This window comes from Sander vitreus, chromosome 9, assembly GCF_031162955.1.
Source record: "Sander vitreus isolate 19-12246 chromosome 9, sanVit1, whole genome shotgun sequence".
In the NCBI taxonomy this organism is placed as follows: domain Eukaryota; kingdom Metazoa; phylum Chordata; class Actinopteri; order Perciformes; family Percidae; genus Sander; species Sander vitreus.
In genome coordinates, this window is record NC_135863.1 from 9,447,131 (window position 1) to 9,678,032 (window position 230,902).

The following is a 230,902-nucleotide window of genomic DNA, read 5'->3' on the forward strand; positions in this document are numbered from 1 at the left end:
GAGCCCATAAGTTATGTATTGCTGTCCAGGTGTAAAGACCATTTCAAACAATATATGAAAAAGTCTATATTGGAAATAGTTACCAACCCTGCCTTTAAGTTAATAATAATGATCTTGATCAATTAGGTATAAATAACTTTTTTGTGAGGAAGCAGGACACTCAGCTGTATCCACTTCCACAGCAAACACTGCCTTTTCTCTCAAGATTCAGCTCACTGTTCAGTGTTCACTGTGAGGGTCAGGGGGTGTGGTTGGTGAAATGTCATTTGAAAGTAATCTGCCCTTCAGCCACCTGTGATAACACTGTGCTCTGTTCTGTGGCTGTTTGCTCTCAAACTTGTCTTTGTTTTGTCTGCACAGATAAGAGGTGGAACAGTATTGTAGAGAACGTAGTAATGGGTGAAACGGGTTGCTGGGATTGTTTTGCAAATAGCAAATACGCAGTTTCTTTAACCATTACAGTACCATGTCTTTCTTTCCCACGTACTGGTTTTTATGTAAACTAAGATTTTCATACTGATTATCATAGATGCAGTGAGACCAAAAAGGGGACATATCAGTGAGATATGTGTGGCATTGTTATATTGTGTATACTTTTAATAAATCCTGTTCTTGCACTACATACCAAGAACAAATTTAGTCTCTGTCTATTAAACTAAGCAGACATCTTAGTTATGTGTTATTTGTACATACTAAAGACCCATAGTGGCTTGTTTGTTAATCTTTCAAAATGTGCTTCAGCTATGCAAATGAGTAAAAACATCCAGACTATTTTTATATTTTTTATCTTGCACACTCCTCAACAAACTGGAAAACTCTGTTTCTGTCACTGTCTATAAGCTACACTCATCTTTTCATTTATTAGATTTTTTGCCAATGAAAAATGATCATCTGCTGATTCCATGTGTAATAATTTTTGTATTAATCCACTTCATGTGCAAAGTGTTATGATCTAATGTACATTATAAAATAGTTTAGACACACTTTTGATTTGTCATCAATTTGTATTTTATGAAAAACATTGTTATTTTACAAACCATTTGTGAGCCATTTATTTTTGTATGAATTTGTTTTCTTTGACCATTTTTGTAACTGTATACTTCCATAATGTATGATGTCTAAAACGTATTGAGTTCAATAATAATAAACATTTCTAATTCTCTTAAAATTAGATAAGCCTGTCTCTTATTTTTTCACTTATTCTATCTTTTCCTGACACTGCTGGTTTGCAGATATCTGCAGGTCTGTGCATCTGCAGTGAGCGTCCAGCAGGGAGAGCAAGAAAACTGTTGATCCAATCACAGTCAGCTTAAGGTAAGCTGCTGCTGCCCTATTTTGGTAAACTACTTAAAAAACACTTACCAAAGCTGTTCAGCACCACTGTTTGCTGTGTCCCCATTGAAAATGCACTTTATGCTTAATTTTCCTTTGCTATTATTATCTCCGGCAGGCAGGGGCGGGGCTAGAAGGGGGACACAGGGTGGCACTGTACCCCAAACATGCAATTTCATCCATGTTAAAAGGTAATTTTTGGGGAGTTTTTCTTCATCTGAAGCGAGGGTCGAAAAGGACAGACGTTTTTGTATACTGTACAGATTGTAAAGCCCCTTGAGCCAAATACATTTTTGTGATATTGGGCTATACATAAAATTGACTGCATGTGTACGTCCAATATCAGAAATACAGCTGCAACCATAGATTATTTTCATTATCTGTTTATCTGTTTGTTTTTGCGAATGATTGCTTAATAATTTAGTCTACAAAATGTCACCAATAGTGAAAAAGGACTATCACAAGTTCTGAGAGGAGAAGGTGACATCTTCTGTCCGATCAACGGTGCAAAACTCAAAAACTGGAATCAACAAATATTTGTCTTTTTGTTTTGCTTGATTAGACTAATTGGGATTACTTGATTAATTATTTCAGTTCCAATCAGGAACTTTGTAATGTTTTTGATTTTCACAGATGTGTGCAGTGTCTTAATGTCTCCGATATCCAAGTCACCCACTGAACGAATGTGCATACTTTTATTTCTAATAATGCAAAAAATAACCAATCATATGAAATTCTTTTGCATTTTTTAGGTTTGGCATGTTCATAAAAAACATGCTTCTTTTAAAAGTAAAGCTTTACACAGTCAAAGTGTTTATATTCCAACAAATAACACAAAGTGATTCAAGGACAGCATCAAGTTCTGTTAATGAAGTTGTTTGAAAGCATATGTGATCACTGTTGCCTTTTTTATGGGTAATACAAGAAGTCATACCAAAAACACATTTGTCCCCACATTGTCTTTCCTTTCAGTCAGTTAATTTGGTAAGAAAAACATTTGTCACATTGAGCTGCACTTAATGGCAATAACACTCATGAATGTAACTACTAAGTACCCTTTATCTCAGTACCAACAAACACCATAACCTTTACAACACTTACAACACTCAGAGTACCTTGCACAAGCATAATAATTATCTGAAAGTGACCTCTGTCCACGTTAGGCTGTGCTTTGTCACACTGCTTCTTCAATGGGATCACGTGTCAAAAGAAATGAGAATGAACTACCTCTACTCTTATAAAAGTAAAGGAAACAGTCTCCAGTTTGAGATTAACCAGAAACTTGAATCACTTGACTAAGTGTAGCTTTCTGTAAACATATGTCAAACTTTGGGTGCCCTTCAATCATTAAGCATTGCATTTCAAACAAATATATTTTGGCCAAAGTCTGGTGGACAGACAAGTCTATAGGGGGATATTAGTGTTTCTGGTTTCTGATGAAGATGCCTTGATCCCTTTGTATTTATCTTTAGCACATGAATATACAATCTTTGTCTTTGATGTATAAAACATGAGGTAATAATGTTTAACTGGATGTGACTGTCTGAGGAGCCAGGGTGTGTTTAAGTACATTCACACGCAAGAACATTATTGTATAACATACTATATTAAAGGAATAGCTTTACATTTTAAGAAATATGGTTATTCACTCCTATTTGCTGAGAGTACAGTAAATACATGTACAATGCCAAGCTAATCCCAGCAGCTGGTTAGCTTAGCTTAGCTTAGCATAAAGACTTAAAGTCTTCATATTTACTGTCTAGAAGTACTGTCTACGTGGAATCAATCTTCTCATCAAAAGATCATGAGCGTATTTCCCTTAACTTCTCCTTTAAGTACATAACATACAACATGTCTTGTATATACAGTACTTCATAAAGTATGACATACAATACAATGCCCATGCCTCTTCTTTGTTTAAATGTTGTATAAGGTGATACTTTGATACGTCTTCACAAATACATTTGGTAATAAAGTGTGATATTTTTATCCCACTTATCAAACATGACACGACTTAGGTATGATTTGCACGACATATCTCCGATATAAAGCTCTGCCTGTAAAAGTGGCACTGCTATGGCTTCATTTTCACTTGAAAAACAAAGCAAAGGGGAAACACACAAAGCCTGGGTTCAAACGTAGTCACTTTAAGGGTGATATGGGAAGAGGTAGTACAGGCACATGGCCTCATGTTAGAGTCTTCATTTTAATTAAAGCCCTGTTTTTTCTCCAAAATGAGACACAGAGATCAGACGGAGGCCAGAGCAAAACTGACAAGTGCTGCAAATATATTACAATTACCCATTTTTGTTTCCCTGACAGCAGCTTTGGTGTGACTTCCACGAAACTTTTCAGAGCTAATGTGGGAAAAGCTGATCTCTACACTCACAAACAAGGACCTTAAACATCTGAAATCCCAGTTTGTATTCATAACATTCAGTTTGTACTTTGTATGTAATCTGATTCCTCCCAATCTGATCTCAGTCTGTCTCACTCTGGAGTCAACGGGGTTCACTGTCCTGGTACATAGGGCCAGCTGATGGAGCTCCCTGATAACTGCATGTCTCGGATCAGCGTCTCGATGGGTGTCTTGCCCACCAGTCGCATGAAGAAGAGCTGGGAGATGAGGTTGGCCGGCACGGCACGCAGAGCCGGGAGGCGCAGCAGTAAGCGGCCAAAGCGCTGTGGCTGGTTGGGATACTGCAACCTCTCGTACTCTGTTAGAGCGACCTGGGCCTTCTCCTGTAGGGACTCCACATGGGCTGGGTCTGTCAGACCACATGCATCTGTGAGGCAGAGAAACATAAGATTATCACTATTTGATTTTTCTGTTGCTCTGTTATTTTCTATTTTACACTTGTAACTTCTTTACTGCTATATGATTAATGCTTTACATTAATTTTTGACCTCTTTAAGATATAGCTTGAAATTTAGGGGGGAAATATGCTTTTTGCTTTCTTGCCGAGAGTTGGATGAGAAGATCGTTCCTACTCTCTTATCTGTATGATAAATATTAAGCTACAGTCAGCAGCTAGTTAGCTTACACAAAAATTGGAAATGGGGAAAACAGCTAGCCTGGCTCTGCAAAAGTCACATAACCCCCCATTAAACCACAATTTGTCTTTCTCAGACTTTGATTTTTGTATAGATTAGACAAACAAGATATAATGTGTTAATTAATGAGCTTTAGAGGTGCTGGTATAGGCGGATACCAGCTGTTATTAACTTTGTACAGAGCCAGGCTATCTGTTTCCCCGAGTTAAGCTAAGCTAAGCTAAGCTACGCTAACTGTTATCTGGCTGTAGCTTCATAGTCAATGGACATGGAAGTATTGTCAACATTCTCATATAACTCTTGGCAAGAAAGCAATTAAGCATACATCCAGCTATCCCTTTAAAGGAAAGTCTCTCATAGTTTGTGCCTCTTCAGTGAGGTCAGAGGTCACATTCGGTCAAATCAAAGGATCCCTGGAGTTGGTGGGGTCCAGAAACTGAACCCTGCCTACTGTAATACAGACAGTTTTGTTTTGGTCTTCTACAAAGACACTTGGGATCAGTTTACAGTAAAGACATCCAGTTACAGCAGCTATCATCACTCAGATAACCTTGATACAAAGATAAAGATTTAGTAACCACGAGATGTACCAGGTGAAAAGAGTGCAATGGCTTTGAGGCAGCTGTACTCGGCTGAGTCCACCTGCAGCCTGTTCAGTTTGTCCACCTGGTCCTGGAAAATCCTGACCTGGTCCATGAAGGACACCACGCGCTCAGCAGACATGGGAGATGAGTGAAACCCAGCAGCTGCCAGCAGAGGAGCCATGTGTAGAGGCAGAGCAGACTGAGCTGCGTTCAGGATGAAGAGCTCGCTCCAACTCAGCCTCAGCAGCGCCACCTGTAAGGTTGATTAAGAAAAGATAATTTAGAGTAATAAGTCCCAATAGGACTTTTTCACAGTGAATGTTAATGGATAACAAAGGCTCTGTTCTATTCAAGTGTCTCAGTGAGCCAGCATGAACAATTGCAGGACCCTGAAACTGAAGCAACTAAATGGAATTCAGCCTTCATTAAGGCTGTGCTTTTCCTACTGTGACATGTCAAAAAAAATCCTATCCTGAGGTTAGGACCGCAAAAGGGTAATAAGATAAAGAGAATTCTGAGGCGCAACAAGACAAGTAAAGGGATATTAAAAAATAAAATCTTTTTGCTTTTTTGGGGAAAATGTCTACCTCTTCAGGTCTCTTAAATCCTTCAAATGGAACAATCCAAGATAAAAAAAAAAAATCACTCTTTGATAGAACTGCAAGCAATACGAGTCCACACTGAGGCTGTAACCTGTGTAGTTATTGCTTTATTTTATGGGAGTCACACGTGAAAATGAAAGGGCTGACTTAAGAGTAAATGAGCATGTGTTCATATCATTTCAAGCTTTAAAGGTCTCTTATCATGCTAATTTTCAGGTTCATTGTATTTTGGGTTTCTAGAACATGTTTACGTGCTTAAAATGATCGAAAACATATTATTTTTTGCATACTGTCTGTCTGAATATACCTGTATTCACCCTCTGTCTGAAATGCTCTGTTTTAGTGCCTGTCTCTTTAAGCACCCCTCCCAAAAAACAGAGTTTTTTTATGATATGTCCCCTTTAAGACTTTTTCTTCATTTGAAGCCTCTGTACACAAGGCAACATTTAATTTGGAGTTAATTGTTCAAAGGTATAGTAAGTGATGTTTATCCAATACACTTTTTGTCAAATTCAGCAAATATTTCCTCATGGTCACCTAGCTCTCTATTTTCTGTGTGCGTTGAAAAGAAAATCCGGTGTTAATCCGGCCGGCCAGTAGTTATCTGGTTGAATCTGGGGGGCGGAGCTTCTGAAGGAGGGGTTGTATTTGTTTGGCAGTTGAATTCAAATATCAACAATCTTTGCACAGCTTCGCTTACTGCACCTTTAAAGGTGCTCTAAGCGATGTCCCGCGTTTTTTAGGCTACAACATTTTTTGTCACATACAGCAAACATCTCCTCACTATCCGCTAGCTGCCTGTCCTCTGAACACACGGTCTCTGTAGACAGCCCAGGCTCCACAAACGGCAACAAAAACAAACTGCGCCAAACAGCACCACGAAACATAACAAACAGTGTTCCAACCAATAACCGACAAAAAGGATTTGGGGGTGGGGGTGGGGGGGGGGTATTAGTGCACGGAAGGGAGGGGAGGGCACAGGATGAGGAGGAGGCAGGGGTGAGCTAGCCTCCGTTTTGTTTGACAATACTTCGAACGTCAAGTAGTTACGTCACCCAACATCGCTTAGAGCACCTTTAACTATAATTATGTCTACGAATGCAAATAGTCCATGTGTAGTATTTTGAAATTAGATAAATCTATGGGGGCCACAATTAGTGGGTATAACATCGGTACTACAGTACAGACCATACTACAGTTTAGAGTTTAGGCTGAAAAGACAGGTATAATTTTATATTAAAATGTTGGCTTTTGTTGTTTAAGCTTTAGTATTTGCACCTCAATTTTACTCTGCACTAAAACGGTAACCTGTTTTTTTTTTTTTTAATAAAAGACAGGAAAAAAGAAGTAACCAGACTCACTTGCTCTGAGACTGGCAGTTCTGGAAAGTATGGGATGTTTCTGGCCCACTCGATGGTGCTGAAGAGGAGCCGGGCAGCCAGCTCACAGATGCTGTCGATACCCATGACGGAGGCTCCACTCGCAGATGCCTGCATCTGTGCCTGACTGTACGGGGTCCCGTATCGGCTGCTGGGGTACGGCTCAGCCCTGAGGAGCTGGGAGATGAGCTCTGACACTGGCTGCCCGTTGAAGTAGTCCGCCCCAATGTGACCTTGCCCTGCCCCTGCAACCCCACCTGGTAGGGAGTTAGGACTGATACCTGAGTGAGATGGAGGGATTCGGCCCCTCTGGACTGCTGCAGAAAACGAGGGAAGAGACAACAGAATGAGAATCAGATCCAGGGACTGAATTGGACATAACATCCTGGTGAAGGTATGTTCTTGTTTCTGAAGTGTTTCGTGGGTCTCTTTTGATTCAATCACTCAGTAAATTACAGATTTAATGTTTGAATTGCGATTTAAAGGTTGTAGAAAAAAAATTTACATTTCTAAAGTAGGCTAACGTAACTGCAATTTTTTTTCTCATCATCATTCACTCTTTAAGAACATTTTGTCGCTGTTCTGTAAAAACAGTGTGTATCGAGAAAAGAAAAAAATCTTTTCAGCTTTCTGACAAGGTTTTAAATGATTTATTTAGCTTAAGAGGTAAGTAGATGTTTTAAACCCATTAAAGACCTTTCTCCTTCAATTCTTCCAGAAAAGAATAATTATATGGCTTTCTTTGGACAGCGACAAAATGTGATGTCTGTACTGGTAGAGCCAACATTTAGATGTTTAAATAGATCCCTAAATGAACTTGTAACAGCATCAAACTTAGTTCATACCTAGTAATAGTATGAAATAGTGCTTTCATCACAAACATTTAACAATATAATCATGATCGACACTGATTGCATTCTAATACTGTTATTGCACAGCTGCTCCCCCTGCACCAAACTTTAAAGACCACCACTGGTTGTTTTATATTTTAGTGAATATACTGTAGTTACAGTTCCAAATGCCAAAATCTCAAACATATGCTTCTGGGTTAAAAGTAAACCGACATTTCCAGGTAATGTGGAAACAGTGCAACTGCGTCAGCATGGTCATGACTAAACAAGCTCAATATAACCCCTGGCACACTGTCACCTCAGTGCACATTATGTATGCGATGGTGGCTCATGGTGTCCACTGACATAGACGGAAATACAAGTGTGGTTATAGGCAACTAGAATACAATTACAAATTCTTTTGAAATGGTTTGTGATGTGACGGAAGGGTAGGATTGCTGGAATAAAAATAATCACACCAGGGGAAATGGGAATGATCTCTTATGACTAATCAACCATGTAGAAATTAAGCAAATTATAACTGTAATTAGATGGATAATATGTGTGTGTGTGTGTGTGTGTATATATATATATATATATATATATATATATATATATATATATATATATATATATAGATCCACAGTATCAAGGGGTTTTGACAGGGTGAACTTGTCAACTTGTTTTTCCAATGCAAATCAAACATGGTTGCCTCCAGCTGCCTTCTGTCCCTGAAGCTCAACAGCTGCAGGGAGTCTAGCTCTGGGGTGACAACACGAAAACATGCTTTGGTTGACAGTATAAATATTGTGCTTAGATCGCTGGTAAATGTCAGTGGTGGCAGATTCTGTCGAGGTAAGCCATTTCTGACATTTATGTATTTATGTGTGTTTCTGGGTATTTGTGCTTTGCTGAAGGATGTTTGTACAAGATTCAGGGTGTGCCTTGGTATGTAAAAGAGATGATATGATTGGATTAAACCTGAGTGCTGGAAAGTGACTACATAAATTGTCGGGGTGGGGGAAAAGATTGATTCTTAGATGCATCGCGATTCTCTCTTGAAAGATTATGTCTCCATACAGAGACCAGGGCTGATTTTAGCGTGCTATATTACGGTGGTCTGGTAGAAAAAATAAGTGGGCAACCAGGGCATATAGCTACCAAAGATAGGAGGCAAACCAGCCGCAAACTATTATGCGATAAAGTAAAAGCGAAACGACGCTTAAGCAGAATATCAGAGCAATTCACATTCTGTTAATAAACCTGTCAGTTAGTTTCTGACGTATTTTTCTCCCTACCTTGTCATCCATCCATCACTCTCTGTGCTGATTGACGTGCAAGGTAGATGCGTGAATGTAGTCACCGAACAAAACTGACATAAGCCTACTGCGCAACACTTCTTAAGTTAGCAGCTAGCTAGCTATGAGCCCATGGCTATGAAGCGGGTTACGGTTAGGTTTAAAGATGCGTTACTTACATCTTGTTACTTATAAGGTGAGGTTTTTGGCCTCATATTTATTCACTATGTCACTAATTGTCACACCAATGTCGAGTTGGAGCAGGGTTGAAATAACATAACGTTTGCTGATGCCTGTTACAATTTGTGATATAATAGCCTACTTCTCACTGGTATAGACAAATTAGATGTTTATATAGATCCCTGAGTGAACTTTTAACAGTCCGCTGAGCCCAAGACAGCCCCGGCCCAATTTAACCGTTCATGATGAAAGTACTGTACTTAAGTACAACTTTGAGGTATTTGTAGGCTACTCTGCTTGACTTCCATTTTATGTTACTTAATACCTCTAATCCTCTAAATTTCAGGAGGAAATGTGATAGGCTACTTTTATTCATTTAATGTTTTGGTACTCCATGTAGGCTATTTGACAGCTTCAGTTACTTTGAAGATCAAGATATTATAAAACAAATATGATTACATGATCAAATATAAGAAATTATTAAAGATTTAACTATCCAACAGTATACTCACGATTGGCTCCACCTCAACCAACTACAAAGTTAAAATGCTGCCTAAACAATGCATTAGTAATAATGGTGATAATGATAAATATATAAATAATAAAGCATTTAGGCCTACTTTTAATACTTTAATGTAATTTGCTGATCATACTATTGTACTTTAGCCTACTTAAGTAAATGTTGAAAAAGTAGAAGCTGTGAACCATGGATGTATTAAGAGAACTGAGAACTCTAAAAGGTTCTACATTCAACTTTTACCTCAACCTGCATTTATTTTGTTGACCACTTGGGGGCAGCGCAACAAGTTGTAAACCAGTGCCCTTTATATAGAGAGTTTGGCCAACTAGGGAATTGAATGTTCTGAGCTATCCAGTTATGCGATTGGTTCCAAGGTGGTCACGTGTTTCGTGGACTCCATTTTGTATACCAACATTCATCTGATTCCTATAGAGCTCAACAGTCCCGCCCCTCCTCTGAGAGACCTTGGGTTCCGGAAGTAAATTTCCCATTCATTTCTCCCATTGACGTCTGGAAAAATGCGTATATAAAGAGTTTAAACCATGCCTTAGGCTAACCAGGTGGTACATGACTCATAAGCATACAACGTATCATTTTGAGTAAAAAAACGAACAGAAAATCCCATAAAAGTCAAAGGTGCAAGACTGTGTACATATTGTCATCTCAGAGTGAAGGAACTACTCATCCCATAAACCACCGCTCACTGAAAAAAGGAAGCTAATGTTAGTTTAGCTAACAGCTAATTCGGCTAACCGCTAGCTGAGACAGCATGTAATAACTTTAAAAGACCCTCAAAATAAAACCTGAAAATAACCGCTAACATATATAACGGCTGTTACGTCAGCTGTAGATGGCTTTACCCAGTGTTAAGTTTGAGTTAACGTTATTTTAGACTGAATCAAGTTGTCAGTTAGCGGTTAGCCAAATTAGCTGTTAGCTAAACTAACGTTAGCTTCCCGGCAGAGGCTAACGTCAGAAGCGTGGAACAGATCAGGATTTGTGCAGTGTCGTAAATCCTCGTGACGGATCGTGCAGGCAGCACAGATCGGGTACTGACACCCCCCCTCCTCACCAGCATGAGTTCCACCAATCAGAGGCATCACTGTGGGATTGTGGGTAATGAAGTACTTATCCAAGACATCGCGAATAAAAGACATTTATCTCAAAACAAGGGTAGTGCCCCATAATTTGTGGTGTCTATATGAGCATATACAATCGCTGAGTCATGTCGGCATGCTGGTTTTAAGTCTACCATCGACGGTTACGATTTTATGGCTTATACTCCAATTTGTCAATGGAGAAATTGCATTGTATTTTTACTTGCGGAACCCGCTGTGGGCGGGACTGTTGAGCTCTATTGACATAGTGCATAGAATAGTGGAAAATGTAATAAATTATTTAAAAAATTACATCAATCACTGAAATGGTTGTCTTTATTATGTTCATAATAATATTGAAGGGAAAGTGAAACACAGCTTGGACGGGGATGTTGTTAGGCTTTTCACAAGTTTAGACAGCTAGCTAATGCTACGCCGACGTTTGCTAGCGTTAGCCTAGCCTGCTAGGTAAATATTACGACTGCCTTCGGAGTTTCCTATATCTGCATCCATGTTGTCAACATAAGACCTGTGGCGTTAGTGCTCCTTTTGTACCATCATTTTATTGAATGAAATATTAAGCTTCGCTCCTACGAGATGGGTGGGGTTTTGTTACGTTACACACAAAGCTATAGCGGACATTAGAAAGGTAAACACTGCTCAGAGACCGGTCACTCACTGCAATGGGCATTTTTTAGAGGCCCATTTACGATATAGAAGGTAAATATACACTGGAATATTTCCGTAAGGGCCTTTTACATATTGATAAACATTGATAATAACATGTATATGCCTGTTTATGGTGAAAATAAGCAATTTATTTTAAGATAGCATATTCGCCCCATAGGATTACACTGTAGAGTCATCTGACGTTGGCCTCCAATATGGCGCCCATGGTTTGAGTTGGCCAAACTCTCTATATAAAGGGCGCTGACAAATCGTAATATCACATTTTAAGTTGATATGGCAAATGTGTTAGCAAGCAGTTGCTTATTTACACATCCAGCAGTTAAGGAGCATCATAGTGTCCATTTAGAGGCAAGTCCAATATTCCCTCTCTTTTAGCTCTGTTTTTGGTCTGCCAACTCCTGAGGGAAATATCTGGCTCTCTAGCTGCTAAATGCTGCACTATGTTCACAACAGGCAGCTAGTCTCTAACTTGTCCATCTGCTGTTTGGTGTTTGCCACGCAGTCTAAAGTGAGTTTATCAGAGTTTTTTTTGGTGTTGAAAACATTTGCCTGTTGTTTATGGAAACATCGCTAATGAGAGTGAACCAAACCAGTTAAGTTCTGGCCTGTAGAACTGAAACAATGAGCTGAAAGTTGCTTAAATTGTCCATAGAGCTGAGGGGAACTACAGTCAGGTGTTAAATGCCTATAGGTTTGTCATTAGGTCACACATACTTCATATGATCCATTGTTTAGATAACAATAGCAATTAGTGCAGCTTTAAGTTAAGCATCTTTCACCACTGTGAAATCTAATAGTACATCAATAAGTTCAGGCATTCAACAAACATGGTTCAGTCTTCAATTTTTTACCTCTAGCAGTAAAAAACCTCTTAATTTGTCTACTAGGCCTAATCCTAAAATAAAACACCTTTAACCTGCTGTGCACATGGATGATGGAGCTTTGATACCTTCTTTGCGCATTCCTACACGGAAACATTTCTTCAGACGGCAGTATTGGCACTGGTTGCGGTGATGCTGATCGATTTGGCATTCTCGATTTGATCTGCACAAAGGAAACAAAAAGTTCAACCACTTAATGTGAAGAGCATCTCATTTTCATTAGTAAAGAAGGTATACATAACAAAAACTTTGCATTTACATCTTTGTCTCCACACTTTCTTTCTTTTCCTCCCTCTCTCTCCCCCCTGACCCCTATGGTGAGTGAACTGTGTGAGCTGGTGTGGCTGAAAAGCTATCAAGGCTGTGACCTTTATAAATCATCGGCCTTACACGCCCTTGTGTTCCCTTTTACAGCAGAACAAGGTCTGCCAACATTTCACAGAGAGACCTTTTTAGTCCAGTATGTGACAAACTGATTGAAAAGACACCTTATTCACAGTTAGTGCATTATTATGTGGAAGAAATAACTACATTCAGAGGCTGAGAATAGTCTTAGCAAGAGCAAATAATTGAGTTGCAACATTGGGTTCCTGTTGTGAAGAATAATGGGAATGTTGACCTTCTGCGGCAATCCATCCTCACATGACTGACCTTCAGGGCTTTCATTTCTTTTCTTTTTTTTTCTCCTTAGGCTGTTTGTGAGACACATCCAAGGTTGGAGCATATCACTCTGGAGTGAGAAATGGAATAATCTGCTGTGTCTTTCATTCATGTGAATGACTATATAATGGCTTAAAAAAAGACTTTGTGCCCCACTGCATTTAGCATTCATAAGCACTATATATCAGAATCAGAATACTTTCTTGATCCCCTCAGGGAAATTATTTAAACATTTACTAAATGGTTTATAACACACTATAGTAGTGTAGTTGTACGCAGATAAAAGGACATGTTTAAGCTTTTATTGATGTACAGTAATGTACAACAATTTTAACTTGAATACACATTTTATATTATTACTATATTGTCTCATTACTGTCTATACACCTACCTCTATGACCTACCGCCACGTATGGGTGCCAAAGGAGGAGTTATAGTTGTTGACAAATCAGCTTACAACTACCTTAAAGTGTGCTATAAACCATTTATATTTATATTTGTGTTACCATAAGAGACACTTTAGTACAACAAGAAGAGTGAGCAAAATAAATGTGTCCTTTAACTCTACTGTTCAAACTATTAACAAAGACAAGACATATATGTGAAGCAGCCGTTACCTGCAGGAGTAGTTAAGGTTTCGTCTGATGCTCCTCTTAAAGAAGCTCTTGCATCCCTCGCAGGTGAACACGCCGTAGTGCTTCCCACTGGACTTGTCCCCGCACACCACACAGTCCACCACGCAGGCCTTGTCCTCGTCCCCAACATCTACATCGCTGCTCCCGGCCTGAGGCGAGCCCTCCTCTTCCTCCCTCCTCAGGTAAGCCTTCTCCCCCAGTCCATTAGTGTCCCCATTGGGGTTGCCCCATCCCCCGCTCACCATGGCCATATTCTTTGAAACACGCAGCCCTGTGAGTAGATCATACACAGACTCGCCCTCTCCCCCAGCTTCAAACTACCCTCAAAGTCTAAAAACTGGTCCCAGATAATAAAAGAGTGGCTCCAGATTTGTATTAAAGGCAGGCTTTGTCCAAAAGGATCTAGAAGTGGGATAAAAAGTCGTCCCGGACTCTCCCGTGTTGACCTTTCTCCCCTTTGGCGTCTGGTTGTAATGACCTGGAGGTCTTTCCCAGTGCTGTTTTCTCTCTCACTCTTCTTTATTCCCTCTGCACTCTCTGTTCCTGTCTTTCCTTCTTGTGTTCTCTGCCCTGACCTCGTATCAATGGCTTCCGAGGTCTGAGAAAACTTCAGACACACATTGAGTGGTTCAGAGTTCAGGCAGGAAAAAAGGGTGCAGCCTTGCTCTTTTCACTGGAAACAATAAATTACACTTTGACTCTTTCTCCCTCCCACTTTCTCTCTCCGTCTCCCTCCTGGAAGAAGTAAAAAGAAAAACAACTCACCTATCCCTAAGCATAGTGACAAGGGACTAAACAGAGTCGCTCTCCAAATGAAAAATAAGCTCAGCCCCTCTCTCAGCACTCAACTTTCTCCCCAAAAGGATAAGCAAGTGGGAGGAAAATAAAAACACAGCTCTCCTTCAGGCAGGGTTAAACTGCCCTGCCCTCTCCTCCAACTTATAAACTAGTCCAACCAGTTCCTGCCGTGCAGAGGTGTTATCTGCTGATCTGAGGCAGTTCTAGTCCAGACTCACTCTTGACTTGTCGGGGCTGTTATAGAAGCAAAGGTGATAGTGAGGAAGAGGAAATAAGGTCATGTTTTGCTCTGGAAATGCTCAGTCATATGTCTCCAAAAGAAAAGAAAAAAGGCTTATGGGGAGTTTTGGAAATTGGGTTGTTGTTTCTTTCTTTGATATTCTGAAAGGACACAACCACTGAGTCACATTTATACAATAAGTGTTTTGGCTCAGGAACACTTCTGTGCTGGATAAATAGCCAAAAAGATCCAACTGAAACCGATTCCACACTTGATAGTTAAATAAGTGTTGAGAAAGACAATGCACTCCTTTTACTCCTGGAGTAATGTCTTTGTGGTCTCTGCATCAACAAATTTCATCAAATAGTTCCTCCTCTTCTGTGTCTGTGGTGTTATGATGTTTTCTTGTGGCTCCCCCAAGTCTTCCGAGTCTGTCGTGTCAGAGGCTTAAATGTCACAGTAAAACAACGAGCCAGAACAAAAAGCAGAGTTGAGAAATCTCCCCCCTTTCTCCAAGCTCACAAAGTCTTGTCTCTTGTTTTGTCAGTGCTTGTCCATCCAGCAGTAACAACCAGAGGCCAGAACCTTTCTGCATTCCCTGTCAGCAAGTCAGGGTGTACTGTTGCACTCTTTACTATTCTGCCCGTCCTTTTTTTCTTCTCTGTTCCGCCTTTCTTTCTGCTGGCCTCGGCAGGAATAAATTAGGCAAACAAGAGCAGGAAAAACACGGTCATAGACCTTTTAGTGAAAGCCAGACGCTGCAGTGGAGAGCAGCCCAGAGATAGCCACCTCTCCTGCTCCTCTCAATCCTCTGTGTGTCTCTGCCTCGCTCCCTCCTTTAGGGAGAGTGAGCGTGTGTCTGTGTGCTAAGGGATTTGACACTGCTATTCAAGCCCTGCCGTTGCCATGGCACTGGATGCCTTATAAGGCCAGTAGAGTCAAAGAGCACAGAATGGGCTGCAGTACACACACTCACAAACACACAGAAAGAATGCCTGGCTGCCTGACTGGCTGCCTGTTTCCCCCCTGACCCCGGGCCAGGCTGGGAGCAAAGGGGGAGTTAACCCTAACACTGCCGTAAGACATAGAGGGGGGGCCTCTGGTCGACACACAGCAAGCGCATGGCACTCACACTCATGTTCTCCACTTCACTCTAATCCCAAAGAATTCCTCCGACTTTGTTGACCCAATAATAACAGGGAGGGCCTGTTGTTGTAGAGTCAAAAGGTTATATGATACGCCACCGGCTCCTTTTCACACCTGCTGCACACACTCACAGGTCTGTGTGAAGGATGCCAGAGATCCTGGTGAACTGCTGCATCCTGGGTGGTACTGGTTGTGTTTTTGCATCCACATTTTAAAATAGTATTGTATGCCCATAAAGCTGTTGGACTGGTGAGACAAGTTGCAACCAACCCAGTGTGTAAGTCCACACTGGATGATTCTGCATTTCACGATTTACTTCCAATGCCAATGTTTGGAGCCAACGTAGGAAGTATAGTTGTGTACCCAGTGAGCTGGAAAGTGTGTGGAGGTCAGGGTGGTGGGTGGTTGTAGCACGCCCAACCTTCATGCAGGAAACGAGAGTTCACAGACCTGCAGTTAACAATTGTGTTTTCATTAACTGTAACCACAATGTTTCCCTAACCCTAACCAACAGTGTGTTTTATCTTTCTAATCAAACCTAACCAGAATGTATTTGCTTTAAACACTTCTTTCCTCTTTCCCCAACCTTAACCATGCCGTAGTTTCCTTCCAGTGTGGCCATTTTGAACAACTATACAGGTCTGACCACATCATACAAAACAGTTATTAATGTTAATTCCGAAGCGCACGCAAGTTGTAGGGAGGTGTTCGTGATGGATGATGGGCGTACAAAGTGCAGGACTTTGACAGTGGCGACTGGGGTTCTCATCCTGATTCCTGCAACCACAAAATGTTTCATTATGCTTTAGTTGCTACGGGTAGGTATAGTAGGAAAACCAATGGAATATACTATCAGCGAACATGCTACTTAACACTTGTTAGTTAAAATATATGTTAAATATGTTAGTTAAAGTTTCCTAATTATCAATATAAATATAAATTTTCTTCAAAACGTATTTGCTGATCCAGATTAGTAGTACATAAATGTAGTTTTTAAGAGACAGGTTTGCTGTTTTATTACTTTTAGTACTCTTGTTGCGTAAACTGATCTTCATACGCAAAATCGGCAGATTGCCCCTGTAAGATAGACTGTAAATCATTCATGGCACAAAGAAAGGTATTGTTACATGCACATACTACTCCTGTTTTATTAACTATAATTTGCTGTGTAACTCATCTATCGTCTTGGCAGTTGGCAATGCTCTTGTGGAATTTCAGCATTGTCATGTGAAGGGAGGACAAAATAAACAATCAGGGCCTGCAACCAAAGTTTCCAATAACAGCCTCCAAACACAGGAGAAAAATAACCCACAGAGGAGGTATTCACTTCTAAGCATGCCTGGTTAAAAGAACCTCTGTGTACCAAAAAGTGTTTGCTCATCACATGGTTTTACAGGAATTCCCCCAGCATGACAAAACATTTTGTCCTTGCGTTCTTCAAAGGAGTGTTTTGTCTCAGAAGATGTATGAATGTCAAAGGAGCAAAGAGGTAAAAGTTTATAACAAGGCTGGCAGGAAGGGGAAGGATTTCTCCTATGCAATTTTTAGTCAGTGACGTTAATTGAGCCTTTTTAAATGTGAGCATAAGGTAACTTAAACCCACATCCGTCACAGCCAGACTCATTGTGCATGGATAGGTCTTTTGTTTGGTTAAGAGGTTATCGGGGCCAAGTTAAGCTGCTGTAAGTTGAATTAGTGCTGTCCTTTAAGCCTCTGTGTATGTGTGTTAGCAGGGGTTGGACCATGTGGGATAGTGTTTGATATTTACTCATAAACCCTCACTCGTACAATATGTTTAAATAGTACAACTTTACTATATCTTAAGTCTAACTGTCATCCGTTGTTTTTTTTAAAGCTCTGTCAAGTTATAGTAAATGAGAAATTGTTTTCTGGGAATAGGAATATAAGGATAATAAAATGTACAGTTTGTTTTATAGGGACACTGCATTTATTTTGTAGACATCCTCTATACAAGTTTGTTAGATGTCAACGTCACTGTGAGTTGCGACAGATTAAAATTAAATGGTATATGCGCTGCTACTTTATCGCAAAATACATTTTAATCTAATATAAAATGCAATTTGGTGACATTTTCATTTCTGCTGAATCTAAAAGTGTAGCAAACTAAGTGGATTTATCTCATGACAGATTATAACATAAAAAAACGTAACCAAATCAAACCTGGATCAGTTCAAATGTAGACAGGAAACTCCTTTAGGGTTAAAAATACACTGACTAATTTAAAACAAACTCATTAATAGTAAAGCATATACAAAAATAACCTTGACTGAAATTTAATTTAATTTATTTTTATTTCAAACAAAACTAAAAATACATATACACATACAGCATGTACCTATACATACATACATACATATGCATACATATCCAAATACACACACATATATATATATATATATATATATAATATGTACAAACGCTCTGTATTTTGTAAATGATGAAGATTTTTCATAACCACATGTTCTGTGAATAATTAATAAGACAAATGATTGCAAATGATAATTGTGATCATGTCTATTAGCAAAATAATTTGGTATTATCAGTCATAATAAAGCAGACCACAGTGATAAGTGCAGTGTGGATCAAGGAGGTTGGACCTTTGACCTTTCCTATGTTTTTATCTCCTGGATTCTGTACAGCGTTGGTGTGTGAAACCGGTTTGTCCATGTTTGCAGCTACTGTTTGTGTGTGTGCAGACACAGTGCATTCATGTATGTTTGAGTGTGCATATATGCACATATAGCAGTTATAGTGTATTAAATGTGTATTTTGTATGTCTGAGGCGGAGTGTGCACATGCCTTTGTGCACAAGTACATATGCCCTGTATATCTGAAAATTAGTGTGAGTGGGTGCGTGTGTGTTTGTGTGTGTGTTTTTTTCTCTTTGAACTGCAGGTCAGGAATGCAGCTGCTCTCAGTGTGAAGTCGAGTGTGGCGGAGTCTGTGCATTCTCAACACAGTAAGGAGGCCAGAGCCACCAGAGTGAAGCAGACAAACCTTTAGTTCACTCACCTGAACACTATACACACACACACACACACACACACACACACACACACACACACACACACACACACACACGCGCATGCACAGGGACATGACAACACACCTCCAATGTAATCCTTTTATATCTCTCCCCAGTTTATTTAAAAATAAATAAATAGAAAAAACATTTTCACATAATATTTACTTATGCTATTTGACACTAAATATTCAAGTATGGCTGCATATCTGCATCAAATGAACATACAGTATTTACAATAGATGACACTGAAATATCGGCTTGCTATCGACTGTTGTTGGTCCATCAGTGTATTGGCATTGGCACTATGTGATATTTATTATAAAATTTAAAATATGAGTGGTTAAATTTAGTTTCATTTCAGTTTCATTCATTTATCATTTAGTTTGTCTCTCGTCATCTGGCTGGATGGACTGGTTCACCGATAGCATGGACATTGTTTTACGTGAGCTTGTGTGTGGGCGGTTTATCATATTTATCGTATTTATACGCACGCACGCACGCACACACAAAATGCATACAGGTTTAACCTGAACAAATAATGATAGAAAATACTAATATAACTCAGTAGAATTCCATAGCCATTTATTTTGCATATTAAGTGTGACCTTGGTCTGAAACAATTAGCTGATTGCTGCAAATGGTGGTCTAATTATTGGTCTGGAAGTGTGTTAACTGCATTAGTTAAGGTGCAGAGGAATTTGAAAACTGGGGTTAAACTTTAACTCTGAGGACTAACTCTGGGTGAACAAGAGCACATGACTCCCTGCTCCTTCCTCATTAGCCCCTACTGCCCTTTGGCCTAGAGGCCAGAGAGAAAATACCCCCCCCCCCCTCTCTCTTTCTTTCTATTTCTCTCTGTCTCTCTCTCTCTCCCTTCTCACAAAACACACTCTATCCTCAGGCCTTTGACCTCAAGTGAATGACGGAGCAATATAAAATACACAGGGCAGTGGAACCTGCCAAAGAAAAACATCTGCTGGGGTGACTCCAGAGCAACACACGGCATCCAATCAATATTTGCCCTCCTCCCTGCCCAGGACCTACCCAGGATGGTGGGAAACTTCACATTTGGTGCGTGTTGTTGTCATTCAAATCAGCTATCTTGTGTTCGCTATGAACAAGGTATGAACCCATTGTTTGCAGAGGAGACGATAGAACTGTTTACTGTAACAGCAGTGGAGCTTTTTTCATCCATGTGTCTGCTGTAAAGATAAGATACCTTATAAAATGAGTTTAAACCAAATTGCTCTGGCTCCACCAAATTAACTCTGTTCTTAACAATATTTCTGTTTACATTTCAATAACTTTAAAGTTACGTTACATTAAGCATTTTCCACACTTTATGGAAATACCACTTATGTTGTATGTACCCGTTTGTACTCGTTTCCAGATTACATAAGATATTTCTCATTTTGGGGAATAATTCTACCTTTTGGTAAATACCGAGTAGTTAATAGTTATTTAAATGCTGAGATAAGAAGATTGAAACCACTCTTATGTTTGTGTGCTAATAAGTCTGTGGAGCTAGAGAACAGGGGGGCAAGTAGCTTAGCTTAGCATACAGGCATATTTGTTAAATGTAAAAAGGAAAACATGTAGCTAGCTATTATTATAGTTTGTATGCTAAGCTAACCTTAACATGTAAAAGGGTTAGCCTACATGTAGTCTATATCTATGTAGGAAATATTTATTCATAATTCAAATTGAAAGTCCAAAGAGAAAACGAAGCGAGCTCAAATTAAAAATATTTAAAATTGTACTACTCTACTAGGAAAAATCATGCCATAATTAAATTTAAAAAAGGAAACTGAAAAAGCTGCTGGAGCTGCTACCCCCGCGACCCGACCCCGGATAAGCGGACGAAGATGGATGGAACTGAAAAAGCAAAGTTGAAATGTAAAATGATAATTTGAAAATGTAAAGTTCAATGTAAAAAGTCAAATTTAAAATGCAAAGCTTAAATATAAATGCTTAAACTGAAATCTTTTACTGAATGATAGAAACATCAAATATGAAACTCAAAATGTGAAATGGAAAAGCTTAAATAGAAATACTTAAATTAAAATCTCAAATAGAAACAAATAATTAAAGGGGTGATAGAATGCAAAACTGATTTTACCTTGTCATAGTTGAATAACGACAGTTCGGTGGGTAAATAGGACATACAGAAGCTCAAAATCCCATTGATACCCCTATCCTCTGCAAATCTCACATTTTGAAACTGCCGCTGAAAACGGGCGAATCTCAACAAAGCTAAAAGTTGACGTCAACATCCCAACTTCTAGTCTTTGTCACGCCCCAACATTTGCATAGGCTACACCACTGACATGAGGTCAGCTTAGTCTTCTGAATCTAGCTAGGTCATGCAGATCTCCAGAGGTCCGCTATTTAATTACTAAATTCACTTTTGAGACTTTTTTATGCGAGGTATGTATGTATGTAGAGGTCAAATATGGGCCGTTTTACGAAAATTTATGGCTAATTGCAAATTTTGTCCAACTGTGTGTCGCAGTTCAGCAGGAGCTCAGCAGGCTACGTGACAGCGGCCGGTGCTGCCTCACCGCCCCGTGTCCTACTTCATAGACTCCGGCTCGCTGTGAGCTAGCTGGATCTCCGTCACGAAGGGAAGCCCAAGGCGCTCCATACCCGCGTAAAGTCACCGTTTCTGGGTTACTGGACTACAAAATGCTGAGGCCCTGATGGAGCTCCAGGGCCTGCAGCTAGCCGCGATCTTTACCCATAGGATTGAAGGGACAGTAGCAGCTAACGAAATCCCTAGCTAATGTTCACAAAAAAAAAATTAAATTGAAATCTTGTTAGCTTTATAAGACCTTGGGGTAGATGTTATATAAGTGGCGTGACGAAATTCTAACTTTTTTGCTCGCTTAAAAAAGTCACAGAAGTGAATTTAATAAAGAAATAGCAAAACAAACAATGTATAACTTTGCAGTGTCTGAAATATGAGACCTGCTGTCTCGTCTCCAATGTGTTTCTATGGGGTTCGCTCAAACCAATCAGCGCACAGCTCATCTAAATATTCATGAGCATACCATATTTGGAAGAAAAGCTCTTGTTCCAAATAGAGCCATATTCACAGGGTAGTTAAGGGCCTAATAAAATAGCATTCGGGCAATTTTCAGCCCAACCAATGTTACATACCCTATTAGGAGACCTTAAGGAACAGTGTGAAATACCCTATATAATCATTCTATCACCCCTTTAATAATTTTCAATTTGAAGTTTTATCTTTTGAATTTTCTATTTGGTAATTGCCTTTGACATTTTAAGATTCACCATTGCTATTTCTATTTAACATTAAGGCTTTTCATTTTGAAGTGACACTTGTCAATTCAAATGAGGAGGCGTGGCCTAACGGCTGGCTTGTCACGTTAGACTGTACGGTCTCAAGTCCGACAATTTTGTCCGTTATTTCGGACTGGAGAGTCCGACAATATATCGGAGCAAATGTGCAATTGGCCATCAATTTTTGTAAAACTTCCAATTTTCAAACTCTACATAGTTGATTTCTCGCATAAAAAAGTCTCAGAAGTGAATTTAGTGGTGAAATAACGGACAAAAATTGTCAGACTTGAGACCCTACAGTCTAACGTGACAAGCCAGCCGTTAGGCCACGCCTCCTCATTTGAATTGACAAGTGTCACTTCAAAATGAAAAGCCTTAATATTAAATAGAAATAGCAATGGTGAATCTTAAAATGTCAAAAGGCAATTACCAAATGTAAAATTCAAAAGATAAAACTTCAAATTGAAAATTATTAATTATTTGTTTCTATTTGAGATTTTAATTTAAGTATTTCTATTTAAGCTTTTCCATTTCACATTTTGAGTTTCATATTTGATGTTTCTGTCATTCAATAAAAGATTTCAAAGATTTCAGTTTAAGCATTTATATTTAAGCTTTACATTTTAAATTTGACTTTTTACATTGAACTTTACATTTTCAAATTATCATTTTACATTTAAACTTTGCTTTTTCAGTTTCCTTTTTTTTTTTAATCTAATTATGGCAAGATTTTTCCTAGTAGAGTAGTAAAATAATATTTTTAATTTGATCTCGCTTCGTTTTCTCTTTGGACTTTCAATTTGAATTATGAATAAATATTTCCTCCGGTAGATTTATGAGGACTATGGTTAACTACTCCTTAGATCTCTGCAGGGGAAATCCAGACAGCTAGCTAGACTATCTGTTGAATGTGAGTTTTCTGTTGCACGACTAAAACAACTTTTGAACGTAGGCCTACACACTTCCCGAGGCTGTTTTGCAGCTACACTGGGCCTGCTGCCGGTGCTTAGCGCTGCCCAAGCGATTAGGGCTGCAACAACGAATCGATAAAATCGATAAAATTCGATTATTATCGATTTGTTGTGTCGTGCAACTATTACGCTACTCAGTCGCAGAGATAAAAAAAAATGGAGTCGAGCGCGGAGCGGAGCAGCGTATTGCGAAAGAAAAGAAAAGAGCAGAGCGAGGGTAGAGGAAATACGGAGAGAGACCCGTAACGTTGTTCTAAAACACACGGCGGAGGCAGAGAAATCAGTACGACCTAAGTCATCCAAGGTGTGGGAGCATTTCACACTAAATAAATCGAAAACGTGTTAATTGCAAGATAAGCAAAAGCGACATGGCACAGGCACACCACGGTGATGATTCAGCACCTAAAACGTAAACATGTTGGAGTCCTTGATGAGGAGGAAGGGAGTTCAACAGCAGGGTGAAGTCACTACAGAATCCTACTTTTGTTCCGTTTTGAAGTGAGGAACGTAACGTCCCTCCAGTAGCTCTTCTGGTGCTGGTGTGGTATTTACTCGTTATCCAGCTTGACAAGCATGACAAGCTAGCGTTAGCTCGTTAATAACAGTAGTAAAGCAGGCAAGACTAAAGACATGTTTTTATTCACTCGCCTTTTGTGGCCCATTCATTTTTCAATCTGTTATCATGTATATATTATAATATATATGTACATATATAATGTGGTGTATAAATGAACTTAACTTGCACTTACTACAATGATGGTAATAATTTAATGAATAAGCTTCGTGTGTGTGTGTGTGTGTGTGTGTGTGTGTGTGTGTGTGTGTCTTGTCTGTATCTGCTCTTTGGGTTACTTACCTTTACACAACTATTAACTAAAACAACAAGTATGTATTGAGTTGATGTAAATTAATGCTTTTTTTTTTTTTTATCCGATTCAGCGATTAATCAAAAAAATAATCGACAGATTAATCGATTATTAAAATAATCGTTAGTTGCAGCCCTAATTGTGATTGGTTTAAAGAAATGCCAATAAACCAGAGCACGTTTTTCTCCCATCCCGGAATGCTGTGTGGGCTAGCCAGACCCTCTTCTGCAGTGCTTTGGAGGAGGGTCTGACCTATTGTAAATATACAAATAGTGAAGCTTTAATTGTTACCAGTCTTTTAGTTGCCTGTTAATTGCCATTAACATTGACAGTAGTGTCAATATGTTGTCAGCAGAAAGCCCATTTGAAAGATGAACTTGCTGCACTTTTAACCATCCAAGAAGCCTGATATTTTCAGACCGGGCATTAACCTAACACTCCGTGTAGCCACAACTATTTGATTGTGTTCCCAATCACCAAGTTCAATCTCTTGTGAATCTGAGTCCAATCTGTTGCTCCCCGTTTGTGGCCTCTGCTTTCGGGAGACATTGCCTAGAGGTCAACTAAGGTGCTTAGGATAACAGAAAATGTACCTAATCTGCTCATTGAAGACGACACAAATGCTTTAACAGGATTAGGACGAGGCCACTCCCCCGGCCATCTTTCCCCTCTAAACACCTTATTGCTGTAATCTACCTCTCACAAGCTGACGAGCTAACCGACCTCTTTAGATCATCTGCTCTGTTGCTGGCCTCAACACTGATCTGTGGTGTGTTCAGCCACCTACAATGGCTTCATTATATAAGGTAAATCACAAAACATGCTCCATCCAGGTGTAAATTCATCAAGTTCAGTACAGCAAACACATATTTTTGCATGTTTTAGTTAATTTACTCAGATTAACTTCACATTAGGAAATGAATGTGAGGCTTTTCCACTGCACACCTTATGTAGATTTTATACAGGCTATTGTCCACCCCATTTATATCAAATATGGTAGACTAAATAATAGAATCACCTTTCAGCACCACAATCCACATTTTCCAGTAGTGATCATACAGTTGAATCATCACCTCTCTAAAAACAACAAAACAAAACTTAACTTCATGAAGGCAGACTATATTGTAGGACTGTTGTATTAACTAGTTTAGGTGTACCTAATACTAAGATAACTGGATGTATTTGATATTGTCAATCCATCACAGTGAACATCATGCCCTCAATCTGCACCTGTAACTGCATAACCATATATACGATGAGAACACAACTTTGGCAATTGTAAAAAGTCTCTGCAAGGTTATTTTCACACTGCAATCAATGGAAACGAAAAGACAACCAGTTGCTGCATGTAAGATAAAAACAAAAAACATGAATTGTTCTAAAGAGTTATGGGTGCCACTGTGGCATTGAAATCAAACCAAAACCAACATCATAAGCAATCTAAAAGTTAACAATATTGAGAAGTATCCTTTATTGACTGTCAAGAGTGGCAGGGTCCTTTGAAGAAATCTACCTGTGAAATGTCCTGCAAAATTCATTTTAGGTTAGCTTGATGTATTTCTTTAATACAGTTTTTAATTCTAAAAAGTACAGAAAGGGTCAGCACACACAGGGGCAGTGAGGGAAGGTTTATCAGTGATCTGACGACGCCCCTGATTACAGGTAAGCACTTGTGCACCTGTTGGCAATAAGTTGACGACATGTTGGTCAAAAGTTAAAATGACACAATAATAAATTGAATGATTATTTCACACTATAGAAGCCGAAATGGCTACATTTTGAGATTGAAACCTAAACAAACAATCCAATTGATTTGGGTGGTCAAACCCTTTTTTTGTACTTTTTGGACTTTGACTTTTAGTTACGCACAACTTATTTGCTTTTTTTCCTTCTTCACAGTTTGAGTCTACAAGCCTCTGGAACTCTACTGGAAAGATAAAACAGCAAACATCCAAAAGGTATTTGTTCATTTGGTGTTTTGTTGATGGTGGTGGAGAGCGCTGTCTAACATACCAGTCCAAAATCTGTGACTGTTATTCACATCACTGATGCATCTGGAAGCAAGCATCTCCAATTTTTATATTTCTCCACTGATTTATTCAGAATTTGTATCATCCCATTTGTATGAATAAATAAATGAATCAGTTTTGCGTTATGTAAAAGGTCCATCTCATATAGGATCTCATGAACCACAATAACACCACATATTTCATGTTCCAAAGAAAAGCAAATCATTGCTGCAAACCACATGTTATACAGGGTTCCTGAACCAAAGAACATAAAGTAAAGCATGTTTTACACAGAAACACCACTGGCTAGAAACGCAATTAAAACAACAACACAAAAACACGTTTTTCTTAATGACCAGGCACTGTCTAGATACCCTGTTAATGAGTATCTGGACTAATAAAGTGTTTTATAATTTGGATCCCTATTAGTTGTATAGCTCCTCTTCCTGAGATTCATGGGGGGAAAAATACTATAACATTTTTATTTGAATATGTTAATAAAAGTAAGTCATATTACATACTGTACATGGACATATGCCTACATAATGCATGTGCATATAAAACAGGTATAAAATAAGATAAAACAAGGCACAGTACTGGTTTGTTATAATCCGCAGTACTGCAACATATATACTGCAATCAAATGTATGAATCAGTCAGAATTGACTTAAATCTATCTATGACCCACAAGGAACAGCCTGTAAAATTTATTTTTCTTTGAAGCATTAGTTCTGGCTTTTGTAATAGTGCTTATCCCTAATGCAAAAAGTCTTTTTGTATTGTTTTAGTGTTTCTAACAAAACATATATTTTTTTTGTTTTACTAAATAAAGGACACAATAAAACAAAGCCTTCCTGGTGTAAGTGTGCCAAGTGCTCATTGAATTAATCCTATTATCCAGAATGAATTTCAGCCATCAAACAACTTTCTTAACCTCTAAATGATCTAAGTGGGTGAAGGCACAAAGTGGATGTGATCGGCCAGTTGATTGAGGTCAAATCTCTTTCGTGCTTCTCCATGCCAATTGTACGCTCATCTGCGTGTACTCTCCATGGGCTGACTGGTATCAGAAAGCTCAGGAGAGAGGTGTTAGGTCAGCATGGCACAGAGCAGAATAGAGAGATATAGAGATGAGAGGGCATATGTGGTTGTGACAGGTGAGCTAATGGATTTAAGAAAGAGGGCGCCGGGATGCAGGCGCAAGCTGTGATCTCTTTATACAGCTTACTGAGGGACAACTTATTAAAATAAAGAACGGATGAAGAGCGTAAATAAGTTGACCTAAAACCCCTAGGTCACTGCCCCTCCCGTGTGTGTGTGTGTGTGTGTGTGTGTGTGTGATTGCGTCCACCCCCCACACTGATTGACAGCCTCTGTCGTCTAATAATGGTTTGAGTATTTTTCCCAGGCACTGAAAAACTCCCCTATCCACAGGCTCGAACGATGGCAGTTACATGTGGGGGTTTCAAAATGTGTCCAGAGATGTGGAGGATCTGATATATATATATATATATATATATATATATATATATATATATATATATATATATATATATATAGTAATTACTATATTTACCAGATGAGAGTGTTACAGCCTGTATACCGTCCAAATAGTGACTATTTAAATACCAAAATCTGTGTGGTCTCATGTTCTTTGTTTTACTTTCTTATGTCACTTGTTCTTTAGTGCACTTTTGTAAAACTGTATTTCAATGCATATTTCATCACACACAATCTTTTTATCATTAGCGAGATTAGATTAGACCTTTTATGCTTTCATTTTGGATGAAGGTGAAAACAAGGTTCAATCCATTTAACGTAGAAATGTTGAAGTATGTTTGAGTAACATTCATTTAAAAGCAAAAACCTCAAGCGGTTTAACGAGTTCCAGTGAGAGAATGTATATGGAATACTTAATCATACTTCAATAGAGTATTCAACATATGTATAAGTATGATTTTCATGTACTTTACTTGAGTATTTCCATTTGGTTCTTTATATTTATTCTCCACATCATTGAGTAGGGAAATATTGTTCTTTTTACTCCAATTACATTACTCCACTTCTTTTTTTTTTTTAAATCATGAGAATGAGCAGTAATCATACATTATCATATGATGGCAGTCCTGGGGCTGTAATACCGAGATAGATCCAAAGGTACAATTGCTCAAGTACTGTACTTAAGTACAATTTTGAGGTACTTGTACTTTAATTATGCTATGCTACTTTGTACTTATACTTTACTCCATTTATTTGACATCTGTACATGGAGTTAGTTAATAGTTGAGTTGCTTATTAGGGTTTTAAATACGATGAGCTTATAAAATACAATGCACTGGTATGAATAAAACTACATAACAGTATATAAAGTGGTCAAAATAAGCTCTGGCATGAATTAACAATCTTATACTCTAGTATATAATAATGAATCACCAACCAGGGCCATTTCTCTGCAGAACAAGTACTTTTACTTTGATAATTTAAGTATATTTAGCTGTTAATACTAATGTACTTTTACTTAAGTAAGATTTTGAATGCAGGACTTTGAGTATTTTCACATTGTGGCATTGGTACTTTTTTGAGCCATGTTTGATTAAAAAATACACTTTCTTTTCTCTCCAGGGGATATTTTGGCATTATGTGGGCTCTTTGATACAAGAGTCACCCAGAGGTTACAGCAATCATGTCGTCTAAAAAAAAACCTTTGATAAACTTAGAAGCTTAACATAGATCTTAGAGCGAGCGGACACAAAATGGAATGATAATTGTCTCATCTGCTCTAATAGCAGCTATTACAACAATAGCGATGGTGACCTGGAGGCATGGGGGAACGGCGAGGACGGGCCCTCTTTGATGACCTCTGCTCGGGAAAGGGCAAGCTCTGGCAAGAGTCAGGGCGTCAGGGGCTTGCCACCTCGTCTGCCACTCTGAATCCTCCATTCACAGGCTAACACAACAGCCAGGCATCACTGTGACCCTGTGGGTGTGACACTCAACCTTTGCCTTAACCTCCTGACCGATGGTCACAGCTGCAGCTGACTGGCTCGGGGAGGTCAGGGCAGGGGGGTCGGCTGGAGATGATTGAGAGGTGAGCGTGGAGAGAAGATGGAGATAGAGGAAATGGAGGGTAAAGGGAGAGAAATGGAGATTTGAGTAAGAGGTAAAGAGCAAAGGATGGGTATGAAGGGATGGTAGGAGTAAGCTGGGTTTTTAAAGGATCAGGATTACATTTTTAATGGGTTTTCAAATCTGGGAACATTATGTAACAGTATAGAACAAAAATGTCATAATATAGAACAAAGAGTACAACTTAGACATATATACAAACACTATACATTCTTATTTCCAATTATTACATATTTAAACCGTTAATTGATAATACATTATTTTAAATACAAATATTGTTGCATGTAAACTATCCACTTTTACCCAATTTCTGTCTCTGCTAAAGGCTAACGGCTCAATGCTACATTAGCTGCTACTAGCATAACACACTCTAATGTCTGACCAAGCGGTTGACGGTCGATTTGCATTGTGGGTAATGTCGCACCAGGTTTTGACAAGGAAGAAGAATGCGTGGATAAAGATGAAAAAGATCATATCTTTATATGGTTATGCTGCATTCATTTTAATCCTTTTTTAAACTGTTCATCTTGAGTTTGTGGAGTGCTCTTTAAACTCTCCAAAAAAAAGTATACCAATATCTTTTTTCAAAAGGATCAGCTTTACAGCAATTTCTTGTCATAGCTGGCTACAAATAAACCATTGTAGAGAAGTGGAAATACTGAAAGGCAGAGAGAGCAAGATGGGGAGCACTATGAAAGTGTTAAGAAGACAAATGGGCTGGCCGTACATTTTGTGTACACATCAGCTATTGTCCTGGCCCCCATCCCCCTTCTCTGAGCTTTGTGACGAGCTCACGGCAGGCCGGGAGTGGCTTTATACAGTCGGCTTGTACAGACGGGAAAAAGGACATGTGCGCTTTCGAGGTCAGTCCCGAGATCCTCAGAGGGTTCAGTCCTTGAACCTGCCTCTCACATTCATGACAGCTGTTTCTCAGACATAAGGAATGTGTCTTGTGATGTGTGAGTCCTGTTAGAAAAGTTAGGCTTTGGATTCCTGTTCAGTTTATTGGTGACTCTCAGAAGGGTTGAAAAGGCAGAACTGACAATGTTTTCCATGTTTGACTACTTCCCTACTCTATATTTACCTCTCTAGAGCCAATGGATGACAGACTGCTGTAGATTAACATGCTAATATTTGCTAACCAGCACTATATGAAAAGTAAAGGGATCACCAACGTTCATCCTGAATAGGACATCAATGTGTGCACCAAAATTCATGGCAAGCCATCTAATAGTTGTTGGGACATTTCGCTCAAAACCACAAATATCAACCTCATTGTGGCGCTAGAGGAAAGGTCAGGGGATCACCAAAGTCAGTAGAATTCATCCTCTGGCCACGATGGACATCTCAACTAAATTTCATTCAATCCATTCAACAGTTAATGAGATATTTCAGTCTTGAACAAAGTGGTGGGCCAACATTGCTAATCATATAGCGAAGCTGCTAGCATGGCTAAAAGAGTCTGCAGTGTGAGGGTTCTATCTGAATGGTGTACAGCATATGAGGGACTTGGATTTAGCAGGGCTGTCCATTGTAGTTTATGTGGATAAACTTGACACTTATGAGGCTGATTCTCTGACTGAAGAGTCACAGGATCACAGAACAGTCTCTTCCCTCCTCCACTCCAAGGCTTCCCCTGCAGCTTTCTGAGCTCCACTCTGGTGGTGGTGACTCTCCGTCATGGCCGCCACTTTCTGCTCCAGCCTCCACACTTGCTCTCGGTACTTCCTGCGAATCTGCCGGTACGAACTCAAGGCTTTACTGGAATGGAAGACACCCAGCAGCGAGATACAATTTAATACACTCACATTAAAAAGGACACTACAGAACTAATACTTTGTAGCTTTAGTTGTAGATGCAGAAAGATGATGATTAACTTACCTGTGAGCTTGTGTGAGCCGAGCAATCTGCTCTCCATTGTCCCTCCTGTGCGGGGTGCTGTCTGACAGAGCTGTGTTAAGTGAGTCTTGGACTAAAGCCAGTCTCTTCTTAAGGGCTTGTTCCCTGAAAACAAAAAGCAAGATTAGATGAAAGAGAAGTGAAAACATCATGCCAGTCAGTTCATTTTGCATACTTAACTGGGCTTACAATAACGTGTGGGCGGCCTAAACACTTATACATACCTTTTTAGTGCATGAAATGCTGAGCTATTAAAATAATAACTGTTGGAAGGATTTTATAAATAACGTTTTAATGTTAAACATACATTTGGCACAGTGAATCCTTAGTATTTTTTTTATGAACTTTGTTTATTGTTTTTTTTGCAAAAATTAATAATACAGTTACAGTTGCTTGTGAGTGACTTATATTATAAAATAACCTAAAAAAAAAACATGAATCCTTATTACCCATAAGTTGTAATATATAATTATTTTTTTTAACAAATAGGCTAATTTATATTTGCCCCTATTATTTAGGACTCATGTTAAGACATTTTAACTTTTGAAAAAACTTTCAAAAAATGAATAATTTGGTGGTCCTCCTGCAGTAACTCTGAGGACCCCCTAGGGGTCCTGGATCCCCTGTTGAAGATCTCTGCTTTAGAGCGACTGTGATGCAGAGTGCTTACAGCAGAGCTTTGTTTAAAAGTATTTACTACTCGAGGTCAGAAGAGAAAAAGGATGCACTCATGGAGAGAACAAGAAGCCCTTTATGTCCAAAGTCTGCATGTATTCTGATAGTGTTACTAAGCAACAAATAAAACCAGGAAACCGATGTCTGAATGATTTATTTTTTCTACTGACTACATTCATCAGGTACATTTTTTTCATTTACTTGCCTAGATTTCTCCAAGTGACATTACATTTGATAATTTGCCAGGTTAACCTGTTAAGGCACTTTAATAGTATTTATAGTAGTATAGCTTTTACTAATGGTATTTTACAGTATAGTATTTCATTTGCAATGTTATTGCTATGCTTTAAACATTGGACTGCAGTGCATAGAGAAATGACAGTGTCTCACCTTTGCAGGACGGCCTGCAGCTCTTTCAGAATGGGTCTGGTTCTAGCATCAGCGATGTCCCCATCATTACCCAGTTCAACTGCATTTTCACAGAGCTTCTGAAACATAACATTAAATTATGATTATCTTTCAAGCTCAAAAGCCGTTCCCCATTCAATTCTTAATAAACATGTAAACATTTATCTAAAGCTGTGTCACAGCTCCGGGAACCATCACACCACCAAACACCAAAAGCTATGTGGCATCCATCTCTCCATCCCATGGGCCCACCACCTGTGGGAGGAACCGCTGGGGTCGGGTGCGCTGCCACACGGGTGGCAGTGAAGGTCAGGGGCCTCGACGGACCAGACCCGGGCAGCAGACGCTGGCTCTGGGGACGTGGAATGTCACCTCTCTGTGGGGGAAAGAGCCGGAATTTGTGCGGGAGGTGGAGTGCTACCGGTTAGATCTGGTGGGGCTTACCTCTACACACAGTCTTGGTTCTGCAACCATACTCCTGGATAGGGGTTGGACTCTTTTCTTCTCCGGAGTTGCCCAGGGTGTGAGGCGCCGGGCGGGTGTGGGGATACTCACAAGCCCCCAGCTGAGCGCCGCTACGTTGGAGTTAACCCCAGTGGACGAGAGGGTCGTCTCCCTACGCCTGCGGGTTGACTGTTGTTTGTGCATATGCACCAAACAAGAGTTCGGAGTATTCGGCCTTCTTGGAGACCTTGAGTGGAGTCCTGCATGGGGCTCCAGTGAGGGACTCCATAGTTCTGCTGGGGGACTTCAACGTACACGTGGGCAATGATGGAGACACATGGAGGGAGAGGCGTGATTGGGAGGAACGGGCTCCCTGATCTAAACCAGAGTGGTTGTTTGTTGTTGGACTTCTGTCAGTTCTTCTTCAGTTGCAAGGTACCGAAGGGCCCGAAAGGCTGCAGCCTCTGCCGTGAAAGAGGCAAAGCAGCGGGTGTGGGAGAAGTTCGGAGGAGACATGGAGAAGGACTTTCGGTCGGCACCAAGGTGCTTCTGGAAAACCGTTCGCCAACCACAGGAGGGGGAAGCGGGGAACCATCCAAGCTGTGTACAGTAAGGATGGGATGCTGTTGACCTCAACTGAGGAGGTAATAGGGCGGTGGAAGGAGCACTTTGAGGAACTCCTAAATCTGACTAATACGCCCTCTATGGTAGAGGCAGAGCTGGAGGATGATGGGGGATTGTCGTCAATTTCCCTGGTGGAAGTTGCTGAGGTAGTTAAACAACTCCACAGTGGCAAAGCCCCAGGGATTGATGAGATCCGTCCAGAAATGCTTAAAGCTCTGGGTGTGGAGGGGATGTCTTGGTTGACACGCCTCTTCAACATTGCGTGGAAGTCTGGGACGGTGCCTAAGGAGTGGCAGACCGGGGTGGTGGTTCCCCTTTTCAAAAAAGGGGGACCAGAGGGTGTGTGCCAATTACAGGGGTATCACACTTCTCAGCCCCCCCGGTAAAGTCTACTCCAAGGTGCTGGAAAGGAGGGTTCGGTCAATTGTCGAACCTCAGGTTCAAGAGGAACAATGCGGATTCCGTCCTGGTTGTGGAACAACGGACCAGATCTTTACTCTCGCAAGGATCCTGGAGGGAGCCTGGGAGTATGCCCAACCGGTCTACATGTGTTTTGTGGATCTGGAGAAGGCGTATGACCGGGTCCCCCTGGGAGATACTGTGGGAGGTGCTGCGGGAGTACGGGGTGAGGGGGTCCCTTCTCAGGGCCATCCAATCTCTGTATGACCAAAGCGAGAGCTGTGTCCGGGTTCTCGGCAGTAAGTTGGACTCGTTCCAGGTGAGAGTTGGCCTCCACCAGGGCTGTGCTTTGTCACCAATCCTGTTTGTAGTATTTATGGACAGGATATCGAGGCGTAGTCGGGGTGGAGAGGGGTTGCAGTTCGGTGGGCTGGTGATCTCATTGCTGCTTTTTGCAGATGATGTGGTCCTGATGGCATCATCGGCCTGTGACCTTCAGCACTCACTGGATCGGTTCGCAGCCGAGTGTGAAGCGGCAGGTAGGGAATAAGTCCTTACCCCAAGTGAAGGAGTTCAAGTACATTGGGGTCTTGTTCGCGAGTGAGGGGACAATGGAGTGGGAGATTGGTCGGAGAATCGGCACAGCGGGTGCGGTATTACATTCAATTTATTGCACCGTTGTGACGAAAAGAGAGCTGAGCCGGAAGGCAAAGCTTTCAATCTACCGGTCCTACCCTCACCTATGGTCATGAAGGCTGGGTCATGACCGAAAGAACAAGATCCAGGGTATAAGCGGCCAAAATGGGTTTCCTCAGGAGGGTGGCTGGCGTCTCCCTTAGAGATAGGGTGAGAAGCTCAGTCATCCGTGAGGAGCTCGGAGTAGAGCCGCTGCTCCTTTGCGTCGAAAGAAAAAAGAAATTGAGGTGGTTCGGGCATCTGGTAAGGATGCCCTCTGGGCGCCTCCCCACCTCAGGATCCCCCAGTTGGAGCTGGTTAATGTGGCTCGGGAAAGGGAAGTTTGGGGTCCCCTGCTGGAGCTGCTACCCCTGTGACCCGATACCGGATAAGCGGACGAAGATGGATGGATGGATGTGTCACAGTGTTGTGAGCAGTTAAACCAAAAAATTATTTTCCCTTTTACAGATTGTTTTATTTGAATGGGTTTTAGAGGCCTGAAGGGATAAACATATCCAAAAACTTACAATAAAAAAGGTAAAATACATCTACTTTAGTGGAGCATAAATATTGTTGTTTTTTCCCCTTATTTCCTTATTAATCATCTTGGAACCCCTCAGATTTATCTATCTTTGTGTGGACCCCACCCCTAGGTTGGGAACGATCAAAAGCTTGAGAAAGAACTGTGCTGAACCGAATAACATGTATTATGCTGCAATCAGAAGCCATTGTGATTTAGTTAAAATTGTTAACAGGATAAAGTCTATAAGATCAGTTCTTGAGCCTGACTATGTGCATCTAGACAACTTTTGTTCTTTTAAACCATTAAAGAAGGAAAAGAAACCAGTTTTAGAGGGAAATTGAAACCCTTGATGGCGCAAATCTCCGTGCAGCCATAGTTTCTGCTACCCTGTGTCTACAGTACATAGACAAAAAGCTGTGTTAACTAAGTAGCTGTTCTTTCTCGTTTGACAATGACAAAGTGGTGCGGTATTAATCTGTGCTGCGGCGACAGGACAGCCCAGCAGAAGACCTTGTGGAACCAAAATATCCCTCTTGGCCTGGAGGGATTCTGCTTTGGTAGATGTGTGATTTCCCATGTGGGACACCCAGATTTGAATCGGGTCTGCCACAGTAGACCAACGTCCTGCTCCCTCTTGTTCATTTCACCTTGACTTTGTATTATTTGAAAAATAGTCTCTGTTACTGCTGTAGGACTCTGTCCTACCTGTTGTTCGGTCTTACGATCCTCCATCTCCTCTCTGAGGCTTTCTGGAGCGAAAGCTCCAGCTGATTCCTGGGCCTTCTGGGCCATAAAACCCCACTCCAAACACCTCAGCTCTTTCTCCTTGAGGCGGATTAGAGCTCGCAGATCTGACATCTCCTCCTGAAAAAGTAAGTCCATAAACCATAGTATATGAAGAGTTGAACACAGCTACAGTATAAGAAAAGATATACGTGTGGAGTCGTGTTAGAAGCACAAGATGTAGATATTTTATCACAACCAGCAGCTTTTACCTTTACTTTAAGGCTGTTGTGGAATGTGTAGATGTGTATATGATTTCCTGTATTGGCCCTGTATTGGTATTGGTCACCCTAGGTTTTTAATAACATATGCTGGAATCACACTGTGGAAGTTAGGATTATATTTTATGAACCTTAATAATTTGAATATCAAGATATACACACTCTAGTGATTAGTAATTAGTGAGTTTTAGAGCGGCTGGTAGGTGGATTTGGAGCAGGCTACTCATTTCCCCGTTTCTGGTTTTGTGTTTAAAATTTAAAACTTTAATAAATGCTTTACCAGTTTCAGACCTCACTGGATATATGAGATGGAGATCTGCCAGCCGTGTGTATTGTTCTGTTGTACTGTATGTGAGCTAAGTGTAATGTTGTGTTTTACAATAAAGATTTGTTACCTTAAACAATTCACCCAAAAGAACTATGACATTCAGACAAAAGCCACTTCTATCTCATGATCTCTTTGCATGAAAGGTTTTGGCAGTTAAATTAGGACACACAGCTCCTACCCTGACAGAGATGAGTTCATAGAAGAGGGAAGCCTTCTCTTTTTTTGCATCAGGAGGTTTGGCGTTATCTTTAGTCACATGTCCCCCTCTTGATCCGGCCGGGTGACCAGTTTCGGGGGTCATTTTGCCCTCAACTCCTGGACTCGGTTTAGGTAGACAAATGGCCGCCCGCTCCCTCTTCAGGTGCTCAATATGCTGACGGAGAACAGCCTCTCGCCCCACCAGCTCAGGTGTCCTGTGGAGTTACAGGTAGTGAGTGACCTGACCTCGCAAAAACGTGGTCCAAGAAATGACAATTTTTGAATTAAAATGTTCATTAATATTGTCACACTTCATTGAGTCATACCTGATTGCTTTTCAAATATTTACTTAATAGCATGTAGATCTTTGGTGGTGGAACAGAAAGATAAATGCAATATTTGTAAAATATTATCCTTTCTTTTTTTCAATTTCAGTCTGTCAATAATGACACATTTTCCTTTCTACCCATTCCTATTACTGTGCTTGAATGTACAAAGAGCACTTTCAAACGTCACCTGTGCCCTGTGTGACTCTGTGTTTCCGTCCCCTCTGTGACTCCTGCTGTTGAGAAGGAAGTGGACAGCTCTTCAGTTCCCATTTTTATGAGCTGAGCTGACGGATTGTCTGGCTGCTGGCTGTCACCGACCGCCCCTGATGAAAGGAAAAACTGTCAGTCTGACTGTTTGTGTGTGTGTGTCAATGACATGCATACCTACTGTATATATAAGTGAATCTGACTTGTAAGCAGTACTAAAACATGGTATTCAAACACCTGCTGAGTCTGTCTGCAGAGGAATGCTATGCTGCTTCTTGGCATCATAAAGTGACAGCAGCTCGCTGTAGGCCTCTTCACACTCCTCACTGTCAATCACAACCACAAAGACAAAATACGATCTCACTACATGAGAAGGAGCTAGATTAAAACTGTTAGATTGCTGACCTGTGCACATTAATTTTTTTAATGTCCTTGAATGTTCTTTGTACTTGTATGTCAGCTGTGTTTATGTGTGTACCAGTAGCTGAGAGCCATCTGCAGGGCAGAGCAGTTAGCCTCAAGTCTGTTTAGTGTAATACTGATCTGTTCGGACTCTCCCTTCGTTCGCTCCAGAGCTGCAGTCAGCCGTTCATTTCTGGCCCTCAGCCGCTCAATGCACCTGGAATAGTGTGAGGATGAGGAGGTTAAGAGCAAAAACATTTGTTTCATAAAGAGTTTTAATAAATTATACAAATAATAATTCTGTGGAGGAAGAAACTGTATTGGTTGAGTTAATACTCATCCAAATAATCACTGGTTTCCAGCTACTTAGATATTCACTGTAGCCATGCCAACTTACATTATCCAGCTTACATGTTGTTGAAAGGTCAAAGTAGGTTATAACTATCAGAGATCACAATTCAAATAACTTTTAGTCAAAATACAGATCAAAATGTAATCAGAAAAATATAAAAGACAGTGTTTTGCCATTTATTCATGACACAAATCTTACAAGGTCACTTGGAAAACTAGCTAACCTAATTATCGTATTGTTTTGTGTCAGGTCTTAAATATACTGATATGTTGGCAAAAAAAACCTGTTTCTGCATAATTCACAATTTTGTCATGCTCTACACAATATGTGTGTGTGAGTGGCTGCACCTTTGTCATTGTCTTGGTATAAATAGAACAAAATCAATCAATATACCAATATAGAGTCAATATACTAGTTTGGTAACTCGGGTCACATTTTTCAGTTATAGTAGTACAGTTTTTAAGAATCAGGATGATCTTTGCACACCTGTATACAGACAGTAACAAAGAGACAACCCAACCACTGTCATTACATTTTGACTTATTTATAATGTTTGATGCCTGATGTGGTGTTACTGGACCAAAACATAGCTATTCAATAAATGTAATGTAAGTGTTGACAGTGTACTGTGGCTGAATTTTGCTACCCTGGGACATCCTAAGCAGCTCTTCCTCAGACTCACCTGTTCAGTCGTTCTGTCTCAGACTCCAGGCTGATGGGGCTGCGACAAGGACTACATGAGTTACCAGAGCCTAGTGGAGAACCATCCTCAACCACAGACAGAGGTGTTACAGCTCTGGCTGCTCTTCTGTAGAGTAACGGTGAACCAGGGAAGGGAGGAGAAGCCCAGTCTGGACTAAGAGCCCCTGCAGTGTGCCGATAGGAAGGAGAGCGACTGCCTGACCTCCAGGCTTTATGGAGACTGACTAGCTAAGAGACAAGAGAAAGGGTGCAACATTTATTTTAAATTTTTTGAACTCATAAATTGTGTTGAATCACCAAATGTGTACACGCTTCTTAAATTGAGGTTTTTAGCAGTTCTATATTTCGCCTTACCCCTGTCATAAACAAAACCCTCTCTTCTACCTTGTTCTTCTCTTCCTCCATCTGGCTGACGGTGCTTTGTGCTCTCTCCAGCTCCTCCTGGTGACTCTGAAAGGTGCTTCTGAGAGCAGCGTCTCGCTTCTCCAGATCCAGGATGGCCTCTGGATACTGGTCCTTTGGCAGGCCTGGTGGGCATGAAATCCCAAACTCTATTTCCATCTCCTCCAATATCTGTAACCAAAATTATTAAAGGGGCTGGTGGGAGTCTAAAGATAGCCTGAACAATGACATATTTTTGTCTCAATTTATATTAATTTTTGGAATTAATAGTATTTTATTATTTATATTATATTATATATTTATATTCTGAGTCGAATTCTTTGGATGAAGTTGATAATGCGAAATGTGTCAGTAAACTTGACCTAACATTAGGTTTTGCTGGAATTTGCAGCTGTGATAACAAAAGTTCAAATAGATCAAAGAATCATGAGAGTTTGTTACAGTTTTAATACCTGAGTGGCCTTGACCCAGCTCTCCTGGGCTGCTCTCAGATGCTCTCTGTGCTTATCCTGATCAGAAGCTGTGATGGGGGCAGCCCAGGACCTTTTACAGCTGATAGAGTCCTCCACTGATGTTAAAACCTCCTGGAGTTTAGTCCACACTACACCACCGCCCCCTGGTGGACAAAAGGTAGAGGTGCAAATGATCTTGTTTGACAAAGTAAGTGGCAGAAGAATAGCTCCTGTCTATGAATGAAAAAAACATTGAAAAGGTGAAAGATATAAAAGTTTCTTTAAATCGTTTTAGCTTTTGTTTAAATTACTTGCTGTCTTTTACAGACAACAGAGTAAATATTAGAAATTATACATCAGCTGTTCTTTTGGACACAAGTTATTATCCGGCCCAACTGGAGGACAGATCCCCTACATGCAGCACAGGTGCACAGCATCCAAAAAAATGTTTGTGAAATGTGTCGGTGCCAACCTTTGTCAGTCAGTGGAGGTTTAGAAGTGGCAGCAGAGGCAGTCTTCCTCTCTGGGCTGCTTCTGGTCACCCTGTGGGACAGGAGGTCTGGAACCAGAGGCCTGGATGGTCCCGGTGGTCTCAGGTCTCCTGGTTCACTGCAGAGTACCAGCAGCATTAACATTTTTGCTAGTGAATACCACTGTGTTTATTTTTGAGACAAGGTATAAGCGGACCAAAATATATTATTTATTGATTGGAAAATATGTAAGAACAAACAACAAACATGGTTTAAAATATTTATTTGGAGTGAAGCCAAATACATTTATTCAGATCAATGTTATGGCTCGTATCAACATTACCTTGGTGCCTTTAATGATCCCATCTTCTTGTTCAGTTCAGCAATGATGCTAAGCAACGTGCCCACGTCAGCCTCACACTGAGCCAGTTCTGCTGGCGAAGGCTCGAGGTTTGCTGTGGGCTCAGAGCCCTCAGGGTCAAGGGTTATATGGTCGATGGAGGTCATCAACTCCCTGTCACTCCCTGACCCAGCATCCAGGCTGTCACATCGGAACAGACAGGAATCCTGTAGACACGTGAAGTTGTATTTGGATTGTTAGAAAGTAATGTACCTTATTTGAGTCATTATTTTAGCTTTTCACTGTAAAGCACTTTTTTTTTTTCATTCAGTACTACTCATATATGTAACAATATAATACACATAATGTGTGTATGTTCTTTCTTCCTGTTAATAGTGTTAAGCTCTTGAACCAGACATTGTTGCTGCACTGTTTAGCGGCTATTGTTTTGAGCAGCGGAAAAGAAGGAAACTAAAACATCCTGAGATCCAACTTCCTGCCTAGCAAATATTTGTGGACCAAACCATCTTTTGTTGCACACAAAAAATGTCAGCTAAATTAAATTAGAATAAAGTGTTTCTCTTTTATTTGTATATATGATGCCTATGAATATGTGAAAATTATACAATTTGGAACGCCTATCTATTGAGCACGCGATAGTTGGCAACATGCTTTAAATTCCTTATCCAGCCAGTAATACATCCACTACACCCGCCTCTTCCTATTCAGAGTCACAGGAAGGCTATCCAAGCATGCACTGGGCAAAAGGCAAGAAAAACCTTGGATAGGTCTACAGAAAAACAATTTCTGGCAATTTAAAGTTTCAAATTCAGTCTCACAATTGAATGTGGGAAGGATATCACTCATATAATGTAAATATAATAATACACTGATGCCACTCAGTCAGCAATATTACTCATTAAACATTCTGCTCCTAAGTCACAATGATCAAAATCCGGTTTCACGCAATGCAAGCAGCTGTAATGCTGTATAAACATTCAGTTTGTAGCTCTTGTTTAAGGACAAAGTGCATCATCTTAGAAAGCCATTTCACAGATGAAGGGTTTAAACTCTTTTGTCAAATTTACACAGTAAACATGTAATGCTCCAAGTCATGCAACACCCAGTATGATACGTGACATAATTTTCAAGACAAACACTGAAATACTTACCTCCATACTTCTTTATCTTGATGTCTGGAGCAGTGATTTAGTTTTTGTTGAGGCTGTTTACCACCATTGAACATTTGACAAAACGAGAGGATGTTTTCTTCAGTACTATTTTTGTGTTATTATATTTTCCAATAGTTAGTCAGTCAGTCAGTCACTGCTGCAGTACTCTCTGTATGTCTGCCCAACAGTGTTTAGCATGATGAGTGAGGTAAGTGGAAAACATTCAGAAAGTCATCCCCACCCATTCCCCGTCACTTTGTGTCCTTTCCTGTTTTGTCCAAATATAGCTTCCATGTCTTTTTTTAATAGCAGACCATGAGTAAACTCTAGATACATATTGTAGATGCTCTGCGAAACAATGACAAAAGAAATGTACTATGATGTCATGTCATTTGAAAAATGCACAAAGTTACAATCAATTTGGACCACGACACTGACTTAAATTAAATTGTGTTTCTTCTGTCTTTGTTGACAGCAAATGAAGTTTCTGCTGAATTAATTTACCTACACTGAAAGTATTGAGTCAGATTCTGCAGAATTGTGCTAAAAACCAAACATGAATTATAGATCAATTCAACACCAGTTTTCTTTTAATGTAGGCATGTGTTTTAATCTAGTAATACACAACACCATATTTGGTCATCCTGGTGAGTCTGGAAAAAAGTGGAAGATGTTACAGAGAGAAATGCCTATTTACTGCCTGAATCATTTTCTGATTCACAAAAATAGATTAGCATTCATAGGACTTTGTTTAAAATGTACTTACAAATATTGTTTTTACGACTACAATTAACACTTCAATCCCCACAAAGAAAAGAGTAAGAAAAAAAGGCAGAAAAATGTAACCTTCTCATTTATTCTTTTTATTTTGTAACCTTCTCATTTAACTCTATTACCCACAATGCTATGACACTTAGCAGTTCCTGCTTTGGTCATTTCCGGTAAGGGAGTCGTCCATCAAAACAAATGTTAGTTCGTCGTTGAAATATTTTGCAACTTTCAATGAGTTTCACTTTATTTGAATCCTAGAAGTTTTGCAGTTACTTATCACGTAAGTATACCTCAACATTTTAACACAAAACATTTCGTACGTCTCGTCTCGTCTGCTTTGCTCTAATTTCTCTTGAAGCTAATGCTAACAGCTCACATTGCTACTGCGCTGTCATCAAACATCACCTGTGTTAGCTACATGGACTCTGGCTTTATGGACGCATGATTGATGCATTTCTAACTAAACTATCCATCCTATAAAGCTAAAACACCTCAGTCTTTGTTATTCCGGTTAGCTTTAAGCTGAACCTTTTGTTCATACGGACAGAATTGTAGCTTTACTTGTATGGCACGATTTTGATAGTAACAATTCCATTATAAAGTTAATATAGAAAGTAGAGGCAATTCCGAGCTTCATGCAGCTTTCTTTCGATCATTGTACGATCTGTGTTGAAATTTTAAAGAGGCTCTTTTGATTTTTCTTTTTAGCATTTATAGACAGTTTTGGTGACCAATTGGTGAATTTAATTTACGTTTTAATATCTGTGGATGTCAGTCACAGGTAAATGCAAAGACAATTCTGGTTACAAATGTGTTAATATTTCCTCTTCATGGCTAAACTAACTTGCCACCCAGTCAAACTCATCATCCCTACTTCCTTAGCAACCTGTATCTTAGCAACCAATCCATGGAGACGCCGGAGCCGGGCCCAGCAGATGGAGAGGAGCGTCTGGTGGAGCTGCGACCTCGGACACGCTCCAACCCTGAAGGTGCCGAGGACCGTCGCAGCAGCACGGGCAGCCTTGGAGGAAACAGTAACCCAAACATATCTCAGCCTGCTGTGGGGAGTCGTGTTGAGGGCGAGGGCGAGGCTTCAACCAGCGACAGTGCTCCCAGTTCCACCACCACAACTGTCTCAGCCACTGCAGCTCAGACAGTAGCCCCTGTTGCAGTAGTAGCAGCGGTTGCAGCCAGTGCCACAGTACCACTTTCCACTGCTTCTGTTGCAGCCAAAGAGAGGCCGAAGCCCACGCAGCAACAGCCCACATTGACAACCCCCATCCCTCCACCAGCAGAGTACCAGCTCAGAGTTCCTCGTGTCAACTGTCCAGAGAAAGTGGTAGGCTCACAATACAGTTCTGATTTATGTTTCACATGAAAATTAAGCCTTACTTTCACCTTAAGGCTTATTCTATCTGGTGTTCCTCATGGCAGATAATCTGCTTAGACCTTTCAGAAGAGATGTCTTTGCCAAAGTTGGAGTCTTTTAACGGGTAAGCTACAGCAAAGTAAACTTTTATTCCTCAGTGCTCGCAATTTATCAATTTATTTGTCATCTCTGCCTAATTTATCTGTCTTTCTATTTAGGTCTAAAACGAATGCCCTGAACATATCCCAGAAAATGATTGAGATGTTTGTCAGAACTAAACACAAGATTGACAAACGGCATGAGTTTGCACTGGTAGTAGTCAATGATGACTCTCTCTGGGTGAGTACAGGAATGGTTTAATCTGCTCCAAATGTTATGTACAGTTTTCTAGAACATGTTTACTCTTTTTCTGTGTTTGTGTATGTGCCCCAGTTGTCGGGCTTCACCTCTGACCCCAGGGAGCTGTGCAGCTGTCTGTATGATCTTGAGACTAATGTGTGCGAGTCCTTCAGTATCCTTTCATTCAAAACTAACTTTTAAACAATGAAGATAAATTAAAACATAGTACATGAAATTAATTCTAGGTGTTACATTTTAGCCTTAACTGTCCTCTGTAGACCTTGAAGATCTTCTTAATGTAATGTAAGTCCTGTCTGATTTATAAACCTTTTTGTCTCTTAAAATACATGAAATGTTATATAGAAGTGTTTACTGAAGGAAATCTCTTCTACTGTTGTCTTTGTAGTCGTCAGAAGATCGAGCTGCCGTCGATGGACAATGTTCAGACCATCCCTCCTCCATATGTGGTGCGGACTGTGCTCATCTACAGCCGCAATGCAGGGCAGCTTCAGTTCAACCCTTCAGAGGCTGTTAGTGTAAGTGTGACAATTGCTGCGATATCCTGGTTGAGTACATTTCTTTTCTTGTAAATGTGATTTTCCCTCCAGAAAATGTTCTCTCTCTTATGTTTTTGGCTGCTTTGAGCAGAGTGCATTAACTTTACATTGAAGTGAAGGTCTTGTTCTTGTGTCCTGCCCCAGAAAATGCTGCAATCTCCATATTTTTTCTTTGATGTTGTCTACCTACACAATGGGGTGGAGGAGCAGGGAGATGATACCAGCTGGAGGGTGAGTGAATAAGCTGATGAAGAGACAATGGCTGCGGTTGAATAGTCAATTTTGCTTAGGAAAATTGAAACGATGAAACGACCCGGAAGTAGGTAAGTGGCAGCCGTGATAAGAGCCGTATCGAATTGTCTAAATAATAAGAAAAGGTGCTTCAATGCTTCCTTTATCATCTCCTTCAGCATATGATACACTGTACCATCCTTTTACGAAAGAAAAGGAGATAATACCGTCCCACAAGTCCTTGCGGCAGCATCATAAAGCGACATATCAGCATTTGGTCGTTCTATATTCACAATATTAAGTGACGGCTGTAACCTTGTACGCACCATGCGTACATTTTATTTTCTGTGAGACATAGCAACACAACTAATAATAATGATAATGTACTTTATGGTACTGTTTGAGTGGTTTAATAAATCGATTAATGAAAGAACTTTACTCTCGTCTCCGACGCGTAAAATTTCAGTGAGCATGCATACAGAACTGTGAATGAATGGATCGCTGAATCCAAAGCAGCGCACCGGACATTGGTTTAATTTTAACCCAGAGCAATGTCCAAAACAAGTTCACCAGTTCGCCCCTCAGTGGTTTATTTCAATATATATGTTTTGTTGAAAGCCAGTACAGACATAACTACATTATTTTGACCATGTGTGAAAGTTGGAATATTATGTGAGTGGTCTGGTGTATCATTAATGTTAATCTGGTAACCTAGAGAGTTAATCTAGCTCTCTCACGACTGCTGCTGAGGCTGATTGAAACGGACTGTAGCTGTGATTGTGACTATAGTTATCATGGAATGACTTCACTTTGGCCGTTGCTGTCACTGTGATTGTAGCTGTGATGCCTGTGACACATCATTTTGTAAAGGTGTAACACGGACTACATGCAGGGGTTGGGTGTGCAGTGAATTGATGGTCATGCAGGCTAAGCATGGTTTTGAATCTTCTGTATTCCTGAACTCCTGTTGTGTATTGGTAACACATCTGTAGAATCTGATAGAAGCACCACAGGTTCAGATCATATATGGCTTAACGATGATTTCTTGGCTAATGTTAAAATGGATCTATTTTATTTCTATGCTGCAGCCATTTCCATGGCATTATAGGTTCAACCACAAATTGTTTTAGTCGGAGCAATAACCAGATCCACAGCGACAGCTTCAACCAACACAGCCAGGCAGACAACAATTCCCATGTGACCCCTTGGGGGTTCCATACCTTCCTGTATTTGCAGTGAATTTATTTAAATACTTCTGTCCGTAGAGGGATGTTGTGAAAAACCCACTTCACGATAACAGCTTTTCACACTATGATGTAATCTGGATATTTCTCTAGGTGCTGCATTTCAACTATGGTATGTTTTCTGTCTCCAGGACAACTACGCCTCTTTCTGCAACCTGGACTCAAAGGGCATGTGCTATCGCTTTGAGGTTTCCCTGAGTGGACCCGCCATCGAGCTGCACAACTGCATGGCCAAACTTCTGGCTCACCCTTTACAAAGACCTTTCCAGAGCCACGCGTCTTACAGCCTGCTGGAGGGGGAAGACCCCCAGGACATTGAGGCAATGGTGTAAAAAGGGCACACTTATAAAGCCCTGTTTCTCCGTGAAATTCACACACTGTAGTTTATTAGAAAGGGGCAAGGGTTTTCCAAGTACCACTTATTACTGAGGGGGTTTCCATTTACTGCTGTAAAGCGATAATTTTTAAGAATATTTGGGAAAACCATGTGTAGTTGTAAAGAAACAAGGGTTTCAGCAGGTTACTACTAACTCAATCATTGTGTTTCCATAAAAGAATGAGTGAGTCATTGATTGTTCTAAGCTTATCTGATGTTGTTAGCTGTAAAACTACTGGAGGTCTCCTGGGGGATGAGGTGATGTCAGAGAATCCAGGAGCAGGACACAAGTAGGAGGAGAAGATCGAGAAAGAATAAGAAAAAGAAGATGTTCAAAGCATCAAGCTTTGTTAAAGTCACTCCCTCCCCATTTGAAATTTCTTTTAAGTCTTAGACCACACTGATCTGTCTGTAAGTCTTAAAGGGGGAAATCAGTGCAAACGTGTGACAGTTTTTGATAGCTGGCCTTTTGAGACAAACTGCAATATGATGCACTGTATCACAGAGGTCACTTCTGTATTTTTGCCTTCCCTTTTTGTTGGTAATTTCCACCTTTTGTTGCCTGTTTTAATGTATTTTCAGTAACGTAGAAGCGGCCCCTCCTTTGACAATGATTGGCATTTGTGGATTGATTGTAGAAAAAGGCCCCTCATTATGCCAGTCAAGCTGCACTTGAAACACATTGTACAGAAAAGCTTTTTGAAGCCGTTTCAAGATATTAAATGTTGCATGTTGAATCATATTTTTCATTTTCATATGTGCTTTCTATGTTTTTGTCAGTAGATGGCAGCAAAGTCCATCTAGAGATCTGAGCTGAATTCAAAGGCATTGTCAAAAAGCTGCTGTGGTCCATGATAGTCTAATTTTTGTATAGATACTACATCAAAGTGTCAGTTTTGATCATTTTTTTTCCTGTTTTTTTTTTTTCTTTTACTAAAATTTTCTGCGTTAAATCTTCACTGTCAAGCTTCATCTTCAGTGTCACTCTGATATGACAGCATGGTTAAGCTGCTATCACAGCTTCTGTTGAAAACCTTCTCTGTTATCCACCTATAGCATGAGTATTACTTCAGTGATATATTTTCCGGTCACCCTAAATGTGTCTGGTTATCTTAAGAGGTGTTTATATCTCAGTCTGTAACAGTTTAGTTTCCTGTTTTTGTTCAGAAGTTGATCCGTCTGTCCTGACTCCTGATAGTCACTCATTTTCTGTCACTCTAACATACCTTCATAAATTAGCTTTCTTTCCGGTGAGGACAGGTTTTCAGGGAGACAATGGGGAGCAGGAAAACCCCAGGCTCAGAGGACCTTTCCCCTTTCACACACTTCCCCAGAAGAGCCGGCCTTTCCCCACGTCATCACTGCAGATAACAGCGCGGGGGTGGATCCAGTGCGTCTGTACCACAGGGGGAATTTGTTATTCTCTTATCCCTGAAGAATGACAGGTCCCTATTGTTTTCATTCTTTCACTCCTCCACCTGCATGAGTCCTTTCCGTACTTGCTTGCAACAGGATATGGTGGACCTTTTTTTTTATTATTTTTTATTATTTTTTATTTTCTGCTTTTACTCTTTATGGCTTACATTGTTCATCCACCACCAGGGGAATATGGAATTCTCTATCACTATATTTAAATGTGGCACTGATGGATGATCTTTCCTGGTTTCTTCTATATCACATGCAGACAGTGGTGGAAAATAACTAATTGTACTTTATACTTCTACTCCACTACATTTCAGAGGGTAATGTTGTACTTTTCACTCCACTACAGTTATCTGACACCCAGTGGCGGTTTTTGGCACGGGCGAAGCGGGCAGCCGCCCGGGGCGCATTTTTTTTTATGACTCATGAGGGGCGGCACGAGCAGTTTATATAACCTCGAAGCGGTTTTCTACTGTATTATCCATCATTTCACCGTGTAGGGAATTGGCAAATTTGCGCCCCTGCTTGCTGAGAAGGTGCCGTGCGCACACTGCACAGGGAAGCTGTGAGAAGGGGAAAGGGGAGGGGGGGAGCGGGGGACAGTTCACCTCTGGGTCGAACGGGTTGCTGGGCATAGGCGCCGATACCGTTGGTGCTCCGCTAATACTGAGCACCTACGAAGCTGATCGCGGTTATGTGTCAGTTAAACTTTTCATCTCAATCCTATCCTGAGTTGAAAGAGAGCCTACTTTACGGCTTTATTATCGAGTTGATAGGCGTGTGTGTTCGTGTCGGCCGCCTGAAATGCAAACATTTTTTGACTACTTTTTTTTTTTTTAAAGGGCGTGCGCCCGCGAGCATTCAATAGGGGAGCAGATTTCTTACAATAACGTCATTGATGATTTTGCATCAAGGAAGGCCAGAAAGGTCAGGTTTTACTTTGTGTTTTCTGTTCTTAGTGCAATAGTGTAACAGTTAGATTCTCTTTAGTGTGTTTTCACATTTGTGTGATGAAGGATTTGTGCTATTTAGAATAGGCCTATTTATTCTATATTTTATTTGTATATTATTCTTAATATTTTATATTATTGTTGCTCTCTGCTGTTACAATTTTTTATATATCTGATTGTATATATTTTTGGCACATTTATTTATATATATTATAACAACATAAGTGAAAAAGAGAAAATTATATTTCTCAATTGCACAAATCTTTCATTAGAACATTTGAAAAACACACGTAAGAGAATCCAGTTATTTAACTATTGCAATTACAACAGGAAACACACTTTTTAAGTTGCACAATCTCCACCTCCAACATTTTCACAATGAACACAATTCTGCACAAAAGATGACAGTATAAGTTATCAGAACTTAAAATAAATATACACTATAATATTTTTGCAATTTTGTGTTTTTTTTGGGGGGGTGCTCGAAGGGGGTCTCGGGTGTAATTCAATGTAGAACCGCCCTGACACCTGTAGTAACTTGTCATTACACCTAAAGATCCGAGGTAGTTTGTGTACCAGAGACAACCTTCAGTTTTTGTAAATTAACAGGTCACCTGTTTCGCAAAGCCAAATGTGTTGTTGAAATGTTTTATAAAGTTTTATATTGCTAACCCTAACCCTAACCCATGATTATCTTAAAACAACCGTTACTCCTATGCTGGATACTACACTACACTACCTGGTCCCATGTGAGCAAAGTATAAAGTATACAGGTCCCGACTCAGTTGATATTGTCTATTAGTGGTGCAAATATTTTAAAAATGATTGCAATTAATCAAATTACATACAAGCAGTTGACACATGGTGCACCTGGGGCCACTGGGGGCATGGGGTCCCGAGGCAGTTGTCCTCTTTGCTTTATCTTGAGTAACATCAACATTACAATCTTGCTTATAATGCATCTGTATATAATATATATAATAATGCATAATAATATTTGTTTACATTGTGATACTTTTACTTAGGTAAAGAATCTGGCTTCCACCACTGTGCGCAGATTAAGCAGCCACTTAAGTCTGTCAATCTGTTCACTATTTGGTCATACTGTCTTGATTTTTATTATGTGCCATGTGCAGCACATTAAAGGTATAGGTTCACTTCTTAATAAAACAGTCACATGTCCATATGTGCATTGAAAGAGTTGTTGAAATCATCCCCCTGTCCATACTGGTTTTAAAGAGATCCCTTCTTAACATGATTTCAACTTGATTTTAATGTAAGTTATGAGGCATGAAATCCACAGTCCTCATCCTGTGTAAAAATGACAATAACTGACAGATACAGTTAAGCTGAAACACAGAGGAAATGTCATGCTAAAAGGTCAATCTGCTGAAACCTCATATTAGCATCATACTGTATGTTTTGAATTAATTTCTGCGCAGAACGAGGACTGGATTTTGTCCCCTATCACTTACGGTACATTGGAAGCGCATTAAGAGGGGATCTCTTGGACAGTATGAACAGGAGGAATGATTACAGCAAGATCAACCTGTTTCAGTGTTCACATATACATAAGAAGAGGGAAAAGATACCATAGGTATGATACCTGACTATTGTTTAAAGACAGACTTGAAAAAAGGGAACCTATGCTTTAATTACATATATGTTAAAACACAACATTTTTAATAATAAATGTGTATTGCCTCAATTCTCAAATATAGAGGAGCTCACATGCACACAACAAAAGCAGATAAGCAAATACTGCAGCAATTCATGAGTCTGGCTTTTTAAATCGGGAGTAGATTTTAGGAATTTATATTATTTATATATTTTAATAAGGTTATCCAACATTTTGTGGAAAGATCATACCATAAATAATCAATAAATTATTCAATGTAGAGTATTTTTTCTATATCTTTAAACATGTCTTGAAGGGATCTTTAAATGTTACGTAATTAATCTTCCTGCCACAACAATCTTCTTTTGTTTGAACTACCAGGAAAATTTGTGACAATTTGGACAGTGGTGCAGCTGGGGGATGTAACTGTGACAGAGGTCGATAAGGGAGGAGTGAGGGGAGGGCTGGGCCAGGATGGGCTGGAAGTGTGTCACCAGCAGCATTTATAAACATGGCCCCTTTACACACCTAAGGGTCATTTTTTACATCCATCCATGCATGCCTGTATGTTTCTGCACGCTGACAGTGTGGCAGAGCTGTGGAAGACAGAGAAACAAACATCACCACTATTTTTTCCACTTCTGCTCAACAGGGTTCACCTTGAGGCCTCAGCACTTGCTCTGCAGAGAAGATCACATCTGAACGGAAACCTTGTGGATTTTAGCAAAAACAATTCCTATTTGATCGTCCAAAACCAGCTGCAACCATTTCTCCTCCAGCAGTCATGTACAGCTCCAGCTACTCCCAGGCCAAGTTTGGCCTGGAGGCAAAAACGCCTATGCACAAGCCCAAAGGGAAGAGCTGCGGCTACTACATGAGGATCGTCTTCTTCTTTTGCTCTCTGATCCAGTCTCTGATCATTGTCAGCCTGGTGCTCTTCCTCGTCTATGGACAGCCAGAGAAGTCTGCAGAGGAAAAGAGGGTCGAGGTCAGTGATATCTATTAAAGGTCTCCCTCCATCTAAATGTTTTAAGACATAAAATGCTTTGCTTTGAATAATAATTTGTGTATTATATAATTTCACCACAAATAAAGTGAAGTAACAATAAGCAAAATGAGAGACATAGAGACATAATGAGGCTTTAAGAATCAGATGGACTTCTGCAGAAGCTTTTGAATCATCACTCACCTGTTATGTTTCCGACACGTTATCATATTAATGTATGTATATAACATGTTCAGAGCTGTAAAATACAGTGATGCTGAGTGCTCTGATTGTTATTCTAAAGGAGCTGGAGCTGAACTTCAACAGGGTGAGTGAGAACAACATCCAGCTGAGAAAGGAGAAAGGCGAGCTGGGAGCTCAACTGGGAGCTCGCACAGCTGAGAAAGCTGCTCTGGAGACCGAGTTGGCAAAGCTGAAGACTGAAGCCAACAACACAGTATATACGCTGAAAGATAAATTAGTAAGTAGAGGACTTGATTAATAATATGTTAACAAAAGCGGTTGCTGCAGTAGTTTTTAACACCTCTTCATCATCTTTGAAAAATTATTTTTACAACAAGAACAAAATGAAGGTTACAAGTCAAGTCTTTCCAATGTGCAAACTATACAACATGATTATTTCTGAAGGCATTGTTCTAGTTGTAGTAATTTGAGTAAATAAAGTTACATTTAACCACTTTACAAAACTTACAAATGATTCATCATCCTGTAAATAATTATATTTTTCATTTATAGACTATCTGTGAGAGTAAGGTGAGCATGATGATGCGTCGCTCCACCCTTCCAATCCAGCCCCCTCCTGTGGCCACTACTACCAGTATGTACTCCATACTTTTTGGGAGATTTTGTCTAATACTGTTTAAATATTATGAAAAATTATTCTGTTGATGAACATTCACTGCATCAGAAATTTGGGCAATAATGAATGTATGTGTATAATAATATATAAATGTACAGTAAAATTAAAGTCTTTGTGCAATAGTGTATATATATATATATATTAGTTTTCAGTTAAGTAAAAAGAATATGGGTACCACTTCCCAATGAGGCACCCTTTATACAGGGTTTATATGTTTTAATGAATGGCTTTATTAATGGTTAATAAATATATTACTAATGCTTTATAGATCAGTTACAAGAAAAGAACATTTGACCTATGAAAATCGCTCCATCCATCCATCCATCCATCCATCCATCGTCATCCTCTTACATTATATAGACCTTAGTGGTCCCCTAATACTGTATCTGAAGTCTCTTTTATATAGGCCTTAGTGGTCCCCTAATACTGTATCTGAAGTCTCTTTTATATAGGCCTTAGTGGTCCCCTAAGTGGCCTTGACCAACTGCCACTTTGCTCGTTTGAAAGCCATGATGCCTCTCTCTCTCATGGGTGGGCCAAATTCTCTGGGCGGGCAAAGCAGAGAAAGGGGCTGTAACCTTCCTCCTTATGACCTCATCAGGGGCAGATTCCAGATCGGCCCATCTGAGCTTTCATTTTCTCAAAGGCAGAGCAGGATACCCAGGGCTTGGTTTACACCTATCGCCATTTCTAGCCACTGGGGGACCATAGGCAGGCTGGGGGAACTCATATTAATGTTAAAAAACCTCATAAAGTGAAATTTTCATGCCATGGGACCTTTAAGTAAAACTAAACTAACTAAATGATGGTTTAGTTGAGTGTTTATTGCCCTCTATTAATTACTTTTTAACATTTATACCAGTAGACTAGGCTTTTTACAAAGTAAGAAAGTGATTAATTGATAAATGATTTCACTTTTAATTGTCAGATTGTGGCTGGGTTGGCTCGGTGGGTGGAGCGGGGGCACATATACTGAGAGGCTTATGCAGCGGTCCAGGGTTTGAGTCCGACCTGTGACAATTTCCTGCATGTCTTCCACCTCTCTCTCCCCTTTCTCACCTAGCTGTCCTGTCAAAATAAAGGTGGAAAATCCCCAAAAATAATCTTAAAAAAATAAATAAAAATAAAGTAATTGTTCACGTCCTTGGAACCCAAACATTCTTTTTATTAATGTCTAATAACTGATCTACAAAGCATTACTACATGATTTAAACATTAGCAACACCATTAGTTAAACTTTGTAAATGGTTACTTATTAGAAAGTGTTACCAGAATATTAATAAACACGAAAAATGCCATTGTTACTAAAAGTATTACTGTCTATTTAAGTTGTCCTACGGTTTCCCACTGAACTCTCCAGGTGAAATTAATTCTTTGAAGACCCTCAACGCTCAGCAGAAAGCTATGATAAACTTCATTGAGTCAAATTTCACCCAGACGGTTCAGTACCTGAGCCAGGAGAGAGACAAAGCCCTCAGAGAGCAAGACTCACACCAGCAGGATGCCATCACCCTGCGCAGGGAGAACAGGGAGCTAAAGGAGCAGCTCACCACCTACACCAGGTACTGTCCGTCTTCTCCTTGAGAGTAACTACAAGTATTAAGAGTAAACTCATTAAAGTTTGTTTGTTTTTCTTTTCAGGAAGTGCAAAGAGGACTTTGCTCACTCTTTGGATGGGATCAAAACGGTGACCAGCGAATTCCTGAACAAGATCAACACCCTGTTTCCCCACCAGCTGACATTTCACCTCAGCTGCCACAGCCAGCAGGTGCAGATGGAAAAGATCCGAAACAGTTGCACGAACCTCTCCAGAGACGTGGAAAACAAGTTCCAGCTGTATTTAGACAATGTGGGCAACAAGGTGTGTGCAACATATTTTGTCATTCTTGGTGTGTGTTGATTTGATATTATTTAAAATGACAGATGGATGGAATCTACTCAGTTTATGCTGGAATACACAGCTTTGAAAGGGAGTAAGCAGTGAAATAACTGTTTTTACATTTAGTAATTTATATATAGACTTGTATGCAGTTGGGGAAGACGTTCTTAGATCCTCTACAAGTAAAGGTCCTGCCGACAAAATACTACTTACATAAAAACAAGTATTAGAGAGAGATTTAGATTTATTGTCCCAGAGGGAGATTTATTTTCACAGCCATACAACACACATACAGATATATGTACATATATCACATTATCAGCAAAATATACAGGCAGACTGAAGGATCTCAAGATAAATCTAAAGGGGATAATGAATAATGAGGTAGAAGAGAAAAGTTGTTTCACAATTACATTTTCAGACTTTTCTTTAATCTTTTTTTAGATATTGGATACTTTTACCTCTTAAGGCCTCAGAAAGTTATTTAAATGAAACCATCTGATCAGTTTAGAGGGGAAATCTTTCAAAGGCTGGGAACCAGTGGTGTAGTCTACGCGATACGCAGGTATACGCAGTATACCCACTAAGAAAGCGCCAGGATTTCCATATACCCACTTAAAAATGCCCAATGACACGCAACAACATACTTTCCATTATATTTTTGACACATTTTTAATTGTCATCTGTGTTTTTCTACTTCACATAGGCTAAATAAAGGTATTTCCACCGTAAGTTGGTGCATAAAAGTGTATCCGAATACAGGAAATTAAGTCCTTGACACTCCAAACTTCCCTGGGGGAGGACACCTAGACCCCTCACTATGATATGCCCCCCCCCCAGATTCTGGCCAATATATATATATACAGTACAGTATACCCACTACAATACATCAGACTACACCACTGCTGGGAACCACTGGTTTAATCTTTAACAATACGTTGTATTTTATAAATTAATCCTTGGTTGTTTTTTTTAAATGTAAAATTTTAATCTGAAAAGTAACTAGTAATTTAAGATGTAAAATTATTGAAGTGGAGTAAGAAGTACAATAATTCCTTTTCAAATGTAGTGGAGTAAAAGCATAAAGTAGCATAAAATGGAACTACTCAAATAAACTACCTCAAAAATTTTAGTAAGTTTTCAGAGTTTGCCATCCTTCCTTTAAACTCTCTTTAAACTCTGATGGAATATTCCAAAATTAATAAAATTAATTAATTAATACAATTAATAAAATTAATTAATTCATAAAATTAATTAAATTAATTAATTCATAAAATTAATTTAATTAATTAATTAATTAAATGGGAAACCAGTTTCTTGAGGGAGGAAGTCTATCCGCAGCACCAATCATGATAAATCTACTAGCTAAAGAGACAGACATCCTCTGAGGCCAACGCGGGGTCAAAGCAGAGGTGAAGCGTTTGTCTCTGCTGATACAGCAGCACAGTGCAGGAAAACAAAAACGTACCCTCAGTAAGTAGCTTTTTTTTTTATTCTTGAGAGCAATATGTCGGTTGAATACAACTCTCACTGAGGGGTCGAAAATCATCACTTCTCCATAAACTAATTAATTAAACGTTTGTCTCCTTTTTCAGAAGTCAGGTGGTAATTGTAAACTTTTGTCCATGCAGACAAAATTGTAATCCAATCTTAAGTTTTCACAAAACACAAACAATGATACAATAGAATTACCATAAAAGACAATGCCAACAGCAACATAAAATTCATTTCCACATGACAAATTTCTCTTTATAAAACAGTTTCAACTTGAGTATGGCTGTAACTAAAGATTTGCAATGAAACGATTTTCATAATTGATTAATCGTTGGTCTTTAAATGGTTAGAAAATAGTCAAAAATACCCATTACATTTACCCTTTCTGTCTTGTTTTGTCTGACCAACAGATATTCAGTTTACAATATCAAACAGAGAACAACAGCAAATCATCTAACCAGAAAATATGTTTTATTTTTTCTTAAAAAACAACTTAAACAATTGATCGATTAATTTAATTTTGAGTTCAAACATATTGATCCCTAAAACAGGAGAAGACATCTGTCCAAATGAGGATTTATGAAAGGACGCCTTACTGCCTTGTAGATTGCTGTAGACACTTCCCAAGTTACTATTAGAACATTAAGAATATAGCAGCGATGAAATCCTATAGGCTTCCAGTCCGAAATCTTTATTGCACGATTATACTGTACACTCTCTGGCCACTTTATTTGGTACATCTAAACAATCAAAAGCAATCAAACCCCATATTCAACCATTACAAAGCTTTTTTTATGACATACTAGACTATGACTTTTATGACATACTATACTATGACTTTTTATATGACATACTGGGCATGCGCAAGCTGCGTTGCTATGGATACACGTAATATATGCGTACTGTCGGGGTAATGTCTGTTTGAATGCATGGCAAACTAGCCAAACTTCATCAGATAAACACGGATTGAACATGTCAAATCTGACCCAAAATCTCCAAACAAGGACAGCCATGGCACACCAACCAAACATCTGTTCGTTGGAGAATGTTTGATTTCTTTTATGTTTACAGTAAATTTGCTTTTAAAACCTTGCTCACAATTTTAATATGTTTCTTAAACTTTAGGTAGGAGTCTAACAAATATTTTACCTTTTCAGTACATTCTCCATTAATCTTTAAACTTTACTTCTGACGGGGGTTGAGCCTGGAATTAAAGCAGATAAGAAAATGTTCTTAATATTGTGTGTTACACACAAGTTTTCAAACTGCACAGTCAAATTCATCAAACTTATGAAACCATTGTGTGGCTACATTCATTCCACTGATTCAGCTCCATATTTGGTAAAACAGAATTAGTGTTCACTAGTGTCACAGACACCTCAACCACTGATTTAGAATAACAATAACCAATGTGCTGTGTCCCTCAGGGAGACACTCAGTGTAGATTTCATTCATGAACTCCCACTGTGACGTTGAAGAAAATGTACATTAAGAAATCCATCCAACCACAGCCCATTATACTGTATATGAGTGACTCTCCCACTTTCTGCTGCAGTCTAGAAAAGCAATATATTTAAAAGGAAAAACATGGAATCAAATGAGTATATATCATTGATTAAAAAATAATAATATTTTTTTTTATTTCTAGGTGGCTGAGATCCAATCCAAGTCCAGTCGTCTGGAGGTGCAAAACTCACAATTGACTTCTGACCTGCAGCAGTGTGAACGCAAACACAGTGAGACGGTCGCAGAGGCCGCCAAGCAGCTGCAGCTCAAGCAAAAGACTCATGACGACCAGGTAGATTATATTTGTGTGTGTGTGTGTGTGTGTGTGTGTGTGTGTGTGGGTGTGTGTGTGTGTGTGTGTGTGTGTGTGTGTGTGTGTGTGTGTGTGTGTGTGTGTGTGTGTGTGTGTGTGTGTGGGTGTGTGGGTGGGTGGGTGGGTGGGTGAGGGAACCAAGGAAGAGATCCATGGAAGAAGCTAATTTCCTCAGTATCTCATTATAAAACTGTGACTGCCATTGTAAAATATATGATTATATGTTACTGTTTAACAAGAACCTAAATCATACAGTAGCATAAGAGAAATTAGGGTGTAAAATAACTTTTTTTTTTGCATTGTTTTTCATTTATATTTATAATACATGCATATTTTGTTCAGATGGAGAAAATACTGATTGAGAAGAACTGGCTGAGAGAACAGAACAAGCTCCAGGAAGACAGTTTGGCCCTGAGAGATAAAGAGCTTCAGCGATTGCTCTCTACTCAGCCCAACTTCAAGGTAAAATAAATACAGTGGACCAGCCATTTGCTCTGTACAGAGTCAGACATATGGAAGGTAATTAGGGAAGGCAGAGCCCACAAATAATTTCAAACCTTCATTTACTTGGGACAGATATTCATTTTTGTGCACATGTAAAGCATTAATCTAAGCTGCTCTCAAAAGACCATCTGTCTAAATGTCTGTATTTGGCTTTCCGGGTGCTTTGAAATAAGATTTACTCTACTGGTTATATGGACAGCAGTGCAGAGGTAAGGTGGTGCATGTGGACTCAGCAGAAAGAATTTGAGGACAGCAGGAAGGATGGACAGTCAAGATAAGAAAGGAAAGCCATTTTTAAAGAGTCATAAATTCACAAAACGCCCCATTTTCGAACCCCACAGTCCATGCACAGAAAAAAGCTGCAGAAATGTTGTCTCTGTTTGTAATGTTAAATGTTAAAATACTGAAATTATGATATTTGTTTTCCAGACCGGAGTTCCTAAAGCTGCCAGCCTACAGGCCTCTATTGGAGCACCTGGCAGTAGCAAAACTCCCACGGTAAACACTATATTGGAATAAATCAGATTATATACTATTTATATGAAGTCCGGTCTTTATGTCCCTCCTCCATTTCAGATTTTTAGACAACGATCACCTCATTTGCACTAATTATAATTATCAATGTTTGTCTTGCAGGTGAGATGAAATGAGTGGTGCGCCACAGTGATCAACATTTTGACTTTTCAAAAGACATGTATACATTTTTGATACAACACACTTTTACACAGCCTGTAAATACCGTGTCTATGTTAGTGACGTATTTACTATTGTTGGTTTGTGCACGCTTTGTCTAGTTCTACGTGGAATAGAAACTTATAGATATTTGTGTTTGAGTTTAAACATTTGCTGTGAAAAGCCTTGGTATCTATTAAGGTAAATGTAAAAAACATCCATGACACTGGTGTAAATATTTTCGATTGTGTGTCACTTGCTGTGGTTTCTGTAGTTAAAGATTTTTTTTTTTGCAATTACAAATAAATTAAATAAAAACTGACTCAATCCTAAACTATTTTGTCCTCAGTCTCGTTCGTCTCACTCTCATAAATACAACAAAGACTCAGACAGGACTTTGTGTGGCAGCTACTCGCTTGTCTGCTATAAACAGAATCCTCTTAAAATAGCTTATAAATAATTTATGTTTCCTAGTGATTCACAAATGTTTGAATTTCTGTTGCAGCCCAGATGACAATACATACACAGACCAAGTCATAAACACATCAGCAGAGATGTTAGAAGTCCTAAAAAAACTGTGGGTCAGAAATTAGAAGAAAGACATTTGGCATGAATTAGACTGGAAGTACTAGTTTTTATGACTCTGTAAAGAAAAGTTGACTGTAAGTCTATTAATAGCCATTTTTATGGTGCATTTTATGAGTTCAGTACAGGCGCTGTTATATGTGAACTGTTTTCAAGCTTTACTACTTCCGTTTCCTTTCATAAGCACCATATGATGGGTGCATACAATACTGTAGCTGGAAACGGATGGCGTTTTCTTTGACCTGTTTTATGATTATTATATTAATAAAAAAGATATATATATATATATAATATATGTATATAGCTATATAAATATATATAAACGTATATTCCATATACAGTGTCTGAGGGTAAAGTACGCATATATTAGAGTTTAGGAGACCTATTTGAATTTCACTATATCTGTTACCTCAACTTTTAACACAACATTTAAATAATGGAATAGGTTTTCTTAAATTAAAAAGATTTGTCATATTTCTAATATTCTTCTTTATGTAACACCTTTATATGTGCTCCTTATGATTACATTTACCCACTAGGTTCTCTATCAATTCATGCTTTCCTATACTGAAATTTGGGTTAATTAATATAATTAATTAATTAATGTTAATATGGAGACTGAGTTTTCATGAAGACTGCAGCAATTAATTTGCAACAGTTTATTTCAACAACTTCACTGTATTTTCTTATCTTCCTATCATCTTATAATTCCTGAGAAATGACTGAGTTTCCTGAGTTTGATTTTTTTGCCAAGCTTGCATCGTACATGGAAAATTACATCGGCATTGAGAGAAAACAAATATTTAAGATTCCTTCTATGTTGCATAATAATAACCCATGAGGATACACCCCCAGGCTCACTGCACTGATGGATGTGAATGTTACAGGTGAGTCAGTCTGTCTCCTGTCCTCAGGAAATCCTTTGTTTAACATGAAGTGTTTTCAATCCCATGTATGAACTCGCTCACACTCACACACTCACACACACACACACGCACATGCACACGCACACACGCGCACACACACACACACACACACACACACACACACACCCACCCCATGACTTTAAATCAAATGTGTACAACGTGGAACTGACAGCAATGGACCTGGATACGTCAACCTCGCATTTCAGGACAGCCATTAATCATAACTACAGGAAACTGAAAGCTAAAAGCACCGCACATTAGTCAGCTGTGAAGCCTATCATGATACAAATGTTAGTTGAGTCATGTTCCACAATTTAAAAAAGAGTCTGAATAATATCTTTAAAGTTGTGTCCATTTAATTCATTCACTTAAAAATCGCTGAGATATTTCATTCAAAATCACATGTGAACATCAAGGTGGCGCACTGGTGCTAGAGAAGGAAGTACATTAAAATACATCCTCTGGAAACTATGAATGTATGTAGAAAACATAGTGCAAATCGATAGTAGATGCAGAGATGTGTCACTGGATAAGTGGAAATGTGACCTGCTGGTGGCACTAGAGGAAATGACAGAGCATCACCAAAGTCATTAGGATACATCCTGTTGGAGACCAAGATTGTCTGTACAAAACTATATGGCAAGCCAAATAATATTGTTGAGAAATTTCAGTCTGGACCAAAGTGGTGGACTTTCTATAATCATCTATAATAATATATAATATATTTCCAATTCGTATCCAATGCATTTTAACAGTTGTTAAAACACAGACAGGCACTTCAAAGACCATCTGGGCTCCAACATTTACTGCCACTAATTTGTACGACAGCAAGTCCCACTTTTAGCTTAAACTCCCCTGTGTGGTAATTAATCAGGGAACACATGAAAGAGGACAAAAAGGCTGACAGAGCAGTGCGGAAAGAGGAAAGGTCAGGTAGCATAGACAAAGTGGAAAGAGACAAAAATGCAGCGAGACGGGCAGCTATGCTGGTGTACAGCAGGGCAACTGTCGTCAGAGACTGGGAGAGAAGAAACCAACTGGGGAAGAAGGGTGGAGAGTTCAACAAGGGAACATAAATATTTGATCGAGGCCAGATTGACAAGGGAACAAAGGGCACAATGAGCATCGCCTCTAAAAACCTCCCTTTCCCACAGAGCAGAGAGAGGAGCTGGGTCACTCTGACTACATGCTTTACTGTATGTATATTATGATGTGCTTTATGGCCGGAGCTGGACTCAAACTGTAGTTTACATTGGAATAAATCAGAGCCTATACATACTTGTACTTAATGTGATGACAGGTACTGTGCAGCAATACATTTTTTTTAACAACAGGTATTCTGCAACTTCTTTCATGTGATGAAGCTATTATTAATTATTAATTAATTATTATTATTAAAAAAGGATAAAAAAGTAATTGTATAGCATGTCTAAAAAAGCCATAGTATAACTTGTGGGGAAAAAAAATTGACTTAAAAAGTCATAAAAAGTCATAGTATAGTATGTCAAACAAAAACGTCATAGTATATAAAGGTTGAAAAAAAGTAATTGTATAGTATATCGATAAAGTTTAAGAAAAGTCTTGTGGCTCAGAGGTAGAGTTGTTGCCTCATAAACGCAAGGTTGGCTCCAATGTAAAAAAGAAAGTCACAGGATAGTATGTCGAACAAAGTTTACAAAAAGGTATAGTATTTCAAAAGAGTCATAGTATGTCAAAAAAGTCATAGTATAGTATGTCGAAAAGTTTAAAACAAGTCATAGTATAGTATGTCAAAGAAAAATCATGTATGAGTTATGGCTAAAAAAGTCATACTATAGTGTCAAAAGTCATAAAAAGTCATAGTATAGTATGTCGAAAAAAGTCATAGTATAGTATGTCGCAAAAAATGTCATAAAAATTCATAGTATAGTATGTCGAAAAAAGTAACAAAAAGTCATAGTATAGTATGTCGAAAAAAGTCATGAAAAGTCAAAAGATAGTATGTCGGAAAAAGTCATAGTATGTCAAAAAAGTTTAAAATAAGTCATAGTATAGTATGTCCAAAAATAAATCATAGTAGCCTATAGTATGATGTAAAAGTAATAAAAAGTCATACTATAGTATGTAAAAAAATGTCATAGTAGAGTATGTCGAAAAGATTTTAAAAAGTCTTGTGGCTCAGACACAGAGTTGTTGCCTCATAAACACATGGTTGCCGGATTAAACCCAGGCTCCTCCAATGTTAAAAAAACCCTATAGTATGTCAAAAAGAAAAAAAAAGAAAGCCATAGTATGTCAAAAGTAAAAAAAAAAGAAAGTCATAGTATATCAAAAAAGTGTTAAAGTCATAGTATGTCTAAAAAGTTTTAAAGTCATAGCATAGTATGTCAAAAAAAGTAATAAAAAGTCGTATGTCGAAAAAGTAAGAAAGAAGTCAAAGTATAGTATGTTGCAAAAAAGTAATTGTATGTCTAAAAAGTTTTAAAATAGTCATAGTGTAGTATGACTCAGACGCAGAGTTGTTTTTAAACCCCGGATTAAACCCAGGCTCCTCCAACGTCAAAAAGAAGTCACAGGATAGTATGTTCGAAAAAGGTATAGAAAAGTTTGAAAAGAGTCATAATATAGTATGTCGAAAAAGTCCTATTATTTCAAAAAAGTCATAGTATAATATGTTGAAAAAAGTAAAAAATAAAGTCATAGTATGTCGACAAATAAAAATGTCACAGTATAGTATGTTGAAAGAAAATCATAGTATAGTATAATGAAAAGTTTAGTATAAGTCATGTCGAAAAAAGTCATAAAAAAAGTCATAATATAGTATGTAAAAAAATGTCATAGTAGAGTATGTCAAAAAAGCTCTGAAAAATCTTGTGGCTCAGAGGTAGAGTTGTTACTTCCTGAACACAAGGTTGGCAGATCAATCCCAGGCTCCTCCTATGTCAAAAAAAGCCATAGTATGTTGAAAGCGTTTTGAAGTCATAGCATAGTATGTCAAAAAAAGCCATAGTATGTTGAAAGCGTTTCAAAGTTATAGCATAGTATGTCAAAAAAAGTGAAAGTATAGTATGTTGAAAAAAAGACATTGTATGTCTAAAAAGTCTTGAAATAGTCATAGTATAGTACGGCTCAGACATTGTTGCCTCATAAACACAAGGCTGGCGGATCAAACCCAGACTCCTCCAATGTCAAAAAAAAAGTCATCGTATAGTATGTCGAAAAAAGTAATAAAAAAAAAAAGAAGCGGTATAGAAAAGTTTTAAAAGAGTCATAGTATAGTATGTTGAAAAAGTCCTAGTATTTTGAAAAAGTTGAAAAAAAGTCATAAAAAGTCAAAAGATAGTATGTCGACAAAAAAAACATCATAGTATAGTATGTCGAAGAAAACTCATAGTATGATGAAAAAGTTTAGCATGAGTTATGACGAAAAAAGTCATAAAAAAGTCATACTATAGTATATCAAAAAAATCCATAGTACAGTATGTCAAAAAAGTCATAGTATAGTATGTCGAAAAAAAATCATAGTATAGTATGTCGAAAAAAGTCATAAGAAGTAATAGTTTAGTATGTCGAAAAAAGTGATAAAAAGTCAAAAGATAGCATGTCGGAAAAAGTCATAGTATAGTATGTCGAAAAAGTCCTAGTATTTTGAAAAAGTTGAAAAAAGTCATAAAAAGTCAAAAGAAAAAAAAAACATAGTATGTCGAAGGAAAATCATAGTATAGTATAATGAAAAAGTTTAATATAAGTCATATCGAAAAAAGTCATACTATAGTATGTAAAAAAAATGTCTTAGTAGAGTATCTCGATAAAGTTGCAAAACATCTTGAGGCTCAGAGGTAGAGTTGTTGCCTCATAAACACAAGATTGGCAGGTCAATCCCAGGCTCCTCCTATGTTGAAAAAAAGCCATAGTATGTCAAAAGTTAAAAAAAGTCAGAGTATGTCAAATAAGTGTTAGTCATAGTATGTCAAAAAAGTTTTAAAGTATAGTATGTTGAAAAAAAGTCATCGTATGTCGAAAAAGTTTTAAAATAGTCATAGCGTAGCATGGCTCAGATGTAGAGTTGAAAAAAGTGATTAAAAAAGTTGTATATATTGTATGCAGAAAGCATTTGCGAACATATTAATATATAATTTGTGTGGATAAAGTAAAAAAAAAAAAAAAGTGGACATGTCAGCGATTTGAAAAACTGGCACTCTGTGCTTGTGTCCATTAATGTCGATGTTTAAGAAGGGCTGTCAATGAAGGAATGCTTGTGGCTCTTGTCATAAGTCATAAGTCTTAAATGAGCACATTAGCTGAAAGTATATCTACGTTTTGACGTATAAATCGAGAATGAGAAGTATGAATTGTGGCCGTGAGAGAAAGTTAAAGATAAAGTTATAAGACAAAGTTCTCTCTCTGTAGCTGTGATATCATCCACAAAGAGCAGCGCTTAAAAACACAGAAAAACCCTAATGAAGCACTAAACTTAAACAGTGATAACACAAAAAATGTGAAAGATATCAAAAGGTGAATCATTTTTTAATAGCTCTGACGTCTGTAGGTAAAAGTATGTGGAAGGAGTAGCATTTAGAAGTGGAAGAAGCCGGAAGAGGATTTAAAGATTGCTCCATCAACTTTTAATGTAAAAAAAAGCTTAATATTTAAAAAAAACTGCAAATGGTGGAGATAAGTTGAATACAAGCACAACTGTCCTTAACGAGCTGAACATTTTGATATGTGAATGTTTTTTGTAGCTAAAAGTATGTAGAAGTAGTAGACGACTGAATCAGCATTCACACAAATAGTAGATGTAAAGTAATAACATTTCTCACACACAAAATCCTCTCCCAAATAATAATTAAAAACCATCATTATCCTGCAGTACAAGTAAACATCCAAACTTTGAGTCCATGGCCTTGAAGAGGTCTGCAGCTGTCTTTATTTTAAATGATCTTGGCTGTTATGTTGCAAACCCAAGAGTCCAATTTTCACCAATCCAAGGCGTTCAGAAGCTTCTTTTTTTAAATTACGACTCAAGACTTGCCAAACACTTGTCCAGCAGATGAGGCCTCGGAGGCACCTGTCATCACGTTAAAACTATTTCAGTCTGCCAAAAAGCATCAACAGAAAAGGATTTCTGTGTCTTGGGAGCAGAGTGACCCTGCAGCCAAGAACATGAATTGTATTCTTTTTACTCTTGCTGTGCCTCGAAGCCTGGAATAATGCCAAGGTGGTGCCCTTTTTGTCTTGTCAACTATTTTCCAATGCAGAAGTCTTTGAAGATGATATCCAGGATCTCCTCTGCCCCGACACGTCCAGTGATCCGGCCCAGGCTGGTGAGAGCCAACCGGACACCTTCGGCTGCCAGAGCGAGGTCAATGTCGCGGTACCGCTGGTACTGAGCCAGGGCCGCAAAACACTGCTGCAGGTGGGCCCTGTGGCGGGCCTGGGTCAGGGTGGGGGCACCTGACAGAGGGTCACCACACCTAGAAAGGAAGTTAGATAGCAAAATAAACCAGACACTCATTATTTTGTACTTTAAAAAGGATGAAAACCATTCGCAGCACAAACATTCTGCATTTTCCTTTCATTTTTTCTTTTGAATCTAAAGAGTAGGATTTGACATCTTGTGGTAGTATTAAAAAAGACACTGCGGCAGACAGCAAAGCACGCTGTAACTGAATCAGTTTAATTGATCTACTTCACAAAACTGAAGACATGTCTTTGGTATAAATCAGTTAAAACTGAAAACAATGAGCCTTAAAAACATACAAACAGTACAAAAACATCTGGGAGGTAGTTACTGCATCCACATAAAAAATAGAATGATTTGGATATAATGTTTATGTCAGGTTTTATAGTTTTAGTGTCACAAAGGTCATTGCAGTAGTGGACTTACAGAGAGCTCTTATTCACAATTGGACAAAGGAAATTTAGGTGACACAAAGATACTTTTGGAAGCCTGGTATAATCAATGACAGGTGCATGTGCATTTATCCATGCCGACATATATTTGTTTGTATAAATGCATCACAGAAAAAATTAATCTTTCTGACACATTTAAATGAGACATGCAGTCTTTGCTCTGGCACAACACAACATAAATTGTAGCAACTCACAGAGTCCTGACACTGCTGTGCAGCACTGTGAGGAAGTCCTGCAGTCCTGCATTAGTGTGGCAAGAGATCAGACAAACAGGAGGGAGTCCAGAGACCCGTCTTAACTCCATGTCCAGCTTCAGCCTCTGCTCCTCAGGCAACATGTCAGTTTTATTCAGCACAAGAAGAAACCTGTCTGCAGGAAATACTGTGGTAAGAAAGGAAGGAAGAACAAATGTTGATCAATCACCAATGACTCAGCTATTACTCCCTCAGGCACAGACATTTCTATTTGATTACTCTTGACGACTGAAATCTCTATTCGCAGCCTGAGCTTTCTGGAATACTACATACATACTTTTACCTAGAGATTTGTAACTTATGTCATAAAAAAGTCATAGAATAGTATATCATAAAAACTCATGAAAAAGTCATAAAAGTCAAAGTATTTATGTCATAAAATAAATTCATTAAAAAAGAAATCACAATCAGTCATAGTATAGTATGTCATAAAAAGGTCATAAAATGTCAAAATATATAGTATTTCATAAAATAAATAAATTAAAAAATGTTTAATGTTTCCTGTTTTTGAAGAATGATCGATTGGTGTGCTATATTTGCTTTATTGTGGCTAAGTGCCTTGAAAATATAGCTGCAAGCCTCACTGACAGTCCAGGTGAAGCAGGAGCAGATGAGGCCTAGATATCATACCTGTCTCAGGCTGCTCCTGGTTGGGCAGGACTTTCCCGAGGTGTTCCCGAAGGAAGGCTGCAGCTTGCTGTGCATCAGAGGTGAGATCAGTACAGTCCACAACCACCAGGGTCAGATCTGCCTGTTCCACTCTGGAAAAAAGAAAGCAGCCTCCACTCTTGACTAGGAATATTTCCTATGATCACAGCAGCATTTGATCAATCTTTTTTTTTTTTAAATCCTAAATTCACACCGTATATCAAATGGCACTAATCTAGAGACAGGAGATTGGTGTACTGCTATATACTGATATAGAGCAGATATTATACTTTATATCTTAAATTCTTATTACTGTTGTTATATTATGACACACCTGCCTAAAAGGCTGCACTATAGACTATGGATAGTTTTCCAAACTCATTCAGCTGTCCGGGGTAAAACAAATATTTCTACCTTCTTGGCCTTCATATCTACATTACAAATGTTTGTCAGTATTTTCAAATTTAAGTTTTAATATGCCCAATACTTTTATATAATAATACTTTGATTCATGGCTAAATAACTGCACTATTATAATACTCAGCGTCTTCCAGCAACTGAAGCAGCTCCAGGTTGTATACTGCTGACACCTCAGAGCAGAGGCTTGCCTCTCTGATGTTTTATTTCAGAAAACAATACGGTATGCCCCACTAATACTGTAAATATATTTATTTTTTATTAATTCATCTTAATGTTATTTACTTTAAACACTCCTGTGCTTTGGTCCTACTGTGCAGTTAGCAGCACCAGCGGATGCTTGTACTTAGCACGTCCTTCCTGTAGTGACCCAGGTCATGAGCCTCTGACTTGCTCCCTGCACAGAAAGTTCCCCGGTAGAACACAAACTGCTCACCCTTCCTATAGAGCCACCCGGTCGCCCAAATAACTTAAACAAACAGCAAAGGAATTATAGAATATGTGTTCTGTAAATCTTCATCAGGATTTTTATCATTTTCAGTGATATTTTTCCATCAGATTTTCCTGCGGCATGAGTCACCAAGCGATCTACAGTATTCTATCAGAGGGAAAAGGTGCGGCAAGTCCCCTTAAATGTCTACCAAATTTAATTGATATTGGTCATGTTGTGATGTAACAGCTAACTGATGTGTCAGATGCTTTAGCCACTGCCAAGAACAAAACTACTTAGGGAAACAATTGACATGTGTCTTTTTTGACATGAAAACAATTTATACTAAATATTTAAATAAGTCCTTAAATTCTGTAGATTGAAGTCTTTCAGTCAACTGTCAGGTGTGTCAGCAACACACTGACGAAGTTAAACACTAAAATGTATATAAAGCATGGCTCTTTTTTTAACTTGGTACAAACACTGGAAACTTTTCTTTCACATATAAATCAGTTAATAATCAATGTGAAGGTGTGTTGTTAGGCCCACCCAAAATCATGTGATAAAACATGTCTGTGTCTGTGAATAAAAGCTGATTTAATATTGTGTGTATGTGCCAGTGTGTCCATTCGTCTGGTTGTCTGTTTGCCTGTTTGTATATGATAAAGCAGTGATGACGAGTGCTACGAGTACTGCCATTCTTCCCTGGTATAAACAGTGGAAGCAGCTGTCAGTGAATTGCCATACATGTCCATTCTCTGCACCACACATGAAGAACCTTCTAATGATAAATACTCTACAAAAAGGAAAGGAGGTTCTTCATTACGCAACCTCCTGAGAGTGTTTGTCCATGTATTTATAACTATGGCTCAGCAATAATATAAACTCTGGAGGCAAAATAGACATTACAAAAAATATAGCATGATGTACGGGGGAAAGAAATGACTGATTTCTTCCTTTGTTTTCAAGGACATATTCCATTGGTCCCCTGGCTAATTTGTTTTGTGTAATATTATACACACGTGAACATGTACTCTACATGTGTTACTATCCTGTAGCATTCCAAATACCAGTGTTAATTTTTTTTGGGAATATTTAAAATAAAGGGCTTCCGCCCCCTACCTTTCCCGAGCACGGCGGACCCCCTCTCTCTCCACCAGGTCTGGGCTCTCCCTGAGGCCGGCTGTGTCACTCAACAGGACAGGGAATCCACCGATGTCCAGTGCCGTCTCTACTACGTCCCTGGTGGTGCCAGCAATGGGAGACACAATGGCTGCAGGTCTTTGGCCTGGAAATAAAAGGTTAAAGGATGAAGTTGGGAGTATTGTATATTTTTCTTATGTCAACAAATCCCATGAAAAGACCAACACTAACAATGTGTTAGCCTGGCTCTTAAAAAACGAAAAAAAGACTTCCTTATTCTGTCTGTGTCAGCTCCAAGTCCATCCGTTTGTACTAAACAGCTTGGCACTGTAGCTTTTTGCAAACATTACTAAAACAGGAGTACATAGTGTAATGGTTGGAGACTATTTTCTACCACTCTAGTGAATATATCAGGCTTTGGCTACACAGACAATACTTGTTAGTACAATCAATCATTTGCTACATCAGTTGTCTATTTATCATCCTCATTTAAAAAACGTTATACCTACTAAGGTTCTGCACTATGCAAGCACAACAAAGATACTTTGTTATCCTTTATTCAAGAACTTGGCTGACAACCCCCATGTATCCAACATCAAATAATGCTGCCAGCTCATCAATACTTATCTGTGTTGACTGGGTGTGAGCCCAGCCCACAGGGAAGACTAATCGGAAGAAGAAAATGATAACAAGACTTTATTTGAAGTTTGATAAATATGTCTATTATTCTGTTAGGAAGCTATGAGGAGAACCTGCCAAGTCCCCTCTCTGGAAAGTTTATAGAGAGTGATCCTAAATGATTTAAGGATACAACATACTAAACAAACACAACCTTAGGCCATAAACAAGGGGTTCATTAGGCCAGTGGTTCTCAAACTTTTTTCAATAATGTACCCCCTGTGAAATATTGTCTGTGCCAAGTACCCCCTGACCAGCACAAAGCATTTTTTTTGGAAAAAAAAAGCCTGCATAAAGAGGTACATTACAGCGTTGCACCACCCCCAACAACTTTGTAACTGAAAAACATTTAAATGCTACTTCAAATGTTTAAAATCCATTACTAAATTAATTTACTTATACTATACTTATAGTATAATTTTTCAGGGAAATATGCATGACTGATATTTTTTAATTAAAAATCTCACGTACCCCCTGCAGTGCTCCAAAGTACCCCTAGGGGTACGCATACCCCCATTTGAGAAACTGCATTAGGCTGACACCAAACATGGATAAACAACTGAAGAACTGATTTAGAATGAGAAAATTGAAGCGCATCAATTTTCGTTAATTGAGTGTTTACTTCTATGTTTATATGCATATTTCTTCAAATGTGCAGCCCTTTGCTGCGTGTCATCTCCCACCTTTCCTGTCTATCCACTGTCACTCTGAAATAAAAGGGGGAAAAAAAGCCCCCAAAAATTGATCTTAAAAAAAGCTCCAGGACTGATACTAATGGACCTTGTAGAGATATTGTTTTGTCAACAACTTTTGCTACGTTCTTTGAATCATTTGCTAGATTCTGGAAAAAGAAGAATGGCTTCTGATGAAATACCAACTATTAAATGATTTTCAGTATTTGAAACTGAACCCAGGTTGTTGGAGTTGAGGGTCACTTTATATAATGCCAACCCAACTAACTACTGCTCATACTGTCATACTGCTTGATTTCAAAATCAGACTGCACAAAATCCTGTCAGTCCATGCTGCTTATAGTGTGACAGATGTTGCCTTCTTTTCCTCCCAAACCATGGCTGACAGCGGTATGATTCAACAGTAAGGTATTTAGAAGATAGTAAGTCATATTTAATATTATTCCCTTTACGGTGTGTGTGTGTGTGTGTGTGTGTGTGTGTGTCGGTTTTCTTGGTTCTCTTACAGAGTGTGTTAAGGAGGCTACTTTTCCCTGCATTGGTGGCTCCTGCAATGACCACCTGGACTCCACTGCGTAGCCGCTCGCCCCTCCTCTCATCCTTTAGGTGGCGCTCCATCTCCGCTTGCAGATCACACACCGATCTGTCCACTGTGGGGATTGAGAGGGAGATAAAGAGAGAGGAGGGAACAGCACATGACGAAGGTTTCATATTTAACTTCACTTTCGTGGCCTTGTGAAGGGAATTTCTGTCCTTTGAAGCAAGAAAGCCTGTCCGGTGTCTGACACCGTTCGTCTGGATGAAAAACTGGTCGTGGACCTGTCTCTTTCCGCATGTGACTAAAAAGCGGAAAAATGCTTTTGACAATACAATGCATCAACAATACCAATTTTTTTTTTAAAGGGGAAGACATTTAATCTTGAGAATCTTGATTGACTCAAGGACATTAATTCATCCAACTTGGGATGACTTGAGAGAAAACATATTGCTGCATGTCTTTAGGTGGCAATGGTAAGTATTTATGCTAGGGTGTCAATTTTGGGAAATTAGTCTATTATTATTTGCCACTCTGAGGCGTGAGCCCACATTCCGTGTCACCAAAACAAACAATTGTTCCCAGGCTTTAATCCAGCCAGACTCATCTCTACTCAGAGAGAAACAGAGCTCCTGAAAGCCCAAGGGATGACTATTATTTGTTTTTTCAGTAAAAAGGACAAAGTGTACACATACCTTGGTTTAAGACCCCATCTTCAATGAGCTCATCCTCACTGAAGTCTATGAAGGCCTCAACATGAGCCAGACACTGTACGACACACAAAGCCGAGAGGAGAGATGGAAGAGGCTGAATTAGTGTGTGAAATTAACACCTTGGACCCCCTGAACAAATAAGTAAAAAGGGAAATACTACTGACTGCACTCTCACTTTTATTTTTTCCTCATGGCATATAGGATGTTGTGTGGTGTTGTACTAAAGCCACTTTGAGTGCTAAAGCTAACCATTATTTTCATTGTTGATTAATCTGTTGATTATTTTTTTGGTTAATTGCTTAATTATTTAAAATGTCATAAAATAGTGAAAAATCATAATTTCCCAGAGCCCAAGGTGACAACAGTCCAAAATGTAACAGTGTTCACCAATACATTTATACAGCGTATGTATTCAAACATTAGACACTGACAGTTTAAATTCAAATGGCTTCCTCTGGTGTTTTTTCAGGACTAATCTCAAATCAGGTGCAGTAAATTCAAGTCATGTTGATACTTTACATGATTGCCACTTTTTTGTTTTTAATTAATTTGAAACTGCATAGAATACAGGGAGGGGGGGGCATCAGTATCTTGATTGACATGAAGAGCATAAACACAATAGTAGTAAGGCTGCATAAAAACAGGAAGCATCAGATTCCCATACGCTAAATCATTCACAAAAGTGGGAAACCAATGGTTAAAAAAAACTGCACTGTGTCGGTAGAAAATGAGGGTTTGACCCCTCGCATCATACAGATGGTATACGTCTGATTAAGAGGATTCCCAGAAATCTAATTCCAAAATAAAGGCACGTTCGAAATTGCTTCTTGGAACTGTCCTGAGAAAGCTGCCGACAAGCATCTTAACAGAGTTCCTCCAGGGAGATCACCTCGACCGGTTGGTCAGATATGGTGCCAAAGTGTTAAAAGATCATTGGTCTATATATTCTTCAAAACAGTTCACTGTGGAGGAGCATGTGGCCTGCATCCATTCAGCTGAGTTTATCGGCGGTCAGTGACCTGCTGCTCTGAATCACCTACAAGATGTAAAAGGAAAACTCATGCCACCATCGGAAGCCTTATTAGTGAACGTAAAACTACAACCAGTACTACAAGTCAGGTGTCTCTACCAAACAACTTATATGTAGAAAGGTAACACAAAATACAGACAGGGTTTTGGATGACTTCAAATCAAAAAAAACTTTGCTATTTTTGCTATTAACCCTCTCCCCCAGAAAAGTTCAAGTTCAACTGCATGAAGTTTCTAAACCTTTTGTAAGTGTTTGCATGTGGTGTATAGATGTGTAGAGGTAGAAATCACAAAATCACTTAACTGACTGAGGTTCGTACTCACTGATGATGTTGTTTACTAACCTAAGTGTGTGCATCACAGTTCAAACACACTTCAGTACGGGCCATCCTGATCCAATTTTTGAGCGGCATACCACAAAAACGGGACCTTTATTGCACATCATACCTCTCTCTCTACGCTCGTTCAGTTTAGTACAAAACTATCCTTTATAGCAGGGATATTCAACAGGGGGTCCAGGGCCCCTAGGGGGTCCTCAGAGTCAATACAGGTGGGCCTTCAAATTATTGTTCATTTTTTCAAGTTTTTTCATAAATTAAAAAGTCGTAACATGAATCTAACATATTATATAAATCCCCACTGATGATAGGCATACTGGCCTATAGTAAGGTAGCCACTAAGGCCATCCACAGACACAGTGAATCCTAAGGATTCACTGTGTCACATGTATGTTTTAACATTAAAACATGATTTATGAAATCATGCCAACAATTATTAGGCTATTTTAATAGCTTAGTATTCTATGTACAAAAAGTTGTGTGTAAAGGCTTTAGGCTTCCCTACATGTTATTGTAGGCCCAGTTTAATATGCAACTCAATGTACACAATATTCTGTATGTAGTAGGGGGTCCCTGATGCGTCTCTCTTTAAGTTGAAGGGTCCTTGGCTTTAAAAAACATTAAAGAGACCTGCTTTAAAGCACAGCAGCACATAAGGGAAATAGCTCAGTAGCCACTTATTTAGTTTAATAACTGGCTTATCAGATTATCGTTATTTCTCTGGCTGTCACCATCTTTTAATATTCTTTTAACTAGGAAGTAACATACTGTGTATCAACAGTTGCGCTGACAACATTCCTCTGTCACCAGTGAGGAGATCCATTACTAAAAGCTACTGATGCGTTCAATGACCAAAGGGATTCAGAATCGCTAGTTCAGTTCAAAGACTTTTGTTGTACTGTAAAGATTAATTCGTACTGAACACCTCTAAACATGTGTCCTGGTGTGATCATTAGAGCAACACCGGGCGGCCTCTAGCTCACCCAGTAAGCGTGTTCGCCCCATGTAGGCTGAGTCCTGCAGCGGTGCGGGTTTGAATCCGACCTGCTACTCTTTGCTGCATGTCATCCCCCCATCTCTCTGCCCCCTTTCAAGTCTATCCACTGTCACTCTATAATAAAGGGAAAAAAGCCCCCAAAAATAATTTAAAAAAATTCAAGCAACACTATGTAACTTTTCCCGCTTCGGTCCCCCTACAGGTTGTCTCATTGGAACTACAGCTCGTGCTAAAAGTGAAAAAAAAGTGTTGCTTTAAATATGACAAGCTGTATGGAGCATTCAACATCAGCAAGGTCACTAACCCTCAATGTGAATTTTACAGTTGGTATAATGTTCTTTTTATGAAATGCAGTGTTCCTTCTACGCCAGATATACTTGGACACACACCTTCCAAAGAGTTCCACTTTTGTCTCATCGGTCCACAGAATGTTGTCCCAAAAGTCTTGGGGATCATCAAGATGTGTTCTGGAGAAATTGAGACAAGCTTTGATGTTCTTTTGCTCAGCAGTGGTTTTTCCTTGGAACTCTGCCATGCAGGCCATTTTTGCCCAGTCTTTTCCTGATGGTGGAGGCATGAACGCTGACCTTAACTGAGGCAAGTGAGGCCTGCAGTTCTTTTGGACGTTGTTGTGGGGTCTTTTGTGACCTCTTGATGAGTCGTCGCTGCGCTCTTGGGGTAATTTTGGGCGGTCGGCCACTCCTGGGAAGGTTCACCACTGTTCCATGTCTTCGCCATTTGTGGATAATGGCTCTCACTGTGGTTCGCTGATTCCCAAAGCTTTGGAAATGGCTTTATAACCCTTCCAGACTGATAGATCTCAATTACTTTCTTTCTCAATTGTTCCTGAATTTCTTTGGGTCTCGGCATGATGTGTAGCTTTTAAGGATCTTCTGGTGGACCTTACTGTGTCAAGCAGCTCCTATTTAAGTGATGCCTTGATTGTGAACAGGTGTGGCAATAATCAGGCCTGGGTGTGGCTAGAGAAATTGAACTCAGGTGTGGACAACCACAGTTATAGTATGTTTTAACAAGGGGGGCAATCACTTTTTCACACAGGGCCATGATGGTTTGGATTTTTTTTTCTCCTTTAATAATAAACACCTTCATTTACAAATTGCATTTTTGTGTTTACTTGTGTTGTCCTTGACTTTTTGTTTAAATTGGTTTGATGTTCGAAACACTTAAGTGTGACAAACATGCAAAGGAACAGGAAATGAGGAAGGGGGCAAACACTTTTTCACACCACTGTATATGTAGAAAGGTAACACAAAATACAGACAGGGTTTTGGATGACTTCAAATCAAAAAAAACTTTGCTATTTTTGCTATTAACCCTCTCCCCCAGAAAAGTTCAAGTTCAACTGCATGAAGTTTCTAAACCTTTTGTAAGTGTTTGCATGTGGTGTATAGATGTGTAGAGGTAGAAATCACAAAATCACTTAACTGACTGAGGTTCGTACTCACTGATGATGTTGTTTACTAACCTAAGTGTGTGCATCACAGTTCAAACACACTTCAGTACGGGCCATCCTGATCCAATTTTTGAGCGGCATACCACAAAAACGGGACCTTTATTGCACATCATACCTCTCTCTCTACGCTCGTTCAGTTTAGTACAAAACTATCCTTTATAGCAGGGATATTCAACAGGGGGTCCAGGGTCCCTAGGGGGTCCTCAGAGTCAATACAGGTGGGCCTTCAAATTATTGTTCATTTTTTCAAGTTTTTTCATAAATTAAAAAGTCGTAACATGAATCTAACATATTATATAAATCCCCACTGATGATAGGCATACTGGCCTATAGTAAGGTAGCCACTAAGGCCATCCACAGACACAGGGAATCCTAAGGATTCACTGTGTCACATGTATGTTTTAACATTAAAACATGATTTATGAAATCATGCCAACAATTATTAGGCTATTTTAATAGCTTAGTATTCTATGTACAAAAAAGTTGTGTGTAAAGGCTTTAGGCTTCCCTACATGTTATTGTAGGCCCAGTTTAATATGCAACTCAATGTACACAATATTCTGTATGTAGTAGGGGGTCCCTGATGCGTCTCTCTTTAAGTTGAAGGGTCCTTGGCTTAAAAAACATTAAAGAGACCTGCTTTAAAGCACAGCAGCACATAAGGGAAATAGCTCAGTAGCCACTTATTTAGTTTAATAACTGGCTTATCAGATTATCGTTATTTCTCTGGCTGTCACCATCTTTTAATATTCTTTTAACTAGGAAGTAACATACTGTGTATCAACAGTTGCGCTGACAACATTCCTCTGTCACCAGTGAGGAGATCCATTACTAAAAGCTACTGATGCGTTCAATGACCAAAGGGATTCAGAATCGCTAGTTCAGTTCAAAGACTTTTGTTGTACTGTAAAGATTAATTCGTACTGAACACCTCTAAACATGTGTCCTGGTGTGATCATTAGAGCAACACCGGGCGGCCTCTAGCTCACCCAGTAAGCGTGTTCGCCCCATGTAGGCTGAGTCCTGCAGCGGTGCGGGTTTGAATCCGTCCTGCTACTCTTTGCTGCATGTCATCCCCCATCTCTCTCCCCCTTTCATGTCTATCCACTGTCACTCTATAATAAAGGGAAAAAAGCCCCCAAAAATAATTTAAAAAAATTCAAGCAACACTATGTAACTTTTCCCGCTTCGGTCCCCCTACAGGTTGTCTCATTGGAACTACAGCTCGTGCTAAAAGTGAAAAAAAGTGTTGCTTTAAATATGACAAGCTGTATGGAGCATTCAACATCAGCAAGGTCACTAACCCTCAATGTGAATTTTACAGTTGCACTCATTCTTTCTTTCACTCTAATTTATCTTGACTTCAAGACTGACTCAACTTTCTGACCCTTATATATACATACATTTCTTATCTATGCAGTACAGGAAACGGCATAGATAGGAAAAACAATACTGCTGTACATAATATATCAATGTCTTTATTGTGTGCCTGTCCTAAGACATACAGCAGCTGTGCTTGGTTTAATTCATCTTTAATCCATCCAAAACAATACAAAACTAGATGCTCTGAGATGGAAAAAAACATGACATGGGTGTCACTTGAGTGAAGATGGAACAACAGCACATTACAATAAAGTAGGTGCTTTTCCACAGGAAAGTCAAAATTAACAGCTCATCGAGTTCTCTGAACTGACTCAGTGATGGTGCAGGATTACGCATTTTTATTCACAAAGCTTTTCTAAATAGAGAGGAAATGTGTAAACCTGCAAAAATAGGCGTCAATAATTTAGCAATGTGTTAACTGTTGTCTTAACTCCATAGGGGTTCCCCTCCTTAAAGTAAATTTAATTCCAATCTATTCAATTTAATTTGCATTGTTCTCTGTTTTCACCCCCCGCCCCCCCAACCCTGTTAACAATGGAAAGTAAACATACACATGTACAATACAGATTAGTATTTTGATTCTCAGTATTATACTACACGTGCTACAGCAACATGAAAACAGGAAGCCTCAGATTCCCATAAGTTAATCCATCAACAATGTGTTGGAAAAGCAGCTGTGGTAATACAAAAAAAGAAAAGAAAGCATTGTTTGGGTGTGAAACTACTGAGGCCTGACCTACAGCACAGTACAGACGGGTTCTTTCCAAAACACTGTTTTCAGAGAAATGTCAGACACGACCATGGACAAAGTTTCTACAAGGAGAACTCCAGGAGGCTTGTTTCTGCTGTCAAGCTAACTCAGAATTAGACAGGACAACAGAATTTCAAAAGGCCCTCTGTTCACCTGTCACTTTTAAAACTGGGTCTGGTTTGATCAAGTCTTGTTGAAGACCACCAGCAAATCAAGTCTGATTTCAGGTCGAGACCAACAGCACAGTGTCTGAGAAACAGACATGTACAATCTTCCAACATCCAAACTGATCTTTGTGTAGAGACTGGAGGATCATTACACACACAGCTTTCTGCAGTACAGAATAATCCAGTTCATTGTTTATAGAGTGGAGAAAAAGTACTCCGAACATCAATACAACTTTATTTTTGTATTATATATAGTAGGCAGGGAAAAGTCAACTTCACACCTTGTAGCATCGGAGACTAAGATTAATTCAAAATGTAAAAACAATAAAGTGTTCAAGACTGACTTGAGACCAGACTACACCTTCAGTTCCTGCCATACATACAGTACACCACCTACACCTTATAAGCCCAGGGCTCCGGTCCTGATGGAAAAACCTGTTTGTACTGTACATCGCCCTTCCTGTGACGGATGTTGGAAACTGCTGTCTACACCACCAGTATCTATACCGACCTACCCGTTTGAGTTTGTAGGTCCAGTCCTGATAGAGGCGTCCCAGCTCTCCTGACATCTGCCTGAGAGCCTGTCTCCTCTGAGCCTCTGTCTCAGCATGGATCAGATCTCCGAGGCCCTCCACCTGAAAAGAGCATTATCATTTTATCTATTTCTTGCACTTATGTTTTCATAGTTTTAACTAACTAACTGTATGACTCAAGCACTCCCCCCCCCCCAAATTATGTGAACAGATTACATGATTTATAAGCATGTGGTGCTGTGTGTAAGATGTACAGTATACTGCCACAGTTCCCTGCTACTGTTAAGACAGCATTAAAGTTCTTCTTGCTGCAGCTATAACGTCCAAGATAAATTGTTCTCAGTTCTCATTGCTCTCATCTTATCTTATTATAACATTGATTACTAGGATAAGACATGTTTTACCAAAGGAAGGATTTTTGTTCCCTTAATGGGACTTTGAGGCATTTTGATCATTTCCTCAATGAATTTTATTGAATTGTAAAAACACATTTGTATTGCCTACTGATGAATAAATACTCAGTTTAATGTATACTGCTGAAATTCAATCTGAATCATTATATACTGTCAACAGAAAATCCATACCGGTGCCCTCTTTCAATGCCTAAGGCTGCTTTTTAAAGAAAATTACCATCTACAGAAGCCCAGTAGCTCTATTTGACAGCCCAATAAAATAATTGTTCAAAGGGCAAAATATGTAAAAGAGAACATTTTCACTGTTGACATTTCATGAACTTGAAATCCCTGTTCATTTCTGACCCTATTTATTCCACATTTACTCTGCAAAATTGCTCTGAAAGGCCCTTGGTGTGCAAATCTGCATGGATCTGTCTCAATGGGTTTTTACAAGCTCTTCTCAACCTACCTCTGTTAAACCCAGCTTCCCTGCTTGAAAGGCCCTCCGTGTGAACTCTCCAGCTTCAGCAGGCCTCATGCCAGGCACGCTTCCTGAGAAAAACACACACAGCATACAAACATGATTAAATGTATGAGGCACGAGGTGGGCATGCATCATGCACACAGCATACAAACAGAGGCAGATCAAACGCAGGGTCAATGTGTCACTCAGGGTTCACTTGGAATGAAAACAGGCACACCTGTGCGGGTTAAAGAGGTTACGTTTCCTTTGTTTTCAAACCATTTTTCAAATCTCATCAGGAGGAGACAACAGTGAACACAAATCATTTAGCAAATGGAGGTCATGATCCATTAACTGGAACAAAATATTCTGCTTTAAAGTTTACTGGCTGGTTATCATCTTACCAACATAGTCACTATCTTTTATTTAGTTTAAAAAAAAAAAAAAAAAAAGAATTATTCAGCAACATCATGTCCAACACTCTAATGCTTTACTAATTAATGATAATCTTACATTAACTGAAGATAATTAACTTCATTATCTTTTTACCTTATACAATACTGCCCCCTAGAAGGCCAGTGGGAGAACTGCAGCAAAATATTACTTTTTAGTCACAGAGGGATTGCCACACGTGTCAAGGCGTATATTATAAGTATCTTAGAAATAGGAATGCATGCATCACTTTTCCCTTTTAAGTCACAGTGATGGGCAGTCATATGATTCGACCAGTTACTGTGTTTAAAATTCAGGCTTACAGCTTGGGAAGTCAAGGCTGTAACACATATAAACATCCTTCAAAGTGACGGTGCATCCCATGACACTGTATGTATGTGTTATACTGCGTATATGAAGTTGTTTAATATATTATATCATATGCACAATGACATCTGTATGTTACCTAGAGCCTGTAACACAGCAGTAATGACAGCAGGGCCGCCGTGGATGTGGAATTCCACACTGTCCTCTCCTGTGAAACTGTGAGGAGCTGAAGACATGAACACAAATGAGACAACATCTCTAGCTGAATATACTTTAGGCATTCAAATACACAGAAGGAGCTAAATGTTTAGGAATACCTTCATTAAACTTGGGCTACAAGTGGATGACACTCATAGAACTTCAGATAATCACAAGACTCAATACTGTGATGAGATAAAACAGATTAGCTCTAGCTTGTAGGTTAGTGACTCCACATGGCAGCGAGAGAGAGAGGTTTAAAACATTTTGAACATGAGAGATGGGACTTGACATAAATATTTAGCAACCAAGCTGGTTTGTCAACATAAGATCCAACAAGCCAGGCATGTTTTAGCCCATTTACTACTACTTAAGCACTGGTTTATATTACTGTTACATTCAGAGTGGTAAATAATTCAACTTGCAGACACTGCAAACTCCCTTGAGACAGGTAATGTTTGACATTCATGTTTTCCCTTAACAAATAAATACCTGATGCAAAATGTATTTTGTGTAAACAAATACTACATCAACATTACAAATCACAGAAATGTGAAGAAGAAATAAAATGTGTGTGTGGTCCAAGGGAACAGACCTGGGAACCAGAAGACAAGTCCGCGGTCCAGCACTTCCTTGGATTGGGGGTCTGTGATGCTGCGTAACAAGGCGGTGCGTGGAGGAGGCAGTTTGCGTGTGAGCCCGGTCATACACCTCAGAGCTGTAGCTGAGGCTGGACCACTGGCTCGTACCACAGCCACCCCACACCTGCCATGGCCTGATGATAATGCAAAGATGGTCTCAGCATCAGCTATTCCAACTGGGACTCCATTAAAGGTGGACAGGAATCTGCAAGGTGGAGTTCCTCTGCTGGAAATAGGTAAATGGTAACAGACACTGTAACTTCATATTTAGTCTAATGTGTTGTTTTTTGTCTACATGAACATACTGTGTAGATTCTTCAATATAGAGAGACAACCATGTATATTCTGGAGCCCCAAAACTGACAAAAGGTAATAAGATGTTTTCAGACAAGTCAAAAATATAACTGAAAATGTCAATAAATAACAATGTTAAAAAAAATAATCAAAATGGAGTGTAAAACAAAACTTGCTAACTTGCATAGGGGAAATAGGGAAGACATAAATGATAATGAAAAATATAAAACTAAGGAGTTGAATAAAATACATTTGGTTTTGATGTAGAGATGTTCCGATACCGATACCAGTATCGGCTCCGATACTGCCTAAAATGCTGGTATCGGTATCAGGAAGTACTGGAGTTAATGCACCGATCCGATACCACGTAATAAAGCCCTAAAGAAAATCTATGTTAAGTAGTTTATTTATGTTATTTTTCCGTTATAACGGACTGTCAAACTGGATAATAAAAGAAGAAGTTCTGGGGCATGTTTCACAAAGAGTTTAACCTGAGCCAGACCGACAACAAAGATAGAAATCATATCACATCCATACAGAGATAGTAGTATAGAGTTGTTAAAACATAATAAAATATATGACACACTGGTATCGGATCGGTACTTGGTATCGGCCGATACGCAAGTTCAGGTATCAGAATCGGTATCAGGAAGCAAAAAATGGTATCAGACCATCTCTATTTTGATATATTTAATCAAGGGAAAACACAAAGCATTTCTCAAGGCTTTAACAAGTATAAAGCTTTATACACTATTGCTTTGCAGTATTGATGTATTCTACGGAAGAGGATTAGGGCCACGTGAAATTGTTATTTATGCTTACATAATTGCAAAAGGGTTCGCCAATATTTTCTCAGTTAGCCTTTTAAAATTATATCAGATTAGTAAACAGAATGTGCCTTTGGAACATTGGATAAATGGTTGCTGATAATGGGCAATGTAGATATTGCAATTAATTGATTATAACTGACAACTAATGAAAACCCCAAATTCAGTATCTCAGAAAATTAGAATATTGTGACAAAGTTCAATATTGAAGACACCTGGTGCCACACTCTGATCAGCTAATTAACTCAAAACACCTGCAAAGGCCTTTAAATGGTCTCTCAGTCTAGTTCTGTAGGCTACACAATCATGGGGAAGACTGCTGACTTGACAGCTGTCCAAAAGACGACCATTGACACCTTGCACAAGGAGGGCAAGACACAAAAGGTCATTGCTTAAGAGGCTGGCTGTTCACAGAGCTCTGTGTCCAAGCACATTAATAGAGAGGCGAAGGGAAGGAAAAGATGTGGTAGAAAAAAAGTGTACAAGCAATAGGGATAACCACACTCTGGAGAGGATTGTGAAACAAAACCCATTCAGAAATGTGGGGGAGATTCACAAAGAGTGGACTGCAGCTGGAGTCAGTGCTTCAAGAACCACCACGCACAGACGTATGCAAGACATGGGTTTCAGCTGTCGCATTCCTTGTGTCAAGCCACTCCTGAACAAGACACAGCGTCAGAAGTGTCTCGCCTGGGCTAAAGACAAAAAGGACTGGACTGCTGCTGAGTGGTCCAAAGTTATGTTCTCTGATGAAAGTACATTTTGCATTTCCTTTGGAACTCAAGGTCCCAGAGTCTGGAGAGGCACAGAATCCACATTGCTTGAAGTCCAGTGTAAAGTTTCCACAGTCAGTGATGGTTTGGGGTGCCATGTCATCTGCTGGTGTTGGTCCACTGTGTTTTCTGAGGTCCAGGGTCAACGCAGCCGTCTACCAAGACGTTTTAGAGCACTTCATGCTTCCTGCTGCTGACCAACTTTATGGAGATGCAGATTTCATTTTCCAACACGACTTGGCACCTGCACACAGTGCCAAAGCTACCAGTACCCGGTTTAAGGACCATGGTATCCCTGTTCTTAATTGGCCAGCAAACTCGCCTGACCTTAACCCTATAGAAAATCTATGGGGTATTGTGAAGAGGAAGATGCGACGCGCCAGACCCAACAATGCTGTAGAGCTGAAGGCCACTATCAGAGCAACCTGGGCTCTCATAACACCTGTGCAGTGCCACAGACTGATCGACTCCATGCCACGCCGCATTGCTGACGTAATTCAGGCAAAAGGAGCCCCAACTAAGTATTGAGTGCTGTACATGCTCATACTTTTCATGTTCATACTTTTCAGTTGGCCAACATTTCTAAAAATCCTTTTTTGTATTGGTCTTAATATTCAAATTTTGGGAGATACTGAATTTGGGATTTTCATTAGTTATAATCATCACAATTAAAAGAAATTAACATTTGAAATATATCACTCTGTGTGTGATGAATGAATATAATGTACAAATTTCACTTTTTGAATGGAATTACTGACATAAATCAACTTTTTCATGATATTCTAATTATACGACAAGCGTGTGTGTGTGTGTGTGTGTGTGTGTGTATATATATATATATACACACACACAGAAATCGAGGTTGAACTTTGTTAACAAACCTTGTCCTAAGCATGTGGTCAGCAGCTCTCCATATCCCACGATGAATGCATGGCAGCATAATTGGACACTAACACCAAACGTTTCAGGTGCTGTTCATCATGTGGCTGATTTTTAGAGATTGACATTGTAAAACATACTCTGTCCTTGACACAATCATTATGTTTACCCTTTTACACTGGAAGGTAATGTCGGAGTAACCTATGAGTGTTACGTTAGCTAGTAAATGTTGATAATTCATCAACTGTTAATGTCTCCTGTGAAAGCTCCTTCACGAACAAGCTGCAGCTTCCGTTCTTCAACCGTTTACATTTACCACGATGAGATTGTTGCTACCTCTGATAGCGTATTGTCGGGGTTTTCCACAACAGCGATAATACTAGAGTCTGATTTGTTCAGGACCTGTCAATTTGCAGTAGGTCCCGCCCGCTGTGCGTCATTAAATTCGGTCCGTGTAGCAACCGTTGCTAGTCACAGTAGGCTATATCTATCTATCTATCTATCTATCTATCTATCATTTTGATAATCGATTAATCATTTTCAATTTAATCATCAATTCAGGTATTTTTTCAAATACAAATCCATATGAATTTATTTTTAATAAATCTATGCATTGTGTTGCAATTTTGGAAAAGGGTGATATAACTTCATTAAAAAAATGTTAAACCTCATACTTTTACAGTAATGAGTAGGCTAAATTCCACATGCACGGAGCAACTTCCTCTAATATAACTGGCTATTTGATAGAATATAACTTAGCTTATTTATACATTTATTTGGACTACGACCAAAAAATACGTGCGCATTACTGTATTATGAAGAGTTGTTTGGTGAGTCCCCTGAACAATGTTAATGGACTTTAATTGATTTTCCTTTTATTTTTAATACGCTATACATTTCAGTTTTTATTATTACTATTATTTTATAATTATTTATTGATTTACCTAAAAAGAACTTAAATGATTGTGTCAATCATTTATGGTCATGGCCTACATACATTGTGCATATCACAGAGTAAATGCACTTGTGTGTGTGTGTGTGTGTGTGTGTGCGCGCGCGTGTGTATGTGTGTGTGCGTGAGTGCGTATGCCCCACTGCAGCTCCTTGCAGCTGTCAGCTCAGAGGGTGGTGAGTAAGCAGAATGCTCGAAGACAAGTTACTTCTGAGCTCTGAGCTTTTTCGAGGGGGAGGGCTGCCTGCCTGCTTGCTTGGCTGTATACGGCATCCAGGAGAGCTAGCCAAGGAGATAGATTGTGTGCATGCTAAAGAGACATGGCTTGAGGCCCGTGGAACAATCTTTAACTTGAGATCTCAATAATTTATAGGCTGCTTTGTGTGTGCGCAAAGCATGACAGCTGCCACCACACAGCTGTTGAGCACCATCAATACACAAACATCTTTGTCCCTTCCAACCAAAAGGACAATCAGACCATAAATTTCATTAAAAATGACCAAGTTGTCTTTGTTCAAATTACCTCCACCCTCCTTATACACACACACACACACACACACACACACACACACACACTGTGGCCAAAATATACATTTTACCAGACAAACCAACTGAGTCTGCACCATCACTGTTTGTTTTGAAGGATGTGTTTGGGTGTAGGCTTTAGGTCGACTATTGTTTGCTCATTTTGAAAGACATAAGGCAACTGTGAGCAGACATGTTTGATGAAATGACTATTATACAGCTGCTGCATACACAGTAGGTCTATTTTAGAGTATCCAGTTGACTAAAGTGAAGAGACATAGGCTACTTGTCCCTACACCTGAGTGTCACTAAAAATTTAATCTATGAAGATATTTTTTGCATTAATAAATAAGTCATATAGCCTATTTAATCTTCCAGAACAGGGTAGTGCATTCACACTCACAGAGGAGCAATAGTGTACCTGCTGAACTGCAGAAACCACCTGCCATGAGAGACTTGCTGATGAAAAGATGATTGTGTTTACAATGATTGTGGGTAGGCTACATTAATCTGTAAAAGACAACAATATTGGTAATCTCAAAAGTAGTATTATTAATATAAGCCGTGCATTTGGTTTGTCTGGGTTTTGCCTCAATGAAGCCAAGCAGATTCTATTTCTGGCACCAATTTGAAGCCTGGCTACTGGCAGAAGTATAATATAAAATATAAATAAATAAATAAATATAAATTGCTCATGGACGACGCTGCAGACATGCATTATGAAAAAAATCACTATTATGTTCTTAAATTTTTTATTTTAAAGTCTTAAAGTGAGCTGTGCATTAATTAAGTTTGTAATAATAGCTAGGCCATAACCTGACTTTGTGTTTTTTATTTCGTATGAAGGTATCCCTTTTACAATTCTGCTGAGACAATCTGGGACAATATTATATATAATCATGAGGCTGTGAATTGTGAATTGTTGCAAAGTTGCAAAGTGTGTGTATGCGTTTTTATGTGTGTGTGTGTGTGTGTGTGTGTGTGTGTGTGTGTGTGTGTGTGTGTGTGTGCGCGTGTGTGTGTGTGTGTGTGTGTGTGTGTGTGTGTGTCACCCAGCCCCCGTACCCCCACCCTCCCTCTCTTTGTCCCTCCTCTATAGTCGGAGGAGCGCTCTCCATCTATCCGCGCATCCTGCTCCAGAGTACCACCAGGATGATCCGCCGCTGCACCGACAACCTTCACTTCACTTTCACACTCATTTAACCCTTCACTCGGACCCTCGACGGCCGCCGCGAAACCCCCATGCTTTGCCCTTCTCTTGAGATGCGATACCGTTGTACAATTTCCCGGAGAATATCTGTATCTTCCGTCGCTCCTCGCTGATAGAGAGCATGCCCGACCCGGGGACGGCAGCGACAGGCGCTGCAGCCGCGGCGGCCGCCAGTGGCGCGGCCGCTGCCGGCGAAGGCACCGAGAGCTCCCGGCATCGACACCGAGCGCAGCAGGGAGACGCGGAGAGGCCGGAGCCGGGCGCTGCCCCTTCACAAACCTCCTCCGGTGTACTGGGTGAGTCGAGTGTGCCTCTTTCGCTTTGGACGATGCGGTTTAGGAAGCGCATAAAGGAAGAGAGGACAGGTGGACGTGATGTTGGGAAACGAGACGAGCACCGCACCATCATCACCTCGCGGCACTGTTCTTTTGTCTCCACGAGGGCGTCCCAAAATTACCAGTTGATTAGACTAAAGGCCTGCAATGGCTTTGACTTGTATTGCATGTTTCTATTGCAGCTGCTTTTTGTGTTTTGATGTGTTTTTTAATGAACCATTGATAGCCTACTAGGAAAATGGCTACATTTCGGCATAGTCTGGTTTTGACCTTATTTACCTCCTGTTATAACAAACCTATTTCCACAGTAATCCCTAGGGATAGCCTACTTGTAGTAATTGCTGCAATAGTCCCCCTCCCACAGCATCTTTATAGGCTGCTTGTAGGCTACGACTGACTGTTGTGTTTCCTTTCAGTTCTGTATTATGAGGTCTGCCAGGTAACCAAATGTGTATTAACTTCATGATGCCATCCAGGGATTTCTAAACTATTGTAGCCTGACTATAGACCACTACAGACTGCCACTGTCTATTTCCACGTTGCTGCCTCAGTCAGTTGCCGTGCTATTGGATAGAGCAGGTGCATGTTTTTGTCATTTTAATGATGGTTAAGCCATAAAGGCTGCCCTTCTCACAATAATATTGCCATAATCTGGTAGCGTTGTATGTGTGGTGTGGTTCATACCCCAGTGCTGTCCCTACAGCATATTACTATTTACGGAGTCCTACAATTATAGTATTATCTACCTTTTATAAGAATAACAAATAACAACCATGATTTCTGTTTACAATCCATGACACTGATAAGGGATCAGGATAGGCCAAATTTATAGTTGTCTTGTTGCAAGAATTGCAATTAAGGCTATTTTTAGAACAGAACACAATATTAGCCCGGGTAGAGAGCCTCAGCTGCTGAGCCAGGGTTGTTTTCCTGTGTGCGGGTGCAGAGACTACCTCTGTGCTCCCTGTGAGTACTGCTGGAAAGTGATGCAGTGGAGCAGTGGGCTCTCAGCGGATGAGCGCTCCTTTCCACACTTGGTCGCGATAACCTGAGCTGATGACTAGAAGAGCAGCCTGATGCACCCATTGGTGCCACCTCAGTTCCTTAAATGGGTTATAGGATGGTGGGGGGTCTGCAAAGTGAAAATTAGTTCAACTTTACAGTTACTTATTAGCTAGAAGCAGTACTGGGTATAAAGATGAGGACTGGGACTCTAAATCTAGAAGGGTAGAAGCAGATAGCAAACATCTCCTCACATAAGAGTTTACTGATACCAAACCCTTAAAAAGGGGGATCAGTGATAAAAAAAAAATGTGTAGGGCTGAGTAAACTCAATACCTTTTTGTAGTGACTTAAATGTATCTGTAGCAACAAGTATCCAAAACTGTCAAGTACTGAAAGCTGGCGTTGGATGCCTGGACAGATTTGTAATCTTGTTTCCTTTTTCGTTGTGATAGTTCCTGATTTAAAATCAGGAGTTTGCCAATTGTATTTAGGCAATGGTCTGCATGTGTTAAGACATTTGAAAACACTTTGGCCAATTTTGTTAAAGGAAGAAAGGTGTTTAAAAAAATCCTGTTTAATATTTCTTAAAGTAGGGTTCCGATAAGGTATTTCAGTACCGAAAACTCAGATATTTTGTCATGGTAGAATTTTAAATGATACTCAGCCCTACATACATAGGCCTAATTCTTCTAGGGGTCCTTGAAAAAAAGGTTTGAGATACTTTGTTTTAGCACACCACTAAGTTGGGGGAAATTCAGTATCGGTATCAGCTCCGATACCGCCTAAAATGCTGGTATTGGTATCGGGAAGTACTGGAGTTTATGCACCGATCCGATACTACGTAATAAAGCCCTAAAGAAAATCTACGTTAAAGTAGTTTATGTTCTTTTTCCGTTATAACTGACTGTCAAACTGGATAATAAAAGAAAGTTCTGGGGCATTCATGTTTCACAAAGAGTTTAAACCTGAGCCAGACTGACAACAAAGATAGAAATCATATCACATCCATACAGGGACAGTAGAATACAGTTGTTAAAACATAATAAAATATATGACACACTGGTATCGGATCGGTACTCGGTATCGGCCGATACGCAAGTTCAGGTATCAGAATCGGTATCGGGAAGCAAAAAATGGTATCGGGCCGTCTCTAGAAATTATGTCAACAAGAGAGGGAAAGTAAATTCCCCTGAAAAACAGGTAAAAAGCGTCTATATAGCGGCTACATTATTACAAACAACAATGCACTTTGACTGCAGGGTCAAGCAATCACACACAGACAAGTGAATAGTGTAAGTACAAGCTTCAAACACTCTATACTGAAATGGCTATACTGAAGATCACTTGCATTCCAGACAATACAAGAATAACATCACAGTTTGTTGTTAAAGGAGCAAAGGTAGGATGTGTATCAGAAATGTAACGAGCAGTGACTGTCTTGCCCTCTTGAAACCTCTTGCCTCCACTTGCCTTCTTAGCATGGGTCATGAGGCAGAATGATTGGGTTTGGGGACTTCAGTGGGATTACCATGATATCACATAACCGCCCTCACACATGTCACATGGGAAGTCAGGGTGATTTCTCAAGCTGAGATTTCAGTTGCAGCCTGGAAAGATTTTGCTCACTGGAGGCTTGGATGCTTGATTGTCCCCATGCCTCCACCACATTTTCCTAATCCCTCCACAGTATACTGGAACGACTTTGATCCTCTCAGCCATCTTCCTTTGTAGCTCCAACACTCACAAGCCTGTGTTTCAAAGATTAATTAAGCGCCCATCATTAGAAATCGCAATGTTAAAGTCGCACCAATTAGTTTGTATTACCTCTGAGGCCAGTGTTGATACGATTCTGTGTTATGGAAATCAGGTCATGTAATTTGTGGTAGCCCCATCAGACAGCACAGTGGTTTAGGATTTAGGACGTTTGTTAGGATTTTACCTCCCTCTATTATACTATAAATTACATTTTTACTTGTATTCTTTATTTCGTCTTCAGGTTTAATTAATACTATATAATAAAAAATGTTGAGGGCTGCTGAAATTTGGTGCTTAATAAGATAATGTGGAGTTGACTACTGAGTAGTTTCTCTTATCAGGACAGTGTCCAAAATACTTAAGTAATTAATGTATTGCACAACAGCTTTGACACTAGCTACCCATTTCAAAATGTAGGAATTCTACTTTTTGTATCACTATTACAGGGCAGTCTGCATCATCAACTCATTCTGTTTCTTTGCTGGTTTTGAACTGTTAGACTATATTAAATAGGTTTCACTGTATCGAATATATAAAAGTGTGCAGGTTTAGCAAGTAAAGTCGATCTAAAATGATAGTTTTTCAGGTCTTTTCTGAGTCCGTATTTATCTATGTAAACTTGTTTAACTCCATCCTTGATGCTTGGCATTAATACGTGCAATTTACATTCTGCAAAATGCATGAGTAAAATGTATTAAGCAGGGATCTGCACTCATCTACAGAAGCTTGGCCAGCAGGACTCTAGCTCTCTCACTCTCACAGTAGAATACCTCAGCTTTGCTTCAGACAGATTTAGTCAGGTTCAGTGTCACACAGGTTGCTTTAAATACAGCAGTGTAAGGCAGGGCAGTGTTGAGAGGAAAAAGCATCACACTGAACTTCCCAAAAAGATGAGCGGTTTTTCACAGCAGCAGACAGACTGAGCCATTGGTTTTGTGCCCTCCCACAGCTTCATTAATGAAGGAGCTGATGAATGTAATGCAGTATGATATAATGACAGCAGTGTGTTGTGTCTAATGACTCTGAACTTAATGCCTCTCTCTCCTCTCTCTGCATCTCTTTGCCCATCTCTACATAGTTACTCATTGAAGGCTCCATTACAGATATCTTTCCTGTTCTCCTTCTCCTCTTCCCCTCTAGAATAAGCACTGAGCTGCACATTAGCTGCATTAGCGAGGGAGGAGAATCACCTCTATGTGGGGTGACCTTGGTGCTAGTAATGTTAGAGCTTTATTAACCTGAACGGTCAAACACACATCTTACAGATTACTTTGGTGAACCAGCTCTTGATGGGGGAAGACATTTCATGATAGAATTAAATTAATCAGCCCATATGTAGAGGTTTACTCCTCGACGCAGCGGGCCCAGGTTTCGACCCCGACCTGTGGCCCTTTGCTGCATGTCATTCCCCCCTCTATCTCCCCTTTCATTTCTTCAGCTGTCCTGTCATTAAAGGCCTAAAAATTCCCAAAAAATAATCTTTAAAAAAAAAAAATTAAATTAATCAGACCATCAGACTAACTATAAAATTTAAGTGGCTGGCCTTTCTGTGATAACGCTTTCATATTTATTACGAGCAGCTTGCCTTGCGTTATAATTAAAATCATTACAGTGAAGTAGGTGCTGGTCAGATGAAGGTAAACACTGCAGCTAGGGCTTCAATCATTTTAATAGATAGATTAGTTTGTATGGCCAGTACTCGTTTAATGGTCTATCTCCAGGCATAGTGGCTGTATCTGCTCATTCAAACTACCCAAACTCATCTTTCTGCTGCAAGGAACACAAGATTCATCATCTCATGTTCCTCCCTGCAGGCGAGTGCTTCAGTAAGCTTGTTTATGTCTGCAGTCACTTTATTTGACACGTTATTAAAAGTCCTAGCATATTAGTTGAGAACAGTAGGGTATGATTGTTGTGCATCCCATCAATTTCTGAATATACTATTTGAATACTATTTGCCTAAATACACCTCTTTACTACTAAGTCCTGCCATCCTGACCTCCCTCTGCTTTCTTAATCCAACAGCACATACATGAAAAACCCACCAATACCCCTACTTTCCTGCTCAGTATGAAGCCTTCATGATAACCATAGAAAATACAAGCTGCATTATCATCTCTAAATCCTAATTCTGTTATGTTGAAACTCTGAAAAGTTTCAACATACTCTGTTTTAGCACCAAAAAGTGCCGGATATTTCCTCTCCTCTTGCTCATGTTGACTCTGAATTAAATCTAATCTGGGTTCAATAAAGTAGTCATACACTTGAACTAATACAATTACTCAGCCTTCAGCACACATGGATTGTTAATATTGTTCAATTACACAACCAGTTAAAACTGGAAACTGCATTTCTGAGTGAGAACAAAAGGGGTGCCTTAAAAAAGCTAATATCAAAAAGGCAAAAGACTAAACCACCACAGCCACACAACACTATTAAAAGAAAATAATACATTCTAAATTGATGTCAAAACTTAGCTTTACAACAGCTAATCCTCCATTGTCTTATTGCTCAATCCCTCCTGTAACTCGAATCCTTTAATACAGTTTCTTCATCATTGTCAAACTTCAGTGTTTCCGCTATCAGTTACAGTCATTCAGTTCCCTGCCCTCATGTTACCTACACAAAAAACGAGTTCCACACCGTGTGGTATTTATATTATACATTTGGAAAAAGACTATGATTGATATGTTTGCCATCATGTGTTTAAACATTATAGTGCTTTTTACATTAAATAGATTCTTAAACAAACCGAGAGCAGCACGCTCTGTTGAACTTATATCCGTTTAGTAAAGGACCTGTGCGGCCACACCCTCCGACCAACAGCTCAGTGTGCCCTTTTGACTTGTTACCTGATTCTTGTTGGCTTGGTTTTTCTAAATGTAGAGATGATCCCATACATGTACCACCTGCACTATCAGACCCCTTCAGGAGACACCACCCCCTGTAACTCCTGTGGAAATGCCTATGTCCAGTATGTTTGAGGAAACTTCTCTTTCCCAGAGTTGTGATAAAGCATCTGTCTTGCCAGTGGTGATTCACTTGCCCTAGATTCTCAAGTTTTAAATGGCGTAATCATATCACCCATAATGCATCTTTGCTTCTAGCCAACCAATTTCTAAATCCCCATTCATGCTCTCTGGAAATTTACACTTTTCCATTTATAGCCGTAAAGATTATCAAAACTGTAAGCAGAAAATGATAATGCACACTCCAGAGCTTAATGCACTCCAAGCAGAGAGAGAGAGAGAGAGAGAGAGAGAGAGAGAGAGAGAGAGAGAGAGAGTGCTGCTGGTGTCGCCTGCCTCCTGCCTTGTGTAGATGCAGTGACATGTCGCAGAGACCTTATTGGTGAGTTTAGCCTGCATTCTCTGGGATCAAAGCAAAGTCAATAACCAGCCTCCTCCTGTGTGTAACCGATATTGCATTCCTGAAGGAAAAAGTAGGATTGAAGTGCATTCGGTCACCCTGTCCTTTATCCTCTGTGACTGTACTAGGCCTTTGATTTGATTTAGTTGCTAAGCAAAGCCCGGAGAAGTACAATGACCATGGTGAAGAATGCTGTTTTTAGCCTCAGTTGTGGGGAATTGCTCCACATTAGCTATTCTCCAGCCTCTAGAGAAGGCTTAAGGGTTATGAAAGTGTAACGTACAACACATGGGGGAGAAAAGCTCTTTCTCCTGCAGCTAATAACTCAACATATTATCCATGTCAGTGTTAGCACAGAGCCAGTCAATGAGAAGCTAGGGAATCTTAAAGCACAGCCAGTATTGTAGGTCTTCATCCTTTCTATGATTCTTGTTTCCCTCTCAACTCCCTCCTGTGAATGTTTTATTTAGCCGCTATATTTTTACAGTTTTTTGGTAGATAGAGAGGTGGTAATCTTCACCTTTTTCTTGTTTGGTAATGGTGTAGGGCAGGAAACGAAATTGCAAATCCCACTATGTTCACGCAAAAACCCGTCCTACGAAGCAGCTCGATTGGTTGGGGTTAGGCACTTGACCTCGAGTGGTTAAGGTTAGGATAGCCGATTGGTCAGGGGATAGGACCTGTACAAATGGGGTTACGTTACCTTGCGTAAGCATGGACGCCTGGCCAATAAATGCTAAACTTGGCATGGCCATAGTTTCGTGGGGCAGGAAGGGAGCTTTTTTAGTGCATATGAGGAACAGAATACTACTGTTTATCTCTGACTGTAGTGAGAGAGTTACTTATGCGCAGCTCTGTAATGGGGCAAACAGCACTTTCTGCTCATACATATAAAGTCCACAGCTGTAGATGACAGATACGAGCTTGGCAAAGGGTCCTACCCTGAGATTTCACCTCAATAAATCTCCTGTTTAAATGAAGTAATTTTCTTTTTCTGTCCTTCCTTTTTAATCAGTTTTCCTTGTTGATGTAGATTTAAGAAAATTACTTTTTACACGTTTTATTATGTTTAACCTACTTTAATAAGTTACATGAAGTGACAATGATGTTGCTAAAAGATTAAAGGAGTCTGTTACACCTTAGATTAGCCCTTACATTTCTTTTACATTAAAACCAAAGACTGCACTTGTTTTATTGATTGCACCATTTCATCAAGTGGAAATATTCTTGATGTCTTGTGCATCATTTTATACATTATTTCCCATAATTCAGCCTGATATCCGTGGAAGCTTTGGGATCGTCACTAGAATGTAATAAAAAAAATCTGTTGTGTGTGTGTACTGAGGTGTTTCTTTTTACTCTTCTCCTTTTTGTACACTTATGTTTCTTTTATCTTTTATCTTCATGTGAAAGGTTCAGTCAGATTCTGGCCCATGCCTTCAATAAGAATTTGAATGTGGTGAAAGTCTTTTCACAACCAAGGGGGGGACATGTTGTTTCAGCTCATATATTTGCACATTGTAAATGTTGACTGATGAATGCCTTCAACAGTAAAGTACAGGCTGTTATTCAGTTTCCTTCTCATATACTTCCTCTGCCTTTGTCCCTATATTTCCTACTTTTTCTCTATCTTTTTGTTTACTGTTCAGTCCACACCATCTCGTATGAAAAGAACATGTACTCTGCATGCTGTCTGCAGCAACATGCCTGCTTTGATTCTAGTGCTGGTGTTTTGCTTGCTGCAGCTTGTACTCCTGTCATGTCCCTTGGAAAAGTGCTATGAGAAGGCTGCGATTATGCAATGTTTCGGATGATGCCTGAAGAAATTGTCTGTCAAGGAAAATTAACCGCATTGCCACTGCTGTATATCTCCAGTTTTTCACTTTCCTCCTGATCATTGTTTATTGAAGCACCCGAGTCTCAACAGCCTGTTGTTTGTGTAAAGGTCTTTGAGTGTGTCTCCATTCACATAGAGAAGGGTCATTCATTTGGCTCTTTTTAAACTGAGGAGGCTTCACTACCTCTATGCAGCGACAGAAAAACTGTAAAATCAGTCGCTCCAGTTGAATTTACTGAATCCTGCACTAGTTTCATTTCATGATACATTTTAATGAAAAAACCATGGTGCACTTCCTATGCTGCTTTTACAGTACGACTTGTGTAACATCCCTCTGTAGAAACTCCAGAGCTAAATAAACCAGAATGAAATGGTGCATAGATCTTCCTTGAGCTCTTTTTTGAAAGGCGAGAAATCAAAGCTGACTAAGCCATTAAAGATGTCTTCCTCTGCTTGTCATTGAGTGGGAAAGGAAATGGGAGGAATGGTGTAGTAATGTACAACAATCACTGGTTCCTCTGGGTATTGATCCGACTCAGAGCCTCCCTTCCATCTTTCCTGTCCAGGAATAGAATAATAGAATATCGTACCAACATACATCGGTTAATCCACAGCCATGAGACTGACTGACAGACTCCAGTATCTTCTCTCTAAATCCACTCTTTTATTATCCTTTCTTCTTCTATTACTATAGCTCCCAGCACAATTTCTGATGTGAATAGAAATACCCAGTTTGCCTGATGCTTATTGGAACGTCTCACTACACTAAAGTGCCTGATCATCTAATGATTGTAATTATCTCAAGCAATCTAATTTCTATCCCATAGTTTAATTAACCTCTCTAAAACAACTTTCCCAGACAAAGGGTTGCTAGGTTTGACTCTGGCACAGTCAGTCAGATGTACAGTAACAGGCATTAGACACTAATGTCCTCTGTTAAAGCTCCTTAAAAATGTATGAGTCTGTTTTCTCTGAATGTCTGAGTTGTTAGGTCCTGCTTCCAGTCCAGTTATGCTAAGCTAACCGGCTGCTGGCTCCAGCTTCATATTAAAACCCACAGATATGAGAGCGGTATCGATCCCCTCATCTAACTCTCGACAAGAAAGCGAATAAGTGTATTAATATATTCATAATATTATCAATTCCATTTCAATTTTTTTTTTTCGAGGTATTTTCCTATATCCGAGTATCCAACTGCAAAAATGGCCACTAGCATGTGTTTGCATTGTTGCTGTGTGTAATATGTGTCCCTTTTGTTCTGTGTTAATCAGAAAACCCTTCCTCCACTTTGGCAGTTTCCCACTACTCAACAAGGAGGTCTGTTTGCTCCACAAAGGATGCCATTCACTCCACTATATTCATCATCACCACTCGCTTATTCATAATTCGTAATCCCCCCTTGACAATGCTCAATTCAGCCAGTTAGATAACCAGTCTGGTCTGAAGGAGTAGTCGGCATCGACTGGGCATGAAAGGGATTCAACACTGGCTTCATTATTGCTACCTGACTGAATAGTAGACTGCATAATTTCCCTCATTTAACACTAGCTTTATAACAGATATGACAGCTCAATTCTTGCTTCTCTACTTTTTCACTGAGGAAGCTCACCTAAATTAACCATTTAACGAAAATGACCCACTGATTAGCCGACTTGGTAAAAAGAGAGAGAGTGGGACATGAAGGTGGCAGATTAGATAATATAAATCACTCAGATAAGTGAGAAGCAGACACAAAATGTGATAAAAGGAGAGAAAGACAATAGGATGGGGGAAAAGTGATACTTCAACTATTCTGCTGAGTGAGCACTGTGGCTCTTTTCTTCCTACATGGTCTTGCCTTGTCCTTCTCTTGGCCCGCAGCCACGGGTGGCTCCAGTTTCACATGTAATCATTGTTATTTTGAGGCCAAGGACGAGTCCCTATTATTCTCCCTGCGCCTGTTAATGAGGAAACCAGAGTTCTGACATCCACCAGCACTGACATCTTCATCCCATTTGTCACAGAGGTGGAACAGACACCTCCTATCTATCTTCCTCCTGAAGACAGACAGTCCTAGGGCCCTATTTTAACGATTTAAGCGCACGGCGTGAAGCGACTGGCACAGGTGCGTTTAGTGTGTGTACGAATCCACTTTTGTTAGTTTAACGGTGGAAAAAAGGGTCCGTGCGCCAGGCACATGGTTCAAAAGGGTTGTGCTTAGTGTCTTCATTAATTCATAGGTGTGTTTTGGGCTTAACATGCAATAAACCAATCAGAGTGTCATCTCCCATTCCCTTTAAAAGCCAGGCGCGTTTGTACCTTGGCGCATTGCTATTATGATGGCGGATTTGCTAAGCAGGAAGAAGAGATTTTCAGGACAAGAAACTGATCTGCTCATGCGTGAATTGAAAGTGCGCAAGCAGATCATATATATATATATATATATATATATATATTTAATCTTTTGCATGTTTGTGTACTGCGCGTCCCTGTGTGTGTGTGTGTGTGTGTGTGTGACAAGCATAGTGTGCGTGCGATGTGCATGAGCCTAGGCTCATTTTACTAATGCGCTGTTAAAATAACAATGAAATGCTTCATTATTGACTTTAGACCAGGTTTTTGTTGGTCAATGGCGCGATCACTTTCCGCTGTCTCAAGATAGCATACGCCAAGAATGCACCTGAACACACCTCCCTGTTAGACCAGCACGTCTATTGGCTGACACATGGGCGCAGGTGCATTTGCTATTTAAACGACGTGGGCGCTTGACGGGAAATTGACAACATGGACGGTCTTAAACTAGCAAAGACACTTGCGTCGGGCTTTGCGCTGCGCCGGGTGCTAAATAGGGCCCCTAATCTCAGTTACATCATATACAGGTTGTTTTATCTCTCGAAACTAGCAGCCCGGCTCTGGGTATGGCAGTGTTGGTCGACCACTTTGGTCCAGACTGAAATAATCTCAACAACCAATGGATTGCCATTCATGGTCCCAGGATGATGCCTACTGACTTGGTGATCCACTTAGTGTTGACGAACTGACTGAAGAGCCGGTTAATTAACCCGACTCGTGTCACTGAGCCGGGAGAATCGAGTGCCATACATCAATGAACCGACTCACTCATTCGTGCCGTTGTGTGTAGCTGGTATTTTTCTGCTAGACTGCTACTGTGTGTGTAGTAATCTAGCTCATTAGCTCCTCCACTGGGGTGGTGGTGGTAGAATCAATCAGGAAATGGCCTAGACCGCGCACCAGGCTACTGAACGAGACCGAATGTAACCGTGCAACCGGCCGCTCGAGTCTAATGTAATCAAGCGGTGTCTTGGTTCTCGGCAAGTTTGAGTTATTAAGCAAGCCTTGTTTCTGGTGCATCTTAGATGATTGTGTTCATGGTAATTCACACATTATCGATGGGGAAGTACGTCACATACAAATTCACGTCATGTTATCTTGGTAGTTATGTTAAGTTAAATGTTTGTTACATGGTAGGTAGGCTGTCACGAGGAGACCACGCACCAGGCTACTGAACGAGACCGTAACCGTGCCTAGTGCATGAGTCTATGTAATCAAACGGGTGTCTAGGTTCTCTGCAAGTTTGAGTTATCAACTGATCCCAGAAGCCTTTATGTCTCGTGCATTTTAGAATTGTGTTCATGGAAATTCATAGGCTACATTAACAAGGGGAACGTATTATATCACATACAAATACACGTAATGTTATCTTAGTTGTTATGTTAAGTTAAATGTTTGAAGTGAATGTTGCTACATGCAGTTAGACTGTCACGAGAAGACCTCGCACCAGGCTACCGAATGTAACCGTGGCCATTACGTGAGTCTAGTGTCAGTCAGTATGAGTGTGTAAATAGTATGTCGAGACCGAATGTAACCGCAACCGCTCAAGTCTAATGTAATCAAGCGGTTTCTGGCGGGGGAAGTAAACACGCGATCACCACCCCCCCTGACATCAGAATAAACTTTTAAAGTGCCCATATTATGAAAAAAACACTTTTTCTGGGATTTGGGGTGTTATTTTGTGTCTCTGGTGCTTCCACACGCATACAAACTTTGAAAAAAAAAACATCCATGCTGTTTTGAGTGAGATACTGGTTTTTGAATGCCTTCAGTCTCAGGTGAACTGTTCAAAATCTGCACGGCTTTCTACATCACTAGCCAAAACGAGCTGGCTAACCGCAACCGTAGCATGCTAACGCTAGCATGCTACCTTGTTCTCAATGGCAAAGCACTGCTACAAGACACACAAGTTCACCATAATCTACAAAAGAACTACTTACATGTGCGCCCTTGTTTAGAATAAGTCTCCCGGCTAATCCTGCCTTGTAACTGACTGAAGTTGGAGAAACAGCCTTTCTTTTACTGTCTATGGAAACAGCTAGCTAACATGATCCTTACCTAGCTACTGCGCATGTAAGACTACAAACAAAGATAGTACAGAAGAAGAAATGTCTCACTCTGTAGCTGAAACCGAGACCTGAACACAGAGTGAAAAGAGCATCTGCAGCAGTGAGAGAGAGCTGTGCAGTACAACAAAAATATGATGTTTTTTGAAAATTAAACCATGTAAACCTATTCTGGTACAACCTTAAAATACAATTATGAACCTGAAAATCAGCATAGCCTAATATGGGAGCTTTAACTTTTCCAATACTTTAGTTTATGACCAAATACCTGCAAAACTATTAACATTCCCATCAGCCTCAGCTGTAATTTGTGTTTATGGTACATTCAATTAATATCATTCAGGCTGCAGTTACAAGCATCTGAGTGGGAAGAAACTTTTTTTGTCTTTCTGAGTCAGAGATATAGGGGATTTCTGACAGCTAACATGGTTGTAGACACTTAGTCTTATTTCTCTTTCTTTTACTGTTCTTAATTTAAAATACAGTTTAGTTTCCTTCATACTACTACACTCAAGCTGTTCTGTGTCAGTTGTAATTGGGATAAATGAGATTCTAAGACTATGTCAGCAGTTTTATTAATGGCTTTAAAAAGAAGTTTGTTAATTAGCAGCAGATCTGTTTGCAGGCTAATGGCAATACAGCTTTGAAACTTACAGGAAACTAGTTTGGATTCCATTTAAAAAAAAAAAAAGCATAACAGCTGATATTGAGCCTAGCTGGCTGTCATTTTTCTTTTAAAGGAAACTTGCAGCATGATCGTCTCCTTTAATGTCAGTATTTACTGAGAGATGCATTTTGGTACAGCTACTGATCACAACAAAAATGAAGTTTTGAAAAAAAAAACATGTACACAATGATGACAAATACCTCTAGAGAGTGAGAGAGCCTGAGTGAGAGGAAAGGCAGGAGAGCTGAGAGAAAGATTAAAGAAAGCATGGAGAGAAGGGACTGAGAGATTCTGCTCAGGGGGGCTAAGAGAGAGGATTTTGAATAAGATAAAGAGGCAGTGATGGTAGAAACAAAAAAGATATAGAGAGGAGAGAGAGAGACTGAGAGGTCCATGGTGTGGAAGAGAGGAGCATACGGAGGTGAAAGAAAGCGAATAGAGACAAGAAGGAGTGCCCTGCTGCAGCGGGAAGAGGGGGCTTTCATATTATCTAAAACACATCTGTGTGTGCAGCTGCCATTGGAAAAGAGAGATGCAATGTGGAATTGGGAGTGTTTGTGTTTGTCGATTTGGTGCCAAAATATATTCAGACTGTGTACCTTGCATTAGCAGAGTGCAGCAGTAAGGTGGCCGTTGCGACAAGCAATATATAGTAGTCAGTGTTTGGAAGCTGGAGAAAGCAGGATTGAGGGAGAAAGGGACAGATAAGAGGAGAGGTGGGTTATGGTTTGCTTCTTTCTCTCAAGACATGTAGGCTGCAAATGCAGAATCCACAGCTTGATTCACATAATCTTAACAGGTGGAACGGTCTGATTTGGTACTTATTTCAGACATTTCAGCTGCATGATTTGATGACTCAGCATACACGTCGTTGCTGCACCTCTCTCTATATGTTCAGTGATGGGATGTTTTTTGTTTCCGTCTGCATGTCTTTGTGTTTTTTACTATATTTGCGTCTCTGTGTGTAGTGTGTGTGTTTGGGGAGTTGGGAACAGGTTTGAAAGGGCACTGTCTGTCCGTAGTGTTGCCTTGTGGTCCAGTGTGGCTGGGTGTGGACTCGTCTGTACAGGATGGCAATATACAGAGTCGGGGATGGAAATTATTCTAATTAAGGAAATTGTTGGGTGTTTGAACCTGATTAGGCTATCTGTGCCACTTACTGATGTAATTGTTCTAATAGGGTCATTTGTTTCATTCTCATTCTTCATACTCAGTAGATGTGACAATGGGAATGTTTTCTTCCGGTCTTATTTTTATTTGCTACATTCCCTCATTGTCTCTTGGGACAATTCTGTCAGTATCTCTGTTTTTCATTACATTATATCTGTGTGTTTGCGTCTGTCTATCTGCCTCTCTATTAGACTGGCTAACTAAGAGTCGAAATGACTCGCTACTGAGAAGATACATTCTGCTCTAGTCTCCAGCCTCCTAGAAAATACACTCTGTTGCTAAGCATATTGAGTAAAGGCATCTTTACCTAGAGGTGCATTTGAAAGTACAAATCCTCAGCATCACACCAGTGCGGTAAATCTGCACTGCAGGCCTCAGAAAGTGAAAAGGGGGGAATATTTTGTCTCACAAATGTGAGCTCTAGCTAGGTATTAAGGTGCTGCTGTTAACAGCTGGTCCAGACAGGCAGCAAAGGGAAAGTATTTTGTTTATTTTGATGTGATGTGAACCCACGATAAAGTAACAATCTATTCCACTTATGCTGTTCTACACACATACTACTTTTGTGTTCTCCTTTTTTGTGCAAAAAGGGCTTTTGTCAGGAGAAGTGGTCATCTGATTACACCTGTAATTTTAGAACACTGGTGGTGACTCAGCAAACATGCTGCTGTCTCATGATTGCATACTTTGTTAAACACACTTTATGCCTGGTCTAAATCCAGACAATATGATAACATGTTTTCAGAACTAGATGCTTATAATATGTTCTAATATCTTACTTGTGTTATCCTATTACTGCTAATACCATGTGTTCACAGAAAAAAAGTCCTCTATTCTGTTAGAAGTGATGTGTTTTACATCTACTGAAGCAACAACAGCAGTTTACTTGGAATAAGGCAGATTAAATGTACAGTATGAAGCTGCAGTGAGTGGCCCCTGCAAAACACTAAAGCAATTACTGCTAATCACCAAACTGGTTGCCAGAAAAAACAAGAATCTTGCAGGTTATCACTAAGACCAACACATTTTCTTTCCGTTAAGCACCATAGCCTACTGCTACTTGTGTCGCCAAGACTTTCTTCAGGAATATAATGTGGATTTAATAACTCGAAAATAGATATCTATAATGTAATATTTTTATACTGTTAATGTGTAGTCTGCAAATATCCTACATCATGTTTTAGGTCCTGTAGGTTTGTAGTACAAAGTGTTGTGTTTAGTCACAGTTGTGTTTTTCTTTATTTCTCATCAACAAGGTTAGAATTGCTCATTAAGGTTTTCTATATTTCTGCTGCTCTCTCACAGCATCGCTGCATTATCTTTATGAAGTGGTTAGTTTTTATATAATAAAGAGAAAGCAAGGTAAATTCATCATCTACTTCATTCCTTCATGGAAGAGAAACAATAAAACGATTTGTTGATGGAAAAGCACATTTTCCCACATTCAAAGCCACATACAGTTCATCATCTGATTCATCATTTCATTTAAGTTCCATAAGAGGACAAAATATGTTTACTGAAATAATTTAATAAATCATTTTTGCCAGTCAATAGGAGGACGTGCGTATGTGACTTAGGAACAAAAATTGTCCTGGGTGTGTTTTCAGTAATATCAAGTCAGATCTACTCTCCTCAGCTAGAAATACAAAACGTGATGTTGAACCAATTAGCATTCCCAAAGCATTCCTCATATGTATTCTTTAGACCCGACCTAAACTTTTGCTGCAGCTGCTTAAAGATTGACTCCAAATCATTACCCCTACTTGACTGAGTAACATCTTCAATGTTGACCTTTAGCCAAGCAAAAAGACCAAAGAGTTGTCAAACAAGCTCACACAGACAGCGAAGACAGTGAATGCATCGTCAAGTCTTTCCTTAAGTGTCTGCGACCTTCATTTTAGAGCTCACGCACATGCATATAGACAAATATCTGTGCGCGCACACACACACACACACACACACACACACACACACACACACACACACACACACACAACCACAGAAATGCTTCAGAGAGCAACTGAGATCACAGAGAGACACCCTGCTTGTTATGCCTGCCTGGCTGCTGTCTGATAAGCGTTAGCCCCAAAGCAGCTGTCTCACTGTGAAGACCTTGAGTAATATAGGATTTATCTGTATCACTGCTAGTCCTGGGCCAACCTGTTCAGTGGTGCCCTGGTTTCTGTTACATGACTAATAGGTGTTTTCAAACTCAGAACTTGTCTTATTTTGACAACATATGTGACATTTGGGATCACTGTTCTATGTTATTGCTAGAATATTATTTACAGAAAACTATCTTTGAACATTTTAAACTTCTTACTTAACTTCAACTCCAACTATTTAAACACAACTAAATATGTTTTTCATGGTACAATCAGTCATACACTGCATGTACGTACGTATGTATGTGAAGAACACTGATGAGTTAAAAGCCATCAATGCAAATTGATTAGCATTAATAAATCAACCACATAGGGGGAGATAGAGATAATGAAAAGCAAATTAGTTGAAATTAATTAAGAAGGATTGTAAAAATGGGCGGATTAAATGATTAACCTGTAAAAAAAAAAAATCCTACAAAGTGACAAAGCCACAGATAATTAGCACCTGTACTTCCCCTCAGCTCTTTGGGGCTCTATAACTTCTTTTAACTCATTGTTTTGGGGTTTCCGGCCCACAACTGGCTGTTTGGGTCAGTCTTACTGCTCACAGTCAGCAGGCAGCTGTTTTCTGAAGAAAAACTCTGTACAGTACCAAACAGCAGACACACAATAAGTGACTAGGATGGTCAACATAATGGAGCATTTCCCTGATAAAGAATAAGATATTTCCTTCAGGAGTTGGCGGAGACCAAAAACAGAGCTTATAAATTAAAGCATTGTTGAAGTGGTGAAACCAATCTTCTGGCTGTTCCAGGAGTGTGTGTGTGTGTGTGTGTGTGTGTGTGTGTGTGTGTGTGTGTGATTGTGTGTGTTGCCCTCAGTGATGAATACAGGTCTCATTAGAATTGCTGTCATGTCGCAGCACTGCCTGCAGCACTGCTTCTAAAGCACAGTGGAGCGGCCAGTCAGATTTCAGTATCTAGGAGTACCACTCGAGATTACAGAAAGTCAAATATACCTTGCTCTGTTTCCTGTTCGGCCCGTTAGGATGTTTGAAAATGTTCTTCAGAGAGGAAGAGCAGTGTGGAACCAGATTAAGTTGTCACAACCTCTTTGTAAGTACTGAAGAGGAATACCTTAAATAGTAATGCTACCTCTAAGTCAAGGTCTGTTTGCAAGTACAAGTTTGTAACTCCAACATGTTTTGATTTATCTTGACAGAAAATATCTTCTGCAAAATGTGTTAGGTTGAAATTTTGGAAAAGGAAGATGGGTCCTTCGATTTACTGGTATTTGGTTGGGTCCTCTCTGTGTCTAGGCTCGCATTTCTTCTTTACTTTATTTTAAGTAGAACCTTTTAGGTTAGAACCATGGTGCTTTCCAGAGAGGACATGACAAGATGAGGAGATAGGACTGTTAAAATATGATTATAAAAGAGAATATTAAAATAAGATAAATACAGAAGGATAATATTATAAATTACATAAGACAGCCAAATTATAACTCAGCCATAATACAAGGCTAATAAATAAAAAACTGAGTTAAAGAAGATACTTAAATATCAATATTGCTTTCTCATTAGCTCTAAACGAATGCAACATCTGAGGAACAAAAAACATTTAGGCAATGCTATAAAAAATGGATTTTGAGGCATGATTTAAAGCTGCATTAATTGACTTGGTATACTTGACATAGTATCACATAATAAAACTATTTTGGTGAATTTGTTAGCAAACTGTTGCCTATTTGCACATCCAGCAGACTGAGCAACATTAGCATTCCTTTGGCGTTGAGCTTCTGGCTGACATTCACTCTATTTTTTTATATTTTAGCTCTGGTTTGGTCTTTACAAACTCTTGACAAATATATCTGGCTCTTAAGGTGCTACAGTAAATGCTCCACTGTGTTCACCAGCTAGTTGCTACTTTTCTGTCTGTGTTTGGCGATGGACAGGTAGCATACAGTGGGTTTATTACAGCTTTTTAGCTGATAACAGCTGCCTGCTGTGGCTGAAAATGAGGTTGAGAGTGGAGTTATGGGCCAGAAAACCAATACATTGATCCAAAATAGATTAAAAGTCTCTGTAGGTCTGAAGGTTACTGCAGAGTTTGGTGATAATTTTATGATGGTTTCTTACTACTAGTGACCCCTTTCAATTACACCTAGTAATTTGCTCCATTGGTTATGTAAAATGATTGATCGGTGTAGCTTTAAAAACATCAGACCTATTTTTTCCTGAAAATAAGCCAAACAATGTGCTTGCAGCTGTTGAAAATCACATAGTGACTTAGTTCGTGCAGCACCTTTATGTTGTATGTTGGTGCAGTGCTTATACACATACATACAGTACTGTAAACGTAAAAAAATTGTATATTCTCTGGATAAGGCTGGTTTCCGGGAAGACCAACTCTGTTCCGGGAAGTAGAGGGACACACTAAACAGCAGCACAATGATGTTTTTATGTGACAAGTGTTTATTGGATTCACAGAACACGCAGAGATACTGAGTGATTTACAGCATCATGCTAGTAGTGGTGATGTCATGGTTAAATTTACAGCCTGCTATGACTGTGACTTTCGTGGGCGTGCATGTGTGTGCATTCACTTTTCTATCCATGTAAGCAATACGTACACCAGTTGTAGGATGTACATTGACTTCCTGTGTAGGATGATAACTTTCATATTTTGGTTTTCCATTCATAGAGATCAAACGTTTTCTATTGCTTTCAAATATATAAGAACAAACAATTAGTATATTCTTGGATGAATTCTGTGATACTAAACGTGCCTGTGTGTGATCTCAGATCTGTAAAGTGCCCCAAGTTCCGGCTCCTCTGACGCTCCATGCCTCAGTGATCACAGGGCCGTTGTGGGACGGGCATTCTCTCCAGGCTGCTGTCGTTATTATTCAGGACCCGGGAAATGGTTTTCACAAGCTGTCCTCTAACAGCTGAGCAGGGTCTGGGGTTAAACTGGTTACAGAATCACTTGGCACTGCTGCCCTTCTGAAGAGCACATCAGTGGGAATATGAGAATCTAGGTCAATGACAGATAAATGAGGTGTCAAAAATAAAGTTCATTGGAGCTTGGATAATAAAATTGCAGATGTTTTTAAAACATTTCCATGACGTAACAGTATTCAATCTAGAAGAAACATATATTGTGCGTTATTTTCCTTCAGACTGCTGCATCAAAGGCGACTGTGTTATAATGTGACATTACTGTGTGGCTACAGTAGAGCTATTTTTAGTGTTGACTTCAGGAATAGAGACAAGGTAATTCTACACAGGAGCTAAATTCACAGCTCTATAGTCAAAATTTCTACGTATCATGTATCATGTTTATTCACGCTTATATGTGGGCGTCCCTGAGACTCAGGACATACATGTACAGTATGACACAGAGAGTAACACAGAGAGAAAGCTGCACTTACATGTGTTGAGTTGATTGAGTGTCTTGTGTGCGTATGTGACAATTTAGAGAGTGTGGACAATGTGTGGCCTCTGGTCTTGGCAGGGCAGGGTTAGCTCTGTCAGTCTCATGTTGTGAGGCAAAGGGGTGTGACATTTAAATCTGTCCCTTCGAGAAGGACGATTTCGTGTGTGTCTGTTTTTCTGTGTGTGTGTGTGTGTGTGTGTGTGTGTGTGTGTGTGTGTGTGTGTGTGTGTCAGGGCAGCGGTAAGAGTTTTAGAGGGGGTTTGCAGAAAATGTTAAAAAGGTCATTGCTCTTTACACTGTTTCACTTTGAAAAGGTGATTCTCTCTTTCTCTCCCCCTGTGTGTCTCTATCCCCCTCTGTCTGTCTGTCTGTCTGTCTGTCTGTCTCTCAGATAAGTTGTTTGGAAAGCGGCTGCTGCAGGCTGGGAGACACATCATGTCTCATAAGTCTTGGATGAAAACGGTGCCCACGGAGAACTGTGATGTCCTCATGACATTTGCAGGTCAAGCACTTACACACACTCACGTGTTTGTCTTTTATATATATTATACTCTTTTCTATACCAGAAAGTACTTGGCATTTTGGCTTGAAAAGTTTATAATTGGCTAATAATTTCAGCTCCATAAACACAAACAAGTCTTGACCCTCAGACAGCCCTTGAGGAAGGAACTTTCCAGTTGTTCCTCACACACACACATATGTAAAAATACAAGAGCACACACACAGACACACACACAGCACACACACAGACACATTTGCATTATACAATTTAACACAAATTTGATATGAAACATCCTTTGATTTTGATGCTCCAACATTCACTGCAGCTCCACAAAGTGTTGAATGTGATCTTATTCCATAATTTCATTCTGAATTTGTGTTATGATTATAAAGCTGTACATTTAACTTTTCATTTTGCAGGCAAGGAAGAAAGCAATGCTCTTTTATTTGTTTTTATTTCTCCCATTTAAATTAATTAATAGATTATTGTTTATCTCTTAAAAAACACAGAGATCCCAACGCTGAGCAGTAGGGATCAATACAATTACTATTGATAATAAAGATGAAGATCATGACTACAACATTGATCATCCTACTTCACTTAACTTTCTTAGCCATAGCCCGAAGAACAGAGAAAATGCTTTATGAGCAGTTTCAATCTCTGAACAAGCTGAGAAAGCATGAGAAGAGAAGTGTTTGTTAGTAATACTCTTTACCTCCAGCTGCTGCTCAGGAATAAATACTGTAGTACAAGACTGTGGGAGTACTCCGGCAGCTCCCCTGTACAATGATGCGTGGGTATGGTTGTAAATGTATTTTATACTTTTCCTGCCACAGACACTACAGATGACCACACATTGCTATGGCTACTGAACCACATCCGGCTGGGAATCCCAGAGCTCATCATCCAAATACGACATCACAAGCACACACGAGTCTACGCATTCTTCGTCACTGCTACATATGAAAAGTAAGGACTCTCTACAAAGGTTTTCTATTGTTAGCAACGCATTTTCGCAATGGTGTATTTAGTCATGATCTTATTAATCTGCCATTTCTTTAAATTAATTGAGTGTTTGTTTTTACTATAAAATGTCAGAAAATTGTGAAAATGTTCATCACAGTGTCCCAGACCACAAGGTGACATCTTCAAATGTCTTGTTTTGTCCAAAACATATTCAGTATATATTCAATTAATAATAACATTAGCAGCAAATCCTCACATAATTAAGAGTATGAAAAATAAAAGAAGGAAAATATTAGGGTACAATATCGCATGGGCAATGCATGCACAGAACAGCCAATAGGAACTCTCTCTCTCTCTCTGAAATGACCTGTGATTGACCAAAGTCCCTCGTCACGGGCTAGATTATCTAAAGCCTGGAAACAGAGCCAAGAGGAGGTGCAGAAGTCTAGTTTTCTCTCAGACCACAGTTTGACTCTTTCTTGCCCAATTAGAGGTGGAAATCAATACCATTCTTGTGTCTGTTAAATGTGAAGCTACTGTCAGTTAGATTAGTTTAGCACAAAGACTGGAAACAAAGGGAAACAGCTGAACTGGCTCTGTCCGCAGTTAACAAACTTAGCCTACCAGCACTTTTAAAGCTTACTAACATATCTTGTTTGTTTAATACACACAAAGACTTCCAGTTTAGCTTCATGTTTATGCTATGTTTTATGCTAAGCTAAGCTAACTGTCCACTGTACCTTCATGTTTAGCGTACAGATATGAGAGTGGTAGCCTACATTAATCCTCTCATCTATCTCTTGGCAAGAAAGTAAATAAACATGTTTCCCAAAATGTCAAACTATTCCTTCAAACTGATTACCTTATTTCCAGACGTATAAAGATACCTCCTTTTGATAGCTTTAGCTGAACAATATTCCAACTTTTCCTAACAAATCTGAAAACGCTGTGGGATTTCGTCCTTGCTGTCATGTCCATGACCTGCTACAGGTACAATAGTGCTACTATTACTGCTGTTTTAACTGTTGCTGTGTGAATTAATCACCCTGTCTCACGCTGGAAACAACACAGGCAAGAAGCTACAGCAGTAACTTTTCTCAACAGAGACAAAAAATATAAACTGCCAAATGAATAATGCAGTATATCACTGCTTCTTCTAGAACTGTAGTTTAAGGTTTAGTTTTTTTTAAATGCTACTACTTTTAAGACAAAAATATCCTGGCTGTTCTGTGCTAGTGTCAAATTTTACCTTAGTTTATTGTTGTATTATATTTAGCTGCAGCTATAGTAAGCACAGTAGCTCATACACAGTGAATCATTAGTGAGGATGCCTGGTTTACTGTATCAGCACCACTGCTCTGCTTCTGGCTGCAGGTTATTTAAAATGTTGCAGAAGGTTAGAGTCTAAACAGTATGGATTGTATTTACTCTGATTACACTGCCCAGACACAGTCTCTTGTTTGGAAAATATCCCCATGGGAATTGGGGATGAGCCCAGGGTCATTTTAATCTTAGCATTGACTTTGGTGTATAAATACTGAGAAATACAATCCAGGGGATAAGGGTGTCACTCGCTGTTCCATATTGCATTTCACCTCTTGACGTGTCCTCTCTGCTGACTGTGCATTTAACAACGGGCCTCTCAAGAGTCTCTCAACCAAACCTTTTTACCAGTGAATGGAATAGGAATAGACAGATGGCGCAAAGAGAGAACAAGAGAGAAAGAGAAGGAAGTGAAGTAGAAAGACAAAGAGAAAACAAAAGGGAGGGTAATGTGGTAGGAGGATGAGGAGAGCGTGCTTTCTGAAAGTGTGCCAGTGGGTTTCAAATGGAATGCTCGAGTAAAATGATTGCTGTGTGACACGAAGCGCACTCTCCTCTCTTTTTCTTTCTCTACACACACACACACACACACACACACACACACACACACACACACACACACACACACACACACACACACACACACACACACCTGCTGTTAGATAGGTTGACCTACATTTCATGTGATAGAAAAGATAACCCAGAAAGTGTTCCATCCTTTCAAACTCACCTTGAATTTTACATACTAAAGCGGTGATCATTTTCCTTTTAATCCCTCCTATGTGAGAATACCAGCTGAGGACTCTAGGTGTGTTAGCTGTCAAATGTAGGCTTGTTTTATATTATCCTATCAGCTGAAATGGCGAAATGCTCCTTCTTCTATATGTTTTGTTTTGAAAGAGAGATGTAGAAAATCTGGGTAGGAGATCAAAACAGCTGAGGTCACAGATTAAGTGCTGCTATTTGTGGTATTTTCAGAAAGTCTCCATTCATTGCTTTGAAAACAACGGTAACAGAAAGTACAAATGTAGCATTTAACATACTCAGACAGTAAATGTCCTCCTCCTCCTCCTCCTCTTTTCATAGCTGGCATACTATCCATTACTCATGTCTCAGCTCTGAGTGGGCACTTTACAGCATGCCGTCCAGATCTGCTGAGTTTCTACATTACGTCTGATAGATATTTGCTAAATTAGCATAAACCTTACGTGCAGTGCTCTTTCATAGCAGGAATCTGCTTTTTTACAAGGTTAGCTTTGTCCACACATTCCCTTTGACTGTGTCTCCTAATTAAGACTCCTTGTATTTGGGGGGAAAGAGTGTAAAAGGTGATAACGTTTTTGATTAAATAAGAAAGGGGGAATCTCATCAAGATTCCTGGCAGCAGCAGGAGCTACGCACCTCTGAAAGGCCTTTCAGTTATTGGCTTAGATTACTAAACAGTTGGTTTAAATAGAAGCCTGTTTTTTTTCTCAGACAAGGACCTTTATCGTGATGGTGCTGCACACTAAGCAGTATTCAGCGGTGATACTGAAGCTTACACCTCACATTTCTGCTGTAATCCATCATGGTGCTGATCGTACTTCACTGTACTGCCCTGTGCTGCATGATGGATGGATGTTACAGGCCTACCTAGGCTGTGCTCCTATATAAACTATATATACATGTACATGTGACAAAGAGAGGTGAGCTGTCTGCCTGGAAGGAACAGAGGGCGTGGTGCTGCATTATTACTGCGATTTCAGCACAAAGCCGCCGTGAAGGACAGAAGGAGAGGAGAAGGGGGTGATGGGATAAAGGAGGAGGAGGGGGAGAATGAGACAAAGGAGAGGATAAAGAGTAGACAGAGTGGCTGGAGAAAGGAGGAGGAGAAGGGAGGAAGAGAGGAGACATGGAGTAAGGGCTGATGGGAAATGAGATGATGAGAGTGATGGGGTTAAAGCATTAGAGGAGAGTTCAGATGACTTTAACACTATGAAGGACAATCCATCTCTGCTAATGTTATTTTTTGCTGTTGTTTTTTTTAATCCAATTAAGAAACTGGCTGAATACACTGTGGTCATTTCCAGCAAAATGTAAAATGTTGTCTACGCAGCTAGATATTTGTTCAGCTATCCACAATAGAACTGCCACTATTGTTTTCATTATTTATTCAGCCACTGATCTTTTTTGACAAATGTATTAATAGTTGATTCAATAAAAATGTCATAAAATAGTGAAAGATGTCCATCACAATTTCCCATTGCACATAAGGAAATCTTGATATTGCTTGTATTGTCCAACTAACAGTCCAAATGCCAAAACGATCACGTTTACAATGATATGAAACAGAGGAAAGCCGCAAATCCTTACATTTGAGGAGTTGGAAGTAGAGAAAGTTTGGCCATTTTGCTGAATAAATAACATAATCGATTATCACAACTGTTGTTGATTAAAGTAAACATTAAAAATGAACTTTCAGGATGTAGGTACAAATCCCTCAAAGTCAAAGAACAAGTTTATTAAAAATTAAATATTCAACAATCGTGCTGGGAAAAGTCCACTGTTGAAAAGGGAAGAGGTACCAACTTTATAATGACGGATGATCTGATAATCTGAAGATCTAAATAATTTGAAAAACAACACTGCGCTGTTACTACCACTACTGTTCTCTCCAACATCATAGATTGAAGACATCTAATACTCTGTAACACCATCAGAGGGTGGATTTGTTGTTGTTTGAGGTCTCTCGTTGTTGTCCTGCAGTTTGTTGCGAGGTGCTGAGGAGATAGGGCTGAGGAAAGCTGTGAAGCCCGAATTTGGTGGAGGAACACGAAACTACTCCTGTGATGAGGACTACATCTATGAGAACATCGAGAGCGAGCTGTGTTTCTTTACTTCACAGGTTAGTATCAGCGCACGCACACACACACACACACACACACACACACACACACACACACACCCACACACACGCAAGTAAATATGCTGTCAAGAAATCACCTGAAATTACTCTCTCCTCACATTCGCTGCAGGAGAGGCAGAGCATCATTAAACACTGGCTAGACAATCTACGTGCCAAACATGGGGAGGTGCTTCATAATATCAACTTCCTGGAGGGCCAGCCAATTAGTAAGTTGCATCCTTTATCAGCACACTGTGTGATATTTGTCTTTATTAAACAGAAGGCAGTTCTTTGGCAGGTTTTGGAAATAATCCCTCAGTTGGTTTGGGTTTAAAATGATTGGAAGCATTATTGTGATGGATTTGATGGTTTAATGTCGCTGATAGGTTTCTCTAAGTAGCTAATAAATCTAAAGTAATTTTAACTTACTTTGTTTTATGTTTTTTTTTTATTCTCTGAAGTCCCGGAGCTGAGTGCGCGAGGTGTGATCCAGCAGGTATTTCCTCTCCATGAGCAGAGGATCCTCAGTCAGCTGATGAAGTCCTGGGTCCAGGCTGTTTGTGAGAAACAACCTTTAGGTTAGTAGAACATGATATTTCCTGATATGCCTAACACTAACAACAACATAAGAAAGTACTTTTGATGTAGTTTGCTCTTGTTTCTATCCTCTAAGAGTCATAATACCTGTGTAATATTATCCTTCTAATTTGTCATTTTTCACTTGTGTTTACAGATGATATCTGTGACTACTTTGGGGTGAAGATTGCCATGTATTTTGCCTGGCTGGGATTTTACACCACTTCTATGTTATATCCTGCTGTGATCGGCTTCGTGCTGTGGATGCTCACTGAGTCGGATCAGGTGAGGAGAGAACCTATCGTAGCCTCAAACAACTTAAATCACCAACCACCAAAAATGAAGTCTGTGTGTCTGTGTTTTTGTGTTGCTTCAGACGAGCCGTGACATCTGCTGTGTGGTGTTTGCACTGTTCAACGTGGTGTGGGCCACTCTGTTTCTGGAGCGGTGGAAGAGGAGGGGGGCTGAGCTGGCATTCAAGTGGGGAACACTGGATACGCCGGCTGAATCCCTGGAGGAACCACGGCCTCAGTTCCGGGTGAGATAAACAAAAACTCGGACTCCTTCCATCTTCCTATCCCCTTTTTTTTTCAGGCCCTTTCATGCTCTCTCTTTCTCTCTCCCTCTCTCTCGGCAGGGAGTGAAGCGCTGCAGTCCCGTAACAGGATGTGAGGAGTTCTACTATCCTCCGTGGCGGAGGCGTGTATTCAGGTGGCTGGTCAGCCTGCCCATCTGTATCCTCTGTCTCTGCTTCGTCTTCATGGTCATGCTCATCTGCTTTGAGCTGCAGGTCAGACAGCTGTCAGCATCTGTTTGCTACGTGTCCTGCTTGTATAAATTTAGCAATAATAGTTTAGATGGTAAAAATCTCTTTACCCTGCATCTGTCCTTGTTTAGTTTCGTCAAATTTCTTTTATGGGTGGATGTAATGATGCAGCAAGCCTGTTAAACATCTACAGGCTGTGGGTGAAACTTGATGCAAATAAAACCAAGAGAAAATATATAAATACCTCCTCCTTTAAAATGTTGTGAACACATCTGCTATGAACGCCCCCTGATGCTTTTGTCTCAGAGGTGAAGAGTAAAAAGCTGCCATTGTGTCTCTGCAGGAGTTTGTGATGGGGATCAAGGAAATGCCTCGGCTAGCTCGCTTCATCCCGAAAATCATGCTAGCTATCACTGTGACTGCATGTGACGAGGTGTACAGGAAAATCGCTTGCTGGCTCAATGACATGGGTGAGAGTCAAGCTTCCAGATATATCCACATCTACATTCAGAGCAGTTCATCTCTTAATAGATCATCTTTCATCTGAGAATCTTGAACACTTCTCGTGGATCTTTAGTAATCCCTTGTAAACTCTAATTAGGAATTACTTTCAATTTTACTATATATTACATTGTTTACGAGTGGTAAGGGGTGATTCATATTGTTTCTCCACAGAAAACTATAGACTCCAGAGTGCCTATGAGAAAAATCTCATCATCAAAATGGTTCTTGTGAGTGTATTTTCATTACATAATATCTAAACTACCCATGTGATTTAGAAACTTTTTTTTAAACGTTCCTGTTCACACAGATTTCTTCTTAATGACACCTGGCATTTCTTTCTCTTACAGTTTCAGTTTGTAAATTCTTATCTCAGCCTTTTTTACATTGGATTCTACCTCAAAGACATTGAGCGCCTGAAAGAGGTAAGAAACATCCCAGCTCTGATGTTCCTCTGTCACGCCTTATCCTCAGTAATTCATTTGGCCTCCAACATCTGTCATTCTTCCATAATTCCCATAACCATCCATCTGCACATCTCATCCATTTGTCCATCTGTGGAAGATGCTGCTGGTGTTGTCCCTGTTAAGGAGTCTGCAGCGGCAGGTCCGGGTCAATCTGCTTCCTTACCTCTTCTTCAAGATCCAGATGCTTGTGGTCTCTGTTCCGTGGTTCTTCAGGGCTTTACTCAAGTCCAAAGTATGATCCCTGTATATCCATTGTCTGGGAAACAGGTCAAAGTTCAATTTCTGACCAACTGGGTCTTAACCTTGCATGCTCCGTGCCGATCGCGACATGAACTTGAACTACCAACCTGCTTTGTATAAAATGTTACAGTGTGTGTTTTGATTGTCTGGTGAAAACCGTGCAAGCGTTCAAGAAGATTCAAAACCAATTAAATATTTTAAAATGTAATCACGTCAAATATAATCGTGTTTTTCCTGCTTCACAACAACTCCAAATTTTGGAGACACATGGCTTTCACCAGACAGAAATGATAGATGGGCGGTGTGATGCGATAGAGAATTTAAAATGTAGCGGTCAGAAGATAATGTTTGATTGTTTCAATGATTGTTTTTTATTTCTGACTGATTGAGTACAAATTGTGCCTCCTCGCCTGCATATATGAGCATCATTTCTAGTTACAATAGTTGAGAGGTTTTGCCTTTTTTTTCCTTTGACATGGGAATGTGGAGTCAATGTGGATTTTTTTTATTGGCCTTTTTCTTTCGTGCAGTTTGTGGGAATTGTTTTTCCGATACAACTCTCACCACTCGTACCTTAATTTCTCACTCTGTCTGCCACTTCATTGAGCTTGTCATATTCCGTTAACATCGCCTGACTTCCATGTCTGATTCCCAACCAGCCCAGCTTCTGCAAACATTTGTCACGGCATATTTACTTTTTGCTAAATAATCATTCCACTTACAACTGCATTACAACACAAGGGTTAAATAGCATTGAAAGATATAAGCCGACAGGATTATGCTTAATTCATTTCCATAGGCCTACTACAAACCAATAGCTGTCAAAGGTAGAGTGTAGTCTAGCCAACTGGTGTAGTCTAGGGGTATCACAATTTCGATTTTAAAATCGAAAATCGATCGAAATGAGCTTTCGATTTTGACTATTGAAATCAGAAGCAGGTTTGGCGATTCCCCTAGTATTTTTCTCTCTCCACCCCCACCTACTTGTACACGTCCGAAGAAAAGATCTGTGCCTGTTGATTTGTTCTTCAGACAGTGTGCGTTCCATTTGTACTCGGAACTCGGATTTTCCGAGGTCAAAGTCAGAAAACACGCCCCCTGACCTTGGATTTCCGAGCTCAGAACTTGAACCTGATGCTGCAATTCTTAGTATGCGTATCCTCTGGGTGTATATTAAAGGACTGCTGAAGATGGACTCACTGCTCAGTTTTGTGTGTTAAAGGATTATTCTGGTTTATTACAACTTGGGTTCTATTTTCATAGTTTTGGCCAACAGTTTTGACAATATTTACTTGCTGAGATCTGGAAACAAAGCAACATTACTACAATAAAGCTTGATGGGTCAGAAGACATGAGCTGTCAGCCAATCACACAGGTTATAACCAAATTAACGAAATAACTTTATTTGGAGGTAAAACTGACATCAGCCCACTCAAAATGATGGGAATAATAGTTTGGGTTATAATAGTTAAAGGCACGCTTTGCCATCCTGAGAGGTTGTTTAAAACCTGTATGAAAGTCTGACTGCTTATGTTACTTGCCCTGTCAGACTTCTCTTTTGTGATGTTGCTGTGATCTCATATCTCTGCAATTATCTTGAGTACACTGTTATTACACAAAATAATGAAGCTCCAAATCATGAAATATACTCAAGTTGAATAAACCTGAATTATCCTTCTAGATAAGCTTATTTGTTATTTCTGTTGTGTGTGTAATTTGGATTTGTTTGGCAAGGTATGAGTATTACTGAAAGGCCTTAATTGTCAATGTTCATTTGTCATTGGCCTTAATACATCATACAGTATGCCATTAAAATGTTGTTTCAATGGTCTTAAAGGGCACATCCACAGTGAATCACATTGTCCAAAAAAACTGCAGCTGCAATGCTCCCTGTTGGTTTTTTCAAACATATTCCACTTCTGGGCCCCAATCAGTGATAGATGACATTTGTAATGTATATATGTTTCTGTCCTGCTGGTCCTCTTTTTCTACATTCCCTCATTTCCAACCCATTGCAGTGTTTCTTTTAAATGCTCTGATTAGTAGCAATATATCCACAGCATGTTCACTCAGTGTGGTAATCAGTGTGATAATTTTTTCTGAATGTTTCTCTCTGTCCCTGTCAGATGCTGGCCACTCTGCTCATCATACGCCAGTTCCTTCAAAATGTGAAGGAGGTGCTGCAGCCTTATCTATATGAGCGCCACAAGCTGGGCGAGCTCACACTGCGAGCTGTGTGGGACCTGCTGCTCTCAGTGCTGCTGAAATACGCACGACTGGCAGCTGGAAAAGCCCAGGTCTCTCCCACCGACCAGGCCATGCCAGGACCTGGACTGAGGGGCACCAGGCCCGGGCTGGGGCAGCCAGATAGAAGGTCAAATTCATTATCTACAACTCTCATTAGATTAATCAATGCAGTAAACATACACTTGCAAGTATTAACACTTGGATGTCAAAAAGAAGTGAAATGAATCCTCCACTTATTTAATTTGAAGCATGCAGTGAGAGAAACTGACACTTTGTCATAAGATTGGCATGATGACCTTTAAGTGTTTACAGTTGTCATTCACACCAACACTCAAAGCCACTGTATCTGCACTTGACATTGTCTGCGCGCTGCATGCAGTTATGATTCCTGCCAGACAAACACTGAGGAAATACTGTAGACAGAACACCGCTGTGAACGGTTAACACACACACATTTTGTCTGATGTCTATTTGTCCCTTCAACTTCTCTCAGGGAAAAGAAGTGTTTGAACGGGGGATGTGGGGTGCCTGATGAGGAGGATGGAGGTGAGAGGGACGAGGCTGACAGCGGGAGGTTCAGTGAAGGAGAGACTGAGGAGGAAAGTCTGATCGACTGTGGTTTAAAGCTGAGGAAAGTCAGCTTCATAGAGAAGGTATAAGCTGTGTGATAACATACATTTATGAAGTGTTATTATGCTGATTCTGTGGCGCTAATGTGTTGTTGTTGTTGTTGTTGTTGTTGTTAAGGTGGACAGAAGGCCAGTCTGCAGTGGGCCCCCCATGGACACCAGTTTCCTGGAGGAGGGGAGCCCCACGATGGTGGAAAAAGGAATGGACCCTGCCTCTGTATTTGAAATGTGTGACGATGACGATGATAATGGCATCCACGATGTGAAGGAGTCAGGGGGGGGAGCGACAGGCGTGGCTGAGGGAATTAATTCTGGTGCCTCTGCCAGCGCTGCCCCGCTGCCTTCTGGGTCCGAGAGCAGCACATCAGTGCGACACAGGAGAAGAGGCAGGAGCATAGAGAGACCTGAGCCTAAGACAAAAAGGGAATCTTGGATCGACCCCCCTGAAGAGAGAAGAGAGAGCAACACGCTCACTCAGGCTGAGATGGAGAGCTGCATGCAGACTTATTCTGTAAGCGGGACTGTATACTGACCTTATTCTGTAAACTTCACACAGGCACTGGCAATTTGCATCCTTTGAAATATTTAATTAATTTGTCACTCTGGGTGACTAATGGTCGTAGTTTAATCATCACCTCTGCAAGAATGACATTGATTGAGGTCAGGAGGTCTCCTACAGAATCTTTGTAAAACTTCAGTTTAACCCAAATCCTCTCACACATCTTTGAGTTTGTAATCCAACTGGGGCATACCTTTATTGTATAGGGACAGGCAAAGAAAACTGCACCACATGATTTTTGTGCAGCTCACGGCAATATCGAGAGGGATTTCCAGGGGACTACTTTCTGTGTTTAATTATGGTCAGATTCAAAAACATATTTGGGATGATTTCTGTGATTTGGAAAGCTGTTGGTGACTCAGGCTCTTTGCCCCAGTTAATGTAGATGTTGCAGGAATCCTTGTTTCCCAAATCTCTACAATGGTTGAGTAGAATTTTATCATTACCGATCATAGTCATAATAGACAAAAACATGAGAATATTACCCAGGTTGATGAAATCTCTTTAAGGTTTTCCAGGAAACTTAGATTGTGAAGAGCTCCTCCATATAATTAGTTTAATTTAGATTAGATAGATATAAAATAACGTAAAATGTTGTATAATAGTAGGTAAACAACTTAGCCATACATTTTTCCAGCTGCCAGGTAACACTGTCATTCTCATACATGTCGTAAATAAGCACTGCAACACGACTCCAACAGAATCCCTCAGCCTTCACAGTTACATGACACATGTCCTGAGTGTGATGTAAATAACACTGGGTTATGTTCCAAAATGTCATAAATTACTAAATGACAACTAAACAAAGCTAATGACATCTTTTTTTTTTGTTATTTGGTACCACTGTGCATTGATTTAGTCTACAGAATTGCAGTCTTGTCTTCTAGCTGCATTCAGACTTTACTTACTTGGTAGAGCTGTGGTTTAATGGTCCACTCTGCACCTCTCAGGACACCTTCCAGGACTACCAAGAGATGTTTGTCCAGTTTGGCTACGTGGTGCTCTTCTCCTCAGCCTTCCCTCTGGCTGCCATGTGCGCTCTCATCAACAACCTCATTGAGATCCGCAGTGATGCCTTTAAGCTCTGCACCGGTCTGCAGAGGCCCTTTGGAATCAGAGTGGAGAGCATTGGCCAGTGGCAGGTCAGAAAGTTAACACAGGCTCATGAAGCTTTCCTGCCATAGTTGTAAATGTACTGAATTCACTGCCACTGAAGGACAGGGACAATTAAAATAGTTATAGTTATGCTGTCTTTTGTAACAAACACTGGCTTGATATTCATTTTTTAAAGTTAAAGATCATGTAAATGTATCTGTGTAGCAAGTACATGAAATTGATCAATTACTAATAACTGGTTGGAATAACTGAACTGAGCTAAATTAAAATGATTCTTGTGCATAGCACAAAGTCAGTCACAAAGTCAGTGTTAAGAAACAGCAAAGTTAAACTTTTTTTCTCTTTTTCACAGACTGCGATGGAAGCCATGGGCCTGATTGCCATCATAGTGAATTGTTACCTGATTGGTCAATGCGGTCAGCTACAGCGTCTCTTCCCGTGGCTCAGCCCCGAGATGGCCATCATCTCCATCGTCATCCTCGAGGTACTGCTGCTCCTTCCTGCAAGTCCGTCTGAAGTGCTTAGAGCAGTGCTTTTTCAAACTTTTTCTCAGGGCGCCAGCATTTTGTGATGCAGCACAAATTGTATGATAATCAGAAAATGTGCAAGGTATTAAGGCTGCAAACAAGTTTACTACTGTCTGTATTTTTATACCTGCAGATACTTTGGAGGGTTTACCTTACACAGAAACATGTTTCTCTCAGGAGATGTAGAACATAGGTTAGAGGAAGATGTGATGGTCGGGAAATACTATGTCATGCACATGCAGTAGATCACATATTAAGTTGTGTCCTTGTTGGAGCTTCTATACTAAAAGAAAAAAATAATCTCTTATTCTATCCACTGGCTGACAAGTACGGATTAATGCTGTTCACACTGACGAAAAATAATGTATTCCCAACTTGCCAATCTTTTAAAAAGCATGAACAGATGCACTGAAACTCTCATGTTTCTCCTCTTACAGTACTTGTAACATATTTAGATACTGGTTCTGTTAGTGCTGCACTCTGTGCTTGCCTATATTTGGAAAAAGGTAAACAGCCTGCAGCTCTGTCTTGGCCTGATAAAGAAGTCAGGCCTATCAGGAGCAGGATTTCACGGACTAGATAATTTTGTGCAAGAATTAGTTCAAGTAACATACCCTTAAAGAGTATTTTGAAGCATTGTGTCCTATATCTGATTGGGATTGTACTTTCAAAAAATTAGTTTTAGTTTCTTCCCAAACCTCCTCTTTCTACCTGCCTGTATATCTGCAGCATTTTGCCATCCTCCTGAAGTACGTCATCCATGTGGCCATCCCTGACATTCCTACATGGGTCCGAGAGGAGATGGCTAAACTGGATTATCAGCGCAGGGAGGCCTTTAAGGTAAATAATGTGACAGCATAAGAAGAAGAAAATGTCATGGACAAGTTGCACGAGATGGATGAAGTTCAATAATTATTCAGGCAGTTTGAACAAGCCCTGAAATAACTACCTCATTATGAACAGTACTGTAATAAAATAAAAAAATTCCACAGCAGTAGCCATCAGAGGAGCCAAACTCTCTGCTGCAAACAAGCTGTACTGCAACACTGCAGGTTTCTTTTTGGAGCTAAATTGCATATTTTAAACTTCTAGTGATATTTTAGTAATGATACTTTTGAGAAACACAATTAGTAGAACATAGAAAGAGATTAGGCTGTAGTGGCCCCTGCAGTACTAATGCAGGATTCTCAGTAAGGGATTTGTTTGATGGGTAGCACTGCAGTATTGTAATGGTTAGCTGGGTTAGTGCTGATTCTAGTAAATACATTGTGAGAATGTGTTTTCCTTCCTCTGCAGAAGCACGAGCGGCAGGCGCAGCAGCATTACCAGCAGCTGCAGAGGAGGAAGAGGGAGGAGGAGGAGAGGCAGAGGCAGGCGGAGCATATGGCCCGCAGGGAAAGGGAGCGGGATGACAGCAAGGGCGACTCTGGGGATCACCACCACGATAAAAGTCACAGCAGCAAATCGCGGCCTGGGACCGGAGGAGGAGGAGGGGGCAGCAGCGGGTCAGACAAACCCAAGAGGCCCAGCTCTCTGTTGGCCAACAATAACGTGATGAAGCTGAAACAGATCATCCCGCTGCAGAGCAAGTTCTCCTCGAGTGGCGCTCGCTCCCCTCAATCCCCCACCGGAAATGAGCCGAAGCTGCCCGGGTTCCTGAGCTTTAAATTCCTCAAGTCACCTGAGAATAAGAAGGAAGGTGCTGCGGCTTCTGCGGCTGCCACCACAGCTGCTAACACCACAGCTACAGCATCATCATCATCTTCATCATCAGGTAGCAGCTCTCAGGAGCGTTCTCAGTCACCCAGCAAAGCCTTCAACCCTGGGAAACTGTTTAACTTCGGGAAATCTGAGGGGGGAGCGTGTGTGAACGGGGCTGCGCTGCACAGACCTGGGGAAGGATCATCATCACAGACGTCAGACAGACAACCATCCAGGTCTGACTTGAACGGTGTTCCAGACGAGATCCCCTCGCCTGGAGGGGAAGGGTCAGAGAACGGACATGCAACAGACTTGGACCCGGCTGGCTCTAAAGTCTAGTAGCTCCATAGAGAACAAACTTGTCGTTGGTTACATCTCAACTGAAGAAGTGATGTGTTTACTGTGAGGAGAGGCCTGGCCTACCTTCTGTGCTATCACAGGCAGGCTATGTGTAGAAGCAGAAAGAGGAGAAGATGAAACTGATGAGAGGTGACTGTTGTTTTGGTTTGCTCTTTTGCTGAGAGACAAAAAAAACAGGCTTTATAAGAAAGACGTAAGCCCTCTTGTCATGACCGAATAAACACACACACACACACACACACACACACACACACACACACACACACACACACACACACACACTCCCTTACACACGCACAAACATACAAATACTTCCTTGTCTGCAATACATAAAGAAATGCATGAGCTGCGTTTCTAATATTTTTAAGCCTTTAAAGCTGAGAGCTGTGTTTCTTGATTTCTTCTAGTCATAAATTGTAAGCATCCCAATGGCCTCCCACTAGGACATAACAATAACAACACCGCCTGTTGTGGAGACAAAAGGATTAAAAAAATGTACACAGTGGTATGAAATGATCACGAATTGTACATCAACTAACTTCTGAGAGCGTTTTTAGCCGTCACAACTGAAGTGATTATTAGATATTGTCTCATTTTTAACGTTGAGGAATTCTTGGGCCCTTCACTTTTATATTGAAGTGGAAAAAAATGGAAAAGCAATATCAATCAGTGTTTTAATTATTCTTATCAATCATCACAAACCCTCCCGTAATAAGCATCCCTGATGTATCACCAGCTTTATTTTCAAAGCTGAGGTGATGTCTGAGCTTTGAACACTTCTTCCCATCCTGTGATGGTGGCAGATTAGTTCGAAAAGGAAGTAAAGAGCTTAGTAAGTCGAGCTGTCACGTACCAGTATTTTTCCCAAGAGAGGAAGTGGAAGAAAGACAAGAAAAAAAAGCAGAAGTAGACGAAGGTGATTTTGAGAAAACAGAGCATGGAATGTGTGTGCTGTTCTCCATCCAAGCCCGTAGAGCGCCTTATAAACACAGATGGTGCTCCATTCCACACACTCTAACCAGACTTGGCAAACTAGCGTAGAGTTAAAGAAGTAACATTTGCACTAAACCCTTACGCCCAGCATAGAAACCTATCTCGCTCTGCAGGAGAGAGGATCGACACCAGCCTGTCTCATAACATTATGCAAATGCTGGATTGTTTTGATTTACTCCTTTCACACAGTACATGCTATCTACTCACCTGCCTCTACTCTCAGCAACTATGGGATTCCTAAATATTCAGATGAGGTGTTTTTGTTTTTACAATAGTTGCTCTCATTTATGTTGAGCTCCATATCTTTTTTATACACACCATTTGCTGCATTGTTTTTATTGCAGCGCTGATGGGAATTTCCTTTTTTAACCAAAGCGGTATTTTTCGGATAATACTGTTAACCCAAGATGTATGTGTACTGTATGTTCTAAGGTATACATTATGCTAATCTTTTAAGTAAGCCCACCATCTACCATAAACAGGTATTTCACTTCTGCAGGATCTCCAGAAGGTGGCGCCAGAGTTTATTTGCATAGCAAAATGTGTTGTTGAACGGCTTGTTCTGATTCACTATTGACTATTGACCCATAACACCAGTCTTCAATGTACAGCAAAGACAGTAACATTAGAGTGTCAGGCCGCAGACTCTTCAAAAGGAAATGTATTATGGTGACATTAGATAAGGTACACACAGGTACACAAAGTTTCAGAGGCCATCACACTGTAGGTTGAAAGAGAGAAACATTAACTATGCATTTTCACACCATCACCTTTGGCATGCATTTTGGTAATAACATTGAGTTGTAGGATATGTATTACTATAAGTCTAAACTAACTCCCCCCACTCACAGCACACATCCTACTGCATTATTATTATTAGCCGGACTCTATGCATCTTTTCTTTGTGTCCCTTCAATTTCCACTGTCAGCTCTCTCCCGTCTCATATTTAATGTGAGGAATCTGCCCTGACTCACAATTAAAATAATAACAATAATCTCATCCATCTACAGCTTTGTGTTTACAGAATCTGTCTAGTCTAGGAGTAATGATGACATTGAGCTTCAAATGTTTATTTTTTTTTAAATATTGTTTTGCAGCTTTAATGCGTCTGTAACAACTTCACAATAAGTATGATCCACCTTTCTAACACATGCCTAAGGAAAACACAAACATTTACTTCAGCAGCCAGGCAAAAAGATCCTACTGACATGAAATGCAATAAGGAAAAAGACAGGAGATCAATGTGTGTGGTCACAGTGTCATTTTACTGTGAATCTACATTATGTTCTGTCGTATATTTGGAAGTCATGGTTCATTATAAATGTAAAATGAGAAGTGCAAAGCTGAGAGAAATTTGATATATTTAGTGTCTTTGTGTATCACAGGCTGGTCATTGTTAAAGGGGCATATGATAGAGAACAGGATGGTAAGCGTAGCTGAGCGTAGTCTCATTAAAACCTTTATTCTTGCAGCATTCTTTCATTTAGCATTTCAGGGATGAGTGACACCATGATTCAATAGAGTCCATATATTATCATTTGAGAGTTTGTGTAGAAAATGAGAAGCCAGTTTCAAAGCGGAGGTGACTAAAGTGAGAAGGGCAACAGTTTAGGTCGTGTCTCCATCTATGTATTTCCTCCTTATTCAGGGAAAACAGAGTACAACTTCATTTGATAGAAATGGATAGCATTAAACAACCTATCACTTTTTTCATCATTGCAGTCTTAGGAGCAACAACTTCTGCATATTGTTAATATAGAGGTATTTAAATAAGCATTGGTCGAAGTAAATGAATAGATCTTGGCTATTATTGAAAGCTTCATCAAGAGGCATCCCATGCCAGAGACAGCACCAGGCCAAGCACAGGCGTCCTGACGTCCCTTACGTCAGGACAGCAGCTCAGACAACCGAGACTCATCAACTGTCTGTAATTCACTATTAAAGCAACAGCGGTTCTTTACAGGATTTGGGCTTATCTAGGCAGTCTGATGTGAAACCAGTTGGAAAGGACTGAATTTAGTAAATGTACTGTCTACTTCTGGAGAACGTGTGAACAGGTGAGGTTTTCACCACAGCTACATTAAAAACCTGACCCTAACCTCAAGAATTTAAGTTAAGACCTTCATGGAAGTCTCACTTACTGAACATCATATGCTCTTCCAATGTACCACTGTACAAAAAAAGATCTTTTAAAGAGAAATACTGGGAAATGGGATTATTTATTTCTTTTAATTTATTTTGTCATATTTTTGTAAGACCTGAAAAATAGTTAATAAAACTATTTCAAATGCCTTTCATGTGTTGTGAAGTTGTTCCTGCAAAAATCACAACTGCACATTTTTTCTTCACTCACAAATGTTTTCAATACTGGGAATACAAATCTCCTTAAATCAAGGACATACAATCATCTAGAAGTACCACATGACAAAAACCCAGTTTCAATGCAGTTTTATTTCAGCAAAGCTAAAAAGAACATATGATGATCTAACATACATGACACGGGGCAAGGCTTAGGGTGTTGTAGAATAGTCTATCAGAGCAGAAGCATACTGTGGTTTTACGCTTAATAAACAGTATTTACACTGTAGGTAGGAAGATGACTGACCTCACTGTCAAACCACATTACAGCATTGACCGAAAAAAAGGACAGGAGGCTTTGATGTGACTCTGCTGGGCAGTGATAGCGCAGAACGCACGTGGTGCTGAAGCTTAATTCAGTGTTGTACAGTATATGACACCAATACAAACTGAAGCTCAGGAACAAGGCAGGATGGCAACTGCACTTTGCTGTGCATTCTATGGCTGAAAATAAAACGTCCCTTTAAACCCCCACGTTCATCTAAAACAGCTCTTGGACAAAAACCCTCTAGGGCTGTCACAAAGACAGGGTGAACAGTACAGCTATGCCAGGCCCTGAGCTGGGGGAGCTAAAGGGTCCAAACCATGATGACAGGTTGTAAGGCCTCTAGGCTAATACCTTCCACAGTCATACAAGATAACACCATAACCCCAACACCCCTTAAGTTTTATTACTGGTCCAGAAGGATAATACCCAGCCGTGACAACATCAACATGCAAGGCAAGGTAACATCCACTGAGCACCACGCAGCTCTTACCTTCACAAGGGTCCTTTTTCTATCGTATCCATGGGCATTAATTATTTTACAAAAAGGCAGACACAAACACTGGATAAACTAATTCTGGTACTGGCAATTATTTACACACATCATAACATATTCTTTTTTTTCTCCTTTTCCAGACATTCCTTTACATATTTTCTTCACTATCTGTGCTGTTACATTGTTGTGCAACTAAAACTCCAACAATTTACAACTCTGTATTCAAGTTCAACTTTTTCCTTATTTTTCTTTTATGTCCTTTGATGAAAGAGCAGCGAAAACTCACAGAAAATCCCACTCTCACTAGCCTCGTTTAGCCAGAAGGTGGTGCTAGATGTAAAAAATATTTCTCAGAAACACCACCACGACATTTATCCTACAAGAACAAGTCCCAGAATATAATGAAGGTATGCATATTCACCATAAACACACATCTACGGGGGATTCTGGAAGAGTTGCTTCTACTTTGTGCGGTTCTTCACAGTGCAGTCTTAGTTCAGTGTGGAGAAATGTCGCAATACCCCCATGTGGTTGCAGAGTGGGCAGTGAAACTGAGAGGGTGGGCACTGTGGCTGGCAGGAAGCTCATTGCCATACATAAACAATAATAGTTATAATAAAATTAAAACAGTAACAAAAAGTTATCTTTGCACAAATCAGGACAGACTCTCCAAGTGACAGAAGGCTACACAAGTCATGTACCAGTTATGAGACTGATTTCAAGGGTAGTGTCTGACTTTATCTGTCAAGTCCCTCTCTAAACTTACATCAACTCAGTTTTTCAACTATTCATTCACCTCAAGCATACAGTACAACACACTCACAGCTTAGCATGCACACAAACATAAACACATGAACTATTACACAGAGGGTACCCAGCATAAACCAACAGTGGTTTTCAAATCTTTTCTGGTTACATCATTTTAACGCACACCATTTTTACAGAATAAATGGCTGCTTTGTTGACAGGTATTTCCCTACTTCCACATATTTCATCTATTGGTGATGCCAGGAAAGGCATCCTGCCATAGCGCAGCCATAAGTATTTATTCAGGTGGGATTATCCTTTGTTTTTGTTGGTTTATACTGGCTATACTGTGTACACACGCGCACACACACACACACACACACACACACACACACACACTTATGAGTCCTCATTCATCTCTTGGCTATCTGTCCTTGCAATCTTCCTTGGGGGTGCCGGACTGTCACCCTCACCTTGTTCCTGTTCCCTTTTCTTTGCTGCATTCTGTGGGACACAAATGATTACACAGCCGTCAGTAAAATCACACAATGACTTTTTAATACTAATCCAGCTACCAAAGACTAAAGATTTTGAGGCTCATGATTAACTGAGACCAAACAACGAACAAAGACTTAAACTGTCAGTGAGTGAAGCTAGACTAATGAAACTGAAAATAACAAAGAACTGCACATGCTCACCTTTTTGTCCCACTGCTGATGGAGGTAACGCAGGAGAATGTTGGTTTTCTCTGTTACAATAACTGTAGAGCAAACACAGTCACAACATGTTACTAGAAAATTATGTTAGAGCACAGTGTCTACAAAATGCATGTAGTAAAAACACATTAGTGATCAACTATGGTACAGCAACAGCTTCTGTTAATATAGCCTTACTCTTAATTTATGGTTTGAAGTTTAAGACTTTTCTCACTGTTTCCCTTAGCTGTGAGTTTGGTACTTACTCTGTTCAGAGGGGTATTCTCGTGTTGGAAGGTACACAGAGGGCCTCCGATTCTGTAAAAAATAACTAAGAGGTTACAAATTAGTTGTTGTCCGTATGCATTTTTGTTATGTATAATTTAGTTAAGGGACACTTACGGGATTGTTGATAGTTTCTACGTTATTTGGTTTGTGTATGATGTATGTATAGCATCTTATCCAAAGCAAATATTCATTAGGGTTAATGATGACAGTTTGAGGACATAAATAGTATAATAGGGTACTTACAGATGCTTTACAAACGGAGTCTGCATGAAACCTGCTGAAGTTGCTCTTATTGTAGACGGGAAGTCCTTTCAAGAAATCAGCCTGTGGGAAGAGGGTGTGTTGATGATTATACCCCGCAGCTCTGGTTTAGTGAACGTCCTTTCTTTCATCTTGCATTTTAAATCTGACCCTTAAGACTGCAAGCCTCAGTCACCTGTCTATCTGCCCTCCACAGAGGCGGAGGGTGACGAAAAACCCAGATGAGGAGTCCCTGCAAATGACTGTAGATGCAGGATAAATACAGTCACTGAGCAGTACTGGGCGTTCCCTCATCTTAGCAACCCATGCAAGCTAACGGGCCTGCTACTACTCACGTAACCTCCCAACTGGAGGTGATGATTTCAGATAGAGTTTTTTTGCAAGTCAGAGCTGAGCAGCTCAGAGCACATAACGATGCCGGCCGGCTTGGCATCGGTTAATGACTGCCAACAGCATAACAGCAGGTGTGGCTAGCAGCTAGCTCGGTATTACCATATGCCATGTGAGAACTGTAGTGCAGCTTAAGATAACGTTACAAGCATGACCTATGCGGATTAAATACCTTCTCCATGATGGTAGAAATTTCCAACGCCGACTTGTGGACTTGGCTTGGTGTCTGTTGTGCTGGCCGTGATGGCAGGCAGTGTTAGTATGTTACGGTTAGCCGCGCTAGCTTACAGGCTAGCTAACCGAGACAGCTGTCCTATCGGGTCCTCTTGGCAAAGAAAACAACAGCCTTCACACACACGTTGTTGTTTAGATCCCAGTGTCCATGAAAAAATGATACTAACCATAGAGAACATAACCCAGTATGTCATTGCATGAGTTAGCAAAGCTAGTTGCACAGGACTACTTCAACTAGCATGATGGCTGGATGTTAGCGATGCTTCATTGGCCACGCCCTGAGAGCGGCCATTGGTCTAGCCCTGCTCCCACGTGGTAGTAGCTTGACCTGACAGCCAATCATTAAACACAACAGATCTTGGGCCCTCCCTAAAATATTGACTGGGAAATCTCGCTCTCCCACATGATGAGCTTCATTATAAAATAGACATCACCAGCTACCAGCGGTGGAAGAAGTATTCAGATCATTTACTGATACCAAGAGATCCATTGATATTTAAAACATATATTAGTACAATCAATTTGAAACTAAAAAGCATTGACAGGAGTTGTTGCAGTTCCAGCTTTTGATTTTAGATTTTACTTTAACATGGTTAAGGCTGCAACAACACTTCTGTCCTTTTTATTGGGATGCATCTACTTTTCTTTGATGTTTTTTATACAGGTATATTCTCTTTTTAACTATCCCACGCTACAACACAATACTAGTATTATCAATAGGCTATATCCTGTTGTATAACCATTACAGTATAAAAAGGTAAACTTTAAACTACCTTACTTTGTTACAGCTGGAGGGAAAACAACATCATAATTGGCTCAATGGTTTGCTGGGTCTTGATTTCTGTGGTCTTCCTCACACCTCACTGGCACCTGCCTTCTGGACTCCCTACAAACAGTTACCTAGCAATAACAGCCATGGCAACTGCCACAGCACCAGCTCATGATGCTGGTGAGTGGGATGCTGATAATATGGAGTGGATATTTTTTGCCATTGTGGAATGTTTTCCAATGGTAACTTGAGGAGATTTGCGTAAAACAGACATGAAAACATTTAAAATATTGAAATAGTGACAAATAGGATGCCTTTCTCTTTGTTCTTTCCATGTCACAACCCTTTCAAAATCAATCTTGCAAAAATGTTTCAAACTTCGTAAATTAACAGTCGAAGGACCGTTTTCCAATATTAAAGTAATGAAAAAAACAACACTGCTATACTATTTGGTACCAGATTAAACCAGATTTAACAGATTTAACAAACCAACCAAATTTAAATAGAGATAGTGACTTACTGTAGCTAACTTGATCTCCTCCGGCTCATCTCATTTCATCATCTCATCTCTCATCATCTCATCTCTGGACCCATCTCAGCTCATAGGTAGGCTATTACACATCTACACACTATATTGTGAAGCTAATAGAGTAATTGGTAGACTAGTGCATCGATTAATTCGTCACCTCAAGTAGCAGTTATGATGGCCAGAGCAGAGGTATTAGTGAACTCAGAGAAAGATGATCTTTTATGCAGAAGTTGCTTTCACATTTTTTTTTAACTTATTTTAAAAAGCCATTAGCCTACTTTATAATTCACTAAGGCTACTCCTTAGACCACATAGCGCACAGAATTATCCTCTCCCGTCACATAACAGTAGGGGGGCAGCTCAGTACATACACAAGCTGAACCAGGTTGCATGTGGTTCAGTCGCACCGACATGGTGATAGGTGACACATCCGGCGGAGCTCCGGTGCGTCTTCAAGCGCCGTCACCAATATTCCAACATGGAAGTGGAGTGCTGGAACATGTTGATATTTTGGATCTATACCTCAGTACCACAAAGACAGATATGCTGTCAGTCGGCTAACACTGGAAGCCATGTGAAGGCTACCTACAGGACAACAGAATCCAGATAAATTAGATTATTGGATTGACTGCAACAGATTACAGTTCTTGTCATTAGCCTACTTCCTCAGTGCTTCTTCATAAGGAAACTACATTATTTCACGCGAATAGTTGAAAATATAAAGGTAAGCATTTTTCTTTAATGACATCTATTTCTCTTTTCACTTGTCTGTGTTGTTTTGTCATATTATACTTTATACTGTAAATAATTGGCAACAGACAAGAAGTAAGTCGCTGCATATCAAGTTGCGTTGCAGTTAACCGAGACAAACGGGTTATTGAGTTATTTGAGTGTTGTCAAAAAGATGACATTTATCAATAGAGTAGGCCTAAGCGAAAACATTCTGGCACTTGCCTTATTATTATTAGTGAATAGATGGGGCCCATTCACCCTAAACACCAGATAAACACGTTTTATTTTACCGAAATCTGCGACAAAGCTATTTTAGTAGGATGATGTTCCATGTGTGAACAGTTGTTTTGTTTTTTGCTCAAATTGGTATCAATTATAACCTGTTATATGAATCTGTGAGCTCGACCTTTTTGCTGAATGGCCACTATAACTGTCCAAATTGAACAACATGCACACATGACTCAAAATATGTTTTTTTTGTTTTTTTTATAAATTCCGCTTTGCTAAACATTGTTATTGAGTCAGAGCATTTGTCTTCATATAGCAAGCAACATAGGTAGTGAGGTTATATTAATCTTCAGGTGTGCAGTACACAGGACAGTTCTTTTTATGCTGAAACTATCCTGCAAACGTCCATAAGAAAGATACATTTCAAAGATAAACAGCACTATTTATTGATTAAATTGTGGCATACAACAGCAAGTAAGTGCAAAAAGGATCAGGATTCAATGTTCACATAATATAGTAAGCCAGGGTCTATCAACAGTGACGCTACTGTAGTTGTTTTTAATCCCCCATGGGGACAGTCTCTTTACTGGGCATCAGGCCCACTGTGATTGTGTCTGACCTGCGTGAATCATTATATAACAGCCTCTAGCAGCCACTGTCAACAGAAGCCACTTACAGTAGTAACCACAAGGGGAATCAAACTTGCTGCAGTGCTTCATCATACAGTACGATGTCCAAATGGAAGAGATAAAGCACAGAGAAGCAAACTCACATAAGACACAGCACTAGGATATTATTGAAGAGAACAGTGTTTTCTCATATATTCTGTTCAATCAGTTAGGGACACAGTGTTGTGTTGTGACTAAGGTGGTCAGTTCCTTGGACCAGTTTGATAATTGGGGTGTAAAAGTCAAATTGTTGCCTTCACCTTTCACTCATTACTGTCATGATTAGCCCATGGCCTAATGGGCAGGTATTCCCAAGTGTGATTTTGTGTTACGTTGCTTAAAAAGAACACAGAAACAACCTCCTGTCTAGGCAGTCCCCAGTGCTGTACCAAATATGTTCTGGTTTGTAATGATGAGGCCTAATCATTGCCAACACAGATATGTTTTGTGTATTCTACCAAACTGAATAAATTGTGATATGCAAGGAAGAATTGTGATAATACAAGTGAGAATCAAATCAGCATGCACTTGCATCATGCACGATGCAGGCCATTCTCACAGCCTCAATTAAGACGAGAAGATTGGACAGATTGTGTTACTAAATTGAAAAGTCTTTTGCTCAGTTATTTGCCAGCCACTGATGTCATGGAGCTAGTTTTTCTTTATGAAAAAACAAACACCATCTATGCTAAATGCTACCCTTTGAATAATATATATATATAGGCTAGATTAGAGTGACAAGGGGATACTGCGACGAAAAAGAGGCAAGGACATGCATGGCAAGACAGAACTTTACCACACAACACCACCTCTGTATTTGGTTTCTATCAAAAATCATTGGTCTATTTTTAAGTTGCTTCTAATATCTGAGGTGTATGAGTTGAATCTGGGAGGGATGGTGGATTTATGGGAGTTTTTATGTCTGTAAGGGTAGAAAAACATAAAGATATGTCTATACTTGTGTCAATATTTAGTGTGAATGGACACTAAGAAACAGAACAGAAAAAAGAATTGCATATATCACAGGTCACACCTTGTGTCTGGATAATGGATACCTTTTGATGTGAAGATATTATTAGTTGAATATGTCACTCTCAGTGATATCAAAATGGCCTGCTCAACTTCTGACATTTGGTTGGCACATAGCACTGTACAGCACTGCTGTTTGGATAAAGGATGTGCAAGTGTAAGCAGAAAGGGCATGAGAATAGCCAGCGAAGCAGGAATATTACATTGTGTCCATAATCCCCAGATGAAAGATGCAACAAATCAAACAGAAGGTAAAACTATCGCCGCACAGTGTCACTGTTTTCATCGAGAGAGGAGATGGACAGATTGTGTTGTGTGGACTTAGACCGAGAGACAGAGAGTATAATCCCCTCTAGCAGGAAGGGGAGCAACATGGAGGAAGGATAATGCCACAAGCAGAGAGACTTGAAGACCCTGATCGGCTGCTGTGCTGTGGCATTGGTAGATAATCAACTGATAACCTAACACATACTGTTTATACTGTACCTGTATTGTGTATGAGACATTCATTCTTTGATTACTTCTCTGTTGGTTCATGGTTTTAAATATTAAAACCTTACCTTCTTAATGTGCACATTTAACATTTCTCCATATTATCATAATACGTAAGGGGTGCGTGAGTTTTCTCTATATGAGATTAATTTACACCAAAGTAATCTCCTTTGATATTTAATATGATTTAAGAAGATTGTTTACTGGGCCATACTACAAAAAAATACCATTAATTACCTTTGGTTGTTTTGTGGATTGACAGACAGTATGGCAGTGTGCGCCGGTGCAGCGTGATCACATGGCTGACAGCTTTAACTCAGGGAGCTATTACTGGTCCGGTCTATTAATACCCCCAGAGTCTGCACTGAGGGACGATGCTGTTACATCTGAAAGAAAGGGTTTTCAGTTGGAATGTAACATCAGATTGTAAAGGCACATTAACTGGTTTACCTCTTTGAATGGTGCATGTACTGTAGGTTCCCAGATGCTCATTTATTGTAGAGATTTAAAGATTTCTGAAGATAAATAAGAAAACTTGCACAACATAACACTGCAATAGAGTGATAATACAGCAATTTTGAGGCGGATGCTGATATTTGGGAGTTAGTAGAGTACATTATGGCAACGATGTACTGAGTGATGTTCTTTTTAAAAATAAGTGTATATAGTAAACATAAATGTGCAACTTATAGAACTTACAGTAGGTAGAAATACAGGTTAAACATCTAATCAGATGTGTTATCAAATAATTAAAACAGAGGTATGTACAATATAAACTTAATGATGATTCCATCATCTGCTCATTTTCTGCATATTAATCAACACACAAAAATTATAATTGCTGATGTGATTTTTTTAAACTCTACCGTTGTCTAATTTTGTCATGGTATATGGAGTGTGTTTGTTTTACATTTTTCCTGTTCTCTCTGTTGTCTTCTCTCTTTTTATCAAAATGTGCATCAATATAAGTTTAATTCTTTTGATATAGTGCATTTGAACATCACAAGTTGTAAATAAGTACATTTTGATATTTTTATGTTTGTGATAAGCCAGTACTGGCCAATAATAACAGACCTTAGATCTATTTGTAAGAGGGGCTCCAATACACAGAAATTACACTTGAGGGTGTTTATGTATTCAAACCTGATTCAAAGTTAATGGTTAACAGAAATAGAGTTGATTAGTTCATCTAGATTGTTAGGCTTCACTTAAAGATATTTTACTAGTTTTACCGACCTTTATAGTCTATATATGTTGAATGGAGTACTTGCTTGTAAACATGGTTCATTTTATAATTTATGTGCCTTTGGTTTTTTGTGACCTTGTTTCATTCATGTTTGCATGTGGTGCTGATTTATGTGTATTTTTTATATGAATGTATTCCCTACAGACTGGCAGCCATGCTGACCAGCTTTATGGAGGGTCTTCTCTGCTGCCTGACCTCAAAGTCGTCCAACATTGTTGTTCCTGTAGAAACCTCAGAACTAGCTGATGGCTATGAGTTTGTTGAGGTGAAACCAGGCCGTGTCCTGCGGGTTCGACATATCATCCCTGACCGGCAGGTGGTGGAGGAACCCACTGGGCAGGGTGGGAGTATCAGCTGCAAACGAAAGATCACAGTATATCGTAACGGACAGCTATTTATTGAGAACTTGGGTGACAGGGCGAGTGCAGAGCTTAAAAACTGCCAGAACGGGGAGACAGACCCAAACAGCATTGTAGAGGTTGAACTGACAGACTGTGGTAACTCCTCACCGCCCGCCAGCATCCCTGAGGCCAGGTCTAAGTCTGTCACAGCTGGAACAGACGGGTCAGCTGAAACAGAAGCAGGAAGAGAGGCACCTGCTGCTGGACAGACTGGCCAGTCCCAGCAACTCAGGAAGCGCAGGCGGAAGCCCAAGCGCACTGTGGTGATCGACTGTGAGAGGAAGATATCAGCCTGTAAAGGGACACATGCAGACGTGGCTCTGTTCTTCATCCATGGAGTGGGAGGCTCACTGGACATCTGGGGAAGCCAGTTGGACTACTTTTCCAAGCTGGGCTATGAGGTGATCACCCCAGACCTGGCAGGTCACGGAGCCAGCTCAGCACCACAAATAGCTGCTGCATACACTTTCTATGCCCTGGCTGAGGATATGAGACTTATCTTCAAGAGATATGCACGGAAGAGGAATATTCTTATAGGACATTCTTATGGGTAAAAGATCACACGATTACACACAGTTAAATTGAAAGAGAGGATTTAGAGGACTCCAGGATATGCCAAAAATAGTTAAATATCACTATTAAAGTGAGAGAGCGAAAGACACTTAACTGCATATGTATCTGTTTCGTTGCCCATATTATTAAGTATGAGAAGCCCAGACATGCAATATGAGCATGTTCTTATTTACATATTGTGTAATTCCATCAATTTCAATATCAATGAACTGAACGTTGACATAGTTTTAGTTTATAGTTAGTTTATGTTTGATACTTGCTTAATCATTTCATTAATTTAATAAGCAAAAATGCCAAACGTTTCAGCTTCTCAAGTGCTTTTGCATTTGCTCTTTTTCAGTTATAGGATATTTATGATTGTATTTGTACTGTATGTCTTAAAGTGAAACTCATCTCCTACAAATGACAAAAAGTTGACTTTATAAGCAATAAGATGCACCATTTCTCAATCCAATACATTCAGTGGATTTGCCATTGCAGCTGTAATTGGCACCATATGGCTAATTAAGAAATTTTACATAGATATTGCTGTGTAACATTTTAGGGTTTATTTAGGGTTTATTTTTATCTAATAAGTGCCACTTGTAGCCACAGTGGTTACAAGTGGTCTCTGGGAGATTTTAATGTGTAAGTTTCACTATAGACTGAAGAATTGATTGATTCATGTGATAAGTATATGACAGATGTGTTACTACCGTACTCACTGTTTATTTTACAGTTGCAGCTATTCAATATTATGGTGTTACAGTGCTTTGATTTCTTCTGATGAATATGTTTATATTCGCCAAATACGTACATGCTAAAATGCCAGAATTGTCATTCCCAACACACTTTTCAGCTCCAGTAGGCCTATATACATTCTAACTATACTAAAACAAACAGCATGTTTACCCTGGTTGTCCTAGCCTGTCCTATAGCCAGCCTTCTGTTCTGCTCTCCTAGTGTGTCATTCTGTACCTTCCTGGCCCACGAGTATCCGGAACAGGTCCACAAGATGGTGATGATCAATGGAGGTGGTCCCACAGCTCTGGAGCCAAGCCTCTGCTCCATCTTCAACCTGCCCACCTGTGTGCTTCACTGCCTCTCGCCGCTGCTAGCCTGGAGCTTTCTCAAGTAAGACAGACAGCAACACAACAGCAAAAATGTTAGGGACTGTTCATTATTTATTTAAGGGGCCACCGGAGGAGTTTTGGGACCTTTAGCCAAAAAAAGACATGACCCTCCCCTCAACAGTAAAATAATTTCTATGACCCTCCAAAATGATTTGGAAAAAAGGAATGACCCTCCCCCAGGAATTTATCAATACATTCTGTACTGGTTTGCATTTGGCAAATATATACAGATTTCCATTGTTTTTTTGTTTTTTTTTTACAGCTATGACATATGAGACTAAACTACTTACTTCAAATACTAAGTTACTCCTCTAGTAAACTAGTATTCACATGAAAGAAAACAATAAAATATTGAGACCATTCAGCAAGGCACTCTGGGTAATATTCAACACACAAACTGGTTGCTATGGACTCGTCACTAGGCTTTCTTCACTTCGCCGTTTAAACAAAGTGGAATAAACACATAAAAGTCCAAATCTACACAAAACCCACAATCAATTAGTAAGCTGACATCAAATGTGGCATTTAGGAAACCTTTATTGCAACCTTGGCACGGTAAGATGTCCAGACATAGTACAACAGTCATTTTCGTTTTTTGCGTCCTGCTACTCCCATCATCAGCCAGGTAATATTTTTTTTTTTACTAAAGCAGTATATGAAATCTGATGTATTACCTACCACCATTTAGTTGTTTTGTGTTATTTAAGATATTTATAAAATATCTGATCATGCCAGAATTATTCCACTCATTTTTTAAACAATGCAATTACCCGTTTCAGCCACCAGGGGGGCAGCTCCCCCTGCCCCATATGTCTATGCCCTGCCCCACAGCAAACTCATGGGTCAGACCCATCTGGTAGCGAAGGAGGGCAGAGACTGAGAGAGCTACATGGAGCTACATGGAAAAATATGCACCAAACAAGCCACTTTGAAATTTTGCTGTTTCATGAATACAAAGGTTGGGTGACCCCCCCCCCCCCTCTGGACTGAAAGATGTTGGATGACCCTCCCCTCAGCAAAGAATAAAAAGAAACGACTCTCCCCTATTTTCCGGTGGTCCATTCCATAAATACCGAACGGTCCCTTACCAGCCAAAATGGTGAATAAACATGTACTGTAATTGGTCTCCTATGCTATCTTATTTGTTCCAACTGAAATACCCAAACATTTATGTTGCTAGTTACGGTCAAGTGTGATATTAACGCTAAGTCTACCTCCATGTAGCACTGTGTTGTGTTAATTTCAACCACAGTTTATTGTAATCAGAATCCTATTTTTGTTTTTTCAAGCCATTTGTAATTCAGGTGAATCTCCTTTGTTCGACCCCCTACAGGGCTGGCTTTGCTCAGCAGGGTGCCAAGGAGAAGCAGCTGCTAAAAGATAACAACGCCTTCAATGTGTCGTCCTTTGTGCTGCGCGCCATGATGAGCGGGCAGTACTGGCCTGAGGGGGACGAGGTCTACCATGCTGAACTCACAGTACCCATCCTGCTGGTTCACGGCATGCACGACAAATTTGTCCCCATCGAAGAGGACCAGCGCATGGCGGAGGTGAGTGGGCCTCTTCAACCCCCAAAGGCCTAAAAAACACTACTAAAAACACTGCTGTCATAGTATGAGCCGAATGTTTGGTTAGAGTGAACTGAGAGAACCAGATGGTCAAAATTAGTCACGATTCTTTGTCCGGGTCATACGAAATAACATCAAAATTAAACCTTAGATTTTATTTTCTGATGGTTTAGGCCATGAAGCACCATATCCTTTACATTTCGTCTGTTATATTTGTAGAATAATCTGCACCATTTTGCCATTTCAGCCCTAACCACAAATTGTACACATTTTTCATTGTTTTTGACCGTTTTCTAAACTAAAATACCTACCATAACATTTAAAAAAAAATGTCATACCATAATCAAATGAATGGAAAAAGCCTCTGGAGCAAAGGAAAATCATTTCATTTTTTTTTTTTTTTTTTTACAGTGGCTATAATTCATATATATATATATCATATCAACAATGGATCACATAACTAGGTGTACTGTGAAACAGGTCATAGTGAAAACCCACAGAAAAGTACCACCTTACTCTGCAGCTTCCCTCAGCTCTACAGAGCATTTTAGCATCTGTTAGGTCAGTTTTCTGGTTTTCTGGCCTGTTGTGGAGCAATCTCTCCGTTCTCATCAATGTTGTGTCCAGATGCATTCAGATGCAGATATTTCCCTTAGGAGTTGGTGGAGACCAAAACTGAGCTAAAAGGAAAGCGATTAAATACCTCTGTGTCTGTTGGTTGTGGAAATAGGCAAATGTTTGCTAACAAGGTCGTCACAACTTAAATGGTGATACTGTACTGTATGTCAGTGTTGTGTTTACAGCTTGTTTCAGCAGACACCAAGTGACAAAAAATTTGGTTATTGCAGGTTTAAGGTGTGCTTTGGTCCTCAATGGTCAACAGTAATGGAAAGTGTAAGACATTTGTATATAATGGGTTTAAACATTGCAACTAGCTACAACCAGCTGAGCGTCAGGGACTGTGAATTATTCTCTTCAGCGAACTCAACAATGTAACATGGTTGTCTGCCTCATACCCAAAATTATAGGAGCTCTACTCAAACTGCGCACTAACTTAGAGCTTGACTTTTCCATCTACATTGGTACCAGGCCAGTGCTTTGTCACAAAATACAAAGCGTCACTGTTTCGTTGAATCCCAAAAAAAATTGCTTTTAACTTTCTATCAGATCCTCCTAATGGGCTTCCTGAAGGTCCTGGAAGACGGCAGTCACATGGTCATGATGGAGTGTCCCGAGGCTGTCAACACACTCCTGCATGAGTTCATCCTCTGGCAGCCGGCCACCCCTCCACCGCCAAAGAAAGAGTCCAAAACACGTCCAGAAACTGCCAAAGTCCAATCTGACAACACTAAGGCAACATCTGACCCTTCCCAGATCCGACCTGCAACTGCAAGGCAGACCTCATCAAACGGCAACACAGAAGAGAAACCAGACAGCAAGGCCAAGAAATGACTGAAGATTAAAGCTGAAGCTTCCTGTTGTTTTTACACGATATCATGGCTGGCCATGCACTTTGTGTGTCCTGATTATCTGAGCTGGTTTTAACTGGTGAACCTGATGCTGAGCCAAACGAGCCAGTTTATCTGAAATGGTCCAGCTAAAGGTTGGACAGGTGAAGATGTGACACAATGCAGGGAAGTTTGATTCCAGTTATGTCAGCTGCTGAGCTGAAAGACAGAGGAAGAAGGAGCTCCACCAGTGGACGCTAGAGGTCCATTCCTCAGCTTCCTGTCCTCAACATACAGCAGGGAAGATGTAGCTGTGCCTTGAAGTGGAGGGTGGGGATGCAAGGACAGGCGGAGCAAGAGAGGGAAACAGTAATATAAAGCCATGAAGGCGAGGGGGGGAATTTACAATTGTTTGTGGCAAAATGATAAAATTTGACTTTTGTGGACAAATCAAAATGTCACCTGCCACGCTGACAGCTACACTTGATGGCCTGGTCTGACTTTTGCCATGTGGAGAATTTTTTGAAAACATCTCTGCACACCTGAATGTGCAACAGGTGCGTCGGAGGAAGGTGCAATCTTGAAAAAAATGAGAAGAACTATCGCACACTGTCTGGCTTAAAGCTAAAATATTTATTGATATATATGTACTGTATATACCTGATAAAGGACAGACAGACCGAAACGTTGAAATCCATAAATATATTTCAGCATCAAGTGAGACAGTGTGCAGAATTTCTTCTCATTGTTTACCAAAATGTAGTGAATAAAAGCTAAACGAATGGTATGTTTGAAACATGCTCCTGGTAGACTACCTGTTACGCTACCCTACGTAAAGCAGCAACAAAGACTTATGGAAACTAGCTGGATGGTAAATTAGCCAAATGTATTTGTCTACTTGAGGTCTAATGACAAATCGTGACACGCTGAGCTGGCTGCCGAATGTCTTTCTGTGTGTCGGGTGATGTTTTGTGTCTCAATTCTCCAATTGCACATATTGATACATGTCAAAATGGCACACAAAATGACACTGAAAACAAAAGGGTAGACATTTCTTGATTAAAAATGTACATCAGCACCTCTAAGAGGTGAACCAAAATATATGTTTGCACAATGCATTAGAAGAAGCCTCACCTACGACTCACCATAGTTATGAGCTGCTTCTGGTATTTAACAGAAAAAGGTGTTTTGTGAGTGACTGATCTGTGACTTGTGAAGCTGAACAAGCAAAGAATGATCAAGTACTGATAAAGACAGAAATGAAAGTAAATTGGCTGCTTCCTAGAATTCAGGGAAATGTGTGTTCAGTTTAATGTAGCAAAAGTTGAGGCTCAGCAATGAATCATAACTGTATATGGACAGAATGGCCCAAAGACATTGCACAAATCATTTGTATGACATGTTAAATCAATAATAGGAAGGCTTTAATTGAGATGCATCAGGGAAGTGCAAAAACCGTGTGTGTTTGATGCCATTTCAAAATATCCAACTAGTATTAATCATTACTGCAGCATTTTAAATAATTGAAATCTTCACTATGACAATAAGTGACTAAAAGTTACTGACATACTGCGTTATCATATTAGAAAGCACTTGTTTGAATCATTCTACTATTTCCTGCAAAATCCATCATGTATGCAGCTGTTTAATATATTGTAATTATTTCAAAATTTTTGTTTTTGTTTTTTAGGATAGACAGACTGTGCTAGAATACTTGAATGAATGAATTATTGTTATTAATACATATTAGGCATTATTTCTTACCAAAACTATGCTATTCTGCAGTGTTGTTTTTACCATGACAAGTAAAGTTAAGCTCTAATATGTTAGCATTATATTAGTATAAAACTGTATTTTGACACATCTCTAAGTATTGTTGCGTCTGATGTCTGCATTGACTGAATCAATTCATCACAACACTGTGTCTATTTAACATCTGTGCTGTAACTCCACAGGCAGACAGCCGGCATTAGGAAGCTATTAAATCCTGTAACTGTTTTTTGACGAGCACAATAATTTGTGTCTGTTATAACATAAGCCGACATTTTCTCAGTGCTGCATGTGTTCAGTATTTGTGCATAACGTTCACAAACCTCTGAGCCTCTTACATCGAATCAGAGGTGTGAGTGAAGAAGCACAGGTTTTCTCTTTGATTCAACAGAATTTGATAATTTTTATAAATAGATTATTTTTATACAATGTATTTTTTTTATTTGTGATGGTTATTTAGAGATTTAAAAGAAATTGTAGCAGGGAATTCACTGAATCAGTTGAAGATACAGCTCTGATCAGAGAAATGTGACAGATTTGTATCAAGGACTCAAGCTTACAAAAGCTCATCATTTCCATGTGATGGATGGATTGTATATATGATTGTCCTGAATTTGAGGAATCTGTTCATGTTGTATTTTGTGTGTCTTACATTTTGTAACTGATTGCCTTTGACAATGATTACACAAACAGTTGATTTTAAATGTTATCAAAGTAAATTATTATTAACAGTTCAACCTCCACAGGCTTCTATATCATATTTTATATTTCAATTTTACTTTTCTACCTTTTCAGTGACGTTTGTGCCCTTTTTGTTTGAACCTTTTTTAGAGTGGGTTTGGGGAGCATTAGAACACCTGGTTACCAGTTAAACCACAGTCTATTACGCAGTTAAAGTTAAGTCCATTGTTCAAAGGCAGTCCATTGGTGGATGTTTGGGAGTGTAATGTTATTGGGTGCTCAAAGGGAATCAAACTGGCAACCTTCGGTCAGAAGTCCGTCTTTTTTAACTTTAGGTCACTGTTTTCTTACCGGTCACATCACATTAATGAGCACAAGTGTTTGTTTTTTTCCAACAGAGCCCAGCCCACATCAAACCAGTGAGAAGAGCACTGACATCCCTCATGTGAACCAATCAAAACGGTCACTGTGACTGAAACTACTAACTTTGGCAGAAAGTGTTCATGTAGTAACCCATCACTAAAAGTAAGAAGCTGAATGCGTAAATGGGTTTTTGGAGGCCTGTAAAATATGTTACAGACTTGGTAAATCCAGCTAATATAGTTCATCCATGAAAAAAACAAAACTTTCAAAAGACAATGTTAATGAGCAAATACTCATAAATACATAAATATGAGTCTCTTTGTAAGTCTCTTTTAATGAAATGACACAGTGTCACATAACACATTTCGAATTTAACAACAAATATGCCAGATTTATATATATATATATATGTAAGCAACCGATAGCATCCACTTATTTAGGGAGAATAAACATGCAGAAACTAACTCAAACTCAACATGCATTTATAGAGCGATATAAAACAACTAGTTTAAATGTAGTTCTGAGATGTCTCTTATCAAGGCCCCTAGTTTGACAACAGCATTTCTATAAACTTTGCTCACAGAACTTAATATTTGCACCCTTAACCTTTTCTATTAAAATATTTATAACTTAATTTAAATCATATTTTTGGACATTGACATTAAAATATTTGATCAAATTCTTTAACACATCTCAACCAAAACAACACTGTCTTAACAATGTTCATACATTCATAAAGTAATTAAAAGAAAGCATTCAGCTAAAGCGCTTATTCCCAATGTAAAAGGCACAGCCGTCCAGCTGCCAGCCCTCTCAGACCTCCACAGTGACAGTTGTACTGTTGCTGGTGTCCTCCAGTGGTGTTGTCTCTGTGGAAACTTTTTCAGGCTCCTCTTTTTTGTCTTCATTCCCTCCATCAGCCACAAGAGGACTGCTCTCTACCGCCTCCTGCTGGTCATTGGTGGTAGTGCTGGCTGGCTGCTTAGCCGTTTCCTCTGTTGGCTGCTCTTCTGCTTTGGTTTCATTGACAACCTGGACAGAGTCAGCTGCAGAGGCCTGTACTGCTTTCACTTCCCCATTCTGGAAAGGGAAGACTCCCTCCAGGGCGTCATACAAGAACTGGTACTGCTCCTGTAAAAGACACAGACAGACTTGAGTGGAAACATAATGATATAGTGCTAAGCTCACTCTACAAGTGAACCTTTCTTTGTAGACTTTCTAAACAATATACAAAAAAGAACATTCATTTTAAATGATACAACTAGTGATATTCTATATTTTTTCTTATTGGCAACAAATGCCACAAAAAGACCAAAACCAACAATTAATTTATCCTTCTCACAAGTATTGCCTGTGTTGCCAAAGCTTGATATACTACAGCTGATTCCTATGTCTATAATCTATAAAATCTATTGAAAACACATTCATGAGCCACACAGTCTCACTGCTTGACATGTTCCTTCATTATGATGAATATGGGCACTGTAGTTTATTTTGAATCAATTACATACCGTCCTGCTGCTGTAAATACTGAAGCTCACTCATCCTTTAATTCTTCAAAATGACATTCTAATCTAAGACACTGAATTTAAATGACAGCAATTCAACAGGCTTAAAGTGTGGTGATGGTGAAGTAAAATACATTATGTTAAACATTTATCTCTTGGTATAAACTACCACAGTATAGACCTATAAACAAATACCAGGAGGTACATAAAAAACATCATCTGTCCATGACCAGTCAAGTGTTGTAATACTTTTCACTCTCATTAAAGCAGTGAAACTTTTTGCTAACAGTAAGATACTGGGATCCTCTTTCTTACCAGGCTGGAAAGCATCCCTTGTCTTTCCTTGCGTAGGGTTTTGACCACCTGGAAAACATCCACCAGCTTCTCAGTCTCAGCGCTGTCCAGCAGGTTCCACAGAGCACAGAAAATCCCTGAGCGGGACGAGCCATCACTGGGGAGAGGGAGCGCACACACGCACACGCACACGCACACGCACACGCACACACACACACACACACACACACACACACACACACACACACACACACACACACACAGGTTAAGATCACACTTTGTCATTTTTCCTATTAATTGTTGTTGACCACACCTTTTTCAGTTTAGAGCAGGCTGCAGCATCATCCCAATTTATATATTTAGATAATATGACTATATTATATTGCTGTAGTTAATTGCTGCTAGATATGTTAAGGATTTCAAGCAAATGAATATAATGAATGTAACAAGCCTAGCGTCCCCCAATATGTTCTGACAAATGTTGAAGGCTTAAATTAAAATCTGACAGTATTTTTCTATAAATACTTTAATTCAAAAAAAGCCATGCCACTCTACAGCTTAAAGTGGTGTCAAATGAGCTGTAACCTTTATCAAGCTCTTTAAGAGCGACCTCATAGGAATTACAACTTGGTTCTGCCCAAAAACTCGAGTGAGTGAAGAGGTTTTGTCTTCTAAATGAGATTAAAGGCCTGAAATTAAGCTTTGAAAGCTTCTTATGGATATGTTGTGGTTATAAACATACTGCCCTTTAAAGATACCAGAGGACATTTTCTGTGAGGTTGTCTTACTTGCAGTGGACCACGACAGGCATGGTCTTCTGTGATTTTCTGCCACAGCTGTGTTTTATGTCCTTGATCATGTCCGTGAGATCTTGAGGACTCTGCGGAAGCTCGCTGCTTGCCCACTTCAGGAACTGGAAATGTTTCACCGGCCGACTGTCTTTCCTCTGTTGACAGGAGTGGTGTGGATTTAAAACAGCTTGAAATGACCAGTCACACCACAGGTTGATAGTGATAAATATGGGAATAGAGCAGACTTTGTGAGTAGGTTGCTGTTGTGTTACCTTGACATGATGGATTAGCATGTTGCGGCTGATGAAAGTTGGGGAGGTGTCCGTGCTTGCCACCTCCACCTCAAAATCCCCAAATGTTTTCTTGTCTTTATCCCAGTAGACATAGTCAGACTCCTGCAAACAAGAAGACACACGAGAAAACAAGTAGATTTACCATATTTGCACCAAGAGCATGTTTAGTGTATTCTATATGTAAAGTATACAACATTATGGTACTTTACCTGATCTCCCTCTTTGCAGTCTGAGAGCATTACAATAGTAGATGCTTTCTTCTGGTAAACCATCAACCAGAAGTCAGCCATGGTGTCTGGCAGCGGAGTCTGTGTTGCGATGAAGGTGCACGGTCCCCAGTATCCCTGTGTGGACAAGAAAACACATCCGTCTATTGTTGTACACAATCCAAACAAATAGCACAAATTTAATTAGAAAATTTAAAAATTCAACTGACTGCATGAAAGATGAGAATTAATTCAGAGTTCATGAGATTACACCTGCTGCAACAGGAACACAGTTTGCCATGAGTCAATTTAACAAAACACTTTTTTTTTTTTGTCTTGGCATCGAGGTTAATGTTGGAGGTATGCAGAGACAGGTTAGTAAATCAGCTGAAAGTGTCCGTGAAATAACGTACATCTATGTGGGAGGCATTGATGTATTGAGTGGACTCCTCATCCTCCTCATCTGATGACTCATCCTCGTCTTCCTCATCGGGGTCACCATCATGACTGCGTCCTTCATCTACCTTCAGCAACACTCGGTTGTAGTCATCTGAGGCACAAGTGAAATTAAACATATTCACTCTGCTGTATGACTGCAAGTACACTCTAAACATGGTGTACATACACAGATATATTATAGTTGTTATTATATAGTGTAAAATGTAATTTGGGTAGCACTTTATTATAACCATCACACCATCACAATACAGGTATTAGTAATAATACATTGTATTGTACTATAATTTATGTTATTCTAACAGTTTATTGTTGCACACATCATAACATTTTATATATCATATATATACAGTATATATATATATATATATATATGTAATGTAATATGTAATAAGTATTTGTTAATGATTACCAAATGATCTGTAAACCGTCACAAAAAATATTTTGGATGCTATTACTGATGATTATATTACCTTGTTAATGGTAAATAAATACTTTGTAAAGCATTTATGAACATTATTTAGATCAATATTATCAGTGCACAAATAATTAAATAATCATCTTTTTTATCACTAAAAAAAGATTTAATTGGGCCAAATTAATGTTACTTGATGCTTTACTGTATAAACCAATTATTAATATTTAACTAATTATTATAAGCCTTAGTTATAACTATATAAAGTTGTAACTATATAATAGCTATCCAAATAATAATTAACCATTGATCTATCTAAATGTATAAACACATTTTGTTATATTACACGAATGATAAAACAACAGAAACATAATAAATTATCATTTCATTGTTTGTTAACAGTAAAATAACTATTATGGAAAATTGATAGTTCATTAAACTTGAGTTTAATGAACTATCAATTTTCGATTTATTAATGATAGCTATTATAAAGTAACAAAAGATAGCAACACAGATGTCTATTTACTTGATGGTTTTATTACTTAAGGTGCAAAACAGTGACTAACGTTTCAATGTAAAGCTACATCTTCATCAGAGTCCTTGGAGAGAATGGGCAATGAAGCCCTTAATGAGAATCATCAACAGGTGTGTAAGGGGGGGCGTATTAGCTGCCTGAAGATACACCCATCTCAACCAAGGTGTTACACTCAATCAGTCATTAAAGGGCGATGCCCACACACAGTTCAAAAATGATTAAAAAAAAAAACAATGTTGATAAGTAACAATGTAGATACGTAGCAAATATAAAATGTTTACAATACAATGGAAATAAAAGTATATTCATCTTAAATACTATACTTTAACATATTTTGACTTTAAAGAAAGCAAGTTAAATTAAATTCTTCATTTAAACCTAGAGGTTCTAAAGTGCCGAGTGTATGTATCCAGAACGCTTCCCTGCATAGAAGTTTATTAATGATATCACCACCCCTGGATGGGGGTATGATTTTCTCAATTCCCCAAAACCTCAGTGATGCAGGGGAGCCATGATTGGCCTGCTTGTAATGCCTCGCCATGGCATATGTTAAATTCTGGGTACGAATAGCTGTCTTATGTTCAGATATTCTTAGTTTGAGTTGACGTTTTGTTTGGCCTATATACGCCAATCCACAGGGACACTTTAGAAGGTACACTACATGTGTACTGTTACAATTAATAAATGAAGAGATGGAGTATTTCTTGCCTGTGCGCCAATCCACCTAGGTTTATATTTAGGCGTGCTGGCAACATTCGTGACCGACTGGTCCATTCAGATATGTCCAATCCACCTCTGACCACTTGGCTCCCCAATCCACCTCTGGGTTTCTATAAATGTGGTAACTGTGCACAATGCTCTAACTCGACCAATGCGAAGGAATTTTCACATCCTCGCACAGGCAAGAAATACTCCATCTCTTAATTTATTAATTGTAACAGTACACATGTAGTGTACTTTCTAAAGTGTCCCTGTGGATTGGCGTATATAGGCCAAACAAAACGTCAACTCAAACTAAGAATATCTGAACATAAGACAGCTATTCGTACCCAGAATTTAACATATGCCATGGCAAGGCATTACAAGCAGGCCAATCATGGCTCCCCTGCATCACTGAGGTTTTGGGGAATTGAGAAAATCATACCCCCATCCAGGGGTGGTGATATCATTAATAAACTTCTATGCAGGGAAGCGTTCTGGATACATACACTCGGCACTTTAGAACCTCTAGGTTTAAATGAAGAATTTAATTTAACTTGCTCTCTCTAAAGTCAAAATATGTTAAAGTATAGTATTGAAGATGAATATACTTTTATTTCCATTGTATTGTAAACATTTTATATTTGCTACGTATCTACATTGTTACTTATCAACATTGGGTTTTTTTTTTAAATCATTTTTGAACTGTGTGTGGGCATCGCCCTTTAATGACTGATTGAGTGTAACACCTTGGTTGAGATGGGTGTATCTTCAGGCAGCTAATACGCCCCCCCTTACGCACCTGTTGATGATTCTTATTAAGGGCTTCATTGCCCATTCTCTCCAAGGACTCTGATGAAGATGTAGCTTTACATCGAAACGTTAGTCACTGTTTTGCACCTTAAGTAATAAAACCATCAAGTAAATAGACATCTGTGTTGCACCGGCTATCTTTTGTTACTTTATACCGGTTTTGTCCCGCCTTGGTTGCACCGGATTGTTGTGGTCTGCAGAAGCGCAGAGAACTTTCTCTTTTTTAGCTATTATAAAGTGTTAGTATTATTTGTCCCTCCGCTGAGACCATACTTACATGGGATGACAGATGAAAAGCGATTTTTCTTCTTGTTCTCTTCTGTGATCCCTGTGTTGAATGTCCTCCAGTTTTTATAGGATGGGAGTCTCTGAATTGCAAGACAAAGACTTTTAACATCTGTCATTTCTTCCTTATTAATCATCATCAAGAGGTGGGCAGGAAAAAGGAAAATGAGAGGGCTATGTTTTTAAACACATTTTAAAAGGCTCTGAAACACTAATGTTGTGAAGTGCCATACCTCAAACTCCTCCTCCATTAAGGTGGGTTCATTGCCTGGGTTCTTCTGTTTGAGCGTGCTCAGTGTGCTGTGGAGCTCAGACACAGTGAACTCAGTCTCTCCAAACTGATTGTGCTCCAGCAGCGCCTGGTGAATCAGGATGTACTGGGCCTGCGTGAGGACAAATGTACTTAAAAAATAAAGGATATACAGTTTGGGGATAGAACAAATACACAAACTGCTACTGAGCTACACAATCCACATCTCAGGTCTCTAAAAGGTTACAAATCCCTATCTAACTCATCCTAAACTTGTTATCTCTGCCTCCTTCTCTGTGATTGGTTTAGGTTGAATAAACAAAATGTTGCTTTTGTACTGTGTCAGCTTTCCAAGTGTTCTTCATAAAAACAGTTAGTGTTCTAAATATGATAGAATAGAATATAATAGAATACACTTTATTGCCCCTGAGGGGAAATTTGTCTTGGACATAGTGCTACAATCTGTTGCGTCACAACACAAACATGTAACAGAAAAAAACATTCTAAAATCAACATAGCATAAAAACATAAACATAAGATCAACGAAGCATCTTAGGACATAAAAGGACACATATGACTGTACAGACAATACGACATCTTAAGTAGTAACTGTAATAATTAAAGTGTGTAGTGCAAAAGTGCTGGTGTATTTATTGCACTTTTGCTCTGTTGGGCTAAGATTTGGGTTCAGCAGCTTGATAGATGTTGGAATAAGCAATTACTTTAGTTGTGTTGTGCATTAAATGTACAAATATACATGAAGCATGTACTGCACATGCTCATACACATACTGTGCACAGCCTCCAGAGAACACAGTTTCACGCCACACTCACACTCAATAAACTAGCCATGTGTATTATATACTGTATATATTTATACTATGTCACTGTGTAACACACTCAAGATGTATTGTGTAATAGCTGCAAATGAAAGATAAAGTCAAACTAGAACCTGAAGTGCGCCACCAAAATGATTATAGACTTTCATGATGTGTCGTGATTTTTAATAAATAAATTGATAAATAACTTGTATTTGCATTTTGAGTAGGCTACACACACTGAGAACTGGAGTCAAATTCCTTCCATGATTGTGTTAACACACTCAGCCAAATAACTTAGCTCTAATGAGACACACACACCTGGAAGTACACACTGTGTCTAAAATATGATCTAAATTGATGTTTTACCTCTACTTGAACCATTAGACATCTCTGTCTGCGTAGTCGGACTATGTAACCGTAGATGTCCACTCTGCCCTCTGCCTCTAGACCCTCCATCATGGCATCGATGCCAATGTAGGTGCCTGTCCTGCCGACTCCCGCGCTATACATTAGATAATAACATTGTGTTAATATATGCCATTGAACATGTCTATCTTTGGCAAGTATGGTAAAGGGGAAGTCAAGCAATAGTTTAGAATCAAATAGAGACAGGAAATGTCCTGATGAGTCAACCTGATTCGCAATGACTTGTTGCAGTGTTTTTTCTCAATTCAGAAGCCATAGAAGCAATGAAGCAAGTTCAGATGCGTGCCTGAAAAGAGACTTTAACAAACCTACTGTGTGCATGAGAGGGTCTGAGGACTTTGGTCATATGTTCAAAGAAAGTGATCCAGTCAGACTTTCCCCTAAGAGGAGTCCAGTTTTGCATAACAGGGATATAAACATGAACTTTACTGACATTGCACACAGTACATATAAGTACAACTAAATACTCTTTAGCATTTACACTGATGCAAACAGTAGCACATGTTTATAAAGATATATTCTGTATATATATATATATATATATATATATATATATATATATATATATATACACTAAATGTACAGTGCAAATGAATGCAGCTCTGGTATTTAAACCTACATTGTGTAATTTTTTGAGTTGATTCTTAGCAAAAAAACCTTTGTTCTTTCACAAATATGTACTCATTCATGTGTAATTATTTCCACCAACTAATCAAAGTATTCTCGTAAGCGTAGAATCTGCCATTCAGAATCATTCAGAATACATACGAGCGACTCGCTCGAATGACGGCAGCCATGTAGCGCCTCCATCTTTAAAATACATTAGCCAAAGAGGGACATACCTCCGCATTTCGCCCTCTTACACCTATTGGCACCGTGACGAATGCCAGGGGGAGATTACTCACCAGGGAAGCGAAAAAGAGAATTAAAACGACAAAGCAACAAGACCAAAGTTAATATTGGAGTGACTAAAACAGCTGCGTGTAAACGATGGAGAGAGCTAATTTCGGGTTCGGCCACCGTAGGAGGAAGGGCTAGAAAGTAATATTCAGTTGGTTGTCATATACAATTTCACCGCTAGATTAGAGAAATTCTTACACAATGTAGCTTTAAGTAATGTACTAAATACTGGGGGAATTAGCACAGAATGTGTTTCCAGGTTTGACATGCCATAGAAGAAGAATGGAAACATTGGGAGATGGGAAGATGATAGCAAATGCACAATTTTGTTAAAAGAAACTTTGTTTATTTTGATATTTGGAACAAACACAAGTGAATGTCAGCTGACCTCAAATGGGAGCTTGTACTAACCTGCAGTGAATGACGATGGGGCCGCTGAAGAAATTCTTGAAAGCATTGACACGCCGCCTGAGTTTCAGGAGCAGATGTGGCTCCCCTGGGACGCCGTGGTCCGGCCAACTCATGAACTGGATGTGGGTCACCTCCCTCTCTGAGTTCTTCTCCCGCTTCTGCAGACACAAACACACACAGACACAAAGATGGTTATGCAAACATGCACAAAGACATATATGAACACAGATATAATTATATTTGATCAAGTATATTTATTGAGATAAAGATGGACAGCTATACTGGCCTTCACTTATACACAGACACACACGTTAAAATAACTGTTTTTATCGAGACTCACATTAGTCAGACTGAGATGGCGGATGGTGTAATCTGGACAGTGGTCCTCTGAGTTCAGCTTCACTATAAACTCCGCAAAGATCTCTGTCTCCCGGTCTGGAGACGGCCAGTACTGCGCACACTTGACCTGCGTGCAACATGAGGGGTGGGGGAGTGAGGGACAACCCAATTTTGCACATCAGTAACACATCAGTAACACTGCATGTTGATGCATATTAAAAGCGGACTGCTAAAGATAAAACAGTAACATTCTCTAAGAAATCAGACCGCAGAGTGCACATGAGTGTGGATTTTGGGCTTGTCCATATCTGAAACAGTATGTGGCAGAGTATCTATGATGTGAGAATGTATGAGAATGTAAGTGACTGACAGACTCAAGTCAGTCCGTTATGGGAAGCTTTTGTTGCAGCCACATAAAGGACACTATTTACTACTATAACATTATAACCAAAGTCAACTAAAAGATCAAACTCCTGTTCTTACCCTGTTTCCCTCTTCACAGCGTGTTACCATTACAATGATAGAGGACTGCTGCTCCCAGACCATCCTCCAGAAGTCACTGACAGTCTCGTCCTTCGGCCCTACAACACACACAGAATATATATACTGTACACACAGACATGCACACTTAGTATCAACCAGAAACATAACACAAGTGTACTGAGTGAGTGAGTGAGTGAGTGAGTGAGTGAGTAAGTGAAGTATTTGATAACTTTGCTTTACCTTGAGCTGCAATGTACTTTTTGGATTCCTTGTACCCCTGCAGCAGGAAAACAGATAATGTTCAATTAGGTTTAGGTTGTCAATTATTTGTCAGAGAGGGATCATGAGGCCAAAACGTAGCCATTTAACATGACTAATGTGTGTGACTAATTGTGTGTATAGCTTGATAATATTTGATAATTATTACGACTGCAGCAGTAGTAAAAGTAGTATGATATTTTTCATACATCAATGAAGCTGGCATTGATGTAGTCAGATCCTGTCTCTCCATTTCCGGTGGTCAGCTGGACGCGGTTATAATCATCTGGTTCAAGACAGAAAATAAATAAATAAATGAATTAATAAATAAATAGATGAATAAAAATATCGCAGAGGACACCTTAACAGCCCTAAATGAATGAGAAATCTAATTAAGAAGCTGTTTATGGAGATAACCTGAAATATAATAGGCATAAAATACGCTGATGTAGAAACCTTTTAATCCATCACTAATTTGCAACATTTCCCACAAAAGTTTAATACAACTAGAGATATTAAAGAAATAGCTGCCACAGTCTACAAAGTATGGCAAAATGTATGAGTGCAGACAAGCCAAGTTACAAGGTATTATACTAACTGATTTATTGTTTAAAAATACACATTACATATCTAGTAAGTGCTTTCATCTCTTTAATCCAAAAAGCTTCATGTCAGACTCACATGGCAGGATGTCCACATAGCGGTTCTTGGGGACGTTGCAAGGCTTTTTGGCCTCTTTCACGCTGTACCTTGAGAAGATTCTGGGGATGCTCTGAAAGCAGAAACAAATTATGTAATTTGCCAAAGACCAAGCAGCAATTCTAGAGTACCAATTACACTCTTTCTAATCTATAATTGGCCATGGTCCTTAGCATGCACAACTATCCAATAAATACAAAATATAGATCCCTAAAAACACAGATATAAAGTGTACCTGAAACTCATGCAGGAAAAGTCTTCCCTCATCTGCAAGCTTCCTCTTGTAGGCGTCTAGCAGTAACTCTGCTGCAATTGGCTCGACAGGCAGCAGGTTCTCCTCATCATCTACGACAGCAAACCAGCCAGCAGAAACAATGTAATACTGTAATAAAACTCATTTAATACTTTGCAGTATTTCAAATTGCAGTATAGTAAATATTTGAATATATTTCTGTTTTTATGAATTATTTGCCTTGAAACATGTTTCTAAATTATATAACTAGAAAGAAAGGAATACCTCTGCATATTTGGACATAACATAATAAATCATTTAAAAACAATTGCTGTTACACATGGGTGCATTTTATCACATACTTAAAGAGTGCCATGATCATCTGGTTCAAGACGAAATCAAGGACAAAAACAGGAGATCTAAAGTTTACTCACTTGCTGTTGAGATAAGCATCAGGTTTTCACCCATGTCACTGGAAAAAAAGAAAAGAAAAAAAAAGTGAAGATTGGCTTCATAGAATTTAAATTGTATGTAATATAGAATTGAAAAAGAAGGCCTACATAAAGAGTTTTATAAGTAATAATGATATGTCTATCTAAATGCAATAATAGTGCTCTCCATGTAGTATAAATAAAAGGTATTGTGGTAACAGTAGAATCACCTAGCATATTTGTGTAAAACAAAACAACAACACAAATAAAAATTAAAATAAAAACAAAAGCAATTTGACCGTCAAACTGATGCAGACGGATCCTTACTGGGACTTTGTGCGCTTCAGAATGTAAATCTTGTAGACGACCAAAAGCAGAGACACAGACACGACGATGATGAGGAAGACCAGAAACCCAATGACAGCTTTGTCATTATCTGTAGAATAATGGCAAAATAATATCAAAGTGTTGGCATTTATGTTAAAGATACAATGTATAGAAATGGACGTGTGTACAAAATAAAATGTGTCAAATGATTTAAGGGGACAATGAGACATTTTGTGGCAATAATTAAAACCTCACATACAGCTAGTGGTAACAGATTCTTTCTTGGGGTTGCTGTGAAAATGTCCGTTGAAAGCAGTCACCTGAAAACACAAAAAATCACTTAATTTGTGCCTAAATACGATATTTAGAATGATAAAGAAAAATGCCACAACATTTGTTCTGATTGGTCTAAAGCTTTGCAATCTGCTACAGAAATACTTTGGACGTGAAGTATCTAACAACTTTAAAATGTTTAGATTACATGACACAACACACATATAAATAGTCAAAGTCAGGATTTTTTTTAAATATGAGGGAAAACGCTTACATTGTGTTTATTAAATGTCTTCATATGATTTGTTGTCACACTGCATATGTGTACATGTTTTTGATAGTCATCTTGTTGAGTTACTAAGTGCCTGATTGTGCTGCTTGTAGTCTCTGAGATACAGCCATTTTCTTATCATACTATATATGGTGTTTGGGCACATGAAATAAGTAGAAAGGTCTCATGTGCCCAAAGACTAAATATAGTATGATCAGGAAAACCCATGTTTCAGCCAAACGGTTTGACCGATTTTGAGTCCAGAGAATACTCCACCAAAGAAAATTCATAATTTGAGTTGCAGGCACAAATGGAGGAATAAAGTTATAATCAGATTGTGAAACCAAAAATTAGGATTACACAAACCTTCAGTTCGTATTGCGTTGAGTAGCTTAGATCTTTGAATTTAAAACCGCATGTTTCGTTTTCCAGCTTCTTCTGAGTGACACCAGCATAAAGAAGAATTGCAACAAACTTTTTCTCAGGTCCGTTAAAATGTTTTCTATAACTACAGGTTACTGTTATCACGTTATTCTCTGGAACGGCCACGGACAGAGTAGCTATTTCATCTGGTTCTGTAAGAGAGTGAAGAAAAAACAAAACATTTTCATTTAGATACAACACTTTATGCTTTCCTACACTTACGTTGACATTTTATTTAGCTATAACAGCAGTTTAAACAGTGATTAGCATTATTAGTGTGTTGCTGTATTGATTGTCCGGATTTTCAGAAGTAATATGAAAACAAAATGTGCAAAGCAAAAAAAATACTTAAGTTTGCATTGAAAACTATTCATTATAAACTCAAAGTAAAACAGATCAGCAAATTACTTATTAGTCAGTATTTTTATAAGTTGTTAAATAATGAACAATAACAGCTTTAAAAGTAACTAAATGTAATGTTTAAATGTTTCTGAAACGGTGTCATTTTGTCATCTGATGATCATAAATGACCGGTAACAGCAAGCGAGACTGAAAGTGAACAGAATTCTATTTTTATATAGTTTTTATTAATGCCTTTGCTTGGGTCTGATTTAATGATTTACGGCAGGTAGACTGGCTCTACAGTAACACATTGTGACGGATCACAGTTTTCGGTATGACTCCGAAAAAAGCCTGGGTTAGTGAGTATCCAGCGAGCTAAAAGGTAGTAGGAGATTTCTTTATATAGGCCTAATTGTATTTTACTTTAATTGTAGAAGGTATCTGCTGTGGTTATGACTGATACTGGGGCAGGAAAAAAAAGTTAAACAAAGAACAACTAAAAGCTGAAAGGAAACGTGACAGAGCACGGTTGGGACATATAGATGGATACAATTACGGGATTGTAAATGATTCAAAACCGACCCCAAATTGGCCCTCAGGTATGTAATATGTCTATTTCATTCATAAAATAACTTTACAATGGGCGATGTGGTTCTGCGTCAGTAGCCGATGTTAAATTATGTCCTTCTATTTAGCGCCCGGTTTTTATTTATTTTCAGTAAATAGTTTGTGTTGGCCCACTGTTTTTCTTTTCCCTTGTCCTCCTGTACTGGTGTAAAGCTGCTTGGGTCTCATGAAATGCGCTTTATAAATCTAAGTTATTCATATTATTATTACATTAGTTGCTACAACAAACTCTTAACGCTTTGGCTCGTGACAGTGATACCTGGTTTAGCTCACGATAGATCCAGGCTATGTTACCGTATGCAACACTTGAAATGCAACAACGCTTAAAACATTTCTGCTTTTGTCCAAAGCGGTCGCTAGAATCAACACAAACTGACTTTAAATTCAACTTTGTAGTTCCATTTAAACCAATCTCACATTGCCTGACCTATCTCCACAGCCCTGTGGAGTAAGATCTGGCTACACCACACATACATTCTGGGATAGGAGAAAGAAACGCTGTGGGTTGGGCATTTCTTTAAACCAATCACAATTGACTTGGGCAGCGCTAAGCCCTGGACGCAGCAACAGTGGCTCTGCAAAATAGTGTCGGGAAGAAACTTGTTTTGGTGGAACATTTGCACCTAGCAAAAGAAAACGCCACATACAATATTAAATGAAGTTAACTGTTCACACAGTACAGTAACTGGAACAATTTAAATTAGCTAGATACACGGTTAAACGTAATTTGCTCCTACTAGTTCCTGACATTGGGGCACGATGTCAGGCTTATCCTGGAAATGTACTTCACATATAGAACATGTTTAAATTAAAGAGAGTCATTCTTACAATGAAGCTATGAACATGAAAAGGAAACTGTATGTGTTAAAGCAGGAAACAATATAATTATAAGATGACATGTAGACACAAAAGTAAATGGAAGAACAAGTATTTAAAGAAAAAAAATCATTTCAAAGTTTGTTTTTTAAATTCATTAGTCAGGTCAGAACTGAACGAAGCTGGTAGATTTCTCGTCTAGTAAAAGAGAATAACACTGACAATAACCACTGTACTACACTGACATTTATTCATTATTCATTATAATGACTTGAAGAGTAATGTTCCTATATAGTCTACATGAGGTGTATTGGTATCAAGGAATAATTATCAGCATTTAACTCCATCTGTTAAATAAAAGACTAAATAAATAAAAAATCGGATAAATTACATAATTTATATAATGATGACGAATAGAACAAATAACATCTAAAATTAAAATTACTATAATTAGCTTAAATAAGAATTAAATAAATGATTATAGTAAATCTTGGATTAATGTTCTAATCTCATTTAGTAACTACATTTCTTGTACAGGAGCTTTTCGAGTCACAGCGCCTCACAGATTGAAACAGTTCTAACGCTATATGATGTTAAAACAGTGTTTCATAACAATGTTTACTTTACACACAGTTATCCGATTTGGATATTTAACAATATGTGAAAAACACATCCTTAGACCTGTTGACTGTCTGTGGTGGAACAAAAAGGGCACCAGCTGCATGCAGTGGGGCACCAGAAGGGCACCCGAAATAAACATTTTTAGACACTTACTTCCAATCGCAGTCTCCTTTGTAACTGTCTTCATTTGTTCGGGAACTTCCTTGTCGTTGTATTTGGGTTGGACTGCACAGGTATAGCTTTTGTATGGTTGCAGTCCAGTAATATTACATGTTCCTCCTTCGGGTAGTTTGTCAGCTTGAACGGCTACATAGTTTCATTAGTAACAATTAGTAACATTAATAACAAGACAACCAAGACAACTTTCCCATTTAGTGACAAGAAAATGGAAATGAAATGAAACAAAATCAATCAATCAATCAATCAATCCCCTGCTGTGGGACTAATAAAGGATCTTAAGATAACAACCAGATGCTAATTATTTACCATGCTGCAATTTTTAGCTGTTAACATTTTTTGACCTTGTTTACTTCTTATGGAAACAATGATATCAAACTCTGACAATCCAATGTTATTTATGTATCATATTTCATGTCATGTCACATCTTTACCAATCTCAGGTTATCTACACCTAGCATCACTTAGCATGCTAAAGTGTTAGCATGTAGCACAGTGGATGATTTAAATGTCCACAGTATATTTCATTATTTAGGTTAAGTGACCAGTAAATAATCTCCAAAAGTGCATTACTGCAAAGTTATTTTAAATAACTGTACTTACGTTTGTGATTCTGATTTGGGGCAGTTAGATGACAACTGCAGTTATAAGAAAGCTTCTTCTGAAGATTAGGAAGGACATCGTGACAATTCTTACTGGTCGTGCTCCATTTCAGATAAATGGAGGTATTGGTTACACTCTGCTTCGTGAAATTTATTGTAAGATCTGTTGGAACACATCAGAAATCTGTAACACTGAACTGAGGATCTGGAGCAGTTATTTTTATCTTTTGTATCATTGCACTGAGGTGAAATGAATATTAGCATACCACAGTCAACCCTGAACTTGACAGCCGTTTTTTTGTTTTCAATGGTGACGTTGTTTTCCTTGAGCTGACCAGTACAGCTGTAGTCTGTGAAGGGCTCCAGCTCAGACAGTTCCTTGGTGTGATTGAGTTTTCCAATTTCTGAGGAGACATAAGGATGACAGCATCTCTTCAATAACTTGTGCTAATGAGCACTTATCTTTTGTTTTTAGATTCCAATGTGGACACTTTCAAGCAAATAAATACACAAATAAATATGCCATTCAACTGACTCACAGAGTGCACAAAGCATTTCCTTGACTTCATCTTACAACAAAAGACGATTGCGATTCAGTTTAAAGTAAAACTGATTTTCATCGTCATTTCTGTTAGTCTAACCACAGTGTGAGCATCTAATGTGGCAAATTGCCTCTACCTATTCCCATATAATTCCATTCATAATGTTGGTGACAGACACATTTTTTTTTTACTTCTAGTCTTTCAACTTACCCTGACAGGTGTAATCAATGGTGAGATTGCTGCAGTTTGGAGGTAATTTTATTGATTCTATTTTTACAGGAAGTTGTTTTAGAAACGTCTGATTTATTTCAGTGGGATCTAAGTAATCTGTGAAAAAAGAAAGCAGCATATACATTAAACATGATGAAATAAGGTCTGCACGCACCACATGTAATTCAAAATACATGAGGACTCTACTGTACATACCAACAGTGATGCTTCTGGTGAGGTTAAAGGAATTCAAACAGGTTTCTGAAGTGAAATTTGTAGTCAAATCTGTGCAAATGTCATCGTAACGAGATTTGATACAGAACACTGCACTGCCATTTGTGCATTTCTTAGCTGGAATATTATTTGATGAAAATAGTGAAGAACCGATGTCCCAATCACTCCAGTAACAAACGCATTCAGGCTTGAAGCTGCCTTCTTTAATGTCATCTTTACCTGAAAAACACAAGTTAAATGAAATCTGTCTGGCTCATTTCTTAAATTTAAAAGAAAGTAAGATGAAATTCAACAGTATAAATTATCTTTACTCACTTATTTCCTTTGTCCGAGTTTTATTTTCAGTGTTTTTACAGGCTTCTTTGCCAGCACTATCACTAAATGTCACATTATGCTCATATTCAGTACAGGGCTTAAGGTCTTTGATTTCATGTGTTGTGACTTCATGTGTTGACTTTTGAATGAAGGAACGAACGGTCTTTGGACCGTCCTTTTCTTTAATGTTTATTGTGTAGTTGCCAGGGGTAGAGTTCATCATGTCAATCTGGAAGCCAAACCTGATGGCTTTGACAGTGTAAGAACCTGCACACAAAATCAACAGAGTTATAAACTACAGTACATCACTAAGTTATCTTCTAGTTAATATAAACCACATGATGATCTTTGAATCTCAGAGAGTTTCTCCACGTAGATGTTGAACGTACTCCTTAGATTTCAAACACTCTGGACACTCCCTGTATAAATCTACTTCAATAGCTGGAGAGAAATACTGGACACCAATATAATTACTTACTTGTGTTTATTTAGATAAGTGTAAAGATGAAGTATATAAAGTATTATATCTTGAAAAATAATGTTGATACTCACACTGTGGAGGGGCTTGTGTGGTGGCTGGAGAACATGTTCAAATGAGATTAGAAAAGGAAAACAACACAATATTAATATATGATGAAACAACTTTAAAATACTCTTCCAAAGAAACTTGCAAGTGTCTGTATTTTTTATTTCTTGTAACCCACTCCTTAGCAGTGCTAGTGTTAGTAACTGCCGTCTATACTAACAGAGTCTAATCACAGAACAAATGGAGACCTTGTAAACGACAAAATTCCAACCTTTGGTGGCAGTCACTGTGGTGTTGGAAATGGTGGTTGGAGGTGAAGTCTGGGATTGAGTGGTGTTTGCCTGAGAGTCTAATGTCTTGCTTGGTGTGGGTGAGGGTGAGGATGAGGGTGGGGGTAAGGTGCTTGCAGGAGGAGCAGGATTGGCTGTAAGATGGAAAGAAAGCTGGAGGTCACCTTCAAGTAGAAATACTTTAGTGCCAATAGTCTTACCTGATATAATGCATATAGTGTGTCAGCAATACTACGCTGGATGCAACGCTGATGTTTCCAATAAAACTGTAAACTGAGGCTAAATACATTACCAGGCATGTTAGTTGTGTTGAGTCCTTGATTTGAGGAGTTTGAGGTGAGGGTTGGCGGGGTGAGTGGAAGTTTGTGGGCTGTTGTTGGGGCGTCTGAAGACATGACAGTAGTTGTTGTCATGGTGCGTGGAGTTGAGGTGGTGACCAATAAGCTGGTTTCTGAAGGTAAAGTGGACTTTTGGGTGGTGCGTGGAGGTGAGAGTGCTGAAACACGTGTTCCAAGAAAACAAAATTCAGGCCAAACACAATATCACAATGCTAATTCCTACTTCATCAAGGGTGCTACATGTAAACGATGATGACCACCTAAATCGTGTTTCTTTTTGTTACAAAGGTGCTGTTGCTACTTGTCAATCCTTCCCCTCATTTATGTCTTTGTTTTAACAAGAAAAGAAGAGGTAATAAGGCCATATTAGCACTGTGCAGAGCACATTTATATTCAGAGAATGAAAGGCAGTATCAGCTGGACGTCCTCAGTAGGACTCTGCAGCTAAAATAGTGGAAATGGAGATGGCGTAAGCATTACCTGTAGCGTAGCATCAACCTACCTAGCTTAGCTTCTTCACAGAGTCAATACAATTACTATTATTAAACCAGAGTTGATGAGGACTCAGCCTGATTTGAAAGACAAGTTTGACCACCTTAACTTTGATGACAAGTTTCTATAGCTTTCTCACTCCAATTCAGGACAGCTTATTTCTATAAAGCCAGGATCAGTGGATAAGACGGAACAACGTTTTTTCAAATTTTCCAGAGAATGTCACGTTCAATCTTTTCCATCCTATCCCTGTTCAGATACAGTATAACTTGACAAACAACCTGTAGAGTAGCATCAGTATAGACATCTGGCTTGTTCTTAACTCACTTTGCCGACACTTCAGACACGGAAGCAAAAAAACGTGAATACATTGCATTGGGTGAGCAAGCAAGGGATCATTGTATATGACTTAATCTATATAATATGCACAAACACTATGCACCCTCATTGGGATATTTTCTCATGACTGGAAGGTCTAATTGTAGGCCCTCAAAAGTATAAATGCTATAAACCCAGTTATAGTTAGTATGCTTTACCTCTGCTTAAAAGCAAGCTACTTAAGAAATAATGGGAGAATACAAGTAAGTAAAGTTAGACCTGAAAAAGGCCCTTTCCTCCCCATGCACTATATGAATGTCACACTATTTCCTGCATTGGACTTATGAAAAATATAAATTAAAATCACCATTGCAGATTAGTTGCACACCATATACATAAGCGTTTAATACTGCTTTGGCAAAGTAAAATGTTCTGAAATGAGCACAAACTACAGTAAAGTGAAATATACATGTTTTCTACATGCATACAGTGACTGTCTGTAGGTAAGGATAACTGTGGCCCCACATTCCTCCACCAAAGGATTGCTAAGTGTTAGGCTTCCACATGTAGTTAACTTTGGAATTGTTAATTGAGGCCTGCAATTAAAACCTTGGGTGAGCCAGGTCACTAAAATGGAGGTCAATGTCAACCAAACTACTTAATAAGAGTGAGAAAATATATTTATGTCACTCATTGTGCATAGAGCACATTATTTCAATTTGAAGAGCTAATTCATTCCATGATTTTCTGCTGGCTCTGGGGCTGCTGCATCCATGAAGAGATGAGACAGTGAGAGAGAAAGAGAGTGAGAGGCATACCCCTGGTGGCTGAAACGGGTAATTGCATTGTTTCAAAAATGAGTGAAATAATTACTTTTGGCATGACCAGATATTTTATAAATATTTTAAATAACACAAAACTAAATGGTGGTAGGTAATACATCAGATTTCATATAGGCCTACTGCTTTAGTAAAAAAAATATTTTTTCAAGGCTCTGGCACTCCCCTGAGATCTTCGACGCATATGCAGGACGCAAAAAAACGAAAATTACTGTTGCACTAGTCTGGACATCTTACCGTACCAACGTTGCAATAAAGGTTGCCTAAATGTCATGTATATACATTTGCTGTCAGCTCACTAATTAATTGCGCGTTTTGTGTAGATTTGGACTTTTATACGTTTTATTCCACATTGTTTGTACATACTTTTTTTTCGTGTCATTGGATTACGGCAAAATACAGATGTTTTTTCTCAACGTGTCTTAACGTTTCATGGTGTGATTGCGCTTCGTTTCTGCGTTTGGAGAGGTATCTCAATAGACTGTAGGTCGAACACTGATTGTTCACCGTTACATTATAGTTGAATGTAAGTGTCGGGGCATTGCCGCGATTGGATTTCATAAGGACAAATTGTTAAATTGTTACAATGTAATTTAAAATCTGCTTTAAAAATAAACATATATGTTTATTTTGCATGTTTGTTTTGTCCATATGTGCTCGTTATGTGTTCCCCAAGTGGTAGGCCAGGTCTCAGCTGCTACAATGAGTTTTATTTATTTTTGCCCCCCCCCCCGGCTAGAATGTCAAACTCCGCTTATGGTGAGAGGTAGAGGGAGGCTGAGGTGAAGGTACTGCACAAGCCACTTAATTAGAATTAACCTTTTTATTCATTAAAATAGCAATTGAATGTTATATTTATATATTGCCACTCACTTGTTGTATTTGGAGCTGGTGCTGGATCTGGTTGACCTGCAGGTTGATCTCCATCGTCGCCTGTAAATAGAGAAAATGTGTAAATCATTGTAGCTTTTTGTCACAAAAGAGTACAGTGTAGTGCATAGAATATGCAGATAAAGAAAAAAGAAACAAACATCAACAAACTATGGTTTTTGTGTGTGTTCTTTATGTAAAGTGCTCACTTTATCTGACAGATAAAAGTCTTTCTTGCAGGGCCAAAGCATTATCAGGTCAAAAAAGAGGAAAGCGACCATTTTCATCTTTAGTTCTCCATGAGGCAGCGCTGTGCAACCTGGTTGCTATGGTAATGCAGCAAAGAGCCAAGGAGGGTGGGGTGGGGGGGGAGTCCAACAATGAGTCTCAGGATGTGGTTTGGCGCGCTCTTGTTTCACTATATCGAGCAGAGATGCTTGCTCTCTGCACTCTGACATTTTACCACTTTATACTTTGTGGTGACTGCTTGTTTGAATTGTTTCAGTGAAAGGTTTGAGAGATGCAATCATGCTCTATGAATATTTCAAGTAGCTGATGAGTAAATATTTGATCATAACTAAGTTTGTATCAGCCACAGCTTAAGTTTTGAAGTTTTTAAGTGAAGCCTCCTTGGTAGTTTGGGTACTTTCTTATTCGGTGTTTTCAGGGCTGAGTGTGAAACAAAGGTGTGATACTCTAAGCCCGGCCTGTTTGACAGAGAAAGAATGTGAAATAGGGGAAGGGAGACAGAGCGACCATGGAGAAGACCTTCAACAGTGCAAAGTTGACAGCAGTTGGAGTTTAGTGTGAAAATTAGAGCTCAAATGCCCCCACACACCTGTCCCTGAATCCATTTACTTGACAGACATTTGGTAAAGAAACCAACACAGTGATCTCTCTCTCATGTTTTCTCTCTATCAGTGTTCACCATCATTTTCCTTTTATCTGCCTCCACTTTCTTCTCCTATTTTGCATTGGCAAGCCCACCTCCAACACAGCTTAAATTGTGCAGCATGCTTAACATTTCTGACCTCACTTCTTCATTTTGGCACTGCACTTCCCCTATTTTTCGTGAGTTCTCAAGGCCTATACTTGTGCTCTGTCTCTGCCAGGAAATGAAGGCAACTGAGAATGGAACACGGAAGTGGTCAACATTTTAATCACACAACTCTGTCCTCCTGCAGCTACAGAAAGCGTGATACTTTTGCATCTTGATGGGCCACAGTTGCTCTCACCCAGTTAATTTAAATAAATTAATTTGGTGTCCATGTGATCTTTGAATTGGATTTTACGCTGAATATTGTGTGTGTTGGGAGAAAGCTCTTCTCACATTTATATTATATAATATTGTGGTAACATAAGATGGATACTTATAAGTATACAAATATGCATTGAATGTCAAAAGTATTCACTTCCCTCACAAGGGACACTTTTATACAGAACCAGCATGCTATGATGTTGATACTTTAAGGACATTCAGATATAGTTTTACTTGAGTAAGATTTTAATGTTGGACTTGTAGTGGAATAATGTCTAACTGTGTACTTTTACTTAAAGCATCTGAATTATTCTTTCTGCACTGGGTAAAAGTACTGAAGCAATACCACTCTGTAAAAACACTCCATTACAACTATAAGCCAAACACTGTAAAAGTATTATCTGTAACCATAAAGTACATCAGAATGGTACTAAAGTGAGTAACTGTGTTTAGTTACTATCCACCACTGGCTGTATGCTATTATGTTAAGGTGACTAAATAAATACAAAATGATTTCAAAGATAGCCTCATAGCTATTATACACTATTGCGACTTACTCTGCAGTGTTTTAATTATAAAAAACGATGCTCGACCAATGGAAAACGCAATTGATGCAAAAAATTAAGACATATATATATATATATATATATATATATATATATATATATATATATATACTGTATATAAGAAACGCCAACATGTTGATGGGGTGTACTACGATGACTCACCTTACACACTAGCTAAGAAGGACTATATGTTAGAAACAAACGACAAATACTGACCCCCACTGACATTACAGACAGCAGAGTGAAATAGAGTGACTGGTTTATTTCAGCTCATGTGTACAGACAGCGGAAAATAGCAGAATTGATTTGATTTGCTGAACAGTAGCAGAACTCAGAGTGATGCAAGAGGCAGTAAGGTGGGTCTGACTTAACACACGCATATATGCATGCACACACCCACTCACACGCGCGCGCACACACACACACACACACACACACACACACACACACACACACACACGCAACCCCACGTACAGACACTCACATACAAACACTCACACACACTCAGATGTGTATCATAACACCCACAGCCTCTAGGGTTGAAGTGAAGAGCTTGCAGGGACACACCCTGAAAATCCTCTCATCTCTGACAGACACACACACACACACACACACACACACACACACACACACACACACACACACACACACAATGTAAAGCAGAACAGAAATTGCAAAAATTCCCATAGCGTTGTACCAAATGAACACGTTTTAAAGAGAGTATTCTTATTAACAACCATCTTTGATTGAACATAACTGTTTATTCTTTTGCCAAAGGGGCTCACAAACCTGTCACTTTTTAGCTTCTCACATCACAAGTGTGCGCTGTAATGTCTTGTGTTCTTAGGTTTGGAAAGTTTAAGAAACGTGAAGTAGCACAAACGGAGGCGCAGCTCAAAGACATGATATACTGTAGCTTGTCATTTCTGCCCTCAGTTTTTAATTTAAATTATTTTATTTTGTGCGGTGATGTTTTCTAGTTAAAAACAAAGGAGCAAATTGTCAAGCGTTTGCTCTGACAGATTCATGTCTCTATCTGAGGCATGGAAAGCATTTACATGTTCTCATAAACAAGATCAATCATATGCTACATTTTCAAAAACAGCAAAGTTAGGAGTTTAGAATAAAAGACCTTGTCACCTACAGTCTTGAAGACTTTCACATGAAAGACACAAGGAAACAACTTCATAAAACACCATTTCTTTTCCTTTTCTGCCTAAAGAAGAAAAAGATAGTTACTTACAGTTGGCCAAACCGATGATCCCAGCACAGAGCAGCAGGATCTTGAGACCCCAGAGACCTGCCATATCCAGGAGTTAGGGTGTGTACGGCCACACACCATACAGTATAGTTCTAGTGGGGACCAACAGGCAGATATTCACAAGGAAAACCGAAGCTAAACTCAATTCTAAGAGAGAAATAAGGTTTTTAAAAGACACGTTATTTTAAACTACATACGTTTTCTGTCTTATCAGTGGACGCAGCTTCCTGGTCTTGTTCCCCAAACCCTAAACCTCGCCTCTGGTTTCAAGTCAAGCAAGTCAAAGTGATGTCACACGCCTGCCTTTACCTTAACACTTGGTGACAGGAAGCTTCATTTCAGCTACGCCACCAAGAACAGGAAGTCTTCTCTCATCTAATCTTCACTTGCTTTTGCTCAAGTGTTTAAACCCTCTGACTTATGAAAAAGAAGAGTGTTTAGCTTAAGTGTGAAGTTTTTGTGTGTGGGTTTGACACATTAGGCTTTTAGATACATGCTTAATACATGGCTGTTATCAAATTCACAGTTTAACTCCATATCAACAGACAGAGAAATGAAAGAAAATGGGGATGTTAACACACATTGAGGCTTCCAGGTGTCTTTTGTCTAGTTGGCTTCTGTTAGGCTGTATGAAATCAGACTCTATGAGAACATTTTACTGAGACACGAGACATACACTAGTGAAACTTCTCAGAGCTCCTCTTCTTTCTCGCTGACTCCTCCCTGCTCTAAAGCTTACAGGCTTCGAGTCGCTCGGCCATGTAATCAAAGACTCACAAGGAGCTAGCACTGCAATGTTCAAGAAAAAAAAATGCAGTCTTTCCTCTCTTAAACTTTGCTCTCTGTCTCCCCCCCCCCTGCTCAGTCTAAAGACAGAAATCATGTGGCCATTGGCTCCAGAAGTGAATTTCTTAATTTCTGCTGTTCCTTCTGTGTGAAATACATTCATAAGGGATGTTAGATGTCTTCAAAGTCATTGATCGTGAACACTGTTTGATCATCATGCTGTGCCTTGGAGCCTAAAATGCTTTACTTCTGTTTACATACACAAGAAAATAGGGGATAAAAGAGGAAGGAGAGGAGTAGAGAAACTCCCCAGGGAGCGAGACTCACACACTGGGTGGTGAGTTGATGTGAATCTGAATGAAACACAGTCAGCTATTTCACGCAGTTATATAAAAATAATACATGCAACTAAGCAGCCATTTTTTTAGTTTAGACAGTTAGACACTGAGCTGGTAGAGGCTTTTACTTAAACATATAGTGGATGAAGCTTTAAGTCTATATGGCGTGGCGAGAATGATATGAATCTCTATATACACATTAATCACGTTAAACCTTTGAATAATAATAAAGAGATTAAGTGTTTGCACAATGGCTGCTTTCATTCTAAGTCATAGTATTTTTCTGTGGAAATAACTTTGAACCTGAAACCCAATAGGAACGTCTTGTGTTTTCGACAAAGAGCTCACATTTCTAGTATTAAGATCTAAATATGGATTTCCTCTTAGACCAGTGAAACACATGGTATTTGGTTATTTTCCACTTGTGAGAATATAGATTCTTGTAATCAGGAAATGGCTCTTGAGCAAGCAGCATCAAGTTAATGCAATCCAAATAAAACCTTCTTTTTTTTGATGTGTGTGAGTCCTTAAATGCAGACAAGTCACACAAGCATGTACTGTCTTTTAATTCTGTAAAATTGCCAGATCTGGAATTATCGTAATATTAGATCAGCAAGATGCTTCTTTAATGCAAACACTTATGACATATATGTATATCAACGTAGTCTTAACCCCGAGAACCACACCATGACATTTAACCAACAGCAGAGCACCAATCACATTTTCCTTAAAGCAAATAAATCCACCAAACTACTACTACTAAAAACTACTTACTGTTTACTGTAAGGATGGACAGTTTATTCAGAAACAGAGAATAAATTGCTGCATGATTGCACCTTTGGCTGCTTCTTGTACAGTATGATGCAACACAATTCAAATTCTTCTAAATCCAATCATCTTAGTTTTAAATATCTTTTGAGGCTGTGAAACCATGACAACTTCCTTATGAAAAACTATTCTGTATAAATTACTATGTCCTTAGGTAGAGAGCCAATACATTTTTTTTTATTTGATTATATAAGTATATGTAATATTATTTATTTTTTAAAGACATTTTATAATATACATATTTTGTATTTCATTTTAAAACATTAGATAATACCTATAGAAACCTTATGTTCAAACCATGACCTGCTGGCTTTATAAGCAAAACTTAAATGTTATGTCAAAATAAAATGATTTACGTGAGTTTTACTACTGTAAAAGAGGAATAAGAATCAGTTGCCTGCCAGGACCTGCTGTTGACCAATCACTGACATGGTTCATTATTGACAAACAGGGCAACATGTTTTTTTTCAATAAGGGTTAGTCAAGGCCCCAGATCTTTTTCTTTCATGCATTACATTACAATCAAACCACAATTTGCATGCAGCAAATATAATCTAATCAGATTGCTATGAAAGTTTGCATAGCAAATTTGTGCACCCCAGAGAAGAAACCCTCTTCATTTCTGGCACTTTAATGGTTTTAAGGGTGTGAGGACGTCTTTTTTTTAAAGCCTCTGGGCCATTAGGGACACTTACGAATTGTAGTTTTGTTTTTTTGTTTTAGGATGGCAATGTTGGCCAGTCAGTCCACCCCCTTCCAGACTGAAACATCTCAACATCTGAAGTGTCTTTGAATTTTGAGGATACTGACTATGGTGATCCTTTGACTTTTTTATCCAACACTACCATCAGGTCCATCAATTTATGACCAAAACCTACAAAACTTCTAACATTCCCATCAGTCTTAACTGTACTTTGTGTTTAGTGCTAATTAGCAGATGTTAGCATTAGGGTTAGCATGTTTGCATGCTGACATTATCATTTAGCTACTGTACTGTTCATTATGTTATACTATATCATTACATTTCACCTATATTATTATTTTGTACCATTCTCTGTATCTGTACTTAATTCTATCTGAATTTCCCCTCTTGGGATTAATAAAGGCTTATCTCAAATTATCTTGTGCAGTCACTTTGTTATGGCACACAGTAGCACAAGTGCACATCTGCCACTGCTGGTTGCCCAAGTACTTTTCTGTTTGCATGCCACTTTACTCACCGCTAGTGAGTAAAAATACAAACTGTATTTTTACTCACTAGCAAGTGTTTCCCCAGATTATTACGGTAATCACATATCTTCTATCATGAGAATACCAATGAGCTGATAACTGAAAACCTCCTACTACACTTTCATTAGCCATTATTCTCATGTGAAGTGCCATGATTGGAAGTTTCCATCAACAAAGTCATAGGACCATAGTCTGACAGTGTGTGTGTGTGTGTGTGTGTGTGTGTGTGTGTGTGTGTGTGTGTGTGTGTGTGTGTGTGTGTGTGTGTGTCTGTGAGAAAGGAACAAAGGTGTAGTTAAGGTTAGGGTCAAGGTCTGCATCCGTCTCAGCAGTCACAGAAAGGCAGCAGGATCACCCTTTTTTAGTGTAACATATCATTCCATAACAAATATGCAAAAGATATGTAAACCTACAAGACTTTTGCCCCAGTTACCAATAAAAAAAAAGCACTCGCAAAATTACCAAATTGCTGTTCAGGAGCGGTTCTGGATTCAGTGTCAGGAGGGAACTGAAGTGAACAGAAATGTGCCACTGAGAAAAAAGAAGAGAGAATAATGTGGCCCCTTTAATGCTGCACAAGCTTGAGACTCAACATGACACCAAATCTACTCAATCAGGAACTCTTTGGTCTCTTTGCATCATGTTAACACATATTTATCAATACCATCTAACTTTAAAGAAGAAAAACATTTCCTCCCATCATTTACTTTACACACATCTCCTGTATATTACTATAGTTTTCCTATTTAGAAATGTACATTCAATAACTGTGTTCAATGCCAATGCTATGTGATGTTAGCCTGGATGCCAGCCAAACTTAGCCCCACCCACAACATTTGAGGTTGGGAAGTTTGGTCTGGACTTGATCCGTTGTGGAGCAACTATGCTCAAACCAGAGCTGTTCGGAACAATCAAATTGTCAGGGCGGGCTTTATACGATGATGGACAGATGATCAACAGTAACTTAATCAACCACGTCACCAAAGAGCGCTTGGGTTGAATTTGTTTACAACAAAGATGGCTGCCATTGCGTCTGTTATAGAAAATATCGACAGCGCATTCATTTAAAAAGAGTAACAGAGAACCACGATCACGTATGTATACACATTGCCACACCCGTCCGCACGACACGGAAACTGCCGCCTCTGCCTTTGCTCTGTCGAAGCCTGCCTTTGACATGCAGCTTCTGTGACGTCTGTCTTCATTGCTCTGTTGTAGGTCTATCCAATTGAATGCAGAGGCATTTTCTTTCCCGGTTCAGTTGAAACACGCCCCATAATCACAACCTAATGGAGCAGTATCAGACTGATATTCTGACTAGAATCTGAGTATCACGACGTCAGGCTAATGTGATGTTGGTCTTGTGCATGGGCGTCTAAGCATTTGACCTCAATGCTTGGCATGGGTTTACATTCTGTCTCATACTATCAGTAACCTTTATGACCACAATGTTTTCAGGGAAAGGTTGTGGTTATGTTACAATCTTTTCCTAACTTTTTATCAAGTGGTTTTAGTTGCCGACCGTCAATTGCGCCCCTTTTTTCCAACCTGGGTTTGAACAGCACATTGTCCAGCTTTGGTAAACAGTTGTCTCTGTTAGGATTCACCCTAAGTTCCCCTCCAGACATGTTTCACTAAGACATAAAAAGGCTCTTCTCTGAATCACAATTTGTGCCTCATATTGTTTTCCCACAAAAAAGTTCAAATTCCTAGTTACAAATTCTTAAAATCTTCTCATTCTCCCTCATTGAAAAATTCAGAATCTATGAATATGGAAATATTGTTCATTTCAAAGGTTTAACTAGTAGACACAAGATGTTTCCTGCTTCACGGAAAAGTCCATTCTCAGCATAGTGATATGTGCTTGATGCTTCAAGTTTGTGATTGGACCACGATTGGCTTCCAAACTAGTTGTCTTGTCACAAAATCCTGCCCGTTTTACACTGAGATTTAATATGAGCACAGAAAAACCTTTCTCCCTTCACAAGATAAATGTGAAACCAGCTTTTTGTGGGACTTTAATGATGTTGACATTTAAAACTCATTTACACTACTTCTTCTTAGAGAGAGAGATTGAGAGAGAAATGGAGAGAGAGAGAGAGAGAGAGAGAGAGAGAGAGAGAGAGAGAGAGAGAGAGAGAGAGAGAGAGAGAGAGAGAGAGAGAAAGAAAGTGAGAGATAGAGAGAGAGAGAGAGAGAGAGAGAGAAATAGAGAGAGAGAGAGAGAGAGAGAGAGAGATTCTAAGGAACCAATCCGGTCAAGTTGTGGGGTAGGGTTTTCCATATCATTAGCATAATTCTACAGTGAAAGCAGGCGTATCGGAGGAGAAGCTAGATGTATCGTTTCGTTCAAAATGATGGCAGTGATGTGTATATGTATTGTATGTGTTATCACGACAATGTGAATTGTAACATTGCAGCTGTAACACCATTCACTGCCAGTTACAAGCTAATAAGCTAACAAACAACATAAACAAATAAAAGATGCTAACTACGCTTACCATTCTGATACGTCTGCCAGATGCCGATTTTGGTGCACAACAATCTGAATCTGGATGTGACTGAGGCTCAAATGTTTCCTCTAATGCTAGATAGCTAGATGCACACTGCTGGACCCAAGGCCAGATCCAGAATTTCTTAACGAAGGAGAAAGAGTTTTTTGTTTTTTTTTTTACTTTTTACTGTATGTGGGAAAACCATGCTATGATTAATATTAAACTAAATATTAATCATAGCAGAGCATTTTTACATACTTTAAAAAACGTCTGGATGGGGATATTTAAGGAATAGTTTGACATTTTGGGAAATATACTGACTTGCTTTTGCTGAAAGTTAGATGAGAAGCTTAGCTTAGCTTAGCATAAAGACTGGCAGCAGAGGGAAATAGCTAGCCTGGCTCTGTCCAAAGGTAAGAACCTCATATGTAATTCATTCTACATTATTTGCATAACAGTCCAAAAATTATAATACAGTATATTTCAGTGTAATGTGTAGGCAGGTGAAAACACATGAAAACATATCAATGTTTTCGATGTACACAATGATACAGGGAGGAAATCACAGCTTATACTTTAGAAGAAACAAGCTTTTAAACCAAAATTATGTTACATTCTTATTATATTCACATTTCTAGTTGAGCTTTATTAACCCGGGCTAGTCTCAGATGAGATCTTTCTTAGCAGTTTCCTATTTCACATCAATCAGTAAGAAACCTGTGAGCTGAAGGGAAACTAGACTAGTCTTTCCTCCCACATAACAGAACTTCCTTCGTTTGGTTACATTTTAGGGGGAATTACTTATCTTACCTTAGATTTGGTAGATTCCCAATGCTATTACAAATGTGTAAAGAATTGAAAAGTATCAGTATTACGGAAACCTCCTTAGCTAATGTAAATGTCACATGTAAACCAAATGAGGGCAGGTAGTTTTCATTGGTTTCCAGCTACTGCGTAATGAGAATTAACATGATTGGTGGTGTTAACAGTAAAAGTGTCTGGCATCCATTTTAAGCTTTGGATGTTTATGTAGGGGTTGAGAAAGGGGGTGTGGTTTAGATGAGAAACTATGTCACAGCTTCCCCAATTTCTTTTTTTTCACTTCAATTTCTACAATCTTGGGTTGTTGTTCAAAAGTTTTATCTAGCTTCCTCTCCTGTCTCCTTCTCTTGTATCCTCTGCTTTTCTCTCATGTCATATCCCTTCCTTTCCTCTCCTCTCCTCTCCCCTCCTCTCCCCTACTAATCATTGTAAATGTCTTTAGCTAGTTACAATGGCATGTAAGGACAGCGGAGGAGGGAGGCAGCAGACTATTGAAGTTTGTGCTGTCAGTTCCTCTGTGCAGTCACAGCTGTGACCACAGGGAGGTGTGATAAAAATGGATTGCAAAGCGATGCATGTACATGTGCCTGTGTGTGCGCTACACCGAAATGCACGCAATTTTCCCTCCACTCCTTGCACGGTGCACCTACACTTTGTAAGTGGGTTACAGGTTTCACATGTTGTCATTCCGCAATTCAACCTTTTCAACATGTGCCTGCTGCTGGCTCAACAGAAGTTTTAAACAACTTTAATAATATTTAAAGTTGCTTTTCTGAGCATTATAAAGATTGTAGCCATGATGCAAATGTATGACTATTAATAACACATTAACAATAATTTATTTAATCCTGATATGTTTTACTTATAATACAATCTTTTGTGATCAAAACTGCTTTTTAAATAGAAAACAAGTTTTGAGTAAACTGAGAGATTAAATCTTTATTAAAAGTTTCAATGTCAGGTATTTACCAGATACAGACAAGAAAAAGATCTTTTTTTTCTTATGACCATAATTATGTTTGAAAGTGATAAAGTTAGGGTGAGGAAAGTAAATGATTTTAAAGTTGGGTCAAAGATGATGAAAACCATAACAGTTGTAGTGGACTGTTTCAAAGTACTATGTGTTTGTTACACATTAAGCCCCAGAAGTAAGAACAATATATAGAAAAAAATTGTATATAGAAATATAAATCTGACAGACGTTGAATGGGATCTTATGTTAAAGATTGCACATGCACTAGCACTAACTATCCAACTCTTCTTACTGATTAAAAAAATACGCAGTAACAAGCACCATTTGAATTTTAGGAAATGCAATATCCCAGTGCAGTCTTTAAAACACTGTTCATGCTTAAACAATAGTAAGTCAATAACACATATTAACCAAAACCATCCACTATACCATACACTCAGAAACATATACACCGACACACAGGCCTTTGACCTCTGCTATATGAGATTCTGAATTAAACTAAATGGAGACATAAGACACATGTATAATATGTATGAATCATAAGGGCAATGAACAGTGAGATTAGAGAGAGATTATTTTACACTTCCTTTTTTCCCTTCCTGTCTGCACTCTTCAGTGCAAAGTTTTCATTGCACACTGTAACAAGCTTTATTCATGCATCCTCTCTACTGGGAATATTATTTACATGAATTCATATCTTTCAGTTCTGTAATAGAAAATATATACTGTATATATATTCTCAAATTAAGTAGTAGGCCTCAAGTTGTGTTAAGAGTGTCACATGTCTGTGATGGTGAAGCAAATGAAAACCACTGGAGGGCAGTGTGGCTTCATGTTGCACCACAGCTGTTCCCCTTTTCACACATATTTCTCTCCTTACTTGTTTTTGGGAATAGCCAAGTGGCTGAATGCATTTTATACACACACAAACACGTGTACACACACACACACACACATACACACACGCTCAGTGTTGCGATTTGGACTGCTTTTGGTTCCTCTCTGCCGATGACTGACAGGTTTTTAACGAGAGCCGCCTAGAGCGTTTGCCCTCCAGGCCTGTACATCAACCATCAACATACAACACACGCACACACTGATGCACACTCATATTCACACACACACTCACACACACACACACACACACACACACACACACACACACACACACACACACACACACACACACACACACACACACACACACACACACACATACACACACACACACACACACAAATACATACACACACACTCTATCTGCAGACATTCTCTGTCCCATTTCCTAGGTTCAATCAGTTTGGCCATTGCCCAGAGAGTGTTTGACAGTCACTGGGAGACGGTTTGGGTTTAGCAGTATTATTATGTTTCTATGAGGCAGCCTTATCCAACACAGAAGGAATGTCAGCTGCATTGTTCAATAAGGCTCAATACAAACACGTTACAACACCGCTAAGGGCTAGCTGAAGTGCATGTGCGTAGATGTGTGTGTTGGTGTGTTGTCATTGGGAGGGCCACAATGGTGAGATGGCATAGCTGGGGAGGTGAGGATGGAAACCCAGAGCAGCACATTTTCTCCCCCATCCACCCCTTCATGATTAATTCCACCTCTCACCTCTGTTCCCTCTCTTTTTTCTGTGGAGGAGAGAAAACCCAATTAAAATACTATGTGGATGGATACGATGAAGAAAGACATACCTCCTACATGACATTCTCTCTACCCCCCTGTGTAGTGACAGATCTGGTGCATTCAAACCAAAGTGAAGAAATGTGGTGGATCCCGCCCTCCTGCTACCATTAAATGTTGATGTATAATATCAAATATACATATACACACACTGCATGAAGATTACTGTATAAATCAAAATCTACCGCAGATTCACCTCACGTACATATCCTATATGTTTGTATGTGGCTGTGAGAGGGATTCCCATATGCCAAGCAAATACCTTATGCAGCAGGAGGTGAAGGATGCATCCATTTTTTTGTACACACACACACACACACACACACACACACACACACACACACACCTCTTCCTCACATTCTCTCTTTCTATCCCTCTCTCACTCTTGCTTTTCTTTTCTCTCCTTAATTTTTCTGTCACTTCGTCATATTCTCCCCTTTCTTTCTCCTGCTCCTAACTTTTTTATCTCTCTCTGCTTTCTTTTTTTCTCCTCTTTTTTCCAGTGTCACTCTGTCACATTCTCTTTTCTCGCACCCGACACATTCTACCTTTCTTTTTCTGTTTCTTTGTCAACCGTTCTTCCATTTCATGTGCTCCTCTGTGTGTGTGTGTGTGTGTGTGTGTGTGTGTGTGTGTGTGTGTGTGTGTGTGTGTGTGTGTGTGCACACGCACAGAGAAAGACACAGGGTCAAGGGGCTGGAAGAGTGTGAAGACTCCTCTATTCAGGCCTACTAAATACTGCATGCCGCTGATATTTACCTGCTTCAATATTGCAACAAAGCCCCTCAGGAGTGCGTGTGTGAGCCCCCAGCAGAAGGAGAAAAACTTCAGCAGCTGGACTCTAAATCTTAAGTGAGCAACAGCACAGGTATACAAACATCCCTATTAAACATTTCCCCCCTGCGAAGACACACTAAGGGGACGTGGTTAACTGTGGTAAACAGTGAGCCTTCAGTGAAAAAGTCCAGAGAGTTGGTCTCTCTCTCACACACACACACACACACACACACACACACACACACACACACACACACACACACAGATCCAGTTCTGGGCTTTGAGTGGCCATTTATAAATCTGGACGGCAGTTCACTGACCCAGCACTAACGAGGCAGCTAGCTCGTCCTTCGAGAGTAGCGCCTCTTATCTAGTGACCACACAGCACTGGCTATCTCCTGACCGTGTTTGACCACTGGTTAAACTGATTAGCCAATCGTCCAGTCAAGTTACAGTAAGCAGAGATACACTGACGCACATGCAATACACTTTTTGGGCTCTGGATGGGATTTTTGACTAACTGCAGAATGCAAGGTATTTTTTGTGTATTCTTTCAGCAGCTTAACAGTGAGTCCTTGCCAGTATGATATGGTAGCAGTGAAGAAATGCCACCCTAGCACTCTGAGGGGCAAACAATAGCACAGTCGCTTCACTAGTATCTGTCCAGTTGGATCGGACAAATGGTCAGTGGTGGAGAGATGGCAGAGTGGACATGTGATGGCCAAAGTGTCAGAGACTGGGGATTCACCCGTTTAATGAGAATCTATGGCTTGGGCTGACAAAGGGCCTGACTGAGAGGCTGTGACAAGTCCTAATGCTCACATATATAAATGATGTGGGTGGGTGGGTGGTTAAAGGGGGGTGTCCTGGTAGGATGTGTGGCTGCATAGAATCAATCCTCAGAGAGCATGGGTAGGGTTTAAGAACAGGCCAGAGACTGAAAAATGGTTGAGAACAGAAAATCACAGAATCTACTCTGAGAAAAGTGAGGAGTAAAAAACAAACAAAGAATGGTTAAGAAGGCATTGAAAGAGTAAAAATTCATAGAACTGCACCATAAAATGAGTCAAACATTAAAGGAAACATATTAGGAAATATGCTTATTATACAACCTTCATATTTGTCCTTTAATACAGTATAAGGCTTCATCCCTTGTAGCCTAGCTTAGCACAATGACTGGAAATGGGGAAAAAGTTAGCCTGGGTCTGTCCAACTGTAACAAAATCAGCCTACCAGCACCTCTAAAGCTCACTAATGAACATGCTTTACCTTGTTTCTTTAATCTGTACAAAAAACGCAGAGCAAAAATGACATTATGTGCAGACTTTTTCCTGGCCAGGACCAGTTGCCAGGCAGCAAGACTCCAGGAAGTTATTGCTCCCGACCAGGAAATAGTCTGGCAGACCCAGGCTGGTCGTTTCCTGATTCTCGTCTTTGTGCTAGCTAAGCTAAGCTACCCGGCTGCTGGCTGTAGCCATATATTTAACGGATGGATATGAGAGTGGTATCAATCTTGTCATGAAACACTTCGCTAGCAAGCAAATACGCTTATTTCTCAAACCATTTCTTTCAGGAAAGTGTGGATTTCAAGGTATAAAAATGAAGATTAAAGTTTTATTTTGATTTACGTTGACGGAAGTGGCACAGTTGTACTCCCGTGTGGCGGCTATTCAAAGGGCTGTACATCTGAAACAACAAACCAAAAAGTACACACACACACACGCACGCACGCACGCACGCACGCACGCACACACACACACACACACACACACACACACACACAGCCTTTGTTATGTTGAGAGCATTTGTCTCTGTACGGCTCCAGCAGAGAGGGGTTAAAATCCGATTGAGTCGATATCACTGGAGAATAACACATTCAACACACAGTCTGAGTGTGTGTGTGTGTGTGTGTGTGTGTGTGCGGCTGTGTGCTTGTGTAAGCAAGTGTGTGTGTTTTTGTGTGTGAGCAACATGGAGCCTAGGGACTTCCTCCCTCTCCGTCTACAGCCCTCAGTTGAAATAGAATTGAATAGTCTGAATCCTCAATGGTAAATGTTCACAAAGTCAATACCAACTGTTAAGTCTTCTCTGCATTGGGGTTAAGGGCATTACCATTTCTGAGACTTCAGGAAAACACACACACACACACACACACACACACACACACACACACACACACACACACACACACACAGACACACACACAGTGAAGGCATACTCACCAGATGCCCCATGAGATGATAAAATATTTTTGAGTCTTTTGCAAATTGCTTACTATACATTCTGCTTAGAATTCCCTTTTACTGTAACATATTCATTGAAGGCTTGTTTTTCTTTTTTGTTCACTAATCTCTGAACAATGATCCTGGTAGGCGTGTGGCATTTTTAAAGTGACATCGGCGCCTGAGGGACAGTGGTTTCACTGATCTGACTAAGCATCAAATTCAGTTCAATTCAAGAATGTTTAAGCACACAATGGCAAAAAGGAATTGTATCAATATTAACTGCATAAAATAGGGTTTAATACAGAATACTGGAACACAGCTGATAGAGTGTTTCACTTCCCAAAGAATAAAACAACACATTTTGTACAATTGATAGGTTGTGTTAACATTGTAGTTTAGTTTAGTTTGGGGACTTACATACCAACATGAATGTTAAAGGATAAGCCTGTGATATTCCATATTTTTCTTTTTGTTGAAAAATCCAATGAAAAGACCAAAAAACAGCAAAGTGTTTCTCCATTTTTTTTTAATAGGTTTAGATTTCCCTTTACCTACTGTATATTCATGGGTTAATTTGGCATTGGTTATGTCACAGGCCTCTATGGTTTCAGGGTTGCCATCTGTGCATATCATTTGACAAACTGTAAATAACATAAAACAAGGTGAGAGAACCCTCTATATAGCATAATTTTATACAAGCAAAACATTGTTTAAGGAGAATATCAGAGAAATGTATATTCTGTTATTAAACCTGTCATTTTCTGACCTATTTTTCTCCCTACCATTCCATACACCTATCACTCTCTGTGCTGTCTGACTGACTGACAAGTGCACTGGGGTCAATTTTTAAATTTTTTTATTTTATGGCAGGTGGCAACCAGCGTTGCATTACCGCAACTTAGACTGAGGTCGCTGATCTGCTAGCTAGCTTTTAAGGAAACATACTGACAGTAAAAATAGGAAAGCCCGAGAAAGTTCTGATGTTCGCAAGTTCTTACATCACCTCATTTAGGACTACAGTAAATTAAGTGTCCCCTGATGACATAGAATTGAGTAGGCCTGTGTGCCGCAGCTGAGCACCAGACAGCCCCAGACCAAGTTAATCCCTGATTATATTCCTATTACCACTATTTACTGTATTTGTTCCTCCTGAAGATGTAAATATTTTTTTAAAAGTGAAGACTAAATAATTTCCTAAACAGTTGGGTACTGTAAGTTTTTGCTTTACTTAAACAGGAGTAAAATGCAATTGCTGGGGACTATTTTCAGCAGCGGATAAATACACAATTGGTACTCTAGTAAGTTTTTCCGGTAGCAGAATGTTGTACTGTACGTGGGATCAACTAAAAAAAAACTACTGTTCCCATGTTCATCGCAATAAGGAATGAAAATGTGTTTTTAATAGTTTGTAGACAACACTGGTGCTCTGTGTCACAAAGGAATATCAGGCTACTTTGTTGGTCTTTTCATGAGATTTGTTCACCATCAGAACAAAATGTAATGTTGCCAGACTTATTTTTTGACTGTAGCAGTGTGTTATGAAGTTCGTTTGAGAGTCATGTCTGTTGGGCAGACTTGAAAAAAAAGGCATGCAAACACATTTTCAAATAGCCTGAATTGTCTGATAAGTGAAAACTGCAACATAAATTAAAGGTCCTTTTTGCAAGCCTTCAAAATGTGTCTAGTTGCTCTTCAGCTCAGGTCATGTTCAGGTTAGTAGAGTATGTGGTAGTGTTCATACAGCGCTGCTGTGTAGAACCATGATAAGTTAGTTGGTCAAATTTGCTACCCAGTGTGGCAGCTAGCTTTTATGAGTGGTGCAGCCTCTAATACGTCCTGCTGGTCATTAACGGCGGGCCATTGTGGACCTTTTACCACAGCGTAGCGTCTCATTTGAACAGCGAGCCATAAAACCCCAGGATCTGTCACTCAGTGTCATTTAAACCAGGACTGATTAGAACTATCTCTGGCCTTTGCTTTCCCACCTTCCTCCCCGCTTGCGTTTTTTTCCTGGTCGGTTCATGAATAATGAATGAGGATATATGCAGGCTGGAGCTCAGATATTAATGGAGCTGAAAAACAGAAGTAGAACCATTCTTTGTACTGCCAGCCATTGCTTCCCTCTCTGCTGAAGCTGCCACTGCCCAGTCGTTTTTTTGTACCTTCCCTTTCCCTTCCTTATTCTTCCTTTTGTTCCTTCTGCTGCTGGTGGACCCAGCTCAGATAATGCTCAGTTTCTTTCTCGCTTGCCTCAAGATGTTCTCTTCTCTCCTTGCTGTCACAGCGGGAGCAAAGGGTGGACAGTGACTTTGAAATGAGAGGGTCTAACTTTCAAATCATAAAAAAGGCAGACAAAACTGGGGAAGATAAATGAAAGATTGACTTGGCTGGTTATGCAAGGTGGAAGGCTATTGTCTGTCTGTTAGAGCAGCTCTCTGTCATTCAAGGGCATGGCAGTGAGCTTGCCCATGTCCTGTCTTTCTTCCAGCCCTTCCAGGATCTGTCACTCCGGCCAGAGAAGCCCCTGGCCAAACTGTGGCAGTCAAGGGCGAGAGGTACAGTGGGGTGGAGGCCAGCGGATTGAACACTGGTCTCAGCAAACCATTGTACTCAAGTCATATCCCAGTATTTCATACATTTTAATCTGTTTTTCAAATGAATTGATAATGATTTATAAAAAAGCTTTTTGCACTCTATCAAACAGCTTTTGTTGAGACCAACCAACAAAGGCTTTCTGAAACTGTACATGTGGCACGAGGGTGCTGGCAGTGGGCAAAGTCTGGCCCCGGGCTGGCAGAGTCGCTGCCCATCCTTGGATGACTTGCCCAACTAGGCCAGAGGGCACAGATAATGGGCAGAGTCTTCTAACCCTTCCTTTGTGCCAGAATGTCTCCACATTCAACAATGTTACATCCACACCTTCTATGGTCAAACACAGAGAGACAATCCCTATTCTGTGGTCCAGAGAACTGTGAATTGGCTACCGATGGAGAGGTGTGGTAGGCGGGTGAACCCAGGCTGCCCTCAACCTCTGACCCAAAGCTTTATCGTCTTTTGTGTCTCCTGTGGACCACCTCTCATCCCTCACTCATATCACATGACCCCTTTCATCTGAGCTAATTTAATTATAACCTGGCTCATTTTAATGTTCAGCTACCAGAAGCTCCAATAAATTAAATAATTGACTGTATAAAGTATTGCTTTATAAACCTAACTAAGAGGATACATTTCTCTAAATCCTCTAAATCTAAGTTTCCGAGCTTCTCTGTCAAACCAAAAGAGCTTCTATAGCAGTACCTAATGGACATGGTGAGATAACAAGATTTTAAGCGGACCCAATTAATCTGTCACTTTGTTAACATTTCATCAATATATTCATATATGTTCAGTCATGACTTATTTCATGCACACACTTTGCACAATTTTAAGTTTGCACAACTTGTTAATGGGACTTGCAAGTTGGCAGCGCTGTTTTGCTATCCATGTACTCCAAAGACTCAAATAAAATATATTTCTACCATAAAGCAAGGTTTTGATCTTGGAAGTGAAGCAGAGTGTCAGTGAAATACCGTTAAAAAAGGAGCATAGTTCAAAAAGTTTTAAATTTAACTTTTTGTGCTTGCTTGGGTTAGCGTTTCAGCTAATTACGCACAAATCCCTCACGCTCACAGCTCCAATCCACCGGCACCGCTGTCTCGGCAGAGGACAAAGAAAACAAAGGAGACTGACAAACAAACAGTAAGTGAAAAAAATATAAAAGAGAGGAAGCTTTCTTTCCATATAGCAGCTGAGCTGAGGCGACAGTGGCGTTTAATCAGTTGGTTTTTCCAGCGCCGTCAGTGTGAGCAGCCTCGGCGGTGCAGCCCTCTGATCAGCGCTGGGAGAGGAGCTCCCCGCCGAGCTGCTGCCGCCCCTGAACCACAGGTCAGTCCTTGGTGAGTAGGTTTCATTCTGCTGTCGCCTTCATAGTACCATCTCCTTCTCTCATTAAGATATAGCGTGTGTCTGTGTGTGTGCACATGCATGTATTTATGGACGTGTTTGTTTCTGTGTGTGCGTGCGTGTGTGTGTGTGTGTGTGTGTGTGTGTGTGTGTATGTGCGTGTGCATGGAGTAAATGCACCCCAGGACTAGCCTAAAGGGGATGTGGATTCACGGCCTCCGCTGAGATGCGGCAGCACAACTAGGATTTCTACCAGTGGGGGGGGATTTTGTGTGGGTGTGTGTGTACGTGTGTGCATGTAGATGTTTGTTAGAGAGAGATGCAAGACGCATCAAGTGACTCTGTGCCTCAGGGTCAGACACACACACATGCAGAGAAGGAGCTGGTGCTGCGGTGGGGTAAACAAGAGCAGACTGTTAGATCTCATCAGCCTCATCACACGCTTTATTATGCTGATTTGGGAGTATACTGTAAACTAATCAGGAATCCAGGAGTCACAGGGGGCACTCAGCTTAAAGGTTAGGCGTATAGAGAGAGGAAAACTTGCTCTGCCTCTGAGTTCTTAACTTTTCTTATCTTCATATTTCCCTTTTTTGCTCACCAAGGCCCCTTCACTACCACAATACAGGAAGAGCTATTGGCTGAAAGGTTACAACCTTTCACCCAGGTGTGAAAGGTTCACTTCATGTCTGCCTCCATTCAAATTTCAGAGGTGTGAAGTGATCGACTGGCTCTAGAGAACCCAGCGTAGACCGGGGATTTTGAATGGAAGTCAGGACTCAGGCCTGTTTGTCGCTATATGCTAATATTGGCCTTTAAACAAATTCACAAAACACACTTTCAGCCTCATGTTTGCTCACTTGCATAAATGCATATGATTCTTATTCTGTGCCGAACATCTACTCTGACTTACACAGCAATGCGACGGAGGAATGTTATAAAGTTCACGACGTCTATTAATTTTGAGGCATCTGAATAACATCTCAGTGTTTATTAGACCTGGCGGCACGCTTCATAAATAATGAATAAAAACAGTCCCCACTCGCTCTGTGGACGTGACTTTCTAAACATTTCCGTTTAAGATGTTCTTTGATAAAACGTCATTTGATTCCACCTTTTCGAAACCAGGTTGTGAAAGGAAACGTACACAATTTTAATTTGGCTGCCTGTCCAATTGTGCTCTCGACTCCTCAGTGACAGCACATCTAACAAGCATACAGAACAAACAATCACATGTGGGCTCCCACATACACACACATGAATGTGGCAGGTGAGCAAGTTAGAGAACAAGTAGCAAACAAGCAGGCAGACTGCTGAGAAAAGGCTGGCGAGAGTTACCTTTCTGGTCATGGTGACGGAGCAGAGACAGGGGTGTTAATTAAGAGCTTCGGGTAAACGCATGTCACATATACACAAAAAGCAGTTGTGGAAAGAATATATTTACTAAAGTTCTGTAGGACTACTTACAGTGAGATTTTGAGGTACTTGTCTGTTACTTGAGTATTTTCATATTACACTACTTTATATCTCTATTCCACCACATTTCAGAGCAGATAGAGTACTTTTTACTTATGTTTTATGTTACATTTTATTGACAGTTGTAGTTACCAGTTACTTTTCAGTGTAAGATTTTACATAAAAAACACACGATAAGCTTATAAAATACAACACATTATATACATTACATTAAACCAAGAGTTACCAATTTCTTTGCCATGCAACCTCTTATTTTGGGGTGTATAATCTATCTATCTATCTATCTATCTATCTATCTATCTATCTATCTATAAAAAAAGTATGAAAAATGAATACAATTTTGTGAAGCTAATTTAGTTTTTCCTGTTTTACTCTCCCAATAATCGGCTCACTGGTCATTTGGGCTGTCATCATAAGATTGTGTTTGTGTGTTTGTGTTCAACCCAAGCAGATCCTCCACTTCCCTCCTCTGACACAGGAGGCCCCGGCGGGGCTGTCTGTCATTTAGTCGAAGGGTCCTGCTGCTTTGGTGTCTCCGCTGAGCTGTCAGAGAACACACAACACAGTAGAGCGGAGGAGAAGAGATGAAGACAAGATAGAAAAAGATAGAAGAGGACAAGACCGGAGGAGACATATCCGGAAAGGAAGGGACAAAAGAGAGCAAAACAGATGGGGCAATGACAGGAACAAGGAGACAAAAAGAGGAGGAAAGACAAGTACAAATAGAAGATCACAGGAATGAGAGGATAGTGGGACAGGCAAAAAAACAGAAGAGGACAGTATAGAACAAAACACAGTAAAGCCTTAGAGCACATAAAAGACCAAAACAGAAAAGGACATGACCCAAGCAAGGAGACAGAACAGAAGGAAAGGACGTGTGCTGCAATGATTATTTTCACTGTTTCTTAATCTGCAGATTATTTTCTCAATTAAGTAATTAATCTTGAATATTACTACTTGAACAAAACAGAAAGTATGTGACAAGAACAAGGAGACATACAAGGACAGGAGAGAAGATGATGAAAGACAACATGATGCAACAGAATAAAATAAGCAAATTTGTAGAGGACAACTGAAAACAAACAGGACATAATGAAAGGAGACAAATCAAGAACAGGACAAAAAAAACAAATCAGAAGTGGACAAAAGATGACAAATCAGGCATCATAGAGGAGAAAAAAACTCAAGGGGACACGACAAGGCAGACAAAGACAAATCAGTCAGTGGCAGGACAAAACAAAGGAGAACATGACAGTAGCAAGGTAACAGAAAGACAGGAGAGAAGTCGTCAGGAGTGGACACACCATAAGAAGACAGGCCAGGACGAAAGACAAGTGAACAGGAAAGAAGGTAACAAACCAGAAGAGGACATGATGTAGAGAACAAGTAGCGTGGAACAGGACAGAAGAAGACAAACTGAAGGAAGACGGAGAGATTTAATCAAAAGAGGAAAGAACTAACTTAGGACAGAAAATACAAATGAACAGAAGGGGACGGGACAAAAAAAGACAAACATAAGGAAGACAAAAAAGAAGGAACAAAAGGACAGGGGAGGACAAAAAAAGATAAATCAAAGAAAACACAGAAGACAGAAAGCTAGAATACAATAAAAGATCAAAGATGACAAAAAAGTAGTTGAGACAGAGCAAAAGAAATTTGGAGAAGAAAGAAAAGAACATCACAGGAGGAGGAAAACAGAGTAAGACCGAGAGGAAGACAGAAGAGGACAAACTGAGGAGAAAGCGAGAGATGGAAGAGGACATGACAGGAAGAAGTAGACAAAACAGACAATGATGGAAAAGGACAAAAGAAGACAAACCCAAAAAGGACAATAGAGAATAAAACAGAAGAGGACATGACAGGAACAAAGAGGTAAAACAGAGGAGGACAGAATATAACAAAAGAAGATCGCTCCAAAGAGGACAAGACAGAAGGGAACAAAACTCGATGAAGAGGACACTGACAACTGTCCACTGAATACAGTATAGCAGAACTTAACACAGGAAATACTAGACCACAATACTAGAATGGCACAGGGCAACACAGTGTAACACAGTGTAACACAGTGGCCAGTAACTCGTGTGATGACCTGCCAGCTGACAACACAACCTAATAGCTTCCCTCTCTGTGATTCCTATAAAAAGTGCTTTTGTTTTGTGTGTGTGCTCTTCTGTGTGTGAAAAGCATGTTGGTTAGCGCGCGCGCGCACGCACGCACGCACGCACGCACGCACACACACACACACACACACACACACACACACACACACACATACGCACACGCACGTACACACACACAGCTCACCTGGAGGTGGTGGGTGGGAGTGGGAGGATGGGGTCTGTGTTTAGCTGAGGGCCCTGCAGACAGGGCGATCAAAGGCTCCTCAGTCTTTGTCTGCTAACGTTGAATAGACAATAGTAAAGAGGGCCCGCTTTGATTTCAGCTCACTTTTATTGATCACAGAAGAGCAGGGATTGAAATATGAGAGACAACCCTGAACTGGATTCTTCTTTAGCTATTGATTATATCCAGAACAGACGGCATTTCACAATGATCCAAGTTTTTATTTTATCCTTTTTTTTATGTGTGTGTGTGTGTGTCTGGCTCCTCGCCTGTCTTTCAGGTGCAGCTAGTAATACTCCGACTACTGTTATTTTAACAGACAATGCCTCATCTTAAGTCTCATTTTTAAGCTTCTTCTAAAGGTTGACGTCCAAAAACCTATCTAGGATATGCTGACAGCAACCCCCACAACCTTTGTGCTCTTTTATCCACCCTCTCCTCACTCGTCAGCAGCCTTTAAAGCTTAGTTTAAGGAGGACATTTAATTTTGTTTCCATCATTTCAGAGGAGGTGTAGTCAGTGTGCTCAGGAGGAAGGGTATGGGTTTAAGGGGGTGGAGGGGTTGACTGCAGCACAGAGAGGACCGTGGGAACAAGGAAACACAGCATGGCCAGGTACAACAACACCCTCTCGTTCCTTTCACAACACACATGCACTCATACAAATCTCTTCTCCCCTGCGTACAGGGTCTCAGCTCATCTCATGCCAGCTGTGTTTAAATCACTCCTGAGACGCAAACTGCACGGCCTAAATTTGAGACCAGCAATCAGTTTATTGTCCCGGGCTTTACCGTTATGAGGTGAGATGCAGAACTGCCTATGAGCTCAAGTTGTGTGTGATGGTTTAAATTGACCTTGGCTGGTAATAAAAGGTGAGTTCTAGTGCCAAGGTAATATGAGAAAAAGTGCAGTATTACATAATGTCACGAGTGTATGGTTTAACAATTAAAACATGATGGATCAATTTAGAAAGCACCTTAAATCAGGATTAAGTAATGTTTTATTTTGAAAAAAGAATCTTTCATCATATCCACTTTTTCTTTATTTCATGCCAGAGATAAGAACTGTCTGTGTAGCCGGCGAGGTCCCTTCATCTTTAAAAGTGACTCTTTAGGGCCTGTTTAAGTTGAGCTGACAGATGTGGTTATTTGGGGACAGCTCATTGGCAAGTTTATTGCCAGAGTTCTTATTTTACTAGAGCCGAGCACATGTGCTTGTGACAGTGAGGGAAATCCTTTCGGAAGTATGGCATACGGTTGAAATATAGGAGACTTAAGAGGACATAAAACCCGCCTGATGTTTATCACCAAAAAAATGTCCGGGAGTTTTGTCCAAGAACACAAGATGATAAAATGTGACTGAAACAGCGTTCATCTAAAAATAAAACCTGGTTTTAATTTAGCGTGTTGTCAGCAGGCTCTAAATATTTGATTTGCACTTGTCCTTAAATGTTTAGATGATCACATTTGCATTATGCAAATTAACAACACAGTGTTAATACATTCATTAATTTAAAGTTGCAAATTGATTCATTGGATTTAGTGGATGTTAGTGGGAGCTGTTCAATGCAGTAATTGTTTTTAGAGAAACAGTTTGTTGCATTAAACTTCTTTTATCTTTATGTTGTTATAAGCATATATAATATTGATAATATTTACATATTATCATACTTGTCATTAGGAAGTAATGTTAATGCACTGCTAGTGTTTGGGACATTTATATTTCTTCTGTTGACACACACACACCCACACCCACATCCACAGGCACACGCACACGCATACGCACATGCACACACACACACACACACACACACACACAGAGTTTGGTCAACACAGAGGGGAAGAGGTGGGGTGACGAAATTTTCGAAAAAAAAAACAGCCGTGTGTGTGTGTGTGTGTGTGTGTGTGTGTGTGTGTGTGTGTGTGTGTGTGTGTGTGTGTGTGCATGCATTGCGGAGGGATGTCTACATCTGACACACCCCCGGCCACCTGTAAAGTGTCTCTAAGGATCAGGTTTCTTTTGAACACATTTAAGACAGCATTTGCTTCCAATAGTTTACAGTTTGTGAAAATGCCTGTTCCGGAAGGCTGGACCGATGCATCTGAGTTTAGTTTTGCAGGACGACGTTTTATAAACCTCCCGTAGGGCTGCTGGACAGCCGAGGGAGAAGCAGTGCGTGCCTTTTAAGAGCCCCTGACGGGTTTAGTGAGCCACTTGGCTTTTTATTTTGGCTCAGTTCACTGCAGGCTGCTTGTACTTTACTGTGCCCCCTCTGTGCTGGCCTGGTGGTTGCAGATTAAGGACATGCAGAGCAAGAGTCACTCATTACACCAGGGTACACATGTTTATTATGTGTGGTGTTTTGTGTGTGTGTGTGTGTGTGTGTGTGTGTGTGTGTGTGTGTGTGTGTCTGCTTCCACATATGTTAGTGTGTCAGAAACAGTGCTGATGAGTGACGCCAGTTGCGGCCTGCTGGGTGTAGCTTCCAACTGATAAATGACTGTAGTGACCGTCTTTCTTTACCTGAACCTCAACATTTCCCCTGGAGAGCAGCTGCTGACAAATATTCTAACTTGAAAACCGAGCAGGCCTACAAGACAACCGTTTCATTCTAAATATGAGTTTAACCTGTTTAAAGTTACTCAAGTTCAAACAATAGCAGCTTTCAAATGATGAACAGGACTGTGCTGCTGTTCCCGCTTGTGTTTGGAGACTGTCCCTGGTGATACTTCTCTCCCAGCAAACTAATATGTTTGAAGCTCAGGCTGCCATTGCCAAGCCTACGCCACAAGCTATTTCAAATGTGCAAAAAAATATTGATATTCCAAGCTTCTAAAAACAAAACAAACGAAAAAAAAAAAAAAATCCAAGTCAATGTCCTCTGGAACATTTTTCTGCCTCAGAACACTCAGAGATCACCTGGGACAAATGATTATTCTGCTACTTCTTCCCTGCTCTCTTTAATATACACATAAGCACACATACACCATGTCTATAAAGTATCTCAAAATTATGAATCTATTTAAAGAATGAGGAAGGACTGCCTTCCTCATTCTTTGTACTATTGTTCTCAAGAAGTTAAAGTGGTGGTTTCTTTTTTGCACTTCTGAGAATATTAGTTGGTGAACTAATAATCAGCCAAATTATTTGAGTATATATTTGACAAAGCTAAGGTTTGCTACAGAGAATATTGATATTTTTACAGGACTCCCCAGTGAAAGCAAACTGCAGTAAATATGTTTCACCACAAGATGGACTTAAGGATGCATGGATTTGGGATGTATGGCAGTAACAGCAAGAATAAACTACATGCTCCCCAACTTTTTCAAAAAAATGTTTTTGTATTATACAAAAAATGTCTAGCAATATATAAATATCTCTCTATACTCTGAAGCAGAGGAGTCCATAAGGGTGGGGCTATAGATGCTGGGAAGCGCCAAACAACTTGTGTATTAATTCTAGATATTTACTTTTGTTTGTTTTCACTGTGTTCAGGGCTCCATGGGAGCAATTTTTGCTGTGATGAAACTGAACAGCAGTCCCTGTGGAGTTCATTACAGGGAAAGAGTCAGTGCCCACCCCCACTGCTCCCTGGCCAAGAGGGATTTGGAGGACCCAGAGGGATGGGTTAGTTTGGGTGGGTGGAGTGGAGGACACCTACAGAATGGGGTGAGGAAGTGGAGGGAGGGGGGTGACTCAAGGGATAAAAGAAAGAAGGAGACCATAAACACTCAGCTAATGACCTAAAACACACTAACAACACAGCTGAAATTAATGGAACTGCACAAATGAAGCCATTCAATCCTGGAGCAAATGGCAGAATATTGTCTTTCTTTAGAATGGGAGAAAGAAAACATACTGCCATTCTGAAGTTTGGGAGAGAAGACACAATATCTGGCCAGGCTATAATACTGTTGGCCTGTAAGCCTAAGAGCAGAAAGGAGTCAGCAAAAAATGAGAAAGAGCAGTAAAACATATGCTATATGCTTATTTAATGTTTCATGTCTTACATTTAAAGTCCTTGTGAATTGTGACCAAAACCTTATATACAAGAGCAGGGCTGTAATCACCTTGGGGGGTGGGGGGATGGAGGGTAACACTGCCCATACAGTGGGGCAACAGCACAACCGAAAGTGTCAAACTGCGTTTGAAGATCTGTAAACAACATTGTGTATCCAAGTTGTGCCATTTAAGATATTTTCTATATTCCCCTGTTTTGGAAAACTGCTTTAACTCACACAGGTTTTGATAATGAACTGTCATAAGCCCCTGTCACATGCACTGCAACCCTAAAATTATCAACAGCTGGACCGGACATTAAACAGACTTTACCCTGCCAGCTCCCTAGTACAAAGTCCGTTTAATGTCTGATTGAGCCCACGTGTAAATAGAGGAGGTCATTGTCCAGAGAATTCAGAGTGACCGTGTAGACGTAATGATGACGTTTTTATCATGCGGCTCACTCGAAACTGGAAGGAAACAAACAACCAAAGGTGAAAAAGAAGGGTGATTTACACAAAGATGCCAACGAAAATGTCTAACTGGAGAGACGAGATTCTGGTACTTCTGCCGGTAAGGGCAGACACCGAAATCGTCAGACAAATTTAAGGAATGGTAAGAGACTCGGTTGTTTATGACCAAATTACAAACTGGCAAGGCGGCTGCGGTGCCTCCTGCACGCTCTACCCAACACCACCCTATGACATGTGATGATCACATCTGTCTAGGTTCCAGACCTTGTCTACCTTGGAATCAGGACATCCCCAAAGGGTTTGGTCTTTTAAATGTTGATGTAGACAATAAATTGCCAAATGAACAAAGTCTTCACCTTCCTTCTCTCCCTGAATCATCTGGAGCAAATACAGTGTGAGATTGTCAGTGACTGTGCATCTATTGATCAACATCAGGTATCATAGTTTTCCAAAAAATCACACTATTCTCACTCACCTCCGCTAAGTCACGTGACCCTGTCTTTGCAACAATATCTTTTAAAGCTATAGTGCATAGTTTCTGTCTCCCCCATGAGAAATTCTAAGTAATGACAACGCTGTCGGCGTGTCCACATGATACAAGCCTTACGTGATCGAACACGTGCCCCAACCCCTTCCTATGCAGTTGCTAGTAGCCGAGCAGGACACCGAGGATTAAAAAAACATGATGGACTCTTCAGAAGAGAAAATGATCTTCACTTGAGTTTCTGCGTGGGAATGTCACCCGACAACACAATCTTCTGAACATAGCCAAACTGAGAAATACAGAGAGAGTTGTGTGGAGCTGATAGTCTTGATTAGCTTTGTAGCAATGTATTTATGTCCCTGTGCTGTTCAACACGAACAAAAACTGACCTGATCTAATATGTATCTAATGTGATTCCCACATAGATACATATGTTCTTTTCTAATTTTAGTGAAACCTATAAGCTTAATTTAACAACACCCACATACAACACCTAGCATAATAATAGTGTAACAATAAAATAATAATAATAATAATAATATAGTAGTACATAGTACAACGTTTATGTACTGTTTACTGTAACACATTTCTATAATTCAAATCCAAAATGATGCAGACTTAAACACAAAGTTGAAATAAAGGTGTATACCATTTAATTAAATATCTTTTTAACACACTTTGGCAGGAGAGACAAGTGACTTTTCTGTGACTCACACAGAAAAGGACAGACAGAGAATAGAGGGTGAAATCCGTCCTTTATTCTCTAAGATTTTGCACTACCTCTAATTACTGTAAAGTAAAAATACAACTTCTTTATTGGTGCACGCATATCTTCTCTTGGTCCCCACTGTGACATGCACCATAACTCCTGGTTAAGGCTGGTCTCTGAGATCATCGCTATGTACAGCCTGTTCTCATGAACCATACGTTCGAAAAGCTACGAAAAGATAAGCATTGTAATTTGTATGATTTCCATGTTTTTTTTTGCTGTGCGCACCACATTGACTGCTGCTGTACAAGAACGCAGCTGGCCGCATAAGGAGGTGGTCGGGTGGTTGGCGTCAACACACAGGACTTTCAAGCCAGGGAGCGGAAACAAAAGACTTTCACTGTTCTTTTTTCTTTTTTTCCTTAATACAAACCACAAACTTAACCCTAAACCACTTAACTAGTCGTTTTGGTACCTTAACTTAAATATTGTCGCTGCATAATGCTCACTTTTTCTTGCCTAAACTTAACTGTAATCTACGCCGAAATCACTGGCAGCTCGCGGTGCTCTGTACCCGGCGTACAGTCACCTATTCTCTGGTAACTGAACCACCAACTGCCGTTGACCTGACAGAGCACCATTCAGAGCATCGTAGACGGTGTCACAGAGCTCTGTAGCGGCTAAACACATCAACTTACACCGAAATTCCACCAACTGCGGATTTCAAATTCAATACCCACCGGGTCCGGATTTGTTGCGTAATGGCTGCGGCCATGACTGACAGCTGTAGTCACGAGGACCCACGAGATCTCGCAAATTCACAGAGAATAGAACCACAAAACCAACAACAGTTTGTTTCCATCCAGAGGAGTATAGGGGAAACAACTCTGTGCTGTGTTTTTAAGGTGTAGTGCAGGGAAAAATGATCTGCCATGAGCATGGTGTATTTTATTTTGAAAATTAACCGGATGTTTTAGTGCGGTGCTAAATTTGACGTTGTTCGGAAATGCAAAAGATATTGTTAAATATATATCGGTAAAAGAAGCACACATCAGCCGCTTTCCGACCGGAGGGATTTTTGCAGTTCCTAGAACATAAAATTCCTAGAACCCTTTTTCTCTCGTGTTCCGACTGGACCAATTTGGTGATTTTTAAGTCCCTCTGGGCGCAGTTCCTGTAACTCTTTTAGCTCCTACTTCAGGGCAGGGTCTTTTCTCTTTTCCCTTTTCAGCATATGAACCTAGGTCAACGAGAGTCGGGTTTCCGGTACAGACAGACCAACAACGGGACAATTTTAACAATTTTCGGCATCTTATTAATCACTAATTTCACTTCTGACAACGTTTTAGGCGAGAAATTAACTGTTTAGATTTCGAATATAGGCAGTCTTTGCGAAAATTGATGCCGAATTGACAATTTGCTTCAAAGTTTTCGGAGTTGAGAAACTCCATGAAGTGAGGCAACATCCAGCAGGCACCTGCCCCGGCCGCTAGCTCATCGCTCGGCCAGTCATGCTCGGAGACCCCGCTGTAAGCTGGAGGTCTCTCAGACTGGTCTCCTAAATAAGAGGCTTTTATTTCGCCGTTGACGGTTTGTTTGTGTCAACAACAAATGTCACAACACATGTCCATCATAAGATTAACGGGAACCTGTGGTTAACTGTCTTTTCGGAGTTAAACTCCACAAGCGTGTCCTGCGGCTGGCCGGCCGTCACACACACACACAGTCACACACACACACACACACACACACACACACACACACACACACACACACACACACACACACACACACGTCCACAGCGCAGCAGGCAGAGGTGGGGGAGAGAGAGATACCCGTTTCTCTTCGGGAGTCTTGTTTAAATTATGACAAATATGCTATATACATTATATTTAGTATTTAGTTCATACTTTTTTTGGTGTATTTGTTTTCTGATTTTAACGCTATAAAGACCGTTGCCGTGTTTGCATCACTCCTTTACCCCTCCGCCAGTGCGCAGAGTAGCACTACTTTGGACTGTCTTTGACTTTGAATAAACAAATGACAATTCCCAAATTCAAGGACGTTTCAGAATCCCACACGTGCAACGCACAACCAGCTACAGAGTTTTTTGTGGCAGACAGAGCGTGATGCCACTTATAGGCAGGCTACCAGACATTGTTTTTGAGTTACATCGTTGTCCGTGTTTGGTGGGAAGGTAACTTGCATGCCACATGCAGAACGATTTACAACAGCGGGGGAGGGGTGTTACCGCTTTTGACTCTTTTTGCCAACACTAAATATCAAACAAAAGCCAGACACTATAGTATTAAGTTGCTGTGAGCTGTAGCCTACATTCACCACTTCTAACCAGAGGCAGAATATAAAGTAATCTCGGAGATTATTCCTTCACAGCGCTGTGCAATGCGAGAAAATCTCAGAGCTGAACCAGGCAGACACATCAGTTTTCATCAGACTCCCAGGTTAATTAAGCATACTGCTAACTAATAACGTTACCGTTGCCAAAATACCCCCGCGAATCAAATCCCCTACTTCACCTTTGACCGTCAAGCCATTAAATCTGTATGGAAATGAACACCTCTGCTGAAGTGTTAAATTTGTTAACGATCATACGACAACAATCATCTCTCTCTCTCTCTCTCTCTCTCTCTCTGCACACACACACAGACACACAGACACACACACACACACACACAGTCCGGTTCTGGTGGTTGATTAACGCAGATATGTGCTAATTATTCATAAAATACAAGCGTTTGGTATTCTGGTATTTTTCATTGAGTGCATTTTCCAGCAATTCAACAGTCTGATTATCATTTTTATGTTTAACAAATAACCCTTCCTATAATTACAATCATTTTATATAAGGTTTACTGTAGCTTGATTTATCAATAAATCAATGGATGTAGATTTACACACGTTAAACAAACATGAAGACAGTACAATCTCTCTGTTGAACACAGACTATACAATTTTAGCCAAAGTACTGGCTCGCTGTTTAGAGGACGCTCTGCCTAGTATTATATCACCAGACCAGACAGGTTTTGTCTTTTTATATTATCCAACGCCTGTTTAACGTCATGTACTCTCCCTGCCAAAAAGTGTCAAAATGGATTCTTTCCATGGATGTCGAGAAGGCATTTGACAGAGTAGAGTGGGACTACCTTTTTGACATCTTGGGGAGATTTGGTCAACGTTCATATCTTGGATCAAACTACTGTACACTAGCCCCTTAGCTATGGTCCTGATGAATAATCTGTACTCTAAGCCTTTCGATTTGCCCCGTGGAACTCGCCTGGCTCTAGCTGTTGATGTAATCAATGTAATAGATGTAATCATTCCATACTCGGCATAAAAAGAGGGAACACGGAACATAAGGTTTCCCTTTATGCTGATGATCTCCTCCTCTATGTTTCTCACGCTGAAACTTCGATCCCCTTAATTCTTGATGTGCTGCAATGCTTTGGGGAGATCTCTGGATATAAATTAAACCTGCACAAAAGTGAGTAGTTGCCACTAAATTTAGGTAGTTCAACACTCGAGGACATCAGGTTACCTTTTACGTAAAATAACTTTGGACAGCTTCACTTACCTTGAAGTCACAGTAACAAATAATTTTACAGACCTCTTTAAGCTAAACTTTGGAAAACTGATAACACAAACTAGACAGGACTTGGCTAATTGGTCTCTCCTTCGAATCTCGCTTATAGGCAGAGTTAACGCAATTAAGATGACTGTGTTTCCCAAATACTTGTACCTGTTTCAGTGTCTGCCTGCATTTATCCCTGTTGGTTATTACAAATAGCTAGACTCAATAATTTCATCATATATTTGGAACGGCAAGCCACCTCACTTGTTCAAAGACTACCTGCAAAGAGCAAAACATGTTGGAGGTATGGCCCTTCCGAATTTCTGATTTTATTATTGGGCATCCAATTTGCACTGTATGTCATACTGGACACATCATCACTTAGACTGCCCTACCTGGGTTAGGTTACAAAAACTGCACTACCTGGGTTAAGATGGAGACGGATACCTGTTAGCTCTGTTTCTTTACCTGCTTTAATTGGCACGTCACTGCTCTTATCATTGAACATGTGTAATACTAATACTGTAGTCAGCCACTCTTTTAGCATCTATTCACAATCATACTCAAAACATTTCAACTTGCAAGATACATGTATTTCTAGCCCAGTGGCATTCAATCACATTTTTACACCCCCAATACACGATACCGCATTCAACATGTGTTGTTTTTTAACAGCTTTTAGAGTAATTTAATATACCCAATTCCCATTTTTTCAGATATTTACAGATTAAGCATTATATTAAGGGAGTTTTCCCACAGTTTCCCAACAAACAATCTAACGGAATTATTGATGCCATCATGTCCTCCAAGCCTTCAAATAAGGGTGTAATTTTAGACTGCCTTTCCTTGTCTAAAATCCAAATTGCGTGGGAACAGGAGCTTCAAGCAACAATTGATGAGGAGACCTGGGTTAAGATATTGGGAAGAGTTCACTCCTCATCTATGTGTGCTCAACACTCTCTGATTCAATTTAAAATGGTCCACCGAGTGCATCTCTCCAAAGAAAACTAGCTAAAATATACACATAAGTCGACCCTATATGTGATAGATGTAAGTCTGCGGATGCGACACTGATTCATAAGTTCTGGCTCTGCCCCAACTTTGAGGGTTATTGGAGGGGTATTTTTGAGGCTCTCTCTACAAGTTTAGCAGTCACAATTGATCCAGACACTCTTCTATCACTGTTTGGAATTGTTCCTGAGGGGATACGGTTACTTGCTGGGGGCCATACAGTAGTTGCCTTTACTACCCTTCTTGCACGCCACCTGATACTTTTGAAGTGGAAGGATGCTGCCCCGCCCTCAGTCTCCCACTGGATAAGGGATGTGTTGTCTAATCTGAAGCTTGAAAAAAGATTTAAAAATAAGATGCACGCTACGGGGCTCTGTAAAGAAATTTATCAAAGTGTGGAGATCTTTTTTTACTTTTTCCGATAAATCCTCCACACTGGTACAGGAATAAATATTATATAATATAATGATCATGGCTGACCCTTAACATGTAACTGGGTAGTACTCTTGACATTCTGGGACCGGATGTGCTGCCTCTGGTTCACCGCTTATAGTGCCTTAATGACTTTTCATATTTCAACTTCACGGTGCAATACAAAGTACTTTGTGTTCTGCCGTTCTACGTTGTGAGATTTTTGCATACTATGTTGCACATTCCTATATTAACCAGAGTCTCATTACCAAGTGACAGTAGGGTGGTTTGGTATGTTAAATGTGGGGTGGGAATGTTGTTTTTTTGTTCTATGTATATTGTAAAATTTAATAAAAAGAAAGAAGAAAAAAAAACATGAAGCCCATCAGGCCAACATCAAAGGTGTACAATTGGATAATTTGGCTAAAACACGTAACTAAATACTTAAAACCTTGATTAAATAGTTATGCAAGGAGGGTTAAAATCAGGGGCAACTGGATTTGGTGAAAGCTGATTGGAGACGTTTCGTCTCTCATCCGAGAGACTTCTTCAGTTCTGACTGAACTGTAGGGAAACCCAGCTATTTAACCTCTGTGGGGTTGTTGTCAAGATGATCGATACCACTTTGTCCGTTAGTAATCCTGGCTGGCTCTTATGTAAAACGGTGTTTTGGTCTTGGAGACAACCAAGGCCAAGTCTGAACGACCATCGTTGTTTCCGAGCAGTTTTAACCAAGTCCAGTTGCCCTTGATTTTAACCATCCTTGAATAACTATGCCCTGGATGACTGAGAACCTTTACAGATATCTTGATGAAATTGCTTCAACATATACACTTAGTGGCCCCTTTATTGGGTACTTGTACAATGTAATGCAATCCAATACAACTTATCTGCCATAAAGTCTACTTGTATGATGCCTATAATGTTCACACTGATAACACTGTCATACAGGTGTTCACTCAATTATTCAATTATGTTTTAGCATTGCTGTTTATATATATCATAATTACAGTGTGCTGGACTGCATAATATTGAAAGGTGTTTCTAATATTCTGCCCCCCTCATATAGTAAATGGGAGCATAGATCATTAAACATCAACTATGTATATACTGTGTCTGTTAATTTGACATGAAACTGAATCTGAAAGAAGTACACTGAGCAAGTGCCTAAAAGCCTCATATAGACTACTAAACTGTACTGCTGAAAACATAAGGTAAATACATTAGCATGAACATATTAAAATATGTTAAGGAAGAGATGTGAGTTTTAGATATTAGAGGATTTCCTGTTCGCAGCGGCATCACATGACCGCAGAGTTGAGGTTTAAGGTATGGAGAACTAGTCAGACAGCAAAATGCATATAACTTGACAAGTAGTTAAATAAATAAATAAATAAATAAGACTTCCTTTTTGGCATGTGACTATATAAATATTTGAGTACCCTGTGTGCTGACTATACTGTATGGTGTGTGGCTGTACACACCCTAACTCTTGGAAATGGCAGGTCTCTGTGGTCTCAAGATCCTGCTGGTCTGTGCTGGGATCATCATTTTGGCCAACTGTAAGTAACCATCCTCAACGCCAACGTATGGGCTTTTTTGTTTTTAAATAAGAGTTTTCAAGATGTAAAAAAAGCAGATATAAAACAGTAACAATAGCCAGCATAGATGATGTAATTTCTTAATGAATATCTTTTTTGTTGTTGTAGGGTACGGTTGGTAAGCAGGTTATCGTTTAAATGAGAAAAAGGCAAACATTCAAACATTTTTTTTGAATATTACAAAAATCAATCACAAGTACTTACATTATTTTAGATCAGTATATTTTCCAGTTCAACATTGCTTTGTTAAGATCCAACAGTCTCAAAACAGTTGAAAATACTTTATCTGAGCACACCACTCTAAAATCTGTGAAACTAAAATGGCACTTGAAGGGCTCATACCTCCGCCAATCTCTATGTTAACGGGAAAAATAATTGGTGTATCCGCCCCGGGATTTGGATCCACTTCAAAATGTAATGGCTTCTTCCTTGGCCCATGCTACACCCTTCAACCATGCAAGTTTAATGAAAATCAGGCAAGTGGTTTTTCCATAATCCTGCTGACAGACAGACAAACATACCAAACTGAAAACATAACTTCCTTGACAGAGGTAACAAGATATTGTCTTCAGAATAAAAACATGCCTTTCACGCGACTTAAAATTCACTAACTTGCAGTATTTAGGTTCTAAGGTGGCCTGTTTAACAAATTCAACTGTTTTGTGTGTTTGAAATAGTGTAACACAGTTAGGAAATGTGTTATAGATTGTGATAAAACTATATTTGAAGGCAACACAAGATATCTTCACAAGATGAACTCCAGTCTGCATGAAAAACGTTATTATCATTAATACCTGTCAGTGGTCTACTCTCCATTATTAAAACATATTTTAGAGAATCAAAATAAAGGCAACAATTGAGTTAACCCTTGTGTTTATTTCGGGTCACATTGACCCATTTTCAGTTTTTGTTTTATATCAGAAAATATGGGACGTAGAAATAAGCGCTGAAAATGTGTAGAAGAAAAATTTTACAATTTAAAATGTTGGAAAAAGCAAAAACAAACTGTGAAAAAAAAAAGGTTGACGGGAAGACAGCACAAGGGTTAAAACACAAATATGGATTAACTTTTGCATTAGGACCAAGCTTTATGCTGACAGGAAAATTATTCATTTTTCATTCATATTCATTTTAATCAATTAATTATTAATAAGCACTGCATTACAAAAATATACCATTTATTCCTAAACACTGTAAGTGAACACTACATATTACATTTAGCACCTTGTATCTAAAGTATTTCCTATTTCAGGAACTAATTATTTGTTACTAGGATTGTGCAGGATTTAACAGCTACATCTGCCTCCATATAATTTGTAGCTTAGTAGACATCCATACATTAAAACATGCATTATCTCTACGTATAAGGTGCTTTAGATATTAACTAATGAAGATATGTTTTCTAAATGTAATTGCATTTTCTTGCCAATTCTGAATTTCAACTCAACATCCCAAGCTCTATCAATAGTAAATACCAAATGAACATTGATAGGAAGATAATCTATAGAATGTGTGTAATCAGTAAAACAGAAGATGGTCTTCAATGAGTAAAAGCATATCACACTGATATACTGGACAAAATTGCAAAATTCGTCTGCAGTTTCAAACATGATTTCATTACCTCAGATATATAGGCATGCTGTGATAAAACTGTTATTTATACATTTAAAGTATTTCTACTTGAAGGTGACCACGACTGCATCTCTCAAACCTTTCACTGAAACAATTCAAACAGTCACCACAAAGTATAAAGTGGTAACACAGCTTAAATATTAGTTTAAACAATATTAGGGGACGCTGTCATTTCTAATCACTAAGAACAAGGATATAATGTAAGAGGGAAAGTCCTTTTGTGCTTCAATATGAGCTTGTGAGCTGTCAAAACAAACAAATTTTGTAAGTGTAGGGTTGTTCTAGGTTTCATTGCAAAACAGGAAACAGTGGTTTGCCTTCTGAAAAGTGTGGCTCTTTGCTGCATTACCATAGCAACCAGGTTGCACAGCGCTGCCTCATGGAGAACTAAAGATGAAAATGGTCGCTTTCCTCTTTTTTGACCTGATAATGCTTTGGCCCTGCAAGAAAGACTTTTATCTGTCTTTACACTGTACTCTTTTGTGACAAAAAAGCTACAATGATTTACACATTTTCTCTATTTACAGGCGACGATGGAGATCAACTTGCAGGTCAACCAGATCCAGCACCAGCTCCAAATACAACAAGTGAGTGGCAATATATAAATATAACATTCAATTGTTAAATTGTAAAAATGTTAATTCTAATTAAGTGGCTGTGCTGGTGCAATACCTTCACCTTAGCCTTTCTCTCTCTCTCACTGTCTCATCTCTTCATGGATGCAGCAGCCCCAGAGCCAGCAGAAAATCATGGAATGAATTAGCTCTTCAAATTGAAATAATGTGCTCTATGCACAATGAGTGACATAAATATATTTTCTCACTCTTATTAAGTAGTTTGGTTGACATTGACCTCCATTTTAGTGACCTGGCTCACCCAAGGTTTTAATTGCAGGCCTCAATTAACAATTCCAAAGTTAACTACATGTGGAAACCTAACACTTAGCAATCCTTTGGTGGAGGAATGTGGGGCCACAGTTATCCTTACCTACAGACAGTCACTGTATGCATGTAGAAAACATGTATATTTCACTTTACTGTAGTTTGTGCTCATTTCAGAACATTTTACTTTGCCAAAGCAGTATTAAACGCTTTTGTATATGGTGTGCAACTAATCTGCAATGGTGATTTTAATTTATATTTTTCATAAGTCCAATGCAGGAAATAGTGTGACATTCATATAGTGCATGGGGAGGAAAGGGACTTTTTCAGGTCTAACTTTACTTACTTGTATTCTCCCATTATTTCTTAAGTAGCTTGCTTTTAAGCAGAGGTAAAGCATACTAACTATAACTGGGTTTATAGCATTTATACTTTTGAGGGCCTACAATTAGACCTTCCAGTCATGAGAAAATATCCCAATGAGGGTGCATAGTGTTTGTGCATATTATATAGATTAAGTCATATACAATGATCCCTTGCTTGCTCACCCAATGCAATGTATTCACGCTTTTTTTTGCTTCCGTGTCTGAAGTGTCGGCAAAGTGAGTTAAGAACAAGCCAGATGTCTATACTGATGCTACTCTACAGGTTGTTTGTCAAGTTATACTGTATCTGAACAGGGATAGGATGGAAAAGATTGAACGTGACATTCTCTGGAAAATTTGAAAAAACGTTGTTCCGTCTTATCCACTGATCCTGGCTTTATAGAAATAAGCTGTCCTGAGTTGGAGTGAGAAAGCTATAGAAACTTGTCATCAAAGTTAAGGTGGTCAAACTTGTCTTTCAAATCAGGCTGAGTCCTCATCAACTCTGGTTTAATAATAGTAATTGTATTGACTCTGTGAAGAAGCTAAGCTAGGTAGGTTGATGCTACGCTACAGGTAATGCTTACTCCATCTCCATTTCCACTATTTTAGTCCTACTGAGGACATCCAGCTGATACTGCCTTTCCTTCTCTGAATATAAATGTGCTCTGCCCAGTGCTACTGGCCTTATTACCTCTTCTTTTCTTGTTAAAACAAAGACATAAATGAGGGGAAGGATTGACAAGTAGCAACAGCACCTTTGTAACAAAAAGATACAGGATTTAGGTGGTCATCATCGTTTACATGTAGCACCCTTGATGAAGTAGGAATTAGCATTGTGATATTGTGTTTGGCCTGAATTTTGTTTTCTTGGAACACGTGTTTCAGCACTCTCACCTCCACGCACCACCCAAAATTCCACTTTACCTTCAGAAACAACTACTGTCATGTCTTCAGACGCCCCAACAACAGCCCACAAACTTCCACTCACCCCGCCAACCCTCACCTCAAACTCCTCAAATCAAGGACTCAACACAACTAACATATCTGTTAATGTATTTAGCCTCAGTTTACAGTTTTATTGGAAACATCAGCGTTGCATCCAGCGTAGTATTGCTGACACACTATATGCATCAGGTAAGACTATTGGCACTAAAGTATTACTACTTGAAGGTAACCTCCAGCTTTCTTTCCATCTTACAACCAATCCTGCTCCTCCTGCAAGCACCTTACCCCCACCCTCATCCTCACCCTCACCCACACCAAGCAAGACATTAGGCTCTCAGGCAAACACCACTCAATCCCAGACTTCACCTTCAACCACCATTTCCAACACCACAGTAACTGCCACCAAAGGTTGGAATTTTGTCATTTACAAGTTCTCCATTTGTTCTGTGATTAGACTCTGTTAGTATAGACGGCAGTTACTAACACTAGCACTGCTAAGGAGTGGGTTACAAGAAATAAAAAATACAGATACAAGTTTTTTTGGAAGAGTATTTTAAAGTTGTTTCATCATATATTAATATTGTGTTGTTTTCCTTTTCTAATCTCATTTGAACATGTTCTCCAGCCACCACACAAGCCCCTCCACAGTGTGAGTATCAACATTATTTTTCAAGATATAATACTTTATATACTTCATCTTTACACTTATCTAAATAAACACAAGTATGTAATTATATTGGTGTCCAGTGTTTCTCTCCAGCTATTAAAGTAGATTTATACAGGGAGTGTCCAGAGTGTTTGAAATCTAAGGAGTACGTTCAACATCTACGTGGAGAAACTCTCTGAGATTCAAAGATCATCATGTGGTTTATATTAACTAGAAGATAACTTAGTGATGTACTGTAGTTTATAACTCTGTTGATTTTGTGTGCAGGTTCTTACACTGTCAAAGCCATCAGGTTTGGCTTCCAGATTGACATGATGAACTCTACCCCTGGCAACTACACAATAAACATTAAAGAAAAGGACGGTCCAAAGACCGTTCGTTCCTTCATTCAAAAGTCAACACATGAAGTCACAACACATGAAATCAAAGACCTTAAGCCCTGTACTGAATATGAGCATAATGTGACATTTAGTGATAGTGCTGGCAAAGAAGCCTGTAAAAACACTGAAAATAAAACTCGGACAAAGGAAATAAGTGAGTAAAGATAATTTATACTGTTGAATTTCATCTTACTTTCTTTTAAATTTAAGAAATGAGCCAGACAGATTTCATTTAACTTGTGTTTTTCAGGTAAAGATGACATTAAAGAAGGCAGCTTCAAGCCTGAATACGTTTGTTACCGGAGTGATTGGGACATCGGTTCTTCACTATTTTCATCAAATAATATTCCAGCTAAGAAATGCCCAAATGGCAGTGCAGTGTTCTGTATCAAACCTCGTTACGATGACATTTGCACAGATTTGACTACAGATTTCACTTCAGAAACCTGTTTGAATTCCTTTAACCTCACCAGAAGCATCACTGTTGGTATGTACAGTAGAGTCCTCATGTATTTTGAATTACATGTGGTGCGTGCAGACCTTATTTCATCATGTTTAATGTATATGCTGCTTTCTTTTTTCACAGATTACTTAGATCCCACTGAAATAAATCAGACGTTTCTAAAACAACTTCCTGTAAAAATAGAATCAATAAAATTACCTCCAAACTGCAGCAATCTCACCATTGATTACACCTGTCAGGGTAAGTTGAAAGACTAGAAGTAAAAAAAATGTGTCTGTCACCAACATTATGAATGGAATTATATGGGAATAGGTAGAGGCAATTTGCCACATTAGATGCTCACACTGTGGTTAGATTAACAGAAATGATGATGAAAATCAGTTTTACTTTAAACTGAATCGCAATCGTCTTTTGTTGTAAGATGAAGTCAAGGAAATGCTTTGTGCACTCTGTGAGTCAGTTGAATGGCATATTTATTTGTGTATTTATTTGCTTGAAAGTGTCCACATTGGAATCTAAAAACAAAAGATAAGTGCTCATTAGCACAAGTTATTGAAGAGATGCTGTCATCCTTATGTCTCCTCAGAAATTGGAAAACTCAATCACACCAAGGAACTGTCTGAGCTGGAGCCCTTCACAGACTACAGCTGTACTGGTCAGCTCAAGGAAAACAACGTCACCATTGAAAACAAAAAAACGGCTGTCAAGTTCAGGGTTGACTGTGGTATGCTAATATTCATTTCACCTCAGTGCAATGATACAAAAGATAAAAATAACTGCTCCAGATCCTCAGTTCAGTGTTACAGATTTCTGATGTGTTCCAACAGATCTTACAATAAATTTCACGAAGCAGAGTGTAACCAATAGCTCCATTTATCTGAAATGGAAAACGACCAGTAAGAATTGTCACGATGTCCTTCCTAATCTTCAGAAGAAGCTTTCTTATGACTGCAGTTGTCATCTAACTGCCCCAAATCAGAATCACAAACGTAAGTACAGTTATTTAAAATAACTTTGCAGTAATGCACTTTTGGAGATTATTTACTGGTCACTTAACCTAAATAATGAAATATACTGTGGACATTTGAATCATCCACTGTGCTACATGCTAACACTTTAGCATGCTAAGTGATGCTAGGTGTAGATAACCTGAGATTGGTAAAGATGTGACATGACATGAAATATGATACATAAATAACATTGGATTGTCAGAGTTTGATATCATTGTTTCCATAAGAAGTAAACAAGGTCAAAAAATGTTAACAGCTAAAAATTGCAGCATGGTAAATAATTAGCATCTGGTTGTTATCTTAAGATCCTTTATTAGTCCCACAGCAGGGGACTGATTGATTGATTGATTGATTTTGTTTCATTTCATTTCCATTTTCTTGTCACTAAATGGGAAAGTTGTCTTGGTTGTCTTGTTATTAATGTTACTAATTGTTACTAATGAAACTATGTAGCCGTTCAAGCTAACAAACTACCCGAAAGAGGAACATGTAATATTACTGGACTGCAACCATACAAAAGCTATACCTGTGGAGTCCAACCCAAATACAACGACAAGGAAGTTCCCGAACAAATGAAGACAGTTACAAAGGAGACTGCGATTGGAAGTAAGTGTCTAAAAATGTTTATTTCGGTGCTCTTCTGGTGCCCCACTGCATGCAGCTGGTGCCCTTTTTGTTCCACCACAGACAGTCAACAGGTCTAAGGATGTGTTTTTCACATATTGTTAAATATCCAAATCGGATAACTGTGTGTAAAGTAAACATTGTTATGAAACACTGTTTTAACATCATATAGCGTTAGAACTGTTTCAATCTGTGAGGCGCTGTGACTCGAAAAGCTCCTGTACAAGAAATGTAGTTACTAAATGAGATTAGAACATTAATCCAAGATTTACTATAATCATTTATTTAATTCTTATTTAAGCTAATTATAGTAATTTTAATTTTAGATGTTATTTGTTCTATTCGTCATCATTATATAAATTATGTAATTTATCCGATTTTTTATTTATTTAGTCTTTTATTTAACAGATGGAGTTAAATGCTGATAATTATTCCTTGATACCAATACACCTCATGTAGACTATATAGGAACATTACTCTTCAAGTCATTATAATGAATAATGAATAAATGTCAGTGTAGTACAGTGGTTATTGTCAGTGTTATTCTCTTTTACTAGACGAGAAATCTACCAGCTTCGTTCAGTTCTGACCTGACTAATGAATTTAAAAAACAAACTTTGAAATGATTTTTTTTCTTTAAATACTTGTTCTTCCATTTACTTTTGTGTCTACATGTCATCTTATAATTATATTGTTTCCTGCTTTAACACATACAGTTTCCTTTTCATGTTCATAGCTTCATTGTAAGAATGACTCTCTTTAATTTAAACATGTTCTGTATGTGAAGTACATTTCCAGGATAAGCCTGACATCCTGTCCCAATGTCAGGAACTAGTAGGAGCAAATTACGTTTAACCGTGTATCTAGCTAATTTAAATTGTTCCAGTTACTGTACTGTGTGAACAGTTAACTTCATTTAATATTGTATGTGGCGTTTTCTTTTGCTAGGTGCAAATGTTCCACCAAAACAAGTTTCTTCCCGACACTATTTTGCAGAGCCACTGTTGCTGCGTCCAGGGCTTAGCGCTGCCCAAGTCAATTGTGATTGGTTTAAAGAAATGCCCAACCCACAGCGTTTCTTTCTCCTATCCCAGAATGTATGTGTGGTGTAGCCAGATCTTACTCCACAGGGCTGTGGAGATAGGTCAGGCAATGTGAGATTGGTTTAAATGGAACTACAAAGTTGAATTTAAAGTCAGTTTGTGTTGATTCTAGCGACCGCTTTGGACAAAAGCAGAAATGTTTTAAGCGTTGTTGCATTTCAAGTGTTGCATACGGTAACATAGCCTGGATCTATCGTGAGCTAAACCAGGTATCACTGTCACGAGCCAAAGCGTTAAGAGTTTGTTGTAGCAACTAATGTAATAATAATATGAATAACTTAGATTTATAAAGCGCATTTCATGAGACCCAAGCAGCTTTTACACCAGTACAGGAGGACAAGGGAAAAGAAAAACAGTGGGCCAACACAAACTATTTACTGAAAATAAATAAAAACCGGGCGCTAAATAGAAGGACATAATTTAACATCGGCTACTGACGCAGAACCACATCGCCCATTGTAAAGTTATTTTATGAATGAAATAGACATATTACATACCTGAGGGCCAATTTGGGGTCGGTTTTGAATCATTTACAATCCCGTAATTGTATCCATCTATATGTCCCAACCGTGCTCTGTCACGTTTCCTTTCAGCTTTTAGTTGTTCTTTGTTTAACTTTTTTTTCCTGCCCCAGTATCAGTCATAACCACAGCAGATACCTTCTACAATTAAAGTAAAATACAATTAGGCCTATATAAAGAAATCTCCTACTACCTTTTAGCTCGCTGGATACTCACTAACCCAGGCTTTTTCGGAGTCATACCGAAAACTGTGATCCGTCACAATGTGTTACTGTAGAGCCAGTCTACCTGCCGTAAATCATTAAATCAGACCCAAGCAAAGGCATTAATAAAAACTATATAAAAATAGAATTCTGTTCACTTTCAGTCTCGCTTGCTGTTACCGGTCATTTATGATCATCAGATGACAAAATGACACCGTTTCAGAAACATTTAAACATTACATTTAGTTACTTTTAAAGCTGTTATTGTTCATTATTTAACAACTTAGAAAAATACTGACTAATAGGTAATTTGCTGATCTGTTTTACTTTGAGTTTATAATGAATAGTTTTCAATGCAAACTTAAGTATTTTTTTGCTTTGCACATTTTGTTTTCATATTACTTCTGAAAATCCGGACAATCAATACAGCAACACACTAATAATGCTAATCACTGTTTAAACTGCTGTTATAGCTAAATAAAATGTCAACGTAAGTGTAGGAAAGCATAAAGTGTTGTATCTAAATGAAAATGTTTTGTTTTTCTTCACTCTCTTACAGAACCAGATGGTATAGCTACTCTGTCCGTGGCCGTTCCAGAGAATAACGTGATAACAGTAACCTGTGGTCATAGCAAACATTTTAACGGACCTGAGAAAAAGTTTGTTGCAATTCTTCTTTATGCTGGTGTCACTCAGAAGAAGCTGGAAAACGAAACATGCGGTTTTAAATTCAAAGATCTAAGCTACTCAACGCAATACGAACTGAAGGTTTGTGTAATCCTAATTTTTGGTTTCACAATCTGATTATAACTGTATTCCTCCATTTGTGCCTGCAACTCAAATTATGAATTTTCTTTGGTGGAGTATTCTCTGGACTCAAAATCGGTCAAACCGTTTGGCTGAAACATGGGTTTTCCTGATCATACTATATTTAGTCTTTGGGCACATGAGACCTTTCTACTTATTTCATGTGCCCAAACACCATATATAGTATGGTAAGAAAATGGCTGTATCTCAGAGACTACAAGCAGCACAATCAGGCACTTAGTAACTCAACAAGATGACTATCAAAAACATGTACACATATGCAGTGTGACAACAAATCATATGAAGACATTTAATAAACACAATGTAAGCGTTTTCCCTCATATTTTAAAAAAATCCTGACTTTGACTATTTATATGTGTGTTGTGTCATGTAATCTAAACATTTTAAAGTTGTTAGATACTTCACGTCCAAAGTATTTCTGTAGCAGATTGCAAAGCTTTAGACCAATCAGAACAAATGTTGTGGCATTTTTCTTTATCATTCTAAATATCGTATTTAGGCACAAATTAAGTGATTTTTTGTGTTTTCAGGTGACTGCTTTCAACGGACATTTTCACAGCAACCCCAAGAAAGAATCTGTTACCACTAGCTGTATGTGAGGTTTTGCTTTGACAGACCGTACACAATCCCTTTCAATTCATTGTATCTTAAACATATATGCCACCACTGTGACATGTTTCTGTCACCATTTTACAGACAATGACAAAGCTCTCATTGGTTTTCTGGTCTTCTTCATCATCATCGCTTTTGTGGCCTTGGTTCTGGTGGCCTACAAGAGCTACCATTACAGAACGTCCAAAAAGTAAAGATCATTTTACATCTCACCACCTGCATCACTATGACTGTCACATTGTCTCTTGTTTCTTTTACAGTTGTTGTAGTTTAGTTCCATTTACAGTACAGGAGCAGTTGTTGCAGTTGAACTCAATTCTTTAATCAGGGCAATAACATGAAATATGTTCATAGTTTACCATATGTTATATACTTTTAATAGCCCATTACATAGTACATTATGTTATATTCTATACAAATATATATTCTATAAAGCCAATCTTCACTTTTTTTCTCTACAGTGATGTGATGCTTGAACCAACAGAAAGTGAGTAGACTTGACCTTTTTTGTTTTTACTACAATAATCAAATAAATAACACTAATCACATTCAGCATATGCAAATTATGAATTATGTTTTAGTTATTGCATCACCTGTTATAATGCAATACATATCGATTGAAAGATAATCCATTAGGAAATCTTATAGCATGACAGTATTTCTTCATAACTACAAAATCTTTGTATAGTTTATCTATAAAATGCACTGTAGTTTAATGAGTACCCAACAATAAGTTGCACTATTTTCTTCCTTTTCTTGGTGCTGTAGTTTATGTTAATGTACCTCAATACCGTCATAAGGACACATACTGCTGAAGAAAGACCTGATGGAGCTGAGAAATAAACCATTTACTCCTTTTTGTTTTTCTGTATAAAGTAGGCATTTTATTCTAGGCAATAATATGTTTAGACTGATGATGTCTTGCTTGACATAGCTCCAAAATGTTGTTGTAAGTGCTTATTTTTGTTGGGTAATACATACTTTTTTCTGTTGTTTAATGTGCTCTTTGTGGCACTGTTCTTCTCTCATTCAAATTTGAATCTCAATGACATGAGATGGGAGAAAAGTTATAATAATAAAATGTTACATACGTTACAAGTTTTAGTTCCCGACCATAAAGGGGTCTTTGATCATCTTGCAAACCAAGCATTTAGGGCTAATAGTTGTTATGCTATGAACAGTTTATCAAACAGTATAATCTTAAACTGGCTTTATTTTTAAAATAACGCTTTGTCATTTACAGCTTTTATATTATCATAACCTGTGTTTTATTGTCCCGTTGAGATCATGTCATAGTGTCCATTTATATTTTTCTGACCAGTTGTACACTTGCCAAACAACACCACTTTAAGAAAAGGAAAGTAATAGCAGCAGTTATTAAGTCCTGCAGATGTCACCTCAGAAAAGAAAGCAATTGCTGGTAAATGTTCATACTTCTGGCACCTGCAGGCAACGAATGCTATAGGTGGTGTTTTTGTCCTTTTTACAGCTGCTGTTTTCATATTTGTTTGACCTATTATTACCTATCACAATAAAACTTTACATTGGATTACAGACTGGCCTCTGCTTGGTACTAGGTACCCAGAAATGAAATACTATTGCACTTTTCACTGTAAAACATCACAACTAATATATTTTTTTTTTGTCTGAAGAAATAATAAAGATTTTTTCAAGATCAACTATTGTACCAATAAACAACATGGAAATTATTCAAATGTCAACCAAGTTTAAAGTTCATTACAAGATGGTCCGAGTTCTTCACATGCAGATGACCTTTTTGCCTAAATCTGGAAGCCACTAGAATCCTGTATTCCATTGTGCTGAGTGGTTAATTGGTGCATTCAGGCCATCCTCAAGTTCCAACAAGTCAGGACATATCACATATCATATTTACTATGTATCTATGTTTAGATGACCTTATTACTGGAAAATACTGCATATCACATGAACTTGTAACTAATGGAATCCAGACAAAACCTCAGATGTTTGTTCTAGTATTAGTCTGGATTATGTTGTTTATCACAAGTTATATGAATATGCTTACCATTAAGCTGGTATCATTTGCCAGTTGTTGATCAAAATAAAAAGTCCCCAAGTCTTGCAGTAAGTTCAGGTAACACAAAACATGTCCCCCTTTTTCCAACGATGTTAACACTTTGTTTGTGAAAAGAGGCACAGGCTCATTCTGACCTCTGAAGTTTAGTCCTTCCTTACAAATAACCCAACTGGTCCAGAACTGCAGGTGTGAAACTGCTATAATGCAACTAAATCATACTGGCCGGCCTTGGTAACGTTTGGCATTGTATAAATATTACAGCGTGTCCTGTTTTATTACTGCATTTCTTGGCAATCAAGTGAAGAGATGTGAACCTCATTGAAACCTGTTAAAAGGGCCAAATTCCAAACACTTACTCTAATGTCCAAACAAAATGTAAAAGCTTTATTGTATTTAGTTAGCACACAAGGCGTTTATGATGAGGGTCTTTAAGTTGACATGTGTGTCAAGTGTTGAGAAAAACAACCAAACTACCAAAACAATAAATAGTATTTGCAATATTTGACTTTCCGGGAAACCCTGGACTCTTTAATACCAACTTCAGAGGACATGTGGAAAAGTAAACTGAGCCGAGGTAAAAAGCTGGGACACAAGAGAGCACTGTCATGTTACATGTTACATAAAGACAAAAAACACTCACTAGACAATAAATGGCCATAATCCTTAAAGTGATTTAGCACTGTTATAAAGCTCCTCCAATTGAGGATTAAAAAAAAAGAAAACCCAAAACATGACATCACATAATGCATGTTTTTAACAAGGCGACGGATAAAAGCATGATATATACATTTGGTTCAATATTATTACATTTTTGTTGTTGTAAAAGGGCATTAATTGTTTGGTATTTCACTATTAAATACTACCAGTTTATTTAGGGAGTTCTGTATAGGATCAAAACTCAATATCTAAAAAAAATAATGAAATGTTTCAGTGCTATACAGATGCTCTTGTTTAGAGAACGTAGAGATAAAAGATAAACAGCACTGTGGGTGAAGAAGATGAAAAATCAAGATAACTGAAATGAAAAAAATATTAAAAGTTTCACTGCAGTGTGTGTGTGTGTGTGTGTGTGTGTGTGTGTGTGTGTGTGTGTGTGTGTGTGGGGGGAGAAGAGAAAACAACATGTACAATTGCAAACAAAAACTGAAAACACTGTATCTGCAAGTCTCAGACAAATAACTACTATCAACACACTATCAAAACATTCTGTTGACCAAAAACAAAACAACTTACATTTTCTTGCATCTATAAGCTTTGATTTTTTTATAGAACACAATTTAATAGTATTGGTTGTTAATTCTTTAAAAAACAAAACATGAGAAACATGAGCATACATGTACAATAATTTATACGAGCGGTTAACAGGCTATTTGATAATGTTAAAAGAGAACTCATAAGACACTGAAATAAAGCGTTATTGATCAATGTTTACATACTATACCTTTCATGTGGTGTCATTGTCATTATGTAAACCAGTGGTAGTCAGTGCTGGTATAAACCTATTCACTGTATTTAAAAAAAAATTCATATATACCACTGTTTCCTTCCTCCAAATGAATAAAGGGTTACTAAACCCCTAAAGTATTAAATCTATAGGAACTCCTTCGCTATGTACAGTAAAACAAAATGAGTCCCATTGGTGCTTGTTTTTTTCAGTACAACTCCTTGATATACTTTTTATAAAAGATACCTTAACACATACATATATATATATATATATATACATATATATATATATATATATATATATATGACATATATGATATATATATATATATATATATATATATATATATATATATATATATACATATATATGTATATATATATATATATATATATAGATATATATATATATATAAACTGCTCTCTCTATGCGTGACTTTTCTCTTTGGCATCTCAACTGAGGACAAGTTAGGTAGGCACGCTGTGATTTACTAATGAGCTGGACAGCTACACAAGGTAAGGATCTGCTATCTCTTCAACATATTTGTTCCTTAACAAGACAACTACACTGCAAACATACACAGCAACATTAACTGTTACACAATTTTGTCCACATAGACTAACTTTCTGGTGGGTCAAATGCAGCCACTGGACCATGATGGAGAACTATGTGTTTTGACTTAGATTTTTTTGTTGTGTCTTCATTGGGATTTAAAAAGATACCTTGCTTAAAAGGGATAGTTTGGATATTTGAAGTCTGGTTTTATGAGGTACTTATCCATAGTCGGTGTATTACTAGTCTTTTAAAGGGTTAGTTTGGATTCACCAAAGTCACACAATAACACAAACAAACTAACCGATTGAGGCAGCAGTAGACCAGCAACTCCCGTGTTTTGCGAGGTAAATTCCTGTTTCTGTTAAAAGGAGTCTGGTGGCTTTGAAGACGATGGATAAGTGCCTCATACATCCCCACTTCAAAATATCCAAACTATCCCTTTAAGTTGAGCCAAGAAGGAAATCTTTTGGTGTCAGTGACTAAGGTAAACAGAAGAAGTAAAACAGCTTTTGTTAAAGCTTCTACAACTCCTTCTAGGCTGTCAAAACAGAGACATTCTGATTTTTTTCAAAGACAATACATGGGTGTCAAAATGACTTACATTCAAAGTGTTGTGGAGACATTTGCCCATGTTCTCCCCCCGGCACGTCTGTACTCTACCATCTAAATGATCCTTCCTTTCCTAATACATTCATTAGACATGATCACCCTGCCAGCCTTCCAGTACCAGGATAAAAAGTGCAACACAAGAACGCTTCAACCAATAACACTCTGTTGCGTCTCTCAGTTTCGCCGCTCTTCACTCCAATGTTACTATTGTTCTCAAAGTTTTCATGGTCTTTTTTTGTGCCATTTGCCGACCATAGGTTTCATGATGGCCGCAAAACCATACAAAGTAATTTTTTATGTTTCTGATATTTTCATTGACTCTTTTAATGATAAGAAACACCTAACTTTACCAATATCTGCTTTAAATAGCATCTGCTCATAGCAGCTGCTGAAAAACAACTTTACTTCACTATATATAAATACAAAAGATACGCGTTTTTAAGCCATTGCAGATAAACACATTAGTGAGTTACAATACACTTGACTTTCAGTGCTGTAACATTATTGAAGTCTAAGGAATGGAAGGTCCATCTGACAAAAAAAATATAATCTTTCTAATCTTTATCCTCGGGCAGAAAAGGTGTGGGTGTCAGTCATGTTATAGACTGTACCATGACCTTGAAAATGAATCTGTTACACGTACTACTTATCACAAGGAGCTAAACTCTGGAGTTAGTTATTGTATAAAAGCTGATAGATTTGTACGAGTCCAGCACGAAAAGCAAGGAGGGAAGTGGGGAGGAGTTCTGCAAGCTATATGTGTGTAACTCTGGGCTTAGCTGCCCTGTGTCTGGTTCTGCATGTGTTTGGCAATGTCGTACACGTAGGTGATGTCCGGCCTCTTCTCCGGGTCAGGGTTGATGCACATATCTACCAACTTCCTCAGCTGGTGAGAGGGACAGGGGGGTTGTTGGTTGGGAGGTAAAGAGAGAAATAAAACAGTCAATGATACTGTAGTGAGACCAAACTATAAAAGAGCAGCTCCAGAAATGAACAAACCCTCGCTAACGGAGACCTGCTCATCTTTTAACGCCCCCTAGATGAGGTCTACCCATAATGGCAAGAACTAGGCAACAAGTAATCTAGCTGAGACAAAGACGCAAGGCTTTGTTAGCACGCACACACACACACACACACACACACGCACACGCACACCTGCCACTCCATTGCCATCCGGAGACGGCACTTACACTTGAAGCCGAGCGAAGCGGCTGATTGGAGCAGATAGATAGACAGGCTCGCAGGCGGAACAGCCACCACCATCATTAAAAAAAAAAAAGGAGAATAAAAGATAGAGAGGAAAGAAGAAGAAAAAAATAACATGTACGCAAGGTCGCTATGGTAACCGTCTGCAGTCTTCCTGGCCGCTGTTGCGTGGCACTGGCTTGGACGAGTTCTCGTCAGTCGCTGTGTTTATGTGTGTGTGTGTGAGAGAAAGAAAGTGAGAAAAAGATGCAAATTCAGACAGTCTGAGAATAAGTCCCACAGAATGGAGATGGATTTTGGGGGGGGGGAGAATGCAGATATGTAAAATATTCATGCGCTTCTTTGCATGGCGAGTGGGGTGGGGGAGTGTCAGGTGGAGGGAGGGGGGGAGAAGGAGCTGGTAAAGGGAGGTGTGTGTGTGTGTGTGTGTGTGTGTGTGGGGGGGGGGGGGGTTATAGACGGAGATGGTTAAATGACACAACAAAGATGAGCAGCTGACAGTTTGCTGCCGATACTTCAGGAGCATTGTTTACATCCAGACAGGCGCTGCAGGCACCCCCCTCATCTCCATCTCTCCATCGCCCTGTCTCTCGCTCTATCATTCCCTCTTTCTTTCGCTTTGTCTCCCTTTCCCCTGGATGAGGGTGACATGTGGGGCAACGCAGAAGCTCAGCATGGGTTGTGTGTGTGTGTGTGTGTGTGTGGAGAGAGCTCTTGTAGCAAAATATACACATGCACGATTGTTTCTGCACATACAAAAACACACACATTGAAACTACAGAGGCTTGAGACACCTCACAATTAGCCTTAATCAACCTAATGAAGTAAGTCCTTCAGTATGATAAAGCCTCTGATAAGAGTTTACTATATTACTAGAGAGACATGATTCAGGACTTAAAATTAGCCACTGTGCGTATGCAGATACTCTGATAGTGGAGTGGAAGGCATGGAGATAAAGGACACAATAGGTTGAGCACATTTTGGTTTAAGCCCCATAACTTTATAACATGTATGCATGTAAATACATATGCATGTAAATACAGGTATGTATTTAATGCAGTTATGCTACACAGTCTCTTTTAAAAAGGTATTTATCCTGCTGTTCCAGGTAGCCATTTGTTTAAATGAATTTCTAACCATTAATAAAAACCAATACAACAAAAAATTTTACTTTGCCAAAAGTAATGCATACTTGATGTTCACTGTAATAGATTACACAACTCAGGCAGGTTTCAAAAGTCTGCTGCTGAACTGAACAGACTAAATGGAAGAAAGAAAAAATATATTGAAATTTCTAAATCACAGCAGCATGGTTTCCAAAAAAAAAAAAAAGGTCAGCTTTGATGTAAAGTACGTCATTTACAGCTGAAATTAAGTGATTTGTTGATTGACAAAAAATTAATTGTCAACGATTTTGTTTGAATTGTTTTATTGTGGATTAATCGTTAAATTAATGTGAAACATTTTCTGAAACATTTTCTGGTGTAAGGCTCTCAAATGTGAGCTTGTGCGGTTTTCTCAGATTTACATAATTGTAAAGTGAATATCTTTCGGTTTTGGACTGTTAATTAGAGAGACATCACAACAGGCTCTAGAAACTATGCTTATGAGTCAGTGTCTGTCAGAGTTTTTGCATGTGTGTACAGTTGACCAAATATATTTAAGGAAAAAAAGACAGAAATGTTAGGGAAAAAATGCCACCCACACAAAGAGGGCATGCAAACACAAAGCCATGCACATTCATACACACGTCACCAGCAATCAGCAATAAGGCGATCTTTAACCGCAGCCCGACTACATTACATTTTTGTGCATGGGCAAGTCTACGCAGAACTACAGCAGATGATTTAACATTTAGTTAGGGAAACATGACACTCCAGCCAATTTAGCTTCACCCTACTTTGTAGCATGGCCAGATGCTTTTGATATGTGCATTTCATTTTTAAATGGTTAAATCATAGCCGGTCTTTTGATCACAGAGCAATATCATACTGTACTGTAGCTCAGACAGTTGGGTGGATTTCACTTACATATAAATTTAATTTAATAGTCAACACAAGTAAAAATCAGCAAACTGGCACAGAGAAAGAGAAACCGGCCACCACTGCTTAAAACAGTAGTTCACTTCAAAAGATATTAAGAATTTACTAAAGTTTCTTTTAAAAGAAGTTCAGGAGTTGAGGCTATCATTAGTCTGAGCAGGTTCATATCTACTTACCATAGCAGCAAAAGGCAACTGTTACACTTACCTCCTCTGAGTAGTGATCTGAGGGAAGAGGGGGGTAGTCACACTGTTCTATCTTCTTACAAAGGGAGTAAAGGTTCATCTTATCCCCATAGAATGGACTCTGCAGGGCTGCCATCTAAAATATAAAGATATGAGGAAACAGGGAAAGGAATCGCAGAGAGAAAAAGGAAAAGACAAGAGGACATGGTGTGAGAGAGCAAAGTAAAAACTTGTCCAGTGAAAATTTCAACAGGTGCTACACTGAAGACACTGTACAGTATGTTACAAGTAGAGCCTGCCTGCATAGTTCACTGCTATCGAGGTATATGACTTATTGATTAAAGCAGGTGTGAGAGACAAAGAAAGACAACAGCAAGTCGATACACTGCATGTTCAAAGGTTTGTGTACATATCAAATCAGAAAACCATTTTTCACGTTTTTGTAGTGGAATGAGCCGTTGTCTAAAATTCAAGTGAACCAAAACAGAAAACCATGAGCTTCTCTTAGCTTATGTGTTTTTCTCTAGTTTGTGAGCCCTTATTGCTGCACTGCCTCAAAAACTTGAGAGATATAGAGATATAGAGTTGAGAAAGGAAAAGGTAGAGAGTGAGGAGAGGAAAGAATTTTTCAGTTTGTTGGAGCAGCGAGAAAACCTTATCCTCTGGAAAACAAATGCAAGCAAGCAGAGCAGAGGCAGATGGGAATGGTAAGGAAGAGTGGAAAGGATAAGGAGACTTTTGCTGAGTGGAAATAGGTGAAGAATCCCTCCTGCCTGTCTAAGAATAGAAAATATAGCATGCCATTTCTGCCAGGGTTAGTGACTGACTCACTGCTTATTGTTTAAATGTGCATGTGGAAGGTGAAGCCTGCAGCAGGCTTGCATAACAATTCTTATTGTTTTTTTTCTGATTCAGTGCTTTTGGAATAAATACTGTGTTAGGCTTATGTGTTGGACCAAAATGCTTAACTAATGATAAATAAAAATGGTTGGAATAGCTGTCAGTGTTGATGATGCTACATGGAGACATTGGAGCGTGTTAACTTGGTTTTCATTTATTTACATAGTATGACATAGGAAAAGGTGGGTTTCAATAAGTGTGTAACTAACATGGTATTACGGGAGTTTTTATTAGGTATTCCTTGTCTTATGCAAATAGTTGCACAGTCAAACGTATACTGTATGTGAAATTCATTTCTAATTTCATGCCCTGCTCCTGCCACCTTGAAATGTTGCTGTACATATCAATGACTCCCAATGTGAAACAGGATTAAAGGGCCATTAATAGACAGTCATTGCTCATACATTTCTGTGTCTGTTTTTCAGTTCCGTTTCAGTACTGTGGGGCATTTCAAACTTGAATGTGTACTTAATGAATGTTTCATCATCAGGAGCATGCATTGTTAGAAAAAGGCAAAATAAGGAAAGCCACATCACAAGTGTATCATTGTGAGCAGATGATTAATGAAGATGAGAAAAAGATGAGAACAATGTGTCCACATATGGATCCAAATAGAATCGTTCTATACAGAATACAGCAGGTAAGTGTGAATGTGCCACCTTGCACAATATCAGGCAGGTACAATAGAGGCTAAATATTTCTGTGTACCGGTAAATAGGACCATGAAGGAAATAAGAGATAGAACAACAGAAGCTGTCTTTTACTAACAATAGGTCAAGCTATCCTGTGCCATGGAGTATATACACATTTTTACAGCAACCAAGGACATCAAGTGAAACAAACACCAAGTGATGTCTTGGCATTCCTTCGCAAATGGTTGCCTTCCTCTGAGTTACAGAGACAAACTCATCAATTGGCCTCTGCGTCAGCTGACCCATAAAGTCACAAGAAGAAGAACAAGTAGAAATTGCCTTCCCTTTTGTTGCATGTAGCCACAAATGTAACCCTTTGACATCGCCTCCAAAAAACATGCCAAACACATCACTAACTTGTAACAGCTTCTTCATTTCAGTCTTCACTGAAAAATTTGTCAAACATTGACGGTGCAGGGACAGAAAAGTTGTTGTTCCCTATCGGGCAGATTTTGACAGAGTCTCTGTCACAGCTTCCAATGGGAAGTCAAGATGACTGCAGCAGAATCTCTGTGGGCCATCTATCCTCTGGACATAATTTAAACATCACACATTCATTCATGCCTTTGATCAAACTCCCATTAATACAGTATATTCTCACAGAAACACATGAGACAGACTGATCTTATGAAGTGGGTATGTATGACATGCCAATTGGTATGCCGTTATTGGTGTGTTATCAAGACGCATACTCGCTTTTCAGCGTGTTTATCAACGCTGTTTGGCCTCCATTGACTTACATTACCTTGCGTTTGCGTGTAAATTGACGCCGTAGCGAGTAGTATGAAAGGGCGAAAATCCGCGTAGGGACGTTGGTCGGGGTGGTGGATGGGTCAAACACAGGACTTTCACACAGGAGAGCGGGGATTGCATCCCGCGTGTGTTGTTTCTTTACCACGTTTTTCTTGTCCTAAACCCAACCCAGTTCTTCTTTTCCTAATCCCAACTGGTTTTTTTCTTTTCCCCCTTCGTGTGACGTTACAACCAACTGTAGCCTCGCGATAACACGTATGTTTACGCAAAGTCATGATGCCACGTTGCATGAGAACACTAAGTAAAGAGTATCTCCCTCTCCCTTTATCTCCCCGTGGACACCTCTCTCTCTCTCTGCTCCAACAATTACGACTGAGGCAGGCCCAGCAGGTGGCTGACGGTGATGAGATGTGGAAGGAAATGTTTATTCCTGTGTAAGCAATGATGCACTTAAAGGCCCAGACACACCGACCAGACGGCCGACCCTCATCAGAAAAGGCAGTTGGGCTGATCAGTCTCCCCGAGATTGTCAAAAAAGTGCCTCGGAACACACCAAAGCGACGCAACGTAATACGTCTCCATAACAGCAGGTGGCGCTAATTTGTATTGTCGCCCAAAAATGAAAACCAGCAGCTGATTGGACAAACGCGCCACGGGGTCTGGTTTCTCTGGAAATTCAAAGACAGACCGTCATGGCGGCTTGTTCAGAATACAATTATCGGCTCGGTGTGTAGTAGGCTTAACAATGCCTCATATCTGTAACCTAAGATTTTACATTTGATTCTGCAGTGATTGAGCGACACGTTCAAATTATCAGTCCAGTGTTTTTCTAAAATTGCTTTGCTAGCTGTTATGCTACAGGTCATCATTGGCCTTTATAAATCGAAGACAAACAATATTAACATGACAATTAGAGTAAAACATTTTTTGATTGTCTAAACCTCCAGCAATTTCACACCAACTAAGTTGCCATTTGCTGCAGCCTGGAAACGTGTTAATAGTGCAGTGAGTTTAGAAAACGTTTTTATTTTTTATTTTTATTTTACCACTAAGGTCAACAGACATCTTGCAGTTTTATTTCAGAAACTAATCAAAAAAACTAGAGAGCAGTGCCAGGCGGATTCAGCTGGCTTTTTTCAAAAGGGAATGGGCTGGTATTGAGTGCTCATGTTTGCACAAAAAATGCTGACTACTTTCAGTAAAGGTTCACTTCAATGACTTGGAAAGGAAAACACTGTTACTTTAAAACAAATATATTAACACCTTTTAGTACTTTATAACAGGTAGTGGGGACGTATGTGGCTAGATAGTGCTTCCCAAAACTACAAAATTCCTAGTAAGCGAAAGAAAAAAAGAGTGAGACAGAAACAGATAGAGAAAAAGAAGAAAATCAGCCAGCTATAGCTGCCCCCCCCCCCCAGGAGGCAAAGGGTTAAACAAGACCCCATCGTATTTTCATGCATCTTCTGCTTTTGACAGATGAAAAATGTCAACTGTCCTGTTTGTATTTGGGAGTTTTTGCACTATTCATCTGCTTCATTAGTGCCTGCTGCTCCTAGCCCCTGACAGCTGCCGGCCCCCTGCTCTCAGCGCAACACACACACACACACACCTTTTTTCAGTGTCGTCGCAATGGGTTAGATGATTGACTCACTCTCTGACCTCTGAGGCCCTGGTGAGTATGAGACTGTGTGTGTGTGTGTGTGTGTGTGTGTGTGTGTGTGTGTGTGTGTGTGTGGTTCATTGATATTCGAGAGACATACAATGCACACGCATGCCTGCTGTCTGTCTAAAGGGGTGTGAGCTGCTGGTGGCAGAACACACGGACATCCTCAAACACACATACTCCCTCCTTTGTTTCTCGGCTCTTCTTCGTGGGCCAGGCTGTGCTCTCCCCAGCCCAGACATGTAAAGCCAGCATCCCTGTCCGTGTAAAAGGTCTGGATGGGGCCAGCATAATTAACACTGATCCCGCTCTCTCTCTCTCTCCAGCTTCTCTCCCCGTACGCCAATTAAAAGGAGCTGCGAGACGCTCCCGTTTTCTCCCTCCACCCCCCTTTTCTCCCTCCCCCCCCCTTTTCTCCCTCCACCCCCCTTTATCCCTGGAGCCCTTACAGCCTGGGACCAAAGGGTTTCACACAAGTTCTTACGTACTCATTTATAAACACACACGCACACATACACAATTATAGGCGCATGCTACATAAAAATAAACACCTAAATGTTAACAGACATAGATGTATATTTTGTATTCTCTTTCCACACACACCCACACACACACAGCAAGTGAGGAAAGTATGACTTTTTTATGTGCTCATTGGTCCTTCATGTGGTTTTATGATGATATATTAATCAAGGCGATAAGTCACAGTGTAGGGAGTCATTAAAAATATACCTACACCCAGTGGAGTCATCATTCCTCTACTTCAACACACTAAAAAGGGAAGAAAGATGAGAAGAAGAAGAATGGACAGATGACTTAAAAGTTCCAGATTGTCCCAGTGGGTTAAACTTTTGTGGAAAACTGGATGTGTTCTTATGTCCCCATCTCACTTCAGCTAAACTCAGTGTTGAATTTTAAACCTGACATTTAAAAGAATACTTCAGCATTTTTTGCTTTATATATACCCACCTTTATATTTGCTTTCTTACTGAGAGTAAGATGAGAAGGTAAAAAAAAGCCACTGTCATCTGTTGGTTAAATATGAAGCATCCTGTTAGCTTGGCAGCGAAACAGAAAAACCACTAACCTGGTTCTGTCCAAAGACAACCAAATCCACCTACCAGCACCTCTACAGCTCACCAATTAATACGTTGTATCTTGTTTGTTTAATCCTTACAATAACTAAAGTGTAAAAACACAATTTGTGGTTTTACAGGGAGTTTTTACCTTTATATCTAAAAGGACCAATATTAGAGTGCTCTCAGTTATCTCATCTTACGCAAAAAAAGCAAATACAGTAAGTTCCTTTTTCCAAAATGTCAATTTACTCCTTTACATAGCCAACCGACTCTAGAGTATTAAAACATGGCCGTGCAGTGGCTCATAAAGGTACAACTGAATATTAAATTCATATTCCCAAATGTTTTAAACTGAAGGCAGCGAGCAGGAAGAAATGCATGGATAAAACAAGGATTATGGATTAACAAATAGTTAGAGGAAGAGTCAAACATATTGTACACAAATGGGTTAGGTAATTTGCTAGATATGGCACAGCCTGATACTGACACTGGTAGGAGGAACATGTATGTTAACGCATTAAAAACTACACATACTGTATGAAATTGATAAAAAGGATACCGAAGCTATCCACAAGCAGCAGTCTTTGTTTGTAAAAACCCCACTCCCATTTTTCAAAAACATATAGAGAGCTAGCCACAGGGCCAACTCATCACATGCAAACGCCAGCTGCTGGGAAGCCAGCATTTCTGGGCCTCATAAAACCAACAGCAAAACAAGAGGGGAGGGAGAGGATTAAGGAAGGAGGAATGAGACATGGGCACAGTCAGAGGTATGGAAGGCCGAGCTCTTACAGGAAGGAGACACATTCCAGTAAAGCGTTTCCAAGATATTCTCCTCCCCTGCTAACCTTTATATAAAACACAGCAACCAAAAAACATCCATACAAGCTGGAGACCGACAGCATGTATGTGTGTGTGTGTGTGTGTGTGTGTGTGTGTGTGTGTGTGTGTGTGTGTGTGTGTGTGTGTGTGTAAAATGCATCTTTTTACATAAAACACACCGAGAAAGGGGGTGAATATGCGAATATGAGGTGGTTTAGACTGAGAGCGCGATCACATCGACTGGCGTGTGACCAAAACCGCCTCCTTCCCTTCCTGGTCACCCTGGGAAACAACCCCGGCGACTGCAGCATCCCCGTTTACCACAGTGTAGGAGGTTTGGGTGAGGGGGCACAGGGCAGGGTCAGGGGATGTAATGAGGTTGGACACGAGGAGAAAGGGATCAAACAGAATGGGAGATGAAGATGGACGCAGATACAATGGCCAGGTATTGATGGACGGACCCTTCGGACCCTAACCCAAGCCCCAGGCACAAGAATGAAAAATGCAGGCTCTCTCAAATGGAGCTGTTTCACACATAAGGAACCAAACTCCCTGGGATACACACACACACACACACACACACACACACACACACACACACACACTCATGGACGGAGACACACACAAAAAAAAAACATACACAGCACAACCCTCAGCCCCTACTGTATGTTCAGAGTGAAATCAATGAGTACCAAAGGGACCAGGCGTGGATGTGAATTCCTTATGCCTGAAGGTTAAGTGAGGAAAAGGCAGGCAGCGGAACATAGCAGAGGGGAGGAGAATAGAGCAAAGAGGAATGGAAGAGAGAGTATTGGAGAGAAAGAGGTAAGTTTCCTGACACTGAATGCACTGTGGAGCTCTCTTACCAAGAATAGTAGATAGCAAGGGTCTGCTCTTCAAAGAGAATATGCATGGCACGGTGAGCACTGCTCTGGCAACAATAAGGTTGTAAAATCTTTATCTCCACAGGCTCCTTGCATGGCTCACCTTGACCTGATGGCAGGAGTTCCGTCTCTGCTCTTGTACCTACAATACTTCCTCTCTGAATGAACACCCTCCATTTTTCTCTTCTCTCCAGCAATCTATAACCCTGCTCTTGCCATTTGTTATTTTCTCCCCCTCTGCCCTTTCTCTCTAACCTTCTATCGCCTCTTACTTTTCATTCTCTCTCTAGGACTGCCTACCCCCTTCCTCTTCTATAGCTTCCTATATTGTTCCTATATAGATTCCTAAACTTTTTCACTTTATTCCCTGCCTCCTGACCACCTGCGGGAGCAACAAGTCTCCCTCTTTCCCCCCCTCTCTAGTTCTCCCGTTCCCTCTCCTCATCTCTGGTCTCCATCTAGCTTTCTCAGTGTTTAGTCCAGACTGTGACCCCTAGCAGTTTTCCTAAGGGTGAAAGTGATAAAAGATCAATGGACTGGCCCCATCTCAAAATGTGAAACAATCAATGCTCGGGCTGCACATGCAGCAGTACTATCTCAACTTTGAACAACAATGAACAGCTTCCTCAACAAAATATTGAAAAAAAATAAGATATCAAGTTGCACCACAGAGAGAATCTTCAAAAATGATTTAAACCAAGCCAAACGACTGATGATTTTTGAGGGACTTATTAAAATATCCAACTCTCAAACATGTAGAGATTGTATTAAAGTTTTAAAATAGTGTCCAGGGTGTCTGATGGGCTGTTTTGTCATACAATTATCTCTTTCCTTGCATTTCCTGTCTGTATCTCTACTGTCGCTGTCAAATAAAAGGCAAAAAGGCGGCCCCAAAAAATTCATAGGGTCCAAATGTATGGCAACTGATGTCACAATTAGTTTTAACTAAACCTAAATAACAAATCTAAACCAATCTCACCCTAACAAAATTAACCACATCAAAATTAGCTTAATTAAACAAAATTGTGCTGTGCTGGTGTGGTTACGCAATCATGATACCTGCAGAGTAATATAAACTAGAGAAATCCAGTTTTTATTATCAGTAAAAGTAGCTTATTCCATGTAAAACAACACACATACACCACACATATTTAAAGTACGAAAACAGAATGTGACCTATAGCATCAACCGCTTTCAGCCAACCACAGCCCTGCATTGCTGCAGTGCATTGTGGGCATACAATTACCATGAAGGACTGTGGTCTCTGGGCAACCATGACCTGCAAGCTGAGCTTAAACTTCTTCCTTGCGCGTTCTCCACCTCTCTATGCCTGAGGCGCTGTAGAGAAGGTGTAGTCACTGGTGCGTTGAAATGCAGCCCAAGTGATCAGCAACCCAGGGGAGTTAGGAGAGAGGAGGGGAGGAAAATGTGGGTGTTGCCTTGGCCGACAGTTTTGCTCTAAAAAAATGTGCGTGTATTCGGCGCACGTGAAGGTTGCCACGGTGAAACATCAGAATGACTGCTATCATCCATGTCTATCATTGTTCTGTTCCTCTCTCTTTCCTCTTTGTTCCCTCCGCTACGTGTTCCTCCCAAGCTCATTTCCACTCAGTGTGGTCTACAGCAGAGCCCTGCGGTGTTTTGCTCCTGACTAATCAAACTAGTCAGTGTCACTGGGCGGCCTTATCTAAAACACATGGCCATGTCAGTTCACTTCACTCGCCAGCTTTTCAACGTTTAGCAGGTTCCCGGGGTAAAGAACCTTAACTCAGAGTCTACAGCTCAGCCAAGCCACAGAGAAAGAAGTAAACAAGAAGAAGGAGGGATAACAGATAACAGATCTGTAAGATACCATTTTAATACATTATTACTAAAAATGCGTATTTTTTATTTTGCACATTATGACTTGTAGTGGAGGTGAATGTTAATACAGCATAACCACGTGGCAAAGTGCCAGTGTATTTGTATATATTTTTCCTACAGTACCTATTATATTGAGGATGGTTTGTTTGTTTATGTGAGTATCTGAGCCAATGTGTTCTCACGTCACTCCTACAGACGACTGCAGGGTGACAGTGTGTTCACATATTCCCATAGTTTACCTCATAGAGCAGGCATCCTAGCGACCAGATGTCAGATTTGAAGTTGTATCCGTTTTCATGTATTCTCTCCGGTGACATGTAGTAAGGAGTACCCACTGGAACACAGAGGGAGAGAGGGGGGGGAAGAGAAAGATGAGAGGAGAGGGAGGGAGCAAGAGAGAAGGACAGAAGTAGATAGACAGAGGTAGAAAAGGACAAAGAGAGAGCATTAACATTTTGCAATGCAAACCCATGCTTCATTAACGTCACTGACACACCTCAACATAGAACAGGAAAGCAGGTGAAGAATGGAAGTGTAGTCTGACACATGACACATTCACAGGTTGGAATACTCACCATGTTTTAATGAAACTAGACGTGGACTTTAAAGTGCCATTGCCTCTGTTAATTCAAAGTAAGCTGAAGTAAGATTAAATTTAATAAGGTTAAATATCATCATGCAGACACACATACAGTAAATACAATTCTACCAGTACCACAAAGTTGCATACATATGTCCAGCAGACATACTCGCACACACAAAATATACATAAATCAGTTTTGATTACTGGGGCTCAGTAATGATCTGAAACAGTAGTCAGAGAGTACGCCCTGGGAGCAGCGGTGGAGCCTTAAAAGTTGGCCCGTTTCTGGTTCTGGTTTGGAAATTCATGAATCCCAAACTGCCATGGAGACTGGCAGAGCTCCAGAGAATCAGACCTTCACCCAACTGGACACAGAGACGAACCACAGCTCAACATCACATCCATAACAGGCTGCAGGACGCTTTTAGCCAAGTCTGACTGGCTGCTTTTTTTTTCTTCATTTGCTTTCTGTTTGCTGTGATTTCCCATGTAAAAGTCGATCAAGCAAATCCTGCAGAGGTTTTATATTAATCACATATGGTTAAAAGGATGGAAATTTTACCAGCCCTCTAACCGGTGCTGAGCAGCTCTCATTCGCATTCCACATCCTCTCTGAAATATGAAGATGACGGCTACACAGGCAACCTCCATCTGTAGTATCACTGCCCATGACAATGTGAGCTTGTGCTTTATATGTATAAAATAATAACATCATCTTGCATTCTCCTTGAGATCCATACTGATTATTAACCTGAAAACTGATTTGTTACGCTCAAATATATATCTTAGATTACTAATTAAGTTCCTTATATTGCAAATGTTTAAGTGAATTAACTGAATTCCAAGTCTGATTACAATGTGAGATACACGACCTAACATTGCATTGTTTTATTTTATTTTTTCACCGTTTCTACTTCTTTAAAATGCAGTGTGCCCAATGTTCCCTCTAAGCTTGTGGTGTCCAGTATTATGCCAAGGAGTTCTCAGGTTTTCAGTCCAATCAAACATGACACCAGCTCATTTTGCCTTTTTCCGTCTAGAGTCGAGGGTGTACACATGACATGAAATTAGCTTGTGGAGTAATTGGTGGAATTAAATCTTAAATAGTACTCAACACCACAGGCTGAAAGGGAAAACTACTAGTCGGACCTTTTTATATCTTTGCTGTGTGAGGTTAAATACAAATGAAGTTGTACCTCATTTATACATTGCAAATGTAAAAGCTGAATTCAATTTAATGTAATAGGATTTTTTTCCTTTCTTCTTTTTTTCCCCTGACAGAAAAGGGAACAGTTGTTTGTTATTTTTTATGACCCAAACTGTCTTGCCCCTAGCCTTTAGACAATCTGTGTGCTGGGAAACTGGTAGATAGAGCTATGAGGAAGAGGGCAACTAGTAGGTGTTGATTTTACAATACGCACAAACAGCTGAAGTGAGCTGGGTAGGTGAGAACAGCTCTCAAGTGGAAAGAACTCATGAGAAAAGTCAGCTAGCAGGAAAATGGTAGGAACAAATTTTCTCTCTCTCTCTCTCTCTCTCTCTCTCTCATTAACAGGTTGGAGGAAACTCAACTATTGTAATTACAATTAATAAAACTATTACAGAGGGGCCTATTAGATTTGAAGTCTATGGGAACTGAAATGAAAGGCTAGCAGTTATAATTTTGGTGCATATCTAATTGGGTTGAGAAAACACACTTTCATCTTAAATGTGCAGCTTTGAATAATGACGTGTTACCTGTCATTCCAAAACAAATCAGCATCTGACAGGGAAGAAGCAAGAGATAGCAAGTGGAAGAATAAGCAGGGTACTGCTGTTTTAATTGGTCATCAGTTTGGTATTGTCGCGTGCACGCGTGCGTGCGTGCGTGTGTGTGTGTGTGTGCGTGCGCCTGCGAACTGTGAGGTCTCATGGTGCAGTCTGAACAAGCTCCCCTAACATTCATTATTAGTTGATTAAAAAGAATCAGCCTCTTTTATGCTAATAGTGGCAGCATAAAAAAGGCAGCAGCGCTGGGCTCAGGCTCCTTCAGCATGCTAAATCAAGGGCACATTACTTATTCATGCAAATAAATTGAAAGTCATGTTGGGATTGATTTCCATTATTGTGAATGGCTGTGACAACACTGTACTGTGCGAAACAGGGTAATCATTGTTGTATAGGAGGTGAGATGCCATCCAGTATAAAGAACCCCACACTTCTAGCCCCCTGCTAAATGTTCTGTTAAATGAACCAAAATTGGTGATCTTTTAAATACATTTATAATTTAAACCTCAAGCTTTTACAGGACCATTTATAGGACCATTTAAACACTGTAACGCATTTCATAGGGAGTAAGCCTTCTCTAATCTGTGTTCTTACCAGTTTCTGTATTTTGAACAGCAAGCAAGATTCTGCTCAAATCTCAAAGGCTATGCTTGAATTTCTCATTCAGACCCAAGGCAGGAGTTTGAAAACCTCTGCTCTATCGTGTCCTAACAAATTAAGACGTAACATTCTAGAAAGCAGCTCAGCCAGAAATGACTTAATCTCATAGTCAAAAGGCATTCTCTGTATTCCCTTTTATCCCTATTATGCTTTTCTTTGTTTTCTATATGTCCTGCTAAGCTCTCACCCTCCATTTGGCTCTCTGCCCGCCCCTCTCTGTTTCACAACTAGCTTGCCTTTATAAGATAACCAAGCCTTTATATACATGTTGAAATAGTCATAATTATTTTCAACATTAGCCACCCTGTAGTCTTTCTGCTTCCATCTTGTTCTCCCTCCTCCTCTCCTTTCCTTTTCCTCCCATTCCCCCGGTACTCATCGTTAACACCTCTCTCATTACAGGTGTTAATTGCAGGTATATTATACTACTTATTACTGCCAATTGGCTAGTCTGTCATTCCTCAAATGATTGCATCAGCTTTTCTCTTACTATCGTTCTTTTAGTCTTTTTCTCTCTAATCCAATTCAACTTCAACTTTCATAACCCATCATCAGCACTGAAAATCAGAGTGTGTCTTTTTCATGCTTGAGTGTATTTTTGTCAGTATTGTGTCCCCAAGTGTGGATGTGTATGTGTCACTGAGTGTTTGTATGCTGCAAATCTGTGTGAATGTGCATGAGCATCTGCCTCTGCATGCGTGTGTGTGTGCATGCATTCATGCCCATATGGATATGCACATGCGTCTCTGTGCCTTCATACATCTGTATAGGAGACAAAGAGCCTGTGTATGCAAGAGTGAGTAAGAGACAAAAAACACTGTGTGTGTGTGTGTGTGTGTGTGTGTGTGTGTGTGTGTGTGTGTGTGTGTGTGTGTGTGTGTGTGTGTGTGTGTGTGTGTGTGTGTGTGTGTGTGGGCTGCTGAGCGGCTGAGTTGAAAGCCTGGGAGCTGACAGGCTGTATGCCTGGACCTCCATCTCATCTCCACCACCCTGCTCTTCTGTTCAGCTGGGTGGCTGGGCTCATTACAGACCCATGCAATTGCACGCACACACCTTCCTCACATTCTCTCTTTCTATCCCTCTCACTTTTCTTTTTTCTCCTTAATTTTTCTGTCACTTCGTCATATTCTCCCCTGTCTTTCTCCGCTCCTAACTTTGTTCTCTCCCTCTCTGCTTTCTTTTTTTCTCCTCTTTTTTCCAGTGTGACACCCTGTCACATTCTCTTCTCTCGCACCCGACACATTCTACCTTTCTTTTTCTGTTTCTTTGTCAACCGTTCTTCTATTTCATGTGCTCCTTTCTTTTTCTGACATACTGCTTTCTCTCCTCTCTCTCTAATCTTCACTCCATCTTTCATTCTCCAAATTTAGTTTATTTCACACCTTCTCTCTCTCCCGTTCTCCCCAACCTTCGTCTTTCTCTCGGACTGAAAGTCAAAGCCCCTGAGGGAGGGACATAGGAGAAGTGAGGACAAGTGAGATAGAGAAACAGCAGCAGGAGAGAAGGATATGTGACAAAGACAGAGAGCAGATCTGCTATTTAAAAAAAAACACAAGAAATGTCAAGGGGAAAGCCAGGGACAGAGGCTGGAAGGATGACACACTGAGTCCCTTGTGTCGACAGGTCATGCTAACCCAGGGACAGTACAAGATCCTCTACTGAATACATCCTCATATAGTTAAAATATTCTTAAAAAAGAATACAATGTATATAAAATATACCATTACAACATCTCATATGCATATTTCACATGCTTATCTGGGATGAGTAAATGTTATGATTTTGGGTCCAATGTAACTGTTCTAAATCAAAAGGTATTTATGTTTCACATGACTGTGCATTGACTCTGCACTGGAAGAAATGACACTGTGATTTGTGTAGTTTCCTGGAGATTAACGAAGCAGTTTTGATTACTTCAGATTAATGAAAGTATTCCAGTTGACCCCTGTGCTTGTGGGCTGCCTATCCTCCGTCAGCCTAAAGAGGGTGCTGTGGACTCAACATTTAATGAGCAATCACAGACGCTCTCCCCCCCCAAACTCTGCTGGCACTGCAGGCTGCTTTGTTGATAGGGCTACTGTTGAGCTGATCATGTGATTCACACTTTCTCAAACGGCTGGGCCACTGCTTGTACATGGGCTGAGAATAGCATGCTGTTTGCAGTAATAACAGTTTGACATAAGGATGTGAGACAGTGAGAATGACAGTGTTTATATTTGTCTATGGACTCATTTTTCTACACTTTCAAACGTATGAAGCAGCTTAAACTGCATAGATGTTAAATAGTGTAACCATCTCCACTACAATGACCTGTGCCACATTTTACTGTGTAATACTGGACATAAAACGCTAGTGAACTCAAGAGATTCATTTCAACACTATTAACACAAAATACCAAGACAAAGGAAGGGAAGCCAACTCAAAATGATCAGTACTGTATGCAAATTTCTACCTGTGTCGTTTTTATGTTGTGTTATAGACCAGACACCTGATCCAAATTAATTTACAAGCAAACAACAAGCTGCCACTGCTTTCCTCTGTGTTTGTACAGTACAGTTGCCAAATGAACTAAAATTGGGGGAATAACTTGTTAGATGTATCAGAAAGTTTAGATTTTTCTTTAACCAATGACCATTACATGATTTTAGACACTAGACTCTGTGTTGCCTTATTTATTTGTTTATTTTGGTAAGAATTTCTGGACAATTATAATGTCCAGAAACATGTTTTTGTTAGACTTAAAAAGTAGTCTGCTTGTTTAGTGGCATTTTTTACTGATGCTGTTACTAAGGATGTCCTGTCCTTAATTCTTAAGACATGTTCAAAATTGTACCTTCAACAATGTCTTAATTTCACAGTAATTCACTCCCTCATCTGATCAAATCTTTTCTACGCAAAGAGGAGAACAAATGATTTTCTGATACTATATATTTCATTATTTCTGGAAAGGTTTAAGTGTTATAAATTTCAAACATTTTCAGTTCATAACAATATATCC

The 230,902-nt window shown here is 39.4% G+C and overlaps 11 protein-coding genes across 21 annotated transcripts in view; 5 read left to right on the forward strand and 6 right to left on the reverse strand.

Moving 5' to 3' along the window:
• Positions 1 to 2,013: 2,013 nt before the first annotated feature.
• On the reverse strand, positions 2,014 to 15,616 carry nr2f6b (nuclear receptor subfamily 2, group F, member 6b). Of its 2 annotated transcripts, none has more exons than XM_078258624.1 (5): positions 13,725 to 15,616; positions 12,516 to 12,610; positions 6,934 to 7,265; positions 4,977 to 5,223; positions 2,014 to 4,118 (listed from the first exon to the last, which is right to left on the reverse strand). In XM_078258624.1, the coding sequence occupies exons 1-5, from the start codon at positions 13,991 to 13,993 to the stop codon at positions 3,844 to 3,846; spliced, it is 1,218 nt and encodes a 405-aa protein (XP_078114750.1). In that variant the 5' UTR covers positions 13,994 to 15,616; the 3' UTR covers positions 2,014 to 3,843. The 2 variants fall into 2 exon arrangements, with proteins under 2 accessions (XP_078114750.1, XP_078114749.1); XM_078258623.1 differs by having other exon boundaries at positions 6,934 to 7,268; positions 13,725 to 15,614.
• Positions 15,617 to 29,294: 13,678 nt separating this feature from the next.
• Positions 29,295 to 41,422, reverse strand: ushbp1 (Usher syndrome 1C binding protein 1). Of its 2 annotated transcripts, XM_078258625.1 has the most exons (14): positions 41,233 to 41,422; positions 40,064 to 40,287; positions 39,723 to 39,859; positions 39,251 to 39,414; positions 38,781 to 38,969; positions 38,377 to 38,624; positions 37,419 to 37,559; positions 37,178 to 37,266; positions 36,921 to 37,056; positions 36,385 to 36,619; positions 35,580 to 35,738; positions 32,192 to 32,289; positions 31,109 to 31,231; positions 29,295 to 30,988 (listed from the first exon to the last, which is right to left on the reverse strand). In XM_078258625.1, the coding sequence occupies exons 1-14, from the start codon at positions 41,236 to 41,238 to the stop codon at positions 30,823 to 30,825; spliced, it is 2,115 nt and encodes a 704-aa protein (XP_078114751.1). In that variant the 5' UTR covers positions 41,239 to 41,422; the 3' UTR covers positions 29,295 to 30,822. The 2 variants fall into 2 exon arrangements, with proteins under 2 accessions (XP_078114751.1, XP_078114752.1); XM_078258626.1 differs by lacking the exon at positions 35,580 to 35,738.
• A 741-nt stretch (positions 41,423 to 42,163) lies between these two features.
• On the forward strand, positions 42,164 to 46,861 carry babam1 (BRISC and BRCA1 A complex member 1). The gene is made up of 9 exons (XM_078258630.1): positions 42,164 to 42,283; positions 42,886 to 43,342; positions 43,438 to 43,496; positions 43,591 to 43,711; positions 43,805 to 43,883; positions 43,990 to 44,014; positions 44,118 to 44,247; positions 44,413 to 44,499; positions 45,875 to 46,861. Exons 2-9 carry the CDS (start codon positions 42,911 to 42,913, stop codon positions 46,073 to 46,075), a joined length of 1,134 nt encoding a protein of 377 aa, XP_078114756.1. The 5' UTR covers positions 42,164 to 42,283; positions 42,886 to 42,910; the 3' UTR covers positions 46,076 to 46,861.
• A 240-nt stretch (positions 46,862 to 47,101) lies between these two features.
• plvapb (plasmalemma vesicle associated protein b) lies at positions 47,102 to 58,676 on the forward strand. 3 transcript variants are annotated; one of them, XM_078258629.1, is made up of 10 exons: positions 47,102 to 47,861; positions 50,762 to 51,097; positions 51,399 to 51,575; positions 51,851 to 51,932; positions 53,335 to 53,536; positions 53,616 to 53,835; positions 56,996 to 57,145; positions 57,509 to 57,628; positions 58,100 to 58,168; positions 58,307 to 58,676. In XM_078258629.1, the coding sequence occupies exons 2-10, from the start codon at positions 50,894 to 50,896 to the stop codon at positions 58,313 to 58,315; spliced, it is 1,233 nt and encodes a 410-aa protein (XP_078114755.1). In that variant the 5' UTR covers positions 47,102 to 47,861; positions 50,762 to 50,893; the 3' UTR covers positions 58,316 to 58,676. The 3 variants fall into 3 exon arrangements, with proteins under 3 accessions (XP_078114755.1, XP_078114754.1, XP_078114753.1); XM_078258628.1 differs by lacking the exon at positions 47,102 to 47,861 and adding an exon at positions 48,145 to 48,468; XM_078258627.1 differs by lacking the exon at positions 47,102 to 47,861 and having other exon boundaries at positions 50,633 to 51,097.
• Positions 58,677 to 64,340: 5,664 nt separating this feature from the next.
• On the reverse strand, positions 64,341 to 83,498 carry gtpbp3 (GTP binding protein 3, mitochondrial). 2 transcript variants are annotated; one of them, XM_078258632.1, is made up of 11 exons: positions 83,159 to 83,498; positions 80,338 to 80,606; positions 79,684 to 79,770; positions 78,792 to 78,874; positions 77,910 to 78,029; positions 71,238 to 71,310; positions 70,514 to 70,657; positions 68,617 to 68,782; positions 66,630 to 66,760; positions 65,940 to 66,126; positions 64,341 to 65,306 (listed from the first exon to the last, which is right to left on the reverse strand). In XM_078258632.1, the coding sequence occupies exons 1-11, from the start codon at positions 83,215 to 83,217 to the stop codon at positions 65,075 to 65,077; spliced, it is 1,551 nt and encodes a 516-aa protein (XP_078114758.1). In that variant the 5' UTR covers positions 83,218 to 83,498; the 3' UTR covers positions 64,341 to 65,074. The 2 variants fall into 2 exon arrangements, with proteins under 2 accessions (XP_078114758.1, XP_078114757.1); XM_078258631.1 differs by having other exon boundaries at positions 80,338 to 80,609; positions 83,159 to 83,497.
• Positions 83,499 to 85,773: 2,275 nt separating this feature from the next.
• On the forward strand, positions 85,774 to 124,570 carry ano8b (anoctamin 8b). Its single transcript, XM_078258633.1, has 19 exons — positions 85,774 to 86,139; positions 106,312 to 106,422; positions 107,259 to 107,391; positions 111,457 to 111,595; positions 111,726 to 111,822; positions 112,057 to 112,173; positions 112,329 to 112,456; positions 112,548 to 112,709; positions 112,809 to 112,961; positions 113,281 to 113,407; positions 113,613 to 113,668; positions 113,789 to 113,863; positions 116,272 to 116,519; positions 116,886 to 117,045; positions 117,140 to 117,532; positions 118,531 to 118,722; positions 119,049 to 119,180; positions 119,953 to 120,063; positions 120,520 to 124,570. Exons 1-19 carry the CDS (start codon positions 85,965 to 85,967, stop codon positions 121,261 to 121,263), a joined length of 3,453 nt encoding a protein of 1,150 aa, XP_078114759.1. The 5' UTR covers positions 85,774 to 85,964; the 3' UTR covers positions 121,264 to 124,570.
• Positions 124,571 to 124,710: 140 nt separating this feature from the next.
• On the reverse strand, positions 124,711 to 128,297 carry dda1 (DET1 and DDB1 associated 1). Its single transcript, XM_078258635.1, has 5 exons — positions 127,951 to 128,297; positions 127,371 to 127,451; positions 127,106 to 127,157; positions 126,843 to 126,904; positions 124,711 to 126,648 (listed from the first exon to the last, which is right to left on the reverse strand). The coding sequence occupies exons 1-5, from the start codon at positions 127,957 to 127,959 to the stop codon at positions 126,544 to 126,546; spliced, it is 309 nt and encodes a 102-aa protein (XP_078114761.1). The 5' UTR covers positions 127,960 to 128,297; the 3' UTR covers positions 124,711 to 126,543.
• Positions 128,298 to 133,859: 5,562 nt separating this feature from the next.
• Positions 133,860 to 138,811, forward strand: abhd8b (abhydrolase domain containing 8b). The gene is made up of 5 exons (XM_078259910.1): positions 133,860 to 134,202; positions 134,257 to 134,656; positions 135,622 to 135,792; positions 137,125 to 137,341; positions 138,527 to 138,811. Exons 1-5 carry the CDS (start codon positions 133,860 to 133,862, stop codon positions 138,809 to 138,811), a joined length of 1,416 nt encoding a protein of 471 aa, XP_078116036.1.
• A 3,124-nt stretch (positions 138,812 to 141,935) lies between these two features.
• Positions 141,936 to 166,011, reverse strand: ptprc (protein tyrosine phosphatase receptor type C). Of its 5 annotated transcripts, none has more exons than XM_078258638.1 (32): positions 165,901 to 166,011; positions 165,686 to 165,795; positions 162,622 to 162,681; positions 160,054 to 160,257; positions 159,743 to 159,895; positions 159,498 to 159,521; positions 158,946 to 159,212; positions 158,613 to 158,849; positions 158,397 to 158,513; positions 157,911 to 158,048; positions 157,646 to 157,807; positions 157,019 to 157,162; positions 154,403 to 154,611; positions 153,752 to 153,812; positions 153,493 to 153,601; positions 153,169 to 153,206; positions 152,738 to 152,847; positions 152,485 to 152,575; positions 152,013 to 152,089; positions 151,786 to 151,822; positions 151,546 to 151,643; positions 151,064 to 151,189; positions 150,724 to 150,881; positions 149,353 to 149,488; positions 148,150 to 148,299; positions 147,909 to 147,999; positions 145,127 to 145,263; positions 144,717 to 144,851; positions 144,487 to 144,609; positions 144,212 to 144,369; positions 143,445 to 143,580; positions 141,936 to 142,752 (listed from the first exon to the last, which is right to left on the reverse strand). In XM_078258638.1, exons 2-32 carry the CDS (start codon positions 165,747 to 165,749, stop codon positions 142,435 to 142,437), a joined length of 4,068 nt encoding a protein of 1,355 aa, XP_078114764.1. In that variant the 5' UTR covers positions 165,750 to 165,795; positions 165,901 to 166,011; the 3' UTR covers positions 141,936 to 142,434. The 5 variants fall into 5 exon arrangements, with proteins under 5 accessions (XP_078114764.1, XP_078114762.1, XP_078114765.1 ...); XM_078258636.1 differs by having other exon boundaries at positions 157,019 to 157,171; XM_078258639.1 differs by lacking the exon at positions 160,054 to 160,257 and having other exon boundaries at positions 157,019 to 157,171.
• Positions 166,012 to 197,774: 31,763 nt separating this feature from the next.
• Positions 197,775 to 209,687, forward strand: LOC144523219 (receptor-type tyrosine-protein phosphatase C-like). Of its 2 annotated transcripts, XM_078258642.1 has the most exons (14): positions 197,775 to 197,862; positions 200,061 to 200,120; positions 202,353 to 202,376; positions 202,662 to 202,928; positions 203,025 to 203,261; positions 203,361 to 203,477; positions 203,824 to 203,961; positions 204,065 to 204,226; positions 204,701 to 204,853; positions 207,258 to 207,466; positions 208,057 to 208,117; positions 208,223 to 208,328; positions 208,600 to 208,625; positions 208,907 to 209,687. In XM_078258642.1, exons 1-14 carry the CDS (start codon positions 197,799 to 197,801, stop codon positions 208,951 to 208,953), a joined length of 1,671 nt encoding a protein of 556 aa, XP_078114768.1. In that variant the 5' UTR covers positions 197,775 to 197,798; the 3' UTR covers positions 208,954 to 209,687. The 2 variants fall into 2 exon arrangements, with proteins under 2 accessions (XP_078114768.1, XP_078114767.1); XM_078258641.1 differs by lacking the exons at positions 197,775 to 197,862; positions 200,061 to 200,120 and adding an exon at positions 201,712 to 202,135.
• Positions 209,688 to 212,020: 2,333 nt separating this feature from the next.
• The window catches only part of nek7 (NIMA-related kinase 7), a 62,454-nt gene continuing 43,572 nt past the window's right edge, over positions 212,021 to 230,902 (reverse strand). The window contains exons 8-10 of the mRNA XM_078258643.1: positions 225,134 to 225,228; positions 216,261 to 216,374; positions 212,021 to 213,691 (exon numbers count right to left, since the gene is read on the reverse strand). Of these exons, the coding sequence (XP_078114769.1) occupies positions 213,581 to 213,691; positions 216,261 to 216,374; positions 225,134 to 225,228 (320 nt within the window). The 3' untranslated portion in view covers positions 212,021 to 213,580. The remainder of the gene's footprint in view (positions 213,692 to 216,260; positions 216,375 to 225,133; positions 225,229 to 230,902) is intronic.

What these genes read in the sequence shown, in the direction of transcription:
- ano8b (XM_078258633.1), top strand. Translation starts at nt 85,965, where the DNA reads ATGCCCGACCCGGGGACGGCAGCGACAGGCGCTGCAGCCGCGGCGGCC. An exon ending in GTCACTGCTACATATGAAAA is followed by an intron (nt 107,392 to 111,456) that starts GTAAGGACTCTC and finishes GTTGTCCTGCAG; the next exon opens with TTTGTTGCGAGGTGCTGAGG. An exon ending in TCATCATCAAAATGGTTCTT is followed by an intron (nt 113,669 to 113,788) that starts GTGAGTGTATTT and finishes TTTCTCTTACAG; the next exon opens with TTTCAGTTTGTAAATTCTTA.
- dda1 (XM_078258635.1), bottom strand. An exon ending in ACTCCGTTTGTAAAGCATCT is followed by an intron (nt 127,158 to 127,370) that starts GTAAGTACCCTA and finishes TATTTTTTACAG; the next exon opens with AATCGGAGGCCCTCTGTGTA. An exon ending in ATCAGCAGTGGGACAAAAAG is followed by an intron (nt 126,649 to 126,842) that starts GTGAGCATGTGC and finishes TGTGTCCCACAG; the next exon opens with AATGCAGCAAAGAAAAGGGA.
- ushbp1 (XM_078258625.1), bottom strand. An exon ending in GGATCATTAAAGGCACCAAG is followed by an intron (nt 39,860 to 40,063) that starts GTAATGTTGATA and finishes GGTACTCTGCAG; the next exon opens with TGAACCAGGAGACCTGAGAC. An exon ending in TCTGCAGACAGACTCAGCAG is followed by an intron (nt 37,057 to 37,177) that starts GTGTTTGAATAC and finishes TCCTTTCATCAG; the next exon opens with GGGCGGTCGGTGACAGCCAG.
- nr2f6b (XM_078258623.1), bottom strand. Translation starts at nt 13,993, where the DNA reads ATGGCCATGGTGAGCGGGGGATGGGGCAACCCCAATGGGGACACTAAT. An exon ending in TGTAGGAATGCGCAAAGAAG is followed by an intron (nt 7,269 to 12,515) that starts GTATCAAAGCTC and finishes CGTTTTCTGCAG; the next exon opens with CAGTCCAGAGGGGCCGAATC. An exon ending in CATTGCACTCTTTTCACCTG is followed by an intron (nt 4,119 to 4,976) that starts GTACATCTCGTG and finishes TCTGCCTCACAG; the next exon opens with ATGCATGTGGTCTGACAGAC.
- ptprc (XM_078258636.1), bottom strand. Translation starts at nt 165,749, where the DNA reads ATGGCAGGTCTCTGGGGTCTCAAGATCCTGCTGCTCTGTGCTGGGATC. An exon ending in ACCAGCTCCAAATACAACAA is followed by an intron (nt 160,258 to 162,621) that starts GTGAGTGGCAAT and finishes CACGTGTTTCAG; the next exon opens with CACTCTCACCTCCACGCACC. An exon ending in CAACACAACTAACATGCCTG is followed by an intron (nt 159,896 to 160,053) that starts GTAATGTATTTA and finishes TCCATCTTACAG; the next exon opens with CCAATCCTGCTCCTCCTGCA.
- abhd8b (XM_078259910.1), top strand. Translation starts at nt 133,860, where the DNA reads ATGCTGACCAGCTTTATGGAGGGTCTTCTCTGCTGCCTGACCTCAAAG. An exon ending in CTTATAGGACATTCTTATGG is followed by an intron (nt 134,657 to 135,621) that starts GTAAAAGATCAC and finishes CTGCTCTCCTAG; the next exon opens with TGTGTCATTCTGTACCTTCC. An exon ending in AGGACCAGCGCATGGCGGAG is followed by an intron (nt 137,342 to 138,526) that starts GTGAGTGGGCCT and finishes ACTTTCTATCAG; the next exon opens with ATCCTCCTAATGGGCTTCCT.
- babam1 (XM_078258630.1), top strand. Translation starts at nt 42,911, where the DNA reads ATGGAGACGCCGGAGCCGGGCCCAGCAGATGGAGAGGAGCGTCTGGTG. An exon ending in AAGTTGGAGTCTTTTAACGG is followed by an intron (nt 43,497 to 43,590) that starts GTAAGCTACAGC and finishes CTTTCTATTTAG; the next exon opens with GTCTAAAACGAATGCCCTGA. An exon ending in TCAATGATGACTCTCTCTGG is followed by an intron (nt 43,712 to 43,804) that starts GTGAGTACAGGA and finishes TATGTGCCCCAG; the next exon opens with TTGTCGGGCTTCACCTCTGA.
- plvapb (XM_078258629.1), top strand. Translation starts at nt 50,894, where the DNA reads ATGTACAGCTCCAGCTACTCCCAGGCCAAGTTTGGCCTGGAGGCAAAA. An exon ending in TCCTGTGGCCACTACTACCA is followed by an intron (nt 51,933 to 53,334) that starts GTATGTACTCCA and finishes TGAACTCTCCAG; the next exon opens with GTGAAATTAATTCTTTGAAG. An exon ending in TAGACAATGTGGGCAACAAG is followed by an intron (nt 53,836 to 56,995) that starts GTGTGTGCAACA and finishes TTTTATTTCTAG; the next exon opens with GTGGCTGAGATCCAATCCAA.
- gtpbp3 (XM_078258631.1), bottom strand. Translation starts at nt 83,217, where the DNA reads ATGCTGCCATGCATTCATCGTGGGATATGGAGAGCTGCTGACCACATG. An exon ending in GACCACATGCTTAGGACAAG is followed by an intron (nt 80,610 to 83,158) that starts GTTTGTTAACAA and finishes ACCTATTTCCAG; the next exon opens with CAGAGGAACTCCACCTTGCA. An exon ending in TAGCCTCCTTAACACACTCT is followed by an intron (nt 68,783 to 70,513) that starts GTAAGAGAACCA and finishes TTTTATTTCCAG; the next exon opens with GCCAAAGACCTGCAGCCATT.
- LOC144523219 (XM_078258641.1), top strand. Translation starts at nt 201,727, where the DNA reads ATGTCTTCAGACGCCCCAACAACAGCCCACAAACTTCCACTCACCCCG. An exon ending in CACAGTAACTGCCACCAAAG is followed by an intron (nt 202,136 to 202,352) that starts GTTGGAATTTTG and finishes CATGTTCTCCAG; the next exon opens with CCACCACACAAGCCCCTCCA. An exon ending in CACACAAGCCCCTCCACAGT is followed by an intron (nt 202,377 to 202,661) that starts GTGAGTATCAAC and finishes TTTTGTGTGCAG; the next exon opens with GTTCTTACACTGTCAAAGCC.